Raw genomic sequence first — 258,744 nt, 5'->3', positions numbered from 1 at the left:
AAGAATTTTTAAATATATCTTGTTTGAAAACATGTAGTACTATGTCATAGTAATTAATTACATGTCTAGACTAATTAATCTTATTGTTCCAGTTTAGTGATTTATGTCGAATCAGAAGCGACACATATAGATAAACTCTTAACTTACAACTTAATGAGTCAAGTTTAAGAATTATTCATAGCATCGTAGCATGAGTTCGGGAGTTCATTTTAATTATTTAATAAAATAAAATTAATGTATAAATATTTTTTTTTAAAATATATAAATATAGTATAATTTAAAAAGCCCTACCAGCCTAAAAATAAAAACCATAAATCTGCAAAGGTATCGAGCAGTTTTCTACACTCATTTATAAATGGAATAGAAGTAATAAGAGATAAAAAATAAACCACAATTGACAAAACTACCGAGGCCCAAAAAAATAGACCGAATTGCTAAACTCCATGATATTAGTTTAAAATATGTGTTTTTGTGGATGTATAGCATTGTATGTTTGCAATTAAATTAACTATTTATTATAGGGCCTTAAAAATATTTGCCATACTTTTTTCCAAGATAATCTGCAACTAACTCATTTGATGGTGGCTTATCATTAATAATTAGTATTACCATTATTAGAGTAATTAAACTTTTTGAAACTGTCAATACGCTGCAAACTATGGATACTCTTACGAACGACAAATTTTCTTATTATCCCTTATAAAACAGTGTATTATGAATCTGAAGGAAATCTGTTTCAAAATGGTTAATCACTTAACGCCTAGCCTATCCTTGGTTCAAAGTCTCACGTATATCTTACCACGTATATCGTCGTTGGTTTTAAGACAAATCTAACCCCGATTGATGTAATAAAAAAAACACTGAATAATTAATGATCCGAATCGTTTGCGAAAATAATGTCGGAAGGAAAATCCACGAGAACTTCCACGACAGTGAGATAATTACAGATTTTCCATTATAACTTTCAAATAATTCATTATATCATCCAATGTCTTTCCAAAAGTTGAGAGAAAATCTCTTGAATTAACAATTACCAGCAAAAGACAATATATTAAATATCAACGTATAAGTCACTGAATTCATCAGATATTCGCTTGGTTAATAATTTTCCAAAATTATACTCATCCAAATCAAGTCAAAATATACTTTAATCAAGCAGGATGTTCCAAGCACTTTCGAACTGTCGTTTTTCAAGATTGAATCAAATTTAAAGTATCGGAAAGTAGATTACATCGATCCGATCTGGTATAAAATTAAGTAATTACTCTTTTTGATCGAAGTAACTGGTATAGCAATGTTAATGAAATACTCACTTTTTATGAAGAAAACACTCAATTAAAGTTAAGAAAATGAGTTTACGTATTATTTCTATATCGGTTGAAGATGATTTTATTTTTGTTAAATAAATTTTAATCAATGATTATTTATATGAAAACAGAAAAGGCAAATTGTAACTTTCAAATAAAGAAACGGATTCAGTGATATAACACTACATCTGCAATGTAGTTAACGCAAATTTCAAAGTAAACATTGTTGCTAAAAGTTTTCATAATACGATTTGATCAAATAAAAAAAAAACACATACTCTTTTAAAACAGACGCCCTGCGACGATAAACCCAAAGTTATCGAAACTTTTAAAAACTTTTCTATATTAAATGAAATAAAGCGCGAATCTCAACGCGACGAGATTGACTGTTGGTCCCATGAATGTAATCTTGATAAGAAGTCAGCGTCTTCAAAATAACAGGGCTGCTCATACATTTGTCGCAATTTACACGATACTTTGATTAATAGAACTAGAATAGATCCGTACTATCCATTTCATTCGCATGTACTTTAAACGGTCAGTTCTTTGTCTGTTCTTTGAGAATAGTTTTAGTAGTTGAATTATATCACGTCGTTTTTTCTACACTTGGACTCTCTTTGCTCATATCACTCGCCTGAACCATTTTTATATAAAAATAAAAGTTTAAGTAACCCAACTCAATAAGATATATAAAAATATATTTTACAATTAAATATATAAACGTAACAACAATGAACAAAATACATTATTATTCCAAGTTCAAAACCCAAACCAACCAGTGTTCAATGTTCGCTCAATGGTTCCTTTGCGGCTTTGATGTGCTGTGACAACATGTCGGTACAAATTGAATAAGCCTGTGATTGCGCACACATGTGTGCACTGTAATATATATCTTATATCTATGCTGGTATTTAATCTTCCAAATTTCCTGTCGTACTAGAATTTCGGTCTGTGAGTATCAACATTTTACATTTTTTCTCGGCCATTGTCGAAATGATTTAAACGAGAAATTATTAACTATCATCACAAGGGTCAGATTTAGAGGATTATAACAATGGTTGAATAGCGAAATGGCTATTGTGAAAAGGTTCGACAAATTCGTGTTTTATGAAAAACGGCTCATGACCTCGTGTCTATTATTCACTGAATTATTAGAACCAATTTTTTTATCAGAAATCAAACTATTCATATATGGATACCTCATTCTTGTTCTAAGGATATTCTCAACCGTGCTATTGTTATCAATAGGAGAATTAATGAATACTGCAGGCAATTTCGTATGGTATGAAGATGGGCCGTTATGAATTTATGCAAATTGCATGTAACAAAGCTCTTCCTATGTATTTTGATAAGACACAACTACACGACTGAGGCCAAAAGTCAAGAAACTGGGCCAGTTACTGGAACATGCAAATCTTAACGAAAATTAGCGAGTTTAAGGCCGAGCAAGTGCCCATGAGTATTCAAATGCTTAATTTGTCCCAATAATATATCTCCTGCTTGGCGAAGGAAAACATGTGAGAAAATAGTAGATTTGTACGAAACGTGGTCATATCTAACCCTAAGGAATGAAAGCCAGAATTTACTAGTTAATACTCTACAATTTTTAATTTTTTTTTTTTTTATGTTATCTCTATTCTTTATTCTATATCTGTAATTTGTATCAATGTTATTTTAGTTAGCCATCATGGATTAAAAAATAATTGTAAATTGGTATTCATAGGTAATACAAATATCAGCCTACATTTGAAATCGTAGATACCAAACGACATCTCCATCGATTCTTACTGGTATTGTTAACGTTCAAAATATGTAAACTCCACCTGTGTCAAAACATTGATGTGGAAAGTAAATATATTCGAATCTAAAGGAAGACGTTTACAAGTTCCTTCGGATCGAGACTTCAGAATTCACTCGCTACCTGTTCAAATTATCGATTACACCGAGAAGAACCGACAAGGGACTCGGCTTTTGATCTCTATTACATTTATCTTCCAAGTCAGAAAAAGTAAAGATTTCAATAAAACATCGTAATTCCATCACTCAGTTTAATCACAAATTCTGTTAATTCAAAGTGTCTCGTTTACTGGTTTGTGTTGCCCAGATAATTTTAGCATTATTTAACTGTTTGATATGGACCAATTAAGGTCATGAATCTTCCAAGAATAATTTTGTAGAGGGTAATCTTTGATATGGGTATGATATAATATTAAATTATTAAAATATATACTTTAAAAAATTTTTGAAAACTAAACTTTAGTTATTTTGGCCTTTTAACTTTTCATATATTCGACGAAATTTCTGTAATACTTGCTTGCAAATGAATGTGCAAAACACAGAATTCATAGAACGTCTAAAAGAGAGTGGTTTAATTAAAATATTCCGTGTAATTCATAACATAAATACAGATCTAATTAGTAATTAAAAATTTAAAAAGAAGTCCTGCCGAGATTTGTTTGTCGTTCTTTTTCTTTTTTTATGTTTAATTTATTTATAATAGGAAACTCAACTTACTGTAACTCTACTTAGAAGCTGGATAGTACACTAATTACACACCAACGGGTTAAACCATCTAGTGACCTAGAGATACCTGCCCAGAGCAGGTTACGCGAAACTTTAATTGGCTTTTGATCACCAATAAAAATGGAAATTTAGCGTCGTCTATAATTTGGACTATAGTAGCAAATCAAGCAAACCACACAGGAAATAGTGCACGAGAATATACATACTCATACAAAGCAATCTCCTGTCCATCAATCTCATATTCCGATGGCATAACAATACGACATTGGAAGGAGATCAGACGCAAGACCTTTTTTACCCATATGTGCAGGATGCTCAGCCAACTTTGAATTTACTCCAACTGTTACTAAGATTTTCATGACAGTAAAGCTTGCCGAACCCGGGATATAAATCTGAAACCGTGTGCAGAATCTAAACACGTATATCACTACAGTAACAAGGTAGTTGTGTTATTAATTTATATTTTAACATTTAAACCCGTGTGGGTTTCGGTAAACAACCAAAAACATTCTACAACGTACCTCGTAATAACAACATGGATAATCTGTCGTTGTTTACGAAACAAACTAGTTTGTTTGTTGTGACGCAGAGCAAATATACCCCTATTTAACGTTCCTCTGAACTAGCATAATTTCAACGAATAAAACTGTTTTACCAGCAGTACCTCGTAGGAAGATCACAAAAAGATTAGCAGTTCAATATTTGTCAGGTAAACGATGAAGTTAAATTCACTTTTATATGTAACGTATGGTTGAAATGTTTTTGAAAGAACTAATATAACCAAATAACCCACCAGGTCAGAGATTTACTCGGACATTTTTGTGAACCGTGAAATAAGATAAATAAAAACGGTAACATACATTTCGATATTCATACACCATGTATCTCAACCTTCATAACGTTATTCATGAAGGCAATGCATTTCTATTGGACAGTAGAAAATTAGATGATCACCATGAAATCTTAAAGTATTATTAATATTTAAAAAATACCGAAAGCGATATTATAGATTTTAGCTTCAGTAGCAAATTTCTTAATTGTATTTAAAAAAAACGAAACGGAAGGTCCATCCAATAATAAACATATTGCTGAAATCATAAAATTATAAAATTATTTTATATTGAGCAGCCCTGAAGTGATAACCTTTCAACTGTGTCACAACCCTAATCTCGTAGCTCCGCTATACAAAACATATAAAATAATCCACGGAACTATAACACTTATTACTCTGACTCTAAGCACAAAATTTGAATTCACGAATTATTATTTAATTGAATTCGGTGTTGAGCCGTTATTGATAATAAAATATTTTTCTGTCTGTGTTACTGATAATATTGATTTCATAAATTATCAATGCATTTATACAACAAGCATACAAGCACGCACACAAATCACATAACGAACCGGAGTAACCCAGTGGATGTGGAAGTAACCCATGTATATAGCAATCTTAACCAATGGTCATGGATTCCAGTCTGATTAAGATAAGCACGAAAAATTGCTAAAATGATTGCCACATTTGGGTGACCTTGTTGTATAGTAATATTTGTCATTAAAATTACGAATAAGATTCGGACCTCACATGAGCTCCGAATCTTATACGCACAGAGTCGAAATATCTAGCTTACATAAGGCAGCTAACTCTGTTCTAGGCTTACTTCGGGTATAGCTAATAAAAGATACTGGGGTTTTCCGTCCTTACCCCTTAGTAGCCGCTCAAAGTTTTAAAGGTGGCAGTTTTGGTACTCCCATTTTTTTATGATATGGATAGGCGGACGACCAAATGGGCCACCTGATGCTAAGTGATCACCACCACCCATAGCCAATGGCGCTGTAAGAACTATTAACACCAACCTTGGGAACTAAGATGTTATGTACCTTGTGCCTGTGGTTACACTGGCTTACTCAAACTCAAACTGGAACACAACAATACCTATTACTGCTGTTTGGCGGTAGAATATTTGATAAGTGATAGCTACCCAGACGGGCTTGCACAAAGCCCTACCACCAACAAAAAGCAGATAAATCTCTTATTCCTGCTGCTGATCTAACTCCGGTTCTGTCAGATTACCGTGTCATCGATTTATGAGAGTTAGAAAGAGTACACCTGTATTTATCGCACACTTCTGTGGACTATAAAACCTCCTGCGCAATTCACTCACGGCCACGAGGATACAATTCACATTAAATATTGAAAAAAAAAAAACATTTTCAACTTTATCGCTGTCCCAACATTGTACGAGTACCATAAAAAATATTATTTCGATTTATGTCTGCCCAAATTCTATGGAAATAAATCTATGCGCTTCGTAATTTTTTACGAAGCTCATATCTGAAATCATAAAAACGGTCTATAAGTGATAAAAGAAAACAGTGACGCGTCCACGGTTTACGATGTGACAGGAGCAGATAACGGGGATGGCTTAGGACTGCTTCACACGAAACGGACCTATCGATTTTGAATCCTATGCGTACGTCATAAAGTTTGAATTCAAATAAATACATAAAAGTTTTTAAGAACTATTGTATTAACTCGAATGACTTCGATTTCGGCTTTTGTTGACTATATTATAAAATGTTTTGGTATATTTTTTTTTAAAGTAAAAGTCATATTTTTTTTTATGATATCGGTAGGCGGATGAACGAATGGGCCACCCGATGATAAGTAGTCACTACCGCCCATAGACAATGGCACTGAGAGAAATATTAACCATTCTTCACATCACCAATGCGCAACCAACCTTGGGAACTAATATGTTATGTCCCCTGTGCCTGTAGTTACACTGGGTTACTCATCCTTCGAGCCGAAACACAACAATACTTGGCGGTAGAAAATCCTATGAGTGGATGGTACCTACCCAGACGGGCTTGCCGCAAACCCCTACTACCAAGTAAACGAAACAAAGGTACTTACGTACGTACGTACCTTTTCTATAAGATTATCGGTAATCTTTTACTTTAATCAGCATTTATATGGGTATTGTCGTCACGCCTCTAAGCCATAACACTGAGAAATTCTTCATATCAAACTCTTGAATATCGGAACTCTAAACACGCTTACTAAAGAGTAACTTATTGAGCTAATGACTAAATTAAAGGCTGCATATCCCTAGATCATATCTTAGATCTTTCAGAAAAAAAATATCAGAAATATCGAATGACTTGTTGAAAAGCATTACACTCTCGTCGATGATTAAGGTGACACCCGAACCCGCCATCCCATAGGATTATAAGAGTGCACTTTCTTGTATTTGCATATATGTGTGCTATAATATCAGCTATGCTGGCAGTCGCTGAGAATACTGATCGGAAATACGTCAGAAGATAATCGTCACATAGCTCTTCCAGATAATATCGACGCGAAGTTTGGTAGAACTTGTGGAGATCAATTTGCATTAAACACTATTCAATTTCGAAAACCTCCCTTAAATAAATTCCAGCTTAATCGTATGCTGACGAATAATTAATTTCTACTTACGTTTTCCATCAGATTGACTCAGTATTCCTGGTAAAAAGTTCACTAGAAGCACCCTCATCGCTTTATTCCAAATTGTCTATTGTTTCTATTTTTCCATTTGTATTTACTGTCCTGTGTGTGATGTGCTTATTTAAACTGCTTCTCCAATTAACTTTAAGTCAATACTGATTCAACAGTACCCTGTGACGTCTCGTCCATTTCCATATCACAGCATCCGTCCTGTGATAAGGTGTTTTTGTATAGTTGAAGATAGGTTGAGATAAATAAATAATAAATTATTATTATTTATTCAGTACTCCTTATAAGATTGGTTTAGGGTACTAATTGAGACGCTATATACCTAATTGCCTCAATGGTAAAGTGGTAATACGTTGAGGTGCTGTATTTCCCATCGGGTCGTTTCATTAGAAGTTATTTAAAGTCGGTTAGTAAAAAAGGGACTATCTAAAAGGTCATCAAAATGATAAATGCCTTAAATTAAAATATAATTAGTGATTGTAACGATATCTTCCCGCTAACTTGAACGGTAAAGGGTTTTGGGTTGTCGTTTCATTTAATTCTCGTCTTTGTTATCCAGTTATAAAGTCGAAATTTCCAATAATCCTCGCTTAGCGGATTCGGTATAAATTAAACCTCTGTTCCAAATTTTTCTATCTGACTTAGCATTATTTTATGTACGTTGATGTACAGACAAATAACTTGTTTTATTAGAATGGATTATACTAACTATTTAAGTACTGCTTTAATACCCTGATGTTGAAATTATATAGTGGGGGTATTTTTACGAAATGGCTTCTCTCGCATCCAAGGTAAATCCTATTTTGGTATTAGGCAAATTTGATGGATAGGAAACAGCAAATACATAATACTTTTTAAGTTTTTTCATATCTGAATCATTGAATTATTAAGATGTTAAAAATTAAATTAAACACCTGTTTGTTTATAAAGTTCGGTGAATATTTAAAACAATTTATTTTCATTTATGATAAATGATGTTTATTAAAACAAAAGCTTTAGAAAGTCACAACGATGATATAAAATAATAACGTTGAAATAACAAGCGTTATCTGTTTGTATAACATGCAAATATGTAAGGTGTGCGTATAATATTCAGATCACAGGGTCATCAGTTAAAGTAAATAATTTTGTGGGATTGAATACAAATATTTAACTAAAAAGACTATTAAGCTCAATATATTTCGGTCAGCAATTTTTAAGGTTATAGAACTTTATTACTAATAAAGAACCTTACAGTTCACTTTAAAATGTGCAATAGATATAATTTATTTACAAAGTTGGTTTTAGTGGTAGAATCTGTAACAGTACATGTCCACAATGACCCGAAAAAGGTAAATAAAATTTAAAAATAAAAAAAAGACCAAATAATGTATAAATTTACTTTTATAGTTATAATCTATTTGAGATTCTTTTCTTACTTTTAAAAAAGAAAAATCTTCTTTTGCTAATGATTAACTCTTTCAACCTATAAAAATAATTCCAGTAACTTTAACTCAGGAGATAAATTCATGTCATGTTCCTTTACGCTTCGCTTAATCGCGCAAGTGTGTCTACTCCTTAATTTCAATATGGCGTCAAATATTATAACCGATCCAGATCTCGAAAATGAATTAGTACTTCATTTTCGAGATCACATACGAAATAAATTCAAAACAGACACAAACATTCGATTGAGTACGTTGAATTTCTGTATTTCAACGATTTTAAAAATATATATTTTTTTTATACATTTTAAATGGATTTTCGACAAATATTACACCTTGCATCTTTTTCTCTTTCGCTCTGTCTCTTTCTAAATTAATTTTAAATGAGTTTCTATCAAATTCAATAGTCGGCAATCCAACTTGAGACTTTAACATCGCTCGTTACCTATATACTATAAATATTTATTTATTATGGTCGGCGAACTGGTAAATGGGCCACCTGATGGTAAGTGGTCACCAAACCCCAAAACATTGGGGCCTAAAAAAATATTTCATTTCTTAACATTGCTATCAATATAGGAAACTGAGATATTATGTCCATTATGCCTGCAGTTACACTGGCTCACTCACCTTGAAACCGTTGCTTAGCTGTAAATTATTCCTCTCATTTTCTAAGTATATTAATGCCATCAATAAATGAACTTGGAGAGATTTATGTAGAAATCCCTATAACTTGAGATAAAGACAGTATCACAGCCTTTGTTTGCAGACTCGTTAAGTTATTCATTAAGCAGTCGCTTATCAGCTGTGGCGTTCACAAGTTTTGTTGGATAGGGTAGGTGTGCGGAAGAAGATATCCAAAGCCGACTAAGTGTAATTTAGTTTTAAAAATAGTTAAACGAATATACACTCTATATTTTATACGCGAGGATGTATAATACAATAGACAATCGTCTCAATTTAATTGTTTAAACTCAGATGGAAAAATTTATCAAGTGTTTTTTTTTTTTAACTATACTACTAAAATTTTATTTCAGTCAATATTTATTGAACTTGACTGACACGCGGTAGTGTCAACCAAGTTCAAGTAACAGAACTGGCGAGCAGCATCGTGTGTAATATTACACGAACCATTTGGAGCCACTTTTGACCTTCTCATAAGTTATAAACTATTTGACATAACGTGTCAAATTAAACCTTAGGCTACAATATATTATCCTAAGTTATAAGTAGAAATTATATTTTAAGTAGTTATAAATATTATAACTACTTAAAATATAATTTCTTCTTATATATTGAAGTCAACAACCAAGGTAGATATGATAATATTGGACTTGGTTTCTACTCACTTTTACATTTATGTTTTTGATGGGATTATCTTTTACTAAAACGACTGACGGATCATTTACAACGTTTATGTGCAAGAACAAAAATAAAAAGAAAGATTCTTATTGTTTTGGGCCGACAATGGTCATACATCACTGCTTGAGTTATATATATAGAGATTGAGGGACTTCGTGCACTCGACTGCAGTCGCCGTTGCAACCATAGCTGAGGAAACCTTATGAACTTCACGCACCAGCGCCACAACAACCAGTCGTCGTAACGTCCACAAGCTACAAGCCATGTAGTGCGCGAAGTCCCTTAGACATAATCCCATATATTTTCTCATCGATCACGATATTATGTCGCTGTACCTTCTTACAACGTAAATAGTTATGCAACTTACATGAATCTTTACTTACTTCGCTCACTTCTCAATAACTTTTGGATTCGTCTTACTACCTGTTTACAGGATGTTTAAAAATATTAAGTAGAAAATGACTGAGGTTAACGAAAACGTGTACAGTAAAAGCACGTTAAGGCGGTTAATAACTACGACTATATTTTTCAATTGTAATTCCTCTTAACCTTTTACTTTACACTGTAAACTAGCAGCATACACTTGCAATAAAAGGTTTACAATTCTTCAAGCTTGGCACTGACTTCCTATTTTTCCTGATAAGTTGAAGCCTTTAAGAGTAGAGTGAACAGGTTTCTTTTACACTTTCCATCAGGTGAGATGGAAGACAAACGCCCATTCCATTACAATTATATATTAAAAAAAAACTTCGACAGTTTTATAATATGTTCTTAGAAATTATTTTTATTAAAAATGTCAATTAACTTATTATCGAATTTTATTTATTCTTATTTTTTATTTTAGGACAAAGTGAAATTTAAAAATCGAATTTAAATATTGCTGCGTTTCAATGACAGGCCACTCGCTGCACGCGTGAAGAGATCTGTGTTATTGTACATGAATTGCAGATAACACGTTCGATACATGCACTGGGTCACGTGCGCGATCAGACGACGTTACAGCAAGGTTAAAACAAACATAATCGCTCAATGAATTCAAATAAATATGAAGATATATCCAAATTCACTTGAAATGATCTATTGGATTAACTACACCTATCACTGGGTTCTAGGCGGCGTAAGTTTGTAATATAATTATTGAAATAGTAGTAAGGTCATGGAAAATCATAAATGAAAAATTATATTTAAAATATCACTGTCTTAAATCTTCTTAATTAATAGTAACTTACGTTTATATAAACATTCTCTATACGTTACAAAACCCAATTGATTAGACTTAGGTGGTATTCTGCGTAGACCAGTAAAAGAAGGCCCATACCCAAAAAGATGAGCGTTTTATTTTCTTTTGTGCTTTAATTTGAACATTTTGTAGACCCTTATTATATTCATGCAAAACCAGGACGGGTAGCTAAGTATATATATACAATTCAAAAACTTAAAAAAAAGCCATTAATAGCGGTCGGCCTAGTGACGTGGTGGAAAATAGTTAAGCATCACTTGTAGCGCGTGAATCGTCAATTCTGATTCTCTGGGCGAAAAACAAATAAGCCAATAAATATTTAATTCTTTGTCCGCATTAATGAATGATTTGTAGTCATTCGATAACACTTTAATTGAGTTGAAGTAATTGGTCATTAGGCAATGTTTAGTCTAATGATTGTTCCTTGACCCGAAACATTTATCTGCCCTATCGGCTTGCATTTCCGTTATTTGCTAACGCTGTCAACACGATTATGTAATTATTTTCACTATCTTCGTTGATTTCATTTCATCCGTTTAAATGGTAAGTAATGGTTGGTGGACTTTTTACAGATATTAATAGGTGGTTTACCCGCGAAACTTCACGTCTATTCAACAGATTTTTAGGAATTTCGAAACCATGACAGGTTTTGTTTAGTTTAATTTCATTGTAAAACTAGCGACACGACGTCTGTTCGAACGTTCTACGTTTGTTTTTTTTTTTTGTATACAGCTATAGCGCCGCTCTCTACCCGGCCAGTAACTTTTTTCCGCTCTCCAAAATTAATTATTTGTTAAATCGTAACAATTTATTAAATTCTGCACGTCTACGGCTGGAGCTCTTTAAATAAGACCATAAACATGTTTTTATGTGCAGCTATCGTCCCATAATCACTGGGACTAAAATCAGCTTACGCTATTAATATATATTGTTTATACAGACCCTGACAAAGTATGCTGCATGGAGGTTATAGTTAGCGGAGGCTCTTTCTCCCTCTCGGTCAACTCCTCAACTTCCCCCGAATCCAAGATGCTAGAAGGAGGTAGACTCTTTCTATGAGAATTTCGCAGAAGGAGGCAGTGAAGAATGATCACTTCGCCAAAGAAGACCAGAGTGAAGGCGTCAGCGCTATGCGTAATCGCAGCATCGCCGGGACTTTTCGGCGTTAGCCTGAAGGTGATTCTCGGGACCACCGTCGAGCCCGTCAAACATGTAACGCCCTTCGAAGAGACAGAGTGACCAGGTCTTTTTTTTAGTGTATCACAGGGTAAAAGCAAATTAAATTAATAGCCTGTGAGTATCCCACTGCTGGGCGAAGGTTTCAAGCTTATATCACCATGTTTCTCATTAATAATCAAAGTTGAAATGTACGCTTAAAACATTTGTTTTTTTGGATCATATTATTCTTTGTATATACATAAGAACAGAAGAGTTAGACGTATCAAAGGATCTTATCTAAATCGCTTGAGGAAGTTACCATCGACTCGTTTAGGAAACCATAAAAGTACTTCGAAAGAATAAACAAGTGCTTTAAGCGTATAAGTTTCAGGAATTGTAAGCCATTCGCGCTCATACAAAGTTTTACAGTTAAGGTTGTAGCGCTAATGCTATGAGCATAGTGGACCTATTAGAAGTGAATTGCAAGTCGTCTGTATATGCTTTACGTGTGCGAATATGGTTTAGTGGATGACTACGATGATTGCAATTGAATATTTCGAGTTCAAATTTTGACAACCTCTGAATTTTTATCTTTGATTTTATTTAAAATTCAACCCACGTGTGTGATATTAAGTACCCAAAATTTCATAATTATTGGTTGAGTAATTACGATTTCGCATTTAAAAGGATACTGTGAGGAAACCTGCATGTCGTCCAACCATGTGTCGAATAAAAATAGAGGATGACGCGTTAGAGGATATGGTGGAATAAGCTTTAAACCTTCTGCTCACATAGGAGTCTTAGCCTAGTTTATTTTTTTAAAGCAGTATATATTTCAAAACAAAGTCTCCTCGTCGCATCTGCCTATGTCTGAGATCGATAATCTCAAAATTTACCCAAAGGCTTATTATCCGTCTTTCATCATTGGACGAAGTGCGCGGAAGGCTTACGTATAATTTATCAAGGTTTTGGCGGAAATATGACTATAATTGGTCACGGATAAAATCATACCGACTCGAAATTCTCGCGTGCGACTCGTAAACCAACAGAAATATATGTACGTATTACGATACAGAGGGTTTATATAAACCCTCCTGAGTCATACTATCTAGACACGCGGTAGCGTGTCAGCCAAGTTCTAGTAGCAGAACTGGCGTGCAGCACCGTGTGTAATATTACACGAACCATTTGGAGCCACTTTTGACCTCCTCATAACTCAAAAACTATTTGACATAAACGAGTCAAAATTGGCTCATATATTGAGACTCGCGAGATACATATGTGTTCCTAATTTCATAAACGCATCTCAAACGGTTATTTAGATATTAACGTCTAAAAATCGTCATTTTTATCACTGACTGACCTATAGATCAAAACTATATCCTACTTCCAGGTAACCTAGAAAGTTCAAATTTGGCATGCAGGTAGATAATTAGGCTAATATAAAGGAAAAAATCTAAAACTGGTAATTTTTTATCTTTTATTATAATTTTTCAATTATTGGGTCTATTAGGAACACTTATATACTTAGTTCCTGTAATAACTGTAATAAAAAAAATAATGTAAGAACCAGCAATCAAAACTTATGACAGCCGGTCTTAATGTGGATTTTAAGGTCTTCACGTGAATATATAACAAGTTGAATACCACCCTTAAGTTTTTTAAATCCAAATATTTCCGTTTTAGTACTTATGAGTATAGCCGACTTTCGTATTTATTACGTTATTCACTAGCATTTAGCGCACATCAATGGTGCAAAATAATTATACTTAAAAAAATAATAATAATAGGCATTTCGGTACATTGGGGAGGTCGACAACAGCAATAGCACACGTAAAATAACGATTCAATTTAAACATATTTTAATTTGCGAACTAGAAGTCAAAACTAAGTTACAGATATGAAGTAATGTACATATATGTTCAAAGGAAACAATTCTCTATTTGCTTAGCATATTCTACTACTATACACAAATTACAAGGCCTTCGCTTTGACGGTGCTCTTTTCGACATAGGCTCCTCTATATTAAGTAAAGAGCAGGCTTACGTTGGCCTCTCCAGAGTTAAAACCTTAGATCTAGTACATCTTATCAATTTAGGTCCAAGTCAAATCAAGACACAAGAGAGCTCTATTGTAGAGTAAAACCGTCTGCGCACGTTATACCACCCCTACTTGGCCAAATTAAGTATAAACAGAAAACGCGTAAAAAAAATCAGGACACTGAATAGGCAATTCACTCGAACATTTCAGAGGTACCTACAAGGAAAATAAGAAAGTATCAAAAAAAAGACAATTATACCCCGTAAACGTAGGAAAATAGAATAGCTTATCAAAAACCATTTGGAAATAATTTTGTTATTAATAAGTACCTACTAATAATTTATATACAAAAAGTAGTGATATCCCATCAAAAACATAAATGTAAAAATGAGAGCCAAGTTAAATATTATGATACATACCTTGGTTGTTGACTTCAACGACAAAAGAAGTGAGATCTAAATTTGTGCCAAGTTAAATAGTCCTTTCTGAAATTTATTTATAACTACATAAAATATCATTTCTTCTTATAACTTGGGATAATATATTGTTGCCTAAGGTCTGACTTGGCTAGTTCTTATATGTTTATAAACACAAATTGTAGTTTGTGTTTAGAATAACAAATTATAACTCAGAACATCTAAGAAGAATGGAGGACAGCTCAGTATTGCTTAGTTAGTGTTAACGTACATTAAGAGCTGCGATGGTCCAGTCACTAGGAAACATGAATTTTAACCAGATATTGCGAGTTCATATCTAGACAAGTACCATTGAATATTTGCATGCTTAATTTGTGTTTATAATTCATTTGTAAAGGCTTAGAACTTACGAAGGCTACAATATAATTCGTATATGAGAACTAGCCAAGTCAGACCTTAGGCAACAATATATTATCCCAAGTTATAAGAAGAAATGATATTTTATGTAGTTATAAATAAATTTCAGAAAGGACTATTTAACTTGGCACAAATTTAGATCTCACTTCTTTTGTCGTTGAAGTCAACAACCAAGGTATGTATCATAATATTTAACTTGGCTCTCATTTTTACATTTATGTTTTTGATGGGATGTATAATATAACCCGTTCGACTTCGCGGATAACAAGTACATTTATAATTATTCCTCGACACCGTAATACCTCACCAATTTTCAAAGAAAGAGATGAGATTCCTCGTAATCGGATTATTTTTATGAAAGAATAACTTTTTGCTGCCGTTTCTTAGTCAGATAACGCTAATACCTAGCAGTATATACTCGGACATAATCCACGGTAGGTTTTATTTATTTAATAGATTCGATTTAATTGTGTTTTCGAAGAAAATTTACTAATATGGATTTCCTTTTTATTCTATTTTCAAAATGCATTTATTCAAAAGTTTGAGTTTGAATTAGAGAATCAAATATTACATTTCTATTCCTTACCGAGTTTTATAATGAGAAGTCATTTAGAAGCTTTATTCATTACAGCGCGGAAGCGCCAAAATTCTATAGGAAGTTTTGTAAAGTATAAAAAAGAAAAATATTTAGCATATTTTCTTTGGACAATAATTATAATAATTCTTGTCAGATATCCACTGGCTTGTTTATTTTTATTTTATTCGAAGTTAGATAAACCCTAACATATCTTTTCAATAAGAATGAATGAATGAATATATTTATTTATTTATTTCTACATCGACTCGGCTGGGAAATCGAACCCGGGAGTGGCGTACCCTTGAAAACCGGTGTACACACTACTCGACCACGTCATAAAAAGGTTGATCTGTACATCACGTCACCAGACCCTCAACCCCCAATCGATACACTATTACATTGTGATATACTCGTAAACGATAAATATATATTAAATCGCTTTTTATAAAGCCTGTATTTGTGAGTGTATGCGTAACTGTAAATGTGTGTGTTTTAATATAAATGTATGTGTTTTTTGTTTGCATTCGTACTTGTGCGTATTTTGATACGGTGCGTTTGTTCAATGATTCGTAAATAAGATTCACTAGCTAGTTAATTAGTGAATATTTTAAATAATTGTTTAGAAAACCGCCAAGAAAACATAGAAATCACTAAAATTATGATGTTAAATATGTTGATATGGTATATCTCGTAGGTTCAGTAGCTAGCCTGTAGGGTCACCGATCCCGAGGTCCTGGATCTATAAGATTAGAGTAAGCAACATTAAAAGTTCCAACGCTTTTCAAATGGGAGCACAAGAATACTAAGAAATACTGTTTGACGGTAAAGTATGCGATGAGTTGTTAGTCTACCCAGACGGGCACAAAGCCGTAACACCAGCCATCTAGACTAGCCCACCTATGGGATATTCACTAAAACTTTTACGGACCAACAAAACACAATTTCCGAAATCGAACGTCAATCTGTCATGTCAAACTAGCTGTAACAAAACACGGCGTGTCGCTTAATTTTATAGCTCTATCCAGTAGAACGAGCAATAATCATCTTTATCACGATGACCATAAGAGCGATATGTTTAACGATAGTTTGCGATTGTAAGGAAATGGGGAAGCACATAAAACAGATCTTTACACCCGCCCCGGACAAGATTCAATGGATATTGGAATTTTGGTGTCAATGATTATTTTGCGGAGATGTGGCAATAGGCATGAACGTTAATTGTTATATTAATAAATTAATATTCTGTTAATATTAATATTCTCTCCCAGTCTGTTATTATTCTTCCACTACTGGGATAAAGATTTTCCTCTTAGAAACAATTATTATAACTTTTTTTTTATAGTAGGTGGACGAGCAAATGAACCATCTGATGGTAAGTTGTAATCACCACCCCCCATAGATAAAGTCACTGTGAGAAATATTAACCATTTCCCCATCGCCAATGTGCCACCAAAATTGGAAACTAAGATGTTATGTCTGTTGTTCCTGCAGGTACAATAATCTCATCCTCAGTAGTGAAGTAAAACATCGTGAGAAAACCAATATCATCTATTGGATGAAATTCATGTGCAGCATGCACGTACAAGAATTGGCACAGAGCGAGCAGAGCGGTGGAATGTATCAAAAATCTCACCCAATAAAAGAAGACGCCTTTGCTGCCTGGATGACATTTGCTAGCTACTTTAATTTTATTTAGTGGAAAAAAATATCAAACATTATGCCCGGTTTAATCCAGTGCGCAGCGAGTGCAAAAAATCTGGGCGCCATGCGTTGGGAGTCACCTCGCCGATGATGCACGAAGTCTTGAACTATCGGTAAGGTGCCCCAGGATTTATCTTAAGCGTCTTTTGGGATGCCAGAACATTTTTGACTGGGCGCTTGTTGAGCTTAAGACTGAGCTGGTACACATATTATATTCTTTGACATAAATCGCATATTTATTTCTCGAGACGCGTTTCGGGCGACACAAAGAGAATGAATTGCTTGGGTAGTTACATTTTGAGTCGTTCCGCTCCTATCAGACTCTATTTCAGAAGCTAGAAATCATCTCTCCTGCTCTTTCTAATTGTGAGCTTCTAAGTTGGAAAGGGAAGGAATATTCGAATGATTCTTAGACGATGTGTCGTGCAAGAAAGCTAGTATCAATATATCTCGAGTAACTTCAGTGAGTTATATATGTATAACAAACGATAATATTTTTGGGTTATTGAATTTTTTTATTGGAATAAATAAATTAGATTGATATGATAAAAATAGTCGAATGAAATATGACAAATGAAGGGCTGACATCTTTAACGCAATATATGAATTTGAACCGACTTAAAGAGGGAGGATGTCTGAGGATTTTTTTTTCCATGCTCACCGATAAATCAAAAAGGCTACACCGATTTGGTAATTTATACTGTATTATATTAAGTGCCTCGTTGGACTTATGGCTAGATATAAAGCCTCAAATCCCGAGGTCCTAGGTTCAAACCTTGGGCTTCAAAGGGATAGGTATATTGAGATTTCTATCGAAAAATTGTGATCATTTAACAAAGTTTCGTATTTCAAACTTACCTTACTTAGTCGCCTGTATTTTTGACTTCAAAATGTGTTAATGAACCGTTTTAAGTGAGTCATTGTTAAGTTTTTATCCAAATCGCACATTCCGGCGAAATTATTTAGGCGATTTTAAGTTTTTGGAAATAAATTATTATTATTTTAAACAATTTTTATTCAAGCAGATTAAGATAATTGACATTTCAGTAATTTATTTCTGTGTTAGTTCGACATTAATCTCCCAGTCGCTCCAAGTCTTTGACGTGAAAATGGAAACAGTTTGTTGAATATCCTCTGGGACATCACGTCTTCCGCGCTCCGGGATGGAAGTATTTTATGTCTACATAACACCATGTCAAAGTAATTGAAAACATACGGATTAGATTGCGAGTGATTTGTGGACATAGTATTTTTTTATTTTGTTCCTATTTATAATATTTATTCATTAATTATTTTAAGCAAAATATATTAATTTAATTTTACATAGTTGAATAACGATTTTGAAATATAAACGTTCTAATTCGTATATGTTAAATTATCTGTGAAAATATGTAATAGAGATTATAGATATACTTGTATTTCATTTAGGCAGCACATTTTGCATGAAATTCTGTACCAATCGACCAACCCGCATTGGAGTGCCGTGCCGAAATAAGCTCCAAACCAATGTTCAAACTCATCGGAACGTATCAGGCTCTGGTGAATTTATAGGCCGTTTATACACATAAACTGCAACATAAAGCTGAGGTAGTAAGTCTTTGTTCAAATCAATATAAATAGTAGTTTAGTTAATTAAACAGGTACCCTTTAATAATTTTGGAGTGTTCGTCATTATGTCTATGGCGATGCCGGTTTTGTATTCGTTATGTTCTTTTTTCTTACAGACTTGGAATGCTTTCTTTTTCAACTGTTTTACCACGATTAAGTGTTGCTACTACTGTCTGTTCTAGAGTTTTCTATTACTTTGTATAAATCAATGGAAAACATTAATTGGCTCTACTTTCTAGATACTTTTTTTTTATACCAACATAATTGATATAATACTGTTGTCGTCCTTATATAAATAAATAAATTGTGGGTTTTTTGAACAGTAAAACCTGATATTAATATTAAACTAATATTTTATAAATTGACAAAATTACGTATGTATGCTGTTGATAGTTACATAAAAACGCATTATCACCGGAATTAAGCCAACACGTAAAATTTCAACCACTGGTTCGAATTTAAACTATAAAATAAAAGGAATACTCATGTTGCAGAATTTCTGTAAAATTAGACACATGCAGGTTTCCTAGCGATGTTTTCCTTCACCGCCGTGCACGAGATGAGTTATAAACACAAATTAAGCACATGAAAATTCAGTGGTGCCTGGGTTTGAACCCGAAATCCTCGGTTAAGATGTATGCGTTCTAACCACTGGGCCACCTCGGCTCAGCTAGAGTGTGTAATGTTTACTCATTTATCTGCAGTGTGTCGATGGAAACACGTCGTTATCGCTGTCATTAATCAACTGGTCGCGGTCGTTTCCGATACAATGCATATGATTGATTCAGTGTGATTTGTATATTATCCGCAGATATGTTACTTGTATCTATTAAGCGTAATCTTTATATTATATGTCAATAAAGGGCGCTGATGATTATTTTAATAATAAATATTGGACCAGACCCAAGACAACATAGAAAACGAATGAACTTTTTCTCGAACCCAGGACCTCGGAGCGGCGTACCCATGAAACCGGTGTACACACTACTCGATCAGGGAGGTCGTCATTATTTTGGTGGTTCTATTACCCTTTTATTTTAACTAGCCCTGTTCTTGAACGGGTATCCTATCGATAAAACTGTAACGTTATTCTTTTACTAATAAACAAAAGCCTGGTCTCCGATTCCTATAATTTAATTATTAAAAAAAGCCGTTATTATGTACCGAATTTCATCCCCAATTTCACCTTCTTAGATGACGAATTTCTTTTACAATTGTCATACAATTTTTCATCACCCATTCAACACCCATTCATCACCCTCTAAGAAGATGATTATTGAAAAATCATCTCTTAGTGTTAACGTACGTTCTATAAGGAATTAATGTGCAAAATTTCATCTTATTGGACCCATTGGTCTAGGAGAGTGTTCTATGTTAAGTCACTTTGAAATTGTATGTAGTATCTAAAATTTGTTTGCAATATTCAACGTCTACGCGACCAAAGTCAAAGAAACAACCGCTTGTTAAGTTATAAATTACAAATCGAGTATAAATGTAAAACATCATTAACAAAATAAAAATGGATCCGAAATTTTTAAAAGTTTCTTATGAAAAATCTCGATGTTTAATTTTGTTTGTGAAAGTCGACGCAACTTCGCCCTTAAGAAGCTAAGATGTTAATTGCGTAAAAATATAAAAAACATTTTTTTTTTATTTCAATAAGAAAGTCTTGTTCTTAATAATGAATCCGCTATGAGAATATTTCGTTTTATTTGTGCGTACAACTTTGTTCGAATACGACTTTGAATATAAAATATAAGTTATAAAGACTTTGAGTTCCATCCAGACAAAGCATAAGTTGGCTCACAACCACAGAGTGAAGTGTATGATGTCAAGTTCTTTTCTTCGCAAAAACTAGTGGATCTTTATAAAAGACTATGTACCGTGTAAAAACGTGAAGTGAAAAGTTAAAGCCTTCAAACATCCCAGTAATAGCCAAACACTTTTTAGGAGAAGGTTTAAAATATATTAGGGACTTCACAATGCTTCAATTGTCCAAAATTAGTCTGTCACTAATAGTTCACCGGACCGATGCAATAGTGAGTGAAGTTTGCGACCTCAAATAAACAAGTTGCTGTCTCTTTCATCGCCACTTGAAAGAATGAAGAATAAAGAGAAAAGATAATAAGTCTCTCTTATTCAAAGAAACTATTAAAATTTACGTCTTAAACATTTGACTTGCCAATTATCTTGGAAATTCCGAAATGGGTCATTTCAAAAGCAATTAGAAAAAGTGAAACTTTGTTTTACTGAAATATTGCTTTGAATTAATAACTTCTGGCAAAGTTAAACCACATGAGAAAACCTGTATGTCGGATGAAATCTGCCAAATGGCATCCACAACCCACAAGGCTCCAAGTGTTCTCCTTAAAAGGGCAACCTTACCAAAACAGGGGAACATTAACAGTATGTTATTATAATTAGGTAATTAATTGTTGTAATTAATTGAATAAATCATATTTTCATTGAAAAAATAATTCTGAAGATCTATAGCGAGATCTGAAAGGCACATTAATGAAAATCCTTCCTTAGATATTATCGAATTTCAGGAACAAAGCGTCAACCTCAGGAGATAGCTGGCGATCATTAGCGGTATTAAGCCTTTTGACTTTCAGCAATCCTTTTCAAACTGCTAATTAGACTTGTCTTTGTTCCGATAAATTAAGACATTTCGATAGAAATCAAAATATATATTGAGGATTTTTATTATAATCATATAAACGGAGATGATTCAGAGCTTAAGCACTTTTCATCAGTTTTGATCCAAATCTTGCTCGGTGATGAGGCAAAATATCGCTTCACTAGGAACGGGTCTGTGCAAACCTCTCTGGGTAAACCTATATATTCTACCGCCAAATTATCAATAATGATTATTGTCGAAATTCGACCTCTAATTTATTTATATTATATTTTTCGATTGAAAATTTGAGGAAAACAATATCAAATTACACGTTTCGAACTTTTACTTCTTTTCTTATATCAAACGCTACCAAACAAAAATAAATGATTGAAAAATAGAAAAAAAACGTACTCAACTATTTAGTCACCAGTAGAGTTAGAGTAAATGTAACGTAAAGTCAACTAGGTAGAACAGTAACCGCATATAAATTTCCCACTGCTGGGCTAAGACCTCAACTCCCTTTGAGGAGAAGGTTCAATGCATGTCGGTGTAAAAGGTGTTAGGTCAACTAGTTAGAGTTATCACTATTATGCACATATATAATTTTAAGTACATTTCGTTCTGTTTTTTCTGTCACCAATTTCGCACAGCTTTTAATTTTTTTTTTACTTTATAAGAACTACTGAACTAAAAAGGAAACGATTTAATAAATTCTTTATATTCTATTTATTATATCATAAAAATATTTTATATAATACAATACATAATTATTTTGATATAATACAATACATAGAGCCGATATGCCTTAGTGGTTGGAGTACCTAAATTCTAGTCGAAGAGTTCAAACCGGAGCAAGCACAATGCATGTGCTTAGTTTCAGTTTAAATGATTTATGCATAACCACAAACCTATCGAAGAATTCGTTTGGAGATAAGATCAAAGAGAAAATGACGTATTCAGAATAATCACGTGACCAAAATGATTGATCAACGAGTCGACAATTGTTTTATTAAACGAGATATCGCATCGGTCTGTTCTACATTGTTTCTGAAAGGGTCATTCGATGGGTTTCCATACAGAAATCAAGACAATTGCCTATTCAAACAAAGGATTCTGAAGAGTCCCCATTGGTTTATTCTTTGCTCTATCGATTTTATCCACGCTATCTAGAATCCCTAATGCAAAGAGGCATAGAGACTATTCAAAAATTATCAAATGTATAGAATCTAAACAGCGTTAATAAGCTTCGTCGCCCATCTCTTTACGCATTTATTTGTTTCCGCCCGAAACTTCGTCCGTGTTGAAGTAGAGGCAGGTGTTAGATATCATAATGCGTATGGAAAATTTCATAATTGTATGTCAAATTTAGTTGTGAATGGTATGTCAAATTTCAAACATGAAAGTGTAACACAGAAATAAACTTACTTTCCTATTTATAATATAAGTTAGAGTGGGCGGATAGGTCTAGGCTTGAGGCAGATTCGCTCGTTCTTTACCTCTTGATCGACATTGATACAAATATATTTTACACAAATATTAAAAATTGTTAATTTTCCTTCGAAATTCAAAAGCGTAAATTACGAAGTCGCATGATTTTAACGCCTCAATACTCACAACTCACAAACGATCGGCTTCTGATGGACATTAAATTTCATTTAAATATAGAAACCGGCCATTATGAAAATAAAGTATACTATACAAATTAACAATTTCATTGTCAAATCAAGAGCAACGCATGACGGGAAGATTGCTTGGAATCTGATAGTACTGCGGTGTCTCATTGAGTGTAGTCGCCCCAATCATCTCTCCGCCCGCTACCAGTAGGAGCCTCTTCTTCTTATGGTGTCGTAGCAATGAAGCCACACTGGTGAAGCTTCGTTCGCCACGTCGAGCGAAGCCAAGCGCCAGTCGCCCATCTGGTCGCCGCCTTACACCAACGTTGTGGACCGAGTTAGCACAAGACACGCTCAGTGTATACGCGTGGTTTGGCTGTAATTGAACAACATTGATTCATGATTTAATTTTATTTATGTATTTATAATATGTATATAGGCAGCAAATGTGACAACTGTGTAAAAACTGCCAATAGTCATTGGTTCTGTGAAAATATTTACTATCCCTTACATCAATGCACCACCAACCTTCGGTACTAAAATCTTATGATCCTTGTCTCGGTATTTACATTCCCTCACCATTCGAACCACACTCAACAATCTTATATTCCACCGTCAAACAATTACAGACGGCTGGAACATAGACAGACGGACAAAGACCTACCACTCAGTTAATAAGACAGTAATACCAAATTAATTAATAAAGTCAAGATAAATCAGAAAGATCCCGTCGCTCCATACCGTAGGTTAATATATAACACTAAGCTTCCGACTCCCCGAAGTCAATACAGTCCTCCCGGGACAACTATTTGTATCTGTGATAACGTTCCTCAGATTATAATATCGCCTGTTAATGGTTCTGAATCTTTATTACAAGATATAAGAATATATACTAAAAAGTTGTTGCACTTAATGTTGATTTCCATACACATAAATTAAATTTATATGTATTTACATGCGGTTCTACTCGATAGAATCTACTTTTCGAACCGATGGTAGGTTTCCGGAGCGATATTATTAGAAAATAATTACTCAAATAAAATTCGAGGCCATAAAAAAATCATCTTGCAATTTTCCATACCTGGCAGTAGTATTTTTTCAAATTGATACAAAAATAACAAATCGCTTAAATAAGTAGTAGCTGGTATTAAGTTTAATAATATTTTTTAGTTAATAAATGCTTAACTTCTTTACTTGATTTCAACAAATTCAGTCAGGAACATTAAAGGCCGCGCTTTTTATTAGATTAAATATAATTGGCATGTACCTGACTCGAGGGTCTCAATATGAACGTCCCATCCGGTTGTCCCATCAAAAGGTTTTCTGCCTCCGTCCTGTCGATGCTCATGTAAAACGGCTCGTTCTCCACCGGCACCGGTAACGGCCGGGCCGCCATGTTGTTACGCTCCCATTCCCTTTCGCAAGACGCCTCTGTCTCTGATTCTTCGGAGTGTGTGACATCGTTTGTTTCTGAAATTATCATCAACAAATGGATAAGCTCTAAATATTAACTTAGTTTAGTTATAATATTATTGATTAAAAATTTCAAGTAAGAAGTTATTTCTTCGGAATAGGCTAAGCGTTTAAAATATTCGAGGGCGTTAGTTTGAGTTTATCTTATATTTTTCGTTATTTCTCGTTTGTTTCTACAGTTTCGTTGAGCATTACCGGTTCGACATTTGTTTCCATTAATCGAGTAGAACTAAATTTCCCACTGCTGCGCTACATCACATACATTACTCTGATCCCAATGTAAGTAGCTTAAGCACTTGTGTTATGGAAAATCAGAAGAAACGACAGTACCGCAAACACCCAGACCCAAGACAATATAGAAAACTAATGAAACTTTTTCTACATCGACTTGGCTGAAAATCGAACCCGGGACCTCGGAGTGGCGAACCCATGAAAACCGATGTACACACTACTCGACCACGGAGGTCGTCAAAGATTATATCCCTTTCATCGGTCTTAATACTTTGGAATGTACTCCCAAAAGTAATAAACGCTTTTAATTACCATTTTTTTCAGAGGATTATTGACCAAACAGTACCTAAAAAGAATTATTCGCAAAAGCAATTTGTCGGTATGACTTTTTTAATAAACCATAATCCTCAATATTTGATTGTGTTTTGTGAACTTTCAATCTTTTGTTGAAATCAGTTTTGAGAGAATTAATTTAAGAGCCTGTCAGTGTCTGCTGATCTAAGGCCTCCTCTCCCTTTGAAAAGAAGGTTTTAGGCTTATTCCACCACGCTGCTCACATGTGAGCTTAACGCAGGTTTCATCAGGATGATTTCCTTCACCGCCAAACACGAGATATAAAATTATAAATACTAATTAAACACATGGTAACTCAACGGTACTGCCAGGGTTTGAACCCGTAATTATAATCAATATAAGCTTAAGCGTTCTAACCACTGAACCATCTCGGCTTTAAGAGAATGAATCAATGATTACAGGCATAATTGATATAAAATCTTAGGTGTCCTGATTGGCGCACTAAGACAGTGTTGAATGAACAAAGATAACTTACAATCAGGGACAAATTATTTGTCTAATTAAAAAAATATATCAATTCGAAAATCAATGTCTTGATAAATTAAACATTTGCCGATTTTTAGAAAAAAAAATCCATCAATCGTCAAAAAATAATCGAAGGTTCAGAGATTTATTCGCATTTTGAAAAATTATGGTTACAGATTTTTGTCATAGTCGTCAATTATAGTAGGCTAAATATAACCTAACTACTATCGAGGTTAATGGTCGTTAGGACTTTTTGTTGTATCACTTTAAATCGAACTTTGATTGGGTAAACGATAATTAGGCGCTGGTCATTGATTGGTTGATTTTCTCTTACCTGCAATCACATCGGTGAGGCAATGAAACACGCCATAAAATAAGTCGAGTACACCGTCACTAAATCGTACACCCAAATTGTACACTAATGGTACACTCACTTTGAACCACCAACACATTTTTGTAATTTATTACATTTTTTTATTTATATATGTATGTATGTTCTCTAATAAGACTATTATATATTGACTATAGTTAGCGATATATATTCTGCCAATATATGTTAAAGAAAACGCGTAAATAATAAATTTGTGCTCAAAATTTTGAACTTTTTACTACCACTGGTAATTTTACTTAAATGACAAGTTTTTTATTTATTTCACAGAATGCTTCGAAGTGAAACTTCTTTGAGTGAGAGTGATTCAAGGTCGAATTTGAGTGTAACTTTTTTATAATGTAACCAAAGCATCCGCCACTTTGAAAAATCAGATCTATTAAATATTCTATTAATATCCTGAATTTTGAATGCTGGCATTGAACACTGCTTTCTCTCTTTCTGTCACCTTGTTAAAACATTTGGAAGAACGAGACAGCATTATAACATATCTTTAATTTTACGCATTTTTAGGGTAACTGTAGCAATAGTTGATGATGTCACTGATTTATTTTTGTAAGATTATGATATATATGTCTAAACATAAATTTAAATATGAAGTCACATATAGGTCACATAGCGTCCAGTGCTGAGTGGTTTAATTAATGTTAATTCACCGACGAGCCACTTGAGTGAGTCAAATATTAGTCATAGTATTCGAGCGTCTTGTTGCATGTAGTTAGAAGTTTTTCTTATTGATATCACGATTAGTTATATTTATATATTTAATTTAATAAAGTCATATAAGTATGTTTAAATAATATATTTTAATCCTTTCCGTCTTGATTAAAAATGTATTCTTATTTGTAATGTCACGCACTTCACAAACACTGAAACAATACTGGAAGTGTTTCACATTGTTGTTTTTTTTGTTTTATTTTGTTTTTCGTTTATTTTAAAATCCCTAGTGTTGTACCGTTTTATGACAAACGGCTTCATAATTCGAACTTCATTTAACAAGTAATATTTTATTCATCAAGTTTAAAGCCTTATTGAAAGACAAACATTTATTTTCTCAAAATTATCAATAACAAAAATACTATGCACTGAACGATTCAGTAAAATTTTTTTGTAAGTCATTTTTATAGTAGATTAATGTAAATATACTTGTACTGTTTATTTAATTCAATAAAGTAAAAATAATAAAAACATTACTAAAAACTCACGTTCACATCGACATTTAATTTAAAATATGATATATCGATAACAGTGTCACATCACTGGCCACATGTTCTCCACATGACACAAGTCCGTTTCAAATAAAAAATAAAAATTCATGAGAAAGTGATGGAAAGGTCTAGTCAAAACAAAAAAATTATAACAACAAAATAACAGTGACGGCTCATTAGATTGAAAGACGGGGGTGATCTGAAGATAGCGGCTTCAAATCTAGGTAACTAAATATGTAAATACATACTTAGTCTTCTTTACAATTCATCTCGTAATCTGAGATTAAAACAAACATCGTGAATATTTTTTTTTTGTTAGTACACGCAAATCGCTGATACTGTCTGTCGGATTTATTTTGTATTTTAAAACAATTTTGGGCTTTGGGCTCATTCCACCACGCAGCTCGCATGTTGACTTAACGCAGGTTTCACCAGGATGATTTCCTTCACCCCCGAACACAAGATATGAAAATTATAAATACTAATTAAACACATGTTAGCTCAGCGGTACTGCCAGGGTTTGAACCCGCAATTATAATCAATATAAGCTTAAGCGTAACCACTTACCACTTAACCATCTTGGCTTTAAGAGAATGAGTCAATGATTACAGGAATAAATTGATGTAACATCTTAGTTGTCATGATTCAGCGGCACGAAGACAGCCAAACACTGTCAAATTCAATACTTATTAAACTATTGAGTTTGAGTTTGAGCTACTGTACCAACGAGGTAACATATATTGGCTATCAGCTTCTATCAACGATAATTAAAACGTCATTCCGATGAGAGTTTATATGAATAACTAATGGAGCAATCGCGACACGACTAACCGCTTTAGTAGATTTGTTAGTTCCATTGCGCGACTGACCATTCATTTAGTTATACCAGTATCTATTTTTTAAATACCTTTCACCAGACCAGGACTTATCACTTGATGGTAAATTATGTCTCTATATAAATATGACCCAGTGGTTAGAACGCGTGCATCCTAACCGATGATTTCTGGTTCAAACCCAGGCAAGCACCACTGAATTTTCATGTGCTTAATTTGTGTTTATAATTCATCTCGTGCTCAGTGGTGAAGGAAAACATAAGGAAACCTGCATGTGTCTAATTTCAACGAAATTCTGACACATGTGAATTCCACCAACCCGCATTGGAGCAGCATATGCTCTAAGACCTTCTCCTCAAAGGGAGAGGAGGCCTTAGCCCAGCCGTGGGAAATTTACAGGCTGTTAATGGATGTATGAAATAAAATTAAGATGTGATCCACTGCTGGGCTAAGAGATGCTCCTCTCTTGAGTTGGCAGAATTTCGTCCGACACGTGCAGATTGCCTCACGATTTTGAAATGATGACAATATATTATGAACACATGGTTCTACTACTGGGCTATCTTGGCTTATCTTGTTATCGAAAATCGAAAGGTATGATAATAATTTATTCATTCATTTTATTTACAATATGCTAAGTATTGTTATTCAAGTACTTACTAAACTTTTAAAAACCGACTTTTATTATTTTTTTTTATTTTTATTAAGTACAACTTACAACAACACACCATTTATAGGATTTTAAATTAACATGGTTATTTTTATTACTAATAGTATTTAAAACGGGATATTTACCATGTTTTTTATTATTATTTGGTGGAGCTCGACATTTCGACATTATCCACGAATGTGAACAAGACATTCGTAAATATGGTAAATACATGGTAAATGTTTTACCAATAAGACTTAGTATTTCTAAGTTTCGATTTGAAAGGTAACTGAGCCACTGTAACTACAGACAGAAGGAGCATAAGATCCTAATTCCCAAGGTTGGTAAAGTATGGTTAATATTTCTTACAGGCCCAATATCTTTGACCAGAGGTGACTTACCATCAAGTGGTCCATTTGCCCACCTAACAATATGCGATGATAAATAAATATCGCTTAAAGACATAACACAATCGTGTTCTGTGGTTATCAAATTTCTTCTCAGAATATATCTACCACGAGATGTGACATAGCTACGAATCCAGTTCCAACGCTTGTGGAATATAACGAGCGAAACGTTTCAAGCGTCGGAAATTATATCGAATGAGATTATTCGTTATTGTCATCATTTCCTCCGACCGGCATCTCCAGCCTCCCGAAATGTAATCGGATATGAAAGCCGAAGTCATGTCCCCTCATACATGATTACGAGGTGCAAAGACCTGTGAATCAATGTAAATCTAATATACGTAACTGCCTGTATATTTACAATGCTTGGAAGAAGTTCTCCTATTAAACTAAACTTTCTCCAAGACTTAATAAATACTAGATAAAGATTTGTCTGTTTGTACTTCTTACAGCGTCAATGGCTATGGGTGTTATTATAATAATTATATGGACTATATCTACTCAGATAGGATCGCGCTCAGCCTAATTACAATCTCTCTCATCTCATCTCTAGCCGAAGAACGTCCACTGCTGGACATAGGCCTCCCAAAAGATCGCCACAACGACAGGTCTTGTGCAGCCCGCAACCAGCGGCTTTCGACCTTTACCAGGTCGTCGGACCACCTTGTGCGGGGCCTCCCCACAATTACAATGACAGATACCATTTGTGTAAAGTATCTTACACAAATGATATCCTTCTGCCGCTGCTAAGACAAATCTAAAATAACGATTAAAAGTAAATTGCAAGAGACTATTTGAATAAAGTATACGTAATTGACTTGTTAAGTAAAGTTCAATAAACCTACAGAGCCAGGACATGGGTCGACAAGACAGTATGCGCAAGTTACCCGGGAAGTTCTTACCGCTGATTTTAATCGATTAGACGGATACTTGGCTCGAAGAGACAAGCAAATCAAAATCTTCCCCCCCCCCCTCACTCCGCCTTTCAATTTGAGTAAAAGCAACTGTCAGCGAGAAAGAAGTTACTTACCAGTACACCCAAAAATAGATATCAACCACAATCGTTCCAAACTGTTATGGAACAATGTAGTTGAACGTACTCGAGAAGTTTGTTTGTTGATCTATAAATCATAAACTCGAATACACTTTCTTACCTCGCTTGATGCCGAGTCGACTCTCGAAGTAATTCATAATAAATCCGAGCAACGAATCGTCTCTCTGCTTGAGACAGACATCGCAATAATCCCTGCTAACTTGCACCGGTTCCAAGTAATCATCAGCAGCTAACTCGGGCTAAAATAATAAAAACTTATATCTTAAAAAAGCCTACAGAAAAGTCGATGTTACGTGTCAGCCTGCAGATAAAGATAGTAAAGAACTATTGGTAATTAAGCCACTTTATTCTATTAATTATAAATCTTTTTTCACATAAATAAGTGGGCATTTAATATAGATTAAAAATGTCTTTTACGCAATATTATTCGAATGAAAGCTTTAGATGTTATAACCGATTCAAAATTACGTACAACGAAACGATTCGTTCGCTACAAAACAGGCTGCAACAAATACATTCCGCCCTTGTCAGTTAATATTACTCAAATATTAATCTAGTAGTCGTGTCGTAGTCGTAATAAGTATATTATGCATAGTTATTTCTCATTTATAACATAGTTGTATAAACAAATTAACAAATAAATGTTACAGAATAAATATACAAACTTAAAATTTTCTTTTTTAAGGCGCTTTTCATTATCTGTATTAAAGAAATTGCACTTATTTAATTAAATTATTATTAATTATTTATTGCATTTGTGATGAATAAGTATAAACAGTTGAAATATAAATCATAAAGACATAAACGACTCGTATCTCTTCTAGACAACCCCCCTAGTCAAAGGATATGGGAGGGAGGAAACTAAATACAATTAATAATATTTAGTTTATTAATTACAGTTATATTTTTATATGAACTATACATACATTGCTGACCGTGGCTTTGCTCGCATTTTAGTGGTTCGCAGTCATGTATTAGGCACAAAAAGTAATTCAAGCTCGTTTCATACCAAATTTCATCAAATTTAGTTCAGTCGTTTGACCGTTAAAGAACAACAAACAGACAGACATGTTAGTATAAATAAAATCAAAGTCGAAATATTTTTTATTCACGTATACTCATAAAAGCCATTATATATCGTCATGTTACAGAGTTGAATTAAATGTAAAGAGAAACCACCGGTTCGGAAAGTAGATTCTACCGAGAAGAACCGGCAAGTAACTCAGTAGTTACTCTTTTCCGCCATTTCAATTACAGAGTATATGAATAAAGTACAATTTAATATATATTTAAATTTTTGATATTTAATATAAGTATATAGAACTTAATTTTTATTATATCTATCATTATTATGTTATTAAATAATGTTAGATATAATTAAACTCACGAACTTAATATCTAGAAAGTAATTGGCAAAAGGAGTACGTATTTTATAACGACGAATATATAGTCTAATTTGTATTTTAATTGTATTTTAATTGAAAGATGACGAAAATTAAACAAATTAGTAATTCTAATTAAAATAAAAAAAATTACCAGAGTTTATATTTTCATTTTTATGATATGGGTAGGGGGGGGCCACCTGGTGGTAAGAATTCCAATCCTAACATCGCCAATGCACCACCAACCTTGGTAAAACTGATGATTAGACTTAGCCGTAAAAAAAATCTTGGTTCCGAGGTTGGATTCAGTGCTAAGGGGCTCAAGTCACGCGGGACAAAACTTAAAGTGAACTTATTTATTAAAAATTAATTTTGTGTGTTACATTGTTTACTTCGCTAAAACCCTCAGTAAGCAAACTCCCAAACGACACTCCTGAATCCGCCACAGCACGATACAAAGGGATGATGTAACGCTTAAGCGATACGGTCCAAGTTTGCTCATATTTCGGCCTAGATCTCATTTGCAAAGTGTCTGCAATGTCGCAGTGTAATAAGTAACTACGTTCGAAAACCTAATAAATACGAACTAAACGAACCATTAGTATTTCGAGAAAACAAAAATTCCGAAGTCATTAACTTAGTTGACTTTATTCGTGACTGCAACAATAACACAATTGTAACTCTCAGAGTACTTCGTGGACAGGAGTTAAAAATGCTTTTAAATTTTTGACAAATAGTTGAGTTTTAAAGTTAGTTCATTTCATTACGAGCACTGCAGTGAATACAAACATCGTGATTTAATTCAAAACTGCATCAGAGATGGAACTAAATGTTCTAGATGAGGCATTATTTTTTATCACTTTTATCTTGACACGAAAAGTTATAATTTAATGTCGCTTATCGCTTTTTGATACGTATAGTAGAATAAGTCCCTAAAAGACAACTCGGAATTAACCGCAGAAGATCAAAATAGCGTATCATTGTCAGTCAGTAACAGCTGTGTTTGTGGTGTGTTTCGAGTTTGCTGTTAAATGATAGTTATAGAATAAACTATACGGAACCCTTTGAAACAATACCATAACATTTTCAATGTTCATTAATCATTACGCGATATAAAATACAAACAGGAGGTGATGAACGATACGAATATGAATGTATCATATTCATATTCATTTCAATTCAGTCTTTTCTATAAACGAATTCATCAATCATGTAATTTTGTATAGTTTTACGGTAAGTGTGTGTGTTTGAGTTTGTTTGTGTGTGGCACTTGATAATGAGTATTATTTCTATATTGAACTAGCTGGCCATCTCGTCTTCGGAAGAATATGACTCAAATGAATAGTTTATTGCCGAATAGAGGACAGACACGCAAACATTGTTTTGAATTTTCATAGACATCAAAAACAAGAAGAGACCGTTTTCTTGCACAAACGATATAAGTATTTTTTAATTTTTTTTACATTCACGTAACGGAGATCTGAAAAGAGGTCATAAATGATATAAGATGAATAAATGGCTATCTCTTGGCAAGACGTTCATATCTAAGATCATATCTAAGATGGTATGTACCTTGTGCCTGTAATAATATTGGCTTACTCATCCTACATACCAAAAAACTGCAATACAAAATATTACTTTTTAGTGTCATAAGAATTATTAACATTAAGTCCTTAAATATATACACATAAGAATTAAAAATAGTAACTGTATAAATCCTGACCGCGTGAAATGGTGGCAAGAATGCTAGCAGCATTTCCCCGTTGAATCGCAATTCCGATCCTCTGGGCTCCAGCCCTCCAGTGTCACCAGTGGAGGCAATAAGGCGAGGTGTTATACTTTTAATTAAGCTTTTTGCACTACTACTCTAAGGCCCATATATTTCAACAACAAATACATATCTATTTAGTGTAAGAATAATTTATGAGTGAGTTACCACCACCGCCAATATATTAACGCCAATATCATGAAAACATAAAAAATACCAGGGCGCCAATTCTGCTAACAAATTGTCAATTCATCGCAATTGATTCGATATGTTATCGTGTTCGTTCAGCCGCTTAACATATCCGTTTAACTAACACAACGATCCAGTTAAAAATAATCGATATAAATAAGTACAATTTGCCTTCACTTACAATTAAGCTTATTTACAAGTTTCTAAGAAATAGTCGAAATTGGATCGAACGTGCCGTAAACGTTAAATGTTACTAGAATTCAGCTCGGAACAAATGAACACACGAATATTGAATTAAAAAGAATAAAATAATACATGCATAAATAACTTATTACGTTAATCCTAATCACCGACGAGGCAAGCGACGACAAATGACAGTAATTCTATAAACACAAAACCTACCATGATTAAATTGGATTAAACTCCTGACCTCGTCTCATCTAGTAATTTAATTCTTTCGGTTTTATCAAATTACGCCGTAAAACTGACATTAAAATCACAAATACATAATCACACGTCGTAACCACCGTCCCCTCGAGCACGTTTGTTTATTTGTCTAGACATTAAATAATTTTTTATGCATTTTTTATAAATTTAGGGTTTTCATTTTTAAATCTAATTTATATTTGGTCTTAAGAAGCGAAAAGTTTATCTTTATGGAAAAAAATCGAAATCGAAGAGAAAAATTTACACGGGACGTCAATTCTAATAATTATTATTATTTAAAGCATACTCATCGAAATAGTGCGTCGCCGTAATTCAGTTTAAAACATTTGTATATTTTAAATGCGAAAGTAACTGTCTGCTTGTCACTCTTTAACGACAAAACCACTGAACAAATTTGATGAAGTTTACTAAGACACTCAAGGAACAGGAGATAGGGTACTTCTTTGCAAAAATGCGAGCAAAGCCGCCACTAATACGATATAATTTTGTACACAATAGTACGTACTTTTGGACAAAGATCCAGTATATTATTTAGCACACAAATTACTGTACACGAAAAAAAAATAAAAATGTTAAAAATATATATTAACTTTGTTCATACTTACACCTGGTTCATCTGTTTGTGGATAATTTTCCCTTGCAACATGTATCGAGTCGTACATATCATTCGAGCTGTTCTCATATACATTGCCTTCTCTTTCTATTTGTATATCATTTTGTTTTATATTTTCGTCTCTTTCTACGGCTACTTCTGTCTTTCTAAAGAACGGTAACTTAAAAGATTGGAACAACTCCTGTATTTTAACGATGCAAGGCTTTGCTTGATTCGTCGGAAATTTATTTAAGTCTTTTATACTATCTCTCTTTGTTTCCGTGACATCATTGTAACAAAGATCTTCGTAAAAGTGATCTTCTGTAATTTTATCATTCAATTCTTCTGCTGTAGTTAGAGATTTGTATTTAGGTCTCGATTCTGACTTTTTACAAGTTTTCTGAATATGAAACGTCTTATCCGTCTTAACAGAATAATAACCTCTGTCAGTACAATTATCAGTCTTCGAAAAACGTGACTTGAGGTCGAAAATGGGATATTCGTACAAGCTTAGACGAAAGAATTTGTTAGGTTTCTTACCTGAGCCACCATCCATGGGTACGTAAGATGATCGTTCTTGTTTTTTTGTGTGATTTCTGTACAAAAAACTTTTTGGAGCCGTAATCTTTTTCAAGATCTCCTCAACAGTGTTGAAGTTGATCGTTTCCTGTTGACTTATCTTGCGTACGCTAACAGTTTGGTATTGATTTTCGCTGCACAGATTTGTTTCTTTTATCGTGACAATATCATCATTATTCAAACAAGTAAGGAATTTTTGCGGATTGTTTTTAAAATCTTTAACGAAAAGTATGAATTTGTTCGCATTGATATTTGGACGCCATACTTTCACAACCCCTTCAGAGACATCCTGTAAATTACGACACAGATAAGTGACCAAGTTTCGAAGTTTCGTAACTTCGGAAAATTTATTCGCTTGAGTTAATTTACTGTATTACTCTAATATTGGAGTTATTGATAACGGTCGGGTAAACGTAATATATACTCGTTTAATACCTTAATACCCGAGTTTCGATAGCGTGTGAACGTATGAGAAGTTGAACGCCCATTACAATGTCTTCATATATTTGCTACTAATGCTCTTAAGACCATGCATGTGGGTGTGTGTCAGTGATAGAACTTGGGTATTTATTTCACAAATGCCATATTATTAGTCGTAGAGTGTTCTATATTTTTATTCTTTCATATAATCATACTTTTTGTAAATAAAATCATAGGCATCTAATTTTTTTTAAATTATTGGTTCTAATGAAACTCTGGTGGCATCGCGAATACAATATCAAGGACTGTGCGCAAGATAATATTATATTGCAAAAATGCACAGACACACGTCTTAATTCAACGCGACAACAGTTAGGAGAGATTCAGTGCCGGACAATTAATTCTTAGTAGCGGTCTTAATGCTCGCCTGCTCTTAAGAATTTCTTGACAATAAAATGTAATAGCTTTTAAAGTCCCAGAATCTCCGAATCTCAAGACCTGCAGTAAACTTAATGATTTTGATTTTTATTAACTTTATGTAAAATTGTGAGGGAGGAACACGAAAACATATAAATTTAATTTAAAAAAAAATTAAAGAAAGTGTATTGTATTCACAGTACTTAAATTGTGATGCTGCCTTTTAATGAAAACATGCAGACAAACTATGATAAAAACTAAAAATAAAATACACCAAAGGCATGGAGATGTCTGTGGATATAGTGGATATATTTAGATAAGATTTAAGAAACTCACTAATAACTTTTCACCGTTTATCTGTTTCTCCTTGACAAAATCAACGAACTCATTCATGTCACTGCTTTCGAGCACCTTCACGACATCTTGTACACTCAGTCCACTTATTTTTAAGGCCATTGTTCCTATTTCACACGAATCCCATTTATTTTTAGAAACACATCACTATTTCTTACTTTTGCTTTATTTTGTTCACCGTTTAAATGTTATGCGATCACTGCGTTGGCTGTTTCACTGATCTTTAACAAAGTGCTTTATTTATCAATGACGTGATACTTGTTAAGAAAAATAACAAACATAGAACTTATTTAGAAGTGTTAATGTGTCACACTAACAGACTACAACTTACACTAATATATTTTACATTTATTTTTCTAAGTAGATTTACTTAATGAACATATAAAATGGATAATATATATTAAAAAAGTTACCTTACAATCGGTATGAAACGAACGATTTTATAAACAAGAACTTCAAATCAATGTTATATAAATTGTCAAAATTTTTAATCGAAGACAAGAATTCATAAAAGATACCAAAAACTCGAAAACCTTCAAGTAAAATTAAAATCACTTCTTTTACTAAATACTAAAGACACAGATAACTAATCTTCCACTAAGCCATCACGCACTCTCTGGTATACTTTCATTTGTTTTATGATATGGCAGAATGTTGCAGCTGAGAGGAACTTCAAAGCAATGTGCGGATTGTAGAGCTTAATTAGCTAAATTGATATAACCCTACACGTCTATACGATACTATGGACGAGTCGAGTTAGCATGGATATTACGAGCATGGTCTCAATGTATGAAGTTTAGTATTAATGTATATAGCCTTAAAACTAGGGATGCATCCGATACCGATACCGATACTGATATATCGGCGATACAGCAGATTTTCCGATATATCGGTATCGGCGATATTTTTCTGGCCGACACAACGATACTGTTCAAATTATATGTTTTAAAAAAGTAATGTAAATGCGCCTGTTTTGTCATTTTCCTTGCAAACGAGATAATACTTTGTTTTTTAAACAAAAATTTGATTAATGTTTTTTTAGTTACTAACTCTTATTAATAAACCTTAATTACTAAGCTTAATTACCAATATTCACATTCCAAGTCTGTAACTGTGTTTTTTTTTTTAATAAAAACAATTAATAAGCATGTCTACTTACATTTATTTTACCTTTATTTAAATTCGATATGTGTATCGGTATCGGTATCGCCGATATTTTTCTAAGAGTATCGGTATCGGTATCGTATCGGCAAAAAAGCGTATCGATGCATCCCTGCTTAAAACAATAAAACCAGTAAGTCCTCGTCCTCCTCGTCGTCTCCGAGCAAACAGTTGGAGTTGCACTAATCTGCTATGTGATAGAATTTTACCGCCAGTACAAGTTGCAAATTTTTTTCTAAATGTTCTGGTTCGAAGGGTTCGAACCTGCAGTCTTTGTTTGATATATTTATATTTACAAAAGTATTAATTTAAAAAAGAAATAACATTATACAACTCTGTTATTTAATAATACATTGAATTATACTTATCTGATTTTATAACATATTAAAATATATAAATATTGTATAACGATTTTTATGAAACCTAGCTTTTATTACGCTTAAATATATAAAATATAAAGCAATTAGTATAATTGAATAGTTCGTATTTCAATCACGTGGGCGATGGTTTCAAAGTTTCAAACGAACACAATCATTTCGTTATTCGATGACTTTAAATTACTTAATGTATTCATTTAGTTTCAAAAGAGCTCCCTCGATCTTATATAATCAAGTTCCAACCAAGGAAGCGCCTGATTAATAAAATTAAGCAATTTTTACACAAAACAATATTGCTTTAATTTTAAATTTGTTGTAATTTTTATTATAATATTGAATATTGGTAAGTCTTATTAAACAACTTATGCCCACCATTTATAAAATTCGCAATCGACTCGCGCGTTAATGATACCTAAGTTATCTCCTTGACCGATTACAACAGCAATTCTTAGAAGACTAGACTAAATCCTTTTAACTTGCAAGAACAATCCCAGTACCTTTTTGACTGGTCCGATCTATTTTTTTTTACTTGGCAAGTTTACTTTTCCTGCAAAACTTACTCCACATGCCGCCATTATATGTTTGACAAAACCCCATAACAACTATTCACTTGCAATGGGCTTGGGGTTGTCATAACCCGAATGGGTGATGTAAGATCTGGTCTGGATCTGGTATAAAGGATTACCTCGTAATACCCACTTTTATCCAAAAATCCTATTCACCTTTTGTCTTGAACACAGAGCAGGTGTGTGCGCCGTCATGTTGCAGCCACCTGTTTATGCGAACATGCACGGACACGTCTTTCAATAATTGAGGCCGTACGTTTTTTCAATAATTGAGGCCGTACGCTTAGCAGAAAATTTAAGCGACCTTCTAAATAAACACTTTTAAAGCATCCACTGGGATCCTTTCAATAATATTATACCGATATTTTCATGTTTCAACTACACAGTTACTGTTCGGTGAATTGGTGTTAAAATCGGTAATTGCGGCATCGAAAAAAACATGCTTCCATTAAAAAAAAGTAGAGATGACCTTGAAGTAGTTAAGCTCATTAATAAAATATAGTTATTCCTGTTTAACGGTCTTCTCGAACAATGAAACTTTTGTCTCGAATATTCTCCGTAACACTTCATGTGCCTCGCCTGTATATCTGAGAAATATCAATGTCAACGTTAAAAAGATCGCCTCAATGTCAATATATCCTTCTAGGTATTATTTTCAGTGGTGATGCTTTAACAATTAATAAATTTAAATGTAACCTTAAAAATACATTAATGAATAAGACGTAAAGGCAAGGTTTCATATTCTTTTGATTTCTTTGAATATTGAATAAATTCGTTGTTTTTTATGTGTAGCTGTGTAAGTTAATTGGTGTAGAAAACGGTATGAGATTTATTTTCCAATTATTCTCGGCACACACAAGGAAGCTGAGAGCGCCGCAAACTGCGCCAAATATTTCACACTATTAACATCATTTTCAACAATAAATTCCAACTCATAGGTATTTAAGATCCGTGCAATATTTTCACGGATAAAATTCAAAATGTTCACCGCGATCCGTCAGTCATAGCTATTAGCATAATAAATACAATTATCCATCAAAATGCCAGCGCCCAATTAATATTCAATATTGAATTTGTAACTTTAGCAGCAATTACTTTCAACGAAAGTTGGCCTAATTTGCATAAGATATCCGAGGCAAGGCTTTTTGAGCTGATTATTAATTAAAAAGTTGATATTGTCTTCGTATCAATTTATTAATTAAAAATAATCAAAAAGTAATTTCTTTAAGTGGTGGTGGACTTATTGTATTATTTTTAGTGGAAGTAGACCCTTGACGGCCAAGTCCGACGGGACCTTTCCTTATCGGATCCGCATGGAGTGCCGCAGCCTACTTTTATGAGACCATCCTGATCTGGAAGGAGGAAGAAAAGCCTACAAAAAGGCCCTCTTTTGTCATAAATATACGACAAATTCAATTCATTTCCAGTAGGTACTGTGACTATCCGTTAATATATCCTTTGAATATCCCACTGCTGAGCAAAGATCTGCTCTTGAAGAAAAGTTTAAGAGGAGAGAGAGAATATTTTATAATTTAATAGATTAAAATTACCTCTAACAACTAGAGCATCTTGGCTCCCAATAACCCGATATCTGTGTGTGCGTGTGGGCGAAATCTAGCAAATGATCTTTTAATTCCACACGTGGATATAATTTAAACCAGTAATATTTCACACACTTTGATTACTTATTTTAATACAATAGTTACATAGTTACGGTATAGTTTAAGTAAGTGTTATAAGTTTGTTTTTAACTGATCTTTTTGCGTTTACGTTGATCATGAGGTATTCATCATTTCTTGGTTTTCATAATATAACATATAACGAGCCGAGATGGCCCAGTGGTTAGAACGCGTGCATCTTAACCGATGATTTCGGGTTCAAGCCGAAACAGGCACCACTGAATTTTCATGTGCTTAATTTATATTTATAATTCATCTCGTGCTCGCAGTGAAGGAAAACATCGTGAGGAAACCTGCATGTGTCCAATTTCAATAAAATTCTGCCACATGTGTATTCCACCAACCCGCATTGGAGCGTGGTGGAATTAGCTCCAAACCTTCTCCTCAAAGGGAGAGGAAGCCTTAGCCCAGCAGTAGGAAATTTACAGGCTGCTAATGTAATGTAATGTAAAATATTATAGCGCTATTTTCTCTGAACTGTTTTTCCATCGAAATATACCTAATTGAGGGCTACATTATTTTTCTCTTTTCCACTTACATCTAATATACTTAATAGAGTGCTAGCTTTTTGGATTTCATATTTCATTGTAAAAAATATTCCCCTAATACGAATCCGAGTCGCGCATGCTGTGTTTTTTTAATATAAATATATATATCGAATTTTATATGTTAGCCTGATAGTAGTTTGTAAATTTTATTATTGAGATTTTTAATATTTTAATTGAATACTATTTCTCCTATTTTTTTTATATATTTTTTTTTGTATTCAAAATTGTTGGTAAGTCTTAGATCGAACCCCAAGGTTGATTGTTGGTTGGCTTATTGGCGATGTAAGAAATCGTTAACATTTCCTACAGCGCCAATATCGATAGGCAGTAGGGACCACTTACCGTCAGTTGACTTTGAGGTTTTGTTTATAAACACACTCATTACACGAGACAGAAATAAAATATTATACGTCAAAAGCATTTTTCTGTAACGTTACGTAGTTTACTTTACATTCTAATTCGACCGAACGAAACGGTTCATAATTTTGATAATAATGCACTAAAAGAATTTTTACGTCAACAATATATTAAAAAGTAAAGTAGAATAATTCAATAACAATACGTAGATAAGATAAAAAAGACAAACAATAATCGTCACGGCAATGATATTTAAATATCTATAACAAACAAGACAGATACCATAGATAGAGAAGTTGCTAAAGAAATGGATACTAAACACTTTTCACACCTCGGACGCGATGACGAAAATAAGAATCATGGTACCCTCAGATTTAATTATATATAACAACAAGCTGTGCCCGCGACTTCGTGCGCCTTGTTTGAATTTAAGTTATTTGGATATTGTACCGTGATTTTATTTTTATTCTATATAAATAGCCTAAGTTACTCCTTATTACATCCGCTATCTGCCAGTGAAAGTCCCGTCGAAATCGGTTCAGCCGTTCCAGAGATTAGCCGGAACAAACAGACAGACAAAAAAAATATTGTAAAAAATGTTACTGAGGTATATATACCGTGTATACATACATATGCATTTATTAAAAAGCGATTAATTTAATATTACAAACAGACACTCCAATTTTATTATATGTATAGATTTGATACGTTATTATTTTCTAAAATAATAAATTAATAACATTTATTATTCTTAAGGTAGGAATGACATTCCAGGCAGGACATAATTGTGTTAAAACTCCTTATAAGTTCTTATAATTACTATTAAAATTAAAATAAACAAAAGTTAATTCAGTATTATTTTTATTTACTTATTATTTTATAATTACTCACACTGCGAGACGTAACTATACTACTATATGATATATGACAATTATTTAAGTGTGTATACGTTTTCTTTCAATGTGAATGCTTTATTACCCTTGTTCTACCCATGGGAAGCCGGGCCGGGTAGCTAGTTAAGTAAGGATTACGTGCAATAATTCTCACAAAGAAAAATGTATATTCGCTATCGTTATTTATCACGTCCTGATAATATATCTGTTAACGATAAGGGATATAATCAAACACAGTATGATTTCACAATACTTAATGTAAATATTTTATTCAATAAAAGTTCTAAAATATCAGTGTTGAGAAATTGTATAGTTTTATTGAATATACTATATTAAAATATACTTTACTCCCATTTCAGGAATTGTAATGGATATTCCACTACATAATAAATTTGCTCATTAAACGTTCACAAAATGTAACACTATCAGTCTTTATCCAATCTAACTTATCCTGCAGAGCACGTCGTACATTTTATAAGCAATTTCCGCCCCCCCAAATCCTATGTAACAAGTATTATGAGTCGGATGAACTTTGCCAGGCGTTAATGATAGTTGGTGTCTCGCTCTTCCGACGTATAGAGTTTCTCCAGACGTCGTTCTTCCACCAGCGATCGCTCCAGGAGGTACAGATCCATTAGAGGCCGGCACCCATCTAAGGTAATCAGGCTTAGCGCATAGAACTTCTATATTCTGAACTGGAATCTCTTTACCGTTGAACATGACAGACGCTGCATTGTGTCTCACGGATAATTTTCCAGGAATCAATTCCCCATTGTGCCAAGCCCGAATTACCCACAGAGGACTGCCATCCCAACCCTCTTGACCTCCTATCACTGCTTTCCCAGTAAGACTGCTCGCTGTCGTCGAAGTCGTTGGAACCCAATCGTAATCGCCAGCCGTTTCAGATATTTGTACTTGTTCAGACGGCGTGCTGGATGTTTCTCCGTGGTAGATATAGTTGGTGATGTATGTTGGTTGATTCGTGTCTGGTGGTGGCATTACGGGCACGGGCACCATCATTGTTCCAGGAACGTAGTAAGGCATTGGCGGGGGATGCTGCGGTGTAACTTGGCCATAATCTGTAGGCGGATAAGTGTGACGAGGAGGATACGGCGGTGGTGGTGGATTCCATCCTGGGTGTCCGTAGTAAGGGGGAGGTGGTGGTCCGTGTGGTGGATAGCTCATTTTCACTAAAGAACGGTAATTAGTTTTCAATAGAATAACACTTTATGTATATGTTAATGGTTCCTCGTACTAGTTACAGTTCGAGTCCGGCCGCTGTATCTTTTGTAATCACTATCTGCTGTATTGGGTCACGGCTTATATTGTTCACAGTTTTAATCTTATCGTCACCGATAAATGGATAAATCCGATAGATTAATATGAATCATTTGTTGTTTGTTAGTCATTTCAGCGCTGAAAATAATTTGTATGATTTGTCATCAATTAAACTTTATATTTCGTCTTACAACATCGTTGTTATGTTCTTTAAGCCAATTGCCGTCACATCCTCTGAATTTTGCAATAGAGATTAGCCAACTGCATGGAAGTTGACTAGACTTTACTTTGTGCTAGCCCGTCTTGGTAGATACCATCCGCTCATCAGATATTCTATCGCCAAACAGCAGTACCCAATATTGTTGTGTTCCGATTTGAAGGGAGAGTGAGCCAGTGTAAATACAGGCACAAGGGACAAAAAAGCTTAGTTTTGGTGGCGCATTGGCGATGTAGGTATGGTTAATATTTCTTATAGCACCTTTGCGTATGGGCTGTGGTGACCACTTACCATCAGGTGACCCATTTACTCGTCCGCCTACCTATATCATAAAAAAACTTTGCGCAAACACAGCTCCACTATTAAAAAGGATTGATGTACAGGACACTTTTACGTGGGATTCTAGCAATTTCCAGACTCCAGCCTACTACAGCGGATTTTACGACAAAAAAGTCCTTTACCAATCCCTTTTTAATATTTGGTTTCAGGCGGAATATATTAACGAAGTTGTATTTTATTAACGTACTTGATATTAGTGATGGAATAGGGTGACTACAGAGTTTGTTTCTTCTTGGCAGAATCAACTGACCAATAGAAGCTTTACATTCAATATAACCTTGTAAAATGATGATGAATGTACGGGAGCTTACTTGATTATGAAAGGTATATTTTCATTACATTACATTTGTAATATACTCAAGTTAAAAAGGATTAAATAAATTCAACATATATCCAATATACATATATTCATAAAAATTCTATTATAGCTTATTGTTTAAATGATTTAAAATAAATATAAACATCTTCTGTCCTCAAAGACATATAGAAAAATATATCTAGAATATTTTGTACAAAATAAATATTATACCATCAAAGTACTAATTTATAACTTAACAATTAAATCCACTATTCAATTAGTGGAAATTTAATATCCACGAGTAATTAATTTCATTAAAATCGATCTCTTTACAGATTATTTATAAGAACGAAAACAAATCTTGTCACATTTAATTTATTATTATTTACGGCCTATTTATAATGGTTATTTAGTTTCTGTAACCATGGATTTGACATTTGGAAGAACAAACATTTAACTTAAAGAGTTAGTTCACAAGTTAAATCAGTTAATTGCTCATTGTAAATAATGATTCAGGTCCGAGACATTTTGCGTTCAATTTCGTGATTTTTTTCTTATCTTCCACTGACGACACCTATGAGGATTTCATGACGATCTGTTGAGTAATTTAGACGTGAAACGTAACAAAGGTATGAATAGTTCGGATATCATTCTTCATAAATACTATTTACTAAATCTTCAATAGCCTTTAATCTCTGGTGTTAAAGTAGAATCAATCAAAGTGAGGTGGTATGTTATGCGTCCATGAATATGAGACGAGGGTGTCAAGTTAAGACAACAGCTCTGAAGACGCATCTGTTGCCGTCCATGAGCGCGGGCCACACGAACGACTTGATGAGGTCCGAGCGTCGCTCGCGCGCGTCGCCGAGGGAGAAGCGCACGTGTTTGTCAGGGTTCATCACGACTGCAAATACAATAACATGCATTAAAACTTTTTAACGAGCTAACTCGAACTTGGGCTAAAATACGTGTGCTTAAATTTGTTTATAATTTCGTCTCAGGACGGAATACCACCCTGAGATCTGCTTAAGGTGCCGAATGAAATTCTGCCTCATTTCTATACACACACACACAAAAAAAATTATAAAAAAAACCCAACCGCTGGACATTTCGGTTTAGTTTTTTTTTAAATATCAATGTAATAATTGCATCCCAAGTGAAAAGAATCGAAATTTAAATAGCGATTATATGTAATGTGGCTATTGTTATTTAAATTTTAAAAACATATTTACTTTTAAATCAAGTTAAATAATTGTATACATCATATCAAAATCGCGATCATTTTCATCATTCATCGTCAACCATTTTATTATTTATTAATATTGAAATTATTTCAATTTGAAAACGCTTGGCGGACTCTCACCTGGTGTGAAGTCAGTGTCTATACGTAATGGCGGTGAATGTAGAGCAAGGGCCCACGCGGCGCGACACGCGGCCGCCGCCAGCGCGTGTAAGGCTCCGCACGAAGACAGACAAGGGTACTCCCTCAACGTATTCGCTACCTACAATACACAAGCTGTATTTAGGACGTCGCGTCAGTGTTGAAATATTAATGGAATCATCTCGTTAAAAAAAAACCGTGCAAATATAAGCAGTATGAAACGTAGTTATCGTTAAAAGGAATTAAATTACTACAATCGGTTAAAAAGGTAAATTTTAGGGGAAAGTGAAGAATTAACTCAAACATGAGATCGCTGATGTCAACTTGCAATTCACAGGTATTTTTGTAACGTAAACAATATTTTTTGTAAAGCTTTGAATGTAAAGTTTGATTTTTTATTTTTAGAAGTATATTTCAAACACCACTAAATAAATATTCGTCTGGCACAGGCATAAAAGAAAATCCAAATAAAGCGTTTCATAGTTAAGAATAGAACGCGAAATTTAATAGAAATTAAAGGCGAGTGACTTTAGTTCCTCGTATACTGGTTTAGTAGATTTTACAATAAGGCGTTACAAAATAAATCGTCCTTATTTATAAATTATATATAGAATATTTGACGACCACCGTGGTCGAGTAGTGTGTACACCGGTTTTCATGGGTACGCCACTCCGAGGTCCCGGGTTCGATTCTCGGCCCAGTCGATGCAGAAAAAGTTCATTAGTTTTCTATGTTGCCTTGGGTCTGGGTGTTTGTGGTACCGTCATTTCTTCTGATTTTCCGTAACACAAATTCTTTAGCTACTTACATTGGAATCAGAGTAATGTATGTGATGTTGTCCAATATATTTATATTTATTATATTATATTATAATTTAAGATATAGAAGAAACTCTCATACTAACTTGATTAATAACGGTACGTTCAGCTTCTCCCAAGGGGAACGTATGCGCAGTGTTCCGTAGGAGACGCAGAGCCGCGGCCGACAGCTGCGCGGCGCCCGGCGTCGCTTCCGACTCGCAGCCGAGCAGAGCCTTCACTTCGCTGATTCGCTTGTCTCGGAGACTAATCGCCGCCCGGAAGGAAAGCTAACAAAATGAGGAAACTTGGTTCTTATAATCTGCTACTAGTCTTTTAAAAAAAAGTATTATAATATTATTAGAAGATCAGTAGTTTTATGTATTAAAATAATATGTACCTACATATCAATTCAAAATATTTAGTCAATATAGAAGCGTTACACTTATTAATAAATAAGTGATAATATTTATTATTATCAGTTACCACTGATTCGGAAAAAATACCTGAAAAGAACCTGCGAATGAAACTGAGTGACTCAAATTGTAATAATATATGAGTATTTTTGTTTTTGTTTTTTATTAAATATTAAGGCGGACTGGCAGATGGGCCGTCTAATGGTAAATGGACATGGCCCATAGACATTGGCGCCATAAGAAATATTAACCTGTCATTTTATCGCCAATGCGTCGCCAACCCTGGGAACTAAGATTTTAGGTTCTTGTTTCACTGGCTTACTCAACTTTTTTAATCTTAATATATTTATATTATAAGTAATATATAAATTATAGAATCTATGAAAAATATACCTACAATTTATATTTAATTAACGCCTGTTGAAAACTTATAGCAAATACTGACAGCACAGAAATTGCTCATAAAATACTAGTTCACTTTTGATATAATTATTATTGTCGTGATGTTATTGACTTAATCATATACTTACAACAACAATAGAGAAGACAATTTTATATTTCAGATTGGGTGTAGGCTTGAGCGGTTCGAGCGCAGCGAGCGCCGGCAACGTTTCGTCGGCCGCACGCGCCCACACCGCCGCGTATTGCGACACTAGTTTACTTCTGCAATTTTAAGGAAAACCAATAAAAAAATTATAAACAAGATTATTTTGAACATCCCATGTGAATCATAATAGACCATTGAAAGTTCAAACACAGGCATCAAACACAATTTAAATAAACTCCAAACCTTTTTCTATTAAGGAGAGGAGGATGGAGCCCAGATATAGGACATTTTAAGCATTTTAAGCAAACATTACTATTTACACTCTCTTCGACCACCGTTAAGTCTTCCTATTTTGACCTTAACAAGGTAAAATTGGACAAGATTGAGCGCCTTCAAAATATTGACATAATATTTGTATTTGGTCTTCACAAATATGACCCCGTCACCGAATTTCCCAATAAACTCAAGATGCTCTCTAGTCGCCTTCTCAGGAATATACAGATACTATCTCTACTATAATGTGTTCTCTTCAAAGCTGAGACGCCATTTTAGAACAAACAACGCTTTGAATGTAATACTTATGAACGTTCATTTCGTTCGCAAAGAAACCTGATTCTGAAAACTCCCAAACACGCAAATTTCTTTCGGAAATAAGAGAATACTAGTCTTATAAACTATACAAAATAATTAAAAGTACGCATATCCTTTCCAAAACTAACATAAAATCACAACATAAAAATATTTGAATCGTCATATCGAATTAAATGTAAAACTTCCATAATTACATATATTTACTATATTTATCGGTACTAAACTTATTATATGTGTATTTATAAACATCAAGAAGGTCGTGGATCAAAAGTGATTCTTCACCTGTCTGGGTGTTGCTGTGAGTCGTCGCTGTCTGAGTGGTACCCGTCACTGGCGGAGTCTGTCGGCGAGCGCGGCGTTGTCTCCGCTGTCAAATGACCCTCATTCATCTGAGACAAGACAGCTGCACAACCTCGGGAGTAGCTCATTAGTACACCTGCAACTGGCCTGAAATAGAAATAATTAATAATAGAATCGTGACCATCAAGGTATAATAAGTGTTTATATATAAGAGAAATGTAAATAAATATTGGACAACATCACATACATTACTCTGATCCCAATGTAAGTAGCTAAAGCACTTGTGGTATGGAAAATCATAAGTAACGACGGTACCATAAACACCCAGACCCAAGACAACATAGAAAACTAATCAACTTTTTTTCCATCGACTCGGCCGGGAATCGAACCCGGGACCTCGGAGTGGCGTACCCATGCAAACCGGTGTAAACTCGACCAAGGAGGTCGTCAAGAGAAACAAATGAATTTATGGTCATGACTTTGAAAGGTTTAAATATTGTGCTTTTATAAATTGAACATTTTTGTCTGACTATTAAAATATGTACACTTAAACACTTAACATTTAAGATTTCCTTTTTGATAATCTGTGTGTTGCTCCTATTAATGTTGTTTAAACGTAATTAATCGAACGATGACAATAACAATGTTTCCCTTATCTTCTTTTAAATGTCAAATCTATGATTACTTGAAAATATCTAACCTAATATCAATATTCTGATGTTAATACCCTAATTCCGTCCGACGTTTTAGAACAAATGATGAGTTGATACTAAATAAAGGATCCACTACTCGGGAAAAAATAACCGATTGTCTTCTCTCCATACCGATTCTTTTCTACCATTTTAATCGCCAGAAAGCTTCACAATCATTATTTTTGACGATAACTATTCATATACAAATACAAGTTTTTCTCTGAAGTCTATGATAACGACTTCTTCATTGACTCGGAACGCTGTGTGGCAGTCACTAAATTATCCACTAGTAAGTCTCCAATCGTCTTTATATCCATCGTCTTCAGACGCAAGATCAGGCAACTCGTCTAAAGAACATCAACAATTAGAATCACCAAGAACAATGAGGAATGATAATTCGCGTAATGAACTGACTTCAGAACAAAGTCTGATGATATAATCTTTCCCAGACGATGTTTCTGGGAACGAAAGTTTTATATAATTTTTTTGTGTAATGAAGACTCATATTGTAATTAATACAAAAATGTGAGCAGGTAATGATAGAAAAAAAGAAAGTCTTCTCGGATTATCCGTTTGGTGCAAATTAATTATCATTTCTTAAAGATTTCGGTTTCGTTTTTTCTATTCTTCTTTAATTTATTTATTAAAAAACAAGTTATGTGTAACCGTAATTACAGTATATTTAATGTCTTCAAATAATTCAATAATAAATAAGAATGTCACGGAGCTATAACCAAATGTATTAATTTATAGCACAAAAAGGAAACTAAAAAACTTTGGACTAAATTTGAAGAGATAGAACAAGAGTGTATAAGGTTTGTACAGGATTATACGAAACGGAAAATCAAAATATATAGACAAATTAATCAAACAGTCTAAATAATTATTTACAGGCACCACAGCAGGAGCAGTAACGTTCGTCGCAGGTCGAACCGCGTGGTGTAGCTAGTAGAATTATATCAAGTAATTTTCATTATTGTGACTTACAAAACGACTTAAATTACATGCAACTTGACTCATTATTAATGATGATTATGAAAACTGTGTAGAAAAATATCAGCTGATATAAAACAAGTAGAAATAAAAAAGAAAAACTAATCCGTAAAGAAAAATACAATTCCAACTTCTTTAATAAGGAATTTCACTAAGACGCAACGAAGTTGTTTGAGTAAATACATCAGAACTATAAATAAGAAATATGAGATTAACAACTCAATGAATGCGACATAAGTAACATCTCTCTACGTGAAACAACATCTAGATACCAGAGAAAACGGCGTACCTAACTTTTTCTTAAACGATTTGTTGGAAAACTTCGATTTCCAAAACTTTCATCGGAAAGTTGTTTACGAATACTTTCATATTAATCAACGTTTATTTCGTTAACTTTCCTGGCAGTATAGACGTTTTGATTAAATTGGATTCCATCATTATTATCTATACAAATAATATGAAGCCCTTCATTTTTTTGTTTATATAAATATAGTATAGGCGGGATAAGATAAGGCAAGTGACCATCGCTGACTTTGGTTCTGTTACATCGCCAATACGCCACCAATCAGATGATGTATAACATGACACACAAAAATACCAACCATTGCTGTTGGGTGGTAGAATATATGATGAGGAGGTGGTAACTATCTAGACGAGCTTGCCAATGCCCAACAAGTAAAAGTTTGTTTGTTTGAATGCGTTAATCGCACATCTACCAATCAGATTTGAAAACAAATTGCCTCCAGATGCCCATAGTAGTTGTGTGAAACTACTAGAAGCAGCAATTACGATTATTTTGGACCCGATCTCAGTATCTCAAATGATCACAAGCCCTAAAACTTAAATATAAGTGTCACACTTCCAGCACTGTAAACATTTAATAAATTAGAAAGATGAAAGATGAATAAAATTGGTCAATGTGGCATTCAAATGGGAACAAAAAATATCCCGTTTTCTAATTTGCAAAAAGTAAAACATTACATAGACTAGCGAAAAAAGTCTATCCATCATAACAAAGCAAGCAATTCTTCAACAATAAGATTAGATGCAGTCGTAATTTTATGTATCTAAAATATGAATGGAGAGAAACTTTACAACCTTATTAAAGTTAACAATAGCAATAACAACACGAGCAGCACATTGTGTGAACAAACAAGCCGGTTCAGCGGGGACTTTACTTCAAACGGTAACTTTATGGGCTACGTAATGCTTGAATAAGGCGCTAATTTATCCGTCACTTTGTTACGTCACAACAAAATGGCTGAAGACGTTTTGTCGAGTAATTTGAAATTCGAAAATCTTTTGTAATTGATTTTTTTACTGGTTGCGATCGTTCCCATATTATCATGATCATCGTCAGCCAATCGCAGTCCAATGCTGGACATAGGCCTCCCCAAGTTTTCGCATCCAGTTTTTTTTCACCAAGATGACAGGAATCGTAAATTTCTTATGTGAGGATTTTAGTCATCGTAGCCATAACTCAAATTTTCAAACCAATTAATCTCCATTGTCGTCCTCAGCCAATCGTCATCAATGGACGCTGCATACAGTCGGGTCCCGACACCTTCTTCGGGTCATCGGTCCACCTTGCTGGAGGATACCCTTCGCTGCGCTTGGCAATGCACAGTCTCTACTCTAGGACTCCTCTGCTCTTTCGACATACGTGACCATTGAACTGCCACTTTTGTCGGCTAATTATGCAAACTACGTCGATAATTTTTATGTAAAATTTCGTATGATTTTGCAAAGTGGAACAGACTCCCTATTTCAACACGTAGGTGTCATATGATCCTCTGTTCTTATGAGTGAAGAAATTTGGTAAATTTTTGTTAGGTAAATGCCCCAATTTGTACCATCATAAAAGTTCTTTAAAATGATTCAGCGACCGCCAATGCCTCACATAAATGTACAAATATTTTAGAATTATTAGAATGCGTTATTCAATCGTTGGAAAAGAGTGTATTCCGAGCGAGCGTATTAGATAAAAACTTAAACGATTAATTACGTATATAGATTTAGAAACGGCTCAAAGATGCAATAGGAAGATAATAAAAAGCAACACCAAGATTTATATAGCAATAAAAGCCATTAAACCGGCAACAAAAACACCGATCACTTATAAAACATGTAATTTAAACTAAACGGAAACAGTTAAATAACAGGTACACATCGCTATCAAGAACTGTTATCTGCAAAGTGTTATATAACCCTTATGGTTTAACGAAATCACGTAATATTTAAAATATATTAAACTTACACTCACGCCTACTTGATAATTACTTTTACATTCTTATAAAACTCGTTTTTTTTTATGTAAGATAATTTTAAAACGTCAAAAATTTGTTTTCATTTGCATATTTTAAATAATCGTTTTTTTTTTTCGATGACCATATCATGATTACATTTAATTATAACTAAATGAGGAGGATATTACAGTTAATGATTTTTTTTTTTAATTTAATATTTTTTCTTTAAGGAAAGTTTATTAAAGTAAAAGCCTGCTAAAGTCCCACAGGTGGGCAACGCCTAATCTTCTCGTAAGAAATTTTTAAACGTTATCGATCATACAGCTCAAGTGCTGTTTAGTGTTATTTTTACGTATGGTTATTAACGAAAAAATATTTTTACGTAATTCATTTACTGTAACTGTCACGAGTCTATAAGAAATAGATATATGCCGTTATGAGTCTACAATTTTGTAGTACCTACATTTGACGAGATTTTAGCCTACATAGGAAGGGACTGGATGAGCTCTGCCAAAAACAGAAATAAATGGAATTCTTTGGAGGAGGCTTTTACCCCGAGGGGGTCCACAAATCAAAATGGTTCAATTTACTAAATTTGTTGGTTACAATTTATGTTTGTGGAATAAATAAAGCTGTTTTATTATTATATTATTATTATACATTTGATGTAGGTAGGCAAAAATGTATGTTTTTAAAAATACCTACTGTAGTCTTTTAAAGTTCTTTATAACGATAGATAGAGAATAGAGAAGGTACCGATGTTATTGCACTCTAGCACGTGTGACTTTATTCATTCAAAATATCTTGTTTGCAAGCAAACAGGGGGCTTGACAGTATCTTCTCAGGTGTTCCATCACAAAGTCCAGAATTTACTTTCGCACTCATCACTAAGTAACCACAGATCTATTGTTTGATAATGAACACTTACATGTTTTTCAATGAAAAGAATAGTTTAAAGGTATAATAATAAGAATGTCCCTATGTATAGCCCGTACAACATCGTGATTAGGCTTAAAATTATATTTAATTTCAGTCATACTGGAATTGTTCCTCCAGTTAAATGTAAATATTACATAATTATTTATGATCACGCTTTTTTTGCTTCCGCTTTCACCGGTCACGTAACGAAGAAATCAATCACGAATGCCATTTTATTTATACATAACACACGTCAATATTGAATTTGCTTTTAGATGAGTCGTGGATAAAGTTGAACAAACATTTACTTTATGCTATTTATAGCTATAACCGTCGTTTAGTTTTATGAACACTGGTGAAATCTAAGTAAAAGTGCTTTTTTAAGCTTTGTATACTACACACATTGACGACCTCCGTGGTCGAGTAGTGTGTATACCTGTTTCCATACGCCACTCCGAGGTCTCGGCTTCGATTTCCGGCCGAGTTGATGTGGAAAAAGTTCATTAGTTTTCTATGTTGTCTTGGGTCTGGGTGTTTGTGGTACCGTCGTTACTCCATAACACAAGTGCTTGAGCTACTTACACTGGGATCCTGGGATTTATTTATTTATTCATATTGAGTAATTCTTGTTGTTAGTAACATTCGATATTTATACGTTAGAGTACATGATATTTATAAGATTTTTTTAAAAGACTTTTAGCTCTCGATTTAATTATTCCTTGCTGTGCTAGATGAAATTCTGTCGCCTTTGTATTCATCAACCAACGCATACTCCAGTATGGGTAAAGTACTCCAGTAGTAATCAATGATTGTAGTGCGCTGCCACCAACAATTCCTTCATGTGGCTACACGATGCCTGACATCAAAATCAGGCAACGTGATGTACGTGCAGAGCTACAATCACTTGATGTGCGGAAAGCTAGCGGTCCCGATGGAATACCAGCCATAGTGCTGATGAAGTGTGCAGCGGAGCTGTCTCCTGTGTTAACGCGCCTGTTCCAGCTGTCTCTTTCTACAGGATGTGTGCCGGATTCTTGGAGGGAAGCTAATGTGCAAGCGGTTCCCAAAAAAGGGGATCGATCTGACCCGGCAAATTATCGGCCAATAGCTATCACCTCAGTTCTTTGTAAGGTGATGGAACGGATCTTAAACAACCAACTGATCCATTACCTAGAAGATCACTGTCTAATTAATGATCGTCAGTACGGGTTTCGACCAAAACGGTCCACAGGTGATCTTCTAGCGTACGTAACACACCTCTGGGGTGAAGCTATCGATAAGCGTGGAGAGTCGTTGGCCGTCAGCCTCGATATCTCCAAGGCTTTCGACAGAGTCTGGCACAGAAGTCTTCTCTCCAAGCTGCCGGCATACGGTCTGCCGGTTCAGCTCTGCACCTGGATTGCTAGCTTTCTACACAAGCGCAGCCTTCGCGTTCTAGTTGATGGTTGCGCTTCAAAATCCCATGTAGTTAATGCTGGAGTCCCCCAGGGGTCTGTGATATCCCCCACGCTCTTTCTTCTGCATATCAATGATATGCTCTCTCTCGGGAACATACATTGCTATGCAGATGACAGTACAGTGCACGGGGGATACCACGGACGCGCAGCGGCTGGACGGGCGGAAACTGAGGAGAGACGGAGGGATCTTGTTGTTGAACTCGATAGGACGTTAGGACTCATCGCCAAATGGGGCTCTGACAATCTTGTTGAGTTTAACGCCAAGAAAACACAGGTGTGCGCTCTCACAGCGAAAAAGTCACCATTTTCCCCTCCTCCTTCCCTCTGTGGCACTACGCTGGAGATACATAGCAAAGTCGCCATACTGGGAATCGACGTTCGGTGCGACCTCAATCCAAAGGATCACATCGAGGCTGTTATAAAAACAGCCTCACGTAAACTCGGAGTCCTGAACAAGGTGCGGCGTTTTTTCACGCCTGCTCAACTGCTCCTGCTGTATAAAACACAGGTACGGTCCTGCGTTGAATATTGCTCGCACCTCTGGGATGGCTCCGCTAAGTACCTACTGGAGGCCTTGGATCGGTTGCAGCGACGTGCGGTTCGCATTATTGGCGATGTAAAGGTCACCAACACCCTCGAGCCTTTACAATTGCGTCGAGAGATAGCGGCACTCAGCGCTTTCTATCGAATGTGTCACGGCGAGTGCTCAGAGGAACTATTCTCCCTTATTCCTGCTTCCCCTTTCCTACACAAGTCCACGCGTGCTGGTTCTCGATGTCACCGCCTAACTGTGACATCAATTCCATCGCGTACAAAGAAATTTGGCAACTCTTTTCTTTGTCGCACTTCCAAAACATGGAATTCTTTACCAGTGCACGTATTCCCCTCCTCTTATGACCTGGGTTCCTTCAAACGAGGCGTGAAGAGGCATCTTGCGGGCCGGCAAGGCGGGGGCGGCTAGAGCAGATCACCTTTCCCAACTGCACTAGCCGTCGTCGCGTTTGGACTCTACTACCACTTACCATCAGGTGGAGCAGAGTCATTTGCCCTCCCGGGCTATATAAAAAAAAAAAAAAAAAAAAAAAAAAAAAAAAAAAAAAAAAAAAAAAAAAAAAAAAAAAAAAAAAAAAGCGTCACGGAATACGCTTCGACTGAGTAAGTGCTACCCACTCATCGAATATTCTACCGCATTAGAAATGATAGGAATGATTAATGCGGAAAATTTCTTACGACGCCAATGTATCTTATCTAATGTATCTTACCATCGGGTTTCCCATTTGCCAACCGGTCTACCTATTCCATAAAAGAAAAAAAGTAACCATTCTATAATATTTGTAACCCTACATTAGGAGTGATGATGAGTGATGATATCTGTTTATATTTATTGCATATCTGGTAATTGGGCACCTAACTAGTAAGGCCAAGAATGATATCCGTTGTTATTAAAAAAGATCGAGCCCGTGAAAACGCCGTTTCCTCTTCCTACACGATAACATCACTCGCATCCGACGAGGAATTAGAATCGTAATATTTTGACGGACGATGATTTGTTTTAACGTACCGAATTAAAAAGATCATTATATAAGGTCATTGCGTTAGTAAACTTAAAATACAAGGTCGGATTTTAATTTCGACGTGTTATAATGAACGCTTCTTATCTTTGTTACGTATGAGAAATTAGAAAGTTTAGTTTGCATTCTAATACCTAAAAAAACTGTTATAGATGAGTGTACGATAGTAAGGAGAGCTGTAATTGTTTTTATAATAGCAGGTACAGTTTTGGTCAGCATTACAAACAACTCAACAAGGGTTACATGTTGGAATATGAAAACGTGAAGTGTTTGGGACAAAGTTGTTTTTGTTATATATTATGTATTAACAAATAATCGATATAATAAAATAAACTAACAACGCTTGGGAATAATTAATTGAAAATTATGAAATCGTTATTATTGTCCTGCGTGGATTGAAACAATAGCAAAAAGTAAGTTTAAATAATATTATATAATATATTAAAAAGAAACAGAGGGAAAGAGAGGTGAAAGCAGCCTGGATATGGAGGGAGGGAAGGCTTTTTCCTAAGGTGACAGTTCAGTCTACTGTAAGCCGCGTAAACTTATATAGAGCACAAATATATAGAGCCTCAACTGTACACCGGGAGAGTGCTTCAATAAAATAATATACAGAAGACCGTCTTTTTTTTGAAAGAGGCTTCTTCCAGGTAATAATTTGATTTAAATATTAAATAAATAAACAAATATTGGACAACATCACATACATTACTCTGATCCCAATGCAAGTAGCTAAAGCACTTGTGTTATGGAAAGTCAGAAGTAACGACGGTACCACAAACACCCAGACCCAAGACAACAATTTCTACTAATAAACTTTTTCTACAAATTCGACTCGGCCGGGAATCGAACTCGGACCTCGGAGCGGCGTACCCATGAAAACCGGTGTACACACTATTCGACCACGGAGATCGTCAATCGAGATTTACAGTTATAGGATAAATTTATTTTATATAATAAGTGTTTAATTTTACCTAGTGTCACTTAGATCCAACGTTGGATCGCTCCGTTTGATTTGTCCAACGCAGGCCAGGACAGCTTTGTCGCTTTCAACCCTAGCTGACAAGGAAGCCACTAGTGTTGGCAACTGCCGTAAAGCAGGTTTATCGACAATAGTCAAGAGAGACTTGTTGTCGATAAGTCGACGTTCAACGTCAGCGTGGGATAGCGCGAGTAACCGCTGGTGGGATGAAGATGCTGGATCTTGGTTCACTGTCACAGATGACTGGAACCAAAGGAATAAAAAAATATATATCTGTGAGTGTTACCTAATTAGTAAAATCGCTATTACAAAATAAATTTTATAAAAGAAAACATTATACAATAATAATAAAAAAAAGTTTAAAGAAAATTATGATGGGGTCACTGACCAGTTCCTCCAGCTTGTGCAGAGCTTGTTTATAAACCTCCACGTGTCGCTGCAGCTCGTTCTTCATCGCCACGTGGAGCGATATCAGCGACCCTGAAGCATCAGCTGTCAAGCCATGGGTCCCTAGACCTGTGATAAATACAATATATAAACCAAAAGAAAAGCCTCATAGAGGTGATGTGATTGTGAGAATTGAAAGTCTAATTTTTACCCGTGATGTTATTATTCAATAATTCATTGACAAAATCTTTACTATTCGATATTTGGCCCATTCGCTAGTCTTTAATTCGTCTCCGTCATAGCCATGAGAATAACTTAATTAATTATTTATATCTAAAGTATTACACGCATATGTAACCTTTACTGAGTGCAACATATAATTTATCTCGTTCGCTTAAATTCTCATCAGATTATGTTTTTCCATAATTCTGTTTACTAACAAAGGCAGAACAAAGATATACATCAAGAGGAAATCACGCAATTCTGGCTCATCCTCCACTTTACGTATTTTCATCCGGCGTTTTAGGAAATTAAGCATTATCCATACTTCCACATTCGTCACGTCTTTCCGAAACTAACGTCAAGGGTCCATTTTTTATTGACCTACTATTACGAGTTATTATATTCGAGGCCCAGTGGTTAGATCGCGTACATATTAACCGATGATTGCGGGTTCAAACCCAGGCAAGCACCACTGAATTTTCATGTACTTGATTTGTGTTTATAATTAATCTTGAGTTCGGCATTAATAAGAAAGCATCGTGAGAAAACCTGCATGTGTTTAATTGCAACGAAATTTTGCTACATGTGTATCTCCTCAAAGGGAGAGGAGGCCTTAGCCCAGCAGACAGAAATTTACAGACTGCTAGAAACACACGCGCATCTAACCAGATTTACTGGCTGTATTTAAAAGGTCTTAGCAAGATATATAAAATGTATTTATTATGTTTTTTTTTTATTCATCCCAAAATTAATTTCGAATAAAAATTTCAACATGTTTCCGAGCAATTGAAATTATTGTTGCTTCGGTATGACGCAAAACAGTAATAATTTTAACACTTCGACTTTCAAGGTTCAAAATATTACCCAAAGTCTAAATATCGTTGTGCCACAAATATTTTTATATACGCTAATTGTAATTCCTATAAACAACCCACGCGAACCGCCACACTTGAAATGTTTCATAAGATAACTTCGTCGCTTCGTCATTCTTGCGTTAATTATTAATTATCTTTAAAGGTTACTATATTATGTATAATGTAAATCTAAATATACAGTTTATAAATGTCCCACTAGAGGCTTAGATCTTTCCTCGTGAGGCGTTGCGGGCTGAGGCCTCCTCTAAAGGCCGTACAAAATTTTCATATGCTAAATTTGATCTTGATCTCGGTGGTGAGGAAAATAGAAAAACAAATCGGCCACCTGTGTATCCACCAGCCCTCTCATTAGACCAGCATAGTGGAATAAATCTCAAACCTTCTCAAAAATAAGTCTTTAACCGTCTTTTACAAGCTAAATTAGTTTGCTCAAAATAATACAAAAGTAACATTTTCAAAAATATAGCTACCTTGTACAGCTGCGTCTAGCTGTCTCCTCCTGTTGTCAACAGCTTCCCTTGCATCTGGGCTGTAATTCGCCAAGGCGTTAGCCAGGCGAGTGGTTCTGGCTCGTAGACCAGATCCTTGATCTACTCCAAGTAGACCGACAAGTCTCCAAGCGACTGCCTCGCATTGTAGCTCTGGCCGCGGAACAATTTCAAGTGATAACAACCTGAGAAGAAATGAAATCTGTTTAATAATATGCTTATGTCATGTCATCATAATATAAACCATTTATTTGATAAAGTCCTCAATGCAAAAATTAACAAACCACTTATTTAGATTAGCTTTAATGTTATAATTTTTCAATTATATGTGGATAGCGAATAGTCTAGGCTTAGTGACAGATTTTTAATATTTTGAGTACTGTATCTTAAAAATGTTCACGCTACAGGAATTCTTCATTATATATGGAATCTTCTTGTCTTTACAGAGAATTCGAACAATACGTAATCAAGATCAAAATTTTCATTCAATATAGAGACGTTACTTACACATGCTTATCGATTTGTGTTGTGAAAATAAATGGCTCAGAACTAAGAACTGACGAAAGAAACTCCGAACTAACTCTAACATCTTGCTGATACTATAATACAGTATATCACATATAGAATACATATTCTATACTTTCGTTAGAAAGAGACACGACACTGGCAGTAAATAGTCTGATCACAACCGTAAAATGCAAATCAAATGTTAATGATATTAGATCCCATCATTATAATGTGAATAACACCGTATTTGTCCAAACAATACCAGATCTACATAGTTTTTAATTACCACATCACAATTAACAATAGAAAAGAAAAAAAGTCATCATAACCTAACAATTGCATTAGTTATGTTCGTCATAAACCGGTGAGAGCATCAACTCGTACTGTGAGACCGTTACAGTGTTGCCAACTTTTTGTTATTTCGTACTGTTTCTAGATAGCATATTGAAGTGCTATGAATAGCTATCACTAAGAACACTGTGGCTCTTAAGAAATAATACGGGGCTATTCTACTAACAAATTGTCACGTTATCGCAATCGAATCGAGACGTTACCGTTGCAGTTTAGCCAATGATCCAGTTGCAGTTTGGTAGAATTTTCAAAGTCGAATGGGAATATAATTGGGATATTATCATAAAAAAGTAGAATTCCCCTCAGTTATGATAGTCGAAGTTAGATCGGAATAAAACCGGAGTCGTATCGTTGCCGTTTTATGTTAGTAGAATTGGCTCCCAGAACAGTACAAAACTATCTGCATCAGCAATAAACGGAGAAATATAGAATTATAGAATGAAAAAAAAGTATTGACGTGATGGTACCATGAGCCCAGGGCATTGAACTTAATGGTACTTTGCTATCACAGTATATTTGATTTCATGGTATCTTATAGTTAAGTACCGCCACCCATCATATTAAAGGGTGAGTGACCCCGTGTAACCGTGACACAAGGGACATAACATCTTGGTTCCCTAAGTGCGCGGTATATTAGGGATGTGAGGAATGGTTAATATTTCTAACAGCGCTGCTTAACATCAGGTTCTTTTATATAACAGCTTGCCGTTCTGCCTACCTGATACATAAAAAAGATCTACTCTAGAAAAATTACATTCAATTGAATCAGGTATCGTGACGTTGTGTGCATTGTCTAACACAGTCTAAGGTAATATAAGTCGCTCCCTTGTCTCTCGTTACGGAGTGTCTGGCGTCACCTTCCTGAGCGTATGTGAAATCCGGGAAATCATAAAAAAAAAGAAAAGACCCTAAGGCACGGTCCAGAAGTGTAAGTATATAGAAAACGCAAATTTTATAACATTACTGTAATATTATGATATGTAACATAAACTTGTACACTGTCGATGACAGTCAATTGTGTAAGGGAAGTATATATTGGTATCTCGTTATTGCTCACAAATATTTAAATAAATTAAATATTATTATCATTAATATTTGTGGTAAGGCATTGTGCATGACCTTTTGGGTACCACCCACTGAGCAATACTTTAGTATATTTATGCTTCGGTTGAAAGATGAAGTGATTGAACCAGTGTAACAACAGTCATAACATAACAGCTTGTTCTCAAGGTTGGTGGCGCATTGTTGATAGTAGGAATTATAAATATATCTGATGGAACCAATATTGATTAACAGTGGTGACGACTTACCGTCTAGTAGCTTATTTGCGAGACTATTATTTACTATATAAGTAAGTTTGTTTATATTAAGACGTAAGTTTTACTTTAGTGGGTTATGGTATAGGTATTACAAACTGAACTAAAATCATGAATTTGTAACAAAACGCACGCTAAATAAAGACGCATTACAAGAAGAAGTAAATTCATAGCTTTATCGATTTGAAACACACACGCAATTATTTCAAAATATCAGGAATTCTTATGAGTCCGACTTCGTACGAGTAAAACTAATAATAAGTTTAAACAAACAAACTGTACCACTCATTTCATTATTAATGAAAAAGGATTTATTTTTATTCCACAGTTAAGGTTGGTCCAATAACTGTGACCTGTCATAGTTAATGGCAAAGGAAAGCACTTTCTTGTTTTGTAACGATACGACACAATTTTATTCCTAATCAAGCCTTAATTGATTGAGGCCACCTGGTGGTAATTGATTACCACCGCCTATAAAAATTAGCGCTGCAAGAAATATTTAACTTACATTACGAACCATGGGAACAAAGGTACACTTGTTGGTAGCGCTTTTTTCACGCTCGTTTGGATAGATACCAACCTGAAGAATATCTAATTTTCCGAACAAATAAAATTATATAACTATACATAGAATAAGTATTTCTTTTTTCCTTAGTGACAAGTCATCAATTTTATTATAATTCTAAATAAATCGTATTATAAAAGCAATAAGTTTAATATAAACGAGACAAGTAGTGTTACTTACGTTGAGAAACAGACTTAATAAAAATATGATAGAGTCCTTTATCGAATGAATATATAATGTTTTACCAAAATCACACCTGAGTACTTTCCATTCACCATCACCAAAACGAGTTTTATTAAAAAAACTGATCCACCAGACAGCCCGTCGCAACCTGCTCACTTTCACCGACCAGCCCTTGATATGTGACGAAACCTCATACAAAACATTCATTCCGTTCGCATATATAATAATACAATATATTGATTCTTCAACGTACAGATTTTCATTCATTTTCATTCAATTGGAAAACATAACAATAACTAGGATAGCATAACAAGTCGAAGAAGAGAAAACATTGGTATAATTAAGTATTACAAAAGGTTATACACCCATCAATAAAATCCGCCAAATGCAATTTTATGATGAGCAACACAGAAGCGATGTTTCGTGTATTTATAATTATTTTAATTATTATTTTCATAATGACTTTACTAGTCATTATGAAAATTAACCCTTTATCTGATAACTAAGGTACACGTATCGAATCCAATTAAAATAAAGAAATCAAATATAATTAATAGTAATTTTTAATTACCGTCTTCATGGTTTTCTGTTTGACCTAAAGGTTGACTGGCAGAGAATGCCTTCAGGCATTAAGTCCGCCTTTTGTTCCATTAACTTTGTGGTGGTCAATAAAGTATTTAAATAAAATAAATAAATATAATAATTTAGAAGTTTCAATAAATTGATACAATACATGAAGCAATTAATATTTAAGAATGACAAAAATAAAATGGATGGGGTTTAGTTAACGAAGATTATGTCACTCTTCGGACTAAACTATAACCCACAATAAATTAAAATCAAATAAGATTTATAACAAATCTAATAATAATAATTGTTGCATGCAAGATTTATAATAATAATGACCTGAGCTGCGCCGTTAAATGATAAAGAGAACAAATGGCGCGAACATCTGTATCTTATTCCAAATCATAACATTGTGGCGTTTTCAGTTAAATACTTGGACCTTGGAGTAGATAGTGTAACTATAAGCGCAAGGGTCACAATATCGTAGTTACCAAAAGTGGTGGCGCATTGCCGATGTAAGAATGGTTAATAAATCTTACAAATCAAAATATACTTTGTTCAAGTAGGCTTTTACAAGCACTTTTGAATCGTCATTTAATAAACTATTTAAAGTAAAGCTACCACCGGTTCGGAATGTAGATTCTACCGAGAACAACCGGCAAGACAGTAGTTACTCTTTTTCAACATCTAAAAATACAGTCATGTTAGTTAAATACAATTATATATGTATGTTATGTCTCCTGCCATGAATTCAAAAATCATTCAACTACACGCTTTTTTATCATCTATATAATCTTGTATCGAATATGCCTTCTTTACCGATGTATTTTTTACAAATGACTTGAATCTATGAAACGGCAAAGTTAAAAATGTCTGTGGAATTTTATTGTGACATTGGTTAGTGTAACTGGTCACTAGCACAAAGTAGTTCAGGTTGCCTATCTTCCAGTCTGCCCAACTACTAAAAATAATAAAATTTTAAGAGTAATAGCCGTTTAAATGTCCCATCTCATTATTTAATATATAATATTGATGAAAATATTTCTTTGCAATTATTATCATCAATCGTGATTATGAAAGGTAATATCCTAATAGCTTTCAACCATATGTTTTCTAAGATATTATATACCTTATGTAATGTTCTGATGTTACATAATAATGTTAATGACATGCACTTTGATGTTCCAACAATAAATACGTCAGATATTCACAGTCCGCGTATGTCTTCTTTTCTAGAACCTTAATTATGATAGACACTCACGCAGGTGCTTACAAGTTGTGCATGAGATGACTAATATAAGAATAAATGCCGAAAAGCCGAGAACCATCTCGGCTTTTCGGCATTTATTCGTAAATTTTTCACTGCTGGGCTAAGGCCATCTCGAACCATCGAGATGGCCTTAGCCCAGCAGTGAAAAATTTACAGGCTGCTAATGTAATGTAATGTAATGTAATGCACGTGTAAGTGAACAGATGTATATTTAACTAGTTGTCGCCCGCGGCTTTGCTCCTTTTAGCGATCGGTCGTCAGGTATAATACTATGTTCTTCCTTGAAGTTCAAGCTTCAAACCAGATTTCAATATATTTGGTTCAGTGGTTTGGTTGTGATAGAGCCAAAGACAGACAGACTTTTGTATTTATAATATTATTATGTATATTTAATATTTTTTAACTACCAGTTTACAACAGAGTCAATACTATGAGTCAGTAATAAATATTATGGCTAGACTTAATAATATTATTTGCTTTGATTTTATTGTTTTAATGACGTTCTAAGTGGGGGATGTGTCGTATTTCTCGCAGTGCCAATGTTCAAGAACGACCGTGACCACTTCCATTAGGTCGACTACTTTTAGAAAATATAGATTTTTTCCTCTCAATAAATCATACATCGATGTATAATTAATTATTGGAATGCCATTTATATTTTCATATATTCAGGATGCCTTAATATAGCAAATCAAATGACTTGATTTTTACTGGATCATGCGAATTTGTTTATACATCCAGTGATTGTTATTTTTTACATTTACTATTAGGTTACCTTGATGAAGTTTGGTGAGTTGAGTCTACTCTACTAACTGTAAGTAACTGTAAGTAACTGTGAGTAACTATAACAACTTAAATTTAAGGACATATCTGTGTGCCGATTCTTTAAGCATATTTAATGATATTTATCGCATGTGAGTAACTATAATTACTAAAAACTATTCTTAGAAATTTCTAAAATCTCCTGATATAGGTAAAAATGTAATGTTCTATTTCCGTTAATTATTATTTATTTATTTATTTATTTATTATAATATCAACACCAACAAGAAGTACACTCATACACACAATATAGTCATTAAACATAAGGTTTATATAAACCAAGTGTCTCCTTAATTATAGGTGTTGCAAGATATGTCAATATTACAAGTTAACAAAATATAATAATTTCCAGATTTACAATATTAATTACAATTAGAAAGAGATATTAAGAATTCAATTATTAGAAAAATTAACACATAAATATAAATAAAATGAATAAGATATTATTATTAGAATACATTAAGATTTACGATTAAAATACGATTAAATGCAAACAATTAATTATAAGGTACAATTAATAAAGGGGTTAAAACATAGATTCAAGACAACAATTTATACATTACTTTTTAAAAAGCATTGATATTTTTTTACGAAAGAGATTCAATTTGTCATTAAATATATCAACAATAAGAGCTTCGTTTGACTTTTTCTCATTGTTAATCATATTGAGCGACTTATAAATATTGTTAAGATCGATGATTAGCCTATTAATTGGAGAGTAGCGCCCTTGACGGGAGCGAGTGAGTTTTTCAACGAAATTTATATTCAGGTTTAAGAATTAAGATGTCAAATACAAACTTAACGCGATTAAAGCGTGGGGGCGCGACATGACAAATACTAAAACCAGCTACAGTTACCGACGTGGAACCAGCTGCGGCGATCACTCCAATCTGTCCTTACGTAGAAATTTATTGAATAACGATCATATATTTCATGTATAAATTACTTTACATTGAGAAAGTCGACACGGACAACCGGTCAGGAGTACTTTCATCATATCCTATCTATTAATATTATAAAAATTAACAAGCTGAAATAAACTCTATCTTGAACTACATAGAGTCTATATCAGTTTGGTATTATTAAGATAAAGTCGCGTCTGCAACAGGTGAACTGTATTACACGTTGCGGTTGTCTTGAACCTTATTGTTTAAGGATTAAGGTCCAAATTTGTTAAAAGTCTATATGTAATTTGATTTATTAGTGCTATGGAAGTAGGTTTCCTGGGTGAAGTACCTAGTCTATTAATTTCAAAGCATCACCGGTCATGATTGTCGCTTTCTTTATTAAGTTACTTATAACAAGTGATTTGTTATTAAAACAGATACCAACAATGTGAGAAGGATAATTCTAAAATACTACCAACTACGACTACCTTTACCAAATAGAAAAGATACTTTATAAACTTCGTGAATTAATTAATATTATCGATGCCAATTATTTGTTCTGCCATATTTATATTTTATTTAAAATAAATATGCAAGTTGGAGAATGGGCTTGAGGCTGGGAATGGGACTGGCTCAAAACGGAGCACAACAATATTAAGTATCCCTGCTTTGCGATAGAATATCCAATGGCCTGATAATTATTTAATTAAGGAAAGTAAAAGTATGCGTTATATGTCATATGGTGACGTCACTTCTGGGAATGTTTGTTCTTTCAATATGGACGAGACAAAATCGCTCCTGTCGCAAAGTAAGCACGTGAATGTCCAATGTAAAGATAAGGTGAAGCTGTTTATTCCAACAGGCTGCTCCAATGCGTATTGGTGGACATATGTGCCAAATTTACATCGAATACATGTCTGTATGTAGTTTTCCTCGCGGTGTTTTCCTTCACCAGCGCGCACGAGATGAATTATAAATACAACTGCAGAACTTTGATGCTGGTCTTCTAACTACCGAGCAGTATCGGCTCCTTGTATGACTCATAGCTGGTCAATTTTATAAACCTAGACAATCTGGATTATTTATAAATTATTCTACGAATATATATTTAGTAGGCCCGCGACTCAAAGGGACGACCTGTACCCTACAAAAATACATTCGCCCAATAGGACATAGCCTAGAGTTACCAAGGCCCAATAATCTCTCTCAATCTAATCTATATGTCTCTCAAACAATAATCCATCTCAGCTCTATTAAATTTATTTAGTAGATATTCATTTCAACTTAATAAATCTTTCATCATCATCATATCATCAAATATCTTTCTAATAATAAAATGTGAAAGTATATTGGATGTTGGTTAGTCTAACGAAATTTTAAATTTAAAAGTAAATTATGTCGTGGAGTGGGTGGATTATGTGATGTGAATTAGGATATTTATTATCTTACAAGACGAACTTACAAAAGGAGGACGTTAGATATTGATGTATTGATATATGTATTAACATAAGTACTATTTACATTAAGGTCTTAAGTATCTATAAATTTAAATTAAAAATAGTTACTGTATAAATAATAGCCACGTGGAGTGGTGGCGAGAATGCTTGCAGCATTTCAGATCTCGAGGTGAAATTTTATTACGTACTTTGCCGTTTTTAAACGTTACTATGTAACAAACAGACAGACATGCACTCTCGCATTTAAAATATTATTCTTTCGTCTAATAAACAAACATTAAAATTATTAACATTGCATAAAAGTTACGGTAAAGACAGTAATAAAAAAACTAAAGATACAACGTTTTATTTAAACGAATATCCGCCATTCCCATGTCACTTAAGATTGTATTTGAAGTTGGTCTAGAAGGATCAAAATCAATTTAAACTTTAGTAAGACTAGTTTTTAAATTTAATAAACACATTACGTGAACATCAAAAATCGTACACTATGCAAATTTATTATCCTTCTCCTATAACACCACCCATCTTTTGGCTGTGTTCTTCGAGTGTATGAAGACCAAGGGAGCGCTCCCATGAAGAAAGTGTCTTCAAAGTTAAGAGCCCAGATTTCTTGGTAACAACTCCCCTTTTTACTCAACTAAATACAATCCATTTATCTCCCGCGTGTACACATATATACATGAGTAATTTAATGGGTGTTAAAATGCATCGACTGAATTATCAAACCAGTTATTTAATTATCAAACTTTAAATATATTTTAATACTAAATTATATATAAAATGGCGATTCAAATTGCTTGTAAGGACCTGCTTAAATAAAGTGTATTTTCATTTTGATATTAGGTAAACTAACTACTCTACTGATTGCACTGACCACACGTCGTAATGATTATAATACCGACTTAATGAATAAGCCTGTTAATTGAGGTATATTGTATTTTAACAATAAAAACAAATGTAATCTTAATCAACCGCTACTGTATGCTCTCATTAACATCTCGAACTCGGTAATGAGCTGGCAAACAATGGCGAGCGAACAGCGACTCGTGTGAAATATATATTTATAAACAAGTATTTCGACTGGATTGGAATTTAAATGAATCCTTTTTAATTTAAGAGTGACTGGAAAATAGGCCACCTAATGGTAAGGAATCATCACCGCCAATAAAAGTTAGTACTGTAAGAAATATTGATCAGCCCTTCCATCAATGCGCCACCAGCAGCAGGATAAAAAGTGGCCCTTATGTTTGTAATTAAACTTACTCTCTCTCATCTTTTAACTCAGAAAAAAACGAGACAAAATATAGCTATTTGGGGGAAGAATATGTGATGAGTGGCTAGTACGTCACGGTTAGGCCCCAGACGAAAGCAGTTCACTTTTTTTTCTAATATGTGAAACGTTTTTTATTTTCTTGTCTGACCACTTAACATTATATAACTCAATAAAAATAAATTAAGCATAGAAACCATATCATATAAAATTCATAACATTTGTTACAATAACTACATTCGAAATTCGGCCACTGGGCACACACTACTTAAAATAAATAGTCCTTAACACTTAATATAATTGAAGTAGCATATGAAGTGTCTTACCTGTTCAACAGTGTCTCGATAAGATGTGCAGAATGAGGTAAGGCTTCTATCAGCAGATCTACTGGCAAATCCGACGCAACGCTCTGCAACACTCCTGGTCCTAGCCTCGCGACGATGGCCGCCGCTTCCCGGAATTGACGTCCTTCGGCTAATAACAGCACGCGACGTAACGCTAGACGGGGAGAAGTATACGTGTTCTTCTCTCTCTCCCTCTCACGTCGTATGCGCTCTCGACTCTCATTCATTTTCGAGTTCTTTTGGTAGGGCTAGCCCATTATATTGTTGGTTGTCAAATGAATTATATTTAGCTGTAACAAAAACAATACAATTAGTGATATATAGAAAACAAATTTGATACTGAATTGTGAACTGTTAAAGAATGATATGGGACATTGCTTACATAAAGATGTCACATAATTGTCGATATTATACTGTTTACGATCATGTACAAAGGTAATTAATTTTTGGTTCTAATAAAGAAAGTTTAATTAAATTCCTTTAATTTAATTTCGAATACCAGAATTACGCAAACGAATATTGCTATTCTGAGTCTCACTGTCATAGATTTATTCATCTTAAAAGTAAAGAATAATTTTCATATAAGATAATATGATATTTGTCCGCCCTGGAGCATTCTAATCACGTGTAAAATATGTTATGATACAGGTGTATGCGCAGATCTTGGGATAATCTTTATGACTTCCTCTGTTACGATAGAACGGCAATCCGACGTGCAAATAGAATTCATGCACAGGACCAACGAAATAACGTTCATTTCGAAAATAAACAATTAACTTTTTAATGGCCCTTAGGATCTAAAGATTTTTAAACAAGCCATAATACTTTAAATAAAACTTAGAAATATAAATGTATTTTAAATACGTTTACCGACAGATATATTAATCACCCATAAATCATCACCCATCAGTTGTTATGTGTTTACATAAAATAAAAAACAGTAGACAATTTATTATGAGAAGTGTTTTTTACTTAAAGCGTGTGTGTATTGAACACACACAATGTAATGAGATCGTTAAAATCAATACACGCTGCTATTTCTCATACGATCGAGATGCGAGTGTTTGTCTCCGATCCGTTACGGTCCCATGCCACAGATAATGATAACGGGATGCTATCGTTAGTCATCGCTATTTTTTATCGATACAATAACGTTACAGATAAATTGATATATTTAAAGGCGATTATTCGCTTGGAGCAGAATTATAATCTGTGATCTGATTCTAATTAAAATCTAACATTAAAAAATAAAAATATATTTTAGAATATATCTTTGCTGATTATAAATTAAAATCGTCTGTTAAAAAAAAGCATTAATAAATAAGGTAATATTATTCAACACAAGATTATATGGATAATAAAAAAAGCGTGGAGCTAATACTTGTTGACTTTCAAGAAGAATACATCATATAATATGATTGCATTTAACAATAACATTTTCTTTCATCAGTTTGGATTCCATGGGAAATAACCGACGAAAATTAAATAATTAGACTGATTATTATCGACTAAAATTACACACCAACATTTATGGAAATTAACGAAAACAAATTCCACACTTTAAATCATCTATATAAACTTATATTACATTACATTAACAGCCTGTTAATTTCCCACTGCTGGGCTGAGGCCTCCTCTCCCTTTTGGGGAGAAGGTATGGAGCATATTCCACCACGCTGCTCCAATGCGGGTTGGTGGAAAACTTATATTAAGTAATATGTTTGTACTTAACATAAACCGTCAAACAGTTACATTAAGTATTAATGTATTCCGGTTTGAAGAGTGTATTTCCGGTATGAAAAAACGTCTTGCGATTCATAGCATAGCATTACTATACAACTTCAGGCTACTGTGAGGTCGAACCAGTTGCGTATAATCCTGGTAAATTTTTATCTTCAGCCATACACACTGGCGATGTAATAAATATACCACTTCTTAAATCGAGCCTAAAATCGTAGAAACCAAGGGGCTTTTTAAACATGCCTCTTAATTTCGGCTGACTTACGATTTAAAACAGAATTTGATTTTAAATAATATTCCCGTTTGGCAGTTACAGAAACTGACGAGTATGCATAAAACTAACTCAGGTATATCTATAGATATTATAATTCGGGAATCATTCCTAGAATAAGTTCCACGTTATTTAACCGTACGAACATCAACTAGTCGAGCAATAAATGATTACATGCGATTTAATGACAATATAATTTTCTAATACGCGGCCTGAATTCACCTTCACTAACGACATCTAACGGGCGTTTACTGAACTGTTAGACCTCATTATAAATTGTGTTACAATAAGTAGGTACATCATACATGACAATAAATACTTTAACCGTATATTAAATTCCTCGTGATATATAATCATGAATACATTATACATACTCAAATTATTCATTAATTTTTAATGGCCTCACGAACAGCGTGAATACGCGGATTTCTATCTTTCCATAAACTCTGTAATTTGAAATTCGAAAGAAGAAACTTTTAACAAAAAAAATTAGTGCGTTTTCTATTATTTTTGAGTACGTTTTATGTTTTTAAACACATGATAAGGATCAACGTTTTACACTGAACGTAGATAAGATAACTGTCATATGTATCATAATTTTATTACTTAAGAGACGGCACTAATTTATTTGTAAATAGCGACCCGCCCGAGCTGGGTAAATATACTACAGAATGTCTTTATATAAAATCTTCACAGCTTTTTCAGTCAATTCAGGGCCATATTGATCTATATTACACGCACAATGTATTTAAGGTACTTAATTGGATAAGGCTTAATGCTGTATTGCTTAAAATCGCTTCATAAATAAGCCATTATTTCTCGTAAAATGTAAATGATAAAAAATGGTTAGTGTGGGGTATCCCTAAGAGATAGACATATAACATTGCGGACTTTTTATATACCTTTTTAAGATATACAGTACTGTAGTACATTAATTTGATCTATCTCGTATTACTCAGCCAGCGTTTGCAAGCGCAAAAAATGTTTTTATTTACGACATCACATTAGAAACCTCTTAGAAATTATCAGTGTTTTTCTACTATATTATGCATGTATTATACATATAAACCTTCCTGTTTAATCAATTAAAGAGAAACCACTTCAAAATCCGTTGCGTAGTTTGAAAGATCTAAGCATACACAGGGACACACACAACACGGGAAATGACTTTTTATACTATGTAGTGATGTTCTTATATTGAAGTAAACAAAATAATAATCATGATGACATGACAATGCAAGCCAACTTAATAGGATTATAACGCACAAGTATCTGCGCTAATACAAGTGTACTCTATTTCATACTCTTATCTCTTCTTTTACATTATTTCGATGGCAAATCTGACAAGATCGGGAAGTGATGCAGTCCAACGGCTATAAATGCTGTAGGAAGTATGAGCGCACATCAACAACAGCTAGCAGCTGGAATCAGCCAGCTTAAACTTATGCTTAAGCCCAATGTTAAAACTCTAGGTAAAAAATAACTAAAGACACTTTTATCTATGGTTCAATTGATGCCATCTAGTAATATTTTTTTTCTATCATACGACATTATTTCAATGTCCAATATATATTTAATAAAAGTTTTTATAAAATGTTCACGTGAAAAGGATTAAATGAGGTACTCGTAACATTACGGTCGTCAAGAATTTTTATGTGCGAGGCTATAAAAACATTTTTATAACTCAATCAATATTTATTACTTGAAAGCAATATACAGTATAAATCTCTCGTGGCCATTAGCTGTCAGGACAGGTGAGTGATACTTACGTACTTCGCGGTGTGAGGAATGTTCAAGTAAATAGACTTTAATAACTTCGCTATAATTATGAATCGCCTGAAGCATCCGTTACGTATTACTTAATATCAGAAATTACTAAGCGGATTGTGATATTCAGAAGATTTCTTGAATACTAGTTGTCGCTCGAAGATAAGCTCATGTTTTATTGGTTGGTCATTATTATCGTATCATACGAAATTTCATTAAATTCGGTTCATTGATTTTACTGTGAAAGAGCAATAGATAGACAGACAGAGTTACTTTCGCATTTATAATATTAGTATAGATACACTATGTAACAGTTTATTTAATTAATTCAAACGCAAATGAGATCAGCTTCTAATAGACCGTAAGTTATACAAAGAACGGTGCATATTACACAAAATTAAAACAAAAAATAACACTGATGACAACATAAGCAAAATTATAAACGAAAGAATAATTACGTTAAAAATAAATACACGTAAATTCGTTAGAATCTAAAATCAAGTTTAATCAAATCAACGTAGAAACTCCCTGAGAAAATATGCAGACACAAACAGTTACGTACGTTACATCTTAAGAAAATGACCTATCAAGCTTGTTTGATTATTATCACGTTTTTGGCAAGATGAAATTGAAATATGTATTTTGTCCAAAAGTGACAGGTACAGGTTATTAGGAATTAGCAAAATAGACAGAATTAAAAAATTAAATAATAAAAATCATTAACAGATAAGGCTTTTTACAAAAAACCAATACGTATTCGATAATATTCAATACTGGAGATTTGTATACTATGTAAATAATTTGAGAAAAAGAGTAGCTATTATTTCATGGCGATTCTTCAGTAGAATCTACATTCCGAGTCGGTAGTAACTTTACATTCAACTAAGTCCTGTAACATGTCGAGTCAAGTAAAGTGATTGAGCTAACGAAGGCGATATTCTCACATAATATTTTAATACTACGCAGGTTCAAAGATGATTTATTTTTATCATTGTTGTAAGAATGCCTTTTGGACTTTGATCGTTGTGGTTTGAAGCGTTAGACACCATAACTGTTTCTATTATTACAGAATGAAAGGTTCGACTTGAACGATGATTTCATTGGTTTTTTTTTATTTATTAACCGTAATTGTATTGCTGATCACGTAACTATTTTAATCTAATATAATTTCATTTTGGATTAAAAAGTTAATTTTAGGATTTGTAGTCTATTTCAGTTGCCTATCAGTATTTTGAAAATCGAATGTTATTTACTACTGTTGTATTAACAGTGCAATTCTAATAATAATCGATTTTTGATTCGAATAAACGAGTAGATGTATTTTCCGAATTAAAGATTTTCTTCTTGCGACTTCGTTTATGTCCTTAAGATATATTTGCAGAAATGCTTTATTCATTGTAAATAACGCACAGTACATTGATTTATCCAAAATATATCTGATTGGTTATTTTCTAGATGAATATAAATGATATCAAATAAATTTAAAGTCGGTTAGTATGTCGTTTAAAAGTCATCAATATATGCATTTCTGTCGAGGACATTTAGTCTCGAAGCCGTCTAGACCACTGACCATACATTATATGAAAGCCGACACCTGATTTACGAGTTTACACTTGTAGCGATCATTTCTCCGCTCTCTACTCGGTTTTGGACTTAAAATTTTGCATCTCCCTTACATATTTACAATAGCTCTGCGAAACGTCTGCCGTAAAGAAATCTACTTAACATTACAGATTACTTTAATGTATGTGGTCTAGTGGCAAACTAATAAGGTCTCAAATGTCGAGATCCTGCTTTCAAACTTCAGATTGAACAAAATTAAAAGTTGTTTTTTTCTTTGAGAAATTCTCAGTCATCATCATCATTATCATCAGCGTGTGTCAGCTCAATGCTGACCTCTCAATTTTAATGCCATTGAGCTCAGTCTTCAGCTCTCCTCGTCAAATCTCTACCAAACCGTTGAGCTCGAACCTGACCAGAGACCAGAATGATCTGGTCATGTGGGAAGTCCATCCCATCAGATTATAAGCATGAGTATGAGTTATTTGTTATATTTATTTTTTAAATAATATTGTGAATTTCTTTATTTTTATATACCTTATTGATTTTAGTTATATCAGAACTCTGCCATTAAATTTGTGAACCGATTTGGAAAATTGTCTTTTTGTTTGGGTGTACATTATACTTTCCGCTTGTTCCCATTTAAATTTTGAAGGAAAAAAACCTCTAAGGTTGAAAAAATAAAAAGTAAAGAACAGCCTGTAAATAACCCACTGCTGGACTGGGAATACTCGCCTTTTGGAGAAGGAGAAGGACGAAAAGTACGACATTAGTTTTTATGAGATAGAATTTTATTTATAATTTATTTTCAAAGAGTATTAGTTGAGATCGGTTTATACTTTGTTAAAAACAACCGAGATTTAGAAATTGAGAGCTTGACTCTTAAACTGATAGTTTTTTGACAGTGCGCGTCATACGGTCTTGTTCTCGTCTTTGCATCAGCTTACATGACAATGTTTTTGGTAGGATCGTACATTACGTGAGCTTAAAACAGTAGTTCCGTTGATAAAAGAGTATTGATTGAAGTGTTGAACACAGTAAACAGGTTAAATACAAAGGCGACATAGAGTGATCTGCTAGAAAACCCCATTTGTTCTTTTCTACTCTTATTCTAAAATGTCTTAAGATTTGAAAGTTACAGCAAATATATCACAAAGTTTTACAGTGAACATGAGAGTTATTATTAACCTTAACTTATCACGACCACAACTACACGAGTTGTGGATTATATATTATTAGTATTCGTTTGTTTTTGCCGTTTCATTTATCCATATATTTATGAGTTTCATTGTCTAGAGAAAGTGAAAGATAATATTTTCACAGATAAACATACACATTATACTTAGTTCAATTAAAATCCAAACACAGAAATCTTCCTATTAATAAAACTACTTCATGGGAACTCTATTTCATTTTATATTGTTCTTTATAGACTGCCTAGTCCACCTAGTAGCTTATTTATAATGCTACTGACTTTGAGGTCCTGGGTTCAAACCCAGTGATTATCAACCATAGAAAATTATATCTACGAGACTCTAGAATATTTATAGAATATAATGATAGGATAGGATCCTTAATCTTCATTAATATTCGGAGGATTTTATTCGTAATTAGTATTGCTTTCAGTACTACAATTAAGTATTTGAAGATCGAGAACTTGACTTAAGCTTGTGTAGGAAAAGCCTGAAAAGTAAACTGTGGATTCTGGTTTTATTGTTGTACAAACAAGAGGCTCACCTGATCGAAAGTGAGTACCACCGCCCATGGACATCTGTTATCAACTTTTGTTCTTTTTGGATATTTAGTTTTATGGTTAATTTTGGTATGATAATTTCCATAATGTTGCCAGCGGCAATTAAACCTTTGTTGGTAGATGAAATCCAGGTTTTTAGAACAAAACTCGATAGTCTTAAAAAGTTATATGTGAATACACATAAACCGTTTAGACATTGTAACGATCAATTAATACCTAACAGAGGTGGTACTTTGTTTTATAAATTTCTATTTACTTGAACCTACCGCACACCACGCAAAGCCAAACTCACCTGTTGCCACTGATTCCCATCGTCAGATGGGAAATGAATATTGTATTTTGCTCTCAAGATATAAATATTAGTTTCGTACATAAACTAATATTTATATCTTGACCACCGAATATAAAAATATTTGACCACCGAATTTTGTTATATAATTGAAAACCTTTCACAAGAATATATTTTTTTAAACGGTCGATGAACATATTTTATTGAATTTATTTTGGAACGAATGAATGAATGGATATCTGAATGACATGGCATCAATTGAATAGTAAAGAAACGTGATGTTTACTTAACTACCTCGTTGATATAGTAGATATAATGTGGCTAATCTCGCAGACCTGGGTTTAAATCGAGCTCGCAAAAAGTATTTGGTTTTTTTTTCTCAAAAAAAAAATCAGGGTAAGTACCACCCACCTCTCATATATTCTATATGAACTGCTGTGTGTCGGTTTAAGGGATAAAACATTTTAGTTGGTATTATCTAAGGTTCCAACCTCGATATTTCTTATTGGAGATATGAGGAATGATTTCTTTTAATACCTATATCTATGGGCAGTGGTGACCACTTACCATTAGATGGTCCTTTGCCATTCCGATTACCAATATGACATACAGTGAAACATATACAGTTTTATATTTTTTATAATCGTTTTCTGGGATTCAACAAATGCATCACACTAATACTAATTTGGGTTCATAACGTTCGCTAGTATATTTATATTGTACAATAAAGTATCAAACAATTAAATAGAAACAATTCTCTTTTCCCCGCGAAACGGTCAAGTGCGTTCAAATTATCCCGAAATGCTTTAACACTGCTCGACTGTCAATGAACTTGGACAACTGGGGTCGCTGATGCGCGACGCTGAGCGAGGAGTTATTTAAATGTATAAACATTTGAGTAATCGAACATTTAAAAACACATTAAGAGCTATATTCCTATAAATACGTATAGTTAGGATAAAGTCATTATTTAAAACAATTGGTACTACAATATTGTTCATGTTGGACAAGCGTCTGATTGGAATAATGGATGGCTTCTTGTTTAGTGGCTACCTAATAAGCTGATCGGGATATCTTTGATTTAATTCCGGTGTTGGGCTGATAAAAATGATTAGGGATTTCTCTATATAATTGGTTTACTCACGAGTAGGAAATATTTTTTTAACTTTGCCGTTTCATAGATTCAAGTCATTTGTCAAAAATACATTGGTAAAGAAGGCATATTGTTCGATACAAGAGTATATTGATGATAAAAAAGTGGAATTAATGCTTTTTGACTTCCAGGCAGGAGACATATATAATTGTTAACTAACATGACTGCATTTTTAGATGTTGAAAAAAAGTAACTACTGAGTTTCTTGCCGGTTCTTCTCGGTAGAATCTACATCCCGAACCGGTGGTAGCTTTACTTTAAATAGTTTGTTGAATGACGATTCAAAAGTGCTTGTAAAAGCCTACTTGAATAAAGTATATTTTGTTTTGGTTTGATTTGATCAGCACAAATATGGACAAGAAAATTGGTGATATGCCCCATCACTCGTCTTACATACGTGGTTATGTATTATCTGTGGTACTGATCTGGTTGGTACAAGGACCACAGGAATTGGGTGCACATACCTATGGATACTTTCTCTCCTATAAAATAAAACTCATCAAGAGTAAACAAGTTATCGGGCATGGTGCGATTATGGTGTAGTCCATCAACCGGTCTCCATGACTTTCTATCTCAGTTGGGGTCACGCCTGTTTTTATATTAATTCTTATGTTTTAACTTTCTTTTGGTAATTTTAAATGCATTTCTGATGAAGATATTTAATTGAAACCAAGACTCTATGAATTGACGAGTATCAACTCTACTCCTTTTTTCTTAAACTAATATTATAAATGATAACATCTTCTATTTTATAATCTTTGAACGGTAAAATAACCTGAGATCAAGATTAATATAAATATTTACAAATTACTATCTACAGGATAAAAAAAAATGTGCTCAAACCACGCGATAAACGTGCATCAAAGTGAATCCATACAATCTTGAATGTCTTATTATTTATTCCATATTTTTACTTTTCTAAGTTAACTTAACACAATGATTCCCATCATCATCAACTAAATATATAACACAAAATTTACGCCGATATGTAGATTAACACACACGCTTACCTACTTTATCAATAATGCGGCGATTCGATCTTTTTTTTATTTGAACTCATTAAATAAAATATAAAAAGAAATTTTATCAAGTTTGAATTAAAAAAAAACTCGCAATTTAAAATTACATGGAACTAATTAACCCAGTCTAGTTCTAGTGATAAGAATCAATGAATACGGTGAAAAGTTAATCGCATTAAAATTAGCAAACATCAAAATTTGTTTACAACCTAAGAAGACGTAAGCGACGTATACTAAGTAAATAATTTAATGACTTATTACAAACAAAATTGCAATGAAATTTGAACCGACGGAGTGTCTTTTCATGTGTCAAATATTAGATTATCTTTAACCATCAGATATCATTGAAAGCACTATTTTTTAAAAGTTGTACGTTTAAACGAAGGTATTTGATGATATATCTTACTCGTTCTACTTAATAGAATCTACATTTCGAAGCCTACTTGAACTTAAAGTTTAAAATAAGATTCAAATTAATTTAGGATAACTTAGTTTGGGACAATAATAATTAAACATAAACATATACGTAAGTAGATAATAGCAAAGTAAATATTACTTACAGTATATTCAATGTAATCCGTAAATCTCAGGGCACAATGATCACACTAGTCTTCCACTAACATCTATAAAGTCCACAAACACTGACGATATAGTTGTAACGTACCTCACACGTGTGCGGCGCGCGTCGCGTGGCTAACGAGTGAGATGGGCGAAGCTTACAACCAAACAGCGTGAAAGCTTACCGCCAGTATCATGCAAGAGATAACAAAGGAGGCTTTAATTTATCATTAAATTTAGTACGGTCGACGTAATGAAACAAAACAGCATCAATTCTGATTCATATTTATTTCGAAATAGATTGGATCATTTCTAGTCATTGGCACTGACAAAAATATTAACCATCGCTTAAACAATGAAAGAACGCCGTCAAACATTGAATGACAAATAAAATTTAGCGACACAGTAAGACCACAAGAGGACAAAAGCTGAATAATTAACATTTAATATCAAATTAACGGGATATTGGTCGAGAGCATAAACAATCTGCGATATTCACCGTGATTGTACTAAGCAGGATATATAACATACATATATAATTACTAACTTTACTGTATTTTTAGATGTTGAAGAGTAACTACTGAGTTTCTTGACGAAGAAGTAGATATAAGTAGTTTAGTAGAATGTTGATGTATAATAAATAAAGATACATTAGTCAAGGACTGTCAGCAGTGCACCATATAGCTGAGCCTTTACCAAATCGCGTGGCGTACGTATCTGAGGTCTATTTATCTTTAATCCTTCTTCATTTGGAATAGACTATAAAACGTAGTGCTGCTCGCACGGCGCTCTCTCGTTGTACACCGTCCAGCAGGTGTAAAGATCTTCCATTCGCCACACTGTCTGTCACCAGTTGCAGCTCGGTTCCCTTTGATTGAACATGAATCATTATTACTTAAGTTGTGTTCATAAATTGTACTACATTGTATTTATTGACTGAGGACTGAGTAATACGCTGAGGCGACTCAGTGGTTATGGCCCCAACAATCCCATAGGTCCAAAGCTGAATAGCGCAACTAAGTTTTCGTGTAAGAAAACCTTCATGTGTATCCACCAACCCCCTTTAGATCAGCGTGGTGGAGTTATCTTCAAATATTCGCATCAAGAGTGACATGTACAGGCAGGCTTACTTACAAGTAAATTATCACAATTAACCAAACTGCCGGTTCAAATCCCGATTTCTTTTTTTGTAATGAATGTTAGTGGATTAATATTATCTTTATTTAATCTCTTATCAAATTAATATTTGTACAACTGACGATCAAATTGTCTACCTGATGGTAAGTTAGGTGGTAAGATCACTTTCGCTCTTCTTACGCTGTCAATCTAACATGTCCGTCGCTGGTACCCACCGATCGGGTGTCCTGCACAAAACTCAACGATTATTTTAGCCGACTCAAAAAAGAAGGCACCTATTATACAGGCTTTTATATTGGTTACCTAATAATTCTGTCATTTATGACCCGATTGCGAAATTTATTTTACTAATCGGAAGAATATATTTTCGTACGGTCACATTTAAATTTGAAAAAATACCACCTTCAATGGTGAAAAATTTGGATTTTCTTATGTGTTCGAATTTTATTTTGTAATTTATTTGTTCAAATGTTATCTTCTTAATAAATACAAATGAATATTTATGTGCTTATCTTGTTGCTTCGCTAAAGTATTCATCCGATTGTAACGCGGTGTTCGAAACTTTAGTGTTCTGCGTACCGCGAAGGTTTCGGGCCGATAAAAACTTTTTTTTTGTTGTATGTTTGTATTTAAATATGTCCTGATAAACATTGTACAAACATGAGAAGTAAAGATTTTGTAAAACCTGACTTCGGTCTCCGCAGAGTTTATTTATCTTTCCTTCGGCTAAGTGTTCGTAATAAAATGCATTGATGTTTGCACTTTTAGCTTTGCCAATTAATAAATTTCAATCAAAAGTTCAAAAAACCTTAATATAAAGACCTTTTAATCGATATAGGATTATATAGATGATAAAAAAGTGTTCGTTGATTGTATTTAATAACTGTAACGTAACTATTTAAATGTATCTAATTGTCGAAAAGGAGTAACTACTGAGTTTCATGCCGTTTATTTTTTGTAGAATCTACATTTCAAACCAGTGCTAATGTGGTCACTAAAGCCTACTTGAATAAAGTGCATTTTATTTTGATTTGATATAAACGTGCATCATTCTATCTTCGCGCAGCTGAGACGGGTAGTTCGTATATTATATTGGCTTTAATTTACTTAATTAGCTTAAATAGATAATGATCATTTGAAGCAGAAGTTAGAGTTATTAACAACAACAGAAAATTGTACTTTTAGTTAATACATTTAAAGTAGTTTTTTCAATGTATGTGACATAATAATAAATAAAATAATAACGTATTCGCAACCTTAGCGCGAGGTCAACGATCGCTTGTTATGATAAAAGTATCAGTAATGTTGACTATGCACATACTATTACAAATATAAATCATAACCTACAAATATAGTCGTTTTTCTTCACCCTATCGTAATATACTGGATGTAAGCCACTCCTAAGACTAATAATTAAATTAACTACAAACCTCCTCAACGCGAGCGGAGGCCTTTTGAAGGTTTTCTTTCGACCAAAATTTATAAAATTGTAATCTAAATGAATCTATATGTATATTAACTTGTTAATACGTCTACACCTTTAGTGTTTTTATTTGCGAGTAAGTTGAATGGAGACGATTTTTTTTTGTGTAATTGATAGGTTGGACTGCGAAATGGATATTTGATTGCAATTGGTCACCACTGTCCAAACATTGGCGCTGTAAGAAATATTAACCATTCCTTAAATCACACCAATGTGCTACCAACCTTGGGAGCTAAGATATTATATCCCTTGTACAGTGTGTTGCAGTCGCACTATACTATTGCTGTTTAGTGGTAGAATATATGATGAGTGGGTGGTACCTACCCAGACAAATTGGCACAAATGTGCCACAAAAATAAATCCATCTAACAATTACTAGGAAAACTTGTTAGTGCGAATTCGCGAGTAAACGCCAATACGTTCAAACAACATGCTCAAGTCGCGGGCACACTTTCTAATATTACATTCATTTGTTTTCAACACTAATATTATGTAACCAATAGTCAAACACTAGGTGCTCGGTCAAGAGTTCGTTTCTTAGATAAACTCTTCTCTCTCGTTGAAGTGTCCTTTCCAATAAATATTTTTATAAATGAAGTAACATCCTGCACAGACTCATGCTAAGGGTACACGAGACAGATTTTCATTCGATATATGCACTTAACTTTAACTTTTCTAACCTGGGTTCGAATCCACAATCTTTTTGGCTCACTCTAAATGATATCGTATAAACTCATAAATGTATAATATTAATTATGCTCATATTCACGGTGCTTATTGCTGTAATAAGCTACACTATTATCGTCGTATGTCGTGTTTAAAAAATTATTGATATTTTTTACTATTTATGTTCATGAATATATTTTATCTTTTTATGAGATGTTCCTTTTTTTGTTCCATTTTTATGATATATGTTGGCGGACAAGCAAATGGTCTACCGATGGTAAGTGGTCACTACCGCCCATAGACAATAGTCCTTTAGGAAATATTAGCCACCAACCTTGGGAACTATTTCCCCCTTCAAACCGGAAAACAACAATACTGAGTATTGTTGTTTGGCGGTAGAATATCTGATGAGTAAGTGATACCACACAGGCTTGCACAAAGCATTACCACCAAGTAAAATATAAATAAATTTTATTCATTTTAATTTTAATTAGCTTTAAATATTTTTATCCAATAACACATAGTGATTTAATAATCGTTTATATCATTTTTAATCAGTATAAAGCCGAGTATTATGTAACACTAAAAATCACTGATCTGGAACTTCACAGCAACTGTCGTAAAAATACCTATCTCAGCTATAAGTCTTCGTTGATAGTTTAAGTTCTTACAGAATAACTTCCGTTTCCTTCGCACTTTCGACCGGGACATTTAGATTTATTGGTAAGTAAATGTCAAATGAAGGAAAAATATCACTAATTATAGTCAGTCAACTGTTGGAATTGACGAATTAATCAAATTTATCAATCGCCTCCTTTATTCTAATGAAATATTTACTCTCTTTTGCTGGAAATAAAACTAACATAAAATTCTGGAAACATCGTTTCAAAATCAATGATAAGTATCGTAGTTTCTACTCGTTATTTACTATAAATATTAATTTTATTGTATTTTATTCGAAGTCAAAGTCAAAATCTTTGCTAAATAAATAAAGGTTATGCTTACTAAAATCTCCCACAGGTTCGGAAAGAAACACCTCGGACCTGAGAAGAACTGGCAAAAGAAACTCGGTGGGTTTTTAATGACAAGTAAATACTGTCGTCAGTATCTTGTCAAAGACCAAATAGACCACTGATTATAAGTGGTAAGCATCGCCCACAAACAAGGGCCCTGTTCTTCACATTGCCAAAGCACCACCAAACTTAGCAATTGAGATGTTATGGCTCTTGCGTTTGAAATCCTGTTTGGATCCTTCAAACCGGTCTCTCAAAATACTAAGTATTATTTTGGTGGCAGAAATTTCGATGCTTCCACAGAGCTTTGGATGTTTTCGATTAAAAAAACTACAGTGTCAATTGTCTTGTCTTGACGCATCAATAATACTTGCAAGAAAAGTATACTAACGAATAACAGTCTGTAAATATACCATTTCTAGGGTAAGACCTCCTCTCCATTATGTATGGTTTTTTTTATGCTATTGGGGGCAAACGAGCAGGCGGCTCACCTGATGGAAAGTGATTACCACCGCCCATGGACATCTGCAACATCAGGTGCGTTGCCGGCCTTTAAGGAATAAGTACGCTCTTTTCTTGAAGGTTCCCAAGTCGTATCGGTTCGGAAAAACCGCCGGCGAAAGCTGGTTCCACAGAGTGGTTGTGCGAGGCAGAAAATGCTTTAAAAATTGCCGGGATTAATGCAAACCACTCCTCGGAACATTCCCCGTGGAAAATTCGGTAGAAGACGCAGAGTGATCCAACATCTCTACGCAACGCCAAAGGATCGAGCAGATCAGAAAGGGCTTGATCGTCGATAATTGGAGCTGCTCTACGTTGGATTCGGTCAAATGGAAGGAGCTGGTACTGGGGAGCACCCGCCCAGATGTGAGAGCAGTACTCTACTGTATACTGAAATATCAACGCCAAGTATTCCGATACTAGCTGTAACGGCTATCGGAATGTTCTCAAAACTTGTATGGTTTGTGGCTCGTTTCAACACTGCAAAGTGGAGGTTAACAGCCGACACTTGGCAATTACCTCACAAAGTTTCCCTTCAAACACAAATTATAAGAACGTATTTGTAAGAGGCATATTTTGATTGCATATTTGATTGATAATGAAAGTGTAACAAAGTAGAAATTGTTTACTTTTCAAATCATGAAACCTATTTCGACAAATTTGTTTATTATTGTAAGTATCCGAAGCCTATAATGGAAAATCGCAACCAATTTATACTTTATTTAATATACACGTACAAACGTTGCAAGATCAACGATCGGTGTGTAGATTTAAAAAACCAAAATCATAATGGCTTTTACCGAGAACTTCCGAGTTAATTAGCTGTTGGTTGATATCATCATCTGCCTGCCTTTATCCCAATTTTTTTTGGGGTCGGCGCAGCATGTCTTCTCCTTCCATACTTCTCTGACTGACGTCACATCACAAGTAACGTTCTTTCCAGCCATATTGTCTTTCACACAATCCATCCATCGTTTCTTTGGTCGTATTCCTCTATATCAATCCACGTCCATGCTCTAGATCTTCCTTCCATAACATGGCCATACCATGACAGCCGGCTTCAACATAACTTCTCGGTTATCAGTGGCGGTTGACATGTAGACACATATATGTTTATGGGCATTATGTATTAAGCAATATTTTCTGTTACTTTATAAATTATATCCTCAAGTGGATATGTCAAAGTATTATATATGAATACACGTTCAACTCGATCGCGACTCACGACCGAACTTTCTCTGATTATAAAAATGTAATTTCTTGCTTGCTATATTTATTTATGGTGTAGCAAAACATTGTTCGCGCATTGAACAATCTTAGAGTTAGATATGCACATATTAATAAATTTATTTTAGTCGTTACATATTACAAAACCTTTAACTTAAAATTGGGACCATCCTAGACTAGGATACCCGTTTTATCAGGTGACTAGGTTTCCTAATAAGTTACTGATATTACTACCGGTACTTGTGGCAGGTGGCCCCGTTTTTACTCTATCACTGGAGATCGGTAGCTGTTGCCAGAATTCGGCAAAGTGTACATTACTTTTTTCTCCAACTATCAATAACGTAATATATTTATGAAGAGAGGTATTAATCGATGGTTCGAATTTGTAACCTATTCATGCTATTTTTAATAGTGATAACTACACCGTAGAATACTCGAAGCTTCTATAAGTGATTACGAAGAAAATCGAATATGCTTCCAAACAAATCTCTTAATTTGGAGTAATCAATTAAAATCACAAAATTTGATATCACAAAACTCTGTACGTCTTTCTCGTGGATTTTTATTTGTTTTCGAATGATTTCAGCCAGCGAAACCCAATAGAGTTACGTGTAAATTACATTTTTACGATATTTAAAATAAAACTTAGATATTGATTTGTTTCTCATGAGATAGATAGTTAGATAAGTCTATTACATAATCAAAAATGCCAGTAATTAATGACGATAACGGATGCGAAAAACTTAAAGAATTATATAAGGAAAGTAATAATAAATATGATAACATTAATCATGTAATGAATTTTGTAATAGCAAAAAAATAAGTCCACAAGTTTTAGAGATTTAAATAAACCCAGTGCTTGTTACACGTTTGGAGAAAATCGTTTATAAATTTAAAAGAGAAAGATTTAAATTCAGCAGTATTGAAGATTTATTGTCGAATTTAATGAATATATATTTTATATACAAACATGCATATATTTCAATTCAGGTGTTAGTGATTGTCGCTGATCTTAGCCACGGCGGGCATTCTCGAGGGTGACTAGCTAACTACGTAGAATGAGAATACACAAGTCTGTGCGCAAACACAGGTACACTCTATATTCCCTCACTCTCGTAATGCGACGGGACAGCAAATAGGACGTCAAAAGGAGTTCAAGGATATTTTTATAAAATTAAATTCTAATACAAATTTAAATTTTGTCTTATTGTAATTTATTTATATTAATTGATTTAAGAAATAGACTTACACTTAGACCAGATAATTGTTGGTGGTCATCCTACCCAATTGACAATGGCGATGAATGATTTAAATTTTTTCTTTAAATTTGCTTATAAAATATCGAGGTGGGTGGCTGATAAATGGTCATCACCACCCATAGACATTGACGCTGTAAGAAGTTTTAAGCCTTACACCGTCAACCTGCACCTTTCATCCTTGAAACTGGAACACAACCATATTAAGTTCGCGGGAAAATGTGTCATGATAATTCGCTTACCCTTAAAGCCTTACATGTAAAAAAATATTTGTAAATTTTTTGGAAATCATTTACTTGTAAATAATTTACTTGTTTTTTTTTATTGGCATTGGTTGGCGGACGAGCATATGGGCCACCTGATGGTAAGTGGTCACCACCGCCCATAGACAAAGGCGCTGTAAGAAATATTAACCATTCCTTACATCACCTATGCGCCACCAACCTTGGGAACTAAGATGTTATGTCCCTTGTGCCTGTGATTACACTGGCTCACTCACCCTTCTAACCGGAACACAACAATACAGTGTACTGTTATTTGGCAGCAGAATATCTGATGAGTGGGTGGTACCTACCCAGACGGGCTTGCACATAGCCCTACCACCAAGTAAGTGTATTTTGAAATAATCAATGAAAATCAGTCAATAAGAATCTCTACATAGTGTAAAACAAATTCGCTTCCCACCGTCTGTAGGCTTACGTCTTAAAACTACGCAACAGGTTTTAATGCGGTGTTTATCGATAAACAAAGTGTTTAACGAGGAAGATTTATACGTATACATTCATATTATGGTAGAGAAATGCAGAGAATTTCAACTTTCCAGTCGAAATAAAAAAAAATATATATTTTTTATATTTGTTCTTTAATAAATAGTCCTATTGTACCCGTGTGAAGCCGAGACGGTAAGCTAGCTTAAAATAATAATTGCACTGCTTACGGCGGCCGCTCATCGCTCGGGCGACTTATAAATTGACTTAAATAATTACGTCACAACTCTTTAGAAAGTTTTTTTAAAATCTAAAATTAATTAATAGTTAATAAGAAATAGAAGTTAGTTCTGTTAATAAATTATATTCAGATATTTTATAATTTAATAGTTCCTCCTTTGAATACAGTCTCTCTTTTAAAGATTTGATTTGATTTGATTGAGTTTACTATCAAGGAAGCCCAGCTCATAAGAACGTGGTAATTCGCTAAAACCTACTGCTATAAGTGCTTAGTGCGTCTGATGTACTTTGAATTGGATTGTGGTTGTAAAGCCGTTGGGACTACGATCTTAACTCCTTCCTGGCCTGCCTAAGATAGGCTCTTAAGAATAGAAGTTATTGTCATAATAAATTATTTTTTTTAGCTTCTAAGGTGTCTATATTTAAACTTATAAGTACTCATTACTCTCTGTATAATTAGAAAAATTAATTAAGAAAACCCGAAGTTTAACCCCTGAGCACTTTTAAGTCATCGGGTTATAGGATTAAAAAAATATATGTAAATTTAAAAGCAGTTCGTAAAGTTAGTTGGTAAATACACCAAAGGCTAGAAACCCAGTAGTTACTCTAAATAATAAAATCAGTATAAATATTTTATTATTTATCTTGCATTAAAAATTAACGAATCGTAACTCTATGGTTTAAAATTAACCACATAGTATTTCATTGAACAATTGAACACACACACACACACATACATATTACGTTTGACATTATGTTAGATCTATAAGAAAGAAAATCATTCCTTATACTTACAATCTGAACGTCTTCCTTCTTCTTTTAGAAAGAAACAAATGAAATACTCGCCAATAGTAAAAGTTATTACAATCTGTTTTATCATAAATATTTTAACATTCTAAAATGTAGCAGTTCGATTCTGTAGATATAACATCGTTTTAACCGAAAATAATCATTAATTAAATCTTGAATTACATTAACCGCCAATCAGTGTCATTAGTTTTTATAAATCAGCCAATAACAGGTTTCGGTGGACAGGGACAGTGAAAGCGAATGTATAATTTATTTTTGCATTCAAATTTGTATAAAAAGAAGGAAGGCGTCACTTTTCTGAAAGGAACGAAAGAGATGAATGTTTTAAGTTTTCCTCATTTGTAGCACCTTGTACAGATGTACTCGACTACAGCGCAGATAAGAGTTCTGTATTTACCTGGTACATTACTCTTGTCAAAAAGAGTAATGTACCAGTCCCTTAAATCATATTACTGGACAGAACTCCTTCCCTATAAAGGTTGAGGTTGAGGTCTAGAGTTGATTACACGACGATGCTGCAATGAGCTTCAGTTGGAAGCAGAATTTCGTAAAGAAATTCTTAACGGTTATTTCTTTCAATGCTGCACGAGATGAACTATAAGCAGTTAATAGAATAGTGTGTGTGTGTGTGTCTTATTAGCCCAGATTTAAACCCGCGATTATCAAAAGCGATTAATGAAATTAATTAAAGTTAATCTAAACACGCCACACGACAACATCAGCCGTCGTATTATTGAATCAGTTCACTTTAATAACTATTTGAGTTGATATTTTAGATAATTTTTTTTTTTTAATGGATTCATTTTTTAATATTTATTTATAAAAGTTACAAGCAATTTCATAAAACATGATATTTTGAGAATCTTTTATATTATCTTATAATCTTTTATATCTAGCGTGCGTATCTACGCCAAGCTACTAAATATTTCATTAAAATTGAGAAAACGAAAGATTAAAGATCAATGGAACTTATATATTAATCTAATGGACTCGTAATTAAATCAACTCGAACATCAATCAAACAGTAAGGTCAGTCTCGCCAATCAGGTCGCCGCACACGATGCTCGTAATTATACATCTCGTAATTAAAACACTTTTCTTTTAATTGCTCCGCGTTATCATCTTCTATGGGAATATTATACGCGCCGCCCTCTATTAATTGACAAATGCTTTCTTATCTACTTATTGTTTGGTTTTAGTGGCTTTTGTACATTTATAATGGAATGTTCGTGGGAGTTTTGGTCTGAAGTTAGTTTTCGGAATATAATATTTTCTATTTTGAAATCAAATAAATCCAGTGTTTAAGTTTACACCTAGGGCTATGTTAAATTCAACATATGTATTTATTTATATTTACATTAGGATTCATGCTAAATGCCTCGTTGCTCTAGTGACTAGAAAAAGGTCGCAGGTTCTGTGTTCAAACCACAGGTCGGGCGAATAAAAAAATATTTAAAAAAAATATCTATATCAAAAAAATTCTGAGTAACAGCCCGGAGTCTGGCAGTTAGAAGTGTGTTGACTCTTGTGCCTCAGAAAACACGTAAAGTCGTTGATCCAGCGAATTAACTCTTTCCGGTCGTGTCGGATTTGTCGTCCCATTGGATTATCAGAGTGAGGAAATAAAGAATGTTCCTGTGTTTAAATAAATAAATTTACTAACATGAAAAATTTAAATAGTCACAAAACCCCCAGTGGCCCCGCACTAGGTAAGCCTGTCTCGCATTTACCAACTACCGATTACAATTTCGTACGTTTAAACTCAGACAATATACAATCCCATAAAGAAATAATTATTAATATTTCTTTATACAAAATATAGCAAAATATATATATGAAAATAAAATAATGTGTAATATGAAAAGAACAAAACACTAAATAAAATAAAAATAAATAAAGTGTAATTGATAAGAGATGCTTATATAGAATAATAATGGAGCTTCAATATGGTTTAGAAGCTAGGTCAATGGTGCCAAAAAATATTCAACCTCGTCGTATGTCATGGAATTTAACCATTGAAATACTTTGTGTTTCCGCTAACACTTGTACGATATAATATGTGTAGGAGTTTGGCTGATCTTAAGAGATTGAAAGACGTGACCGAAACCGGTCAGGACGATATCATCATCGATCAATATTAAGAGCACCCTCCAGAAGTGCAGTAATAATGTTCACAAAATGTTGGCGAGACACAAAAAAAAGCTTGTAAAAGACAGTCATTATTTACAAAATACTACCTCATTAATATTGTTCGAGAACAGAGAGAAACATTTATATAAAATATTTGAACAATATCAGAGACAGTTGTCACATTTAATATAAAGGGAGTTAGAAGAAAAGAAAGGAGAAATTGAGTGACAGAATGAAAATAATACAACATACAATATTATGTAATTTCTAAAATATTCTACACAAAGACGCCGCCGCGTGACTTATATGCTAATAATTTCCTTCATATTATACACGAGAACTTTAAGAAAGTTCATTATTTAGTGTAATTATCAAGTCACTGTCGTCAAAAGATTGACCGAACGCTGTACGATAAAATGTTTCCCACAGCTTTTTATTACGTGCATATATCTAACACTCATTAAATTTCGTGTCAGATTTTTAGACAATGAAATAACAGTAGATAACCACTTCTACAAGGCTTTGTTAAAATACTTAAAGCGAGCCTTTCACGATGATCACATTAAAACAAATTAATTTAGCGCCATCAAACGGCAATATTTATGTATAAATATTAGCCTTTATCACAGACAGACAGACATATGGATCCTTATAATAGTGATGACATGATAACTCAATACAATGTCACCTTGTATATTTTTGATAAACATGAGCTGTTTAATCTAATTTATTACAAATTGTAACAACTTTGATCAAGACGTCTCTACAATAAGTTCTACTCCTCGTACAAATGCAGAGGTTTTTAAGGACAAAAAAAAGTTCTTGATGTGGACACACAAACCATAAAGTAAATCAAAATAAATAATTGAACAATACATGATACAGTACGTCAGTTAACAGATATTGAAATAAAAAATAGCGTTACCGGCTTATGTAGGATTCTTGCCCGCTGAAACGCGTTCGCTGAAATATTATATTATATTCATAAAGTATGCTTAATATTATCCAAGACCAAAAACTGTTTAAACGGTATAGTCATAAAATTATTAAAAATAAAACTACTTCAAGAAGTTCGATCTCCCCGCACCCAATTAATTTCCCAAACAGGCATCTAAACGAATACAATTAATTAAGTATTCGCAAAAACCAATAATGAAGCAATTATAAAAAAACGTTGAGTGTGAGAGTCTGGAAGTATGCAAGTGGCTCAGAGGCGAGATATTTCAATAAAATTTAAATAATCTAAAAGTGAAAGGCCGTTTGTTCCGATCGATCGGAAATAACATTCTTGTTCTAGCTACGAGTATATGTTATGAGATGTGACTGAAATTTATTGATCATAAGTCCATGTGTCCATGTGGGAAACATGGCTACGTGTCGAGTTCTGTCTGGGTACATTTCATGACCAATCATTATTTTCATTTATTTTTTGCTTTTAGTGAGTTTAATTTGACAAAGATACAATTAAAATATATAACTAATATATATTTTAAATGGCAGAATTAATACAAACACCTCAAAAACAACACACACACACACACAGAATATCAAATTAATTAAAGAAGTCAATATTTTTAAGCTAATATGTTTGTTGCATTACATTACTAGCTGTTGACCGCGACTACGTTCGCATGACTTTGTTGACATCTGTGTATATTTGCGTGTGTTGTGCCATTGTAGTTCCCAAAGATTTTAGTGTAGTTCATTGTAGTTCCGTCCAGACAGATTATGATTTCCGTCGATAAAAATTAAACCACGAAGAACCGAACGTTTTTAATTTATGATTTAATCTAGTAATATTCGAAAGTTATGATGTATTTGTTTAAATCCGTAATGTATATTACACGATATTACAAGTAGTACCGTCGGGTATTAAAGCATATATTTTTTTGCAGTTGCGCACACGCGTCAGAGCCACATAAAGCTAACCGTGCGCACTAAAAACTGGACTCGCTTAAAAGTAAACGAAAAGTTTTTTGGAATGAGAATCAATCGGGGTGTAAATATATATAGTTATCTGCGCCGTACCTATTTATATTTCAAATAGAAAAGGATGATGTAACAGCACTGGAACTCTTTAAAAAGTTTTAACTACAGTACATCAGTGAAAACCGCATCCATATCGGTTAAACCGACTCCGAGAAGATAAACATACAAACAAACAAAAATTCTAAAAATCATATATATGTGATCTATTGCGTTAATTAATACCCCCAGTAATATTCTTTCTCAAATATCTTCCATGTACATATTTCGATCAGTTACGATTTTATTATATGTATATATTTTATTATCTTCCTCATACTCGGTTAAACTAATTTATAATTCTCTAATCGTGATTGTAATCTTTTAGCCTTCTGTTAGCATTGAATCAATCATTTTGTGAAACGCGGTTGGATGTAAATAAACCATACAATAAAAACAAAACCTGCCCGTCTAAAAATTTATCGTCGTAAGATAAATTACATTTAATACCATGGACTTTCCTTAAATGAATCGCTTCCCACGCATTTTGATTGGCACAATATTTAAGCTATAATATTGAGTTTTAATTACATACATTCAATGGTTATCAAGTAACACGAATGAATAGACAACAATTTTAATATTGTGTTTATATAATAACAAAAATACATTGACGATTCGTCCATCATTGTCGTAAATGTACTTAGTGGTTAGGCTTTGTTTGGGTAGGTAGCACCCATTCATTAGATATTGTACTGCCTAACTGCAGTACTCTGTATTGTTGTGATCCGGTTTGAGTTAGCCAGTGTTACTACAGGCACAAGGGCTATAACATCTTAGTTCCCAAGGTTGATGGCGCATTGGCGATGTAAGGAATGGTTAATATTTCTTATAGCGCCATTGTCTATGGGCGTGGTGACCATTTAATAGCAGGTGGCTCAATCGTTCATCCGCCAATCTATATCAAAAAACAAAATAATTATTAATAATTATTTTTAAGATACATTTCTTATTATTAACTCTAGATAATTAAAGAATTAATATAGTCTAATATACTTTTAAATATCGGAGATCTGATTATTGTTAAATGGAATTGTTTTGGATTTTTTATATACTAAAAATGATTGACTGACGAACAACGCATGACCTAAACACGTGGGCTCCTCAGGAGGGAATTTTGCACATGAATTCCTTATGAAATACTAGGTGAGGAAATAAGGTGAGCATTACGAAAGAATATTTCAAAATTCATCTCCCTTATAGATTAAATCGGGGATGAAAATTCGTTTTTAAATTCCCCATATCTGATGTTACTAATATGAAAATGGTGTTAATAAATGAGTGAGACAGATACTAATTATTTTTATTTGCAAATTCATCCCCCATATTGGTTTAATTGGGGATGAACATACGTATATCACCTTTTTTTCTATAATTAAAAACGAAATCGATATTTACGCTTCTGTTGATGAGAAAAAGCTGTTTTAGAGTTTTTGAAACTTCATCACTCGAGAGGGTGAAATTGAGGATGAAAGTTTGTATAGAGTTCGTCATTAAAAAGATAACGATATAGATATATATGGTACGCCGCACGACTAATCCTCGAAAACATATTAAACTCTCTTATTGCTCATTTAATATACCGGACAGACTTGCTTCGCTTTGCTTACAACAAATTAATTTTAAAGTTTTGAGTTTTATGGTTTTAACATCAATATTTAAATAATAAAATTGCATATACATTACAGTATTATATTATTTACAATAGAATAAGTTAATTCACGACATATATATACTTTATTTACATAAGAATTATTAACATTAAGGCTTTAACTGTAAACAAATAAGAGTTAAAAATAGTTACTGTACAAATAATGACCGCTTGGAATGGTGGCAAGAATGCTAGCAGCATTTCCCCGTTGAGTCGCAATTCACGACACACATAATATCGTTTACGATAATTTAATATGTTAAGATGTAGGTGGAATTCAGAATTGCATTATGTATTTGTTTGCGATAAAATATGCATCGAAATTCTAAATCTATGCTAATACTGAGATCGTTCGAAAGAATTTCATTTACACACACAAACATACAGCAACCTACATTTAATTGGATCGAATTTATAATCTAGTCGTAAGAATTTGTTCATTCTCGGAAGCGAAATTATTTTAATTGAACCTGATTATTATTTATTTCATTACTATCGTTAATTTCTATGCCTCGTATACTCTACTATGTAAAACATTTTTGGTGACAAGAAATATGTCTTTATTACATATACAAACTAATACGCATACGCACACCCACACAGTGATACATCAAATTCCCAGATCGTGTAGTATAGTATCCCAAAATTGTGCGACAGAATTCTAAGCCCAGTCCTTTTTTTTGCTGTGGCGGCGTTAATACGTAAGTACCTAGAGTAGTTATAATTTTATTACAGTTTCTTACCGCGCCTATATAGGCGCGATATTCTAAATATTTAGCATTTAAATAATTATGTTCCAACCTAAACTATCAATATAAAGATTTTTATTTACATGAGTGTCCCTATTCTATGAATGGAAGATGATCTGGCTGAGTGTCATTCAGGCCGCTGGTTGAACAGCGCCGTTAAGTAAAGTAGCTAGGCGTTTATTGGATGGCTAATTTAAACAATTGTATTAAATTAAATATTTATATTAAATATTTAGCAGCTGAAAAAAATACAGTTTGTACTTATTATATCTCTATAATATGGGAAATCAAATACGATTGGTCCTCTTGGTCTATATTATTGTGCACTTGTCCATATAGTGACCGTGAAAATATCGTTGCATTCGTGAAATTTCCTGACGACTCGCGTGAGCACTTACATGCAGACAAAGTTGTACAGTTGTGTCATTCACATCAAATGGCGTCTCAGACGAACAATCTTTTAAATATTTTTATGGAGATTAAAATATATAACTTTTGTAATTAAAAAGAATGTCGTCCATCAAAATCCACCTTATTATTTCGAACAAGCGACTTTTGTGTTACTACCATTGTTGAATCTTAGATTCCAGAAAGCATGACAATAATATTCTTCATTTGTTTATCAACTACATTCTATATAGCTACGAAAGGCATAAGGGATACCTGATGCTAAGAAGTCGTCATTGGCGCTTTAAGGAATATTAACCACTCCATACATCCCACTGCGCTTTCAGTCTTGACAGCTAAGATCGTATGGCCCTCGTGCCTGTGGCTGGTTCTTTCGCCCTTCATATCGGAACACAACAATACTCTTGTTTTGCGGTAGAATGTGTGATGAGCGGTACCTATAACGACCACAATGTTCTCTAAGCAACAATTTAATATCTATACATAAACGCGACATCAGAGTCGCCGAGGCTGTGCTCTCTTTGATCGAGCACGGAGCAGGGCCCGCTGGATTACAGTAATTCGGATAAAAAAAAAACTACTATATACAGTATTTTTTATATATTATATATTACCATTTATATATTATTTTACACTGAAAAAAAAATGTCAGTGTGGGCCACGTCTTCCAAGAAGAAGACGACAAGCTCGCGAAGTCCAGCGAAGATCTGCTGATGTTTAGTAAAAATATAAAATAACGCCACAATTTATAAAAATAAAATGTAAAATAAGGCACGGGCCCGAGCCCGTGAATGTTGTATATTAAATAAAAAAAAAGCAACAATTCGACCCGCTATTCTCTTTTTATTATTTAAATTAAATAACACCTTTAATTGCTAGCAAATGACATTATTGTAACTATCTAAATACTACCATTTAACCGAGACTATACTTTATTCATATTATTAGCACAGAAGAGAGAAACAAGATTTATTAGAGAAAGCGTTAATAGTAGTGTTTTAATATAGCGCCGTAGTCGCTTACGTTTCGCTGCGCTTGCTCATGTGAGTGTGACGTGACCTTTAAAGATCTCTATGACTAGCCATTCGGTAACTTTCGCTTTTGTTTAATCTTCACAAGGTCTAACTCGCCTTGAGTTCATTGACTCTCACACGCGCAATGAATCCTCCGGCTCTTATTATGTAAATTGACGTCCAACCAACCTGGCACAGTGAATCACTTGACTCATAACCGTCCTCAGATCCTAATCCGGGCAAGAAACATAGATTTTGAAGGGCTTATTTTTTATTTATAAACTAGATGTGCCCGCGACTTTGTGACTTTATTTTTATATTATTTATAATTCCAAAATAAAAGTACTCCTTGTTACATTAGCTATCTGCCAGTGAAAGTCCCGTCAAAATCGGTCCAGGCATTCCAGAGATTAGCCGGAACAAATAGTGTACCGTGTATGCATTCTTACGCATTTAGTAAAAAGCGGTTATTTTGATATTACAAACAGACACTCCTATTTTATTATATATATAGTTTATCCCATGTAAAAGGTCGCATATGCGATCCTGATCTCTTGTGCTGTTGCAGTCCCCACTCTCAGCACAAGCGTTAATTTTAACTGGAACGGTAAATAGAAATAATAGTAATTGCGTAAAAAGGCGGTATTGCTATTAAAAGAAAAAAATATCATCTCAAGAAGGCTGGAAAAATGTATATGTTTCAAACTTTTTCCTTAAAAGGAAAGGAGACCTCCGATCAGCGGTGGGCTATCATTGTCACAGATTTAAAACAATTCCATATAGTGTCATTTTAATTGTTTCGATTTAAATGTAAAACGTTTATTTGGAGTACCTTATGATTTGACAATTTATAGCCATAATGTTGGAAATTACCAGCCAGCAAATGTCACACGGCTGGACCGATGTTTTCTTCTTCTGGAAAAGCGGAGCTTATTTCACCACAATATTCCTATGCGACTTATACAAGTGTGCAGAATTACATATTTCATGCCACAATGTTTTCCTTAACATAACCCGAGACTAATTATTATAAAAACAAATTAAGCATACACTATTTTTATAGTGCTTAATAAAGTTTGAACCCGTAATCTTCCATAAAGATTTTCGCATCCTTACCACCGGCCCATCACGGAAAATGATAATGTAGTTTGCAGACAACATAATTTTCACGAGTTAGTTGCAATGTCAAGTTCATAATATACATACAAGATCTCGCGATAACCAGGAACTAGTTTCATTATCTTACAGGAGCTGTAGAAAGCTTTTGACCTCACTGCCCACATACACACTCACAAACATACGTCCACGTCTGAAGATTATTGTTAGTTTATTATCCTATTAATTCCACTTAAAATTCCAGTTAAACTTGAGGAGGAACATATATAGATTTATGTTATATAGTTATGTTAGTGGTGTCGCATACCTGATAATAAGTTCTGTTATGTTTTTGTTTAATATGAAATATTTGTTAATTTCAAAATTAAATCATGGATTTCACAGCATTTTTGCTCTCTTTATCAGTTTCTCATCATCATCATCGTAACATCTTTCTTCTTCGTGTAACACGTTAATACAGAGACTGCATGGGCTGATGTGCAATAGGCTATTTGACAATGCGAAAAATAAAGTGTCAATTATTGTAATCAGTATATAAGTTTAAAAATGTTGGTTTACAAACGAACGTTGAAAATAATAATTAATTTATTCAAAAATCCATAAATAAAAATACATTTTTTTAAACGTGACACAAAACGCTCCTGATTGGTCGGGTTTATGATGACCTCACTTGCTTGTTAACCTCATTTGCCTACTATATGAACCAAACATTAAAATATAAGCAAATGACGTCACCGAACCCATTGCAGCGCCATATTGTCAAAGTTTATTTATTTTTTAATTTGATATTTTCCAACAAATATGTACTAGAGTTAAAAAATAACTTTTACTGGGTTCCTTAACCTCTACTAAATAATATAAAATGGATTTTAAAAACCAGTCAAATAGTCTATTGTGGCTTTTTCGTTGCACATTTGATGAGGATGAACGTTTTGAAAAGCGGTCGTTAAGCTCCATGTATTTGTGTGTCTTGGATTCGTCTCCGTTGCCGTACCCAAATATTACTGTGTATATCCTCATATTAGACAAACTGGCTGGATGAAATCTACATATTTATATATAATGGTTTTTTTTTTGTCAGTCAATTACGTGAAACTACTGAAAGTATCGGTATGAGACTATGCCCAATCGACATGGAATCGTCCGTAGATATTTATAGGTTATAAATTCCGTTGATCCTCAACCTTTTTATATTAAATATGAAGCCAAGCGCGCCTGTAACAGTAAGTCTCCAGTGGGGATAAGCTTTCAATACTATTTTTGTTACTGTTAATCAATTAAGAACACTAGACTGGTATATAAATAATCATGGAAATGAAAAAAACATTTTTTGATATGTAACTTTAATTCTTTCAGAACATTTTTAATTACACATTACAATCATAAACGGTATTACTTACAAACGGAGTTTAATTTACGTTTAGTCAAATAAAGATTAGTCTCTTATTGATTTACATTCGGAAAAGAAGACAACATTGCTTAACCAATCATCCTTTCAACGATATTTATACCTAAAATCGTTATGGTATTAACCTCATATCGTATGGATTGATAGAATTACATTTATTGATTTATAAAAGTAAAGACCGAGGTACAACTGTCTTTCGGTGGATATTTTATTAACAAATGATTATATTAGTACTAAAATTTTCTAAAAGATACATTTAAATCTCTCCAGATTTTTTTAACCTTTACCAAAAATCCGAATCGGTAAATAGTATACTCCAATTTATAGTTAGGTTAATATTTTTGCGAACAACATACGTTTAGTAATATAATTAGTAGAAGTACACTGTTTAACTGATAATCTATTTAATGATATAAATCCATTTCCTAACATCTCAACATGATTGAAGGTTACAAAGGTTCCAGAAAATAATGACTTCTATGAGAATCTTCAATCGATAACAGTTATGTTTAGTTGCTTGCTTTTGTTCGTCTCGAAGCGGTCCATTGTCTTGATGTCCATTATCATCACTATCGATATCGCGAGCACCGTCAGCATCATGAACGTCACCATGAGACCGGACCTGTGGGTTGAAGTCTCGATGAAAAACAATTTACCCCAAAAGTTAAATGTAACATGGAAAGATTTGTCAGTAAGTGAGGTCCAATACAGCGTTGCATAACTATCGATAGTTGACCTCGAAAACTATTCAGGATATCGATAGTACTATCGATAGTATCATTTTGATCAATACTATCGATATTATTGATATCTGCTCTCCGTGAGCAATAATTTTGATTGCGCCAATACTATCGATAGTTTCACTAGCTCTCTGTAAGCAATACTATTGGTAGCAGCGATACTATTGATACTATCGATAGTATCGATACTATTGATACTATCGATAGTATCGATAGTTTTGGACTATCGATAGTTTCGGTTAAAAGTAATGGTTCACTTTCGATAGTCTATCGATAGTGGACTATCGATATGCAACACTACCAATATTACGTTAAGAAAATATAATCTTTATTATAATTTTTTTATTGAAACAAATCAAAATAATTCTTGTTTCAATTCACTTTTGAATCGTCATTCACAATTTTTCATTGTATTTCGTATTATTTGCCTCGTGTATTAAATATGCTAGTTGTCTACCTTTGCAAAATTAGTTATAATATATAAATAAAAGACAATTTGTTCAGTTCTGGTAAGGCTCATTAACAATAATCCACTATTGCTGGAATTATAGAGATTTAATTAAAATCTGTCGTTGTAAGCGATATCTTACCAGATGGGCACGGTCGTGAACGTGATGCAATCGAATGCGTCCGCGAACTTCTCCGTGCTGTCCATAAATACCTGCATCTGAAAACCAATATGTAACCAAACATTCAGAATTTTAAGCTCGACTTCTTAACGGCGTAAAGCTTTGCGTCCCTTACCCAATCAACATTTAATGCAATAATTTAATGCACGTGTTGACTAAAAAGTTTAGTTTTCGGTTAATTAATGGTATATATTATTACCTGTATGTCTGGAAATACGAGACTAGCTTCCTCAGATGTGTAGACAAGTGACTGCGAGCAGTGGTACGCCTTCCCCAGAACAGCCGCCGGTGCGTCGGGGGAGGCGGGCGCTTGCAGGTTGAGTCCCGTGCTCTCCAGACCGCGCTTCACTTCGACACCCACCGCCGTCCACCAGCCAGATAATTGTTTGAATGAGAACTCTAGTGTTATCTGGAAACATCAGATGGTCACAATGAAATTTATTTAGACTATATTTTTCTTTTAATAATTTGTACAAAATTACAAAACTCGCCAAGTTCGCGAATTTGCGTCCTAAGTGTAAAAAATATTAATAATTACAAAATATTTCTGAGTTAGAAGCTTTTCAAAAGTGAATGGTTAAAAGGAGTAAATAATTATAAAAAAATGTAATTCGTGATACTTAAGTGTGTACATTCTAAAATACATTGAAAATTCAAAATGCAATAAGTTCAACAAATACAGAAAAATTTAAAGCTCATGTCAAAAAAAAACATTGACAAATAAGGCACATTATACAATACAAAATATATTAAAGATAAGAAGCGTGGACTTAGTATTTGTTGATTTCTAGACAGGATATACAACATTTTATTGTACATTATTGACATATATACTTTGGAATTAAAGTGGTGGAAAAGACTACTGCTGAGTGTCTTGCCGGTTCTTCTCGGTAGAATCTTTATATTTAATTCAACACTGTAACATGACGATTCAAATGAAAATATATGACAAAAAGAATATTATGACCTTTTATTTTGATTTTATAAATAAGTATAATAATTATTTATTTTAAGCAAAAACATGTTATGTATTTAAAGGTGCTATAATTGATTTACTAAAGCCTTTGATTAAAACGCCTAAGGGCTAATAAACTAAATGTTGCTAAAAAAAAATTGCGTATTATATTTCATCTGTCCTTAATTTTTTTCACAAGTGGTCAAACCTTCAACGCTATCTATATATAGATATATATATAACGAAGTTAGATTATAGGGATCAGCAGTTACCAAACTATCATATATCAAACACGTTACCTTGTCTCTAGTATTATCCCCATCAGCAAAACGAACGACCAGGATGGTATAAAGGCGGGTAGGTTTCACGGTGGGTTCTCCCACCGGAGTGTCCAGCAACGTCAATGTACCATCTGGCCATTTTAGTTCTGGCCACCCTGTGGAGTATATAAGGGCGCCCTTACCCGGAGGACCTGTGGAGGAGCGTAACGTTTTATAAATTTTCGGAATTACCTGTGAGCTAATAACAAAAAATACTTACTTTGAAATCCAAAAGCCAAAAGTTGTAAATGTCATTTTATATTATCACAGCCATAAAGCTAGAATCTTAGGGTGTATTCAATAAAAATATCAAATTATTTGTTAAACGTTTTATGAAACGTTGATTTGACCCAAGTTTATTGTGTAAATAATATTTCTGATATTAAATATGTAAATACGGCTGACCCGTGGCGTTATAAAGGGCGTATTTCGGCAACACCCGAGCCGGTTTCTCTTCTTCGGCGGCGGTCGGTGCACTCGTAGTAGTGCTCTCATCAGAAGCCTGGCGACGCACACGGATCCAGTCACCTTCGTAATCTGACGGCTGGCTTTGAGACACTGAATTTCCTGTAGATTTTAAAATACCTATATAAATAAATATATCTAATCTATCAAATTTTACCTTAACTGTTGTAAGTTAATATAGCCGAGATGGCCCAGTCGATAAAATGAGTGGATCTTTATCATAAATCGGAGTAACAAATAGTATTCGCTTGCGTAATTTGTATCTATAATTTATCTCGTGCTCGACTGAAAGTAAAACATCGAGTGGAAACCTGATGTCCAATAACGTTCGACGATATCAACCAACCTACAGAAGAATAAGCTTCAAACCTTCTAATTACCGTGGGAGCAGATTTTTTTTACTGCTGGGATATTTATGCTATGGACGCGACGATACTGTTGTAAAAGTATATTTCCAATAGATCCCAAACAACAATACTTGGTATTGTTGTGTTCCGGTCTGAAGGGTGAGTAAGCCAGTTTAACTACAGGCACAATAGATATATATATCCGTTCCCAAGGTTGGTGATGCATTAGTGATGTAAGGAATGGTGAACATTTCTTACATCGCCAATGTATATGGGCGACGGTGATTACCGGTCGGTCGGACGGTCATTTACCACCAGGTGGTACATATGTCCCTCTACCTACCTATTAAAAAAAACGGAAAGTAGATTCTACCGAGAAGAAAGGTGATACTTTGCGAAGTCGAAAACTAGGCGTCCTAATTTTACCTTTTTAAGCGCCAATAGTGCAATGGTATAGGAGCCACCTAGCGATGTAAAAAGTCGTAGTTTCGATCCTACCCCTTGGCTATTATCGTCCCCACTCCTAGCACAAGTTTTAAGTTTATTTAAGGGGTAAATAGGTATATTAGTAATTTCTTGAAAGGAACGTTGCCTTAGTTCTTTAAAAAATATATGTTTAGTCTCGTCTCTATACAATGATTCTCTCTATTTCTTTCAAAAAGGTCTATATTCATATGAATATACTGAATGCTGTTGGAAACAAATTGTGAGGCAATTTTCACTAGAGCACTTTATTAAAAATAACCCGAAAGGAGTCGAGCACAAAAAATATAAATAGATCGGAGAGTTCAAAGCAGCAGCATTACCCCAAAGTAAAACGTCGGAAGACATCAATAATACTATAAAAATAAACAAAGTATACTATTCCAGCAGTATACAAATAGCATTGAAGATATTTTTATACGAATTCTTAAAAAACAATATCGATTATTTTTGGAATTGTATCTGCCATCTGATTATAAACACATTCATTGATTGGTTGGCAAGAAATGCTTAAAATTTCATAGACGCTAATATTTATGGATAACCCTTGTCCATAAACATTAGCCAATCAAACCAATCAACAAACTAAAACGCCACCAACCTTGGGAACTGAGATGTCCCTTGTGCCTAAAGTTACACTGTATAACTCACCCATCAAACCAGTACACAACAATACCAAGTAATAGCTGTTTGACGACGGAATATAAGTGGGTGGTACCTACTCAAATTAGCTTTCACAAAACCCTATCAACAAGTATTTACTAAAGTAAATTCATTTTTAGAAAGACTATAATTATTAAATTCAATATTTTTTCGATATAATATATGTATATCAAAATATATAAGTTGCTAAAACATCGGCGCAATTGAAAGTATTGTATCCAATTATAAATAAACAATTTTTCAGTAATTTTGTGCCAACAGAGTGTTGGCTGACAGCCATCAATGAATAATCGAGAATGAAAAACGTCTATTTTATTTTATTAGTTTATTTTTGTATTTCAGCGTCAGCTCGAATTATTAATAATCATCAATCAATGTTACGCCTTATTCCACTTTGACTTTAAGACTTGGAAAAAATATGAGCGTATGCTTGCTTATCGTCCAAAGAGACATGTCTTGGAAATTATTGAGCTAAAGAAATAAATACCAATATGAGGTATCGTTGGTTTTAGATTTTACGAACAATTAAGATATTCTTAAATATCATAATTTAATTATTAAAATTATAAAATAGAAAATCATCTATCGTCGACGAGCTCCGCGCCGAAGTTTCTACATTATTAAAGTACAGTTACAAATCTATTCGTACAATTAGTTGTGTAGAATTAAGTATACTGTCGGAAAACTCAACTATTAGTTTTTAGTGATATATAAAAATAAATCGATATATAATCATAAAACACTATAGTTCAATTAAATTATAAATATTGATTTGAAAACCATTTTAGTTAAATTAAATTAAAATAACTAAATTAAATTTATAATGTATCTCTATTTAAACAAAAAACTAAAAGAGTTTTAATGCATTGCCTGCTTACGTAATACTGGAACGCCCCCTTATTTGTAACAGAACACATCGCAGATACACATACAGCGATAACAATATATACAGCGATAACAATGAATTCAACTGCCAATTTACAATCACAAAACATAATTTATAAGTGTTATCTATGGCAAAGGTTAAAACAATAATCTTAGCGACGATTGCGGTTCCAAATCCAGACAAGCATTACTTTATGGCTTTCATCTGCTACGTTTTTACTTTTAATTCAACTATAGCTCTTCTCTTAGCCTTTTTCTTAAAAATAATTGTAGGTCGTAGTCCAGGGGGAAATTTTCTCTTTTTAAATATAGTTTACAAGTACGCTTACCTAAAACTCCCAAAACACGACCAGCGCCATAAATATCCTGAAGTCTAGCGAATGTCTCGGTCATCTGCGCATCACGCTCCGACCACGGCCCTTGCAGCGTCAGAACCTAGTAATGAACCACTTATAAAACAAGTGGAATAAACAAATGTTAGCATAAAACATAACATCCCGTCTTATCGCTTCTGGTTGACAGGAGGGAGGGCTCGGAATAATCTTAAAGCCACGGAGTACTGCTCATAGTTATGAACTAGTTAGTATTTAACTAACATGACTTTGTATTTTTAAATGTTGAAAAGGAGCAACTACTGAGTTTCTTGCCGGTTCTTCTCGGTAGAATCTCCATTCCGAACCTGTGGTAGCTTCACTTAATTTTTATTTTTTATTTTTTTTTTATTGATAGTAGATGCCTACTTGAACAAAGTATATTTTGATTTAGATTTTTTGAGTATCATTGGTATTTATACAGTAGCTTTTTCTCATTTTTATTTGTATTTACGTTCTCAATGTAGATAATTCATACACAAATAAATATTATATACAAATTATTTTTAGAGACTAAACACCCCTACCATCTTGGTTCGGGTGAAGAAGAATTATCATTTAATCAATTAGAGAATCGTATCAGACTTACCTGCGAATATAGTAGAGTAAGTAAAAATGTTTTTCCTTGAGAAAAATCTATTAACAATGTTATTTATCTAGCAGATATTTATCATTCATAAATTCAAATATATTTGTAAAAAAATACATTAATAGATAAATCATATTATTTAATACGATATTATACGGATGACAAGAAAGCGTGGAGATAATACTTGTTGACTTTCATGGAGAATTATAAAGTATATTCTGATTTTTAGTAGTCGTTGTAATTTGATTCACTATTTAAGTCCTATATTATTATCATATTTGTAATAGCCCCGTTAAATTACAGCACCGGCGTTTGATCGCCATTTTGAATTTACCTTGACCTAGTTTAAAGGTTAGAAATAGCAAATCAAATTTTTACAAGTGTTTTTCATTTATTTACTTTCCTAATACGACTAATCAAATCAAGTTTTATTTGCTCTACTCGTACTATTAACTTCAACTATTCCTTCCGAATTATAAGAAATCAAAGTAAAATATAAACACTACCTGCCCTACTTAACAACATTAATTACATACCTGAGTTTCGTTGATAATGTAATCCGGGTGGACGTCTAAAAAGTCCTGTGGTAGAACCAGTGTCGTTTGACCCTCCAACATTTTCCTCAATCTTGGAAAATTGCCACTGGATAGGGGTACCGAATCCTGGTTATTGAACACCACGATAGCCGCTTGTTCTCCGTAAATCTTCATCAAATCATCCTGGTCCAAGGCCTTGAGAGCTGGCCGTTTGTACTTTTCAAGAGATTTCGGTCCAAAGAATAGGAATGGACCTTCCAAATTTGCATTGCAAGCATAACATAAAAGCGATAGAATATACATGGTTCCTGAGAGCATTTTCGGTCGTCGTTGGAGCTCACCAAGTGGTACAATGGTGGAGCGCGTATTGATTTCCTTTCGCGCCTGCGCCGTGACGACGAGTTTAAAAACAAGGGATGAATTCTAATATCTCGTTTTAACATTGATTTAAATGCATTTTTTATCCGCTTTCATTATCTTTTAGAAGCTTGGTTACGGGTATGGCAGTTAATATAAAAGATCGTTTTTTAATAAAAACATTTATTGTACTAGATTATAATAACTTATTTTATACAATTAAACATCTTATCAGATAGAGGAATGTACACAAGCCAACGCTAATCGTCTGCAGAGGAGTTGAAGATGACCTCGACGAAAAGAAGAATGTTGGTTCTGTAAATAAGTATTGGAATCAATTACGCTGTTTATAAAACATATTTTTTATTTGATAGTCAGCCGAACATCTTAGCGTGATTATGATAATATATATGATTGGTGAAAAGAGTAACTACTAAGATTCTTATCAGTTCTTCTCTGTAGACTCTACGTAAGGACCGGTAAATATATGTTAAATTTGACCGTGGAAAATGTCGATTCAAAATAATTGTTTGTAAAGTCTTCAAAAAAAGTTTTGATTTTTGTGAACTAAAACAAAAGTAATGAAATCCTAATAAATTTAGTGCTCTAATTGTTTCCTATTCATAATCGAATCTGAATAAATGTAATATGTACCCACATACAGAGTACTGTTGTTTATTAATTAAATCAAAGTAGTTGAAAAGTCCACCTGACGGTAATCTCATATCAAGACATTGTGGCAGATACGCTCGAAATTTTTTTCGATAGTATCTGCATACATATTTTAAAAAGTATTGATTGAATCCGTAGTCAATTTGGTTATTTGTAAAATTTGCCCTGAGAACATTTTTAGTATTCGTATTTTCCCAACATCTTGTTCTTCTGCTTGGTATTGCATACAACCATAGGTAAATGTTTATTTGATTTTGATATTTAATTATTTTATTTTACGTTATTTATGTCTTTTCTGATTTTGTAAGTTTAATATTCCACGACTTACTTTTTCTTTCATTCGGGTCAGTGACGCCGCACTGACGGTAGGAGATGGTTCTCTTCCGCTTGGGGTCGACGAAGCCAGGGATGAATATTGAGGGAGAATCTAATCGCCCTGATGCTAATAATCTACAAACAAATGGCCAACTTGACACGTTTCTATTACAACATGTATGGGCTAAGATTTACAGAACATTAATCACTATAAATATTCGAAATAAAGGTAAAGCAGGCAATACTTTTCTTCTTTTAACGACAGAGGTGATGTTCGCGTCATTGGTGTATCTTTTTACAATTTTGAATGACTATAACAGTTGAAACCAGTGAAGTTCTTAACTAATGTTGTCAAAACAAAAGCAGGAAATGTTTTCGTTACAGGAAGTAATAATAAAATTGTTGTTATATATTTACGGGTTACAATTGTTCAAAACTGAAAGAATATATTTCATTGTGAATATATAAATAAGGAATAAATGCATATAGTTTGCATATTATCACACGAATTAATCAAATGTATGGAGTGAATTAGTGGGCTGATATGTGGTATGTGGCTGCTGAATTCCGTAATCAGAGTGCCTTTAACTTCTCCATTCTCGCGTTGGTAATAACTCGTCAGCATTAAGAATTTGAAGAGTCACCTAAGGATCTTACTTAGTGAAATCTAGCTCGAGTCGGCTAGCATCAGGGCCTGTGAAGTGCAGCAGCACCTGCACGCATGCGCCCGCGTGCAGCACGCGAGTGCGCCGCGAGTCCACGCCCACCATCCACTCCGGCACCCCCATCACTCGCCTTACTTCCGCAAGGAACTGGCCCCTGACAAACAATAAAACATAAATGAAGAAAATCTTCATCGAGGAGTACAACCAAGGTAAAATAATAAATAGGGGAGACTATTCAAATTGAATCATTGCACCATAACAGAGAAGATTGACAGACTATATGCAGAACCTAGTAACCACTTGTTAAAGATATTTCTCATAAGTTGTACGAACGTTAGTCAGAATATTAGTCCAAAGGGTTATACTTACAAAACAAATCTCGGAGGCTTCATAATATTGACGAACTTTATGATATCCTTGTCGGGTAGTATGTTGGCGCAGGCGAACCGCTCCGAGCTTCTGTCGGGACCAAATATGACGAGAGAACGACTCATCGCAGACACAGTCCCTTCGAGTGGGAGGTTGCTGTCCACGAACATTTGCCGCTGACCACCTACAGCTGTTGCGAAAAAATTAGTGCTAGGTATTATTTTTTTACCTTCCTTATTGACACTCCACTAAGAAATACACATTTATTCCATACTCTAAACATCCCCTAACATTAAAGGCGCTAGGCCTTGATTTACACTGCCTTACTGACCATTCAAACTGAAACACTACAATATAATACACTATTGCTGTTTGATGTTTTATTATATTTAAATATATACATTGTATATATGTAAGTATAAACTACTAACTTATGGTTCCGAGTCTGGCCGTCAAGTCGCCCACGTCGCATCTCAAAGGATTGTCGGCGCCGCACTCTTGGTTATAAAGGTCGTGCTGTAAACCATAAATCAATTAATAAAATTGCTTTTGTACAAACAAATATGGCACATAATACATTGTTTGTTATAAAGCTGTTCGGCTTATTTTACTATTGAATTATTTGGTAATTTCCAGTATTTAAGTTTTATAATCAAATGCTCTCGGTTGTGGCGATACTATATTTCAGCAAACTATCTACTCCAATCACACGCCGTGTATATACTCACGTTGAGCGGGTCCGCCAGTTGCGTGAAGTACGGGTTCCAGCGGTAGCCGCCGGCGACGCAGCGCGTGCCCGTCACCTTCACCGCCGCGTCCACGCCCACCGGGTTCACGAACACCTCCCATCTGTGGTGGTGAGTCTGTCGCACAAACACGATACGGGATTATCATTGCTATAATAGTATCAGAAGTAAACGTATATAAATTTAATTTAATTTAATTGTTATATATTTGTCGCGCGTGGTCAGCCCGCACACCAGTTATTTAGTGACAATCCCTAGTCCCAGTACTAGACAACTCCTTTACTTGAATGATGTAAATCGAAAGGTGCTTATTACTCACGAGGTTGGTGTCCCTGACTCCCGGATGTCGCAGCTTGACTTCGAGGATGGTGTCGCTGGTGCTGCCGTCGCCGTGCACGAGCTGCGTCATGCGCACGTAGCCGTGCGCGAACCCGCCGGGGTGGTGGAAGGACGCGATGGCGCGGATCTCGCGCGCCTCGGTCGGGCTGTAGCCGCGCTCGATAGATGAACACGCCCAGCGACGGTCTTTGCTCTAAGATTATATATACATCATGTTTTCACGAGTACGTATCATAACATATACCATTTTTTTTTTTATTATTATTCTTTAATGTACAAATAAAACATGTACAGAGGGCGGACTTAACGCTATAACAGCATTTTCTGCCAGCCAACCCAGAATAGTGTAGGAGAGTAGTCAGTAGGGTGTGCACAGAAGTTAAAGAATAATTAAAAAATATATATACATAGCAATACATGCCTATAAATATATATAATAATAATACAGTACATTTCGATATTATACATAATATATAATACATAAATATACATATACATAATATACATAAATATGCACAAACATATACATATATAAGTACATAAATATATATATATATATGAATCCAATTATGATAATAGTATTTATGAAAAGACATCACATAGTGTTGACAGATGATTGATTGATGATTTCGTTTTTTTTCTTAAAAAAATCAGATCAAACTTTACACATTTAAGATGAAATCTTAAATAAATTATAATATATAATAAAATAAATATTTTCGAATTACGTTGCACTTGCATATAAAAAAATAAATTGTACCTTCTTGTGGAGAGCGACGGACCGTCCCAAAATACTATAAGGCCCATACAGAGAGAGTTGCGTCTCGTTGTAGTACGTTGTTAACGTTTTAAAATTGTCAAGAAGACCGTACTTTTCACCCAAATCGCCAAGTTCGTACTGGTCTGCGGTTCCTGTAAGGAATAGTAAAATGTGCTATTATTTATAATCTGTAATATTTGTTAAGGAAAAGTGTAGAAAGACTTTAATTTTTATGTAAAAAGTAGGCAGACGGGCAAGTGGGCCACCTGATGGTAAGTGGTCACCACTGCGCATAGACATTGACGCTCTAAGAAGTAATAATCATTCCTTATATCACACCAAGCGTCACCAACCTTGGGAGCTAAGATGCTATGTCCCTCGTGCCTTTAGTTACACTGGCTGACTCACCCTTCAAACCGGAACGTAACAATACTAAGTATTGCTGGTTGGCGGTAGAATAAATGATGAGTGGGTGGTGGCTTCCCAGACAAGGGCTTGCACAAAGTCTAAGTAAAAGACTGGAAAAATGTTAACCTCACCTTTAGCAGTAGGAGGACTGAGCGATTTGTTCACGTGGAATGGGTTGTAAGTATCGTAAATTGTCGTCTTCTCACAAGGAAACTCCAACTCTTTTTCTATAGGAGTCTGCAAAACAAGAATTCCATCAATATTTCTTAATATTATGACCGTTTGTCAAATTAAAATGAATTTATAGATTTGAGTTAAAGTCTTCTTAAAGTTAAATTCTTACTAACCATATGTATTTTGTAATTTCTGATATCTTCGTCCAGTCCCTCCAGCGTGACTTGGACATTGGTTATGTCGTATTCTGACTGCTGAGTCAACTCCAGCTTGCCCTTCAACCCCACAGTGTTTCCGTTACCGAACCAATCTTGAATAACAGCTTTGCGACGGTGAAGACCATTCACGCTATTAAAAAGTATTAATAATAAAGGCTGGTTCAAATTGAAACCCAACTTGTACAATTCTTGACAAGTTTTTGTATTAATAAATCTATTGACATTAAATTTGCCACATTCTCAATCGTAAAACTTTAGAACATTATTTTCGTTAATTTCTTCACTAACGTTATTAGTCATTAAAACAATGCACGAATTCTGTAATAACTCACACGGAGCAAGCCAGTCTCTCCCCGCGCGCAACAGGTCCGTGGTCGTCGTAGATCACGAGCGAACGTCGCAATACAGAGCGCACGCCCGAGAGAGCGATCAAGCTGTCCGTGAACAGCCGTCGCGTCAGACGAGCGCTATCCACTTTCTTTCCAGCAATGGATAACATGCCGTGCCTACAAAATGACATTATTGTAAAACTCAAAAACCGTGGCAGTATATTATAAAGGCAATTGATCTGTTGGAAGGCAAGTGACCATCATCATGGCCGAAAGACAAACTTTAACAAGAAATTTAAAGATTTAAATGAGCTTTACATCACCAATTCTGCCTACTTTGCTATACGATACTAGAATCAAAAATCATCTTCTATCATCAAGAAAAATAATGGTTTTGGACGATTAGATGGTATAGGCATGTACAGAGGATGAATCAATATACTACCACCGGGATGAATCGTTTCAAATGCGTAGATATACGATACAATAGTAATGAACAACTTGTGGCAGACACTAGCCAACTAGCCACTTACATATGAAAGCGCATAAGTGAATGGAATAGATCATAACATTGATATATGATGTATAGTTTGAAAGTGTGTTAGACAACGTAAGTCTATTGTTAAGCAGCTGAAGATGCACCTCGTCGTGAAGTCTCCTAGACGACACAGGCCCTCGTGCGCGGAAGAGCACGAGCGCTCCGGGTTTCGCGCGTCCACTTCCATGTCTTTCTGCTGCAGCACGCGGCCGGCGCTGAGGCAACGCGCCGTCCAGTTGTAGTAGTCCTTGCCCGGTGCGTGCTCGTGAATAGCCCAGCGGTGTTCGAAAGTATTGTTGATGCTGGCACCATCCGCGTGTACCTAGATGTAACCAAAGCATTATATTAGAAACTAACATAACTAAGCTCTAAAAACAGAAATAGAATCGATTCTCAAATACCCCAAAAATGGGCAATAGTTCTTTTTGTTCTCCTAAAGCCCTGGTATATCTTACATCACCAAAAGCATAAACTTTACATTTAACACACATAAATTTGTGTTATTTTAGCAGCTTATAAAGCGTTCTGTACGTTATATATGTTTTAATATATTGTATTCGTTGCACTAAATTATTTTCAAAAAGTTTGGAAAATACAGTATTCATAGTCCGCAGATGAAGTTAGTATGTTACCATGCTCTCGATAATGATGGTGGTGTCCTCCCAAGGTCGTTCCAGAGGCTGCCTCAGTACGACTCTACCGACGATAGGGTAACGGAACACAACTTGCGCAGAGCTCATCTGCGTCTGATACTCCGTGCCATACTCGTAAGGGAGGATTGTAGCGCAGAGTTCGTGTTTCGGTTGTCTCCTGTATATTTAAAGAAACATAACTAATTGCTTCAAATGAATTGTGCTACATTTTCCGTAACAGTATCACTGAGTGAGTAATATGTAATGCGAATGTAACTCTGTCTGTTTGTTACCTCATCACGACAGCGAGAGTCACTATGCCGATTGCAATGAAAGTTGATATCGAGATAGCTATTGAACAATGTACATTTTGTGGTGTGATACGGCATTGAGTCAATAAATAACTCTGACACAGAGAGAATTGCTAATGGTGAAATAATAAATAAGGAAATTTGAATTCGAATAATATTTTTAGAAAAATGAAAGCAGTATTTTGGGTTTATTATGATTTAGGACTACTATCACAAGCAAGTTGGCCCTTTTAGATAAAGAGGACCATAACTTTCATTCACAATGAATGCACAATACTAATAATACAAATGCTTATAAATATTAGTATAGACTAATAAAAGTAACTCTGTCTGTTAATCACGCTTAATTCGCTGAACCGATTTAGGTGAAATTTGTTATAAAGATAGTTCCGAAGAAGAACATAGGCTTTTTAATTCGCCCCTCGAGGGGAACAGTTATTTTTCAAAAGTTAAAGATAAGATAAATATCGTGCAGCTGAAGCAAGTTCAGCTAGTATTGATATATTTTAGGTATTATCTTTAAAATATTTCTTTCCGATATTGTAAAACTCATGATATTATTTATTGCATAGAATCCGAGCAAATTATAAAATATTATACGTGGAACGCCTGAAAGTGTATAATTGCACAAATGTCGATAGAGTGAATACGAAGTCTACGAAGGCGTTTTGAAACGAAATATCTAATTTTAAATAAATCATACGCTCATAGTCACATCACTAACTCGCTTCAAAATTAACCGCACCTTACCATATACCATTGAATGAATAAATGATCAAATGTCAAAGTTACGTCTTAAGTTTTTTGCAGCCAAACATTTCCTGCAAAGAATAAATATCCTCGCAGTATTTCCGTTCATCGTTAAATACATTGTAAAGACAAATTAAAATGATAATAACGTAGTAATCCAGGGTTCAACCCGCAATTGTTAGTTAATAACAGACGGTGTAACCACCGAACTGTATCGGCTCACCTACAACATATAAATACACTAATCTAAGCTCGTTGTTCTGTACTTACCTGGTCAAAACCACAGCTCTATGCAGAACGCTATTTCGACCACTGAGTGGCAGGAAGACGTCCCAATAGGCTCCGCTGAGCTCGTTCACGAGACCCGGCAATAAGTACTTGTGGTTCAGGTATTCCGTGCGATCCTTGTATTTGCCCAGCAGGTCGCCGATAGGATACTGGTCCATTGTTCCCATACCTGTATAAATATTTATGCATTTTGTTTCATATTTCTATTAAACCTAAGTCCTACCTAGTATATAAGTACTTCTTCAAATAATAATATTACCACCAAGAAAACTTATATTTACAAGAAAAAAACTCTTAAATTTGCCAAGCGATTTTATCTACCATTTACAAAATTAGAGTTCCTTTACATTGGGGGAAATCGGGACATCTTCAAAGTATTGTCATGATTCGAAAATTGAATAATATAATCTATTCTAATCTTAACATATATGTACATCAGCCTTACATAAGTGGTGACACAATTAACAGCAAATACCACTACATACTACGTAACATCCGAATTCCGCGGCAAGTATTATGCGAAGCGATAAACAATATTGTACTGGATGTGGGCCAACTACGATCAGATCGGAATCTCAGTTACCCAAATACTAGTTGAATTTAACTATAATTCATAAACACAGAATTTACTTTCATTAAATAAAACTATATAATAGTTTTGTTAATTTCAAGAAATATTCAGCTAAATATGACAAAGAACAGTTACGCGTTAAAAAAGAAAAAATACTAACCCTAATTTAGTACTTAACATAAGCATACATATAAATACATACTAATAAATAATCAATAAACAAAGACTTTTGATTAGAAATGCTTTAATTAATGTACAAGGCGATGCACTGAGTTTCACGGTTCGTGGTAAATTCTACATTAGAATATCGAATACGTTGCTTGACGTACGCTTGACGTTTTACTGAAAACTTGTAAAAAAATTTTTTTTTTTATGGCATTGGTTGGCGGACGAGCATATGGGCCACCTGATGGTATGTGGTCACCACCGCCCATAGACGAAGGCGCTGTAAGAAATATTAACCATTCCTTACATCACCTATGCGCCACCAACCTCGGGAACTAAGATGTTATGTCTCTTGTGCCTGTGATTACACTGGCTCTCTCACCCTTCTAGCCGGAACACAACAATACAGAGTACTGTTATTTGGCGGTAGAATATCTGATGAGTGGGTGGTACCTACCCAGACGGGCTTGCACAAAGCCCTACCACCAAGTAAATATATTTAAAGGTGAAACATTTATGAACCTACTTGAATAAAGTACAAATTTTCGTCGCGATATTACTTATATAATTATATATAAACATGTTCAAGACTTTTTCATGATATCTTCAAAAAGGGATACTGTTTTTTTTCTAATATGTCATAATTTTGAATACACAGTTACTCACCAGGAGGTGGTACATTCTTCTCGTCAACCCCAGTAGGATTATATAAATTACCCGTAGTGTTACATATGCTTTTCCACTTTTCGGGATCTATAACTTTCGGTGGTAGCTCTCTAATGCTGTACTGCAGCATGGAGCTCACAAATCTAAGATTGGACTCGTAATCCTGATCTGAAGCACCGAGCTGGAAATTCGCCCATGTCGGATCTAATGGAGATCGCTGACTGAATTCCACAGCGCCTTTAATCCCGTCCATGTTGATGAGAGCTCTGCATATTAAAATAAAACATGTTTTCTATTACAAATTTAACAATTGAATTACTTACAGTATAAACAAAATACAAACTAGTAAAACTGTGTTTTTCTTTTCCCCCAGTCGCCTCTGATACAAATAAATCCGAGAATAATTTTATATAAAATCGCACTTACTTGGTAGTCTTTGGCTGCATCGGTCTCAACTTAGCACAAGCTAAGAAGCTATCGGAATGTCTAGTATCAAATATCACAACATAAAGATTCCTCTTCGTAGCTTCCATGTCGCTTCTCAAGATATTTAAAACTTCATCCTTGTATAACTTCTTCATTTTCTTCTCTGTCGCATCAGTCGCCACTTTAATGAGACCAAACCGGCTATCCAGGTCACCAACACTCATGCCCTCGCCGCTATTGTCAGGATTGAATACTAATTGAAGAACATTGCAATTATCTTCATGACTGCCTTTATCTGAATCGAATATATCTGTCACGAACAATTTCCACTTATGTTCGGTATAACCGAGACCTTCTTTCAATACTTTAGTATGGTAGAGGTCAGCTTGGACATATGAATCAGTCTCGTCCAATTCGGGCGTCGTTAACCATCTGAAATTCAAAGTACCGGCTATGGGCGAAGTAAATCTTGCGACTGCATGCTTTTCAGACAACATGTCCGTGGATAAAATGGAGGCACAGATGACTCTGTCCCTGTCTGCAGTTTCTAATATAATACTTTTACCCCAAAGGCCCATGGGACCAGTTAACGTATTTTTACTCTCGAATTCCGCGTGGTCTTTGCCAGGCACTATCAAGTAACCAAGTTCCTCTGTCAAGTCTATCAGCTCTTTACCGAGACTGGATTCTGAACACCTTTCGTTCGACACATCTCTGTAATCTACGGGATATTCGTGAATTGACCACTTCCAAACTCCATCCGGATATTGTAGAGTCGGCTTCAAGTTGGTTCTAATGCCAATAAGACTGTCATTTTTACTAGAGAACTCGATTTCTCCGTGCAGCCCATGCTGTGAGATATAGGCTCGGAGCACGAGAGCATTTACATCTGTGAAAATAATAAATAGCACTTTACCTGATTGTTAGTAATTTAACAAATATTCCCCTCATTACGCTGTATATAGTGTCTTGATTAATTCTTATTAAAATTGTATTAATCAAATTTGTCAATACTAATACTTAGAACACTTCTATCTCCAAAATATCGTAAACAATGTGTGTTGTTTATTTTATTGTTGTTAATAATTTCCTTAACTTTTATATAGACTTATTATTAATTTATAAAAAACGCTCGTTTGTTATTTCGTTAAACAAGTTATTGAAGTTCGAACTTTCTCAAGTTATCGTTATATTATATTTGTTTATTATATTATCGCAAAGAAACAGAAATCGCATTGAATTAACTTTTACTTTGTAAGGCCTAAATGTACTTACAGATTACAATAGTACAAAAACAGTAAGAAATTTATTATATCATGTATTTAAAATAGCCCTTAAAGTGTGAACCACAAAAGTCAAAATTATTTATATAATCTTGACAGAGGTCAGTTTCGCACGAAAAATGTGTTTTCCGACAAACAACACTTATTTTGAAATAATTTAAACACACACCTGTTAATAAAGTCACTAAGAAAATTAAGCACAATAACTTTGGTAAATGACTATGTAAGTTACACATTTTATTCACTTTTTTTTTTTACATTTTCGTCACAAATACAACTTCGCTAAGTTATAGTAACCATACTATCTGACTCTCAAAGTGAAAGGCACTGAGTCAAGTATGGTCAACTTAACGAATGAGACGGCGTGTGTTAGACGGAGACAGATTACTTAACGTACCAGTTATGAATGCTAAGTATTTGGATGTTTATACGATGATGGCGGGAAATGATTCAATTTTCAATCAAATTCCTTAATATTAGGTGTATGAATTTTTCGTATTTTGCTTGTTCTGTATATTAAAAAGAAGGATAGTAGATAATATTACGGTGTTAAAAAATAAAAAACAAAATTATGGGTGCAATTATTTTATGTATATAAAACATATGGTACAGTGACGTATTGGTAAAGTGACGTAATAATGACGTCTTCGTGTTCTTCTGCCTCGTCTCGAATCATAAATTCTATGTGCTGTGATCTGATACGGAGAATTAGAACTGTAAGACTATATACAGATGCAAGGTACGTTGTCTTGCGGATGGCAGCGCGTTGGCTATTTACGGTATGGCGCTACGAATGCCAATGTCTGTAAATAAACCACTAACTAGCAGGTGACCCGTTTGTTCGAAAAGAGATTACAAATATTTTTAGCTTTACCTTCGGAATTTTCCGATTGTTTAACATTAAGGGTATGCTATCGATGTAACGATATGGTTGATCCAGATGTTGTCGCTACGATTTATGAAGCGTGCAACATAAAAAAAAAAAAAAAACATAGGCGGGAAATTTTAAGCTCTCTTCTGGATACGCTGGAACCGGGAACGTTGTTACAACATTATCTTACATTACTGTATTGTTTTACTTTAATTCTTAACTTAACCAATAAAGAAAAACGTTATTTATTAATTTCGAGAGTGATACATACAACTTATATAAATACACCGTACAAATAACTAGCAGCAGTTAATTAACAAATAACTTTCTTTACACAGAAGTCAATAATCATGAAGCAACACGGAATCAATGATTAGAAGTATCTTGAAAAAGTAATTCAGTTCTGCAATGTCTTTATTCTGGAAAAATATATTCGCTTGTATAATAAAATCCACGAGATATTTTATACAGTTGCTAAATTTTAAGTTTCAGTTGCCAATAAATTTCCAATTTACTTGGTTTGAAAAACCAATAATAGATACAAAAATGTTTTGTATTATGTTAGTATTCGTTCTTGATTGGAGAATTTACATTCCGATCCAGTGGTAGCTTTACATTTAATCTAAGTTCGTAAAAAACAATTCAAAACTGCTCGTTAGAGCCTCTTCGAATAAAATATATTTTCATTTCAGTTGATTTTTATTTTCAGCTACCATCCGATAATGTCCCAAAGCTGTGAAGAGATCTATTTTCTTATAATAAGGAAGGTTTTGATTCTTATTAGTAGTTTAATCACCACGCTAATCCGCAGTAGATTCTATTCGAACAATACTGGTTATGATGTTTGCCTATTGGTTTTATACAAGCTCGTCTACGTTGGTTCCAACCGTACATTATAATTGCTAGCACCGGACAGCAACATATCACTGTTTTGGTTGAAATGATAAGTGACCTGTGTTAGGCACAGGGGGTTTTGTTATACTTTATGTATTTGACGCATTGACAGAGTAAAGAATTGATGTCTCTGTGTTATGATTATCAGTTCAGTATCAGTTGTTAATTAATGTGTTGATTTTAATATTTCCAATCTTTATTTCAATGTAAACTTAGCCACGACATAGTTTTGTTATGATTACGTATAGGTGTAATCGGTGTGGATTACAATGAGTTTATTCCTGATCGTGTGACTAACTGGACCGAAGACAAAAATAGCCCGCACCGCCCCGCCGATCGCCCCGAATAGCTCCGTAACGCGCGTTCGTCAGCGCTTAGGCCATAATTGTTAATTTACCTGAGAATTAAAATATTATAAATACAATACTGAGAACTCATCCAGCGGTTTTCTGGTATATTTTCTAAATTCTACACATGATTATTGTATTAAATTGTCAGCTGAATATTTCATATTGTAAGCAAATTTAAACAATCCTCTAAAATGCGTCGAAAAGATTTTTTAACTGCCCGACTCTAATATGAAACATACACATATATAATAATAAGAAATCCTAAGCTTTAACCAGATCAGATAATTAACCCATAGATTTTAGGATTTATTCGAAACTTTATTTTTATATTTTATTACTAATCTGGTTATAACTTTTGCCTAAAAGCTCGACTTTTGGCTATTCTCGTTGCTAACGATAAACTACATCAAATATACTACGTGTGGTATTGTAAGGTGATATTATGAATAGTGTTATAATTCTCTCTTGATCTAGCTCCTGTAATATATTGTAATATCCAAACTTAACTCTGTTAGCACCGATTTCATAGGAATGTTAATATTCCTGATAACAACAGCATCCCAGAGAACGATTTGGTATTTTCAATTTCCGTTAACGTTTTTTTGTATTCTTATGAATATTACAAAACTTGCGAAATTTTACATAACAAATGGCGATTTTTTCATGAGATTACGATCGCCATCGGGCCATTTTAAGTAAACATATAATATTTGTCAATTTATTGTAAACCAATTTGTGTATGATAAAAATGTAGCTTAACACGTTTTCCGAGTCCACGAGAATACCAACGGTAGCTACTGAGACCAAAAACTTGACAATTACTTATTGGCTCAAATCGATGTTTGTCCTTTTGATGGAGGTTCGTAATACTATGTATATTATAGTATTCATTTATAGTGTTTGGTTTTGCTGATTTTATCGCCATTTCGGCCTCGCGACAAATGAAAATGATGTCTAGTTCTAATTTAAAAAGTCCTAAGTAATTTAGGACAAAAGGACAATTTAAGATCAGAAATGGTTCAGTGGCAAAACAGCCGAAGATGGGTTCATTCCCGATTAAGAACCACTAATAAATTATCATTAGTATTTCGTACATATTATATTTCACTTCGTGCTTTGCGCTGAAAGAAAACATCGTAAGGAAATTTGGTAAGTCCTATCAAAAATTACCAAATATATTTCTAACTAAGGGCTGTGGTCAGCTGTGAGGCGTTTGTTAATTTTTAATACTTTATAAAGGCCAAGTCATTAATATTCGTTACTGAAATCACGTTCATATGAATTCTAGCTACTTATAAAACCCACCTGTTTCCGAGAGTCACATTGCCTCAACGGTTAATGCCTATCTTAATGCTTAATATGACACAATTTGAAAATAAGGTGCTAGCATAAATAAAATATTATCTAAGCGGGTAGTCCAAGTTCATTGTCTTAATTGTATGATATTGTATAATTCATCATTTGAATTAACAAAAAGTACGGATTAAGAAATTTTATTAATCTTCTGTTATATTATTCAAGAAAATATATTTTTTTATAGCAAATACAACTGTTTTTCCTTAAAACTTTCTTTCCCTATCATCTAACATATTGTCTTATTAGATATTTTGCTGCTCGCTTCTTGATCGATATGGGAGTCTCTGTTATTGTATTTAACAAGAATCAATTCTGTCAAACCTCTTCCTGAGTTTGTAAGCAACTTTAGCATAATTTCATGGATTCAAAATAACTCCAGCATCATTTTCATAGACAAAATTACCTTTAAACATGATTCTTACGGAAAATTTGTTTTTGGTTAGTGTACATTGTTATTATTTCCTGATTTCATTTCATGCAATTACATTGACAGAATGAATATAAGAAGTCAAATATTTGTTTTAAAATCAAAAATCCTGATCCCGATCAGGCAGACTAAACATCGATCGATGTATCTTTAACAGGGTTGCTAATTGTATAGCTATTATTAAAGATCGCAACAGTCAAAATACCGTTTGAAATGAAACTTTGCAAAACCAATAATCTTCGCCGAGGCTAGTAGCTGATATTATTTTTAAATCGTTGGGCACGGCCGAACGTCCGAGCGCACTAAAGAGTTGTGATGCGTTCCCGGTACAGATATTATTTAACGAACTATATATGGGATCGTGCGCAGGAACCGAATCCGGGCAGTGGAAGGGAGGGGGAAAACTCTTGGACGCTGGACCGGGAACGATAACTCGGAGTCAGGGTGGGACTGCCGAGCGGTACAGTCTCTCTTCCGTCGAACCAACAAACTATACAAAATGGTAAGTCTAGTGAAGTGAAACGGGCGGTTCAAGTGTTTAGTGAACTTAGTGATGACGATGATGTGCGTGCGAGTGACTTTCTTATTGATCTAGTCGTTGATAGCAATGTTTCATTAGATAAAGATTTCGGTTGCTCGAGTGGCATTTTCGAATTTTAAATTCGTTAGAATCAAAGTAGTTAATAAATTCAATACTGAAATGTAATAACGAGACAAATTCAATTTAATTGATTATCTATATCCAAATAATAAACACCAAGATAAACGTAAAAAAAAATGAATAAGGAATTTTAAAATAGTTCAGCTGATTTTTTTTTTTAAATATAACTTAAAATAATCAAATGGCCCGGTAACAGAAACTAGTACAAGATTCTATTTTTGATGATTTCACGTTCGCGTCTGTAAGCAGATGCCGATTCGTCTAAATATAAAGGCGCCTTCAACCACGCTTCCAACGCCAAATCGGGAACTGTCGAAATGAAATTCAATAATAGATCAATTACTGGCAGAGAAATTTATATTGAGATTTATTAAGCTCAAGCCAAATATCTTTTATTTATTTTAATCAATCAATCCAATCTGAATAATAATTACCAATATTACTATATTGTCTTCTAAAAGATAATAAATTTAAATGAAATCGTATGAAAAGAAACTTAAGATTTATCATAAAGTAAAAATATGAAACGACGATCAAAGAATACCAAATACATAACAAAACGAAATCGATGGAAAATGTGACAAACACAGTTCTGTATCGGTATGACATTCAATGTTAAATATTGAACTATATATACTTAAATAGTAAATGTTATTACATAAAGAAAATAAACTTTATAAACATTTTACTAATTATAACATCGTATTCAGAATATAAGAAATTATTATAAATATAATATATCTTTTATAGGCGGACAAAGAAAAGAAGATCAAGAAGAAGAAGGCAAAAGAAGACGCACCCGCTGAAGAGGCGGCAGCGCCCGCTGAAAGACAGTCACGTGGAAGCCGCAAGGCCAAGCGTACTGGCTCCAATGTCTTCTCTATGTTCTCCCAGAAGCAGGTCGCCGAATTCAAAGAGGTCAGGATATAAGTAATCTAGTAGTTTGGTGGCTCAATCACCGTGTAATTAAGTAACTTTTGACACACCATCTGAAATTGAGTAGTTGGTATTTTTGCAAATGCAATCTCCCTGGAATAAACAATATCGAATCCGTAATGTGACACAAATCTATTATCTCAGCGGCTTGTTTAACTCGTGCGTAGTATATTGTTTTATAAACATAAGAGGTTTGGTCTTAGTAAAATCTGATGTCGATAATAACATCAACATTCTTCATATTTCTTTAGGATTTTAAGAGTCGAATTCAAAAATATTTTGTAATTTTAAATTTTGTCTTTGTTTGTCTAGGCCTTCCAGCTAATGGACCACGACAAGGACGGTATCATCGGTAAGAGCGACCTCCGCGCGACCTTCGATTCCCTGGGCAGACTCGCCAGCGAGAAGGAGCTCGACGAGATGACCAGCGAGGCCTCTGGCCCCATCAACTTCACTCAGCTCCTCACATTGTTCGCAAACCGCATGTCTGGTGGTGCCGACGATGATGACGTTGTCATCAACGCCTTCAAGACCTTCGACAACGATGGCAAGATCGACTCCGAAAGACTGAGGCACGCCCTCATGACCTGGGGTGACAAGTTCTCCGCCGACGAAGTCGACGAAGCTTATGACCAGATGGAAATCGACGACAAAGGTTTCATCGACACCACCAAGCTGATCACCATGCTGACCGCCAGCGCCGAGGAGGAGGAAGGCGGCGAGGCTGCGTAATTTCACTAGCCCACCTGAGGAGCTCGAATATGGAGGTGGCTACCACCCGGCCCACCCGGTTCTTCACATCGGATTAAACGCCATGAGAACCGAAAACTTTTTTATTTAAATTCTCTATGTAATTTATTGTTTCCATTTTTTTATTTATATATAATGAAATATAGTTTTACTATACCAATATCGTGTACAACTGTCCCTAGTTCGGGTGTTTGTTGAGTCAAACGGCAGAAGCCGAGGGATATGTATGGAATACTATGTATTCATATTTTTCTGTTGAAATAAAGATTTAAATCAAGTCTGAGTAAACCAAGGCCCCACAAGGTCATGTCTTAAGTAACCTGGACTTCTCATTACACACCATCACAAACAATACTTGCGGCAAATGGCATATAAATTGAAATAACACTCAAAACAGTTTTCTATTTTTAAGTAGAGACGGATTTAATTCATATTGAACAAATGTGTACTATCATGGAACCACCTTTGTAGGCACAGACAAACTTCCGATATTTATTTTTAAACCAAATATTCGGTCAAAAACGAGTCAGACGTTCTTAAATTATTAACATGATAGCTAAGTAAAATACAGTTACACTTTGTATAGCACTTTATCGGAACAACCTATATGAACTTTTGCTCAATATTACGTCTGACGAAACTGAACATTAACTTTTTTTTTAACATTGTAAATAAAAATCTTTACTCAACAGAGAAACATTACATTTTATTATCGACTCACGAAAAACTAACACCAATGCGGAAAGTTCTAAAATAGTATTAAAAGCAACAGCTCGTAAATGTACTATTGCTGGAGTATGGCCACATCTTCTCTTGAGAAGAAGAATTGGAGCTTACCCTGTCACGCTCCCGCTGCGGGTTAGTTTACATGTACCTAGTGGAAGCCAATATCCCACTGCAACCAACTTCACAATGTTTGCCCACCGTAACTTTTTCTTGTTCTTATCTTGTACTTGTATTTTTGCTCAAGTTACACTAGACCACTCTTAACAGTGAAAACTACATGAGTGTTTTCTTTACCCTCTTAGTCTTATACTTCGTGCGGACTGTAATTCAATGGGATTCGACCGATTCTTTCAGATAATGTTGTCTTAGATTTTCGCGATTATTACACATTGAAATAAAACTAATTTTTAACGGACACTTTGCAGTGTTCGTGGTCACGGTCTGCCCGTGACCACGAACACTGCAAAGTGCTCGAAACGTCGGGATGTTAAAATAAATAATATACGCGATTAAATCCGTTAAAAACTAGTTTTATTTCGATTCTTTCAGAGTCACGGGGGTGACACTCCTAACTTCATAACTACAAAAGACTCTACTGAGAATACCTTATCAGAAAACACAGTAGCTTCTGACAACCCTGAAGTTGGACTTAAGACCTCAAGACTGGAATAAGCTGCCGAATAAGCTGTCATTTGAGCAAAGTTTTCAAATTCCGTTAATGGTGTAAAGTTGAGCATCAACGAGTTTTCCATAATGATCAATTTTGACTGCTTTTCTATTTTTACAAGAATCTGTTAAAATTGTGATATTGTATTGTTTTTTATGACCATTATCATTATTTTTAATCATATTTAGTCCCAACATTTCACAACAATTGGGTCAATATTTTTTGCTAGTGTGTTTTTGTGAAACCGGAAAACAAACAAACAAAACTTATACCTTTATTATATAAGTATGATATTCATAATAATATCGATCTGATATATTTATATTTTTAACTTGGCCTGTCAATAAATAATTAAAATCCCTGTTCAAAAATAATAATAATAAATATACTCAACAAAATATTAAATTAATAAAAATAAGAAAGCGGAAAGTTAATGGTTTGAGAGTTTGTAAGAGGTATTGCTTTTCACGGAGAATAAGCAATAATTTAATTAACATCTTAATACAACATTTTAAAATGACTGACTGACAAACAACGTATAGCTTAAACCGAAGGGTTTAAGAGGACATTATTTAGCACAGGTTTTACTTATGGAATATGTACGTTAGCACTAAGAGAGTTTTTCAAAATTCATCTCGTAAAGGGGCTAAATGGGGATAGAAAATTTTAGTGGAAATTTGATATTTCTGATGTTAGTAATATGAGTTAATAACATGTTTTAAAGTTTTAATAAAAGTTGAAGAATTAAATATCGAAAGGGTAAAACTTAAGATAAAAGTTTGAATACTTACGTTTTAACACCACCGCAGCAAAAAAGGTTGGGCTTAGAATTCTACCGCACGATTTTGGGGAAACAAAGTGTCGTATGTGGTAGAGGTTTAGTCCAATATTACATTTGATTACAACAATATGTTTGTTGTGGTTTTTTTTTGCTAGAAGGCTTAAATTCATACATTCATTATGATCTTGTCGGTCTTACCCCTAGAGTGTTTTTTTAAGAAACTGAAAGCGCAAAGTGGCTTCATCACCCGCCTGCTGCAGCAAAGCACATCGTGCCTGTGCTTTGTTACGAAATGCGAAGGTGCTGCACATTCCGTAGCACCGAAGGCCACTTAAATTAGAAAATGTTGATAAACGCCCTAATATTAAGGTTAGAATTACAATATTTATTTTTACCTATATCCCAGAAACACATACTCGCCGGTTCATCTTGGTAAAATCTACTTCCCAAACCGGTGGTAGTTTACATTAAATTCAACGCTGTAATGACTGATTCAAAGTGCTTTCATGAGCCTACTTACTTAAAGAATAATTTGATTTTGTTTTTAAAAGGTCGCAATTTTTTAAAGTTATAAATGGGGAAACCTGTGTTTTGGTATTTAGGTGATAAATTTTCAGTATCGCTAAATTTTTTTACTAATAAACAATGATTAGGAAAAATATACAGCGTTTCTAAAAATTTATCACCTAAGAGGGTGTTATTTAATCCGTTAATTATTATACATAAATAGCTAAGTTGATAAGGTTCCCTTTTCAACTTATTTATAACATATAAATAAGTAGAATCATTGAAGCCATTTTTTTATATTACAAATATGATAATAATAATAATAAGTTAGAAAAAGGTACATGCAATGCAGGTTACCAAAAATCAATATTTTTAAAGCAAACTCTTTATGTAAATAATGTTTAACCGATAGGATATTCAATTGATGGATTAGCACAACTATTACGTATTTATATTTCGAATAGGCTTACATTGAATATATTTCTGTTATATCCGTTTAGAAGTGCCCACTTGAATAAATAATTTTATTTAGACTTCAGCATAATAAAATACATGACTTTACTTACTTATTTAAATATATTTCAGAGTGTGTATCCAAAACGAGCCGTCAAAATAAATGTATTTTGAAATCAAATTGACGTTTCTGTCAAACAAAATTGAAGTAGGCGTTTTGTGTTGTATTATTGTTGACAAAATGACTTCGGAAACATTACAAAATACTTCCAAAACCTTTGAATTCTCCTTTCCAACATGTACCAACGAAGAATTACTATACAAACTGGAAGTGCCCGTGCAAATCCCATACGACGGCTCGACGCGAGAGCTCGTGCAAAGAGTTTTAAAAATGTTTCATATACCGGTGTACTTGGAGGATGGTAATTAGATAATTTAATAATATTACAATATTTCACATTGCATAAATTACCGTCTTTGATAATGTGTCCGGGATTTACAGCAATACCGCTTTATTTAAGACATTTGTCGACAAGAAAGTATACTGCTAATACTACTCATAGTTATTAAATTGAACCTAATGTACCTAAAGATTATTTCTCATTGGTCTTTATTTCCTTACCGATATTCCTTTAAGTATAATTAACTAAGAGAAAGAACACAATAACAAATCTGATGTAGCTTTAGTTTCATTATAATTATTTTATTAATTAAATAATAAACACATTGCAGAACTTAATGAAAAATTAGCTGAATTTGTATCAGAAGAAACGAAAAACTTTCATAATGAACGAGATGCGAAACTTATTGATCAGTTTAAGAATAACGAGCTCGATGTAGAAAGTGTAATAAAAAATTGGGAGAAACAATTCAAAGAGAATGTCGTAGACTTTGCTGAGCAAAAGGGAACGTCAGATGAAGAAGTGTTTGCAGCAGCTTACCACAAGTTGGTTCATTCACCCGCCTTGGAGACCATTATGCAAGTGGAAAGCTCTTATGCTAAGACTGTTATGAATATGTTGAAAAACCGTGATGAGGATATTCAAAAACTTACACAAAAGTGAGTTTTTTTGTAAGAACAGTTTCTGCACTTCAAGTGTTATATAAAATTAAAGAATATTAAAGTCTGGCTTGTTCAAAGATTTTGTTGACACTACTTTGTAAATGTCTTAATTAATAAATGCACAAAACGTATAACACTTGTGCTGTGCTGTTCTGTATTTGTATTCTAAGTCTGATATAATTTACAGACAAACAGAAGAAATGGAAGAGAAAATGCGACTTCTAAATGTATCAACGACTGAAGAAGAAATTAATGCATTAGCAGCACAACATTTTGAACAGCAAAGCCTGGCAGCGGGGCGGTGGGACTCTCAACTTGATGCGTTGAGACATACTCAGAGAGCCACTCATAGAGCCTGGCTCATGACTGCCATTAACGAATATCAGACTGATGAAAGAGTTACTCCAAGGTAATGAAACTTTTTAATTAAAAATGGTCATTATTATTAGTTTTGATTTTCAATAGAAATTTTGGAGACTAGAATAGTCTAACATACTAGAGAAAATTGTCGCTCCACTGGCTCTCTTAAGTTCAAGTTTCTTAATTCAATATTGAAGCATTTCACTTTTTGATATTCATAATAAAATCACAGTCAAACAGTTTTTATCAGCTGGTATGAAACAATTTAACAGAGATATCCTACCCCGGCACTACTACTACGACTGCATAACATCAACTAGTAAGCAACATAATGTATGAATATGTCACGTCGGTCGGCAGCACGTCGCCGCTGAGCGCGCTGCCGCCGGAGCCGCTGGCGCCGCTCGCGCCGCGCCTGGAGGAGAGCTTCACCATACACCTCGGCTCGCAGCTCAAGCAGACGCACAACATCCGACTCGTGGCCGTCGACATGATGGATCTCTGCTCCGGCGACAGGGCCGACGGGTGAGCGCTCGGACGTAAATCTTCGCCGATGGCTCGTCGACGTATGCAATGTGCCCGACTCTCTTGCATAAAAATACGCCACTTTGACTCGACCACTATTCGGCGCAGCGGCGCTTGGTCGCGCGTGCAGCCGGCGCTGGCGCTGTACTCGAGCGAGCTGAGCGGCGCCGTGCTGTGCGCCGACGCGCGCGTGCGCTCGCCCCAGCTGCGCGCCGCCACCGAGCACCACTTCGCCGACCTGGACGCGCAGCTGCGGCGCATCGCGGAGGCGGTGGAGGAGCCCGTGAGTGGGGCGGGGGAGGGCGGGGAGGGCGGGGAGCGGGGGCGGCTCGGCTCTGACGCGGCTCGTGTTGCAGGCGGGGCGGCGCAACGCGCAGCGCGAGGGCGGCGCGCGCGCGCGGCGGGCGCTGCAGCCCGGGGACGTGTTCGTGACGCGCCACAGCAACCTGGCCGAGGCGCACGTCGTCTTCCATCTCGTAGTCGACGACGACTCGCTCAAATCAGGTTATTCACTGACGTCGCACGCAGCGCGTGACTCGTGGGGGTCGCCGCCACCGCGGATGCGTGGTCATCGCTCCGATCGATTTCAGGTGACATAACGTCGCGCCACCCCGCCATCCTGGGTCTCCGCAACATTCTGAAGGCGGCCTGCTGCAACGACGTCACCTCGATCGCGATCCCGCTGCTGCTGCGGCACGAGCTGACGGAGGTGAGTGACCACGCCCCCCCCCCTCCCCGCCCGGGAGGCGAGCGGGGACGCGCGTGACCGGGCTCGCTTGCAGGAGATGACGGCGGCGTGGTGCATGCGGCGCGCGGAGCTGGTGCTGAAGTGCGTGAAGGGGTTCGTGCTGGAGGCGAGCGGCGGCGGCGGCGCGGCGCTGCGCACGCTGACGGCGGCGCTGCCGGCCGCCATGAGCCCCGCGCTGTTCGCGGCGCTGGGCGCGCTGCTGCCGACCATCTTCCGCGTGTCGGGCCCCGTGCGCGCGCGTCCGCAGGCCGACTGACGCTCCCCCCCACGTCCGCCTCAATAAAATGGACCATTGTGTTTTGTGTTTCGTTTTAAAATTAATAACAACTTTGAGAGTTCTCTTTAATTATTTATATTAATTGGATGAATTTGACGGCTGTCATTCTAATCGAACTATATTTTAACGACTTCAGAATCTGGCTTCTTCATTAATGCTTTTTGTGTAAATTAATAACTGAGTGTATAAATACTGAGAGTAACTTATTAACCGTTAAAATATACCAAAGGTCCCAAGATTAGTATACGGCCCGAGTACAAACTGTGAAAACCAAAATAATGACCAGTTGTCTAACTGGTCGATATAATGATATAGCCAATTGTCTAACTCTTTCGGCGCCGCATACTGTTGAAAACACAACTCGCTAACCAAGAATAAGCCTTTATACCTAACATTTAAAAAAAAGAATACCCTGTAACTGTCCAACTTCTGAAACAAAACCTTTAGAGAGTGTGGTGCTCCCTGCTTACTGCAGCACGCCACTGCAATACAAGTTAGCGTATACTGTGGCAAAAGGTCATCAGAAACATGCAGTTTGTAGCGCTTGTTTGGAATCTTCAGTAAAGATTTCTGGTATTCTTACCACTGGGACGTCTCGTCTTACTGAACATAAAATTAAATCAACTCTTCGAGAGCGCAATAAATAAACTAATCACTAATAAAATGTATTGTAATTAAACATAAGGGATGTTATATTAAAATAAAACATTGTACATAATCACATAATTATTAATATAATTCAACGTAAATTTAAATTTGGAACAAAGCAATATTTCAAAGTAATTCTAATACATATATTAAAAACTTATTTCTATTACTAATTGTCATCGATTTTAAAATGAATATTTTGTTCCCTTGTAATTAAATTACAAATCGCCTACACCACGCTTAACGGCATACAATATGAGCTACATTTTACATTATTTTCAAATACAATTTGAGAACATTACTTTGTAATTTTCAACATTTCTACAATATATATGAAGTTTAAATCTAGTTCGCTGTCTGCGTAGCACGCGAGCGACACAACACTTGTGCTCGTTTGCGTGCTCTGCAGTCTCTGTGTCAAAGTGAGGTTATTCCAATATCTTGTTATCAACACATTCAATGACAAAGGAAAATATCATCAATCGTTCCATTTTCAAATTTGTCGTGTTGACTTTAAGAACATGGATGAGTGTATTTGTCATATGATTTCGATTTCTATTGAGTTTACTGTCTAAAAAAAAATTACAAATAATTAATATTTAAATCGAGACAATTATTCAATTAACAAAACTAATTCTAACAGCACAAACATTAACTAGCAATTACATTCCAACAAACTTTATTACAATTACATTTGTACAAAATGTAAAACATTTAAAAATATCAGGTTCTCTAGTATTAAACACACATTTTCTGATTCTTTGTGGACTAATTTACATGCATATGAGGACCGAGTAGGTAACATACTTATGTACACATTAATACATGTGTAATATTATATATATTAAGATTGGAGGTATTCATGAAAATATTGTAAATATTTAGTTTGATAATCAGGCAATCATGACTCTCTGTCATCATCATGATCTCTTATTTTTAGATGTGACCCTAACTTGTTAGTTTTACATTTTGCACAAAATCATAATCTCTTTCACTTTTACTACTACTTTCACTGGTTTCACTATTGAACTTGATGTGATAGAACAATTTTATTTCGATATTTCACATGGTTTTAAGGTGGCAAAACATAATAGCATACTGTGAACCCAGTGAAATAAAAAAATAATAACTTTGTTGCATAGTTGTAATGTTATGTTTATAATGCCTAGTTAATATAAATCGTAAGAGGTTTGGCATCTCTGAAGAGCACCTTTTATTAAAATATAATATTCGCGTAAATCGAGACAATTATCGCTTCAATCACCAACAAACATTTATAATTTTCAAGTTATCCTACAACTATAATGTAGTTTTGTTAAAATGTGTGACAGAAACAGACTATATTAAACTTTGCTCTAAGTAGAGCAAGTTATATATATTCTATATATCATTTTTGTGTATAACACTTATTCAAAATATGGAATATCTTACACTAACCTCTAGTTTCTGAAATGCAAATCAAATCTGGCCGAATACTCAACTCTCATTGGTCGTGTATTACGTCATCGAATGCTATCACTCAATTACAATTTAGATTCGTTTTGTTTAGTAAAGATTGATCTGCGTTACAGAAACTAGATGTATGCAATACTGTATTATATAATAAGGTTCTTTTACAACAGAAGACTTTCTAAATGAGTAGCATTATAATATATGTTAAAAAAGTGAAGTATAAACATTGGTATACAAATTAATACAATTGTTTTATTACAAAAATATATAATGAAAAATTTTACAGCCATTTATGGAAATCGTATTAATATTATTATTGTCATATATGTAAGATTTTTGCATCATATTTAATAAAAACAAAAAGTCCACATAATCCTTAGTTACACAATTAGACACTAGGTAAAGGATACATCGGACATAAAGATAAATACTATACTTTTAATATTGAAACCGTCTCGATGTGGAAGAAGGAATTGTCTTCAAGTCGGTATAAAATATTACATATAATACATGTTAAGTGTGTCAGCAACCATGTTAGGTGAGGTAATTGAAGATCAAATATTCGAGTTCTTGTATTCCTTTTTCTTTCCAATTTATTAACATTTCAAATTAAATATATTTTTATTATGTAACTTAGTTTCTTATCCACCATTGTTAAAATATTACATTAACTAATTCCAAGTGCCACAATAAAAACTATTATATTGAAAGAGACATCGAAATTTGAAGTAATTATTAAGTTATTTGCTTTTATTTGTACAAAATGTAAACAATATAGTTGAATGAATCGCGATTTTTATTTCATACGGATTATAAATCAAAAGCTATATCCGAAATGACATATGTTTAAAAAGTTCTTAAGCCAAGGAAATATAATAAATTCAATATATAAACAAATAAATTGAAGTGTTGTAAATACTCAAGAATTTGTCGGTCATTTGTTTTTTAATAGTTAAACATGTGTCCACAGCTTTTTGCAATCATTTACATTTTGTACAAAGGCTTGAAACATTGTGGCGTAAGTATACACTAATCTATATTTTGGCATCTCTGAAGAGCACCTTATATTAAATTCAAATAGTTTTATATCTTTTTTTTTCGCTAAAAAACAATATATAGTATAATCCTCTCAAAGGATATTGTAAATCTACATTAAAAATTATATTACACTCTAAATGCAAAACCTCCAAATACTAAGTATCATCTATTTTACCTGGAAGATAAAACGATAATTATTAAAAAAAAGTCAAGTAATAAATTTTATTTTGTAACAACCACAATGATGAGTTGTAATTAAATAGATTATTGCTATGACAAATTTACTATTCATACGAAATAAGTATAAACAAACATCCATTCTTACAATAAAACATTAATTCAATATAAAAGTATTACACTTGAGTTTTAACAATCATAGTTTAAGTTTATCATTAATTGGGAAATTATCGCCACAGACCTGAGTATAATTCACAAAATAAATGTAGGGAGATTATTTATTATTGCACGAATGGTGGTTTACATAGTATATATGTATTTCTATTTGAAACCCAACAGAAGCTATTAAATTCATATCTAAGGTTTTTAGTCTAAAATTTCTTTACTTTTGTAGTATTCTATGAATTCACATTATTTAACAATTTTATCAAATTTGACATTTGCTGCATCTCACTAAAGGGCATTCAACTTTGTTTAAGAGAACATTATTTATATCATCAAATCATACCTCACCTTAACAATCAAATTTGTACTTTGAGAGTATCTGCCGTAGAGATACTGTTATCTTCTTCGAGACCGGCTGGAGGTCCTCTGAACGACTGTAACAATATTAATATAGAATGAAAAAACATATAAATTAAGAAACTGACACGTAATCACAAAGCCATCTCAAATGTTTCACCACCCCATTAGATAATTGCACGAATTGGTATGTAATTGGCTATTTCAAGGAAGTCGAATTAATTTTGCTGTAGTCATTATGAACAGTATTAACAGTGTCATTACTTTCTAATAAAGCTGGAGGAATTCTTGAAGGGCTTTAATTATATTCTTCACACCCAAAAGAACAGCTTTACTACTTAAGGTAAAAATTACAAAACAAACTATTTTCCTAAAGCATTAAAATTTGAAACAGATTGCATCTTCGCAGCTCTAATGTCTGATAAACGCTGAGGTCAATCAATTAGATTTTGAACAATGAGTTATATCAGTGCACCAATGTGTGGTGCGCCTCTGTCGCTCCGCCGTCAATGCGGAATCTATTGGAGGCGCTCCTCGCACGGCAACAATAACGTACTGAGGAATCCAATCCAGTGGCAGGAGTTGTAAAGATAAATATATACAGCTTTGACCTTGAATATAACGAGGAATACGTAACGTATATACTGAATAATAAAGCAGAGGGTACGCACCGAGGCCGCGGCGCCGCTTGTCGGCCGGCTCTGCGGAATCATAAATTAATATTTCAGTCATGCAAGAGGTTTGGAATCATTTTAATGTGCAAAAGTATTTCTGATAGAACACTAGTATATGTCGACAAAAAAGTCAGAACTGTTCTTGAAAGTGGTTAAATATCATCATTTCTTCTTACCTTCGACGAGCGATTCTTCAATTATTGTCTTCCGCTTTCGTCCCTTAGTCTTCGGTACTTCTTCTACGACTCGTGTCTCCTAAATCGAAACAATGATCTATGTCATATCATTAGCTTATTATTACTACATTGTTCATTACTTATTTCATCATTAAATGTATGTTGAAAACGACATCATAAATATCTAGCAACGAAGAATGTGAAAATACATACCGTTTTAACATATTTATTTTGTTCTTTGGGCGCAGTTTTCTTAGCTCTTTTTCCATCTACCGTCGGAGCTTCAGTTTCGCTCTCGGCTACACTATTTTTGGCTCTTTTTCCTTTTTTAATACCAGTTGTAACATTTTTACCCTGTTTGTTGACTTTTTCAATTGGTGGTTCAACATTGTCTGCTACTTTCGTGCCGCGTCTGCCTCTTCTCGGCACAACTTCTACACCACTGGCTTTGGTAGCTGTAGGCTCCTCTACTATGGTTACTTTTCGCTGTCTTTTACCAGTTTCTGTAGTAGTCATATTATCTTTAGGTTTGCGTCCTCTTGTGGGTCGGATTTGATCGGATTCGACAGTAATTTGTTTTTCAACTTTCTCTTTCGTTGCTTTGGATCGTTTTTGGGATTTGTCAACTTGATTTATTTCTAGATTATTTTTGCGGGTTTTTTTAGGGGGTGTTTGCGCTTGGTCGATATCAACATTTCGTGTCTTGGTTTTAGATTTATTTTCAGTAACAATTTTTCCTGCAAGTTTTCTTTGTTCTGGTTTTGATTCTTCAGTCTTTCTAGTAGCGATTTTGTTATCAGCGGCTTTCCTGCCCCTCTTCGGTGCCTTGATATCATTATTGTCAACAACCGGTTCCTGAATTTTCTTGCCTTGTCTCGTAGGTCTGGCCTTCGGTTGTGGTGATGGTTTGGTGATTGAGACACTTTTTACATTCGTTTTAGCCCTTGTCTTTTTCGGAGTTATAACCTTTTCTTCTGCTTGAGATTTTTGTCTCTTAGATCTAGTTTTCTTTGGACTCGTGTTAGATTTACTTTTCGTAACTGTTACTGTTTTGATTTTAGTTGTTTTAGGAACAGGGCTCATTACTGGTGGTTTCTTCGTTATGACTATTGACGATCTTCTTTTTTTCGCGTTAGCTACCGGAGGACCCATCTTCTTTCCCCTCGTAACTCTCACTCGTTGCGGACTATTTCGTACCGAAGCCCTCCCACGGGTTCTCCTCGGTGACGGTTTTGGCAAGTCGTCGGGTATTCGAGTTTCTGGCAATTTAGTAGTCCTCGCTTTCGTTGCGTTCACCTTCGGTGATTCTTTTGCTTGTGGTGTTTTACTGAAATTTATAAATTTATTATCATTACCGAAAACATATAATAAACCATAACATAAACCATTAAACTAGTCAATTGAGCAGCAAAGGAACGAAAGCAAGTGTGCGAGCGCTCACCCCGGCGAGCGCGCGCGCGCGATGGGCGACACGCGGCCGAGCGCGAGCGCGGCGGGCGCGGCGCGCGCGCGGCCCTTGACGGGCGTGGAGTGCGCCACGAGCCGCTTCTTGATGGGCAGCGCGCTCCTGCTCTCGCCGCTCCGGTCGACGGGCTCCACTAGAGACCTCTTCTTGATGGGCAACGTGTGCGCGCTGTACACCTCCGACGCGGATTTCTTGCGCTCCGGTGGGAGCTCCGCCTCCGCGTTCCGAGACAGGGCGCCGTTGCGAGCCCTCGACGTTCGTACGGGAAGGCTTCCCTCTATCGTGTCGGTCGAGAGCTTCTGCAGTTCCCGCGTGAGATTCGTTTTGTTGATAGACTTTTTCGGAGTCGGAGACTCGTCGGGTCTGTGGACTCGTTTCTTCAGTTCGTTGTCTAGCCATTGCTCGACGTTGTCCGTTATGAGGCCGATGGAATCGTGAAGAGATTTGGTCTTTCGCGTTTGTTTTTTGTTTTTATTGATGGTAGTTAAACTTTTAGATTTCGTATAGTATCTGACGCGTGGTTTTCCTATCAACTGGTCGAAAGTGCTATCCAGATTATGCGATTCATGGAATATTTCTTCGACGCCACTGAGGTCGCTCAAATCGTTCCGGATCTCCTTATGTCTATATAATTGTTTGACACCTCTAACGTCCGTCAGATCGTTTCTTGGTGAATTGACTCGTAAGGTTTTCTTCACACCTGTTACATTTTGCAAGTCGTTTAATGGCGATTTTCGGAATAAATTCTTCACACCCGTTAAATCGTCTAGGGTATTTTTTGGTGATCTCGCTTTCCTTGTTGATTGAAATAGAGACTTCACCCCTGATACACGTCGTAAGTCATTTTGAGGCGACACAGCAAACACTTCTTTAACTCTCACATCACTCAAACGGTTTCTCGGCGACCTAGCAAACACTTTTTTCACGCCCGAAACTTTACTTAGGTCTTTTCCGATAGATTTCCTATTACGCGGAGTTCTTAGCAATGACTTCACTCCTCTTACGTTTCGTAAGTCATTCTCTGGAGTATTCTTAGCAAATAGACGTTTTATTCCAGATAAATTAGGGCTGTTACCGGGAGTGCTTAAAGGGCTTACAAACACTTCCGGTGGGAATGCTTCAGATTGATTTAATAAGGAGTTATCAGGTGACCTTCCTGTCAACGCTGTGGTTCTTCTTGCCGGTCTTAAAGGAAGTGAATCAACATCCTCGAAAAGTTGTTTTCTGGAAAACTCTGTCATACTCTGAGATAATTTTCTTTTAACCGGACTATTGAATAATTGTTTTACAAAGTCAGATTCATCAAGATTGTCAATTATCGAGCGCTTGGATGTGGGCTTCTTTGCGGTCGAATGTTTATTTTTAACTGCTTCTTGCACTAATTTAACAGCACTCTTAGGAGTTACAATTTTTTGATTTTCTTTAGGTGTTTTTCGATGTGATTTGATTGAATCAGAAGACGACTTCCTTGCTCTCAAAGATCTTTTACTACTAAAACTTAGCGACCTTGATTTAATGCTCGTTCTATATTTTTTAGGCTGTGAAGTGATAGCACCTACAGTTTTTCTCTTCAGATTTGCTACTCTTGATCTAGTTTCAGATTGCTTAGACGTTGTGGAGCTTTGGCTCAATGCGCTTTGGTCTAACAGACTTTGAATACTAAGTACAGGTGTAGTAGCTTCTGCAGGACTATACCGATTTGTTGGTGTTAGTGTACCATTCGACGGACTTTCAGGTGGTACATCCGTTTTAGAAATATTTTTCCTTACTATGGGGCTAGCAATGCTCGTTTTACTAGTACGCCTCGATGATTTTGGTGACGAATCTTCATTGTCATCTACAAGTAGGATATCGCTATCATTTATTCTGGATCGACTTCGAGACATTTTAGAAATCCTTGTACTATTGAAGGGAGTCTTTTTCTGAGAGTTTTCTGGCGTAGTGATGGAAGCAGACCGTCTTGTGGTCACAGTGGACACTCGCAACTTGGTACTGCGGTTTACTTCAGGACTAGGTTTTGGTGATGAAGTTCTATTTAAATATGGAGTACTCGAACCCAGTAACGATGGATTGTTCGATCTAGTCGTTCTACTGGCTATAGTTTGGGGAGTGTCAAACGCCACTGTACTGTTATTGGAACCAGCGGAATTGTACACACTCCCATTAGAGTCATTCGAACCAATCGACACTAAGTCAACAATTGAATATGATTCTATATTTCGGTTCGAGGACCGCGGACTTAAAGTTTTAGTTTTACGGGCCGACGTAATTGTGGTGCTGTAACTATGATCTGAAACAGTTCTTGTCGTTCTTCGGGAATACCTTGAAGATTCTAAATTCGAGCTTTCTAACGCCTTCTGAACAATTAAACTTCCCCTTGAACATTTTTGACTATGAGGTGACTCTGAAGATATGTTTTTGTGTTCCTGTGTAGGTGTATTGTACACGAATGTACTTCCTAAAGATTTTTCTAACATTCGACTGCTCCTAGAATGTATAGATTTTCTCGGCGAAGGTGACTGAGTGGTCGAAGTGTCTGAATAGTGCAGCGACAGGTCGTCTGCTGAATCACCGTTATATGAATTTTCTTTAGTCGTGTCTGTAATAAATAATATATCCGATGATCGATCTTGTGCATTGCTCTCCAGATTACTTAAGTCGAACTTGATTGACTCTGTCTTGCGTGTATTTTTCTTAGCTGAAGGATCTTTGAGAGCTGATTTTTTTGGAGTTGGTAAAACTGGTGAACGCAAAGTGCTTCTACGCAGGGATCGTACTGACGTGTTACTTCCACGTACTGTTTGGGAATCAGAATCAGTAATTTCTAATATTGATGCCTGCAACAAAAAACATGAAAAGCTGTTACTAACTCGAGCTAATAATAAAGGTTTAAAACTTTTGTGAATTTATAGTGTTGTTAAATAAAACCTTACCACACCACATGCAATTTTAAGATTTTAAGTATGTGGTATGTATATATGTGTACAAAATGTATGCGAATATTTGGTAATATGTTGTTGTATGTAACTCATTTATATTATTCTTTTATAAAATCCTCATAAACAAACAAATTTGATTGTCAATAAAAACATGCACTTGTAACAATTTTCGGAAAAGGTTTATAAATATTTTTTTAAAATGACTCACAGTGAGGTCCGCGGCTGCCTTAGCGCTGGATCGGGAGGCAGAAAAGCAGCTCATGCGCTTCGGAGTAACTTCTAAGCCGCTCAAACTCTTTCCCTTCGGAGTTTTCTTCGTCGGACTCGGCTTCTTTTGCTTCGGTGTTCGTCTCACTGGACTCGGCTTTTTGACCACGTATGAGGGCTGTTTGCTTTTCGGACTTTGCTTAGATTTCGGTGTGTGGCCCGTCATGAGCATGATAGCCGCTTGCTTCGTGTGATCTAGGGAAGAAATTATGTAGTCCTTCAATCTTATTAAATAGTTTATGAACATTGTTGACGCCTAATTTAGAGTTAATTGAGCAACTAAATGTAAGAAACACAAGTTATTATCCAGATTAATTAATTTTTTTTAAAAAATAAATATAAATTTTCCAATATAAATGCACACGTCCGTACAGCAAATGCAATCTAAAGAAATTCTTATTTTAAAGTAAAGTAATATCACATTTACATATCACGAATTAAACTTGCAATTTTTTGTAAGCCAGTACCGTCTATATCGTGAATGCATGAAGGTCAATGACCCGACTCGTGAGGAACATTTGATAATTAAGTATTTGTAGCGGTTTTAATTATTTTCATTTCATGAAGGAATAAATCGTCAGTTTTTTAACGATAGCCAAAAACATTCAAACTTTTGGTTTTGTGTCTTACCCATAAGTTTTAAGTTATACCTGTAAATACTACATAAACAAGCAGATTACAGATTTATATAAAAAAACAAAATATGTCCCGATATTATTTTAGAATCAAAAAGAATGAAAACCAACCTAAATGCACAATATTAAGTTTCAAACTTCATGTTATTTCTACAAAACTCCATCGTTAACAGAATAAATACTTATGCAATTACAAAGTTATAGTCTTGGTTTACAGATTTATTTCAATTTAAATTATTATTATTTACATTTTTTTTTAAATTAAATATCACCATACCACCATTATCACCAAACGGAACGCACAAATTGACCTGACCTGAAGTATTTATGTATCTATTTTAACATATATACCCGCGCGGGCGCTACACACGTACCTATGCGCGCGGGCGCTACACACGTACCTATGTGCGCGGGCGCGCGTATCTTGGCGACGGGCGCGGTGCGCGCGCGGTGCGCGCCGCGCATGGCCGCGAGGCGCAGGGCGGGCGCGCGCGGCGTCTTGCGCGACTCGATCCACAGCGTGGCCTTCGTCGTGTCGTGCATGTGCGGGCTCTTCGGGCTGCTGCGCGGGCTCGACTTCCTGTGATTGATACATTTTACTTTTTTTATATTATTGTTCATTTATGATGACTAACTATATATTTGACTCCGAATTCACCTCTTGGAGCCGTCGGCCTCCTCGATGATGGAGTCCTGCTCGTCATTTCTACTCGTACGCGGACGCTTGTTGCTAGTCTTCGCATTCGATCGAGAAGATTCTACGATAAAAAAGCCTATTAGTTAATCGTTCCCAGAAAATAGAGTAAATCAAAGAACATTATCATTAATTCGTCGTCCACGATACTCACCGGCTTGCTCGTTCGTATCTCGCCGTTGCGGTTGCACGATCGCTACTTGTTTTCCACCAGACGAGGCTGACAAAAGAAACGAATGAAATTTGGGAATAAAAATACAAATCGGCCTTGACATTCGAGCATCAACCGTGGCCCAGCCACGAGTGTCTCACCCGGCATGGAGGCGCGCTGCGCCGGCACCAGCACGGCGCGCGTGGCGGGCTCGCTGCCGCGCCGCCGCCCGCGCGCGCGCGTCGCCCGCCGCACCAGTGCTGTGGGTGACGGACGTTACACTTCGTTACCCGGGTCGCTCGACTGATTCGTCACAATATACGTTCCACTGACTTATTTCGAAGAGATCGATCATTAGAAATTTAAATACGACATAGGCTCGAGCTTCGTGAGGGGAACTGCGAGAGAAGGGAGGGGGTACCGGGCTGCGGCGCGAGGGGGCGCGGGCGCGCGGGCTGCGCGTACTCCCAGCGCAGCGCGCGGCCGCCCACGCTGAGCACGTCGCGGTGCCGCAGCGCCGCCACGCTCACCGCCACGCCGTTGACGAGCGTCTCGCCCGCCGACACGCTGCGCACCACCGTCTGCGGACGCGACTAATGTAGTACCGGCGTCGTGGCGACTCCACATTGTGTTTGTATAAAAATAGAATGATACTCTTTTCTTTATTTCTTACATTTAAAATGCTAAAGTGAAACTACATGTTGACATCTATAATATTTATTCTCTTATTATTTATTTTATTTTATTAAATAATAATTTTTATTAAATATGATATTAAATTTCAATTTGCAAAGATGGCCCAGTGGTTAGAATGCGTGTATCTTAACCGATGATTTCGGGTTCAAACCCAGGCAGGCACCACTGAATTGTCATGTGCTTAATTTGTGTTTATAATTCATCTCATGCTCGGCGGTGAAGGAAAACATAGTGAGGAAACCTGCATGTGTCTAATTTCAACTAAATTCTGCCACATGTGTATTCCGCTGACCCGCATTGGAGCAGTTTGGTGGAATATGCTCCAAACCTTCTCCTCAAAGGGAGAGGAGGTCTTTAGCCCAGCACTGGGAAATTTACAGGCTGCTAATACAAAAATAATGCAATTTGCAGAAATTAAAATTAAGAATTAATAATATAATATTTTTTTTTACATTTAGATTATCACTTGTGATGATTTTGAGTTAATTTTCTTTTTTCATCTGCAGTGTCCATTACATACCAATATATTTGTAACTCTATTTAAATAGTTAAAAAAAAAAAAAAATTATATACCTGATTAGTATGAACAACGACCGTAGCATGATGAGGACTGACCGTAGGCAGCATAACCCGTATGTCACAGACAGGATCACTTCCTATTGTGGCCAATCCCTCTTCAAGAGGGTAAGTCTTCACATCCCGCCCAAGGCGGTCCAGGACGACCAACCGACCGCCCGACATTTCTAAACATACAACAATATATATTCATTGAAATTAAATAATTCAAAGTAAACTATGCAAATTGAAATAGACATGTTAGTAAATTTTTTTAGTAAATTGACAATTCATACTTTTATTACATATTTCCTTACCCAAACTACTGAACTTTTACCAAATAGAAATTGAATCAGATATCTAACTTCAAATCAACAACAAGATTAAATTCTTATAAGGATAATGATCGTATGGGATTCATCAATTATAACTAACAATGGAATAAATCTTAAATTCAAATTATTGTTTTTAATGCAATCTCTTATAAATTTTTTAATTTACTGAATAATGGTAATGTCAAAATATTATTTCCCGCCACTTCATAATTATCTGTAAGCAATTTAAAACTAAGTTATAAGCATGATAATGTGAGATATATGTTTAATGGATATGAAATTCTGATAAATTAATAATTAATGTATATAAAACCGACACCTACACAAAACAAAAATTAGAGCCGGGTCAGCATCATATCAACTCACCGATGTCAAATATTCAGGTTCACCAAAATAAACATAATCAAAATTCCAATATTATTAAACCAATGCTGTTCTATTTCACAGATAACTGTCACAATAGCACAATTCCAAATAAATTTAATTTCTTTGCAGAACAAACGTAAATGGCGTCACTTGCCTCGCTGTACTTAAAAGTGTAACTTGACAATCAAACAAAAGCAATACGAAATTTAACCAATATGGCGTTCTATTAGTGGCATTAGTCAAGCGGACGCGTAATGTGCCAACCTTAAGGTAAAAAAGTATATGTATTGGATACTTATACTTGCATAAATTTTATCTGATAATGTAACATTCGATATGAAATATATCTCATTTAACATGTTTTTTTTTAAAAAGATACTTAGACACTTCATACGATTAAAAACACTAAAATTAAATGCAAAGATTAAAAATCATATCAGAGAAATTGTTAATAATATGGAGATTAAATTATATTAACGAAAGCGTACTAGTATAATAGAAAATGATAAGACACCAATAAAAATTGTACCTAATATAACTTAAGAACAATGTTGTTTTCTAAATTTTTAATCTTTGAACAACACACCTTACATAGAAACAAACAAATTGTAGGTCTTTATAATTTCAAGCATGCAAATGACTACCTGTGCTCTAAGCCGTTATTGATATCCCTGAAGGAATTAACAATTATTTTTGTTTTTGATTGTTAACGAATCAAACATAACACAATTATTAAACATAATTTCAAGATCATTAACTTACACGTTAAAGGCATGTATTTTTGTTTTACGAATTTTCAAATTCTATATAATTGTAACGGTCATTTGATAATTATTCTTGTTTTTATAAATATAAGTATGTTTAGTAACAAATGCGTAGTTATTTTACTTTACCTACATATTTCAACTTATAATATATTTTGACAACACGTATTTCATCTGTCATCGTCTAAAGCAAAAATTGCTTCAAAGCGCTTTCCAACGTATTTTCATTTAATTGTTTATTTTTGTTATTGTTTTGGGAATTACTTGTAAATAAACCGAAGGTTACTGTGTATTAAAGTTTTGAATATTTATAAGTTGCATTAGAATGGAAGTTAATAATCAACATAACCAAAGTTACTGGTTCGTTGTAAGAGAAGATCAGAGCAACGTTATATTCAGTAGTAATAATTTTACTATTCAAAATCCTCAGAGTAAGTGTTTTGTATTTTTTGGACATTAACGATAAGGTTTTATTTACATGAATAGGTGCTAAATATTGTATATTAACGAATTTGGCCTTTATTCTTTTACAGTTGCAGGACAAGAAGCAAGATATATTGTAGACACTATTGACAGTAGACAATATATCCATGTAGACAACATTTCAGCTCCAGCACAAGAGCAAAATCAGAAAAGTTGTACAAAAGAAAGTGCTTCGACTAAAGATGAAGATATTTTTTGGGACCGAAACAAAATAAAACTCTTACTCAGTCTATGTCTAGAGAATAGATTCAAATGTCCACATAATGACAAAATGTTGTGGAATGAAGTAGCTATTCTTGTAGGAACTAGTCCTGAGGAATGTGACAAGAAATATAAGAATCTTCGGAGAACTTATATAAGATTGTTTAAAAAGAAAAGGTTGGGCAAAGAAATTAAATGGATTCATTTTAACATTTGTGAAAATGTGTTTAGAGATTGTAAATCACTCTCCCCTGCGGTTCTGGAACCTTGGGAAGATTCTAAAGTCAGAAGACTTCTAACCCTCTATATTGAAAATATCAATAAGTTCCGAAGTCCAGATTATTTGCAAAAAGATGTTTGGAAGGATATAGCATCTCAGCTACATACAACAGAATATAATTGTTATCACAAGTTCAAGAATTTAAAAAGAACTTACTTTAATTGGTTAGAAAGAAGTCGTGAATCAGGTAAGCTTATTAAATGGCCTTATCACCATTACTTTGAAAGAATATTTTATAATTACAGTCCTGATATAGGGCCTTGGGATAGAACCAAGATAAGACAACTGATAAATGCATATTCAGAAATTGCACATAAGTTTAAAAGTCCTAAATACCAAAAAAAGGAATTGTGGAAGGAAATTTCAAGAAAAATTGGGGAAACAGCAAGTAACTGTGATAGGAAGTTTCGAAATTTAAAACAAACATACATAAGATTAAAGATGAGAGCTGATTCAGGCAGGTCCATGACAAAATGGAGGTATTATAAAGATTTTGTTTCAATTTTTGAAACCGAAACATACACAATCAATGAAGACAGATCAGATGTAATATATAAACCTCTCGAACAGGACTATGTTAAACAATTACTTGCATTTTACATTGATAATAAACAGAAATTTAAGGATCCATTGATAAAAAAGAGGTCACTGTGGAAGCAGATAGGTCCAAAACTAGGTTTATCTCCTGAGGAATGTGATAAAAAATTTAGAAATTTAAAGCAGACATTTATCAGACTAGCGGAAAAGAAGAAAGATACAGGTAAAGATAATGGCTGGCCATATTATTCATATTTTGAACAGATTTATGATGAACCCAAGCCATCGAAGGAATGTAGCCATAAATGTAACATTGACAACATGACCTTATCAGAAATAAGAAATCTGGTTCGCAGCCAGGACACCAAAGACAAAGATAAGTTTGAGAAACTAGTCAAAGTTATAGAAGATTCAAATAGCATACAAAGAGAAAGAAATAAAATTTTACAAGCTTTACTAGATAGAAAATGACAGCCACTTTTACCCACCTACGTTGAAACCAAAAGGAGGGTATTGATTCAGTGTCATCACATCACAACAGCTTTAGAACTAATGTTGTTAAGATGAATATATTTCATGCAAGAAACATGTTTACTTGTTAAAAAATCTTAAGAATACAAAGCAATAGCTATGTATTTTATAAGAAATAACTTTGAACACTTGCCTAACAGATAGTAGGAGCTTAGGTTTTGGATTTTTTGAAACTGTATGTTAAGTAAAATTTATAAATGTTTCACTATCATTTGGTATAAAATAATATTTTCATCTTCAAAATGTATTCTTGTGAGGATTATGGTTGGAATGAAAATCAGAAAGAGAATGTTTAGAAATGGTTTTATTTTATTATTACCGTTCTTATGCTTTTATATGTATATGTACAAACAAACTATAATAGATTATTCAGTTTTCATTCTGAAATGAGAAATCGTTAGCAATTCAATTATATGTTGACCGGCAGCTACTCAATACAAAATGATCAATGTCTAAACATACACTGATTACACTTACGTCTTAACTTAAAAATACATCTGTGAATTTACTTATCAATAAATTTGACATCAATAACACTATACCACAGTAAGGAATGAAAAAAAATTAAGTTCAGAAAAAAATATATAGAAATCACACTCGATCGTAAGTAACCACAGGGTCGGTTCAATAGTTGCAGATACCTCGACCGGTAAAACATTCACGAACATGTACACACGTCCACTCTCTCAATCACGCGAGTCGATACAACGCTAACCTAGACTGAATTACCACACTATGTAGTTACAACTAACGGAGGCGCCGGCCCCGCCCGTGGCCGCCGTCGCGCAGCACCGGCTCTGCACTGACCTGGGCTATGGCGAACGAATTATCCTCCAATCCTTAATGACAAGAAACGGATTACCTAGAATGGATATAAAATCAACAGTGAATTGTCAGTCTTTGTGGAATTGATCTATCTGGTAGGACAGCGCACGGGCGGGGTAGGGTGGACGCAGGCGGTTCACTTCTTAGCGTTCTTCTTGGGTGAAGGGGCTTTGCCTTTGGCATTGTTTGACATTTTCGCCTTCTTGCCTTTTGGCCCTTCGCCCTCCTCATCGTCTTCATCCTGAAATAAAACAAAATAGATATTTTGCAATTGTTAAATATTTAGGATTTGTTTGAAACTTTTTTATTTTTATATATAATTTATGACAGTTGATAACAACAATCATAAAATTACCTATTCATTATTCAAGCTATCAGAAGGTAAAGGGGGCATTGAATGAGTACAGAAAACCTACAGCCAATTTCAGATTACACATTTTTTACAACTTAATAAATTTTGAAAGTAATGGCCCACTCATACCAAAATATGACAGCAGTATGAATATAAATTTTCTATCAAGTAATTATGTAACAATAATCATATCACTCTTGGTCCTTGCTGCCATAATTTCGCAAAATTTGGCCTCAGGCCCTTTTCCCTCTGTTAGACATGTGGAGTCAAGAGATTTTATATTCTATTAGTTGAAGGTTTTCAGTACCTCATTCGTCTTGCGTTTGCCTGATGGTGCTTTCCGTTTATTCTCATCTTCCTGTAAATTTAGTAATCTACTGAATAATTAATTGCAACATATAAAAAATAAACATGTTGCAAAAATTTGCCAAATAGTAAGATACATAAGAATCAAACAAATGTTTCTATATATAAGGCATTTCAATTGACATTAAAGAATTGTTATTATTTTTTCCATAAAATGCGACAAAAACAATAGTTTCTCAACAGACCTTGAACTGAGAGTCATCGCCTTCCTCCTCATCTAACATCTCCTCTTCCATCTCCTCCATGTCCTCAAACTCCTCCACCAAGGCACCTAACAGATGCTGTCCAATCAAATGCACTGGTCCTGAGCCCTGTAGGATAAATTACTTGTTATATAAAAACTGCCGGGAGTGGGTAATGTTATTGTAGTAATTAATGAAATCAGACAAATGCCTCCGAAAATCACTCGAAAGTAGTGTTTGATCAAAACGATCCAACACACTTTTCATTTATAATGGTTGTTTTTATCATCATATAAACACAGAATCCCAGAACAGTATGAAATTATTTTAATTTCTTAACATCATTTCATTCTCATTCAGCCTCAATCTACTACTGCTGTATTATGTTAAATTGTTACAAATAATAAGTATAAAATTGGGTAGTGTGTATTCTTTTCCCAAAGTTAATGTGGAAATTGTATCAGTCTACTCATTGCTGTTTTTAACAATTACATTAATTATTTTTTGTCGAGTTTATAAATAACTGAACTAAATAATATACCTGTATAAGTGTGAAGGTGACTGGTGCATCTGGGAATTCAATGTCAAGGCGTGCTTGTCTTGTTTCTCCAACTTTGAGAATAGCAACAGGAATTTTGATGGACTCCTGAAGACACATTGTCTCCACCTATGTTTGGAACAATGGTAAATAATTATAAAGAAGTATACAAATACATTATGAATTATTATAATAATACCCTAATCTTTTATTATAAACTGTAACAATATGCTGATAATTTTAAATTATATCCCACACACATATGTAGAAACAACTCTAAATAAAGTTGACACAACTGTTGAAGCACATTATGACCCAATTGCCAGGTTTCATTTATAACACCTTGATTTTACATTATATTTTAATTTTGTTTTAAGTAATGACAAAGTTCTTCTTGTGCTAGAATAATATTTAGCAATTATATCAATCAGACAAATGCCTCAAGCAATCAAAGTAGGCAAAGCGTCATCAAAACGATGTTGCAGAGCCATTCAAACAAGCTTGGTGATTTGATCATCATTTTGATACAAAAGTTACTAAATGGTACTACTTGGCTATATAATATAATAATGATATTGACTATTTAACCGTTTAGTATTAACAAGGTACAAGATTATTTCAAAGTAATTACCTGTACAACATTTAGTTCATCAGGTTCGGCATCGGGACCGAGCAACGCTTGACGAATCAGCAACTTATTACTGCGGGGGTATTCCGCCTTCGCCTCTGGGTCCCATGTTTCAGACTTATGTGACGACGAAAGGGTAACACCTGAAACAGCAATCACGTTGTAAATACAACTTGTTTGATTCTCAAATACACAAAAGTAACCTACAAAAACAATCTTCAATTTGTAAAAAAGCTATACTAAATAATTACAAAGATCACAATAACAAGGCTTAAATGTAAACGGTTACTTTAAGACGCTTGGACGCCATACTTTTAAAATTACGCGCCCAACTGGGACGACTCCCTACAACGCACGTTCATGATATAATATACTTTTCATGATAATCAATACTATTGGAGAAAACTGTGAAACTTTAAAATAAAAGAAAATGTAATATTAAAAAACACGCCTTTTCTGCTGAGTATAACATTGAGATAAAATTATCAATCTGGGAAATGGCGGCAATAAATACACTTAACATTTTTAGATTTTGATACATTTATAAATAATATCAAAAGCTTCTTCATAACGTATAAACCTGAAATAGAATTATTATAAATTTCTACAAGTAAAATTTCATTGTGAAATAAAATGGCGAAGTAGCCGGGTGTCAAAGCTTTACGCGAATTTAAGCAACTTTATAGTAGTGAAGTACAAATATTTTTAACTAAATAATGGTATAGTATTATTAAGGACATTGTCATGAATATTACTTACCATAGAAATATTCGTCCGACATAGTGATTTCACTAATTTATTGAGATTTTTGCGACACGTTCACGTGCGATGCCGGCGCACACAAATCTGGGAACTGTGTTGCCAGTTGCCACTTGGCATTTATCAATAAACAAGTAATTGCAATTTTTTTATTAAGTATGGTGACGACTTTAGCTGTAATAGCTATGTCCTCAAAAATATTTTTCTGCTATGATATTATTATTCTCTATATTTTATTTGAATAAGATGGAAAGAAAAATATGTGAGTGGTTTCACAATTGCGCTTCTTGGTAATAAATATATCAATGAAATTGTTTCAGTAAGAGGAAAAAACCAAAATGTTAAGAAAATATTTTCAATTCAATATTTCCAATTAAAGTTTGACTATCGGATCATTTTTAATAATTAAGTTGTTATTTTATTTTATGATTATACTCATAGTAGTGCATAATATATTACAAGGATTATGAAATAAGAAGTACAAATATTGAGAAAACCACATTCAGCTGTGAAGTAAAGGTGTAGGATAATATTTTTATAATTATAATTAACCATCAGCAATTTACGATTCTCATAATATTGGTTTTTCAATTTGGCAGATAATATTCATTTATTTCAAATATAATAATTAACTCAATATTTGTAAATTCGAAAATAAAAAGAATAAAACTTCTGAAGATGTTTTTATTTTTCATAATAAAGGACCTATAAATTAGGAATGACATTCAAAGTAAAAGAATAAAAATCAAAAAGATTAAATATTACCACAATACAATTTTATGAACCTATATAATATAATAAAGTTGACGACACAGGTCAATCTTAATAGAATTTAATTTTTAACTTATCCTGCATTCAATATTTCAATGTACAAAATACACTAAATCGGTAGTATTGCCATAAACATCGACTACAGCATTAAAAAAGGCATGTTAAAATGCTCTAAGTATTAAGTACATAAATGTTTAATATACATATCCAAAATAATTACTGAAATAAATAACTTTAGTATACAGCATTACAAAAACATTACAGTTTTGCTGAATGCCCAACTATAATATTTTTAAGATTCTTCAAATATGTGCATGCACATGCTACATTTTGGAATTATACTAATATTCAAATTATAAGTAGATTAGTTTTGTTTGTTTAAAAAATTAACTTATAAATGATAATCTACATAATATTGTATATGGGTGAACTATTCATTTGAAGCAAAATGGCACAGGTTAAAAATAAAGTAGACTTGCATAATCTACATTTTTGAGAATTTCGCCATCTTGCATAATTTTGCATCAAAAACAGGAGTAGAGAGGTATGATTGGTGCTTTAGTTTTTGCTGTAATGTGTTTGGTTAGAAATGAAGACAGTTCCCAATAAGGACCAATACAGTGATGGGAATCTTTACTTCATTGACGAATACTTAGCGAGCCACCTAAACTTATCTATTCGAATTGACACAAATTTATTTGTCAAAATACCGTATAAACATAATTGCCTTTATCTCCATTGTTTCTCTTATTTTTCTCCTGTCTACCCCGGTTTGTTTTGTCTTTTTTACTAAAGAAATATCTTCCAAAAGGTAAAATATTTAAACAATAACTATTTGCTACTCTTGTTAAATCGTCGAGTGAGTAAATTACTTTACTAGCATTACGTTCTTGACCTTAGGCCATCCGTGCTTGCGATGCATTTTTGTTGTGTAACTACGCCAAAAATCACACAAGAGCGATGCCAAGTTTTCTATCGTTAGGTATTTATTGAAGGTGTAAATTAATCTACAACTTCCGTCGATACTTCATTCGGGATCTGTCAAGATTTCTTATTAGAATATAACTTTTAGCTAAAGTGCTTAGTGAAGCATTTTAACTTATATTTTTAGTCTTACGTATAAGTTTATTATCCACAAAAACACTTATATAAATATTAGCAATCTAAAAATTACTTTTATTTTTAGGTCATCTGTATGCATCTGTCTGCATCAAATATAACACGAACAAATGAAGATTCGATAAACAATACAATAGTGTTACAAGTGCAGCTGAACAAACAAGAACAAATGAATAGCTCGAATCTCGTAAAATGCGAACCTCATAGTGATAATAGTGATAATTAATCACATTGTATATTTTATGGTACAATGAGTGAGGAGTCGCAAAATGGTGGCAGCAAAAAGAGTCCATCATTGGCTGCACTTAATGAGGCAGGCTTGCAAGGAGAGGAATGCGGGGCACAAGTCGATGCCTCCACTTACACCTCACACACAAATATTGCACAGGTTAATATTATAATAGAAACTGCTCTCTAAGGAATGCCCATCAATTCAGAACCATTGGTTTTTTAAATAGATAAAAATATAATCAAAAATTATAAAGCAGTTACTGTCAATTTAAAAACAAAATTATTTACTCGAAAGTCATTTGGAACGCTGTATGTTATGTATATGTTGTGTTTATACAAATTAATTTTATCACTTTTGTAGGGCAGTTATGATGTCATGAATATTCTTGTTATAAATATAAAAGCAAATTTAATCAATGAAGTCAAAGTATGTCTTCTTTTTTTTTGCAATTTGGAGATTCAATTTGTCCTCTCTTCCAGGTGACAGCAAGCTCTGCTCCCACAGATAGTAGTAATAAATGGAAGTGTGACATGTGTACATATGAGAATTTTCCACTTTCTCGTAAGGTATTGTTCTGTTTCTTTTATCATTCGATGTCTCTTCTTTTAATAAGGTAATTAAATTGTTATGAGTATGATCGTAGTCAACTTCACAGTAATTATGTGTGAGGGTTTTTATCACTGTGCATGTTTAGTTAATTCATAAACATTATTTAATCAATAGTCAATAAATTTCATTGTAACATTTTTATATTACAGTTTCATACTGCAACCTAATCTTTTAAAGTTTGAAAAAAAAAAATTAAAGTCTGCCAAAATTCCACTTCATCATAGAGCTCAAAACAGCTTTATCTGTTCACCTTGGCTTGACTCTGCCGTGAAATAATTTCCTTCTCCTAAGATGATACAAGGGCTTATTATAGTCCCGGTGCCAGTGGTAGATTTACAAGACAAACTTCCTCTCAAACAATATAATTAGTGGAATGCATTGGAGAGTTGTTTCGTTTCCTTTTTGTTTGTTTTTTAAAACAAAAAATTGTTTAATGTCTACTATATTTTTTATTCTGGGAAAATCAAAACTCATGTTGCATGTCACCCATACTGAAATATAATTATATGTAGAAAAAAGAGTTAAAATGTGATTGTACATCGGGAAGGGTCTGTATAACTATATACAATATCCTTTAATTTAACTTTCAAAGTTATGACACTTATTCCAAACGATACACATTTATTCCTTTATTCTTGTACATAATTTTTTTTCTTTGTTATGTTGTTATAAAAACTGAACATATTGGTATGAGATTGACCAATCAATACAAAGTCATCCATATATGGTTATTGGCTATGAATTTTTCAATAGAATTGGTCATTCCCCTTTGCTGCCAGTCGAAGCAGCCAGGTAACAGGTTGTACAGAAATAATACTGAAAAACCAGTAAATTTTCATTTATGTATTGCAAAATATTATTTGATTTTGACATGATTTGACTAGATAAACAAAAATCTAAATGAATTTTGTTAGTTGTAATATCTATTTTTATTCTTGATCTGTATGTAATAAATTATATTAGTAAAGTGTTTAAGCAATAAAAATGATTAGAAAAGATATTCTAATCATTTTTATTGCATAAATATGATTTCATAGTGTGATATACTGTTGGTGGGCAATGTTTTCACACAGTAGCTACAGAATATCTGCTACCAGTAACAACATTGTGTATAATAGTGGAATGAATGTTAACTTGAAATATCCCGATTTGCAAATTAAATTACAGGTATACTATGTCTCTCATACTTAGTCCTGTATAGAGTGTTTCTTAAGCTTCTACAAGCCTTTACCTAGACCACATGTGAAAGAATGTTTAATGTATTCATTGATTTATGTTTTAACTGATTGTGTTGATATATGATAGAGATAAATGAAATATTATTTCAGTGCACCATGTGTCGCAGCTTGAAACCTTCCCTCGGAGAGGACATCTTTAAGTTACAAGATGGAGCTAGTGCTCTTCCCGTGCAAGATATTTGTGGTAGGCACAGATATTATGAATTATAGTATTGTTCCATATGGCTATGGGTCACCATGGATGTGAACTATAATGTTTATCACTTGTGCTTGTTTAATTACATCGGCTAACCTTCAAACTGTACCACAGGAGCGAAGTATTGATGTTTATGGACAAAATAAAATATCGGTCTGCCAGATATAGTTGTGGTATATAATATTATAGTACATAATTGATAATATATTTCAGGAGCAGATGCGATTGCAGAGAGACTTAAACCTTTAAGGATATCATCTCCTCAGGGGCAGGCCGGCGCATCGTCCGTGGCGAAGTGGTCGTGTGCGGTACGGTTTTTGATTAAAAATATTATTCTTAAATACTTTCAAGATTTATAAAATTTTTAATCGATTTCAGATCCACGAACATTCTAATTACCTCAGCGCTATATATGTTCCAGACGTGTACGTACGAGAATTGGCCGCGGGCGCTTAAGTGCGCCATGTGCGGCGCCACCACCACGCACTCCACCGGTGAGGCCGCATCTCCGTTCGCGATCCCACCGACCACCGCCTCGCTCGAAGGTTTCACTCGTCTACAATGGTGCCTTTCGTCTCAGGTATCAACGACATCTGCAACTCCCAGAACGCTGCGCCGCACGACTCGGAGTCGGGCGGGCGGCGCTCCAAGCGGCGCAACACCGACTGGGTGTGGCTGCAGGCCTGCCTGGGTACGTGTAGCGGGTGGTCGGGCGAGGGGCGGCGGGCGGCGGGCGGCGGGGCTCACACGCGTCTGTCGGCAGGTGTGGTGGAGGGCGACGCGCGCTGCGTGCAGGCCTACCTGGCGGCCGGCGGCGACCCGGCGCGCGCGCTCACGGCGCACGAGGTGGCGCTGCTGGACCGCGCCTCCGCCTTCGACGCCGGACACACGCTCGTGCACCTCGCCATTCGGTGAGCCTCCTTGCAGTTCTCTGACAAATATTTATGTTTATGGATCGGTCTCTGAAGTGGAACTGAATCATTCGCAGGTTTCAAAGGCAAGAAATATTATCGACTCTACTCTCGCGGATATCGGGAGGCGGGCCCGGGTTGAAGAGGTCGCCCTCGTACGTCGGTATGCCCATTGTTTGTATGATACGCGCTCGGGCTTTTTGAGTGAATCGTTATCGATGAATAATTATTTGTATTCGTTCGTCAGCGCCCGACCTCGCTACTGCGATCCGACGTCACATCGCCAATTGTATCCGTCACAAGAAAGGCAGCTTTCCGTGCCGGTACATCAACGAGTTTTGCACATTCTCTCTGCCGGCGGGTGAGTGCTCCCACACGATGGTTACGCGATCTTATTTTTGAAATATTGTTATTTGGTTTAAGAATCCGTAAACATCAGAAATATCCATTTTTCATTAAAACATGAAAGGCCACTCTCGCAAGCTCGCAACGCAAGCGAGAATAATTTCGTTTCGCGCCGCAGAGATCGAGGAGCTGCCGGCCGCCATCCAGGAGCAGCTGTTCTCGGAGCTGCTGGACCGCGACGCGCAGCACACGCTGGAGGAGCCGCCGCTCATCAACTGGAGCCTGCACCTCACCGTGACGCTGGGCTCGCGCCTGTACGCGCTGTGGAACCGCTCGGCCGGCGACTGCCTGCCCGACGCCGTGTGCCAGGCCGCCTACGGCGTGTTCGACCGCGCCAACGTGCTGCGCGCCGCGCTGGCCGACTCGCTGCACCACGCGCAGCGCGGCTTCTACGCGCGCTGGACGGCCTGGGAGCGCCTGCAGGCGGCGCAGCTGCACTACCAGCCCGAGGAGGCGCAGCTGCGCGCCGAGTGGGCGCGCCTCGTGGCCGCCGCCGCGCGCCCCGGCACGGCGCTGCACCAGGTGCGCACGTTACGTGCGTTACGTGACGCACACGCGCACGCACTCACAAGCCCCCCCCCACACCGCCTGACCGCTCGCCGTTGTCCGCAGCTGCACGTGTTCGCGCTGGCGCACGTGATGCGGCGGCCGATCTTCGTGTACGGGGTCGACGTGGTCAACTCGTTCCGCGGGGAGGCGCTCGGATACGCGCGGTTTCAGGGTGCCTACCGATCGTTCGTCTCGTACGGGAACGTCGATATGACCGACGTGACATTTTTCAACGTACGGGTGTCCGTCCGCAGGTATCTACCTGCCGCTGCTGTGGGAGCCGGAGTTCTGCTCCAAGTCGCCGCTGTGCCTGGGCTACACGCGCGGACACTTCTCCGCCCTGGTGCCCGTGGAGCCCTACTCGCAGCGACACGACTACATCTGCCGGTCCGAGATGGCACCGTCCTCCATTAATATTACCATTACGTCTTTCCTTACATGCCTAATCTCTATCATTCAGTTATTCTCATTTTGACATTAGAAACGCTTTACTTAAACGTTACGCAGAAGATAATTGGACCTTGCCATTTTACTCATTTAATCTTAATGTACACATACACATTAACGGCCTGTAAATTTCCCACTGCTGGGTTAAGTTCACATCCACCTTGGAGGAGAAGATTTGGCATATTCCACTACGCTGCTAGAATGCGGGTTGCTGGATGCACATGTGGCAGAATTTTAACCATAACATTAATATCTAAATGTATACAATCACACGATGAACGGTGTCGGTGAGCGATCGTACATCGCATGTCAAAATAAAAAAATAGTAGTCAATCACATCGTCACCTTCGCTGCACTGAACTGTGAACATACAAGTGAATGAGAAATAAACGTGAAAACTCGACGGTCACATTACAGGGAGCAGCAAGAAGACAGCGAGGAGACCACGTACCTGCCCCTGACCGACTCCGAAGGAAAACTACTACCCGTACATTTCCTCACCTGCGACGAGGTTCGTGCTCAGTCCGATTTCCGAGTGCTACGTTTTCCGTGAGAACGTTCGGAATGGCATCACGAGTTCGCCGGCAGGTGTCGGAGGAGGAGGCGCTGGTGCGGCGCTGGGTGCGCGCGCGCGCCAGCGGCGGCGCGCTGGCGGCCGCGCAGACGCTGCACGCGCGCCCGCTGCTGCAGGCGCAGATGCTGGAGGAGTGGCTCAACCACTACCGCCGCCTCGCGTAAGCGCCGCCCGCGCGCTCGGCTGCAGGCAGCAGACGCCGACGCCGACACCGACGACGAGTAGCGGCGGCTCGGTCTCCGGTCTCTAGTGCGCGAATCGATAGATGCGTTCGGACTCGTTCGTTCCGGTGGGTGCACATTGTTTCGATTTAATATTTCCTCCTCGACGGCACTTATTGCGATGCGATGTACATAGTTAGACGGCAATGTTCGCTTCGGTTCGTTACGACCGTTACGGCGGCGGAACGTTGGAACGTAGGAACGGTAAAATCTCTATAATATGTGATAATTGCTCATTTTTTTCTATGAAATGTAGAAGAAAGGAGCGTCGATGACTTCGCTTAGTGTGCCGCTAGAATTACACGACGTATTAGTATGCGATTAAAATTGGACCATAAGTATATAACCATGAGGTTTTGTTTAGCTTGCTAACGAGTAACACGGTTATTAAAACGCTATAATAACGAAATATAACAATTATTTTTATTCTTAATTCTAGAATAATATAGTCTCCACAAAATTAAAGAGTACTCAAATAAATTATTTAATGTTATTCTAAACGATCTATTCTGTCGCTTTATAACTATAACATCGTATAATTCATTATATCGATTATTATTTCCTTAAAGACTAAAATGTATTCGAAAACTTACATTGTGATACTGCTATTAACATGAGCGTAGCCAGGTAGAGGCAGTGCACAGCGGTAGGCGCAGGTTTTTTGAACCAAAAAAGATAAAGTATTCAATTCAATATTTCAATCAAAATTAATTGCTTGAGAGAAGAATGAGAGAAAGATAAGAAAGTATCGCGAGAAGGACCGTTGACATAACACGCCGGTCTCTTAGTTATTTTCAATTGACATTTGTTATATTATAAAAATGCAATTAATACATGCACGTTACATTCAAACACCAAATTCTACGTGGATTTATCCGGCTTCAAACATGAACTCTATATTTCCGTATAAAATGCAATGCATTTTAATTATTTCAGTTAAGGGACGCGCCAGTCATATTTACGTTTTGTAATAAAAATATTAAATTATACAATTTAAACAATTAAAAAGGTACAATGGTTGGAACGCCGTTTCATTACCCTTACATTTAGAATATCGTCCTCGTCTGGATTTACAGCGTAGTCTCGGGTGTTCACCGTTTACCGTTTAAATCAATTTTCAAACAAAATATTTAATCTACTAGAACACTTTGCAACTTATTCCTTAAATATATCGTATCTAATAATATTAACAACACTGAGTATAAAAGTTGTGCAGTTGATATTAAATGAGTACAGATAACGAATAACATAATCTGAGCGTCGTACAGAGAACACGCAAGAAACGAGAGAACACTGTCACGTGACACATTTATTTCTTCCATAGTCTGTGGTTGCAGAGTGAGTACTTAAAAAATAAGGAGAGTACAGCTAAAGAGAAGTATCATTTACTTTCCCTTAACTCTACACGACACTTCCGTAAAAAGCGTCCCTGAAAAGACATTTAGCTGGCGCTACTGAGGCTAATACTCGGAATAATTTACGGTAACCTAAATTTTAAGCTACAATAGCGCCATTGTGGCAATTTATGAAACCCTTCATAGACAAGACATACTTCTCCTTATCTCTACACCCCACATCTTAAAATATAACAGTCAATAGGCATAACAGAACGTTGTCATGTTAAACTTCTTTAAAATCCTAAATTAAATTCTACTTGGTTTTTTTTTAAATTAGAATGACAAGGAACGTAAGTAGAAGATGATGAATTTTTGTTTTCTTCTAGCGAAGAGTAAATTAAGGGGAAGCAGAGTCTATTAAAGTAAATATTTTACGATATTGTACAGAGAGTATAAGGTTCTAATATTTATTGTATTTTCGGTTATGTAAATATATGAAAATCGGTTTGTGTATATTGACTCTATAGTTAGCTATATACTACATATTGTCTCGCTACTTAGTGCAAAGGCGTCGCCTTCGAGAGTGAATAATAAAGTATGAACAATTATGGATTTGTGGTTTCCAAAAATTAGACATATGTGATGAAGAATGATCCTGCAACCAAAGCAACGGGGAAAATGAATAAATCTGCTTCTCTTATTTATTTTATTACTCCTACACTTTCAATTTACCACAAAATCTACCTTTAAATGTAAATTATTCACTTGCAGGTATGAAATATTAATAATTTTAAAATAAATAAAACCAAATAAACATATTTATTTAAAACTAATTTCAGTCATCACATGTGTCTACTGTTTTGCCAAATTAATTTTAATGGATTGAAATAGTCAAGTGGATGCTTCGTTCATTGCATAGGATTTACTTTTTACAATTAAGTAAATACACTTAAATTAACAAGATATAGAAAATAATGATCATAGTCGTTAATATTTTCCTATTTCATAGGTTTTGTTTTTTTTTTTGTCCAAAATTGTAAATAGGTTTGTGGGTGATTTGATTTCCTAGAAATACAGCAGGATTATTTTTTTCTTAAAAAAACACGTACAATTTAATTTTAAATTATGTACCTTTATTACCTACAAAAATTAATCAATAAAGCACTTATTTTATGAAGCGTTTATATGTATTTTTTATTATCCCATTCATTATTACATACATTGTTTTTTTCCTTAAGATTTATTTTTATTTATAACTAATGCAATTCAGTAAAGATTATTTACTCTGTATATCTGTTTGAATGTTTACTTTGAAATATCTAAGTCTCTACTTACATATACATATTACTGTTGACATGGGACTTGAAGGGTGAACAAACTAATAGCTAGATTTAACCTATAACACTTTGCTGTCTTTACACAATTTCTAATACTATTGGCATTTTTAAATAGTAATGAACAAATTTGGTTATGAGAAAATATTTTTTTTATTAATAATATTATATCTTGAGTCTGAAATAAGACGGTTTTTTTGTAATTCTGTATTACTTCTTGGCCCCCATGGAATCTTGAGCGTCACCGGGCGAGGAGGTATATCAAAAATCTCAACCCAGAGGTTGTGAGGTCACTTAAACGCCCCTTTCGAGACCGGACTTTGGCGCGGCGACGCTGTCGACGTCGGTAGGGTGGATAACGTGTGCATTCTCTCAGTGTGTCGAAAAAAATCAGTCGCGCATTATACGCGCCCACACCAAACAATAACACTATTTAGCATTAGCATTAGCAGCCCGTAAATGTCCCACTGCTGGGATAAAGGCCTCCTCTCCCTTTGAGGAGAAGGTTTGGAGCATATTCCACCACGCTGCTCCAATGCAGCACTCATAATAACACTATAATAAAATGATACTATACTCTCCACGGACTCCAATATAATGCTAATACTAATAATACTATAAGATATCCTTAGGATCAGAACAAAGCACCATTACTTAAACGGGCATACCTAAAGCCCTGTCGACCATAGGTATACCGGATAAGTAAATAAAGTCCAAACCGAATTTCAAAAACATCGGCAAATATTATGAGACAGCCAATTGCGCAAGAGTAAGCATAGATTCACTCTCAATTAATTCATTAATCGATGGGAAGGCAATCGCATAGTCTGTCAGCTTTATATGGGAGTGTAACAAAATAATATTATCATTAAGTATTTACAAATCTAGCAAGTCGATGTACTACTATTAAAACTTAAAAGTACGCGCACAAAATGTTGCTTGTGCAAAATCTGTTTTTAAAAAATATATATCAGTTAATTATGATAGAAAGATGATTTACTGTCTACTATTTCACTTTTTATAAAATTTTAATGTATTTTTTTTCTTTTTATTGGGAAACAATATTTTGTAATAATTGGCAAAGTATTCACAAAGACAGAGCCTAGTGAATTTTTAACAATACGAATATGAACGTATTCTAATTTCTAATCGTCGCGTAATACAACTTCTGAACGCACGCGCGCCTTATGACAGCTGCTGTGATAAAGAGAGGAGTGTTGCTCGGTCGTTTTTGTAAAAATTAAATGTTTAATGAAAGTTTCTGAGTTATAAGTTGAACATTTTAAGAAGAAAAGTGCTAATATATGTGTAAATACTTGTAATTTGTGATGAAGCAAAAGAAACATTTTTAGCGAGTCGTTTGGTTTGCAGTGGTTAGCGACCAACTCTATCTAACATTATGGGTAAGTATACCGGCAACTAACTTTTTATTTTTACTTTACATTTATATATTAACTTAAGATATTAACATTGTAACATTGTTTTTATATTCTTATTAGAACTGACTTTCAAATTTTAGTAGCGGCAAGTTGTTTTGTTGAAATTATCGATTTTTCTCACGTCGTATTTGTTAAGACAAAAAAAATAATACTTTTTAAATACTTTTCATATGTGATCTGACATCGTATTTAATTATTCTGCATACAGAAAATGGTGCGATGGTATGTTCGTGATTTTTGCTTATTTAGACGAAATAAAAACCGTTTTTTTTTTCAAATAAATAAATACATACAGAAGCTTAATAGCCGCATTAAATGTAATTAAAATGATTGACATTTAAGTGCTGTTACTCAGGTACAATTAAAATAAGATTATTCTTGTGTTTTTACGACACAGAAGTTTGATAATAATTCACATTTAAAGTTAGTGTGAGCATGTTAAGTGGTTAGTACACGAGTGTCAGGTGATAATACCGCGACATACAAATGTAGTTTTACTAACAGTGATGTCCTTGAGGCGTTGCCACTAGGAAGCTAATTTACTTATATTGTTATTCTCGCAACTTGTTTAAATGTTCTAGATTTTTAGCCACTTTTAGATATCATTATTATTTTTCTGTCCTTACCACACACGCTAATTAAACAATCCTACCATCTACAAGTTGTAATTTATATTGAAGCAATTTTTATAAAAATAATATGAAAATGAGTTCAATGAATGTCACACTCTGATCTGCATGCTGATACCTCATACCGTGTGACTCCTCGCAGTATTTCCCATCAAACATTGCCTTGCATAACATTCTATGTAGTACATGGATAGTATGCATAGATTTGCTACATTCAATGTCCATCTACTAATTGACAACTTACTAATTAATACTCGTATACAAATACAGTGCAATGTGAAGAGGGTGGTGTTTAAAGGCCAGTTTTATTGATTGCTTAAAACAACTGCTAAGGAGTTCCTCATGCTGTAAATAACTTTTAATAATCACCAGGTACATCTAAATTGATAATAATCAGTGTCAAACTCCAAAACTGTGCTTGTTTTTATCACACATTTAATAATCTATCAGTTTACAGTATACTGTTATTTGTGTAATATATATTTGTATATTCTAAATGTTTATATAAAACTTATATTTATTATTAATGTTTGGATTTAAAGAGGTTGCTTCAGTTTTATCTTGTGAATTCATTTAATTATTCTCCGTGCAAACGCAATGATATGATAAATTGTATAAAATTCATAATAACCTTGATCACAAGTACTCAAATTAAAATAGGTATGAATATTTTTTATCTAAATGATATAATGTATATGGCGTAATTACAATTTAAATAATTCATACATACCAATGTATCTTTATAAAGCATGTATATTATTATACCTAACCACTTTTAAATCTGATTGTACCAACAAGCTTTATACTGCAGTAATTCGCGGCGCTGCGTTGGGGCGAAGTAGGTCACTTTAGTAATTAATGCAAATACATTTCAGACGGCAACTAGACATATCAATGACATTAGCTGGGGTTGAACGCCTCCACAGGCCGAACTCGGAAGAATACGCACAATTATGTTTCCTACAACGCCGAAATGAGGAGCATGTACAAATAAACCTATGTGGCGTATATTGACGTAATATGGATTATGTATATTTAAATACATTAATTGTAAAAATATTTAACTGTTATAACATGTAAATATTCAGATTTTCGATATAATTGCGAGGAATTATGAGCTCCGATTGGAGATCTAAATTAATCTTGGAGAAAAAGCTGCTGAAAACGAATAAATATGATTTTATGTGTATATTAAGTTCCACGCAATTTTAAAAATGATAAACAAGAATTCTTAAAATCAATTTACAAACGCTTCGTCGCAAACAGAGATAATAGCACATGTTGCATAAATAGTTTCACAATAAACGTTGACCATAAAGTACGCTTAAGGCAGCAAGTAAGGTAATAAAAATTAATCTGCTATATGCTTTTTGCTATTCGTAAGCGCCGCTCGGACTCTGTTAATGCTTATTTATATTTTGTACGGACAATTATTATAAAATAATTGAGGTTAAAACCACTGTAAAAATATAATTAAAGTTGGTTCGTTGTTCATATTCTGTTACGTTGTTTATTCCCATTTATTTTAGCCCTTAGAGGTCCTAATCGTGACCCCTTTAAATTGTTATATGGCTAAGTAAAATTTAAATCAGTAACCACGCGACTAGCTAATACTGCTGGCATTAGCGAGTCGCGTGCGCAGCTGGCGCTGGTACAGCGATATTTTATTAGTCTCCGTGTCGGTACTGAAATGTCCCTCCGTCGGCGCTGGCACGGTTTTACAATAAACCGTGCTCGTCGCAGATACTAGATAGTATCGATTATTTTGGCAACAAGAAGGGCTTCCGAACCGTACAAATTCCCCCCGATATTTTGCCATTTGTTAAATTTGGGGTGAGAAGATCGTACATTTTATTGGATTAGTATTAGCCGCGGGGCGACGCGACGACGCCGAAGTAGGTACAGTTAATTTTTAGCCTCATTACTGTCATTAGTGACATCGTTAAAACCTATTATACTTAGTAGTATACTTAAGTGTACGGCTCCACATTATGAAACGAATTACGTCGTCTCGCTGTACGCTCGAGTTGCTTAGAAAAGTTCCACTTTTTCATTAATTAAAAAAAATATGTTTGCATCGTACGAAGTCAAAATATTTCAAAAGCCTTTTTAAATATTTAAAACATATTCCAACAATAATGCTGTAATCTATAAAGGGTATAAGTATGAATGTGTGTGTGTGTGTGTGTACTGTGAAGTAAGTTTGTAGCGTTCTTAACATATGGTCGGCCACATTTCAATCAGACTGTTAGACGCCGGCTGATAAGATATATATTATGTATTCCTTAACCGCATCTGCTGTCTGGTTTTACAATTTATTTTTCAATATTCAAATGGATGAAATACGGTTTTAGATGCACTGTGTGTTTATATACAAATAATATTGTTTTTGAATGTTTATTCCGTCTATCGAGAACATTTCTTTTATGTAATGTATGATAATATATTCAGTTATGAAGTTGTTTTTCTTTTTTATGATATAGGTGGGCGGATTTGCGAATGGGCCACCCGATGGCAAGTGATTACGACCACCCTTAGACATTGGCGCTGTAAGAAACATTAACCATTTTTTACATCACAAATGCGCCAACAACTTTGGAAGCTAAGATGTTATGTCTCTTGTGCCGGTAGTCCCACGGGCTCTCTCACCCGGACACAACAATACCATGTTTTTCGGTGTGGCGGTAGAATATGTGATGAGTGATAGTCGGGCTTGCAAGTCAAAAATCTTTATTCAATATAGAAGCGTGGAATTGCTTATTGAATGACAAATCTACCACCGGTTCGGAATTAAACACCTGAGAACAACCTGCGAGAGGTAAATCAGCGAGTTTTGTAAATGTAATATTTTACAATTATTATTTTCATACAATAATACAAAATATATTTTCGTTATTTGAAATAGCCTAGAGGCGATTACCTCATTCCCAAGGTGTGTAATCAAATAAGAAGTCACCGAATAATATTTGGTTTGATTTAGCAGTTTTGTTAATAACTAGCGGCTTTACGCGGTTTCACTCGCGTTACCCGTTAGTACAACGCGACTGCGAGTCGTAGCGTGATATTATAGTCTATAACCGTTCTCAATAAATGTGCTGTTCTAACGCAAAAAGATTATTTTAAATTGATTGATCCTGAGTTTAGCGCGTGAAATCAAACAAACATACATAAAAATCCTTAGCCAAATGCTTCCTAAATATCTTAATATTTTGTATATAGATGATTGTCCCAAAGCCTTAAAGAGCAATTTTCAAATTCAAATCGGAAATCTAATATTATCCACGAAAAAAAAAAAAAATTAAAATAAATCATTTAAAACCGAACTCTCTTTCCACACACAAAGATAACAGAGTATTAATAAAGCAACAGAAAACTCACGTGCGAATTTAAATAAAAGTATAATACTTATTTAATTTTAATCATTTTCCTAGTGCATATTTCAACAATAAATAACAAGATATTTTTTACACGCTTAAAAAATGTCTTACACTGAAATATATATGCTTTTGGTTCTCTATGTATTGCGGACGAAGGTATTGACGAACTAACATTTCAGAGTCATTGTCCTACTGGCCGCTTTTCTTCTGCTAACGATTTGGAATTCCCAACGTTTAACTCGACAGTTGTAAGTTCGTGTCATACACGATACAACAATGATCACTTTCGTCGATAACTCTACAATGTTTATTAAACGGCGACTATAAAAGAGAGTGTTTAACCTATCAGCAACACTTAGAGGTAATGTGCAAAGGTTACCGCTTAAAATTAGGTGGTCCATTTGCATTGCCGCCAATCTAAGCCAAGCAAAATAAACGAAATGTGAACATTAAGTTTCACAACAACTTTTATACTCTTCACACTTGCCACAAAACACAAGTCATCTACATACATATATACAATCATGCTTTTAAAGTGTTTAGCCAGACATAAAGAACTTATTCTATAAGTGGTGTGTCAGTCGTTGTCTTGTAGATCAGCGTTTCCCTTGAGCAGTTATTTTTGTGCTTCCCCTATGAGAATAAACATTATTTAACCATCTATAAAAAGGCAAAAACGTAAATTTGTGAAGTGCTCATTTATCAATAATGTAAAATTTATATACTTGATGGTACTGACTGGACTTGATGGTAGTTTGTTCTAGTGGCGCAGGGCAGAGTTTCAAATTTCGAACTACGAAACAATACAACCTTCATTAGTATTGCACACCTCGAACGCGAAGCCGGGTGACATGGTTCTAATATCGGTATAAAATCGACAATTTAAATTAGTAATAAATCCCTATAGTGATTTAACTCGTCTAGTCTGTGAGTCTGACGCCTGTTTTGAATGCAGGCCGTTGGTTATCGCGACTGTCCCGGCGATGCCGGTGTGCGGTTACCGCGATCTACCAAAGAGCGATCGGCCGGGAAGCCCGTTGCTCGGGCACCTGTGACCCACATAACACGGTCGCCATCACAGGTGACGTTTGTGAAGTAAACGTGCTCGTGTTTTGTAGCTGGCTAGTGAGACTTATATGAGGTGGTGTGTTGCGCTATAACTCTGCACATAATCTCGTTTTTATGAAGTACACCGTGTGATTTTTTAAACTATTAGCTTAATAAAGAAAGATACTCCTTTTTATATAATTGCAGAAATTACTACTAGAGACCAATTTACATACCTTATACCCAGGCATTTTACAACGATTATTTACTTTGCTAAATATCCACAAACGCCAATACGGTCAGCTCATCCCAGCTGACTTCGTAAAAGTTGTTTACACAAAGCAGTGCTTAGTGCTCATATAAAGGTAGTGGGTGGTACGTGGATCGTAAGGAGTTTGCAGCCCATAAGTCATGGCGTAAGGCATAAGTCGGTAATATCGGCATAGCGGCGCGCTGGCGCGGCACGGAGGTGTCGGGTGGCAGGTGTCGAGTGCGCGCAGTGTATTGTTACACTAGCTGTTAACTATACGGCGGGCAAGACGTTGGTGAAATACATTTCGAAATTTTGTTACATTTCGTTCGATATTTCGATATTCTTACCGGACACAATGTGTAATTGACATCGTTTCAGAACAACCATTGTTTTGTTAGCGTTCGATACAATTAGTATAATACTTATGTCGTTCCTAATAAAAAACGAATACCTAAAAGCAAACACATTATTACAAAATGTTGTTTGGTAAACATTTGCGCGTGTAGAACATCGTACACTTACGGCGCCGTCAGTGCCCTACTATATTAGCGCCATTGTCACAGATCTCTCCTCTATAATCATTCATTAAACATTTTTATCGTTGGAGTCGTTGGAGTCCCCACCGCGCAGTTCCTGTATCTTATAACATCTTATAAGTTACACGGAACTGCGCATATTATAATTATTGTATTTAGTGCTCTGCCCAGAGCCGGAGATGTGTGTTGATTCGAACACCTTGATAGCCTTACAAAGACTTTCTTAATATATTTATAATGTATGTTTTCTTTTCTTGCAATTGTATGAAATGAAAAGAAGAAGGTTGTTAGATGTCGTTTCTGGGAATGAACACTCACAAAAGTGCATTAAGTTGTCGATTGGTAATAGTTTCGTAACGGCTCTGTCGTAACGTTGGCGCGACTGTTCTCGGTAATATAACTGTGTGGTCATCGCTCCACGAGGCGCCCAGCGAGGATTAACTTGTGTATATTGCTATGCGACAGTTGCATCGCTTTCGCTGTGGAATATTTATGTTTCATATATGTCATAGTAAAATGTCGGACGAGCGTGTCTGACGGTCGGTCAGCCCCGTCTTGCGGGCACTTCTTGGGGGCTTATATTATTCTATGAAATTGATGGAGATAGCACAAATTGCCTGGATAATATAATGAGGATAGTAAAATGATTTTAAGGAACTTCTACCTTTGCTTATGATTGCAGAACTCGCGTTTTCCATTTAAATATGAAGCTTTATTTACATTTTTTTAAATACATGTTGTTATTTATTCAATCAAAGAGTACCACCTTACTAGGCGGTGCGTTTTCCAGTAAAGCCGTGTCGATACTCTTTCTGGTTGTTTACTTGTAATTAACGATGTAAATTAGCTGTTTTGTTTGGCAGATATATAAAAACACCGTTGGTGTTGTAATTGTCACCGCACATTAGTCATCGAGCGAAGTAAATGTAAACATCTGCTTTTACGAACAGCAGTTGCTCTAGATAACAATATTATAATATGTCAGTTTAATCATTACACGAATTTGATTTTTTTTTTTTTTTATAAAAATAGGTCTTTAGGTTATTTTTTAAGGAGTTCTACAGTCTCTGAGATCTCATCTAAAATGCGTTAGTCACGGAACTATCTCCTTTAAACCTTCTAGTTTCAATGAACTCGCTTGACGTCGGTACACGAAACGTATTAAGCAATTTGTATTCAGCCCGAACAGCGCAAATAAATCAATTGTTAATTAAATCGAGTTGTATGCGTTATTGTGTTTGAGTGCACTTTAATGTAGAGATCGACGACTTTTATGATATCCTCTGATGTCTCTCTGGCGATAAACATGCATGTTGATTCACGGTGCCGGCGATATCTGGATGTCATTGACATAATCAAAATTTGGTTCAGTCTTTATTCTAGTAGACATTTACGAGCACTTTCTAGATTAAACGTAACCGAATTTAGATTGTACAGAAAATATATTTTTTTTAAAACTAATGTTGTATCTTTTATCAGCCAACATACAAATATTCGTTCTTATTTAAGTATATTAAAAAGAGGACATGACTTGCTACTTGCTACTTAAGAAACGCCCGTTGTAAGCATCGTTGGTTATATCTAACTCGCGGTGTCCTCGTGACCATATTTCCAAATGTCTGCCTCTAAGTCAAATAGAATGTTTGTAAATCTCTTGACGAGTGTTACTTGTGCATTTTTTGTATCTTTAGATAGATTGGGCAATATTCGATTATAACAAGTAACCTAATACCTAAGTTAGAAGTAGAACGATTGCACTTGGCTAATTGTTGCCAAAACGCTCTCCGGCGTCCGATCGCTTGCGTCCTTAACTTCCGTATTATGTAAGTTAAGTTACGTGCGAGTTAATGGCGGCCGCTTTTATCGGTCACCAGTGGGTTGGGCGCTGATGAGTCAGATGTTAACGAATTCAATAAGTGGGTGAAGGCGAGCCGGCGCCTGCGTCGCAGTAAAGCAAAGCTATACCGGTTACATATCGAAAGCTATATTAATAAATAACGCTAAACGCGCGTGATTAATTCGAACACTCAAAATGTCGTGCGGGCCAGGGAGCTCGACTACTAGCGTACGGTTTGAAACTATGACTAATTTTGTTTTATATGTATGTTGTATAAACATACATAAGTCATGTGTTAAGGGAACAAAAATCTTGTGTGTAATTAGAGTTATCGGAGCAGTATGCTATGACTAAATACCACCTAAATTAAAAACTTAATAATATTTTGAATGAACACAAGGAACGACTTGAAACTCGTATACAATAATTATTGTTAATGAATATATGTTACTTTAGTAGTCGACTTTCATATCAATATAGATCATAGAGCCTAAGCGAAGCAAGGCTCACGCCGACGTAGGTCAACACGGGTCACAGTAAACATTATCATCAGCGAAGTTAACGAGTACACACAAGCGAGATGAGCCAATAATTTTCTGCCCTTATTCAACTGTAAAGTACGCTGTATTTGTTAAATAAATTCAAATGGGATTATTCTCTATGAATACAATGATCTATTTAAAAGACAAACATCAAAATCGGCTCACAGCCAACGATGACATTGAGATACACAAAAAGGTTGAATTGAAATTGACCAAACAGTGAATATCTTCTTATATTTAATAATAATATTTAATAATAATATCATAATAATAATTCCTAATTAAAAAAAATGAAATATTACAGAAAAAAGCGTATATGAGTTTACAAAATAAGTATGACTATAATTATATATTACTATTATCTAAGTACTCTATTTACATGTGGTTTGGCACTTTACAAAGAGTGGAGTATCCTTTATGGGTTATTTACATAACCTGTCTTAAGGATAATTAGTCCATCCACTACTAAAAAAAATAAAAGTAATATTAAATACATGCATAGCAGAGTCATTTGAAGAAGTAAAAACAAATTTTACAAAGAAATTAAAACAAATATGTACATACAGAGCTTAATATAAAAGAAAATGCAAAAATAAATTCTTATATTGAATAGATTTAATTATTAACATTTAATAAACATATTGGAAACCAAATTATCAGATGTATAATCAATTCACTCAATAATACAATTCACAGACAATCACAGAAGAACCGATTTATAAAAAGTGTATCTTTAATTAAAACATGAGATGCACGGTACGAGACACAGATGTCTTACGAAATAATAACACATGGTACCTGCGTACATGTTTCGCCTTCTACAACAGGAATGTAAATCTAATTTTCTAAATTGTGTCAAGTTTATTTTACGTTAATTTAAAGTGATATGATACATATCATGCACATACAATTTGTATTATATATTTTATGCTATATGTACATACATTAAACTAATCTGAATATTTTAATATTCTAAACATTGTCAGGTAAATGTTATAGTATCGAATGGCTGCCATGACAACTGTTAAGGTGTTCGTGGCTTATAAAGCAGAACCTTTACCAAAAATAGATAATGGTTAAAGTAAATGTCAATCTTTACAAAGCGCCACAACAAATCATAAACCAACGAACTCTGTTAATTGTTACAAATCATAATGATTTGTCACAAAATTTATTTGGCGATAAATGCCGCAGTTGCTTTGATTATGTATTGGGAATTATCGTTTAGAACCGATTATTGATTCGTTCTAATACAAATTCGGTCACGCGCCGTTGAGCAACTCACGTGGGCTTGACACAATACAAAGACCATATAAATACCTATTGGTGTTTTATAATGCTTGCAGGCTGCGCGTGTGCTGTGTACCTATGTCTCAATACACAGGCACGACGCAGAGGTGCTTGCGAGTCCAACCACCAAGTAATTAGTAAATAATGATTTCAAATAAATGTCAATACTTGTGATACGCCGCGAACTAAATATAAAATTGGATTCGTTAAGGTGCGACTCAATATCTCCTGTTTAAAACCCGATATGTCATGTACCTTGCATTCAACTGTTTGTGTTATCAGTTGTGACGTCAAAGATATAGAATCAGTAAAAACACACTATTTAATATTTGTATTAAACGATTCACCTTCCATTATCTTTAGATTACAGCTGTTGTGATCTAACAAAGTAATTAATTCTTATCGCGCGAATTACTTGTACTTCACGAGACAATTGTCCGCTTGCGAACCTGTTTTTAATTACTAGCGTATAGATTTTATAGTTATCGAAACGCAGAATTATTATTTTATCTTATGGATATAGAAATATTACATGTTATCGTTATTAAAAATACATATGAAGGCGAATGTAACAAAGGGATAATTTAAAATATATTTCTTCAATACTAATTGTGTTTGTTGAAAAGTATTTAAGAACCATTATCACAACATATTTATTTTGATAGTCTTATATCGAAATTGTATCGATCAGGAAGCCAAGCCAGGGCCAGCCCTGATATGATACGAAAGATATTTCATAGATACATATTTTAACCTGTAAAATTACAATCAAATATCGTTCTCTGAATATTCTTGAAACTACGTAGAGTCTATTTTTGTCAAAGGTCTCTCATCGCCAACGGTTGTAGAATTCGGAAGAGTCTTATCACATCCGTATTTATACCTTTTGTTTGGTGAGATTATACCATCATCATCATCTGTGATCACCTTTATGGTTTTAAATAAATTAGGTAAAATTTCGAAGCGGATAAAAATAAAAAAGTTTTTGCTCGGTGTTTTATAAACATGATTGTTATAAGAATTGCGGTCGATCGTTTGATTTGGGTTCTTGGAGCGTGGGATTAAGTTTTTCATTTGAAAGCGTATAAAATTATCTTTTAAAGCATAGAGATAGAGCCGTTAGTTCAATCTTTTTATATTTATAGGATATTGAAACTCGACTGAAATTTGCCAGAGCAATACAATTTTATCGAGCCGTAACACCTTTTAATGGTATCTTAACGTTTAATGAACGCCGGCGATTGGTCGCTTTGCAATCTGTCTCTACGACACCGGCCGATAAGATAATCACTTGGAACTTACCAGAACCGACCGACTACAGGACACTATAGCTGAACGTACGTGGGTCCGCTACATTGCGGATATCCATTAGTCTCCGCGTCACGAATGTCAACGTAATCTGCGTTGGATATTGTGATTAGAGAATGTGTGCCAACTGTCACGACAAACGGCTCAAAGCATTATAATTCTGAGTCATTTCGCTTCTAATTGGATCCTTATTACGTACTATGTATATGTTTTGCTTAAGGAAATACTGTTAAATTGAGCTTCATTCAATAAACAATAATATATAATGTATCGAAAAATTAAATTTTCACGTCAATATCCATAACGTTCCGTCGATATTGTTTTCCTTCTCAGATTGTGTACTTTCGTTTTCAGAAAGTAGGTTCGATTGGACGCACGAAGGACAATCAGTTCCGACAAATTAACAACTTTAACTAAAGGTGGATAAGAAGTGAATATAAATATATTGTGTCAGTTCTTTAGTGACCTGAAATTGAAGCGATGGCAGTAAAATGTGTCGGGACCCAACGGTCGGTGATCCCGGAAGTGTCCATGTTTGGGGTACCGGTGCGAGGGACGTCCGTTTACACGGGTCAAACCGATGGGCAATAGTCGTTAAAAAGTAAATGACTTTAATCAGCGTGCGGAATTAGCCGCAACGCTTGATTGAACAAAATTAGACAAAATCGGAAAAGACAAAAGTGTATCTAAAATATCATCGCTTACTTTGTTATCAATTTGTACTTAATAATTATTACAAACCTTTGCGTTTCTTGTGTACTTTCAATAAGCAAAATAAATTTCTTGTATTACATCAACTGCGATGCGGAGATGCGTTTCTCCGAGTTACGACATCAAACATAAAGCGTACAGTTTCATCATCTTCTTCGATGCCTTCAAAGAGGTTAATGCTTTTCGCCTGCGCCGATAGTAATTTATTATGCCAGTATGTTTAAAATTATTAAGGTATTGATCTAGTTGTTGGAATAATGATATCAATATTTTGTTACTTTCTACATCTCGAAGTACCGAACTGAATCTTATACGTCCTCCAAATATAATGAACGAGGTCAATTATTTACATTTGTTGAGTCAAGCAGAAAAAGCATCTACATCAAATTGATTGAGATGTATCAAATAACGAGGCATGTCGTTGCCTCGTAAACTGATATTTGGAACCCACTTTGGTCGGTTGTTTCGCCGCAAGACTTTGTATGCTGTTCAGTGTATAGCGGCAAAATACTTTCATTTCCGTCAATAACCATTACGTGGTCAGCGTCAGGTTCTCGCACATCAGTTCCCGCAAGACCGGGAAGTGCCTCTGAGCCCGACAGGTTACCCTTTCATAACTTTCATGCGATTATCTTCCGGTAAATTTTCCAATTATAATGGGCTTACACTGTTATGGAAAATATAGTAGACATAAATTGGAAAGCAGGAAGTTCCTGTACTAAGAAACGGACTAGTTGAATTATAGTTCCATACAAGTCTTCGCCAGTGTGGCTAATCCGCATCGAATATAATATTATTGTACGATTTTACTCTCAACTATCTCTCTATCTATCATACAAAAGAAAAATTAAACTCTTTTGACGCGGATGTGCAGATACTAACACGATGGAGAAACCAGTTTGCCATCGAAACAAATATAATGATGTTAATATCTTAATGTATGGGTTCATTGTGTTGCAACCCACCAGTGAAAATACAGAAACCACCTTAAATTGCACTTTCTCAGGGCGGTCGGAGTCCAGCAGAGCGTTACGTCACGCGTCAACGGCCCTCCGAGAAACTCAGCTTTTTGCTCGCCCTTGTTTTGGCTCCCGATATGTCAGGCCACGCTTGTTTTGATTTATCACTCTGTAACTAGTATTGTACTGTATCTAATATAATAATGCTGTAAAAAAAGTATTAGAATAGAAATATTTAAAAAATCATGTGTTCGATATGATTCTGACTCAAAATATTAAAACTACTTTGTAGTACGTGTATTTACAATTATTATTTTAGGCATAAGAAAGCTGACAATCACAGTAAAGGTCAATAGGAGTTAGCAAGAGAATTATGAATTCCTTTACATATGTCTAATTTTTTTACATACATTAGCAGCCCGTAAATGTCCCACTGCTGGGATAAAGGCCTCCTCTCCCTTTGAGGAGAAGGTTTGGAGCATATTCCACCACGCTGCTCCAATGCGGGTTGGCGGAATACACATGTGGCAGAATTTCGTTGAAATTAGACACATGCAGGTTTCCTCACGATGTTCTCCTTCACCGCCGAGCACGAGATGAATTATAAACACAAATTAAGCACATGAAATTTCAGTGGTGCCTGCCTGGGTTTGAACCCGAAATCATCGGTTAAGATGCACGCGTTCTAACCACTGGGCCATCTCGGCTCATGTGTCTCATTATGTCTAATTACTATATTACAATAGATATAGTGTAAGTTTTTCTATACCAGGTGGATATTGCAGTCATTGAAGACGCGTTTCATAAATAATGTATTTTTTTAAATTAAGTAATATAAAATTAAGTATTTAAGTAGTAGTATATATTGAGTTTAGTTAAGTCTAAAGGATCTTTTAAAAATTAAAGTAATAATATAAGTTTACGTTTACGAATACCAGGATATTGAGATCTTATCAATGGTGTAATTAATGTAATATCATTGTCTTGATGTATGTATTTTGTTGGAGTCTCCTTACTGAACTTGTATCGAGCCTTAAACGTCGAAATCACATGGAAGGAAAATGAAATTTCAAAATGATGATACAACTGGTTTATATTGTTTTTGAGCCGGACGTCCCTGTTGCCATTCGCGGCGTCGTTCATTGGGCCCGACTCCGAATGTCGTCGCCTGGGTTTCCGAAACAACTTTTTGTTTCCACTCTTTCAACACGACCATATATGGTCAATTGGTACCTCCGACGTCCAGGTACTTAAAATTAAAGTATTTAATTTTAAAATAAATAGTATTGAAAAAGAAATAAACAACGAAAGTCAATTTAGCCTGTATTTTATTTCTTAAAATTAGTTAGCATTGATTGATCACGACAGCCGTATACAGACACTTGACCTTGACATTGGAACTAATTTTATTTATGTAAATAGAGCCCACAGCCAATCCTCACGCGAAAACTTTGCCTGGTTACTCATAGCGAAAAGCTTTCGTGAGTTCAATGGCCATAAATCGTCTTCTGATTCTATATAATAGCATAGGAAGTGAGGCTTTATTTATAGAGTTTGTCGATCGCACGCGTCGCTTGCGCACCGTCTCTGCCGCCGCTCCGCGTTCAGTGCCGAGGGCGAGGCTGACAGCCGGCGCAGTGTTAGCTGAGGTTCCGTCGCGACCGGTGCTCCGCGCGCTGCGACCTGCCTACGCGTATATCGATATCCGATTTATCGTGGTTCGCAGTCTCGAATACTAACGTGTCTGTGATAATTCCGATACTGTTCCGCCAATCGCGGCCGGCTGTTGTACGTAAACGATACACTATCAGCAAGCCGTCGATCTGTGCCGAATCGAAATTTTTCACGGCGGCCGAGCGTCCCGGTAATAACGAAGTGCTTTTACACGGGATTCTGTTGCTATTATTACATTATCCTTGTGTGAAATATTAGTGTGGATACAATTTAACGTACAAGATGAAGTCCAAGGAGGAGTTGGATACGAAGGTACAGACGGGTACTTTTATTTTATCCGAGAAGATCGACGACACTAAGTCAAAGAAGAGCGAGAAGGAAATGAAGAAGGAGATGAAGAAACTCGAAAAGGAAAAGCAGGAAAGAGAGAAACGGGAGAAAAAGGCTAGAGAAAAGGAGAAGGAGCGTGAGAAGCAAGCGAAAAAAGGTTTGATTCATAAATATAAATATACGAATTATAATAATATGAGCATGAAACAGGTCTTATCAACGTGTTGCGCTATCGTGATGTCATCTCGTTCAATTATAGAGGTTACACGGAGCCCGTATGACGACTGCGAGGCAACAAAATCTCTCACCATTTTCAGTTCTCACAATTTAAGTCTATTGTTGTTGAAATTACATCATAAGCGACCTTGGCAATACCTAAATTATCAAATATTTTTCTTTTATACTAATTAATGCTCGTTATCAGTATGCCAAGATAATGTATCCTTGTGTGCAAAAGCATTCGGTATATGTAAACGGTGTATTTTTATACCAAACTCATCGTTATCAGTAATTCAACGATGATTAGCAAATCTAAATACTTCATATTGAACTACTTAAACCGGTTTGAAACGAACATTACAATTTATTGCGAGAATACTATAATGAGCTCCCAAATTTAATTTAGTTAGCGTTCTTCTTGAATTTGACATTTATGTTAACAGGAATGTTATAAAATGATGTAATAAATTAACGTAGAACAAATCCATTTGTAAAATGTAATAACAAGTCGTTTAGAGTGGGTTACACTCCGGTACATTTCCTAGAATATCACATCGTTATCTTGTTTCCCAAAATGAATTTACACTTATTCCAAGAAGCCGTTTATTAAAACGCACCAAGTATAATATTGCAGCTTAAAACGTTGCACGTTAACAAATGAGCCGTTTAGATACAAAGTTAATTAATGAGCGCTGTACGTATAAGATATTACTATGATGTGAAACAATGCGGTGGTTAACTGGTAAGCACATAAACAGTCATCGTTAGTTTTATTTTTGATGTCTTTTCGATTTCGAAATAATAGACGTAAACGATTTACGAGTTATTCAAAAACAAAACAACATCATCGTCACAACAAAAATACTCGTGTTTCTCTTTCAATAACTGCAATGATTATTGTTTACGAATACTGAGTCCATTCAAACGGCGCGTGACTGTATGTTACAGTGGAATCGTTAAACAGCAGAACGGGATTTATGCTGCATTTTGCATACAAAAGTTAGGCCGTCACGCTCGTATAAATTGCTCGAGAAATTACCGTCTTGGTCGAGCAGTTGCTGCGCTGGTCACTGCGAATAGAGCAGCTTTCGTTTCGAACCGACACGCCCTTTCATTTCCTGCGCGCCGTGTCGGAGTGCACGGTACCTTTTCCGTCTTCCCTCCCTCTGGCGCATGCTGTGCCGAGTGATTTGTCAGATTGATCTCATTGTTTTGTTTTCAATATTTTCATTCAATTGTTGCAATTATTTTAACGTTTGTTGCAATTAATTACTGTAGTCGTCTTCTTCAGTCTATTATCGTCCACTTTCGCACTAAGTCCTCTTTCATACGTCTCTAAATATGCGATCAATAATATTTGACAGTTTCGTCGCGTTGAATTTTTTTATTGGTCATTGTACCTGGTCGAATGTGTTTTATTAAATTCAATTACAGTTATAGACTGTATCGTGTTTGTTGTTCTTAAGGTATTTTCTTAAACGGCATCAATCATGTGTCCGTGAAACCGAGGCGTGACCGGACTGGGAACGTCTATTAATATAAACAGTTACTGTTGATGACATTACAAACTTACTGAATGTTGTATTATATTGTCCTGATTAAACTGCGTCTATCGTTGAATAATAAAAAGCACAACAAGTTAAATTAAGCAAATCTATGAAACTATTTTTTTTTTTGTGGATCTGATATACAAATTATGTTGATTGAATTATGTTTAAGATGACGACGATAAACAGAAGGTTAAGTTTTCAGTTGTACTTGGAAACAGTTTGTATTATGTCTAGTTATAGACAGTGTTAAGAAATATTTAGGTAAAATTAACTGAGTCGTTAACAACATCAGCATCAAAAATGACAAAACATAACAAAAAATAAATTCTAAAGAAAAAGTAAGAAATAAAATGAAACCTTATCTCAAAATTGATAAAATTAAAATAACATTGACAAATAATTCTAACTAAACAGAAAGCATGTGCACAGGAGAATCAAATTGTATAAAACGCATCGACTTGGTGTTAATCGCCGGATGCTCTAATTAGTAATACTACGGCGGCGCTAACTGCGGTTGAATCTTGGAAATGGGAGAAAACAGTGTAACTATTATAATTCATCGATAAATTACCAAGACGTCAAAACGTAGATACGTTAAAACATTATTACATACTGTTGAGATTAATGCAATACAAGAGATCAAATGAGCAACGAAACTATGCTATAATCAATTTCTAAAATTAGAGTTTTCGACCTGTTATAAAGCGATTGAGATCGAAATTCTCATTTTATTTTAGGCAATCATATGGTTTAATCCTCTTTTTATGTATCGTCGTTACATCAGTTTGATTTAAGATTCAGGGTGTCTGAAGTATTCAAAGTAATTTATATGCTTTTTTGATGACTATATAAAATACAATTGTCATTTGTAAAGCCATTTATGTGGAACTATTTCCGTAAGAGTGTGACGTTTGATATTTTTAGATGAAGGGTCGAAGGTTGTTTGTACCAGGTGTGAGAGGAAGGGAGGATAGACATCCTGTGCATAAGTTCAAGTCTATTAATAGATATAGCTGAACTGCAAGCGCGTGTTCTTATGACTAATCACAACTGTTTATTCGATATTAGGTCCAATATTTTAATAAAAAGTAACAGGCTCTTTATTAGTATAAAGAGGGTCTCCTATTCTTTTAAAAAAAGGTTCCGGAGCTTGACGCTGTTACAATTTGTTGTGGATACAAATGTCATGCAAGTTTTCATGTAATTGTTAACCAAATTTTCCGGGTCAAACCAACTAAATTTAAAATTTGCGGTTACGTTTGATCATATTTTTTATAAAAACTCTAAATCCGAATCTGATACGGATGAAACTAAACAAAATTTTAGTACAAAACAAACTGCTCTGTTTGTTAAAGCAAATATTATCATGAAGCAGACACACACAGACACGCTTGCCGAAGATAACGAACTGCCGACATTGAGGTGTCATTCATAGATTGCGACATAATTGATACGAGAAGCTTTTCAATCTTTCTCTAGCTCTACTGTGATAACATGTGGAAGATCTATTTCGTAACTAATCCTATTTTATATTTATTTGTATCGATTACTGCAATGCTAATATTATTCGATTAAATTTCATTTTAACCGCGGATAGATTCAGATTTGCGAAGTAATCAATGTACGAGTTATAAAAATCAATGATAAACAAATTAAATAATAATGTCTAAGAAGATGTACCTAGGTGATAAAAAAGCGTCTTGTTATAATTGGTTGATACTCGAAAATAATGTATGTATATTGATGGTGATGGTTAATTGAGTCACGCAAAATGATAAGCCTACTGAAATAAAGAGTAGTTTTAGTCGGTTTGATTTGCGTTTCATCACGATAGTGATATCTTTAATTCCATGAAATCTTTTCGGTTTGAAAACTCTATTTTCCTCAATCTCGTTTAGTAATTCTTTGAAATGAATACAGATATTGATAGAGTTGTTGAGAGGTCGTAACCTAATTGTAGTTGTGTGAACCAATTGTTCGCGCCAATAATTGTTTTGTCGTGGCATTGGAGATCATTATAACTCCAGCGCTGTGCGCAAGTGTAATCACGTGATAACTGATTCACACACATTGTCTATTAGAATATTCAAATCATCTAGGTTTATCTTAAACATAATGTAATATTCTTTTCAGTATAAATTGTTTTTTCTTTTAAAGCTAGCTTAGCACTTCTACCCGTGTTAAGTTGAGTTAAACTTTCTATATGATAAAATGTGTAATACACTAAAACCTTACGGTAAATAAACATTGCATTTGTCAGATAGCTTACGTTCTGTCATTACGTCTGTAACGGCAGTAGTTCACTCACCTTTCCCGCCGGAATACACCAATTTAAATTGTGGTTGCTAGGCACTATTTACATTCATCAATAAAAGCTTGGAACAGTAAAGACACAATTATGTTTTTTTAATAAAAAATAATTACAAATATTTAAAGTTTTCCCTTTTTTGTAAATGATGATGACGTGCAGGAAAAAAAACCTTTGGGAATATAAATGATAATTTCCTGTTCAGTTGAGTTCTAGTTATCAACTTTTACAATCTCCCAATGATGCGAATGCTAAGGTAAATTAAATACGTAAACGTTAAGATCTTAAATAATCACGAAAGTCAGTATGTGGTCATTAATTGAATCTGTATCAGTATTATAATTGTTGTTAATATATTATCAATATAATAATTAGTAGATGACTCAGACGAGAAATGCCTCACATTACGTTTCTTTCATTTATTTATTGTGATGGTATTGGATTCGTTAATAAGGTCTATTTGCTACGGTGTAAGATATAAGGCTGTTTATTAAAGTTTATATTTTAGGATTTTAGTCATAGCTTTTATAAATATAGAAGAAATACCGTGTTGACCTCCAGCCTCTGTAATCAGTTTTCGACAAGGTCAAGGTAAAGGTGACTGAAGCATGCTTCTCGGTTGTTAACTTCGAATGCCGGTACATCGACACGTAATGTAATTTACTAATCGGATTATGAAATGTATTCAAATAGCAACAAGGAGATTTATATAAACCTACCAAGTGTAGCTCAGTTTCGATTAAGAGAATCAATCTTGCTTCAAAAGCGTTTACTTCTAACATCCGATTGTATGGTAATAATCATACGAATATGATGGTCTCGAGTCAAGGTTAATGACGTCAGCAGAAGTCACCTTGCCCCTTGTTTACAATTCCGCTGCAAGAGAAGTGACTTGCGACGTTTTTGCAGATCTTTTTATCGACGAACGAAATAACCACGCTAATTTATCGCCTTTGTCGACTTCTGTTTTATTAAAAGAGATTCAAATAAAAATAAAATTTGACTTTAACGAAGCAGGCTTCCAGAAATCAAATATGTGTTTAAAAATATTCGAAGTTGAAATTAAATTACTAAAAAAAGACACGATTCGTCGAAACGTCACCGTTGTACCCGATGAAGTTCATAAATTTATAATGAAATAATTGACCAAATCTGAAAGTGATAGCGATACACTTGCACCGGAAGATAATGCAGATCGAACCGTAGCTGCACGCGATGAATCCGTTTAGTTGAAACTACTCACGGGTAGCGCCCTCCGGCATTACTCGCGCAATCAAATCAGACTAAACGACTTTGAGAGCTAACGTCGGTGATTGTTGGATACCTTTTTACACATAGATATTTCAATTTATATAACGCGCTCTTGTTTAGGTACTTGTATTGAAGTTAAGAGTTTATTAGGTTAAGGTTTATTAGTTATCGAATAAATGAACACTTGTACTGATATCTCGTAATGGCCGCTTATCAGCTTGAGAGCTAGCTAATTAATTCAAAGAGTGAATTGTTGTATCTTTTGATTTGCTTATTATAGTTTATATGCAGCTAATAATGTATAAAAGAAGTCAATAAGAACTTTTTGTAACTGTATAATTGATATATTATTCAGTCGTACATTTCCATGAGGTTAGCAGCCTGTTATTCGTACACAAAAAATTAGTAAATGTTGAATATAACTTTCTTATATCTCGCGTTCGCGTTCTGCGGCGAGCTTCGGTTTCGACTTCGTTCTTACAGAATAGCTCGACTGACTACAATATAGTTATTGGTCAACTCCCGCGTTATGTAAGATCTTCGTGGACCATGCGAGATCGTGATCGATTATAATTAACAAAAAACATTCCGCGTTTCCGACTCGAATTAAATAACATTTGTAATACATGTTACCGTCTATTTTTTATCAATTTAAACACATTTACAAATCGAAACTTATTGTGAGAGCAGAGCCATCAAAAGATTTAGACGGAATTTTATAATCGAACTCCGCCGAATGAAATTATAATATTATATGGAAGAAAAAACAACGATTAATGTAATTCATTTGAGAATGAAATCTTGATACATACAATCACCTTCTGTTTGTTTTTATAATCTATTTAATTAAACGTCATATTATGAGTATTTTAAAATATGTCAAGACCGTTTGAATATTAATACTTCCGTTAAGTAATTAACATATTTGTATAAATTATTTTAGTAATGCACTAAAATATTGTTTGCCGGAACGTATTTGATTTATATGATTAGGTGATTTATAGATACAGGATTCATAAATGTATTACAGTTGCGAAAGATTAATAAAATAAAAAGGCTAATAAAAAATGTAAACGGCTCCCGTTGCGTCACGTTGTGTGTAGCGCGGGTGTTATCGCTAGCCGTATCGTCGATAGTGGTGTTTAAATTATGTGTAGAAAAATTGGAAAAGGCAATTAAAGGTAAAGGACATGTGACATTTGCATTGCCGATGTGTCTCTTAATCGAATGTTTTTATACTTATGAAAGCAAGGACTACTATTATTTTGAATGATATGTTTAGATTTAGTTTGCTATTAATAAGTCTATAAAATACTACGAGAATATAATGTTATATAAATATTATATTATCGCCTCGGGATAGACATCCGAAATGGCCCAGTGCGAACTCGAGAAACTTAACTGAACAATCCAGCTTCAAAGTCACCCCAGTGCCATTTCCATTTGGTTATTTTGTGTTTATTATTCATCTTTTCCTCGACGGTGTAAGAAAACCCGCGTGCGTCGGATGATAATCACATGCATATCGATTTATCTGCGTCGGAGCACCGTACTAGAATAAGCTCTTATCTTCTCAAGAGTAGAGGAGGTTTTATCGAAGCGTGGAACGTTTTACTTAAGAAAATAATTTTAGTAAGAGATGTGTTATTGGGCTCGGTCACCGAATGGTGAACGGCACTAACTACTGTTAGCCTTCGCCTGTGCCGACCTTGCGATTGTCTCGCGACGGGAGGAAGCAGTAAGTGTTCCCCTCGTCTAATTCCTCCGACCTAGAACACGGTCTAGTGTAATTTTATTTATTGTCCGTATTGAACTTCCCGCTCACTGTAACTCACACAAATCATTGGGTAGCAACGCTTTGGTACTATTGTATAATAATAATTAAAACCAAATGTGACCTATTTGCCCAATGAAATTCGGTCTAGTGATACATTTATTAATTATTAAGGTAATTTTAGATTTATCGAATGTTGTTTGCAATAATTCATTTTATTATTGATTATAATTATTATTACTGTACAACAAATACATATTGTTACATCCGGTTCTTTCAATTTTAATTATATTTTTAACAATACGACTTATGTTTACCTTATTGTAGTCTCGGCAGGAAGTAAGCCACGTTTACTTAGCCAATGTTAAAGGCATGTGCAAAATATTTACATTAGGAACATTTCACTTCTCATGGAGTGTTATATGTACCTGCCTCACGTCTATCGTCGGCGCGTCTGTGCGTTCCCGCGGCAGAATCGTCGACATGAAATAGTTTATCTCCTGTGACATCTTGCTCGCCATTTGTCAATTCAGTGAATGTAAGCTATTTTTCTTAAGTCACGACAACATATTTAAATGGTTATTTAGATTTAAACTTTGCGTAACATCTGAAGCAGTTTTGTTAGATTAACTACATATATGGAATAGAAATAGTAGCGGACCCGAAATTACGCCTTGTTAAATTTTGCGATCTTAACAAGGAAGTGGTTGTAACGAATGTAGGTTGGACTGAAATCCTTTGGCGCGTGTACTAACAATACGTTATATTTAAATAAAAGCTTGAGCTTATTTTTGAATTTTATTTTACTTGTTAAATGAATTTAATATTATGGTTACTGCAATAACAATTGAAATTGTTTTCTTTTTTTTGTGTTTTTATAAAATCACTAGTATTTTTGGGCATTACGTAAGCAAATTAAATAGTTTCTGAGCTTTAGTCGTCAAAGTTTAATGTCTTTGTCGTTACGTTTTTTGCTTTGTTTGTAGTGTATATAAATGTATATATATATATATATATATATATATATATAATATGAATAAATAAACGTGAATCATCGTTTCCTCGTTGTGTTGTATGAGGAAGTTGTGTTAGGGATAATATTTAAACTGTCACAAGTTCTTCAAAAAAGTGTTTATGAAGGTCTGTATTAAGGAGATTTTACTGTTTCATATTTTGTAATACAATATAGAAAAAGCCAGGAGGCGATCGTTTTCTCATCTATGAACTATCTGATTTTAATAACCTTTTTAATATTTAACAACTGATGCAGTTTGAAAGTTTATTTAATTGTTATTTCACATGTAGTCGTGAAATGTTGTTTTTCATTTCACACAATAGCGGTTTTAGTGATTACTTTAATAGCAATTCCTATCGAGCCCTCAGAGTAGTTTTGAAAATCCTTTTTATTACTTTGAACGCGACTTCCAAAATAACTTTTTGAAGTTTAGATAATTGATTAGTATATAACTCTTATTAAATGCCATCGGCCATCGCTAAATTCTTAGGTAACTCGAGCTCTCACATCCTGTTTACTAGAGCTTGGGGAATATTAAACCATCTCCTGGCTGCTCTATTGATAATCGCCCATGAGTAGATTTAATCAGGTAATGTGCTCGGAGAACGTGTAATTTGCTGTAGTGTGCTTCCGCCGATTTTAGTAGAATTATGCATTGCCGCGCAGTAATCGTTCAAAGCCGAGCGGCTGCTTATAAACGAGTCGGCATTTCCGAGTGATCATACGAGTGCATTGGTATGAGAGAGTTTAATGAAGACTTAGTGCCCGCAGTCGCCATAACGCCCGCTGACGACGGTCGCTCCCATCGCGCACGTCATCTGGGTCAATTGGTCTAGTTATGTAACCGCTCTCATTGTTTACTCTGTCTATTTGGTTGCGATGAAGTCAGTTTATTTTTTGGTTTTAAATGTTAAAATTAAATTATTATCATTAAATAGTTAACTATATTTTGTACTCTATATACACTTTATATAAATTATTATCTTAGAATTCGAAGTCTAATTAATTATCTTGGAGAAAATGTGTTGTACGAGTTTCGTAAGCAATATGTTTAGAAGTAATAAATTAAAAGCAATTCCATTATACTGAAGCTTATTAATTGACAGGTTTACAGTATAATTGAATCAATGAATACGTACGTCAGAATGTGTGATTTATTTATGGAATATTTTCCTTGCACCATATTCTTATAGATTGTCTACAGTGCGCCACCAATTGTTAATATATCGGGCGTATTATCATCGCCGTATATATCCGCCGATATCTGTATCCCGATGATATTATTCTTTTACTTAAAGAGTTTACAGAGTGTGAGTGAGATCTGTTAAAGTCTTTTCATAAATTGATAATTTAATATATTGTAAATCTGAGTCAGATCAATACTTAAATTCAAATGAAGTTTCAACTTGAATGGCGTGTATCCAACAGCTAAATTTCCATTATCTTGTATAAAAACCATGAAATTGGCAATTTTCAGTTTTACGTCCACCTGTTGTGAACCCATTGTGAATAGTAACCGCTTGGCATCTCGGCAATTTGGGATTCACTTGATTATTCTTTGACTAGTTTAAATTACCATCCAAAACGTTTTTTGTATCGAAAATAACTATTCAAAATACTATACACATCTAAATATAATAAGTATACAGCATCGTATATAGTATTTTTTTAACTACTAGAATTACTTATTATCAAGGGATTTCCTGTAATCCTATTTTCTCCTCCAATTGAGCGTAAAGCTTGTGTTGGGAATGAGTACGACTTTAGCCCAAGGTTTAGGATTGATCCCGCAATTTTCACATAACGATGAGCCGAGGCTTAAAACTTACTTAGATTAAATCAATGCATAAATCTATGCTCCACAAGTCGTTAAAGCCCATACATAATATTGTATTTGTCACTTCTATTTTTGTATTGTTTATCAATTCAAGCTCACTTCAGTAAACACTTTAATGTTAATGTGTCAAATAAATTACAGTCGGGGATGTTACGTTTTCAGATTATAAAGATAAAGAGCAGTGCTCCTCGAGATTTATCTTTGTTGTTGCAGACTATTCGCGGCAGAATGCGAAAAGTGCAAAGCTTAGAAGATACGACAATATTTTAGTTAAATCTTTTCCCCTGTTCATTTATCTTTGGCAATTAGCAACATTTACATACATATTGATCTTAATCCGTCGAGGTTCTCCTAATTCGTCATTTACATCAATTATACTTTAGAAATATTGAGCATTATGTCAGCGCTATGTTCTGAAAATAACCTTCGTGTGTTCGGAACACCCTCGTTGCACTCTCGTTGATGGACTAACGGTCGTATTCCTGCGTTATAATTCCGGAAGGCGCGTGTGTACTACTCGTTGCGCCGCGAGGAAGCGTCGCGCGTGACCGGCTGTTGCACATTACTTGGGCTCTTGGACGCTCCGCTGACACTTCCTCTGTTTTGCTTTGTGTTTGTTAGAATTATTTAACTATAGTAACGGCACTTTGTATTAATGTAAACATTCCTGTGCACCGAGTTTCTGCATTTGATATCAATAATATAAGCAATAGAAAGTTAATGGGATTTTTTATTTTTAGCTTATTGTCTACAACCAGCTGTTTTCCCGTACCATATTGGTGTTGCCATACTTCGTAATAATAGAAATATGAAATCGAGTATTTTGCCTTCTCGGTACAAATAACAGGCAGTGACGAAAAGTAGATATTTAAATATAACGTGATTATAACGCTATTTTGCTATTAAACACCTAAAATTGTTTATGACGTATACCTTACCTAACACTATATACATATATAACTTTGTATGAAGTTCCCTTTTTAAAGATATAAATTTGAGGCATTACATATTTAAATTAATTATAATAATTTAATGTATCAGTAATGTTGGGCATCTGGGCTGGGCTCTTCTTAGTTTTGAGACAGCGATGCCATAGTTGACCACGCTGGCCTAGTGCTGGTTGAATGCAAGACATAACTTGGTAAAATCAGAGATGCATCCACGCAATCGAACTTTTCCGTTGCAGTCCAACATTTGATTATTCCAGCTTCTTAATACTTTGAATATACATTTTTATTCAAATTATAATAACTAAACACAAGCTAACTTCTATGCGGGCGTAGCAGCGGCTTCAGCTAGTTGATAATAAAGTTCTATTCTAGTTACATAAGGAGCTAGATTTTACTTTCGCTCATATCTTAATCCTACATTAAGATAGTTCGAATCAGGTATTACGAAGTATTTTAGCTAATTATGTGCATATATTTCCAAGAGTGTCACAGATACTTATCGCCTGCTCGTATCAGTGAGGTAGTGTAGGATTAAGATTGCGTAGTGCATAATCAGAGAAATCGCTTTCCGGGTCAATCGAACGGTTCGTACTGATATAAAAAAGTATACAAGTACATACATTAATATGACGTAATTATGTAGATCATTTAATTTTATTATAAATAAACATTGCCGTTTACTGATCCGTTTATTCGACCCGAGATGCTAATATGTGTTTGTAATTCATCTGCTGTTCAGAGAGGAACGCAAACATCGTGAGGAAATCTGCACGTAACAGGTAATAATCTGCTACACGTGTATTAACCATATTGACCAACTCGTGCCGGATTAAAAAAGCTGCAAACTGAAGAGCAGAGGATTTGCGCAATAGCAGGGCTCTTACTCTGTTATAATGAATTTAATAAAAAGTAAGTGAAGCATTATTAAAGTACTATTTCTGAAATTAAACTTCAACGAATACTTTCGATTGCTTCTCTAATTAAAGTATACTCGTAAGAAACACTATTCAATAGCGTCTATTTAAAAGAAATAGTGTTACGGAATAATTGCGTTACCATACTTTTAGCAAAGTAAACTGCAGCCAGCAGCGAGTCATTAAGCTGACCTGACCTATTTTATTATTCGCTTGAGACCTAAACGAGAACTACACGTTGAATTCCATGATCGCAAATGAAATAAATTATAAACTACTTTACGAGTTCAATTTCACTAAATTTAATTTGCAGAATTAAGATTTATTCGTTGGGCAAATCATTATTTTTTGCTGTTATTCGGACTAAATAACATTATTTTTATTGAACGCTGAGGCAGTTGTAACTCATGAGGAACAAATGGCTAATTCAATTAAAGTCGGAATAAAATAGTTAACACCACAATATTTAATTATTATGTGTTCTACAAGTGGAGCTCCGTCAGGTCTCAGTCGCTTACAAACGTAACTTTAATAACATTGTATATATTTTAGTCGCGTTTTTTAAATTTTTTTGAATACTTTACCCGACTCGACGCTTCGACACAGTTCACCTGTTGTGGGCTTTCTTCGCCTTCCCTCGTCGTGTAATGGAGGTACACGTAAAAAAATCAGATGTAATCCATGGCGGATAACATCAGATATGACCTATTTTATGATTAGAATTAATTAGAATATCTTTATACAACAAGGTAAAGCGAAACACGCAGAGTAATATTGTTATATTGTCAATAACATTGAATATAAGTGATTTTGTATTTGCCATTATAAACATTTCAAATGATATACAAATCATTATTCTAAGTCATCAATTACCTGCCATTTTGTGAAATCGAATAATTACGGCGGGCGGGCGGGCGATACACGAGACTTATGCAAAGTTTTCTAAGTTATAGTCTAAGCTAATATTATCACGTCTCGTAGCACTGTATCTAATGACACATCTCCGAGGCGACAGTTTAAACAAGCGAGAGACAGACTATGTTTATAGCGTGCCTCGTGCATTTTATGGGGCGACGAACTCAATTAATGTGACGGTTTCCCATGAAAGACGTTCGCCGTCGGATCGCGTGCAGACGGTGTAATGTGCACATTCAGATTCCAGAGAAGTAATGAATTTAGTTGTAGTCCAACCGCAGAGACCTTTGCACTCGTCGCCCGATCAATGACGAGTTTCATTCGATTGAATGTCGCCGCTGATTAGATGCGCCTTTCGTACTTGTTACACAATCTCCTACCCGCTACATATTTATCGTAAAATGAAGGAAAAATCATTGTTTCAATGAAATATTCATAAATATCAAAGTTAAACAAAATGAATTTTGTTTTATTAGGCTCGTACCAAAACATCAGTACTTTTGTATATACATGTTATAAAAATAAATTGAATTTAAAGTTACCACTGCACCGGTTCGTGATTTAGAATCAAATAACCAGCAAGAGACTTAGTTGTTACTTTTTTCCGAGTATCAATTTACTCAAGTAGGTACGATATTATTTCAATTATTATTTGTTCTGCGTGGAAGTCAACAAATACTAACTCATCAACTAGTTTTTGTTCATCCGCCCACTTATATAGTAAAAAAATGATGTATGCAATCATTCAGCGAGAAAAGGATTAATTAATAAATCATTTTAACATTTATCCTAACATTTCTGGCTATTTGTGTGGCTGGACAAAAGGGAGAAACAACCTGACAGCACATTCTGCGCAATTCTTTTTATTTAAATCTAAGTGTAATATCTTGCCAATGTCATGATCATCCGCGGATTCGATTGTTAATTGGTTTTCCTAATATCTGTCGAACCCCATGGCGAGCGCTTTTAAAGTCTGAGTGTAGGTACAGCTCATTGTGCCGCGGCCGACGACCCGCGACGTGACTGCGCGCACCGACACAGCTGCTCCGAGCCTCCGACCATCTCGTGACTTTTGCTTTTATTCACTAGAACCATTTGCCCAGGAATAGGCAGACGCTTACTATATACAATGGAATGGTTATTATAAGCGTTGACGTTGACATTTGAATTACGCGATGCCGATGGTAAGCTAACAATGGAACTACTTGGACGGATTCGTTTAGTTGGCCCTGGTTTAATTGCACGATTGGGGCGTTTTGTTGTCACTTGTTAATATTTAACTAAAAACTCTTAAAATTTTACGATGATGCTTATATTATATCTGCAAAAAAATAACAATATTAAGAGCATTTTAATGGTTGGATTGGTTCCAATACAAGCAACGTGTACGCACTAAATGGTTCGAGTGATAACGATTCGACCTCATGAGAGGGATTCCGTGTCTGAGATAAATAAACATTTCCCGATTCGGTTTCACAGAAACAATACACGATAGAACGTTTTGCTCTGTTGAAATGTAACAAATAAGACGTTTGACTAGTTTAGTATGCGGATAAAGTATTGGTTACTTTTTAATATAAGATAGATCTATGGCCGTAAAATATCATATATTAAAATATTAGAATAGGTTACAATCACCTATAAGACAATACCAACGAAATTTTCATTCGTGCCTTTTATACAGACAGAAAAATCTTACTGAAAAATCTACCAAATAGAACCGAAAAGATGCGGAGTATTTAGTTAGGTAGTCTTATTAACAAGATAGCAGAATGATTCTAGCTAGCGACGCTAATGTATTATTTCGTTTGAGCTGTGCTCATCGCTACTACCGTAATCAAAGCGCGTACCAGCCTTTTGGAAAAACCTTACGAGAAACGGAAAAAACCGCAGTGCATGTCGAACAATTATGAAAACTATACATATGACAACACTGACAACGACGAAAGTCACGATTTTTATGTAATGGGCTTGCAGTCGATGTTGTAAGAAAATATCTCGCTTGTTATAATATGATAGAAGCAATTTTACGATATTTATCATGTATATATATAGATCTATATCTGAAATTAATGACCTAGCAGTTTCAGAGTGTCTAGCGTATAAGGCTTTTGATCTCGAGGTTCGGTGTCCAAATATAAGAGAGAGTGAAGGAATAGAGTGCATCTGCTAAGTGCGATGACGAATGGCATCTATCTGATTAACCAGGAATAAACTCTCAATAATCAGGAGATGAGACCTTACTATTGAGACGTCATCATTCAACTCAGAGATACGATAACTGAATCATACTTAAAGTATGTTCCTAATACGTTCTCCAATTATGAAAATGTTGGTAGAGATGATCTGTGATTGGGATTTATTAAATCACTAATTAGTGTCGAGGGAACAATAAGTAGAACATTTGTGATTATTGCGTGTACGATTTGAAGTAGGTCGAGGTGAAAATTGAAATAAAGGTCTGTAATAAAACAGGCGCCATAGAAATTAACACCGTTTTAATATTATAATACGTGAAATATGAATGATTAGGTACACAATACATTCACATATAACACGGTACTTTAGACTTATCAATCGTCGACCTTTTGTTCGGGAGTTTGCATAATGTTGAGTGACTAATTATTGTAAATAAAATGTCACTTTTAAACCGGTGAAGTTTTTATTTATCGCGTGTTCAATGTATCTCAACCGCTCTGGATACAGAACATTTGGAACAAGTACTGTCTCATCATCATTATTTTTAGCGAGTGATAAGTTGTTTTCATTTTATATATTTTAGGTCGTGATGACAAATGTTAAACTCTTCATATGTTGAATGCGAATATAAAAGCAAAGCTTTTACACAATTACGTAGGGTGTTTGTAACTGAGTTCAAAGAATAATTGGTGGTCGTCTCCATCCTACGTGATGTTACCAAAATGTGTCCTTTTGGCACAAATCAAACCAATGGGTGGTTATAATTAAAATTAATTCAAGTTTCAGTTGATGAGTTTGTTGTAAATCGACAGCACGATACGGATTAGAGACATTCTTAGTGCGACAAGGGACAGAATTATTCAATGAGTCACCGAGTATTGTGTGATCTCAGCTCGCTTGAAATAAAGCAGTATTAAGTAGTACCGCTGTGGCTGGTGGCTACTAGAAGTGTAAGATGCCGGCAGCCGGGGACGGGGGCGCTCGCGGCGGCGGCGTGACGCGAGTGCCCTTGGCATTATTATTGCTATCAGCGGTGCGGTGACATCATCGCGACGGTCCGACCGCGCGTGCCGTCGCACGATGAATATTAACTCGCGATAACACTTTCTTGGCACGGATGGCTTTACAGAGGCGAGCGCGAGAAAACATACGGAAACTTACTCATATTTCTTTCACTTTTCATTCTATATATGTATTTTTTATCAAACTTATAGATTATCTCATTTGTACGACATGCTTAGTCATCCTTAATATTTACACAAACACATTAAATAATTAAAAGAAAATACAGTGTTTAAAACTTGGTATTGAAACGAAACCTTGCTTTTAGAATACAATGGAGAAAAGAACATAACGGCCAACCCACTTCCATAATCTGAATACAATAACACTTGTTATTTCATATCGAAGGTCGTAGTTCAACGTCAGTGTGTCTGTCTCGAACGTAACGGCGCGGAGTCCTACGTGTGTCGGCGCCCGCGGTACGGTACGCCGCCGCCGTACGGTGTGCGGTGTGCGGTGAGTGTTGTTCGCTTAGGAACAGACTACCCCGCGTGGGCGCCCGGCGCTTCGTCTGCCGACCAACAGGCAGCCTATTACTGCATATTTACAATTAACTTTGCAGATAATAAATTGCATATGTGTTGCAAATTAATGTGTTTTTCCATTTATTTTACCTTATTTTTTCCATTAAAAATCGGCCCGGCGGTAAACTTAAATGTAATTATTAATATACGATTTAAAGGTATAGGATAATATAAGGTAATTAAATAAACATTAACACAGAATTCACAGTCACGCCTTCGTTAAAGTTTAATTTAGATTATTAATAAAACAAATATTTTTTTCGTCGTCGGTTAAAATTTATCAAAGTTCTGTTCAATGAGCGCGACCGCTGATGTCATAATTCGTAAATGGCCCTGAAAACGTATATCTACATGTTTCTGTAGTCCCACATGCGCGTGTCCTCGCTATGCTGTTTCGACATAAACTAATGTATTTGAAAAAACAACTACATTGCGTTTCTGTTTAATTTCTAAATAATTATTACGAAAAAAATTCGTACGATATATTGAATTAAATGGAAACGTATTGCGCAAAGCGCAGCGCGATGCAGGCCACTGAATAAGTTTACTCAAGAGTCAGGACACAATTACTTAACAAGTAAGCTACTTCAACAATTGATATCAAATGGTATACGAGTCAGAGAAGTAATCCCTCGGTGTTGTTCAATCAATTAGTTATTATATTAACATTTCTGTTGAGTCTCTCCTAATTTTGCCCGCTTCCCATCGATAGATTACAATATAACGAAAAGTAATGCGTTAAATTGCAATCATATTTCACGGTTCACAATATTTCGACAGTTGACAATCTGACGAGATAGATTGTAATCTAAGGATGTTTGTAATCTTACGGTGACATATATATTGTTATAGTTTTATCGGCTTACAATAAAGAGTATTTGTATGATCTGTTGATCCAACCAGATACACTTTCGCATTTATAATAAACATGTCGGAGACAGACATACGTAGATATGTAATATAATTTGGAAGTTATTAAGGGTTTGTTTAGTTAGTCGACATCTGTTCGAAGATGTAAGCGATTGACTGACGTCAGTACAGAAAAGTATTTTTTCTGTACTGACGTCAGGGATTATTGATAGCGGGATTAATTAGCGCAATTACAAACCCTCGGCCGAGATCGTCGTGTTTTTTAAGTTTTTTAGGTTAAAATGTAATTGCTCTCCAAAATTTGATATGTCGTACCCGAGAAGAACAATTCACGGAAATCCGAAGAACATAACTTCGTTTATAAATAAAATATATAGAGAAATTATAGGTTGTCAGTTCCTGCTTTCAAGAAATAATATTATTATTATCAATTGCAAATAAGCTACTTGTGTAAGAAGTGGAAACTGGGAACAAGAATAGACCAATGGTGATGATTGTACCTGCGCTTAAAATCGCTAGACGAAGTCGAAATCACTGCTTGAAATAATACTATTATAGAAGTTTCAGTTTTATATGTTTAGTATTTTGAAATGGTTTCATCTTGTACACGAGACCTAGATGCGTTTTCATTTAGCACACCTACAGGCTCGCGGTAATGTGCGCTTCGTGAGATCATCGCTCCGACCGTGAGCCGTGAGCGCACTGAGGGAGCTGGAAGACATATTTAAAATACATGATCGTTCTTATTTTACGTTATTGTATTAAACATTATAAATTGCAATAACGTTTGTTACTGCTATGAGCAGCGCGTATCACCTATATTCATGTCGATATCATTAATACACATTATGTTACGTAAGTGCATCGTATAAATATTTCAAAAGTGCAGCTTCATTTAGACGATGCTCGAGTGCCTTTTGCTAGCAAAATCAAAAGAAATCTTGTAATATTAAGGACACCAACGATTTATTTTGTAGTAAAATGATGTTAATTGTCGTGGTTAAGGCGACATATTCCATTTTTTTTATCTTTAAACCACTAGGTACAAACTATTTTCCTTGCGGTATAAGTGTATCAAAGTTTTTTTAACTTTATATATTTGTCATAACCCAAGATGGCCCAGTGATGAGAACACGTGCATCGTAACCGATGATTGCGGGTTCAAAAATAGGTGATCACTGATTTTTCATGTGTCTAATCTGTGTTTATACTGTATCTCATGTATGACGACCTCCGTGGTCGAGTAGTGTGTACACCGGTTTTCATGAGTACGCCACTCCGAGGTCCCGGGTTCGATTCCCGGCCGAGTCGATGTAGAAAAATTCATTAGTTTTCTATGTTGTCTTGGGTCTGGGTGTTTGTGGTACCGTCGTTACTTCTGATTTCCATAACACAAGTGCTTTAGCTACTTACATTGGGATCAGAGTAATGTATGTGATGTTGTCCAATATTTATATTTATATTATATTTATTATATTTATATCTCATGCTCAGCGATTAAGGAAAGCATCGTGAGGAAACATGTATATGCCTAATTTTAACGAAATTCTGCCACACGTGTATGCACCAATCCGCATTGGGCAACGTGGTGGAATAAGCTCCAACCCCTCTCCGCAAAGGGAGAGGCGGCCTTAGCGCAGCAGTGATACATTTACAGGCTGTTACTTTCCTTGTGTCAGCAAAAATATAGTTTCATGAATAAAACATTTTAGCAACCCTAGAAAATCATCTACATCAAGATCGATTCCCATCTTTTAATGTGTCCAGATATTAGCTTACGGAACCAATAACACCGGCTTCTTTCCTATCCATCGTTGGTACGGAACCTCATGGTGAATGTAGATCATGGTCATCGATGTTCGAATAACAGTTCAGTCATAAGAATTCGCAGCGAAGTAAATTATCACCGGGTCGCTCTATTAAATTGCGATTTAATTTGTGTTAATTCGTTTCAGGGGAGAAAGTGATCGGAACTGCTAAATGATAAAATAAAAAAATATTTTTTACTGCGTCATGCGTTTTATACGAGCTGTCGTATTTGTTATATTGTTTGAGAAAAAAAGAAATATATATATATATACCTATATTTATATATGAAGCAGCACACACAGCACACACACACACACGCACGCACACACCCACCCACACACACACACACACACACACACACACACACACACACACACACACACGCGCGCGCGCGCACACACACACACACACACACACACACACACACTAGGAATGACCACTAGCGATAAAATAACTTAACCTACAAATTTGAGAAAATAATAAAAACAAAAAAGAACCATACAAATCTTATTTAGCACTGGCATGTCCGAAATTGAACCACTCAGTATAAGTCCCGTGTAAGACACCTATGACCTAACGCTGATTGTCAGCGGTTAGCCTGTGGTCGCGTCTGAGTTTTTTGAGCATTCCCTGGAAATTAATCCTCGATAAAAAATACCAAGTCTTCTAATATGTTTGTTATTGTCTACATCCGCGACGAGTTTCATTGCAATCTAACAAGATTAGTTTGCATTCGGTTCGATAACAATGCTCTACGATCGACCTTATGTAAACATACTTCTTCCCACACAGCCCGTTATAAGTTTATTATAATATGTACATGGAGTTTTAACGAATTTGTTTACTTTAACGTCTGCGTACGACGAGTATGTTACCGACACTAGACATCACACGTACAGACAGTACAGTACGCGGCGTCTGTTCAACAATATTCAATTAAATTCATTTTAATTCAATTCAATACAATCTTCGGCCAAGTTAATTCACACGTTTTGACAACTGGGCCATGTCGGTCCTTTAAATAAATTATAATATTTTTATCCGAACACCTCTTTATTACGTGATCATAGTGTTGATCAATTATACTGCACGAAGTGTAATCTCATCTGGTGCCTGAACACTATCGTTTCATCGAATAAACTGGAATTTTAATCGGTTATTTTTTTTGTCAGTAATTGTTTTATCGATAATAGGCCGGAGTAAGTGTCAACTAATTTGGTCGCAGAATAATTGCCAACTGAACTCACTACGGAGATATTCTGGACACTAAAATCTAAGACTGAGGTAGTCGAGTGATACATTTTGATTGTTCTCTTGAAACTCTAGGATATCAAAATTACTCAAACCAATGCTTAAGCATGTACTTTGATAAGCGTAACAAATCGTATGGTAGTTGTACACTGCGAATTATGCGCTTGAGGTGTAGATCATGATTCATGAATGAATGTTTAACAATGGGTTTAGGTAACGGCGGTGTCTGCCAAATGGTCGTCGACGTGGCCGTGACCGAACTTCATGTTTGTATACTATGTCTAGAATCACCCGAGAATATTCTCGTTAGGAGTATAACTGTTACAGTATGCAATTTATATTGTCGTATTGAAAATCCTAAAATGTATAATTAAATATAATTAATTTTAACGATATCCGCTTTTTTGCGATTGCTTGTCATTTTCTCACACTGGGTCTATGCTAACATCCGTGACGTGAAAGCATTGTGTTACTTTTTATTAAATGCAATTGTATTGAGGGAATGAAAGATTGTTTAACATTGACATAGATCTGTCTGTTTGCAAATTGATTGAGCCATACGTCTTGTAGACGTGCTCGTATATTTATTATATTGACAGATCAACTGACACAAGCTGACTTGATAACTTAGTATCGGTTTGTTTCTGCTTTAAAAGTAATTCAGTAATTAATTTATGCAATGATATACACAACGAATATAACAATTTAGGTACCCGATGCCAATCAAACTGCCAAAATCAGGCTTTTCAGTGATACAGAGCACTGGTGAGAAGTACGAGACTTTACTATTGTTCAGAAGCAGAGAGCATTATTTACTGTAGTGAGTAAAGCACTTCTGTATACGCTGTTTAAATCTAAAATAACTAATATCAATCCTGTGTTTTGATTTACAAGTGTATCAGATAGTGACAATGAGTTGGATGTCGCGATATGTGTCACGGGTGTTGTAAACTATGAATTATAATTCATAAATAAAACAAAATTCCAGAACGCAATGGGCAAGCCTTGAACTATAAAAACTTCAATGAACGCATCCGGCTATAAAGTTTAAGTCTAAATTAATTGATATAAAAAGCGTTCCGTTTATAAATATACGACATATTTTCATTCGAGTCGGTGTTTATTTTTGCTAACGAATTAAAGGTCACGGTCGACGCTGACGTGGTCCTTACGGTTTCGATATCGCCAGCCACAATATCGCCATTGATTTTTTTTTAAGTAAGGGGACATATGAATTTGCCAACAGATGGTTAATGGTCACTGTATCGTAACGTAACGTAAGGAGCCGAGATGGCCCAGTGGTTAGAACGCGTGCATCTTAACCGATGATTTCGGGTTCAAACCCAGGCAGGCACCACTGAAATTTCATGTGCTTAATTTGTGTTTATAATTCATCTCGTGCTCGGCGGTGAAGGAAAACATCGTGAGGAAACCTGCATGTGTCTAATTTCAACGAAATTCAGCCACATGTGTATTCCGCCAACCCGTATTGGAGCAGCGTGGTGGAATATGCTCCAAACCTTCTCCTCAAAGGGAGAGGAGGCCTTTATCCCAGCAGTGGGACATTTACGGGCTGCTTATGTTTATGCTTATGTAACGTTAACCACGGGCTCTTAAGACTATGTGAATGTATATAGACAAGCTTATTCATTCACACACAGCTGTACGAGTTATTGAGGGCGGAACAATTAATTCTATGATTGGGAAGGAATTAACGAATGCATAGCATTCGTTAATCTGTATCTGGTCAGCTCCAACCAGGTAGATATTTTCGTTTTTACTACATCATTAGCCAATCACAAAGTTCTGCTGGACATCACCTCTCCCAAAAGGGCGCCTCCTTTCCTCCGTTCTCCGCCTTCCGCGTCCAATTGGGTTCCGCCGCTTTCAGGTCATAATAATATAACAATGTCAATATTATCATCGTTTGATTCGATTTGTGTGGAAATTTTATGTAAGGTTTTTCTGTCATGTGTAAATTACAGGATAGTTTTACTTGGTGATGGCTTTGTGCAAGACCGTCTGGGTACTTACCATTCACTTATAAATTCTATCTCCAAGCAGCAATACTGAGTACTGTTGTATTCTGGTTTGAAATGTGAGCGAGCCAGTGTTCATAATAAAATAAAATGTTAGTTTCCATGGTAGGTGGCACATTGGTGAACTCTTGCGGCTTTGCGGCTATGGGCAGCGGGGACTGCTTACCATCATGCCCATTTGGTCGTCCGCCAGCTCTTGTTATATAAAAAAATAGTATGCGCGTAAGCACATGTACCTACTCTTTCTATTCCCCCACCAATTTCCGGCGCCAATCCAAACAGTGAGATTATAATTTTAATTTATAGTATAATTATAGAAATTCAATTATTGGTTAAATTAATTGTTAAGAGCAGGATCAACTAGAAATAATAATTACCTATTAAATACCTAATAAACCAATACGTAAAAAAGTCACGTGAATCATATCCCAGCTAACATATGATGTGGGTCATGAACACCTTCGCTTCCGGTTAACTGATTATGTTACGCAATAATTTATATGAAAACTGAAAATAATTACATGCATTGTAAGATAGCATGGAATGAAGATTATTCGTTTTGTAGTGACCTCTAGCTCAACGAGTTCTAATACCCCGTCACATTGCTTTATAAATAACAAATATTTTTTTTATTATTCTAGGTACGTATCTTTAGTTATTTAATGAAACAAAAGTGATGATATTTAATTTAACTCAATGAACGTTTTTCGGCTGTATAATGTTTTATTTCGTAAGTATAAGATCGACATTAAATTCAAATAATATTGTTATTTATATTATTGCTTTTTGGCCAAACCGCGTATGAATGAGGTGCGCGCACTCGCGTAAATACTTCTTACATCATATCCGTTGAACCGATAAAACATTTGAATGCACGAAACAAACTAATGTGCTTCTTAATCATACCGCAATACGAGTCGCGACTCGACTTCTTACAAGCGAGGCCCCGTCCGACGCGCGATTCGTTTATATTTCCCGAATACATTCTTTTCCCATTCATTTTCACATGAATTCTATTTGAGGAACGTTTCAGCAATTCCGACGCTCGATGTATTCCTGCCGACTTTTCGAGGAACGATGTTTGTTTATGACTTATTCGAATATTTCAAAAGTGTGCACTCGTACGTGTACAATTAGTACGCTTCTGTAAATTGAATGCTTCTAGCAGAAACATCGCGCTCTGCGACGAAGGGGCCTAGATATAGTAAAAGACTCCAGGAATTGGAAGCGATTCTGAGATGAGTAGGAATACAAGCAACATTTTTTCATATAAAAGTGGTGATTGTATAAAAAAGTATGTCATTCCTTGGGGTTCAAGCTTAAAATGTCATATCAAATGTCATCAATTTCGGTTCAGTAGAGTAACTCTTTGCTTTGGCATTTCTAATATTAATACTTTTCACCCGCACCGTCGTGCGCGTTTCAGAGGTTGATACTATTCACACTATCTGTTTATAAATGATAGCCTGTGTGTTATTATTTAAGTTATATTTTTGAAATATTCATCATTAAAATTCATTTAGTAGTTTTGGCGTGAGAGAGAAATAAACATTCATACATACAAACGCTGGGTTGATTATATATAAAATCGTTATTTCTCTATGTAACCTGGAGTTAATATTAACTTATTTGTTTCCAACTTTAAATCGCGACTTCGGTGCGTAGCTGATAATTTCTATTTTCTCTGTAATTGATTGGTAACAAAGTTTCCTTTATGTAATCTTGTGTAGAACCTTACTTAATACAGAATAATTACTAATACTAACATAATAAGTACATTAAAAAAAGAATTACGGGTTCATTTTTGTAACCGTTGATTATTTGGCTTATAACTAAATATATAACGTATTATATTTTTATTTAAAATGTCCTGAAGACAAACTTTTACGCTACTATTAAGGGAGCGCTATTTCGATGAGTCCACTACTACACCAATACTAACGCGATGACAGGGACCGAATCAGGGATAGTCTTCCCGATACGATATGCCGAGCAATATATATATGTGAACAAATAATAGTTAGCAATAATTATATTATGAAACGAATAGTTGCGTAGCATTAAAAAGAACAACAACAACAGTACAACAAAAAAGAACTAGTAGCGGCAGCCACGACACGTTAAATGTACATAAGAAGCGAAATTTTAAAACCGAGGTCGCAGTCGAGTATTTTATTGACTTCTTTTCGAAAGTGTTTGTAAAATTAATTTAATATATAAAATGGTTGACCTTCTCGGGTATAGTTTTAAGATGCAGTAAAATCTCAAGTAAGGTTAGAGAGCGGGCGACCTTGGCCCGCGCCAGTGTGCAACATCGTATAAGGAAAATATTATGTCACTCGAAGCATAAACGACTCTGTGTACAACACTTACGAGAATACCTGCACCGGCATTAAGCAGTGTAAACTTACTTTCATCTCAAAAGTAATACATATTTAAGAACGTTCTAAGAACCATTTGTAGTCATGTGTGTAGATACGATCGACATCGTCCACTCGATGCAGTAATTTGGGTATATAGATTTGTACACCTCATAATCATCAACATTTTCTATATAATTGTATTGTTTCTTGTGCCTGTGTATGCAAGTTAGCGATTCGATTTGGCACAAGCACGATTTAGATTTATTTCTTATTAGATTTTTTAGAAATCAAAAACTCGAGAATTCCCTTTGTTTATTCCGAGATCAATAGGAGCGACTTAACAAGTCGACGCAACGTTATTTGACTAAAAGCACCTTCAACGATTTGTTCAAAACACACATAAGATATTTTCTAAATCATGTTGAATAACGCAGCAGAATATTCAGCATCAAGTAATTTGAAAATAATCACGCTAAGGTTACCGTGAGATTATATTATTTTGTTCTTACTATAGACACTAATAATGGTCTTTCTCTTTTTCAGGTAAGGAATTATAAACAATTTTGCAGTCAGTTGTTAGAAGAACAGTAAGCCAGAGGATGGCGTCACGCATGAAAGGTGAAAGAATACAAATAATACCACCAGTGTTGATTGCTTTTGTGGCACTTTCCTTTTTATACAACAAGTAATTTAGCGCGTAAAATTGAACTGCTATTACCGTTTGTACCGACGGCCAATTAAGCTCCGTTTGCGTCCGAATGATGTATTACAATTCGCGCAGTATAGTTATTAGATAGAAGAAAGTCCACTGGCCGGCCGCTTTGCCCCGATTGCGCTTTTTGTAAAGACCTCGTGATGACTCCACGTCGCGTTAACTTTGTTATTTACATCTCATGAACATGAATACACGAGGCCGAGTTATTGTTTCCTTTCAAATTACTTCTCGAGAAAAGAATTTGCGGCCCCGTGGCAACAATTATGATTTTCATTGATATCTATGTGTGTTAAATAAAGGAATACTTAATTAGTATTTATAAAAGTAATCCAAATTCGGTAAGGAAACTAATTTTACTCGTATTTGTTTTGTATGGTATAAGATTTTGTTTCGTGCTGTAATAACTTCTGCCTGATTTTCTGATGATGTTATCAACGAAATCCCCAAACGTAAAGTTAAATATATGGTACAAAGATTTCTCCCAACCGCACCGTAGCGAGATGAATATGGTTTAATTCTATCGCAATGGGTTTGCAGTGAAAGGTACGAGTGACTTCGCTCAGCCCGCGCGAGCCTCTGATTGCAACTTACTTGAGCTGCACGTGTCGGTATTGGCTTTCTATTATTTGCAATCAACTCATTTGGGAACAACAGCACTGTGGGGCGGTATCTTTCTAAGATCAGCTTAAGGAACTATCTCGAGCAAAACATAATAAAGAGTATACGTAATACCTTTATATACTTTACCTTTAATATCTTTCCAACAACTTTACTTTTATATGTTGTTAAGGATATGATTAGTCAAACAATGTTGTGCCTCCTGCTTTCGAATGCCGATTCAATGATGACAAAGAGAGATCCACTATTTAACTAAACAATCGCTAAACAACGTCAGGCCGAAAATATTCACTAACCTTAAGCTAGCCTTCGAATTATAAGAGGCTCATTATAATGACTAGTTTCTTTATGCCGATATCAAGGCAACACTTAACATTACAGTTTCGGCCTCCCGATATTCATATGTTACGGTCTTCTTAAATTAAATGTTATAAATGAGACGCTCAATTTATTCTTCTTTCACGCGGCGGATAATATTATTATGTGACAAAGTAATTGTTTTGTTTATTCCGTTTACTAATGAAAAAAGCTGAGATGGCCCAGTGGTTAGAGCACGTGTTTCTTAACCGATGATTGTGGGTTCAAACCCAGGTAAACACCACTGAATTTTCATGTGCTTAATTTGATTTATAATGCATCTGGTTAGCGGTGAAGGAAAACATCGCGAGGAAACAGGCATGTGTTAGGAGAGGAGGTTTTATCCCAGCAGTCCCCACTGCTTTGACAGGCTGTTACTTACTTAATGAAAAAAAAATCGTATAATGCTTGCTTTAATCTTGGTCAATTAGAGTAGAAATCATTAGAAAATGACCATTAAAACTTGGAGAGCAATTGGCTTGAGAAAGCTCTATAATTTGATAATGTAGGACGTCGAGGAAGCAGTTGTGCATTGCGTGGCTTCGTGTATTTTCTTATTTTTTGTTTTAATGCTAAAGAGATATACAAATACCTCGAACAACTGGTAAACAGCCTTCAATATCTTTCACTTCACAATATTTCCTTACAATCTTACACTCAAAAAAATAAAAGTACTGCTGTTTGGCGGTAGAATATCTGATGAGTGGGTGGTACCTACCCAGACGGACTTGCACAAAGCCCTACCACCAAGGAAATACAAATACCAAATTTTACGTAAATCGGTTCAGCGGTTGAAGCGTGAAGAGGTGACAGACAGGGTACGCATTTAGAATGTAGTATATTACATTACTAATTACGTATGTTAGTTATTGATCTGGAAAAGATGTAGCGAAAGCTTAACTCTATACTAGTGGGTCGCGTTTATTCAAAAGGTTTAAGTTAAGGAAGTTCGGCGTCAAAATTATGAAACCTCTTTTAAATGTTTTTTTAATATCAAATAGTATATATTAGTTCAGTTAGAATGTTTACGTTTTCAATATTTTTGTTTTACGGCCGTAGTACCGCTCTCTAAAGCGATAGTAACTTTTTTCCGTTCTCTAAAATTAATTCTTTGTTATATCGTCACAATTTAGTAAATTACAATCAAGAATCCTCTTTAATTTTCTGCATATCTACGGCTAGAACTCTTCAAAATGAGACTACACCAATTTTTTATACGCAGCCATCGTCCCATAATGACTGGGACAAAAAATTGACTTACGCTATTAGTATAGTATAAGTTATTTATAATCATTTATTAAATTCATCAATCATTTATTAATATTGATTTCGTCATATATCGTTAAATAACTGATTACTTTATAGTGAAATAATAAGGATAGTCATAATGACCGTATCATTCACACAGGCGGTTCACTCATAACACAATAACAAAAACCTGAGGCATCCGAATGGATGTAAATCGGATCCGTAAAGTATGAGAGGTTCTTTTTTTGTTACACAATAATCCGTAAGTATTTCCCGACTCACCGAGTTTGTGACAGATCACTCGGCTACTTAACTTCCAAGAAACAGCTTGTACTAGTTTTTGTTTTTATCTACTCATAGATTACGTCCTCGACGGTTGAAGATCCAGCCTCGTCCCTCTTATGAAGTGTTATTGATAATTATTAATTAAAGTTGCAAGTTGCTGGTCCAGATTTAAACAGGTTCTTAAAAGTCTTCCCTTAACTGGTTTAAACGAGTTTTGTGAAAATCAAAAAACATCTTACACATTGGTGCACATCTATCCACTTCCATAGTTCAATTTTGCTGTCTTGGTTAATCTTCCAGCGCTTTCTCCACTCCAGACAGAGAAAGCTGGTCTGATACCGATTGATAATTATCTCAGCTCCTCTCCTCTTACAATTAGCCTTCAGACACTTCCTTAAATGCTCGTGATGTATAAAAAATACGAATTATAATTCTAAAGTTAAATTAAAAAGAATCTGTGAATTTAGTTTTTAGTATTTTAATTTTTAGTGTCGTTGATAAAGCACAGCTACATGTGCAGGTGTTCTGTGGAGAAATCAAGGAATGTTGTTTGCAGCACGCGCATTTTAATTATGTAACTAGGAGACCCTTACTAGGAACTAGGTGCACGTGATACAACTCCAGCTAGCATATATATATATAAATCCTTCAAACGCAAGTGGCCATATTACCAATTCCTTTGGTTAGTTTTTGTCGCATTACTTAATTTACATTAATGTTCACCTGTTGCAATCTTTTCTATGTTACCATAGGCGTTTCGCCTTCCGAGTTTGTTTCGCGATACATCTGTGTAGGTATCTAGCGACCCGTATTTATGTGTTGAACTAAGCCTACCATTGTTGATTGAAACTGTAGTAGATCTAAACTAAACTCGTATCTCCTTTGATGCTGCGATTTCCCTGTGAACGTAATTCAAACCGAGCGATGTGTTGTCTAGATAGCCTGCGCCTGCAACGAACTTCCGTCGGTCATAAATTTACCATAGCCCATGCATTCGGATACATTATTCAAGATTGAGATTGTCTGAAATGTATTTTATGGGCATTATTTCTTGAACAAATAGACATTATCTATCTGCTCTACTGCATTAAGTCGTGTTACTCCGAAGCCGCCCACGACGCGAATTCTGACCCATATACCGTTAGAATTGCTGTAATGGCTAATTGACCCTTGTCGCCTGCATAGCCTCACTTGAATTATAGGTCATGTACTCCGATAATTACTGTAATTGCTTAATAGTAAGAATTTCTAGCTGTCGATGAATTGAAATTTACAAAGTTTTTTAATCCATTCAATTCAATTCGCTCATTTGTCAATTCCAACCGCAAAAGTACAATTCTTGATTAACTCTGGTATGTGTTATGTGTAGTGTTCCACTTATTTTGCTTCTTTACAAAAACAGAAAGATAAATAATGTAACATCCGTGTCCATAAAATGTGCGAACTACCAAAACATTTCAGTACGAGTGCTTTAAACGGCAAAGGTCTGTCGCCTCGAATAACTCTCTCAATGCACTCAAGATTCTCACAAGATTAAGTCGTCGGCCACTCTTAGCTCATTAGTCTCATAACACTTTTTCACTGTCTTAATGTTCTCGCGTTCTTTGATGTCGTATCGTTAGTGAATGGTATCATATAGAGGCGCGTATAAGAAAAGCGTTAAGTTTGCTCACAAGTGCTGACAACAATAGACAACGCTGTCCAATCTCTTCGTTCGTTGCACCATCAATCACTTTGACGTCTCGGTAATTTAGTGTGCCTGTGTGTGTATTTTGCCATTTTAATGTTTGTCGTATGTAAATCTTTATTTTATAACTTGCTTGGGTTTATGTTAACGTATTTTATGTTGATATTACAAATAAACATATCCAATATCAATCTCAGTTTCATTGTATTTATTGTTTGTAGAAAAAGTCTCGACGTGATGGAGCGGTATTTCCCTAAATATTAGGTTGATTGAAATTATAGAATTGAGGGATTTATCAATCCATCAGATAAAGTTTGCTTAAGTAATATATTTATGATTCTTCTCATATTTTTAAATATCACCCAGGTCACACATTTCGTATTAGCGAAGTGGCGTAGAAAGCAAATGCTGGAGGCGCTTGCTTTGATTGACATCACAATTTGTCGCAGGTTTCTCCATCACGATGAATGATAGGTTGCACTAAAGTCTTCGACACGCGCGACGTGACTTGCGGTCTCGCTAATGTTGACGTTGTCAGAACACGTTCAGTAAATATAGACAATATTGCATTCCGCACCGCCCCCGTGCGCAACGTTCTGTCTTGTGTAGGTTTAAGGCAGCCTTGTTATTGCGGCTAATGGTACCTAATGCTGCATTCGTTAAATTTACAACAATGCTATGTATATTCACAAGATGATTGCTTATTTTTATGTAATCAGTGATAATAGTTATAAGATAAATTAGAGGTGAAGATAAGCTTCAAAAGTTGCTCGTAAAAAGTCTGATTAATATGTTAGTTATAGCGTCGTTGATACGTTACCTTTAATCTTTTGTTTTTAAAAATATGTTTTAAGTATGTTCGTGTGAACTTGGGATACATAAATACAGTTCATTGACCGCCCTCCATCACTTTCATTATTTTCGGAAACATAAAGTACGCCGTATGTTGATTCAGGATACAGGCGATTGTTGCTACGTCATATCCAGTAATTTTCTCGGGAAGTATAGTACTTCTGTCTGTCTTTGTCACCACATTACTACGTTAGCCTAGTGGTTAATTATTAGACCACAATTGCAGGCCAATTACAGTGATAGGGTTTCTTCTGTTTTGAAATCCCAACTAGCAGCTCAAAGTTTGGTAGAGTTAACATCTGCCTCAAAAAGCTTACGAAGCCGGTGCCTTTCTGAGGCTCTTGCGGTTGAGCTCTTTTCGGTCATGACGGTTTGCTCTCGCATCGAAATAGTCGTCACGTCACGTCACAGACTTTTACACTATAATATAGATTATAGTCGCTGGGGCCAGACTCATCATCAGTCTGTATTTAAAGCTAAATAATTTTAGCTTAAATTTTCAAATAATAGCATTCTGTATCGATATAATCACCCTCACGATGTTTTACTTTACATCCGATGATTGACTCATTATTTTACCTATCCTCTACCTAAACTAGTGTCTATGTGTTATGGTACCCAGTGAAAGTATAGTCGTAAGCTAAGCGCTAATTAAGTTAATTTATATGAGCTTTTGTTAACTGTTGTTGTCGGACACTTCACGCACGACTTGTCGGCAATTATTGATGCACTGCGTTATAAACGTTACAGCTTACAATTAGCCCGTGTTAAGTGTCGGACACTTTCTATTGTACTTGGATCGCTGGCCTCCAGTACATGCTGGAGAGTCTTCGTAGCGTCTCATTTGCTCAAACGATTATTTCCTACTCTATATAAAGTGTATATCAATGGTATATAACATGTTCTCACTGATTGAAATCTTATTAATTATCTAAATAATCATTATCTCCGAATGTACGTTGGCCGGAGGCTGTGCTTGGTTTATGTTTTTCTGTTTTTATTTTTATAGTTTATCTTTGACCTGGAATGTAGTGTTCCAGTGTTAGTTGTTGTTTTACGTTAAATTATTATTGTTGCAATATTACTATGAAAGTGTGCCTCTGAGAGTATTTGAATCAAGTTTATGTTGATTTTGTTATACCCGTCGTAGTATACATATAATAGTTGATCTAATATCGATGCGATACCAGAGCGATGGCATCGCCTCGGATTTAACGGTATCGCCGATAACTGATGATATCACTGTCGCTTTATCTGATGCAGTACCGATACCTCCCGTGCTGGCGGTACTCGCAATCCGAGCGCGTACATCTGGAATGTATCGCTACTATAGTTTGTTAAATGACGTTTCAAAAGTACTTCTAAAAGCCTACTTGGATAAAGTATATTTTGATTCATTGATTGCTATTATGTTTGATTTTTATTACTTTACGTCCATTTACGGAGATTTATAATAACTGTATGAAACATTTAACTCTATCGCCAAGCAGCAACATTTAGTACCTTTCGTTGTGTTCTGGATTAAACAGTAAGTGAGCTATTTAACTACAGACACAAGGGACATAATATCTCAGTTTCCAAAGTTGGTGGCGCGTTGGTGATGTACGAAATTGTTAAAATTTCTTACAGTGCCTATGTCTACATTTAGTGGTGGCCATTTACCATAATATAGTCCATTTACGCGCACGTCTACCGGTACTGTAAATTAGTAGCCGATACATTTCGATCAATATATTAAATTAAAAATATTGAAGTAGAAATATTGAAGAAGGTCGTCAAATCCCCATTTAAATGTACCAGAGAAGTGATTGTATTATAATTACAACACGATACTTATAATTAGACATCACGGAATAATATATTTTACAGGCAATTAAAGCTCCTATTAAAGTCTAGTTAAAGACCTAACAAATAACAGAGATATTACCTACGCCATCACTCCGTCTGACATCATTATATATTGATATTTTAAATTAATGATGTATTTGAAAATAAGAATTGAAACTTTTCCGTTATATTTCAGTTAACGATCGGAGTATATTTGTAGCCCGATGCTCATTTGTATAAATCCTGGGACCAAAGGTTCTACAATATACGATTGTGTACATAGGTCACGACCCTCCCTCTCCAGCCAATACAGATCGTCGTGTTCAGTTTGTGTGTATATTTATTTTGTCATGAATACTGATGTATTGGAACGTTCACTCTCGGTTTTCAACCGGCTAACTACACTTTTATTCAAACACACTTGTGTATTATTGTGCGAGTAACATATAAGTGCGAGGTGTCCCTCCACCCTGCAACTATTGCACGTATCTTAAACTAAGGTCGCGGCTCATGAGCTTAACTTGTATTGATAATATCTTGTAAAGGAAAATAACGTCGAATTTTACCGAGATTGCGCTATATGTGAAATAAGTCCCAAAAGAAGAGAGGAGATCTTTACTCGCTGGACATACGTGGCTACGTCGTTGTTTCGTTGTTGTTTGTTGTAATCTGTACGTGTGATGTTCTCTAGTCGCTTGTGAATGTTCACGAGCCCAGACGCGGTCTAAAACTATTGATAGCGTTTCAGATGGCTCGTCGCGATTGACGCGAGGTTGGCAGTCAATTAACTGTTGTTTTTTACTTTACCGTTACATTTATTTTTTCATAACACTTTTTTACCTCGAGCCGAGCGAGCATCTATTGATGCAATCGATATCATTGATTGTACTTGCAGTTTTAGGTTTATAGAACATATCATTTCAACTCGTTTCCACCGGTGTGCTGGGCATTGTGGTTAATACCAAAAATTATTTCACCGCCAACATCTTTTCTAGACTAGAACACATCTAGTTTGAAGGGTGAGTGAGCCCAGCCCTGCCTAACTCAACACAAACAAAGTTGCAGCTTGTAATGTAACACAAGGTACAAGATTTTTTTTAAATATAGAACGGTGGGCGAGCATTTGGGCAACTGATGGTAAGTGTTCACCACCGCTCATAGACAACAACGCTGTAAGAAATATTAACCATTCCTTACCTGCGCCACCAACTTTTGGAATAAGATGGTATGTCCTTTGTGCCTGTAGAGTTACACTGGCTAACTCAAACTAAAAACTTGCTAACAGGCGGTCTATCTACTCGTTTTAAATTAAATAAATTAAAAAAACATTAAACTATACGAAGCTATAGGAACATCTAATGCACATGAACTTCCATTAAATTTGTAAAGGATCTGAAGTTCTCAGCGACTCGGATACAGAAATAGGATTTCAATATTAAATTCAATGTACATTTTACACAGAAAGGAGTAATTTCCGAGCCGCGCCACCCTCACTCGCTTCATTACTGTATTGTATTGTGACCGACAATTCTAAAGAATTTTAAACGAGTATTGAATATGGTATCCTTGTTATTAAATATCAATTCGCTTGTTTCCGTAGTGTGTTGGCGCGGGAAGTAAAAGCAAAGCGTAGAGCTTAGCGCAGTAAATTTTTCCCAAATAATACAACTAATATGGCTTTAAGTATATTTTAAGTTATAATCATATTCTTCAAGTTATTTAAGCGAAGTGGTTATGTCACTTCTTGTTACAAACTTACTTCACCACCAAGAAGTATCTGTTTCGATACAATTAGTAAAAACTTAGATAAAAGTATTTGTATTTTTTGTAATGTAATCAAATGTTTTAGGCTGTAGCGTTACTTATGTATACATCTACAAATGGTATCCAGTTACAATTATAAAGAAGGAGTGCGATGAAACTTTACTGGATATCAATTTCCGAGTGTCGACTGTCGACTACCGAGTAACGAGAGGTCTCGGTGCGACGGCCAGGAGCTGTCAATTACCATATCTTTGGACGCCATCTACTATGATGTATATCTAAGTTCCCGAAACAAAAAACTACCGCTTTGATTGATAATGTTTCACACGTGGATTATACGGTTCGTCGACGACTTTCTTGTAATTTTTTTTAAATTCAAATCCAATCACGCGTACAAACCACGTTCAAACAGGTAGGTAGGACATAAAAACGATACTCTGTGGCATACTTTTCAGCATTCGCTGTCTGTTCGTCTGTCACCAGGCTGTATCTCATGAACCGTGATAGTTAGATAGTTGAAACATTCACTGTATAAATTTCTGTGGCCGCTATAATAACAAAGACTAAAAACAGAATAAAATAGATATTAAGGGGGAGTCCCACATAATAGACTTGATTTATTTTGCCGTTTTTATTGATAATGAGACGGAACCGTAAGCGAGTCCGACTCGCACTTGGCTGGGTTTTTTTTTATTATAATGTATAAAACTTCCATTTTTATATTCTTTAAAATAAATCTGTATTTCGCATCGTATTATACGTTCATCAGATTAAAGAGCGTTGTCAAAAACGATAAGATCAAACGAGTCGGTATCTAATTAAACTTCACGACACTCAGTTGCTTGTATTGTACTCGTATAATAATAATGCAACACACGAGTAATCGTAATCGATCCATTATGTTTGCATGAGATCATAATTAGTTGGACGTCCTGCACCTGTTGTCTGTGTAATTGGCGTCTTCGTAAATAGGCGTTACTACTTATATAAAGGAGCGAGATGGTGCAGTCGGTAGAACGACTCACTACCAAATGTAGCGCGTCGACTTCAGGCAAAGTTTGGTGTCCTCGCATATTCCCATTGGGATATAGTAAGGAGATGCGTCTGTAGTTACACACACATACTCGTGTACTGTTATATCTGTTGTAGTTGTCTCGTCGATAGCGGTCAGAAAAACCGCAGCGTTTACACATGTACCATATAACATAGGAATGTTTAAGATGATTTCGGGGTTTCTCTTTTAATCAACTTTAATTCATAAATAACACACGTGCTGCCTGAAGCTGACAAGTAAAAGTAAACAGGTCGTAGAAGAGGCATCTCATGAAGATTGCCTCAGCGCGAATCCTTCAATGTCTTCCCGGGGGCCGCTGCGTAATGTTCAGTTCACAATGCGGTCCCTCGGGCCTCGTTGCGCTTTGTTACGGTATCGCCAACACGCGAAGTTGTGGAGGACGATATAAATTATCCACCTTGCAGCGGGACTGTTGTTACTTTCACTATTCCACTCTCGGGTTGCGTGTAGTGAATATATATATACTATCAGACTTCGTAACTAGAGCGTCTTAGCATGGTATATTATATTCCTATAACCATCCACTGAGTTTAAAGAGGAAAGCGATCGACTACTAAGTGTTCTTCACAGTAACACGCTATGCATTGAATGTCTTATCTAAAATGTGAACATAAAGGGGATCCCGGAGCTAAGCCGTAGTCCGCAGACGGAATGCTCTAAATATAGCGAGAGGATTTGGCCTGACGCCAGCTGGAATTCCAGAGACGCATTCCGCGCGGGGACTAGGACTCCTGAAACTGGGAGACAATATTGTAACAACACTTTAAAATAACTTATTTCAAATTAAAATAATTGTACTTTTTTAGTTCGTGGAATGTTAGAAGCGAATTTAAATTGACATCTTACATGATGATATTAAATATGTCTGCCGCAGAACTCGCGTCTAGATGTTAATTAAATACCAATAAAGTTATATATATTTTGGACATGAAAGAGTTTCATATATTAGTATGTATTTAAAATAACAAAATGGTATAAAACATCATACCGAGAAACGTGTACGTAACGTAAGTTCGACGCGCTGCCATTAAACGCTATTAAATCATAACATCGCGTACAAACCATCGATCACGTTTTCGAAGATCGGGAGCTCGCATAAAAACCAGAAACAAAACCCAGTCTCATCGGACGAGTGAGTCACGAGCGAGAAAAAAATTGGTGTCTATCGAAACGGCAGGTGAATTGACTCTCATTAATGATAATTTATTGGCGTATACAACGTTTAATAATTAATTCATAAAATTGATCTTAAAGCTCCGTCATTAAGATTCCATGCGCTTGAATAATACTAAATTTAAACACTGGTTTTTATAAATTCATTTATGTTTTGCTTTTTATAAACGAAACTCATGTAAATATACTCAACCGCTACCGGCGAATACGCAGTACGTGTGTCTCGTATTTTGGTGTTTAATTTTTTTTAATTACTTGAACTTTGAATTAAAATTACATTTTTAACAAATCCAGAGATCCATAAGGTAATTGGATCTCTAAAAATACCCATAAACGATTGATGATTTAGTTATTATTCTACCTTATATTTAAAATTAAGTACTCAAATAAATATTAGCTATTTATATTTGGTACTGGCAATTTTTGAAATAAAAAAACAAAAATGAGCTTCATTTGTTTCCTGACGAAGCGACAAGTAACATAGTAATACAAGACAAGTAGTATAGTAATTAAATCCGGCGTTGGGCGGAAAATATAGGAATTACTGTTACGAACTGCTAGTCTAGTAGAGTAGGACTGCAGGCCTCGGGGTCTACGGTTGCGACCGGGGTTGGGATATTAAGAGGATAAGTAACGAAAACTGGAAGTTGGCAATGTTCAATCATTTGTCTCAGAATGCCTTTAGTCGGGACTAAAACTGCCTGAACTCTCGCCCGTCATGTGCGATTATGCACCGAATGTAAATATTCTGTACTGCCGAGGTCCGTCCTAAATGCTGAGTGATGGGAAAACATATTTACTATTACGTGACCACGTGTTCCTAAAATAAATAAGAAAGCCCAATCATAAACCTCTCGTTCATCGCAAATGATCAAGCAAACAACAGTAAAATATTCAATTAGCGTTGTTTTGAAAAGGAAGACATTTCTACAATATTAAATTATTGATTGTCAAATATTAAATTCCTCTCCTTTGTGACTTACAATTCGTATTTCATGAACGAGTTGCAAAAATTGGAGGCGGATAGGATTTAGATAAGATATTACATTCGATAGCTTCTTTATCTGCGTTAGTACAACTAAGGTATGCGTTATCAGCTGGTGAAATATAAACAGCATGTACCAACTTAATATACCTTATGTTTAATATAAATAAAGATCTAATATCTGTGTGGGGATGCATCCCCGAACATTATAAGCGCCAGCCAAATAATTATCATAATTGAAATTTTTTAAATTAATTTTGTTTGTGGACGCCGTCCTCATTTTTTCACTGAAAATTCATTGATCTCTTGGGATTAGATATGCCGCGATAGGTCAGCGAACTCATTGAACTATATCTGGCAACGTATCTCCAATAATCTGGGAACACGTGGATACAAAGATCGCGAGTTCAAATCCGCTCTTTCATCAGCACAGTATTCCTTGGTATGTTGCCCAACTGGGAGTAAATAATCTGAACCTGGGAACCTATAAGTTTATTACAGTCCGACTTAATCAAAAATCTCCTTAATGTAAGTATACTCCCAGTTCCGATGCAGACTTGGCCGGGGAGTGATCGCGCAGGATCGTGACTGTCGCGTCCTCGTGACTCGCGTCTCGGACGCGGCACGATCGAAACAGATGCTTGTCTTTATATTAGGATTACCACTATTCATCTTTTCCTCGGAAATTATTTACGTCTGAATCTACGACCGATCAGTTGGCGTTAAATTTTCTGTGTAGCGCCAATTCTTTACAAGTTGCGCCGCGCTTGTACTTAGCATCGGTTACTATTAAACTTATTCTCAGTTATGGAGACCCAATCACGATCCACCTCCGGGGGCCATCGCCGTTGTAATTTGTTTCTTGCAGTCCACATATAATGGTATATTCGAAATGATACAAAAATAAAAATTTGTTAGATGTACTTTAAAAACGACTTCCTAAATTAGACTCTGTTGGTTTCATACGAGTGAAGATTAATATCAAATAGGTTTGCAACAAAGAGAGCGAAGAGAATACCGAGATAATGTACTAACAAACCTGTTATTAAATTCTAAAACGTCCCTGGGTTAATTTAAATAAAGTCCACCCCACATCTCAGTAATTAATAATAATATTTTTTAACGTAATTCAATAAGTATTACCGTCATCTATACTAATATTAGCCTGTTCGCCTTTCTGTCTCTCTGTTGTTCTTTTACGGTCAAGCCAGTGAACCGTATTTGATGGAATTTGGTACGAAGCAAGCTTGAACGCTAGCGAAGGACATAGACCTAACGCCTGACAGTCGACACCAACGCCAAACGTACGTTATCGGTGCGTTTTGCGGCAAATTTGTGTAACTATAAAAACATACAGCACGTTCTTCGATCAAAATCCAAACATACTGTATCCAAGTTAAATTTATGATTTTGACTTTGGATACTCGCACTTTTGAATCGTCAATTTACAGATTTTATTAGATAGTAGATTCTGTCAAGAAAGAACCAGGCAGACGAGACTTAGTAGTAACTCTTTTCACCAATTAAATTGTAGCGGTATATTCATTCAATACAATTATTTAATTGTTTGAAAATTGGTGAAAATTAACAAATAACAACTCCACGAATCGGGTCAATTGGATGAAGCTGGACCTCGAGTTAGCTACATACGCGGTCCCCACGCGTGTGGCTCCTCAAACATTGAACATATTATAATGAGGTGGCGCGGGCGCAGCGGGCGCAGTACGTTTGTTTCAATTAATCGAATCATCCGCCGGCGCAGAAATATGCAGCCACCGCTCGCGTCGCTCGCCCTACTGAAAATGCTTCTGTATAGATTCTATTACATTCTATATTGAGAAGTAAGAGATTTATGATACAAGATTGAACATATGGCTCAACTATTTTGGGTTAAAACTGAGTTAAAACAGAAATCTTGAAAAACGGGGTTAATATTTCAGTCTAGTAAAGTCACACATACTCTTCAACTGAAGTGAACTATAAACATTAGTGTATAATGTATTAAACTTGTGTATAGTTTGAATAAACGAAACGAAATGTGATGTTGCTTACAGGCCGGGTGGTGTGTGGCGCGTGCGCCGGCAAGTGCAGCGGCGAAGTGCTGCGCGTGTCAGACAAGTACTTCCACATGGCGTGCTTCACGTGCCGTACCTGCTCCGCGTCGCTTGCTCGCGGCGGCTTCTTCTGCAAGGACGGGTACTACTACTGTCCGCAGGTACCCCTAAAATGCTTATTATATTAATGGAGTATCTACATTTTTATCTCCACATTGTATACAAAATTGTACAAATAGGCATCATGTTTTGTTGACCGGATAACGCCAATTGCGGATAACGATTTGTTTTATTGTTACAGGAGTAACAATCAAAACAAATCGTTCTCGAGATTTTACAGTTTTCTAACCAAAGCGCGGGCCCAATGATCGCAACCTTACCCTATACACGCAAAGTGTCTTGTTACGTCGAGATGTTGATAAGTACGTTGCACGTACGTTATTGTATGTTCAAGCCGTAGTAAAGTGATCGTTGTATCGTTTGCAGGACTACCAAAGGGCATTCGGCACGAGGTGTGCGGCGTGCAACCAGTACGTAGAGGGCGAGGTGGTCTCCGCTCTCGGAAACACCTACCACCAGAAATGTTTCACTTGCGCAAGATGCCAGTACGTGTGCTATCGTTGAATTTTAACTTTTGGCAGTCAATTATATGTGTATAATTATGATTCATTGCGATTCAAAAAATATCAACACCATTAACGTACATTAACGTACGTACGTTAATTAAGGTACATTCGTTTTCAGCATCTACATTATATGCATGGATTTTTTTTTAAACTGTTACAAAAATATTTTACCGGGGTCTTAATCTTCTGAGTAGATTAATTATGCCGTCGGTCTTTCGCGATCGGGCCTAATAACACTAAACGTCATTTCGAAGACGCGCGTTCCCGTCTGGTGAGAAGGTGACGTACACGGGCAGCGAGGTGGTGTGCGCGGCGTGCACGAGTGCGCCGCAGAAGCAAACGGCACGGGCGGCGCGATCGCCGCTCGCGTCGCCGCGAGCGCCTGCGGCGACCGCGCTCGGCGCCTCCCCCTCCTCGCCCGAGCCGCCCTCCTCGCCCATTACGCCCGGCTCGCCCGGCTCCGGCCGCGACCGGGACCAGCGGCAGCCGGACCCCAATGGTGAGTCCTTAACGTAAGCTCTCTGCGATACCTTGAATAATAGTCTGAAGTGTAACGTAAAAAACGGAGTACCTAGACAGCGTTTGATATTGAGCTTATATGATAATTACAGTAATTCAACGAATCATTATATGAAAAACCCCTTCTGGTATTGGTGTTTTTTGTTAAGCTTAACCCGAAACTGTACAGTTTCGATACTGTCCCCTCGGCGGAGGCAATTGAGCGCGAAATGACGATCAGCGATGTCCACTCGTCCGCTCACCCTCCCTAAACGACATATTGAAAGATGATACTCGCCACGGTATTCATTTCTTTCGCAAGTACAGAGGGCGAATATAATTTGCCACAATTTGTGCCGGTGGCATTTTACGCTAAATGAAAAACCACGATATTTCTTATTCACATTCAATTAAACTTTGTTTGGGTTTGTGTAAATATTTCTGCGTCGAGCAATCATGCAAAATGTCTAAGGTACACTCCTAGCCGACCGCCTACTTATTTGAAGGTCACGTTGTCAAACTCGACATGTCAAGATATCTTTGAATCATTTCTGATGCTGTAACAATTACTTTAATTTGAACACGTTTTTATTTCGTAAGTATACTTTTTTATACGAGCCAAAACAAGTTTCTTAAAAACGAGTATTCTCAATTTATAATAATTGAGCGTCTCACTCGGGACAGTCACGCGAAATATTTTGATTATAATTGCAACTCGGCCGACTCGTGCCCGCAAATATGAGCACAGTCGCTCGTGTAACATCTCCGCCGGCGTCGGGACGCAGAGTGCGCGGGCTGCGGCCAGGAGCTGTCGGAGGGGCAGGCGCTGGTGGCGCTGGAGCGGCAGTGGCACACGTGGTGCTTCGCGTGCGGCGAGTGCGGCGCCGTGCTGCAGGGCGAGTACATGGGCCGCGCGGGCGTGCCCTACTGCGAGCGCGACTACCAGCGCCTCTACGGCGTGCGCTGCGCCTACTGCCAGCGGTACATCTCCGGGAAGGTGCTGCAGGTGGGTGGAAAGTAAAAGCAAGCTACGAGCGAATCGTGGCAGTATTTTGTGAACGGTGTCTATATTTCTGAACGAATCTATCGGTCCGAGGAGACACTTAGACGAGGAATCGAAAAGAAGACTCCCCGGAAGTTACGAGTTCGCGATCCGATCGATCGATTCGAGCGAGACGCGTTTTTACCGAACCACTACAGACCGTCGGCTCCATAGAAGCGTGTATACGAGCGCCCCCCCTCCCGGCAGGCCGGCGAGAACCACCACTTCCACCCCACGTGCGCGCGCTGCAGCAAGTGCGGCGACCCGTTCGGCGACGGCGAGGAGATGTTCCTGCAGGGCGCCGCCATCTGGCACCCGCGCTGCGGGCCCGCGCCGCACGCGCCGCTCGACCTCGAGCGCGCCTCCTCCGAGCTGCAGGTAAGGCGGCCGTGAGGAGTTAGGCCTCATTGTCGGCGCGCACGCCTGCATGTCCTGATAGTCGTTTAATCTATGATAGTGATTTTTAATATTTTTGTTTATTATTTAGTTGCTGAGCGTTTCGCAGTATTCGGGAACGTCGGCGTAATTCTGATCTCTATTGTGACCGAATACTGTCGAAATTCTCGTAATTTAGCGTATCGGACGGCCGTCGCAGACGACACTCCGCCGCTGCCGTCGCGGAGTGTCGTCGGCGACGCCCGTTGACGCCGTTGTTGTTGTGACAGTTCTCGCTGCGCTCGCGCACCCCCAGCGTCAACGGCTCCTACTGCAGTCCCTACAGTAGCTTGACCAGGAAGGTCCGTGTTTTTTTATTTGCATTTTTTTTTGTTTGATATGCTTTTTAATATACTTTATTATATTTTTAATATAATATATTATTTCTTCCTAATAATAATTCATTTAAATTTTATGGGGTATATTTTAATATCGAACGGGGCTTGGAACGTGTAAGTAACGAAGCACTAAGCCGGTCACCATTAATGTCTACTAGCGTAATAAATAAACTCGTCTCCGTACTAGTTTAGTCTAGTATGGATAAAAAGCACAATTTTATTTCGGTCGAAACGCTTACAAGTTTTAGTACAATTCACTATCGCATGCCCGTCGCCACGAGCGGAGATTCGGAATGACCGTGAGTGTGTTGAGCAGTACGGCTACCGCGCCGTGTCGCCCGGGCTGGCGCTGCGCGAGTACCGCGACGACGCCTGCTCGCCGCACCGCATCACCACGTACTCCTACCTGGCCGGCGAGCCCGCCACGCTGCGCCGCTGCGTGCAGCCCTACGACCGCCCGCCCGCCTCGCCGCACTTCCACCGCCCGCCCTGTGAGTGTCCCCCGAAGCCCCGCGCCCCCCGCGCGCCCCGCGCCCCGCGCCCCGCCCGCCCCCTAACGCGGCCGTGTTGCAGCGTCGGCGAGCACGCGCGCGTCGTCCCGCGCCGGCAGCAAGGCGTCGTCGCGGCCCGGCATGCGCGTGCTGGTGGACTCCATCCGCTCCGAGACGCCGCGCCCCAAGTCGCCGCACATGAACAACGAGGTACGGTGCGCTCCTCCGCGCTTCGCGTGCTCCCCTGGCCGAGGCTGACCGAGCCCTCTCGTATTGCAGGAGCCCATCGAGCTGTCCCACTACCCGTCGGCGTACAAGCCTCCCCCCGGCACGAAGCCTAAGATCGAGCGCGACGACTTCCCCGCGCCGCCCTACCCGTACACCGACCCGGGTGAGTTCGATAGTGCGATTTTTTCCCCAACTATCTCCCCAAACATGAATTGATTGACTGTTACTACAGGATATTTAAGTTTTGTAATCTTTAATCAGATCTATCTCTGCGACCGCGGAGTCGTGGCTCTCATCTCCTCGCACGTTCGATTCCCACAGTGGAATATATTCCATCCGCACGTTCACAGAGCGTCGGCGGCGCTGGTCGGACACGTACAAGGGCGTGCCCGACAGCGACGACGAGGGCGAGCGCGTCAACGGACTCAACGGGGACGTCGACCCGCAGCTGCGCAAGGAGGAGCAGGAGCTCGCCAAGATAGAGAGCGGCATCGCGCAGGTGACGCCCGCCTCTCGCGCCGCGCCCGCTCGCGCGCCCCGCGCCCCCGCCCCGCGCCCCCGCCCCGCGCCCCCGCCCCGCGCACCCGACTGAGCCGTGTCTCGTTTCCCTGTTGCAGGTGTTTCTGAAGGAGGTCAAGGAGCGCGAGAAGCTCCAGCAGTGGAAGAGGCAGAACCTCGACCCGCGAAACGCGAGCAGGTAGGTCCCGGCCGGCGCCGGCGCGGCCGCGGGCGGGGCGAGTGCTGTACGAGTGTGTGTCGCAGGACGCCGAGTGCGGCGCGCGAGGCGGGCGCGCGGCTGCGCTACTCGTCGCCGGTGGGCGCGTCGCCGTCGCGCTCGCTCGACCACCCGCGCCACCACGACCCCGCGCTGGCGCACCACCACGTGCCCTCCTACAACGGTGAGGCCACACGCCCACACGCCGACACGCCCACACGCCGACACGCCCACACACCCACACGCACACACACACATACACGTCCACACACCGACGCTCCGACACACTTATACGTCGACACACAAACACGCCACAGTTTCAAAATTCAACGAAAACTTTACTAACAAATTATGTAGTACCCGTAAAATGACGAGTGATGTCGCCAGTTAGCTTATACAATGATTATTTATTAGTCGATATATTATATAATAATAACAAAACTAACGCACCGACACCGCTAACTACCCGGGGAACTAATGATAGTGCACAATATGAGGTATTCGACATGTTTAGTGTCTTATTTGTGCCCGTCTACAGTGAACTGAACTCGTTCTTGTTACATATAAGTGTTTGTTGCGTAAACCACAACCTAATTTCATTACGGATACGACGTCCGAGGTCACTCTCCGTTCCTTGGTCTTCGGTGACACGCCGTGTGTGGATATCTCATACTGTGTACATTGCTGATTCACTTGGTTTATAACAATGTTCAGTGTCGGATGTTTCTCAGCTGTGACGTAACATCGCGACGCCAGAGACAGAGCGTAGACTAATCTTAACCTTATCCTGCTTTCAGTATTTACTTACTATTTAAACGATGGTGAGTTCTCCGCCGTACGTCATAAGGTTCGACCTATCTCGCTTCGTAAAACAAACGCATTAATTTTACTCATTGGCACTGTTCTATCCCATTATTTCAAAGTAATAAATCAACCACTTAGTCTAGGCTTTGTCGATCGTCGCATTTCATCACATTACATCAAAAAATCTAGCAGTTTTTATTACAATATAACATATGATGTCATTACCGTCTGTGAAAGTTACGTAAATTTGTTATCTTTGCAATGAGTTCAAAACTGTTATGCTGTTTATGAGACGAAAGTGTATAACGGAGAGCAGAGCTCGAAGAGCTGTAACGATGGGGGGTGGAAGGAGGGGGGTACACGTGCAGGCGGACGCCGTGCGGAGCTTTGCACGTCGCTTTTGTGTGTTTTGTGTATTCACTATGCTGTATGGGCTTTCATAGAAAGGGGTGGGACGAATTCGTAAGACGACTTGATAGAAGATTACTATGTAGTTGTTAATGCCTGTATAATTATCTTTTCGGGCTTGCAATGAATTCGTAGTAGCTTAGCGTGTGTCATGATGGTATTATTTGTAACGGATATATATTTTTTACAAAATAAATTGTTATTGCATAGCATGACCTTATATTTAAAATAGAGTTTATTATCTACCTCGATGTTTGATATGACAATTGTGTGACTCGATTGCACCTTCGAGCACTAAACGCATGCGCTGTCACGGTGACGCTTCATACTAACAAGTATTATTAATAAGTATGTATTTATATCGTGCTCTATACAATTCTTATTTATTAAATATTGTTTACCGAAATTCAGTTATTTTTCTCGCTTAGAGTATGAATATCAAACGTAAAAAATACAATCATATTCATCACAGTCTATCGTATGTCCGCTGATCTATGTTAAATATTTATTTTGGCATGCATATCGAAGGATCGTACAATTCCGAATGAATCAATCGTTTCGGGTCAACTATCTATCATTCTATCGGCCGCGGCCACCGAAGTACAAACGGAATTATACGATCCGAGGACGGCCCTCGCGCCGGCGACGGTCGCCACGCCGGGAGTGGCGGCCGTCGCCGGGCGCGGCCGCGTAGCGCGCGTAGTGACGTAGGAGTGCTGTCGTAGCCTCGCACGCGCCGCGGCCCGGCTCCGGCCTGCGCGCCAGCACGCTGCCCGCCGGCCTGCGCGCCTGCAACGTGAGTACCCCCCGCCCCCGCGCTCTCGCCCCGCCCCCGCGCTAACGCCCCGCCCCCACAGTGGTGTCGTCGCTGCGCGCGGCGCCGCGGCCGGGCTACGGGCTGGCGGCGCGCTCGCACACCTTCTCGTCCAGCACCGCGGTGAGTGCCGGCCGCGACTTGTGCGCTGGAGGAAAACGTTCAGTACCGCATCTGCGAAATGTCGAGGTCCGATCCTGACCTCGATGGCGCAGCCTCGTAGATTTGATATTAAGTCTGTTTCTTTATTTTGTTTAAACGATCGTGATTATTGCAGGCCTAGGGCACGGGAAGGTCTGGCAGTCGGGGAGGTGAAAATGTGTCACCTCACCGAGACGGTCTCCGGGCGTTTTCGGTCGTCGATCCCGACTTTGACGCTTTATAATGCTTCGGGTTCTATTCGATGGCATTCGCAATATTTATATTTCTTATACCCGGTGTTGTCCCGACTCGAAGGCTGTCCACCCGCTGGCTATTTTTTCTATCGTCAAATATCACTTTGTACTCCAGTTTTCCAGTTTGAGTGAGTGCAATGAGAGGGACAAGGGATATAATACATTATATATAACGGTTGGTGGTGCTTTGAAGATGTAAGTAGTTGACCATCCCCGCACCTTTTGCGAGGCGAACGGACGAAGGTGGTTTTACTTACTTACCATCAGTTGGTAGAATCATTCGTAAATCTTCCTAAGCTAAAGTTATGTAGAGACTGTCGTTTCATTTGAGATGTATAAATATAGAGACAACTTTTGTGATATTTCAGGGCGACTTCACGTTTAGCGGACTCGGTGACAAGACGCACAGCACCGACTTCAGCAGCGGCAAGTCAGATAGTGAGTGACTACTTTACCGATATTCATACTTTACTAAGTTAAATACCCTTAAATAAATAAATTAGTTTTCAAGCATAGCCCCCGTTCGGGCGCCACCTGTCAAAGCTGACGTGAAGCGTGCTAATTTAATAATCATACTAATTAAATTACCGAAAAATACGAGGATGGGAAAAAACATTAGTCTACCTGTTTCTGGGCACCGATGAACGAAATTATTTTCGTATTTACTTTTTGAAAGATTTGTTCCCACATATGTACTTCGCGCCTTGATTTCCTTCGTTCTAATATAATGAAATGTGTTTGTGCTCGTTTATATAAAATAATAGCAAATGATATGCGCCTCCATGTTACGCTATTGTATTAAACAAGTATATATAACAAGGGACAATTATTAATTTTGTGCGTACAGTGCGGACGGATCTCTGCAGTAAGTAACGCGTGCGTCTCACTCGCGTCCGAGCGAGGCAGCACTAGCGCCGCAATTACGCTTTTATCCTTCCCCATATTTTGTGAAATGTTACTCAGTTGGCACCACGTATTGATCCACATCTCCCAAACGTTGCTACGCAAGAGTTTTGTGTTTGTTCCTATTTTATATGCGAAAAGGTAGTTTCACGAGCGAAAGAGTTCCTCTGTCGGTGTACGAGTACAGTGTGCTCGCACCGGCCAAACCATCGAAACATCCGCGTCATTTCGATTCACGGCCACGAAGTGGCGCAAGCTCGCCCTCGTCGCATTGACTTCACTCTGATCACTCACGGCATGATCGCTTAGACCGCTTCCAATCGATATTTATATTTTCATTTTTTTTCGAAGAGAACATAATTTATTGAAATAGTTGTCGATATCCCGGTGCCGTCGATACATGTGCCACTCTCTGGTTGCAGTTTCTGCCGGCTCCATCACCGACGTGGACAGGAGTGCTGTGGTGAGTACGACGAGCGCGGCGGACGCGCGGGCGCCCCGAGCGCCGGCGCCGGCGCGTCCGCAGCGCGTGATGTCCTTGCGCCCGCAGACGACGGACGGCGGCGTGGCGGTGCGCGGCGGCGTGGTGTCGGCGGCGGCCGGCGTGGGCGTGGGGCTGGGCGGGGGGCTGGGCGTGGGCCCCGGCGGCGGCGTGGGCGTGCGCGGCGGCGGCGTGCGGCGCTCGCTGCCCAACATGGCCACCTCGCATCTGCTGCACGAGCCCGCCAAGCTCTACCCCTACCACTTGCTCCTCATCACCAATTACCGCCTGCCACCCGACGTCGACCGTCTCAATCTCGAGGTGAGCGGAATGCGGTCTCGAAGCGACTCTGTCTTCGCTTTCATCGTACGAGGCGAGCCCTCGTCGTCGTCTCTTCTGGTCACGTGTTTACACGCACGTATGTGTTCAATTGAGCGATGAAATTACAAAAAATGAATGAAGAGTGAGTGAGCCATGTAACTGAGGCACAAGGGACGTAACGTCTCAGTTCCCGAGGTCGGTGGCGCATTGGTGATGTAAGGAATGGTTAATTTTTCTTACAGCGCCATCGTCTACGGGCGGTGGTGACCACTCACGTGAAGTGGAAGAAATGTTTATTTCGGACACGGCACAGCAATAGTAAAATTATAAAAACCAAAAATAGAGAATATTTAGCAGATGACGTAACGGTTGTCTACAAAAGCGTGAAGTGCGTGTCTCTTGCAGCGCCACCTGTCGGACGCGGAGTTCGAGGCGATCCTGCAGATCGGGCGCCAGGACTTCTACCGCCTGCCGCAGTGGCGCCGCAACGAGCTCAAGCGCCGCGCACGGCTCTTCTAAGCCCCGGCCTCGCCTCATTCGTCCTCATTCTGATCCTCCTCCTCCTCCCTCACCCTCCCTCCTCCTCGCCTTTATCTGTCTCCTTCGCTCCCGTTCTCGTCCCCTCGTTTCACCGTGGAAATTGTCGTATAAGTTATTTATTCTTTTACGTCTGCGTCCGGTCGGGGAGGCCCGACCCGGAGCGGACGTAGCTTCAACTGTTCGTTTTTAAGAAAATAATAATAATATATTGATATTATAATTTTTTTCACATAATAATTTATAAGTATGGTGTGTGATTCACCGGTGTGTCCGTGGATGCGAGAGTTCATAGAACTTGGATTTTATACATTTGATAGCCCGGTCGGCCGCCCGGTCGGCCGCCCGGACGGTCGCCCGGTCGGCCGTCGGGCTGCACGGGAGTGGCCGAGGTCCCGGCTTCGCTTCGTGGATAAATCCAGCGATATAAAGACCGGTGTGTAGGCTTTTAATAATTTTATAACTTTGTTTCCTTGTAAGAAATTTAGGAGCCTCATTTTATCTAGGATACTGAATAATGAAGTGTTAATTAATTTGTTTTCATTTAACTAAACTATATTTTTCGACTGCGATCGTTGTTATTTTTCCAAAGCCGTCGCATCGGTCGGGACCTCGTCCGCGGTTACGTAGTAACGCCGCAGTAGACACGATTACATAGATGTAACTGATAATATATCGATGCCTTGTCGTATGTATATGTATATGTATATGTATAGAAGAGATATATGGCCGAGTGCGAGCGTGACCTCCGTTTACTTTAGTGAGAACCAAATATATCGATTATACTTAGGGGGAGCATATTTCGCGTTAGGTTTAGGCGGGCTATAGGTGTATGAACGAGAGCCCGAGCTGTTTGTGGTGCGACGCGCGCGGTGCGGCGCCTCGGCGTGACGTCACCGGCGCCGGTTCCTAGCGGGCGAGCGTGCGTGTGTGCGTGCGGGTGTGCGTGCGGGTGTGCGTGCGTGTGTGCGTGCGGGCGTGCGAGTGTGTGAGAGCGCGCGTGTGTGCGAGTGCGTGCGTCATACTTGTGATCACTTCGATTGTTTTTAATGTTATTTTAGCCAGTTATGATTAAGGTTGCAGTATGGCGGCTCGTGCCCGTCGGTTATTGTTTTTAGATAAGTGTATTTATGTGCTATTTCAAATTAATAAATGATAGAGTTTAAAAATTATTACTACCTAATCGGAATCGATGTTCTAAGGAGTAAGTTTTTCATGATCGTAGCTTCGCGTCGGACTGGTCTTATTCGTTCGTTGGCGTTTTAGCGTCTCTTTAGTGAAGATGTCTTGCGAGGATTTTCGCTTTTAATTTGTCGGTTAAAGATATATTGCATATCGACTTTTGTAATCTGTAATGTATGTACTCTGTACCGTATGTATCTCCTTACTTTGTTCGACGACTTCGTGTGTAGTGAAGGGCGTCTTTATGTTTAGACACAAGCGTTATACAAAGTTCAGAGCAGCCCTCATCTCGATGTGCGAGCTAGCAAAATAATATTAAAGAATATTTGTTTTTATGGTCTGTACAACATGCACATGTTAAAAATGACTTGCCTACACCCTTCGAATGCGGGTCAAGAAGAAAGTATTGACAAGTGTCGCAATGTAAATGATATTGTAAGTGCGGAAGAGTAACCGATGCGACTTCGCGTCGGTCACGATCCTATTGAGCATCTCATGTGTATAATATTTTGCTGGACAAAAATAATAAAAAACTGTTTGTGAATTTCTAAGGTCTAACGAATGTTCCATTGGTGACTCTTCCTTACTACTCGGGTTTCGTTGAGAACTGTAATTTAGAAATGGACGCCGAGCTGAAGCAATTTTGTCAGTGATTTAAAGCGAAAACTATGCTTTCAAATAATAAAAAATTGCATTTCTGACTACAACGCTTTTATTTTCAATATATTATAAAACTTAATTTTAATAATCCCTTGTCGCGGCCGGTAACGGAGCCCCGTGTGAACCCCAGCACTCCTACGTCCGGCTGTCGTATTTCCACGTCCTACAGAATGATTCGAACAGAGGTCCCTCCTGCTCTGAAACAGTGGTACAAGTTGACGAACAAATAATTTTAGAATATAATATTAAAGATAAAAATTAAAATTAAGCTCTTTAGTAAATATATTAAGCTAAGCCGGAAAAAAGTAGTAATAGTTACAAACTATTTTATTTCTAATTCAGCTACAGAAGTACATTATGAATAATATTACGAACATTACGAAAACGTATGTCAATAGGAGCAAAATTGCTTAAGAATTTCAAAGTACGGATCGGGATCGAGTAATTCGGCAATGACGCCCGAAACATGTATATTTCGTCAAAACGAATCGGTAGCAGCAGCGCTGTTCTGCAAGAAATCACTTTGGGTCTCGTCTCACCCGAGTTATATTGAAAACCGACCGACATGATGTATTCGAAATGTCGAATAGAAAATATAAATCCCTGACACTTTACGTTTGGGATATGCGACGAGTTTCGAGTTTGTTCTTGCAGAACAGCCCCGCCGCCCGCAGGCGCCGACACCATACTCGATATAATTTATTTGATGAAACACTTTTTGGCAGGCGGAAGTAGTAACTGCGGAGACGAATATTTCTGTATGATAATTATTTTTGCTGTTGAATACAACTTTTCTTATTTGAATACAAAAAATTCTTTGCTTTGTTGACGATTTCTTTGCATATTGAAACTTGACGTTCTAAGCTTATCCTTACTTCTTGTACACATATAATGATTATCACTGATTTTATCAAAGTGATCAAAGCTACTGTGAATGTACATAATATTGTTGTAAATATATTGTGACGCAACAGTGAGTATTCCTACTTTGCTAAAAACATCCCGAAGAGATTACATATTGCTATATTCCTAACAGAGTAAAGTATAACACAATTCTTACGGTTAACGAGGCCATGTTTCTCGGTGCAATCTCGCTTCATGATGCCGCACACGGACTCGAAGATAACTCCTTTCGAGCAGATGATGTCAGGTCTGCGTCAACATACCGACCGTTACTGATGTAGCTAAGCTGAACTTGGTCCAACCAAGTGAGGAGTGTTTGGGTGTCGGCGATTGCCGGAAATTTATTGGAACGAATTTCTTTACGAGGCTAACAGTAGAGTATACTGACAGAAATTGTCAAGTACTTCTTTTATAAAACATAAGTAATTCAACTTTTTATATTTTGTTATATATATTTATATTTAATATTCTAGAACTGCTATATAATATATAACGTACGCAACTTCGTTCCAAGTGGGTGATCCACTTCACCTGTGGTGTATTAATATGTATAATATAATAATAATATATACATAAATAATCATAATGTAGAAATTTGCTTTAATTTACCCTGACGGAAACATTAAAATATTAAATAGGTGCCTGTATTTATAACATAAGTAATATGAAACAAATGTACACTTACAAGGGGCCGTCCAATAATCACGTGATCTTTTTTAGCATTTTCTTTTTATTTTCCCTCCGCCTTAGTGAAACGAGGTGACGACACCCAACATCACGTGTACTTTTACACGTTGACAGGTTGCCGGTTGTTTTTGTTTGGCATAAAAATAATAATAAACGTATGGTGTAACCATGCGAAAACGTCTTGCCATCATGCCATGCCATGGTTTTGAGGCTTCGAAATGCGTAGGCTATTAGACGATTGCAAAATTGGGTTCGGCGGTATAACAAAGCGTTCCGAAATAATAGATCGAAGAGACCTCCGCACATGTCCACAGCAAGCGTAGTCATCACACTTCACCACCTGGGGTTTATAAATAGCGCGTTTGACGAGAAATAAATACACATGATATCTTACTACAATCCACCCCCCCCCTCTCGCCCTTTGTGATAATTCGTAATTTTTACAAACCGCTTCCCAATTTCAAGCCTCACATGATTAATGGATGGTCCCTAATAACTATCTTTATCTTTTCAATGTAAAAATACCAATACGGTAAGTGGTTAAGAAGAAAGCGGAGATACAGACTGATACAGAAAGCGACTTTTTTCTATTCTAGATATCTATATACATATGTATAACCAGTCTATGTTGGTATTTCTCAGGAACTATGTACCTACATGCATCTAATTAACAATGCGCGTAGCTATTAGGTATATGTCTTATATGTAAGGCACTACGTAGATGTTAATGCATTAGTTGAGTTCTAATAATCATACATAATTATAACAATCATTATTTCCATCATAAACTAAACGTCAATTTCCGACTTAGTTTTTATGATAATAATGAAATTAAAAAAAAACAAATCATGTTGATTATAATGTTGTAGTCGCAGAACTTACTTAACGACCTCCCAACAGTTGAGCAGTTCTCGCAAGCAGTCGGTATTGTTGAAGCTACCGCGATGCAGATAATCCATCTTTAAGTACTGGAATTGCCTCGGTGGCAGAGAATCATCTCCAGTTGCGAATTTACCACACTCTAAAGGAAATAGTAATTGAACCGATTAAGATCAAGCTGGGGAAACAAAACATTCGAAAACCTAATTGGTATTTTGCTAAAATTGTAATTTAAACATTTACCAGTTATGAAATATATACCAAGGCATAAATTGAAAACAATAAGTGTATTCATTTTACTAGAAGTCTGGGGCGATTAAATTCCTCATCGCGGTAAAATATCACCTCGCTCACATTACCAACACGATGTGCCAATTAAAGCTGATAATAGAAGTCGTTAGTTGTTGCATTCAATTAACTGATAGTGATAGCTGCTATACTTTTTTAAACTCACTAATCGAAATGGAAAATGTTAGCACTTGCCAACAAATATCTTATCATTTAGGTACTTAAGTAAGTACTCGTAACTACTTCTTACTTATAATATAACTAGCTGAACCCGCGGGATCCGCTCGTGTACAATTTTTTTGTAACAAAAACAATTTTCACTTATATCGATTTAATATTCATTTATAATGAAGAATCGATAGTCTGGTGTGGAGAGCCGCTGGACTGCAAAGCAAAAGATTAACCCATGGCGCAACTGAATTTTAGAAATTATGTCCGCGTAATATTGTTATTTTTCTCTGAATTTAACGATGAAAGAAGATATCGAGAGGAACATCCTGGTAGACTGGGCTAATTTAACTATAACTTTACTGAGACTTTCTAATATACCTCTGTGCTCTATGAATTCAGATGATACGAAGCCAAAATAATGAAGTAAACAAAAGCAAAAATAAATTGCAAACAACAAAAGAATAAATGTTGGTGTTTCATCTTATAACTTTGAATTAAAGTATGAGTGTGTTAAGGAAGAGCGACTTCTTCTGGCACGGGAGCTCATGGCACTCAAAAGAAGAAGTCAACCTTTGCGATGTTATTGTACTCTGTTGGTTATTGATGAAATAAACATTATTATTATTGTTATAAAATCATAAATTAACAAATACAAAATAATCACAATTAATCAATAAAATAACAATTAGGAATGTATGATGTATATATATCAAATCTATTACAGTGCAAGATTACATATGACGGGAGATTTTTATCACTTACATACTTTCCATTTATCTCTGGATCTAAATAGGCCTGCGACTTCGTCTGCGTGAAACTGTACTTCAGATTACTGATATGAAGTGAAATGCAATTTTAAGCAGTCGAGAACGCACGGAGAAGTTAGTTGTTATTAAGATAGTATACTTTGGGCATGAGACCCCTAAACGTAAACAAACAAACAAAACGTAAAAAAATGTTCGATGTAGTCTATTTTTATTTTCATTATTTTGCTTAAATCATCTAAATAAATTTTAATAATTTGTCCTATTTTTAAAGTTTCTCCTTCTTGGCTCGCGCCTACAAAGCATAGTATAAATTATTGATAACAGTACTTTGAACCATATCATCCGTCATAAAAATAACTAATCTGGTTATAAACTATGTGTATGCCGAATTAATTAAATTTGGTCAGGTGTTTTTTTTCGATTTAGTAATATTCCGCCAGAAGATAATATGGCCATTTTCTTATTCGTGTAAGCTGTTGAAATAAAAGTATATATTTGATTTATCAAATAATACAGTCTAATTTATTAAAATAATAAGCATATATTCATATAATATGGTATACACTTAAAAGACAATATATATACTATACATCTCTTTAATGTTATATCATTTTACCCTTTTTCACATCAGGCAACACAGAAGTTTGTATGGTAACAATCCACTATCATTTAAATCAAATGTTGTTAAATTTTTAGCAAATGGTAACCCACAGCAGACCATCGCGCGTGCTAATCTCATCACACTGTTCGAAATCAATTTTGATTGTATGTTCTGTTCTAAATTTTGGATGACTGTGACGAAAATAGTGTAGTGAAAATGACATTGATATTTTGGTAAAAATCCAAACATCCTAAATTATCCATATTGTGATTATCTTGAATTAAGTGTTAGTATTTTGTGAGTATTATGAACTTTGAAGACTATGAAACCCTCCCGACCCAAAGCTCCATCACACACATGACCGCCGGAGCCATAGCGGGGGTGATGGAGCATTGCGTAATGTACCCTCTGGATTCCGTGAAGGTAAGCTCAGTGAGCTGCCTGCGAAGGCATGCCGCCGTGGTCAGGGGCCAGATCTCTACGACGTTGACAACCTAACCTAATCATTCGAATGATAGTTTTGTCGGCTGTCTTATTACGCCACCGATATGCAAGCTGTCTACAGTTATATAAAAACCTTTCTACATCTAATTACACAATTCAGGTTACAGCATGTGTATATAATATCAGGTTCAGCCATAAGAAATGAATAATAATTGATAAAAAAGGGTCGCAATGAAAACTTTTTTTTTATCATCAAATACATTTCGAACTGTAGAACGTATTATTAGGTTTTTAGTAATTATATTAAATATTTAAAATTACAAAATACGATTCAATTTTTAACTGTCAAATGCAAATGTCATTTGCGAAAACAAACCAAACAATTATCTTTTCCACATTTTGTTAATTCAAATCCTTGCTTTCGCATTTTGCCGATGTCGTTAAAAATAAAATAAAATGCATTATGGTAATGCAATTTATTAGCAAATTGCCTTTTTTATATCATAACCTTGAATTGATAAGCAACTGGAGATAACATTTACTAAAATAATCTTTACAAATATAAAACAAATTGAAACTTTTACACTTAAAAATAATTTATAATTATTACAAGGACTTATTGAAATTTATTGTTCAGTACATATTACCAGTGATGACTGCTATTTACTGCTCTATGCACCTTTTTGTTTAAATTATAAACCAAATTAATTACATGCTTGTTCACTTGGTCACCATCACTGAATATATTGTTCTAAAACAAGGCTTGCAAAGAGTTACCTACTTCTTGTATAACTATATCAATTAAAACAGTAACAAAAACATATATGCAAAATCCTCTACATCACTAGTATTTTTTTTTAATTTAACCAAAAAACAGATTGGCAACTATTCTGTTAAATTTCTAATGATCACTTCCACTCAATACCTATTGACATAAGCCATTGCTTTGTTATGGATCTATTGTCTTGTTATTAACATGTAATATAATTGGTCTAGGTTACTTGCACACCTTACCAAAACATGGCATCGATTGAGATTTACTGATTTGAGAGAGGTACTTACTTTGCTGAACTTGCACAACCCATGAAAATTACTAACAGTATTTAAAACGGGATATTTACCATGTTTTTTATTTTTATTTGGTGTCGAAATATCAAACTACATTAAATAAAAATAAAAAACATGGAAAATCCTGTTTTAAATACTGTTAGTAATAAAAATAACCATGTTAATTTAAAACTGTGAAAATTAATCTTTAATCTAAAAATAATACATAATAAATAGTATTTTTTTTTTATTTATTGACATAAGTTAGACATTACAAAAATACCAAATGATTCTTATACACTTATACATTTGATTATTGTGTATGTAAAAATAGATATTTGGTAAATAAATATATATTTAAATATTTGCTCTAGTGCCAATTATATGTCAAATCAAATCAAAATACTATCGTCATGTTACAGTATTGAATTAAATGTAAGCTACTGGTTCAGCAAGTAGATTGTACCGAGAAGAACCAGCAACAGACTTAGTAGTTGCTCTGTTCCACCATCTTAATTATAGAGTGCAAGTTTATAATAACAAGTTCCTGATTAAATGAATGATAATAGTCTGAATACTGAATAAATCCTTCCATCATAGAATTCCAAACATATATTAACTTTGCCATTTAATAAATTTAAATTTAATGTAAAAGATAGATTATATAGGTAAAAATGTGTGGGTTTGTTTACAGTTGATTTTCATGCATGATATTTGCTTGATTGTATTTAATTAATATACCTATGTAATGATAGATTCTTGCTTGTTCTTCTCAAGAGAATCTACTTTCCTAATAGAGGGTTATTTTAAAAAGACCAATATTTACTGGAATGGAATTATATTTAACCAACTATTACAACATTATGATGATATTTTAATAATTATTTGTGGAAAAATGCCATTACGCATGGTAATGTATATTCATTGTAACTTTACTTTAATGTGGTACTTTTTATAAAATATATATTGTGCATACGGTACATAAATGTTGGTTTAAATAATTTCTATATAGAATATTAACACATTGGTCAATGTACTTAACATATTAAAACAATTACTATTATATTAATGGTTTTATTGTGTGGGGAAAGGGGTTATTAATAAAATTATTAAAACATATATTTCAATAAAATACTTCCTTTGCTTAGACAGTTATCCTTTGGCTACAATGTATGAAGTGCAAGATTACACAAGGGCCATGTATCCCATTACGAAAGTACACATTTATTTTTTTGATAAAATGTATTGTTTGGTTTGTGGTTAGTAGTGAGTGATGTAGTACCTATTCTATATAAGAATATAGTCAGCCTTGCTAGCCTTCTGCCAGCAGGATTGAGTTAGGAAAGCCGTGTCACAGTCATCCAACCCCTTCTGAGTGCCACAGGCCCGCATCTTGTCCGCGTGCTTCTGTAGTTCCTCCGGTAGCACGGCCACCACGGCCTCGACGTCCACCTCACCCTCCGACATCATGCCCGCGGTCTCCATCACGCATTTGATGTAACACTTCAGCTTAGCGTCACCCATCAGGTCCGCTCCCGCGTTTACCTTGTCGATCAAAGCCACGTCCGCTCCGGTCTCCTCTACGCAGTTGTCGCGCAGCATTTTCGCAAGCTCGGCCATCTCGCCGTCTAACGCTAGCGTCTTTACTACTGAGCATATAAATAATAACCACAGCCCCAAATAAGCTCTCATTATGAATTACTGAGGGTCTCGTAACGAATGCGACAATGCTCGTGGTATCGTGTTTATATAGAGCCCCGAGATGTCATTCTTGTTGATCGCGTGTGTTTGTTGAAGTCGATGTCCAAATTATACACATGACGGTACGAGACAGGTCATTAAAACGTATTGTTTGTTATGTCTGTTTGAGTTTCCCGAACGCGCTGTAATTTTTTCATCGCTTCTGTTGTAAAGTCATTTGAAAAAATTATATGCAACACACTAGGATGATGGAGCAGCTCGTGAGTTGTGCGCTCCAGCTTGTAATTATCCAAAAGCGATGGTCGGCTGAAAACACACTTAATTGCGGGTTAGAACATAATTGTTACCGTCGTTCGTTTTATCATTTGAATATTCAATGTCATTCATTATACTAGATATGTTATGCAAACATGCTAATTTGATAATTATTAGACATCAGGAGACCATGCCTAAACCATACGACGTAATGTCGAGGCGCACTAAGGACTCGCAGAAGGCGCTGCGTTTGCATTCCAAGTTCATCCATTCCCTTAAAGACCCGTTCCAAGTATAATTCTTTTCGACCGTTCGACGCAAACATCTAATCCTTCGAATAAAATAAAAGAGTCGCGCTGCAAACGCAGTAACATTGTTTTTACTTTCCGCGACCGCGACCCAAGGACTGCTTGTTGTCTTATATAATTAACATTGACCTTTTTATTTTGATAGGTTTTATATGGGTAAACCCCTTGAACGAACGAGGATTGTGTGCGCGTTCTCGTACGACATATGACGAACGAATGAACTAGTGAATGATTGAACATAAAATTATCATTTTATGGGAGCTGTATTGTAGACGCTTTTTTGTTCAATAAATAGTTGCAAATAGAAACCAATATGATCGTTGTTTGTCGTAGACGCGGATGCAGTCGCTGCGCTCAGCACACAACGGCAGCATCGCGGAGACCTTCCGGTACATGGTGCAGCGTGAGGGGCTGCTCAGGTATCTCTTTGTGTTTTTTAAGCACCGTATGTGTTCTTCATCATCCATAGATTTGTCGGCAGCCAGACTAAGATGATACTCTTGTGGCTCTGAGTAATACTCATTGTAGTTACTAGTTCCTGCCACAAGGCAGAATGAGGCGCGGCTCGTGCAGTAATCGAACTCATCGATTTGGGGTTTTCCCCGCGTGATACATACCACAATGTGTCGAGATTCATGAGAGACAATATCATTAATATTTTCCTTCGCATAGAAACAAAACAAAATAAAACATAACATTAAATCTTTATTTTGTGGTTTTCCTAATAATTTTCGATAATTCCATATTTTTTGTGCTACGTAAACGTTTGATACAAGAAAGTTATGTAAAGTCAAGCGTATTGTATCTAGTATTTACAAGTGCCTTGGATTCGAACCACGATCACAAGTTATTTGGTATTTTAATTGTCATTAAAAGCTATAATCATGCAATATGTTAATTAATAAATTATAATTCGGTCACGAGAGGCGCGCGGCGAGCACGTGCCGACGCATGCAGCCGAAAGTACCCATTCACGGTATCGTGCGATCGGACGCTCACCAACTTTGCTAAGGATTTTCCTGTTGGCTTGACAATCTGCAGTCTTGTGATATAAATATGAATGCTGAAGTGTTCGCGTGCTCGTTAATATAACCAGTTCGATGTTGCTCAAACACTAATAGATAAATATTTAAAAATCACACGAAGTTAAGCGCCCGTGAGAGTGATTTTAGCGCTTTCATACATCAGACGGTAAAATAGATTATCCGATACCTCGCGAGTCTCTCTTTTCGGAATCAACTGGACAAAATAACTCGATATCAAGTCAGATTCTGATGATCATTTAAAAATAAACATTATATGATACACCAGCATCGTTTGGTTTAACAAATGAAAGGGCTCTTTATGGGAAGTACTAATGTATATTTTTTATTTTAATGGAATTTTAGAACTTAAACAATTAAATACCGGTGGGCGGACAAAACTCGTGACGATTCGAGTCCGAGACGCACTTGACCGGTTTTTTTTTCGCAATGAGTTCTTTATAGTTTCTATACGTCCATTTCATTTTAGTCTTGGGTAATATTGTACCTACGTTCAAAATTTAGCATATATTCTTCTATATTCCGAGGGCGGTTGGCAGCTCGCTTTATACTTCGTAGAATGTACTTTTTTCTACCATTTTCGTAACTGATATTCGTTATCAGTCCCAGCCTATCTCAACGGCCAGTTTCGGTACTTTTTAATAAATCGAAGCAACGAACACAAACGAATTCTATTTTGGTATAGGATTAGCCCGTCGAATAAACAACTTAATCATAATATGGTTTATTTGGTTTTTGTAATTTACATATTTAGTTTTTTTTTCGTTTATGTAAAAATTATTAAAAAAATATCACTGAAATTTTAGTCGAGCGGTGGTCTGTACTAATAGTAATGTAAGAATTCGGAGGTGCCGTGCACTATCAGCTGTTATCGTTATCGGAGTACGTGAGTGCGCGGCGCGTCCCGACGTGACCCGGCGAAATATCATTGTTACCAAACGCACTGCGTACCCACGAGCGCGGGCTTCTAACCCAATTATGCTGTAATCATTCATCACTGTGTTACACTAGGAACTTTATTTTACAAAGGAATCACACTTCATACGAATAACTTACTTTTAGACACATCGTGACAATTTACGATTGTTATTATTGATTACATGTTTATTCAACCATATTTCTTAATCATTGAACTCAAATCTAGTATATCTTAGTTTATATTTTGATTACTTAGTAGTGTTGGATATTAGCTAAATTCTGCGAGTGACGTCCTCATGACAAAAAAGGGTAAACTTTGTGTCACTAACCCAAGCTAGCAATCGGTAAAAGAATAGTCGTTATTAGTCCTTTTCACTGAGTGAGTTAATTCTAAAAAGGGCAATCCTTTTTAGAATTAATTATAATGATAAACTCATAATTTTATTTTATTATCTAAGATTATATTTTGAAAAGGTCTAAGACGTCGATACAATTATTGTAGTCTAAATTTGTAGGTTATAAATGTCATGTTCAAAAATATAATCGTCATTGTGTTAACAGATTTTTGCCCGTTAAATGACATCCACGTATCGCGGGCTTTTATTAAACAATTTGATAAGATAAACTGCAACTGATTTATGTTCGTATACACATGTCTTACTTCTGACTTATAAATACTAGTTTCATACAATAAAAGAAAATAAAATTGTGTTCATAACGAAGACGATTGATATAAATATCATGTATATCCCATTCACTCAGACGGCCGGAATAATTTAGGCTTAGGATGGCGGACGAGAAAATGGGCCACCTGATGGTGAGTGCTCACCACCGCCCATAGACAATGGCAATATTAACTGGAAATATTAACTATTCCTTACTTCGCCAATGCGCCATAAACCGTGGGAACCAAGATGTTATGTCCCTTGTGCCTGTAGTTACACTGGCTCACTCACCCTTCAAACCGGAACACAACAACACTGAGTACAGTTGTTTTGCGGTAGAATATCTGATGAGTCGGTGGTACCTATCCAGAGAGGTTTGCACAGAGCCCTACCACCACGTTGGTTCGGTAGTATTGCCACAATTGTCACAAATAAGTCTAAAACTAGAATGTAATTAGTTTAATGGATTGATGCTGGTGGAAATTCATTGCGAACAATTCGCCTGAATATGTCGAACTCGGTAGTTATTATGGCGGGTGCCCCCCAGTACCAGCTCCTTCCATTTGACCGTATCCAACGTAGAGCGGCTCGAATTATCGACGATCAAGCCCTTTCCGATCTGCTTGATCCTTTGGCTTTGCGTAGAGATGTTGGATCGCTCTGCATCTTCTACAGAATTTATCACGGGGAAAGTTCCGAGGAATTGTTCGGATTAATCCCGGCTGCTGAATTTCACCTTCGGACATCTCGTCAAAATTCTAAATTTCACCCGCACCACTTAAATGTCCGTAAATCCACAGCAGCGCGATTTTTAACGCATTTTCTGCCTCGCACAACCACTCTGTGGAACCAGCTTTCGCTGGCGGTTTTTCCGAACCGATACGACTTGGGAACCTTCAAGAAAAGAGTTGCCGGCCTTTCTTTTCTGAAAGGCCGGCAACGCATCTGCAAGCCCCCGGTGTTGCAGATATCCATGGGCGGTGGTAGTCACTTTCCATCAAGTGAGTCTCCTGCTCGTTTGCCACCTTTGACATAAAAAAAAAAAAGATCAAATTTCTGTTTTCTGGTCTTACCGAACTAACGTTCGTCGATAATGATTTGCCGGCACGCCCGCACCGTCGGCGTCGTACGGTTTCTACATAAAACCAATCAATTGGAACATTTCGTCCGTCTTCGTTCATGTGCAATCTGTAGGGTTCCGTAATCAAATATTCTCCGAATCTTCTATTCGCTTGTTTGACACGTTGCTATAATCTTTAGGACTTAACTAGTCTGCTGAAAATATTGCGAGCACTCGTTTTAGTTCAATTTAAAATTAAATAAATTGATTTTATTTATTTCGTTATTGTATGAAATTGCCGCAGGTGTGTGTATTTTACGAACCCACGGAACCTTCCCGGGACCGCGACACAAATCTGTGTGAATGTAAACACTATTCAATGTTTATTTCGCTAAAAATGAGTGATTTGTGTTACAGTTTTTTATGAAAGTTGTCCAGTATCGTGAGTGATGTATTTCAATCTCGAATCAGAAGTGTAAGCGTTCGGTTAATGACCACATATCTATCTTATTAAGTAATAGTTAGGGGCCCACTTTAGTCCGAGAGTCGGCCAGCACTCGCCAGTGATTCCACGCTTAAATAGCATTGTATTCTAGTTGTAGCGTGTTTGTGTAGTCGAATGACGGTACAATGAGGACGAGGCGTAACGCGCATGTTACATCGATTTGATAAAGTAGGAATATCGACACGACCTTGAACGAAAGTTAGCCAATATTAGTCCTTGGCGTTAGTGGTTTAGTAGGTTATCGCGCTCTCGGGCGCCACGCCAGTCGCCAGTCGCCAGTCGCCGAGTCGTCACTGGGCGGCGATATTCGCTAATCACTGGCGATAACGCCACCTTCCTATATTAGATAATATCGGGTATTGCCGAATTTCTAAACCAATGAATCTTATCGACCAACTTACATTCCATTTATCATCATTTATCATCATTGTGTGTGTTGTAGTTTAATTCTTTGAGGTGAATTGGATTTAGTTTCTATTTAGACTTTTTTATAATTATAAATGTTATTATAAACTATTTCAATACACACGATTCGCATAACAAACACATTATATGCGCGTGCTATTATGTTGGATGACTAATCATAATGATCTGTGTCAATTCATGCTGTTTAATAATATATAGTATTACGTAGAATAAAATCCACCGATCTCTGATGGGGCAGCGTCGTGAAATAAGCTCCACAGAGCAAAAACGTCAGTCGGCGGCCTCTCCGTTTGAGGTGACCTGCCTTAGCCCAGCAGTTGGTAGTTTGGGCCGCGGGTGCTTAATATTGACACGATCCCGCAGCCTTTCCGATCCGTGCCGAGCACGGCCATCACCGTGGTTTTAGTGGGTAAGAATCCCACGTAAAAAGTAGCGAATATCATTAGATATCATTGGTTAATCTCATTAAGTATAACACTGCACAAACAAAATTATAATACATTTTTTTTTATCGGTTACGGTTACTGAGCTCCATAACATCCCTGCTTGAAGGCCATTCCTCACCTGGGGCGTGCGTGTGGCCGTCAGTGTCGGGAGGCGCGGGCTATAGGCATCTATGATACAATGTTATAAATATACATATAACATAGAGAGCGCTCTGGGCGCTGCGCTATCGGTCGCGATTTTTGTGGTTGTATCGTCACTGCCGATATCGAGTAATAACTGTCAGCGTGAGATGCAAGGGCCTGCTGACACATCACGAGTCGCGTTCGATTGCGACGTCCCAGATAGCAACGCGTCGAGTGCGGGCGCCGAGATGTTTACAGACGTCTCTATTTGTATCGGGTTTTACAAACAGCGATAAGATATCACCGCAATATCATTATTGGACATATTTTCATCAATTTTACCGCGTGGACTGGCTGCCAGTTCATCTTAGGTACGTCCTGCTCATCTTGTATTCTACCGCAAATTAACATTTATACTTAGTATTGCAATGTTACGGTTGGGAGGGTGAGTGAACTAGGGTAACTGTAGGCGACAACGAACATAACATCTTGGTTCGAAAGGTTGACGGCGCATTGTCGTTGTAAGGGATGGTTATTTCTTAGTGCCGATGTCAATGGGCGGTGGTGACCACTTACCAACGTGAGGCCCATTTGTCATTTCGCTTACCCATTTAAAATAAACACAAAATCGAGCACACCGCTTGACGAACAACTTTTTATGCAACAGATTGAATGACAATGATTATTGTGTACTTCAGTGAGTATAAAATGTTAAAAGTGATTGTTTCCTTTTAATGGATATACAACAAACTACATAATTTTAAACGGAATTAATGCGCTTCTAAAATAATAAATTCAAAAAAATAAAATCAATTTTATACTAGGATACGAGTTGGTGCAGTTTTTAATTCTGAATTAAGTTTGTTTGTAATGTTGATGTCCCCCTGACCGGTTTTGTTCGTTGATCTTTAAACTACTGGTAGATATGACAGTGCACAGGTGCGTGTACAGACACGCACACCTCGGGACCGTAATTGTTAATACAAGACCAACAACGTGATTTTAACATACGACCTTATGCACTTACAGTAGCGACATTTGGCAACATGGAGCTCACGCAGTATTTGCATGTGTAATATTGATAACGTCGAGATCGCAAACATTACACAAGTACAGCGCGTTCTTACCTCATGTTTAAATAGCTCTCGGTGTTTGGACACTTCTTTCAACTGTGAGATAAGAACATAACGATATTATTTATTATTGAATGTACCTGAATTATTTAAATGTTATTACATTTGTTATGATGTCTCCAAACGTGGAGAAGAGAAACGAAGACAGAGTGTACACTGATCGGTTCCCCTGTCCGCCGTACACGCCTTGTTGGATACCGAGCCATAATAGTGTAATTCATTACACAATAGCGATGGATGCTGGGACTGATGAAAGATGATGTCTTAAGTTGAATAATATACTCCTAACAGAAACATATGTTAGAGAGAGTTATAACAATGTTAGAGAGAATAGTATATCTTTGTAATATTTTTAAAGTGACATAGTTGGCGTCCTGCCACGTACAGACTGCTTTTCGCATCTAAGATAAGACTTCGATTGTGGGCTGACGCTATTGGTAATAGACGGATTTTGTAAAAAAATATATTTGGCAAAAGGGTAAATAGAGCTCCTAATGGTAACCGCCTTGGTTCTGTGCCAATCTGTTCAATATTCGACTTTGAATTTACTTTCTACGATATAATTGTTAGCTCTTCCTTGTCGGTCACGACTGTTGTGACCCTATTGCCTGTTATTATTGCAGTCTCATGGCGTTGGTTCACTCGTCCTTCTCTCACAAGGAACTAACTTGACTAAAGTTTATTGTAACTGTATCAGAGCGAATAGGAAACTCGCTCGTCAAAACAAAATGTACCAACAGAACAATCAAAAAAACAAAGCAAATCGAAGCGAAAAGACAACAGAACCTCTATTACATCTAATTTAAAAATGTTGAAACAAGGAAGACGAGAAAGAAATTTTGGCAGTCGAATGATTTACATATGTAGGTGGGGTCTATATACGGACGATCTACGTTATCTGAAACTACGCCGCTTTTGAATGCAACAAAGTGTATTTGTTAAAAAGCTATAAACGGCCACAAAATGCAACGATATTTAATTTGTCGATGACGAACGACACGACCGCCACGTGTAGAGGTATTATAGAGCACGTTTATACTAAGTGACCTCATAGCGAACTGTAGATTCGTTTGCCGTTTCTGAACGCTGAGAGTCGCTGAATGAAACTTACCGGAGAATTGTTTATATGTAGAACCTTGGTACCTTGGTGGTTTTTTATAAAAACTATAGTTTCTTGCGATTTCTCTCTTGTACAGATTTTTGGACCGGGTGCACTCGTGAGATTTTTGGGGTCTCAAAGGATCGCGAGTTAAGTTTACCCATCTACATATGTATATGATTAGCGTACAGACGGCCCGTGTTGTGGCAGAAAATCCAGCAGTATGCAATCCTTGTATGCTATTTAAAACACAGCGTCACAAGTCAAGATGATAGACGATGATTAACTTGCTAAACTATTTATTTGTATGTTGAATCGAAATTTCTGAATTTATGAAATTAATTGAATGGACACATAGAATACAGTTTCGTCAATCATAGCTCGCTATACGCAACGCCATGCACGTTTCCGCTATTCGGAGGAATACGAGTATCGCGGGGGTTGTCAATTAATCGCTGCGTCGCGGCGCTCGCGCTGCAGGCGATGCGAGCGAGGCTCTCGTGTAGCGCAGCGCCGCCAGCGCTTATCATTTACAATTTATAATTAAATGTCCGGAATAACTTTTATTATTTGCTTGCTTTTATTCACACTATTTGTAAACCCGATAACGAAATTACGGAAAATTTACAAAGGAAAGTAGTTCAGTATAGCTCCAATATTTCATCTCAATTTCATTAAGTCAGTTAGAAGTCCTCAACAGTAGCCTTTTTTATGTTTATATTATTTTAGTACAATTTAAAAAATGAGTTTTTTTCTAATATGCACCAAATCAGATTAGCGGATAGTTCCTTAATTATTGATATCTGAATTATATTATCAAAGCTTTATATGTATACCGGCTAACTATATAGACATATAAATATTCACGAGGAAAGCTAAATAAAGGCGTGTCGAAATTAACATAATTTCTATATTTTCTTTAATTTAATTTAATTTTCAAATAGGCTGATACGAAAATTGACATTTACCGATTTAATTACTCTTAAGACTCAGTAAAATATTTTGATTGCTGTAAGTTTGTCTCGGGAACATCGGTAACATAATCTAATGCAAATATTAGTCATTAAATGTCAACATCGTATCATCGTGTGCGACGGCCGGTCACGAGTCCCGAACTCCCGAGTCTCGACGCGCCGCTATTTATACAAGCGCGCAGAGCTACCGGCACTATCTGTCACCTATTGACTTACTTACCGACCATTTTGGTCCCTACGAGCCCGTTGCCACTTCGGGAGACTGACCTTTGGATATGAGGACAAAGTTAGTCGTTGACCTTTTTGTAATATCCCCCAAACCTACACAACAGCGAGTCGGTAGTCACATGTGGTAGAATTTCATCTAATATACGCGTCTTAATTCAACTTATATTCGGTGGTGAACGCCGAATATAAGCGGAATTAAAAATACAAACTTAGTATTGCTAGCCCGGATTCCATTCTTGACTTTCTGCTCTATATGATGTCAATATTAACGTAGTAAAAATGATTATATTTGTGCAATCGAAGTAAAAGGGGTAACCTAATGCCGATACGTGTATGGTCTGGAAATAAAAACATGACGCATTAAAATATATTTGTCAATCAAGATGCAGCTCAGACAAAACAACAAAGAAACCTTTAGGTATTGAAATCTATTTGTTATCAGCGCGTTTTGTTCACATCGAATTCAATTCAATCCTATCAAAATAAATTCTATTCAAATTTGCCTTTAAAAGAACTTTGAATCGACATTGATATTAAATTAAATCGAAAGTAAACGTTTCGGAATGTAGACTCGAGCGAAAAACTCTCAAGAAGCGCAGTAGTTACTCATGCCCGAGAGTCGAATTACAAACACGTGGTAATTAAATACAATTACATATTATTATTAATACATTCTGATTCTAAACCACTCGTAGAGTTCGAGTGACATGTTAGAACTGTCGTAAGTGTCTGGGTAACGATTCATAAATAATGATTTATTCAGCATGGCTTTGACACGATACTTTAAACTTTTAAATTGTTGTGTGTAAATATTTTTTCCTAGTAACACTTCTACATTGCATGTAAGAAATATATACGAGTACAAGAGTCACGAGCGTTGCGAATAAGGAATTCAATCAGAAAGTGATGCTGAATCTAAGAGATCGTGCCAATATAGTCATTCTATGACAACTACATTTAAAATACACGTAATGTTTTATATTGTTATCGGATCGGGGAGCCAACCGAGTACAACGAGAAACTTCTATGACCATTTAATTTAAAATTTATGATTAACATTGGGAGCGCACTGAAAGAAAAACATATTTTTCTTATAGTAGTAATCATTTGTTTTATTTTGTAAATTGTTCTTAAAAGGCAGTTAAGGTCGATTTGAGATTCCCCTTTAAATATTTTCTTCTGTCCTCATTACCAAAGAGTTACAATCATATTATTTTTCTTCGACTATAGGGAGGCATGTACTATAGCAATTAACTCACCGTCTTTACGGGTAATTCGTGCAACTATACAATTATACTACGACAGTTTTTGCTTAATATCTAACATTATATCAAAAAATTAACGCAATTTTTAAGAAAATGTACTGAAATAATTTATTTTTGTAATAGTAGTGTATGAGATAAGTAAATGGTTTGGTAATGTCGGATAGAACATATGTGGAGGCGGAAGGATTGTTCGACCGGAAATGATATTTGATGATCGGAAGTGCCAGTCGGTGCCTGGTACCGCCGACTGCCGGGCGGGCCGCTCGAATCGCCGTCGTCGAGGCTTTGCCTCCATCTTATGTCGCCGACAACTCGCTATTAACTCACTCATAAAAGACGGGTTTCCGTGATCCACGAGGTGGTTGATATACCTAGCGTATAACTTTCAAAAAAAATAATTAACCCGTTAATGTCTCATTGCTAGGCGATGAGAGTTAATTTAGTACGTTAATCAAATGGAGGTTGATGGATACACATGTTGCAGATATAACTCTGACGCATGTAGGTTTCCTAACGACATTTTCCTTCACCACCGAGCACAGTTGGAGCTTAACCCTCATGGAATCGCTTCTCGGTTATACTCACACTTCTCACATGTGGATGTATAACATGTTGATACAATATGAAAGTTACGTCCCAATCGGATTGCCAGTTTTTAAGTGAATTGGCAGAAAGCAATTACTCGTTGATAGGACACTGTGCAAGCCGTCTGTTTACCACCCATTTATATTAATGTATTTTACCACCATACGGCAATTCTCCCAAGGCGTATGAGGCTTGTTGATATGAACCGTGAATACCATTTTTTTACAGTTTCAATGTCACCTCATAACATCAGGTGGCTTTTAGCAATTAGCAGCCAATTAGGTGTTCACGTTAATCGATAATGTAGAAACAGGAAAAGAATAGCGAAAAATACTCGGTTTTGAGAGTGTTATTGATGAAAACCAATTAAATCAATCAAATTATAGCAATGTTACCATTATACTCAAAATGCTTATCTCTAACGGACTTGTTGAGATTTTTTAATATCCATACGTTCTCCGCGACTATTCAATTTGTCCCATTTATTCAATTTCATTGAAGTACTCAATAACAGTAACGTGGCAAGGCGTCAGTGAAAGTTATCGATATTCGTGTTTGCGTCACCGCTAGTTGATTATTCGAAGAGTGAGGCCGCTTTGTTTACTTGCATATCAGAACCGCATATTGTGTTACGCGCTGCTAACAGTGCAGCTGAGATAAGAGCGCGCGCAACGCGGATAGAGACGGCGATGACGAATAAAGTGAAGGACTGGCGAAAGAGTTTTTAGACAAACGTGCTCTTTGATCCTCGCATTTTGCTTTTATATCTGTGCTTTCGGCAGTTTATGTTATGAGATTCCACATATATTTTTAACTTTGGAAATTAATTAATTTAAACTTTTGGTAGAATTCTATAAAGTCAATCTCACGCAGTAGACTATCAGGTGGTGCATCTGCTTGGATGGTGGATTGGATGGGATTCGATAACGCCTGCTAGAGCTTGGTCAAAGCTATGAATTCTTCGAAATTAATTAACTAATTGAAAAAGTTTACCTCGAAGTTGCCCTATTAATGAATACATATTAACCTGAATTAAAGAATCTCGATGGACTGTTGTGTCGTCGTCTTCTTAAAAGGATTACAGAGTTGTTAATAAGTTGGTATGCTCAGGCCTATCCGCGGCATGGGCGCGGTGGTGATGGGCGCGGGTCCGGCGCACGCGTGCTTCTTCGCCACCTACGAACAGAGCAAGCACACGCTCTCGCAGCTCACCAGGCATCGGCACGACCACATCACACACGGTACGTACTACGCAGGTACTAATTGTACACTTAAAATATTATTTTGTTTTAAATTGAATGAATTTCCTCACCGATCGTTTAAAGTGATATTCATGGAGGACCCCTGGTAAGATATCCCTGGACTCTTGAGCACTGCTTCCCTGAAGAGATTATCTTAAAGTGGGCGATCGAGGAGCATTTCCGGAGTATTATCTGGTTGCACGAGTGTGTCATAGTTTTGAATAATTTAAAAACTGCATCGTCATCTCCCCTCAGTTCTTTCAATAAAAAGGCAATAACAGGAAAATTACGCTATTAAATTCATCATATTGTTTTTTTTTATATATAATTACATATACAGTATGTACCTACATAAAATGTTTATCGTATCAGTTCTTTTAAATAGAAATGCGTTCGAATGTCTTGAATAATTAATTATTAGTTTGCGTCGTTCAAAATCGACCGCATTAGCTCACGCGTCCTTGAAACAGCTGACGAACCGCGGTTATATAATGCGTGCATGTGTGCGTGTGTCGTGGAACTCGTCCGGAGCCGGACGTGATGATGAGGTGGCCGAGGGCCTCAGCGCGTTATCTCTTTGAGTACTATTTAATTCATTTAGTGATACGATTGTATTCTTAAATCGTACACTGGAATGAACCTAAAATTATGATAGTAATTGATTCTTAATACTTTTGTATACATCGACTCACATCGGGGTACATGTTGTTATTGACTTTATAATAGATAGCTAAGATAAATGATAATAAAAACGTCGCTGTACTTATGTGTTATAATACGTGTTACAGGTTTATCAGGCTGCCTGGCGTCGCTGGTGCACGACGCCGTCTCAAACCCCGCTGAAGGTAAGGTTCGATGGTACACACGCGTACGGCGTAGGCAACACATCGCCGACCCGCCGTCCTCGTCCGAGAATCTCGTGTCGAGGCCGGTACACCGTTAATTATTTCGCTGTTACTTTTATTAAAACGCACTAAAACCTCGTTAGTACGATGCAGTGGAAGGTTCGCGAACAAATTGTCGCAATGAGCAGATGATTGGCGGCTATTAAGTACTTCGTGGAGATCTAAATTGTCGTATTCGTGCCGTTCCGTCGGATCACTTCTGACAAAGTGTTTCCTGCATCAGCACGTACCGACGTGTAATTTCGTCTAATTATATTGATTTATACGCGTGAGCCATCTCATTACCGAGCAACGTGCACGCGTACCGCTAAATGTAATAAACACAGTACTAAACATATCTCAGCATATCAGGTAATAAGATCGAAGACTGCTTTATTTGGGAGCGAAGACCCAACAAATAACAACCTTTTGCTACAAAATAAACATCTAAAACAAATAGAGGTACGCAACATTTGTGTTCCCGCGTGAGAAATGAGTGAGCTCCCCTTAGATCCGACACAGCAAGCAATGATTACGACCGGGCTGACCGCTAATGTAGTCGCGATCCTCTCTTCTCTCTCCGCACCGGCTGTTTATGGTTTTTCTCGTAAATGAATGTTGTACGTGTTTATTGCGCCTGCGGCGCGCGGCGCTGAGGAAGTCCTACGTGTATTTGCGAGCGGCGCGTCATCGCTCCTTTATACTACTTATTAGAATTGCAATGGCTAGCGTTAGGACTTTCCGTGCTTCTGCACTCGCGAGCGTATGTTTTCCTCAGACGTCCATAATAAAGTTACATTCGAGCTCGATTTGTATATTTATAAAAAATAAATGTGATTGTTGAATAACGAAATAAAAATGATTCAAGTGGGATCTTACGAGCATTTTTGAATTGCCTTTTGAAATCGAATCGAATGTATTATATGCAAGTAAACTATATATATACGCCACAACCGGTTTGGAATCTAAATCAAATTATTCTTTACTCAACTCGAAACTCAGTAGCTACTCTTTTCCGCCAATTTAATTTGAGTTTATAATTCATCTCGTGCTCGACGGTGAAGAAAAACATGGGGGTAAACCTGAATGTGTCTATTTTCAACGAAATTTCGCCACATGTGTATCCATCAACCCGCATTGGTGCAGCGTGGTGGAATAAGCCACTACACAAAAGTAAATAAGGTGGAAATGTCCACCTTATTTACTTTTATTATTTTACTAGTTCAATTTTAACGTCAAGTGTGCGAGATAACGGAGCGACAAATGGGAGCACGACTAAGGCCCGTCCTGCGTCGGCGCTCGCTGTCACGACTGCACCGATACATACATATAGTATACGGGTCATACTTCGACACCGTTTGACCGATCGCCGTGAGGGTGGGCGCAATCGGTGTCACGATACGCCACGACAGCTGCCTTTCGGGTTTTGCTATTCTACTATGTATCTGTGTATTCTTTACGTCATGCTCCACAGTAAATTGCGTTAACGACCCTCTCGGTGGTTGATGTCATTGAAATTATATTGCTAAGTGTAGCTAACGCACGGTAGGCAACGTTCACACAAACTCACTAAAAATCCTCACGAGCGGATCGCCTGGTTCGATACCGCAGTAGCGGTCGCATCATATCATACCGTAAAAGTGATTACAAGTCTCCCCAATTAAAATTATGTCGCGGGATGAACTCTAGTGTTCCCGGCCTTGCCGGTCCCGTCTCGCGTTACGTAACCACTGACCGTCAACACGTGTCGGCGTTAAACCTCCGCCGCGCTGGTGCGGGTTAACAGCGGAGTCAATGAATTACTTACCGTGTGACATAATTACTTGTGTAAATATGACCCTGGCCTCACCCGCGGCCCGCGCACTATCGATCGGTGACGTCGTTCAGTTCCTCGTCTGATTTTCATACTTTTAATTACGTATGGAGGTTGATGAAATTAGATATTCAATGGCTGTGGCGCAGTGCGAACAGAATAAAATAAGTTGATTTATTGCAAAAAAATAAATGAAAACTTGCTAATGCCGAGCACACGCAGTACCACCTCATGTGTATGGACTGTGACCCCTCGTGTCCTCGTCGTATATTGTTTTTTCAGTGTCTTTAAATTTATTTACTTAATTAATTCTTTTCACGGCCGCTCTGGAGTGACCGCGCTCGGGGCTCCGTGATCTACAGACGGTTGTTTCTTTTATCTTCGTGTCCGACTGTTCGCCGTCTCGCCTCATCGAGGTCATTTTGGTTTTATAGAGATTTTTTTACCTAAGATATTTCCATTTTAAGAGGAACGTTGATATTGCAGATACTCAGGTAAAACGAGTGACTGTAAATAACTATGTAAAACAGTGGCGCCGATCGTTTAAGAGCTGAACATGAAAAAATAAATAACTATTTAAATATAATAATGATCTGAATAACTATTTAAATATAATGATGAATAGTGTCGTGTTTAAGTGTCGGCGCGTGCAGATATTCCGACGACGCGATAACGTATTTTATGAAGCGTGTAATTATATTATTTACATTATTAAGTAGCGCTCAGTGAATACCGATAAGCGACACATTTTCCTCGGATACGAAATTCTTCCAAGAATATTTATAAGAAGTAATCACTAGTGAGCACCTACTTCGCCTCGAACTGATAATTGTCAGCGCTATCTCGCACTCACCGACGGACGGCACCGGAGACTGCGGATCTTTGGAATGGAATAATATATATTTACCCATTTCGCGGCTTAATCGAAATGACGTTGTGAAGTCGTGGCCGTTTTGCTAACCGGGCTTGCATTCAATTTAATTTCTTATCTGCAGGACGAGACACACTCACTACCAACAGATTTGCTTATTTTGGGAAAAGTAAAAGTCCTACCGGGCAGAGTCGTCCTTAAAGGGGTTTCGAGCCTATATATTGGTCCAGCGCGGTGGCTGTATATTGTGAGTATACAGCCACCGCGCTGGACCAATACGGGGATAAAAGTGGCGTGACACTCTACCGACGCACGCAGTCAGACCCTCCTCAACAATGTATATTGAGTGTATCCGCGAATATAATAGGAAAACACATTGATAATATTTATCGGCGGACCTTCGACAAGTACGACACGAAACCGTGACGGCGTTGCTGTTTATTGACAATATTATAAATCAAAAACGACAACAATATAAAGGCGGCGTCTCAAATCCCGCTATCGATTGTACATTCACGTTTAACCACTTGTATGACAAATAGCGAGCAGCTCTCCGTGGTTCAAGGCCGCGGCCCGACTACGTGATGACTTGACTGTTTAGTGCTTATTTATAGACCGCGATATCGTTGAAGTACATTCAAGTTGGACTTTAATAAGTCGGTGAACAGGCTTTACGTGTTGAAAGCCAAGTCCAGCAAACGCCGTCCTACGTATAAATACAAATTGCCATGGCGATCGATTGAATGGTATAAAGCTAAATGTATTGCAGCGCCATCTAGTAGGGAGTTAAACCCTTCACGCATGTGCCAACTTCAATGGTGATCGGAAAACCAGTGTCAGCCAAACGATAAGTCGAGGAAAATAAAAATTTCCCGACGATATTCTCCGGCTGAATGTATTGACGCGCTTATAGAAAGAGAAAAGCGATGCGGAAAGTTGGCACAGCTATGACTCATGGCTGACTTTCAAATATGCTGACTTCGGTTATTTGTATTTTATAAACTGGTGTCCCTGCGCTTAGGTCAAGCACTACCTGGCCATTTCATTCGCTTTAAATCAGATAATTTTATATCATTCGTTTATAATCGGTTGTTCTGAATACACAACAGGACGAACGACCGAACCGGAGCTGATAGATAAAGTTTACTAATAGTCGGTGTTTATTGTCACAATACTGAATGTTTGCTCAACCGACGATAGTGTTAAGTCTCGAGGAAACCGGCACGACAACATTTACATCTTGCTATAAACAAATCGAAGCTCCTTTGATATATCATGGGAACTGATAGTTTGATCACCGTTATCCTGTTAGACAGGGAGTACCAAGCGTCAATAGCGCAATGGTTTACGGGCCGCGATGTAAAAAATCGCAGGATCGATCCCGACCCCTTGGCATGTTGTCGGTGTAAATAGGAATATTGGCGATTCCTTAATTAGCGGGCGCATTGCTACTGTTCTATTTTTTAAGTATCGCGATCAATTAATTGTTCAATTTTATTATTATTATTTGTCATAATATTATTTGTCATATATAAATGTACATATACTAATCTCTTAAAGGGGAAGAGTTTGTTTGTGTGTCAGCTGTGTGAGTGCTAGATAGTACTCGATGAGTATTTCTATCGTTTTATGTCTTGTTTTAATGCCCTGGAAAAGTTCATACTAAAATTTGTCAATATTTCGAGGTAACAGGTATTTCCAACATATTACGGATGTGTATTGATGGTCAGCGGTTGGTACAGATGGGTACGTCAAGCCGGAATCATGAGATCGCTCAAAGTGGAGATCCATATCTTGCCATAAAGCGGATATCGTCACACTTTTACGACTATAAATGAATTATGCTCGTCTTCTGTAGTTGTTATTGTTCCAAATGTAAATTTGGATTGTGTATTTTAACATAAATAACCACGTATGGACATTAAATATTACTCTTAAATCGCGTTAATTTCATTCATACGTGGCATGTTTGTATAACATTTGAAGATAGCCGTCACCGGCACGTTGTGACAGAAACCGCAGACATCCGCGTCGTGGGCGGCGTACACATTGTCCGCCCGATAGTCTCCTGGGGAGCTATAATTAGTTTATATAGAGATGCACAAGTCGACGGACTTGACTGAATGTACTGCACTGTTGCTAAGGTTGAGTCAATATTAAAATTAACTTTATAATATAACTATATATTATTATTAGGCTTTTGAAAACACTATCTGAAAGTCATTAAACTAGTCCCACGTCCTCGTAAATGAATTAATTGAACATCGCGTCGAATCTCATAAGTGTACCATTAAATAGTTTTCTGATAAGATATCTCAGAGCTGAAATCTCAGAGGTGAAATGTGGATTTTAGAGATAATATAATTGTGACAATTGTGTCAAGTTATTTAGTGTATTGCACAAATAACATTGTCACATTCGTACAGACATCGATCAGCACGCACTCGGATGAGTTATAGAACAATCACTTCACACGCACGATCTCTGCCTCCACATCTGAGATTAATTCTCGTGTTAAGAGAGCGCTTATTTTAGAGGAAATTGCCTAAGACCACCGAACTTACTTTATTTTAACACTATAATGGTCACAAGAAAATTAACTTTTAATGCGTATTTTTTTTTGTGAAATAGTAATGACATTTTATAATACCTCTCGGTAGATTCCTAAAGAGGGAAAGTCCCATAAGTCTAATAAATCTATTCAAGCCATTTGAAGTCGCGCTAAACGTATTGTTAGTCTAGAAGTTTCTAAGGAGTAAGGTATCTTCTATGTTACACTCCGTCACCAGCGGCCGAGACTACTGCCCTCTCAGCGATGGAGCGCCACTGAAGAATATGTGGGGCAACTATATACAACCTTCTGTCAAATATGTACAGACATGTAGTACTCTGCCTCGACTGCGCGCTATAAATATAAATTCTCGGTAGCCGCTCGAAGTTGGCAGAGATAATCACTAATTTTAAGTTAGGATAACGAATAGATAAGAATTATCATTATGTTATTTATTTTAATAACTATTAAAACATAACATTATAATTATCTGTAGCCGAAAAAAATATGACATCTGTCTTGAGGTTATAAGTTGACAAACGAAAAACTTCGTTTAATAATTTTTATTAAACGAAGTTCATTTCAATAAATCGAATGTATTCGTTATTCGATATCTAAATATAATTTCATAAACAAAAGAAAACTCAATATTTACGTTATAATATGATCTGAAAAATAAATCATTTGGCCAAGGAAATATTTCACCGTAATCAGAGCACACAGCGCTGTACTCGCCCTGAGCTCCGCCAGTTCCGCTGACGGGACACGTCATCGATCGTGTCCTCCCGGAGATGCGCAGCTCTTAAAGTCCTTTCTCGGCGCAGGAATTTATTTGTAGCGAAATATAAAAATTTTTAATGATTGTATCAATATTTTCAGCAATACATGAAAAAGAAGTGTTATTTAAGTCTAAATGATAAAAATGTTAAGATTAAAATAAACATTTGTACAATGTCTTATCGTCGTTTTCGCAGACTTTAAAATTGTATTGCCCGTGTCGCTTACTAAACATTTTTATGATAACTGATAAAATATTGGATATTCGGTCACGTTAATTACGTTTGCAGCGGTCAGGAGGACGAAAGAAAACGTAAAAAATAATTATCAATTATTTATTAATACAATAATGGTCTTATAACTAACGTCTGCTTTGCTCAAAGTGGGAATAAAGAGTTATTAAAGTAATGTAATGTAAGTAAAATTAATAAAAATTAGAAATTTAAACAAGGGGGCATTGAAACGCTATACGTTGAACTCGTGAGTGGGTCGCCGGGGAAGCTTCCATCACTTTGCTACGGCAGTATATACGTGGCATTAAAGTTTCGTAACTCGTTGTTGCACGAGTTTTGACTTTTGTGGTGTTTAAAAGCAGTAACTGATGGTGACGTCATAGGACCATATGAATATGTATTTCGATAAACATTTGATGTTTAAAATTTATCATTAGCACTGAAGGTCAGTCACCAGACCCGACAAGGGTGGGCATCAGGCTCTGGAAGTCTCCTCAACAGTTTTTCACGCAGTTTTATAAATACACGGCGTCGACCATAATTACAAGCCACATTGGCAAGATCGCTAGAGGAGGACGAGGTTTTGATCCGAAATATGTGTGCTTCCAGTGGTGAAGCAGCGGCTACAGATGCTGAACTCGCCGTACCGCGGCGTGTGGGAGTGCGCGCGACACGTGTACCGCGCCGAGGGCCTGCGCGCCTTCTACCGCTCTTACGGCACGCAGGTCGCCATGAACGTGCCATTCCAGGTAACACCGACCGGTCCCGGGAGCATCGTCCTCTCGTCCGTATAGATACATCGATACACATTTCTCTCATAGACAAACAATTCACCCCGATATGAGCACACAGCGAGTAACGTAAGCCCCGCGCCCACAGGCGCTGCACTTCGTGACGTACGAGTGGTGCCAGTCGCGCCTCAACCCGCGGCGCACGTACGAGCCGCGCGCGCACCTGCTGGCGGGCGCGTGCGCGGGCGCGCTGGCCGCCGCCGCCACCACGCCGCTCGACGTGTGCAAGACCGTGCTCAACACGCAGGAGGCGGCCGGCGCCGACGGGCTGGCCGCCGCCGCCGCGCTCGTGCTGCGCGCCGGCGGGCCGCTCGCCTTCTTCCGCGGCGTGCACGCGCGCGTGCTGTACCAGATGCCGGCCGCCGCCATCTGCTGGCTCACCTACGAGTCGCTGAAGCACGCCATCACCACGGTGCGTCCCCGCGCGAGCTCCGCCTGAGGCCCCGCGATCCCGCGACCCCGCTCACCGCGCGCGTGTTTCAGTTCGGGCTGACGGAGGAGGGCGGGCCGGCCCCGGGCGCGCCGCTGGCCGCCGCCGCGCTGCGCCTCGCCGCCGCCGACGTGCCCGCCGCGCCCTCGCTCACGCGCTCGTAGGCGCCGCCGCCGCCGCCTCCGAGCCGCCGCTGCACCCGCACCCGACTGATACTGAAGATGTTATTTTTGAATTGAGCACTGTGTATTTTATACTTTGAATGTGATGTAGATTTGTCTCGAGCGAGCGAGCGCGTCGCGGCGGCGCGTTCGATGCGGGCGCGAGCGGGTGAATGTTTTTCGACCGAACGAAATCAAAAATAAAAATATATTTACACGAAAAAGGAGAAAAGTACGCAAAAATATTCGTAAATTAAATATCGACGACGCGCGTGCCTCGCGTGCGTCGGCCGCGGTCGTCGATCGCGATCGCGGCGGAACCGCTTCTATTTATTAATGTGTTTAAACATTTTATAATTAGCGAATCGAGAGGTTATCACGAGTTACAGAATAGAAATAGTTTTCTATCGATTGAAGTAACCGTTGTCTGCACGTTATATTGCAGTCGACAGATATTAACGTCGTCCCATTTTAAACAATATTACTATACTAACGACAGATGTGTCATTGCTTGTGGGTTCCGCGTCAAGACCAAATTAATGACAATCCTGAGTCAGTGAGTTACGTGTAAAATATAGTGCGTGTACGTGTCTCGCGTTTGTGTGCGAGCGTATCTGAATGGCAGTTTGCGTGTGTGCGTGTATGTATGTATGTATGTGTGTGTGCGTGCGCGACGGAGCGAGAGAGCTGTGATGTTTGTGGTTAAATTATGGTAATCATCGTCTAAGTGTTGATAATAGTGTTAAGGGCTTGCCCGATATTTTTTATTGAATTATTGTTTAGTTAACTGCAGCGACTACATGTTACCGAAGCTGTACATTGAAACATTTCCACATATACATGTAGTCCATGCCTCTGACATTTGCGTCAGAAATCACATTAAATTGTATGTATTTTAAGAGAACAAAAAATAGTCGCCAAACATCCGCGCAAAATCGAAATTGCTCCAAATAATTCGTTATAATCGAATGAGACGTAGTGTTTAGTCAAATTGTACATAGAGTGGACGGCCACTATAAACTGCGCGTCTCAAAGACGCAGCTCTGTCGCGGGGACCGGCGGCGGGGTAGGGGAGGTACGTGACGAGGGGGTGCCTATAAGACATTAATTTTAATTTGAACAAATCTTACTCAAATAAAAGTGCCCGTAACCGAACCGAACTAATAATAGTAGCCCATAGTCGCCCCTCCGGCCTCGTATAATTTCCGGTTCGCACCCACGTGCGCTCCGCTCTCCGCCCGCGGGAACGTCTCTTTACCGACGCGACGTCCGTTTCATTGCAAGTCCAAATTTGTTAGTGTAGGAAGTCCCATCAATACCGTTCGAGTGTAACTCGGCTCCGCGGGGTCCCCCCAATGGGGCACTGCGACCCCGACATCGACACCTCGGCTTCTCACTCACCTCAAGGCTGTGATCTAACTCTGTCTCCCCCGCGGAGCTCGTCGGAGAGAGTTGTCGATGTAGATATATTTTAAACGGTGATGGTTTCAGTCCGGTCGTAGACCGAGCACGCAGTGGGAGTCAGAACTTCGCACGCGTATTTCACACGTACAAATCGGTACCTAAAATATTATCGAGGACCTCGTCGTCCATAATTACGAGTACATTTTTATTTATAAAGATAAAAATTATGAGTTGTTTCTTAATAAATTGGTTATTTTTATATTTAAATATATATATTTTTAAAACATCCAACGGGAGATCGAATCGTCGGGCATTACTGCGGTCGCTCATCGCCGACACAGTCGCGCTGGCGCCGTTTCGTCGGTGCCCGTCGGAGACGTCGCGAGGCGGGCGCCGAGCGGCGTGACGTCACCGCAGTCGGGCGCTCGCCGGGCGGCGGAGTTATTTGTTTACTGTTTGTGTACATTGCTTTTATTTGTATTTGTTATGTTTATGAGTTGTATAGATGAGTACGAAATTAAAATTTATAGTTTTAAGAGTTACGTAATTGTACAGGACACGCACCAAGTGATTGTTTATTTAAAATGTGAGATAAAAGGAATAAACAGTTGGACAATAACATTATCTTCGTCTTTTATTCTCAACCACGTGCTTCACTGACGAGTAACTTAGTATGCAAGGCATCGAACCGAGAGACCGCTCGAGTCGACGTGTTGAGGTTATGAAAACTGTATACTTCTTATACTTAATTCAGAAAGACGCCCTGGAAAATTTAAATAACTTATTTCGTTATTATTCTATGAGTACTAATGATGTACGGGAGAAGAGGACTGACCAATTCCTGAAGGCAATAGTAAATAGCACAGCACGATACAAACCTCGACCCTACAATACAATAATATAAAATAATTAATACTATGTAAAATTCCAAACTAAATACCTATATAAATAAAATGTCATCAAACTGAAAATAAAAAACAAGGCTTAAGGACCTCAATTGTGATGATACCGAGTTGTTAAATAATAAATTATAATAATTACTGTTGTATTCCATTTTATTGTAACATCCTTACCAACGACTAAACACACGCACGGGATCTCACACACAAACACACTCACGCACACTTGCACTTACTTACATACTGTAAAGTTTTTTTTTAATATTTTTAATATGATTTTATATTTGTGAATTTAAAATTTATCAGACAAAATCATCTCTATCTTTGAATTTATCTTAACATAAATAAACCACCAAATCATGCAATAAAGTATTTACTTAGTTAAACTTAAAACAATCATTTTCAACAAATTACACGTTGCGCTAATCGACCTGAAGTTCACAAGAAAAATGAATGGTGGGTCAATGCAGATGAGTGCGCTTTGATTTCTATTTTATTTCTAGCCAGTTGTAGCTGACAGGTAATTTGTACCCGCCAGAGAATCTGCAGACGAGCCAGAGAATTCAGTGAAAGGATCCAGGTCTAGTTCTAGGACTGGATCACATTCTACGTCATTTGAAACACTAAAATATATATTTATGGATATTCTATTACTCGTATAGATAGTAAAAAATCTAGACATTCATTTTTGTTATGTAATAGCCGAATAGCAGATGGGCCACCTGATGTTAAGTTACCACCACCGCCCGTAGAATTTGGCGCTGTGAAAAATATTAACCATCCCTTACTTCGCCAATGTGCCGCCACCCTTAGGAACTAAGATGTGCATGTAGATACACTGGCTCACCCATTTTTCAAACCGGAACACAACATTACCAAGAATTGCTGCTTGGCGGCAGAATATCTGAAAAGTGGGTGGTACCTACCTAGACGGGCTTGCACCAAGCCCTATTACAGAGTAAAGTAAAGTACCATATAACAAACAACTGAAACAAAAACTACAACTGAGTGTTCTCATTACTAATTATCACAAGTACCACATCGATTAATATCTTAATGGTTACATTTTTCATCCATTATTACATTTTCATCATGGGCATCCTTTTGCTCCTGTTCATGACGGATTCTGGCTTCGTGAGTCTAGCTCGCAGATTTTTTGTCGGCTGCGCAGATACGGTTTTCATCCGAAATTCGGGCATATTCGTGGGAGTTTCGGCCCAATTTTAAATCCATACCGTGCATAATCAATAATAAAGCTGATGTTCCTTAATTGAGCAATTAGCAATACAAGCAGCGACCAATTCCGCAATATTAACAATCTTTGAACCAGTAGGAAGTATTTTTGGAGTAATTTTCCGGATCAACTGGTTGAACCGGTTGTTGTTATTTTGTGTGAAACCTCCAACACACCGTTCCAGAAGTTCATACTTCCTGAGATCTTCATGTATTGGTTTCATAGCCATTAAAACTTCATCTGGTAATAGATTATACTCATGCTTAAATGATGTAAGAATATTTGTAGCTGATGCTCGTTGCCAAGAGCACCAAGAGTCTGGACCTTTTGGGCAGTTATCGTGCTGAGGTTTTTTATCTGTAAAGCTATGGTGATAATAGGTAGCCTATATAGCGTTTTTCAATTTTTACAGTTTCTTATAGCCAAACCATAGTACACAGTTAATTTGTCTATTAGTTTACTTGTTAGTTTACCCTTGCCAGAAAGAGTTTCTTTTGTGTTTTTTTTCTTTTTACTATTTTTTCCTCAGTTGTTTTCTTTACTAACAAACGGGTCAAAACGAATGGGGTCTTTTTTGCATGTGTCCAACACATTATTTTTGATTGATAACAAAATCTTCACCGTAAGGTTGGGCATTGAGAATACCTGAGGCGCGCTGATCCTTCTATATCTGACTTAGAGCGCACACCAACCAAAGGCTATGTTTCCGAAACTATTATTCGGACCAACTTGAAAATTAGAAATTATTAAGCCAAAAAAAATAACGATTTTTTTGAACCCACGAAACCTTAATGGTCCTTGGAAGACAGGGTCCGGCCGTTGTGAAACCTGTGAACAAAGCAGCAGACAGAAGCCGTCTTAACTGTGGTAGGACCATTTCAAATTTTACAAACTATATTTACATAGCAGAGTATTACCAATATTTAAGTCAGGTCAAGTAAGGTCAATCAGACCCCAACAACTATAGGCCCATCTCTGTACTACCAACTCTTAGCAAGATCTTTGAAATGTTATTACATCAAATATCAAATGCTAGTACATTTTAACAATAACAAGTTGCTACACAAGAAACAATTAGGATTTCCAAGGGATCGCTCGACAACTGACGCAGATTTGAGCTCGTTAAATATATATACAAGGCCTGAAAGGAGTCACAGGATGCCTTAGGGATATGTTGTGATTTATCTAAGGCCTTTGATTGTGTGCAACACGAAACTTTGGTCAGAAAGCTACGTCATTATGGAATAGGGACACAGCACTCAGTCTTCTAATTTCGTATCTGAGGTCTTCAGTTACTGTGGGGGTCCCTCAAGGATTAATTCTTGGACCATTTCTCTTCCTTGTTTATATAAATGACCTGCCACATCTCCTAGGTGATAAACTCGAGATAGTATTGTTTGCTGATGATACTTCTTTAATTTTTTTTTTTTTTATAAATAAAAAGACGTCTTTCAATATATGACGATGTGCACAATACTCTCTCTGAAATAATAAATTGGTTTAGTGTTAATAATTTAATGTTAAATAGAAAAAAGACAAAATGTATTATATTCACTACTCCCAATGTAAGATGTGTCAAAACGAGTGTACTTTTAAACGGGGAAGAATTAGAGGTTGTTTTAGAATCAACAGAGTTCCTTGTTCATTCTAAAACAACATCTAATTCAGCTCAACATATTGAAACGTTATTTGTTAGTAATCTATTTGCTTCTGGAGTAGATGATTTTAAGTAAAATCCGCAAATATACTCTACAACATAACAAAACCAAAGGTGTTTCATTCTACCCCCGATCAGATAATAAATGAGCTAATCCCACTTGTTCTATTTGCAAAGACAGCATCTATTGCATCGATGCTAATAATTTTTTTCAATTGTTTTGCACCTATACATTCCGTTAGATAATGTTAATATTCAACTTGCTGTCGCTGCTGTACCGCTGCGGTAGACGACACAAGACAAGGCAACTAGAAAGGAGCGAGCTAAAAAGTAAGCAGAAGCTCAAGCTTTCAATAAGGATTCATTCAGTCATTGGTAGATCTGTAGGCGAATTATTACATTTAATTAGTTTATTTTATTTATTACACTTTACATAAACATAATATAATATTTTATTTAATATTTATTTATGTATTAATATTATAAACATCTTACACATTTCACCAATACATACATACACATTATAATTTATATTAAATAATAAAATATATATAAATAATTAATTCACAAGCATACTCGGGCGAAACCCGTAGTATACGGCGTTCGGATATTATTCTCCGACTACCGACTACTGCGGAACAAAGTCACATACTTAGTCGGCTATTCGTAGTCGGCATAACGTTCGATGCGATTTGCTTGGTTTTCTCATTACTTTATATTTCCTGAGTTTTTGTGTTGTGCTATATTTCTATGTGTGACTGTCTATATATTCTATTCTGTCTATCTTCTGTTGACCTTTTGAACTTTCTTGTGTGTTTTGTGAACTGTGACTAATATCCGTGTACTGGACTGTTAGCGTGAGTACTTTTATTTCCTCTGTATACGTGTTTACACACTTCTACCCCAAAGATCCTTTGGTTACTACTAAACTAATTACTAATTAGTATGGTAAATATAATAGATGGCGCTAGTATACTCCTGAATCGCGGTTGTTTCACTCA

At 36.1% G+C, this 258,744-nt stretch overlaps 15 protein-coding genes across 29 annotated transcripts in view; 6 read left to right on the top strand and 9 right to left on the bottom strand.

Moving 5' to 3' along the window:
• Window positions 1–1,705, bottom strand: part of LOC125073143 (facilitated trehalose transporter Tret1-like) — a 19,250-nt gene extending 17,545 nt beyond the window's left edge. The window contains exon 1 of one of the 2 annotated variants that reach the window (XM_047683849.1): window positions 1,586–1,705. In XM_047683849.1, coding sequence (XP_047539805.1) covers window position 1,586 — 1 coding nt within the window. In that variant the 5' untranslated portion in view covers window positions 1,587–1,705. Of the gene's footprint in view, window positions 1–1,313; window positions 1,333–1,585 lie in introns of those variants that run through there. The other variant, XM_047683850.1, reaches the window with a different exon arrangement.
• Window positions 1,706–22,688: 20,983 nt separating this feature from the next.
• On the bottom strand, window positions 22,689–36,980 carry LOC125073148. Its single transcript, XM_047683861.1, has 5 exons — window positions 36,695–36,980; window positions 34,956–35,810; window positions 30,665–30,803; window positions 24,770–24,972; window positions 22,689–23,878 (listed from the first exon to the last, which is right to left on the bottom strand). Exons 1-5 carry the CDS (start codon window positions 36,812–36,814, stop codon window positions 23,612–23,614), a joined length of 1,584 nt encoding a protein of 527 aa, XP_047539817.1. The 5' UTR covers window positions 36,815–36,980; the 3' UTR covers window positions 22,689–23,611.
• Window positions 36,981–42,252: 5,272 nt separating this feature from the next.
• On the bottom strand, window positions 42,253–43,571 carry LOC125073149 (sulfated surface glycoprotein 185-like). The gene has a single exon (XM_047683862.1). It carries the CDS (start codon window positions 43,476–43,478, stop codon window positions 42,735–42,737), a length of 744 nt encoding a protein of 247 aa, XP_047539818.1. The 5' UTR covers window positions 43,479–43,571; the 3' UTR covers window positions 42,253–42,734.
• A 1,336-nt stretch (window positions 43,572–44,907) lies between these two features.
• On the bottom strand, window positions 44,908–79,103 carry LOC125073135. The gene is made up of 10 exons (XM_047683839.1): window positions 78,943–79,103; window positions 68,813–69,120; window positions 59,271–59,473; window positions 57,705–57,832; window positions 57,309–57,559; window positions 48,440–48,604; window positions 47,550–47,682; window positions 46,711–46,893; window positions 45,789–45,927; window positions 44,908–45,329 (listed from the first exon to the last, which is right to left on the bottom strand). The coding sequence occupies exons 2-10, from the start codon at window positions 69,055–69,057 to the stop codon at window positions 45,190–45,192; spliced, it is 1,587 nt and encodes a 528-aa protein (XP_047539795.1). The 5' UTR covers window positions 69,058–69,120; window positions 78,943–79,103; the 3' UTR covers window positions 44,908–45,189.
• Window positions 79,104–98,412: 19,309 nt separating this feature from the next.
• On the bottom strand, window positions 98,413–120,329 carry LOC125072949. The gene is made up of 23 exons (XM_047683586.1): window positions 120,320–120,329; window positions 115,163–116,051; window positions 114,737–115,002; window positions 113,317–113,503; window positions 111,986–112,163; window positions 111,458–111,675; window positions 110,819–110,992; window positions 110,442–110,616; window positions 110,226–110,331; window positions 109,687–109,838; window positions 108,907–109,119; window positions 108,570–108,704; window positions 108,273–108,357; window positions 107,842–108,031; window positions 107,465–107,626; window positions 106,820–106,942; window positions 105,464–105,728; window positions 104,297–104,402; window positions 101,530–101,691; window positions 101,104–101,276; window positions 100,049–100,258; window positions 99,811–99,887; window positions 98,413–99,102 (listed from the first exon to the last, which is right to left on the bottom strand). Exons 1-23 carry the CDS (start codon window positions 120,327–120,329, stop codon window positions 98,970–98,972), a joined length of 4,389 nt encoding a protein of 1,462 aa, XP_047539542.1. The 3' UTR covers window positions 98,413–98,969.
• A 374-nt stretch (window positions 120,330–120,703) lies between these two features.
• On the top strand, window positions 120,704–122,967 carry LOC125073029 (myosin regulatory light chain 2). Its single transcript, XM_047683706.1, has 3 exons — window positions 120,704–120,845; window positions 121,755–121,922; window positions 122,253–122,967. Exons 1-3 carry the CDS (start codon window positions 120,843–120,845, stop codon window positions 122,670–122,672), a joined length of 591 nt encoding a protein of 196 aa, XP_047539662.1. The 5' UTR covers window positions 120,704–120,842; the 3' UTR covers window positions 122,673–122,967.
• A 3,046-nt stretch (window positions 122,968–126,013) lies between these two features.
• LOC125073051 (protein C12orf4 homolog) lies at window positions 126,014–129,516 on the top strand. Its single transcript, XM_047683734.1, has 8 exons — window positions 126,014–126,246; window positions 126,557–126,884; window positions 127,075–127,296; window positions 127,608–127,772; window positions 127,881–128,055; window positions 128,129–128,276; window positions 128,363–128,481; window positions 128,555–129,516. Exons 1-8 carry the CDS (start codon window positions 126,066–126,068, stop codon window positions 128,774–128,776), a joined length of 1,560 nt encoding a protein of 519 aa, XP_047539690.1. The 5' UTR covers window positions 126,014–126,065; the 3' UTR covers window positions 128,777–129,516.
• Window positions 129,517–129,695: 179 nt separating this feature from the next.
• On the bottom strand, window positions 129,696–141,786 carry LOC125072999. The gene is made up of 13 exons (XM_047683641.1): window positions 141,588–141,786; window positions 140,929–141,074; window positions 139,797–139,839; window positions 139,639–139,704; window positions 139,449–139,548; window positions 139,192–139,370; window positions 138,097–138,350; window positions 134,926–137,786; window positions 133,698–134,811; window positions 133,485–133,563; window positions 133,306–133,335; window positions 132,626–132,711; window positions 129,696–132,110 (listed from the first exon to the last, which is right to left on the bottom strand). Exons 2-12 carry the CDS (start codon window positions 141,070–141,072, stop codon window positions 132,674–132,676), a joined length of 4,908 nt encoding a protein of 1,635 aa, XP_047539597.1. The 5' UTR covers window positions 141,073–141,074; window positions 141,588–141,786; the 3' UTR covers window positions 129,696–132,110; window positions 132,626–132,673.
• A 756-nt stretch (window positions 141,787–142,542) lies between these two features.
• Window positions 142,543–144,674, top strand: LOC125073084. Its single transcript, XM_047683774.1, has 2 exons — window positions 142,543–142,782; window positions 142,885–144,674. Exons 1-2 carry the CDS (start codon window positions 142,677–142,679, stop codon window positions 144,321–144,323), a joined length of 1,545 nt encoding a protein of 514 aa, XP_047539730.1. The 5' UTR covers window positions 142,543–142,676; the 3' UTR covers window positions 144,324–144,674.
• LOC125073085 (nucleoplasmin-like protein) lies at window positions 144,668–148,159 on the bottom strand. 2 transcript variants are annotated; one of them, XM_047683775.1, is made up of 6 exons: window positions 148,034–148,159; window positions 147,278–147,417; window positions 146,650–146,775; window positions 146,112–146,237; window positions 145,868–145,918; window positions 144,668–145,449 (listed from the first exon to the last, which is right to left on the bottom strand). In XM_047683775.1, the coding sequence occupies exons 1-6, from the start codon at window positions 148,053–148,055 to the stop codon at window positions 145,345–145,347; spliced, it is 570 nt and encodes a 189-aa protein (XP_047539731.1). In that variant the 5' UTR covers window positions 148,056–148,159; the 3' UTR covers window positions 144,668–145,344. The 2 variants fall into 2 exon arrangements, with proteins under 2 accessions (XP_047539731.1, XP_047539732.1); XM_047683776.1 differs by lacking the exon at window positions 145,868–145,918 and having other exon boundaries at window positions 148,034–148,132.
• Window positions 148,160–149,460: 1,301 nt separating this feature from the next.
• LOC125073002 (ubiquitin thioesterase trabid) lies at window positions 149,461–157,758 on the top strand. 8 transcript variants are annotated; one of them, XM_047683650.1, is made up of 16 exons: window positions 149,463–149,615; window positions 149,991–150,311; window positions 150,635–150,721; window positions 152,093–152,186; window positions 152,412–152,506; window positions 152,620–152,692; window positions 152,779–152,889; window positions 152,962–153,109; window positions 153,357–153,470; window positions 153,633–154,036; window positions 154,127–154,235; window positions 154,318–154,450; window positions 154,928–155,021; window positions 155,099–155,124; window positions 155,161–155,266; window positions 155,310–157,757. In XM_047683650.1, the coding sequence occupies exons 2-16, from the start codon at window positions 150,174–150,176 to the stop codon at window positions 155,396–155,398; spliced, it is 1,821 nt and encodes a 606-aa protein (XP_047539606.1). In that variant the 5' UTR covers window positions 149,463–149,615; window positions 149,991–150,173; the 3' UTR covers window positions 155,399–157,757. The 8 variants fall into 8 exon arrangements, with proteins under 8 accessions (XP_047539601.1, XP_047539606.1, XP_047539600.1 ...); XM_047683648.1 differs by adding an exon at window positions 153,187–153,272 and having other exon boundaries at window positions 149,468–149,615; window positions 155,099–155,263; window positions 155,318–157,757; XM_047683647.1 differs by adding an exon at window positions 153,187–153,272 and having other exon boundaries at window positions 149,468–149,615; window positions 155,099–155,266.
• Window positions 157,759–173,503: 15,745 nt separating this feature from the next.
• Window positions 173,504–222,758, top strand: LOC125073208 (actin-binding LIM protein 2). 6 transcript variants are annotated; one of them, XM_047683943.1, is made up of 18 exons: window positions 173,506–174,065; window positions 213,399–213,559; window positions 213,885–214,003; window positions 214,279–214,523; window positions 215,308–215,528; window positions 215,772–215,942; window positions 216,230–216,301; window positions 216,654–216,828; window positions 216,911–217,038; window positions 217,108–217,219; window positions 217,407–217,587; window positions 217,628–217,753; window positions 217,819–217,955; window positions 219,709–219,779; window positions 220,561–220,630; window positions 221,518–221,558; window positions 221,646–221,897; window positions 222,303–222,758. In XM_047683943.1, exons 1-18 carry the CDS (start codon window positions 173,861–173,863, stop codon window positions 222,414–222,416), a joined length of 2,601 nt encoding a protein of 866 aa, XP_047539899.1. In that variant the 5' UTR covers window positions 173,506–173,860; the 3' UTR covers window positions 222,417–222,758. The 6 variants fall into 6 exon arrangements, 4 of the variants coding, with proteins under 4 accessions (XP_047539903.1, XP_047539899.1, XP_047539900.1 ...); XM_047683944.1 differs by lacking the exon at window positions 219,709–219,779 and adding an exon at window positions 219,841–219,920 and having other exon boundaries at window positions 173,509–174,065; window positions 217,407–217,555; window positions 217,674–217,753; XM_047683946.1 differs by lacking the exon at window positions 173,506–174,065 and adding an exon at window positions 199,343–199,376.
• A 1,580-nt stretch (window positions 222,759–224,338) lies between these two features.
• LOC125073209 lies at window positions 224,339–227,123 on the bottom strand. Its single transcript, XM_047683948.1, has 4 exons — window positions 226,989–227,123; window positions 226,749–226,887; window positions 225,337–225,428; window positions 224,339–224,473 (listed from the first exon to the last, which is right to left on the bottom strand). Exons 1-4 carry the CDS (start codon window positions 227,038–227,040, stop codon window positions 224,412–224,414), a joined length of 345 nt encoding a protein of 114 aa, XP_047539904.1. The 5' UTR covers window positions 227,041–227,123; the 3' UTR covers window positions 224,339–224,411.
• A 1,533-nt stretch (window positions 227,124–228,656) lies between these two features.
• On the top strand, window positions 228,657–254,577 carry LOC125073181 (mitoferrin). The gene is made up of 7 exons (XM_047683904.1): window positions 228,657–228,995; window positions 232,661–232,746; window positions 243,908–244,038; window positions 244,827–244,883; window positions 251,777–251,916; window positions 252,047–252,370; window positions 252,442–254,577. The coding sequence occupies exons 1-7, from the start codon at window positions 228,879–228,881 to the stop codon at window positions 252,550–252,552; spliced, it is 966 nt and encodes a 321-aa protein (XP_047539860.1). The 5' UTR covers window positions 228,657–228,878; the 3' UTR covers window positions 252,553–254,577.
• On the bottom strand, window positions 230,993–231,807 carry LOC125073182 (general odorant-binding protein 69a-like). Its single transcript, XM_047683905.1, has one exon. The coding sequence runs from the start codon at window positions 231,753–231,755 to the stop codon at window positions 231,351–231,353; it is 405 nt and encodes a 134-aa protein (XP_047539861.1). The 5' UTR covers window positions 231,756–231,807; the 3' UTR covers window positions 230,993–231,350.
• Window positions 254,578–258,744: the final 4,167 nt, after the last annotated feature.

This window comes from Vanessa atalanta, chromosome 23 (genome assembly GCF_905147765.1).
Source record: "Vanessa atalanta chromosome 23, ilVanAtal1.2, whole genome shotgun sequence".
Taxonomy (NCBI): Eukaryota; Metazoa; Arthropoda; class Insecta; order Lepidoptera; family Nymphalidae; genus Vanessa; species Vanessa atalanta.
The sequence above is the reverse complement of the archived record's forward strand: the minus strand, read 5'-3'. Positions and strand labels throughout refer to the sequence as shown.

Coding starts and splice junctions, on each gene's coding strand:
- LOC125073148 (XM_047683861.1), bottom strand. CDS start 36,814: ATGGCCTTAAAAATAAGTGGACTGAGTGTACAAGATGTCGTGAAGGTG. Junction 30,804..34,955: donor CACAAACAGATGAACCAGGT/GTAAGTATGAAC, acceptor TTATTATTTTAG/CCCGAGTTAGCTGCTGATGA. Junction 23,879..24,769: donor TATTGAGACCCTCGAGTCAG/GTACATGCCAAT, acceptor GTTCAATTACAG/CCAAACCACGCGTATACACT.
- LOC125073149 (XM_047683862.1), bottom strand. CDS start 43,478: ATGAGCTATCCACCACACGGACCACCACCTCCCCCTTACTACGGACAC.
- LOC125073135 (XM_047683839.1), bottom strand. CDS start 69,057: ATGAATGAGAGTCGAGAGCGCATACGACGTGAGAGGGAGAGAGAGAAG. Junction 57,560..57,704: donor TGCACAAGCTGGAGGAACTG/GTCAGTGACCCC, acceptor CTTTGGTTCCAG/TCATCTGTGACAGTGAACCA. Junction 47,683..48,439: donor TCACAGCAACACCCAGACAG/GTGAAGAATCAC, acceptor TTAAAATTGCAG/AAGTAAACTAGTGTCGCAAT.
- LOC125072949 (XM_047683586.1), bottom strand. Junction 109,839..110,225: donor CAGTCCTCCTACTGCTAAAG/GTGAGGTTAACA, acceptor TATTCCTTACAG/GAACCGCAGACCAGTACGAA. Junction 100,259..101,103: donor GGGATAATACTAGAGACAAG/GTAACGTGTTTG, acceptor TGATGTTTCCAG/ATAACACTAGAGTTCTCATT.
- LOC125073029 (XM_047683706.1), top strand. Junction 121,923..122,252: donor AGGTCGCCGAATTCAAAGAG/GTCAGGATATAA, acceptor TTGTTTGTCTAG/GCCTTCCAGCTAATGGACCA.
- LOC125073051 (XM_047683734.1), top strand. CDS start 126,066: ATGACTTCGGAAACATTACAAAATACTTCCAAAACCTTTGAATTCTCC. Junction 126,247..126,556: donor ACCGGTGTACTTGGAGGATG/GTAATTAGATAA, acceptor AACACATTGCAG/AACTTAATGAAAAATTAGCT. Junction 128,056..128,128: donor CGGAGGCGGTGGAGGAGCCC/GTGAGTGGGGCG, acceptor CTCGTGTTGCAG/GCGGGGCGGCGCAACGCGCA.
- LOC125072999 (XM_047683641.1), bottom strand. CDS start 141,072: ATGTCGGGCGGTCGGTTGGTCGTCCTGGACCGCCTTGGGCGGGATGTG. Junction 133,564..133,697: donor AAAATAAATATGTTAAAACG/GTATGTATTTTC, acceptor GTTTCGATTTAG/GAGACACGAGTCGTAGAAGA. Junction 133,336..133,484: donor TGAAGAATCGCTCGTCGAAG/GTAAGAAGAAAT, acceptor ATGATTCCGCAG/AGCCGGCCGACAAGCGGCGC.
- LOC125073084 (XM_047683774.1), top strand. CDS start 142,677: ATGGAAGTTAATAATCAACATAACCAAAGTTACTGGTTCGTTGTAAGA. Junction 142,783..142,884: donor TACTATTCAAAATCCTCAGA/GTAAGTGTTTTG, acceptor ATTCTTTTACAG/TTGCAGGACAAGAAGCAAGA.
- LOC125073085 (XM_047683775.1), bottom strand. CDS start 148,055: ATGTCGGACGAATATTTCTATG. Junction 147,418..148,033: donor GTCGGACGAATATTTCTATG/GTAAGTAATATT, acceptor TTGCTGTTTCAG/GTGTTACCCTTTCGTCGTCA. Junction 145,450..145,867: donor GCAAACGCAAGACGAATGAG/GTACTGAAAACC, acceptor GTTTTATTTCAG/GATGAAGACGATGAGGAGGG.
- LOC125073002 (XM_047683645.1), top strand. CDS start 150,174: ATGAGTGAGGAGTCGCAAAATGGTGGCAGCAAAAAGAGTCCATCATTG. Junction 150,312..150,634: donor CACACACAAATATTGCACAG/GTTAATATTATA, acceptor CCTCTCTTCCAG/GTGACAGCAAGCTCTGCTCC. Junction 152,507..152,619: donor TGGCGAAGTGGTCGTGTGCG/GTACGGTTTTTG, acceptor TATATGTTCCAG/ACGTGTACGTACGAGAATTG.
- LOC125073208 (XM_047683943.1), top strand. CDS start 173,861: ATGAAGTCCAAGGAGGAGTTGGATACGAAGGTACAGACGGGTACTTTT. Junction 216,302..216,653: donor ACAGTAGCTTGACCAGGAAG/GTCCGTGTTTTT, acceptor TGTGTTGAGCAG/TACGGCTACCGCGCCGTGTC. Junction 217,956..219,708: donor CCACGTGCCCTCCTACAACG/GTGAGGCCACAC, acceptor GTGCTGTCGTAG/CCTCGCACGCGCCGCGGCCC.
- LOC125073209 (XM_047683948.1), bottom strand. CDS start 227,040: ATGAATACACTTATTGTTTTCAATTTATGCCTTGGTATATATTTCATA. Junction 225,429..226,748: donor AACTGTTGGGAGGTCGTTAA/GTAAGTTCTGCG, acceptor ATGTTGACGCAG/ACCTGACATCATCTGCTCGA. Junction 224,474..225,336: donor GAAACATGGCCTCGTTAACC/GTAAGAATTGTG, acceptor CCACTGTTTCAG/AGCAGGAGGGACCTCTGTTC.
- LOC125073181 (XM_047683904.1), top strand. CDS start 228,879: ATGAACTTTGAAGACTATGAAACCCTCCCGACCCAAAGCTCCATCACA. Junction 232,747..243,907: donor CAGCGTGAGGGGCTGCTCAG/GTATCTCTTTGT, acceptor TGGTATGCTCAG/GCCTATCCGCGGCATGGGCG. Junction 244,039..244,826: donor GCACGACCACATCACACACG/GTACGTACTACG, acceptor TACGTGTTACAG/GTTTATCAGGCTGCCTGGCG.
- LOC125073182 (XM_047683905.1), bottom strand. CDS start 231,755: ATGAGAGCTTATTTGGGGCTGTGGTTATTATTTATATGCTCAGTAGTA.